The sequence below is a fragment of the Ixodes scapularis genome, unplaced genomic scaffold (genome assembly GCF_016920785.2).
Source record: "Ixodes scapularis isolate PalLabHiFi unplaced genomic scaffold, ASM1692078v2 ptg001131l_1___fragment_3__unscaffolded, whole genome shotgun sequence".
NCBI lineage: Eukaryota > Metazoa > Arthropoda > Arachnida > Ixodida > Ixodidae > Ixodes > Ixodes scapularis.
Window position 1 is genome coordinate 246,977 of NW_024610104.1, and position 288,358 is coordinate 535,334.

General features: G+C 46.8%; 1 protein-coding gene, 1 non-coding gene and 1 pseudogene across 3 annotated transcripts; 1 reads left to right on the forward strand and 2 right to left on the reverse strand.

Annotated features, from left to right (window-relative positions):
* Positions 1-56,521: 56,521 nt before the first annotated feature.
* On the reverse strand, positions 56,522-58,655 carry LOC120845845 (annotated as a pseudogene).
* A 3,845-nt stretch (positions 58,656-62,500) lies between these two features.
* On the forward strand, positions 62,501-225,579 carry LOC115321957 (kinesin-like protein KIF21A). 2 transcript variants are annotated; one of them, XM_040217434.2, is made up of 25 exons: positions 62,501-62,875; positions 75,690-75,869; positions 76,508-76,550; positions 96,051-96,233; positions 107,177-107,227; positions 108,948-109,040; positions 113,089-113,217; positions 115,986-116,153; positions 140,841-140,956; positions 142,651-142,846; positions 159,413-159,669; positions 167,984-168,199; positions 174,077-174,180; positions 178,176-178,364; positions 178,422-178,627; positions 180,167-180,404; positions 181,717-181,778; positions 184,921-184,989; positions 193,280-193,351; positions 195,801-196,016; positions 200,468-200,615; positions 206,466-206,511; positions 209,257-209,314; positions 214,072-214,292; positions 225,009-225,579. In XM_040217434.2, exons 1-25 carry the CDS (start codon positions 62,679-62,681, stop codon positions 225,049-225,051), a joined length of 3,501 nt encoding a protein of 1,166 aa, XP_040073368.2. In that variant the 5' UTR covers positions 62,501-62,678; the 3' UTR covers positions 225,052-225,579. The 2 variants fall into 2 exon arrangements, with proteins under 2 accessions (XP_040073368.2, XP_040073369.2); XM_040217435.2 differs by having other exon boundaries at positions 62,683-62,742.
* On the reverse strand, positions 198,112-198,193 carry Trnas-gga. The gene has a single exon. It is a non-coding gene; the product is annotated as a tRNA-Ser (tRNA).
* Positions 225,580-288,358: the final 62,779 nt, after the last annotated feature.

Sequence of the window (288,358 nt, forward strand, 5' to 3'; positions counted from 1 at the left end):
TTGTCAAAAATAATTAATGAAAGTATTTTCAATCATCAAATCAAAGAAAGTTCATACTGTTATATGCCTGGCTAGCATGTAGTGCCACAAGGTCCCCTCGTGGCCTGATGTCTGGAAGTGCGGCTCTCTATATTAAACAGGGGGCCACACGGCTCCCTCACTTAGTGTTGTGTTGGAACCGAACTGCGTCTGTCATGCTTCCGCTTCTTGCCGCCGACGAACGTTGGCCGGCGCGAAGCGAGTTCAATTTACACTTGTAACACATATATCTGCAAATACCGAGGAAGGGGCCAATGGTGCTACAGAGGAAAGCCCTTATAAGGAAGTCCGCGGGACCGGAGGAATTTTTCGTAGTACAGGAAACTTCGTCGTAGTAGTTGAGTGCGAAAAATCAACTGTGCGAAACCGAATTTGTGCTATCGCACGTTGACGTACATGCGTCACGTCAGAAACTAGGTTTTGTACATTGACAATTGACTATCAAAAGGGGGAATAAAGGCCAAGTCTACTAGTGCATCCCAGCTCGCCCTGCAGAATCCAGGATGATGCGCTCTATTACCTTTTTGTCTAAATGAAAACTGCATAGGCAACGTTTGTGTACTCACCACTGCGCGACGCAATATAAGGATACCGGGCTAGCCATACCCCCAGTACTGCCACTGGCAAAGTTTGTCATCTACAGCTGAGACACCAGGCGCTCCTTACTGCAGACAAATTTCCAGCTGTGCAGACTTGCACACAACAAACTTGGTTGACTTTTCAAAATATGAATCGCAACAATCGCCAAACCATTGATGCGACCCCCGATTCTGGAGAGAAGAGGCGTTCGCAGGCTGCGTAAATTTGGACTGTTCTCAACCGGGTGGCAGCTAGCGCCACCCCGTGTCATTCTGAGAAAGCTTTCGAAGCACCTGCTCTCGTAGGAGTGGACACAACAGCAGTGGCAGCACTGCCGTTGCTGCAGAGGACCAGAGCAGCACGGCACAATTGGCCACGCTCCAGCGCACGGCGTTCCAGAGCACCGAGGAGGGGCGCACACAGAACCAACCTTTTGGCACTCGTGTCACAGAGGAGGAAACGTTTTTCTCTGAAGCTCTACCAATTGCACTTAGATTTCGGCATCGCGTGTAGTCCCAGATCAAATTTCAGCTTTAAGAAGGAACAGTTTGAGACTCCAATCGAGCAACATTGGGAATCCTGACGAAGGTCGGCGCGTCCGTTGAACAAATGTTAAAAGTTGCGACTGCGCACCAAAATACTTTGAATGCACACTCTCGTTCGTGCGGGTGCATTCCAAAGCACCAACTTTCGTGCCAAATAATGCGCATTGTGCGGCGGAGGCGGGACGGCATCCGTCACGCCTACTCGGTTCTGGGCCCGAACAATTTGGTAGTGTACGATCTTGTGTCTAGATGGCGCTACGTTGCTTCGTACAGGCTTTCTGCGCAGCAACGTAGTCACGTAGCACATTCTGGACCAGAGGTCTAAAACTCATTGTAGGAAGGGGGGGGGGGGGGGGGTGAGGCAGGTTGTCTAGCGCAAAAGGTTGAGGGCCAACGAGAAAAGGGGGGGGGGGGCACTATTTCGGTATTTTGGGACAAAAAAGGCCCGCAATGCTGGTTAATTTTGGAAACCAGCCGACTCTCCCAGCAATACCACAGGAATTTTCTAGAGAAGGGATATCCTGTTCGCTGCTTTTTGTAAGTGCGCTGTTTTGCCAGAGTTGCTTTGATTCGCATATCCTCTGGGCCACAGCTGATGTGATACGATTGAAAATGCCATTGTGCTAGCAGCTTTCGTTAGAACAAGATCAATCGCACTGTCGTTGCCCTATCGCACAATTCACTAAGCTCATCAGTCACGGAAACAAATACCTCCTCATACAATTTTGTAGCAGAATTATAAGAAAAGACTCATACTCTAATGATGTTTTCTGACGACCAGAGGCTCGAGCAGCTTTAAGTTTCTTCCGCTGAGTTCATGTAGCAGAGGTCCCTCTTTGTGCAAAGCTTGTGCTTGTAGCCTAGTATAGTGGTATTGTCGTTCCGGTTGATCTACACGAGGAAGGGCTGAGAAGCAAATATTTAGACGAAGCATTACTCAGTCCGAAAGAAAAGATTATATTGTAAGATATGAGAACACGTTGTACGAGCAGAAATGAATGGACGATACAGAACTATGTTTTTATGGGGCATGTAGCACTCGAGACATGGCAATGGGGGCTCGAAGCCGCACGATACCTGTGCGGCCGCGTGTTCGAGACCCCGATCTGGACACATGGTTGCATACCGACGAATTATTTGGACCGAGACCACGAGCGTGCGACGGAGGCGACAGTGCCAATCGTCTCCAGTGCCGCGGTATTTCTGTTCTGTATGCGCGCCACTTAAGAGCGACAATTTACGTAAAAGCGATTACTTTTCACCGAGAAAATTTATAATACCGGTCATTTTTGTTTTGTAGAGTCGCGAATTGCTTCATTAAATAGATATATTTGTTAAGCAGGAATTTGTAGTTGTCAGAGGAACACATTGAACACAAAGAGACTGGCCAGGACTTTATTTTACTTCATTAAACGGTATTTTCTTAGTAAAGGCGTTTGTTATAAAGGCCTTTGGGGGTGTCATTGTTAGCTCAAAAATTGCGCAAGACACTTAGCAGTAAGTTTTCTGCTCGCATTAATCGAATGCTATCATGAACATGGATCACATAATTAACAAGCTGCATTACAAAATATAAAGCGTTTAATTTCATTTTTCGCGAAAAAGCACCATAAAACATTCGTACCATACCAAGAAAACAACTGCTACCAACCAACTACGACATTTCCATTATGCCAATTTACTCGCGATTAGGAACTTGGCAATATCGAGTTGAACCGAGTTGGACTTTGGCAAACTTGTAGCGCCAAGTTCAAAAATAGTTGGGCTAATCAGGTAGCATGGAGCGCACTCACTCTCTCTTACCAGAATGTTTGTGGTCATAGGACAAAGTCATCAGAGTTCTTGTCCGGAGTTATAGGTAATTCATCATTTGCCTTACTGAAACGTGGCTAGAAAAGCTATTCTTCAGTTTTAGCCTCTGTGTTACCCCTGGCAGACGGCACCTAAAATGGCATTTATGCCAAATGACATTCAAGATGGGACCTGCCAGACAAAATCTCAAAATGGCATTTAGGCGATATGTTTGTTGCGATTCCGGTCCCAAACTTGCCGCGGGCTCACAGATAATGTTTGCGTCAATCATGGTGTAAGTAAACAATTTTAACACGACGAAATACTATTTTAGTGTTGTCTTCTGGGACAACAAAATAGAACAGGGGCCCTAATCTGGACACTTGGCGCGAAAGACGGCGAGAAATCTGACGGTTCTGATTGGCCGGCGCCAAAGTCAAGTGCGGCGTCGGCCAAGCGCAGCCGCCAGACTTCTCGCCGACTTTTTCGCCAAGTCTCCAGATTAGGGCCCCAGAAAACCAAGATAGAAAGTTGTGCACTCAAACCATAAATATGTTTGATTTCGGATGAAAACTAGATGTTTTGTGGCAACCATGAGGCGAGGCGCTTGCACGACGGGACGTCTTGCGGCCATACCTCGGCAAACCTCACTCATGAGGGCCCTCACTCACCCTCACTCACCCTCATCTTCATAGGTGAGGTGAGGGTGAGTGAGTTTCAGAACCAGGAAAATTCATGAGTCTAAGGGTGAGTGAGGGCCGTGAGGGCTGTGAGGGCGGTGAGAGCCGTGAGGGCGGTGAGGGCCGTGAGGGCGGTGAGGGCCGTGAGGGCGGTGAGGGCCGTGAGGGTGGTGAGGGCCGTGAGGGCCGTGAGGGCCATGAGGGCCGTGAGGGCGGTGAGGGCGGTGAGGGGTATGCGTGCGTAAGGGGAGTGAGGGCGGTGAGTGGCGTGAGGGCGGTGAGTGGCGTGAGGGCTATGAGTGAGTGAGTGGTGTGAGGGCGATGAGTGCGTGAGGGGTGTGAGGGCCATGAGTGCTTGAGGGCAGTGAGTGGCATGAGAGGCGCGAGGGCCGTGAGGGCCATGAGGGCGGTGAGTACATGAGGTGGTGTGAGGGCCATGAGTGCGTGGGAGCGGTGAGTGCGTGAGGCCCCCTTCAGATCGAGCATCTTTCTCAGCAATTTTGGTGATAATGGCGGGTTGTTTTCTAGCTTTCCCTAGATCGACACGAATTGCTGAGATCGGGTCCGCTCGAAATAAGCAAGCAACTCGGAACAATTCGAATGCGTTTGAAGCGGCTGCATCCAATGAGGGACGCGAAATTTTCACGTGATACCTCGTGCCGGCGATGATGACACCAAAAGACTTGGTTCTGGTTTCAAATCGATCGTTTTTTTTAAATAAACTGTTTCAGAAAGGTGCATTAGTATTCTTAACGAGATTTAAATGCATAAAAACAGGTTTATAATGCGTAATCGTGTCTAAATAGTGCAAGAAAAATAAAATTTTATGATGACGATGGCAAATTGCAGCAATTGGTTGCTGCGTGTGATCGCGTGCGGCCCTTGTTGCTGGTGTTGCGACGTAAAGTTTCTGGGCGAAATTGCGCCATCTGAAGCTGGCCTGAGTGGCGTGAGGGCCATCAGTGCGTGAGGGGCGTGAGGAGTGTGAGGGCCGCAAGGGCGGTGAGGCGCGTGAGGGCGGTGAGTGGCGTGAGGGCGGTGAGTGGCGTGAGGGCGGTGAGTGGCGTGAGGGCGGTGAGTGGCGTGAGGGCGATGAGTGTCGTGAGGGCGGTGAGTGTCGTGAGGGCGGTGAGTGGCGTGAGGGCGGTGAGTGGCGTGAGGGCGGTGAGTGGCGTGAGGGAGGTGAGTGGCCTGAGGGCGGTGAGTGGCGTGAGGGCGGTGAGTGGCGTGAGGGCGGTGAGTGGCGTGAGGGCGGTGAGTGGCGTGAGGGCGGTGAGTGGCGTGAGGGCGGTGAGTGGCGTGAAGGCGGTGACTGGCGTGAAGGCGGTGAGTGGCGTGAGGGCGGTGGGGGTGGTGAGTGGCGTGAGGGCCGTGAGGGCGGTGAGGGCCGCGAGGGCGGTGAGGACGGTGAGGGCCGTGAGGACGGTGAGGGCCGTGAGGGCCGTGAGGGCGGTGAGGGCCGTGAGGGCGGTGAGGGCCGTGAGGGCGGTGAGGGCCGTGAGGGCGGTGAGGGCCGTGAGGGCGGTGAGGGCGGTGAGGGCCGTGAGGGCGGTGAGTGGCGTGAAGGCGGTGAGGGCCGTGAGGGCGGTGAGTGGCGTGAAGGCGGTGAGTGGCGTGAAGGCGGTGAGTGGCGTGAGGGCGGTGAGGGGCGTGAGGGCCGTGAGGGCGGTGAGGGCCGTGAGGGCCGTGAGGGCCGTGAGGGGTGTGAAGGGCGTGAGGGGCGTGAAGGGCGTGAAGGGCGTGAAGGGCGTGAGGGGCGTGAGGGCCGTGAGTGCGTGAGGGCCGTGAGTGCGTGAGGGCCGTGAGTGCGTGAGGGCCGTGAGTGCGTGAGTGCGTGAGGGCCGTGAGTGCGTGAGTGCGTGAGGGCCGTGAGTGCGTGAGTGCGTGAGGGCCGTGAGTGCGTGAGGGCCGTGAGGTTCAGTGAGGGTGAGTGAAGGGCTGAAGGTAGGTGTGACTGTGAGGGTGAGGGTGAGTGAGGGGCTGAAGGTGAGTGTAGCTGTGAGGGTGAGGGAGGGGCTTAGGTGAGTGTGGCTGTGAGGGTGAGGGTGAGTGAGGGCGACCTGAAATGCCGACCTCTGGTTGCGGCAGCTCGGTGAGCTATCCTCGTTTCGGCCCCAAGCTCCAGGTAGCGCAGGTCGGGATTGGGTCGCGTGACGAGGACATCGACGCGCCCCGCCCTGAGCGCACACTCCATGTCCCGAGAGAGGAGTGCATCGTGGTGTGGGGCAAGTTTATTTAGAGTGCTTCTGTATTTCTGCCAATTCACTATCTTACAGGTTCTTTCGGGGGGCAAGTGCGCAGCTGCCGATTAGGATGGGCAGGTGATCACTTCCAAACGTGTCGGGTTGTGGGAGTGTGCACAGCTTGAAGGGGGGGCTGCAGATTGTAAGCAGATGATTCCGGATCGGGCAAGGGTGGGGTGCCGAGTTAGATGTTTTTAAGGTTAAGTGTGTTGAGGGCTTCGAGCAGCTGCCTTCCCCTCACTGATGCGATGGTGTTCCCCCAAATTTCGTTCAGTGCGTTAAAGTCTCCCGCTACAATCGAGCGACCCTCCGTGTGTGTTGCTACTGCGATAAGGTTGTCCGCGTTGCAGGGTTTGTTAGGCCAAATGTAAACTGACACTATGTTGATGTCCCCTTCTGGTTTTCTTACCTTTAGAACCGAATGCTCCTCAGTGTCTGCAGTGAAACCTGCGAGATTTAGAGGCGTGTGGGGGATAATGTCTCGCATCATCACTGTGAGCTGCGGAGGAGTTCACGTTGACGAAAACGGAACTACCGGCAAGCGTGCTGCTGCATATCTGCGAAGGCGCCAAGTGGACTGCATACGGGAGGACTTGAAAAGTAGGATGAGTCAGTCAAAACAAAGATATTTCTTCTATTTCCGTTGCCTTTTCACGTCTGCTATGCCCCCGAGTGCGGGAAATTTACACGGCCTCGGCTCACGTGATACTAATAGTAACGATTCTTTTTTTCTTGAGGGCGTTATATTCGTGGTTACGTTATATTCGTGGAAATACGGTACTTTGGCATCGGGAGCAGGCTTTTGTGCAAGTTTCTCGCTAGGTGCATACGTCCCTGCACGACATGCTATCAACTCGGGTTGAAGAGACGTTGCTGCATGGCGTGGACAAACACGGCCATCAGAAGGGGAGGTCTTACAAGTGCGGCATTCCAGCAAATCTTTATTTACCCGAGGGCTCTGAACCAAAGTCGCAATGTTACGGGAGAAGAAGCGGCTTTGCAGTGACCTTATTTCAGTAGAGACTGACTTTTTTATTATTTTTTTTTATTTAGGAAATACTGCAGATGGTTTTCCACCATCCTGGCAGGAGAGGGTTGCAACATGTTTACAAGAATGGAGTCAAAATTATTGGATGTTGAAGCATTCACGCAGTCTGACGGCAGTGAGTTCCAGTCATCAATGGTTCTACAAAAAAGGAGTACTTAAATCGATTATTTCTAGGAGCACATTGTCTAACATTTTTTGAGTGGTTTAGCCTTGCTCAGCGCTGAGGGGGTGGTTGAATATACAAGCCTTTACTTAAGCCAGTTTCGTAATTATAAAGTTTATAAAAAAAAACTTAATCTCGCAAATTTTCGCCTGGCTTCCCGAGAGGTTTAGCCCACATCTATTCAACATTTCAGAAACTGAGGAGAGGCGCCTAAAATAAAAAAAAAAACTAAATTGTGCGCCTAGTCGCTGAATTTTCTCTACTTTTTCTATGTCTTTCTTTATATAGGGGTCCCCCACGATTGACGCATATTCCGTAACTGGGCGAACTAGGGCTTTATAGGCTGAACGTTTGACAGTCCAATTGCATGCTCCCAATTTCCTTCTTAAAAACACAGCTTCTTTGTAGGCCTTGGTGCAAGTATTGTCTATGTGGGTGTTCCAGCTAGGTGTCGTATTAATAGTCAGACCTAAGTATTTTACGTCATTCAATGACTTTATTGCGGACATGATACTTATATTCAAGTGGATATGTGTTATTTTAAGAGCGCATGTTTTTGAGTAGTTTATAACCACACCAGTCAGCAATTTTACACAAATTTTTGTTAAGCGATAATTGGTCCGAGGTGTTAATAACACTTGTATAAATCACACAGTCATCTGCAAACATTTTCACAGTCACACCTGAGTCAAGGTCGTCAGCTAAGTCACTGACATATATCAAAGAGGGTCCCAAGACACACCCTTGGGGAACACCTGACAGGTTATCGAGGTTTTGCGATTGACAACCGGGAATTTTTACAAACTGCGTTCTGTTCGTCAGATACGCGGCAATCCAGTCACAAAGCGGGGAGAAACTTCTACACGCTGCAGCTTCCTTAGTAGTAGACCCTATGAAACGCTTTTGATAGATCCAAAAATATTGCATCAATTTGTTTCCTTTTGTCAGGCTTGTACAATATACTCACCAAAAGTATTTAAGTTAAGTTACTGAGTACCACAAAAGATATTAACCGAGTAGAGTATAAAATACTCAAATTTGTAAAGTAATTAAGTAAAGTACAAACCAGTGTTGCGGAATTGCCACTCCGGAGTTTGAATGATTCCGGAATCATTCCGCATTTTCACGACCCGGGAATGGAATGGGAATGGAATGGCGGCAACGTTGAAGGGAACGGAATGGGAATGGAATTCGATGCCTCTTGCCCGGAATGGAATGGGTATGGAATGGGCACGGTTCTTTTTTTTATTTTATTATTATTTTCCTTTTTTGTGTGTGTGTTTACGGTAAGCTAATCCGAGCCAGTCAGCGAGACAGTTGCTCAGAAATAAAATGAGCAGGAGACTTATACGAAAAAAAAAAACTGCAATATAAAAAAACAAGCGTCAAATAAAAGAGCAAAGGGGGAAAGGGGGGGTAACGTGGCGCCTTTCACGGACGCGCAGGCGTCGGGCTTCAATGGCGTTACACGAGAGCGAAACAAGAAACCAAGCACCAAGCAAAAGAAAAGAGAGCGGCAAAGAAAGAAACCACCATGCACAGCTCCACATTGTACTTCTTGTAATGTTTTTTTTTTCGTTTTTTTTTTGGGGGGGGGGGGGGGGACGGTTTGTAGAATGCACGCGCACGCACAGGCTGAGATATGGGAGCGGACGCGACTCATAACTCGGAGAGCTCAGATAACTCGTTGACTCGGGCGCCGCCAAAAGATGATCAGGTATTGTTTTCTTATAACTCGAGGAGCTTTGTTTAGCAGGCAGCCTGTTGCCTTCCACGTTCATTCGTGCGCGCTCCTTTGAAGTGCGAAATGTGGGTTTGCTTCGGCATTAAAACGAAGCGAGATTCACTTCCCTCTTCTCCTCTCTCGCTTTGCTCCGAGGCTTGTTTTTTATACTGCATTTGTAGTTTAAGTCCACCTTTTACTTGGTCTTTGTTCCGATGCTTGTTTTCTGTGTTATATGTTTTAGTGGGTTGGTGTTAAAAGCAAGCTAGCGGATGCCCGCTCATTTTCTTTGACTTTAGTCTCTGCATACTTCGTTTCACCCTGTGATGAACTGCTGCGGACGCTACGAGTCACCCTAGGCAATCCAGCACCGTAAGCGGGACTGGAGGGTCACGCGACACTCAGAAGGCACTGGATTGGTTTCGATGACTCTCGTGCTGTCTGTTGAGGTCCATCGTAAGGTGAAGTAGACTATCGTCACCGCTCTTGGTGTGACCAAACTGACTAGACCTGCAGAAAGACCGTCCCGCGCCAGACGAGGCGCGATCGTTGCTGTGAGGGCAACTGAGAAGGAGAGCTGGGCGCTAGCTGCCACTGAGGTTTTGGCTGCCGCGCGCCTCGGCTGCCCGGTCTACATTCGTGGTCCTTGGCCTGGACCATGTTTGAGGCGGTGAGAAGTCAGTTGGACGGTGCTTTTCAGGAAACACGGGGAATGTCAATTCGAACGGTGCGGTATTACCCCGTTAATTGTATCTTGATGTGAAGAGCTTTGTCAACGCTGACTGCCCGATCCGTCGCCACAACCGACACCGAGGTAGATGAATGAATCTGTTGGTACCGTGTGCTGCCTGAAACCGACACTCGATCAGCTCGAAGAGGAACATCAGAATTCGTACGAAAAGACAAGACAAATACAGATCGAGTCATGGCATCGTGGAAGACATTTTTCTACATTAGTCGCGAAGAAAATAAACAAGATGCACGCTGAAAGTTGTGCAACGAAACTATACAGGGTGCAGTCGGCGTATATCATCGAACTTTATTCGCCATCTGAAAAGGAAACACGAGAGTGAGTATGCGAAGGGTGGAAAAGGGCAGGCGAACCAGCCAAAAATTGAATTGAAAATGATAAGAAATATCGAGATTCGTAAAGAAAGCGTGAACTTATACGTTTTAAAACAGGTTTCGTGACATCGTCTATATTGTTGGGCTAGTTGGTTGATCGGCATATTGAAAAAGAGTGCAAAATAAACGGTAAAAAGTCGAAGAAAAACACGCACGAGACAGGTGCCTGCCCTGTGTGTGTGTTTCTCAACCATTGTCGCGTCTATATTGAGCTTCTTTTTTTTTATAGTCTCTACAAAGTTGCATTATAAGAGCATTGCATGTACTTAACAGAACTTCAGAGTAGCACATTATTAAAAGATGAGTGTCTAAGAATCACTTGGGATCATTCTCTCCGGGATTGCACTTGGGACCATATTTTGTCCGGGGCCGTTCCGTCCAGGGCCATTTCGTCCGAGGCCATTTTGTTCTGCATCCTACCATGCCATATTGCTCGCGAAAACTACGAGAACAACAACGACCGCGTTTCTGTGTTGTTGTTTTTTTTTTCCTCATGCCATCCCATTCTCCTAACTTTTGTTGGGCGACCTCAAAGTAGCGAGCGGCGTTCACCGGCAGACGGAGCACTCATTTTTTACACTGCGTTGTTGCACATAAATTTGAACGCACATCATATCGAAGTTTAGTTTTGCTTCACTCAAAACGCGCTTATAGAATATGCCTATGGGATTATTTCGGGGTATCCTTCTAGACATAACTGCTCCTTAAAATCGAAAAACCACCATTTACAGGCTATTTTATTTTATAATATAACGATGACTGTAACACATCACTTGAACCTTCCACGCAGCAGAATTTTTGATGCCACTCACGGATGGGTCCCAACTCTATTTTTGCGGCTTGACGCGTGCCGCGAAACAATCAGAGGCGCCGTATTGGGAGACGGGTGGTGTCATGACTCATGACCACAAGCTAGGACAACTGCATTGTATACAAAAAAAAACAAAAAACGTTCCTCTGTTTTATTTATTTTTTATTCATATATGATATATGAGTGATAATCGGTACCTCATTGTCATGCCATGCCCCAAAGTGTTTTACGGTTGTGTCTTGCATTGCTGTGAAATGATGGTGCTCCTGCTGTCAACTGATGTCGAGCTAAACCCGGGCCAAGAAACAAGGACTGAAAAAATGATGTTCGAAATGCTAGAAACCCAAAAAAGAATAAGCTTTGACATTAAAGAAATCAAAGAAAACCAAAATAGCTTCCATAAAAGAATGAACGAACTCACAAAAAACATTAAACAACTTGAAACTTCTGTCAAGAACAGCGACGCCAAAGTCAGTGGCCTTGAAGATACCGTTAAAAAGTTGAATGCGACCATTCAAACCCAACAGGAGAAACTTGTCGACCTAGAGGATTATAGTCGAAGAAACAACTTGGTAATCTTTGGTATCGCTGAGAACCAAGACGAAAAAAACGAAGATTTAAAAGCAAAAGTTGTCACAGATGTTTTCCAAAACCGCCTTGGAGTTACAGTAAAGTCGATCGTACGAACGCACAGAATTGGACGGAAGCAACCCAACAAAATTCGGCTAGTAATTATGAACTTTGCAGACTTCAATGAAAAAATAGAAATCTTTCGTAACTGCAAAAAATTGAAGGGCTCAAGCATCTCTATTTCAGATGACTTTTCACGGACCACGATAACCAGACGAAAGTAGCTCTGGGAAAACGCGAGAGCAGAGAGGGATGATGGCACCCGAGTAAAGTTCGTTGGAGATAGGATGAAGATACACGAGGATTTCTACTCGTGGCATGACGAGGATGACTGCCGCGTTAAACTTAAAAGGAATAGGTCCGATAATATTGAAGGGTGACTCGCTGAACAAAAATCCGCGGAATTACGTGTCATAAATCTAAACGCGCGCAGTTTAGCTAATAAAGTTAGTGAACTCGAGCAGGTACTAATGCTTTATAACCCCCATGTTGTCGTAGTAACAGAAGCATGGTTACACCCAGAAATAAATCATGGAGAGTTACTGCCACTGGGGTATAAGATGGTAAGAAAAGATAGAAAGACGAGAGGAGGCGGCGTAGCATTCATTCTTAAAAATAATATCGATTATGTAGTAATGAAAGACATTCAGGACGTGTAATGTATATGGTGCAATGTGAGCTTTTACAATACACACTACGTCGTCTGTGCATTTTATAGGCCTCCGGATGCTCCTAATTCAGTCTTGGAAGCACTACACGATTACCTTAGCACTAACATTAGACTCGGAACCAGACTAATTATTGCTGAAGATTTTAACTTGCCTGGAATTAATTGGGATGAGCTTGATGCAGGACATATGAATGTAATTAATAGCGAACTTCTTCTCGATATTGCGTTTGACAATTGTCTTACGCAAGTTGTTACGGTTTTCACTCGTGAAGTTGGAAACAGCTGCTCGTTGTTAGATTTAATATCTGTAAGCAGTCATTTACTCGAGTATGCAGTGTCTATTTACGAGGGTATCTCTGACCATAAATTAGTATTTTCATGTTTCAAAACTGCTAAAATCTGCAAACAAACGAAGTGTTCTATCCAAGTGCCTAATTTTTCTAAAGCGAACAACGAAAGTGTGCTAGATTACCTCAATCTGTCATTTTCTCGGTTTTCAACTTTCGATCGTACGGGTGACGCGGATTTTTTATGGGCTGAATTTAAACGAATTGCTACCTATTGCTCAGAACATTTTCTACCCAAAGGGAAGAAATCAATAAGAAAATCGAATCCATGGGTAACCCGAGAGATCGTACAACTCAAGCGTAAAATAGAACGCAAACGTCGTAAAAGAAAGGAAAACGAAGAAGAGTTCCTAGAGCGTCTTTTAAAGCAAAAGTTGAGTTCAGCGAAGGGACGTTATTTTTCTGAAACCCTGCCGAATTTTATGAGAAATGCACCCGACAGATTCTGGCGTCACTTAAAACCTCGGAAAGAACGATTAGAATATATCATTGAAAACATTGAAATTGTGACCGATCCAAAAGATATCGCCGATAGGTTTAATAACTTTTTCCATAGTGTATTTGTTAATACAGATGGTGCTACAGAGGACTTGAGCTTAAATGCGACAAATAGCACTATGGGGGATATAATAATCACTGAAGAGGGAGTCTTTTCATTACTATTGAATTTAGACGTAAAGAAGTCAACCGGGCCAGACGAAATACCCAACGAGTTTTTAAAAAGACATGCAGAATGAATTTTAAAATACTTTAACATTATTTTTCAAACATCACTAAAACAACACCAAGTATCTCCCGATTGGCGCAGTGCGAGGGTCGTACTAATCCTTAAAAAAGGAAGTAAGCATAATATTGAAAACTACCGCCCCGTATCTTTAACGTGCATAGTATGCAAATTATTTGAGCACATTATTTCTAAAGCTTTATACAAGCATCTTGAATCCTCTAACATTTTTCATTCTAACCAACATGGGTTTCGCCGGAAACTATCGACGGTCACGCAACTCATAGAAACATTTGACGATTTTTCAGCTTCTTCTAATGAGAGAGGACAGATTGATGCGATATGCCTTGACCTTTCTAAGGCGTTTGATAGAGTACCACACACTGAACTACTTCATAAACCTTCTTTGCATGGTGTAAATTAGAACGTGGTATTCTGGATCAGGGCGTATTTATTTAGTCGGGTGCAGTATGTAGACGTTAACGGTGACCGTTCAGTTGTATCTGAAGTGCCCTCGGGCGTCCCCCAGGGGTCAGTAGTCGGGCCAGTATTATTTTTAATTAACATTAATGATATCGCGGCGGAAATAAATCAAGGGGTTACTGTTTGACTATTTGCGGATGATTGTCTGGTATATTCAAGGAGCAAGACGACCAGCGCAGATTAAGTGCATCTGTTGGGTCCATCCAGGACTGGTGCTCGAAATGGAACATGAAAATTAATACACAAAAAACAGTTTTCGAACGAATAACTAACAAAACTAAGAACGTTCTTTCTTATACTTACGAGCTTGATGGGAATCCTTTGGTTGAAGTTGATAGTCTTAAATACTTGGGTGTGACACTTTCTAAAGACTTGAGTTGGAGTAAACACATAAAAGAAATATGTCACAAAGCAATGAAAAAGATTTGCTTTTTAAGACGGAATCTGGCCAGTGCTCCGCCTAGAGTGAAGTTAATGGCCTACACAACGTATATTAGGCCTACCTTGGAGTACGCTGCATCGGTATGGGACCCCTATTGAAAAAATCAAATTGGTGAACTCGAAAACGTTCAGAGGAAGGCGGCGCGATTTATTCTATCCAAATACAAGCCACTTGATTCTGTCACAGATGTGCTGAACAGCCTCAATCTCCCCTTACTTTCTGTCCGTCGAAAAATTGCTCCACTAAAGTTTTTCTTTATGTTTTCTCATCACCTGTATAACATTAACCCGGATTCTAGATTAACACATCCCGCATCGAGAGAACTCAGATACGTTACCACTAATCAGTTTGAAGTGCCCAAATGTAATATTGACGCCTATAGGTTTTCTTTTTTCCCTAGAACTGTAAAAAACTGGAATGATCTCCCACAAAATATATTGTCATCGGACTGTTTAGATGATTTTGAGAGCGCCCTTTTGAATATGACTGGTTTGGAATGATAAATAGTAGTTAAATATTTTTTAGAAACTTCGTTAAGAGATTTCGAGTGCTGAGAGTTCATTTTGTTGAGTGCTATATAATATATTGAATGTCTGTGCTATTTCAGCCCCTTTATTTTAAGTGAATGTCGCTGAATGTGTACTGTATTGTAGTCCTGATGTTGTCTGTTTCAGTGCTCTTCTATACCCCACACCTGTTAAAGCCTCATACTTGGGGTGAACAGTATTCATAAATAAATAAATAAATACGCGCAGTTATACGTGTATTGTTCAAACACGAAAGCAAGTTAAAAAATAGCTCTTGTTACTAAAAAAACCACGACGCCGCTTAATCACCGTATCACTCATTCAACGCAACACGCACTTTTGTGTGTGTGTGTTGCTCATTCATCGAAGTTTTGCGCCTTTGAAAATTTGTATACATTTTTTTTGGGGGGGTGGGGGGAAATAAAGTACAGAATCGATTTCCGCAGGTACAAGTTTCTTCTAATAAACTTTAATTCAATGACTCTTTTGGTTTATACAAATGAGTACCAAAGAGTAGCTTTATACTAACATTTCTTACTAAATAAAACACGGCGAGCAGTTACGGTTGCAAACGAACGCCAGTGCTCAAACCGCTGAAGCAGGTGGCCCGGGAGTCAAAGGCATCGAAGGCTGTTTCATCTGTGGTCCGAGGCGAAGATTATCTCGGTTTGGTAAATAACACAACGCGACTTGGTAAATAACTACGACATTCCACCTCTCTAAGCTTTCAAGGACTTGACAGCTCGCACGGGCAGCTTTGTTTCCACAGAATGGCGCACCCAATTTCTCGCGTGCAAAGCCTTTCGAGCCTGGTCATTGTGTCCCTCTATCCGGTAGAAGGCTTTAGTGACCTTCTTTTTCCAAAGATCGCTCTATCGCTTTCCTGGCTGCAACAAGCACCCTTTTCGCTCTTTCCAGGCCGGAAACTAGCTCTGCATTTCTTTTTTTATTTTGCGAGGAGTGCTTTTGGTTGAGAAAGCACGCTTCTAAGGGATTTTCCCCGAAATCGGTTCTTTTTTAGCGAAAAGAGCCCTTTTTTGCTCATTCGGCTCCTTTTTTTCTGAGAGTGTAAGCTGGGGCCCAACGGGGATCACCACCCAAGCGAACCATCTTCATCAGTCTGCTCCTGCAAGTTCTGGCGAAAACTGGCACGGTGCGGTCGCAAACCCGCAGCCCAGCAGCATTGACCCCCGCTGCAACGGAACACGCCCTCCCCACAACAGCCAGTCGCAAGCCTGGTGGAGGCCCTCCCATAGTGGTTCCTTATCCGATCACTGGAGGCGGTCCGACGGGCACCTCGGTGCGGGTGACCTAAGCAGGCAACTGTCGTCGGACTGCTGCTACCACTGCGAGCAGCCCGGCCATCACCGAAACAAGTGTCCAAGACTTCTGGACACTACAAACAAGAGGTGGCACGAGACGGCGGCAAAGGGCCGGAACCAGAACCAGGGAAACTACTACGGCCGGCGACGCTGAAACCAGACAGCCACTCGCCGACGGCCGTTGCAGTCCCTGGGAGCAGTGAGGCCGTGGCACTAATTCCATCGGTATGTCGAATCCAGCCCGAGCCTAATATCATTGAACCGCGCATGACGATTTCACTGCTCGATTTTCCCATTGCCGCACTTTTAGATTTCGGAACCGCTATTTCGCTCATAGGGGATTTCGTTTTCGAACTCTGCAAAGCAAAAAAGATAAGCCTCCGGGAGTGCGAAACCCGTTTGCAGCTAGCTTCTGGTACAGCGATAACAGCTGGAGGAGCCGTGAGGCTGCAGATTCGGTTTAATGGAAAGAAGCGGCGTCAGCGATTTCTTTATCTGCCAGGACTCGTGGTACCTGTGATCTTGGGCCGAGATTTCATTACAGGCGAAAGCATGACGCTCGACTTTTCTGGTGGTGGATACCGGCTGGGACAACAACCGGAGCTGACTCCGTTTACCAAACGGGAGGACTGCATTCCTGACCCGACCACTGTAGCCCACTTCACCACGGTGCCAGACGTCTTGCCTGTCGGCGTTCCGGACCGTGATACCCCGTAAGCTACAGTCTGGGGGAAGGCTTCGCCCCTACGTGAAGTTCGCAGAGGACCTGCGAAAGCGCTTCTCCGATAACCTTCGAGAGGCCCTAGAAAATCTCGACGTCGCCCGAGTACAGCTGGCAGAGCAGTACAACCAGGGGCGACGTGACTCGCAGTTCGAGGTGGGAGATTTTGTACTTCAGCGTACTCACCCATTGAGTGATGCCGCTCGAGGCTTTGCAGCCTCCCTCGCCAACAGGTGGGAAGGTCCGCTTCGCGTGCATGAAAAGTGCTCGCCACTCACTTACAAACTAGTTACCTCTTTGAGTCTAGTGAGGAAACCGGACCTGCTCATGTCACCGACCTTAAACGATGTTTTCAAGCAGAAGACGAAGTTTCCTCGCAGGACTGGAACGGCACTGACGGCAGTCGCGTTCCGGAAACCCCCTTGTCTCCACCAGGGCGGCGGTATAACCTGCGACGTCGGTGACACCAAAGAGAGAGGGACCTTTTTTTTTGTCTCCTTGGCTTCGCCTCTCTCGCATTTCGGGGGTAGTTGTCTACTTCCACGTATCTGCCCCCTTTTCAAGAGAGGGGAGAGAAGATTGTGTGCCCACCTCAGATCCGTTATTTCAAACTTTCTGGAAGGGGTGCGAAGATAACGTCAGGCTCAACCCTCAATTGAGCTCCATGTCGTCTGCTTCCTTATTTTTCTGTGGAGCTGGCTCATGAACAACACCGTCACCACAGCCGCCATCGGAATGACATGGCGGCCGTTCTCATGGTGGACCGGGCCACCAAGGACGTCGGCGCGCCAGGGACGGCTCATAAGGAACCATGAACCGCCGCCACCCTCTACAGGATGGAGCGGCAGCTGGCTCGGATCAAGGACCACGTGCAGAGCAGCCATCTGCTGGAGACGGTCCACAGCAACAAGGTGGAGGCCTGGTACAGAACAAGCTCAAGTGACAAGCTGGAGCTGACCGAGCCGCCGCGCTCGTCAGCAGCCGCCGCGCTCGTCCAGCAGGCACCGGCCGGACTTACAACGTCAGTCTGTCCAACAGCGCCATCCACCCCCTGACGCCCACAACGTCTCCCGTCATCGACATGCCGGACGAAGCTTGAGGGGGGGAGGGGGGGGGGGGAAGTGTGGGCATCCTCTCGGCTCCCCAGCCCAGTTGCCCGACTGCGAGGCAAGGGTGCCGAACTTTTCCGAATTTGATTTGGTAGATCGGGGAGGGTCCGCATTCCTGTCAAACATTCTTGCTTTCTAGAGGCTATGCAACCCCATTAATTTAAACATATCGTAAGGAAAACTATCATTTAATTTTAAGGGCAAAAAACGGATTGTTTAAGCATTGATATTCAAGTCTTTTTTCAGTGTCCTTTGTAGGACATCCCACAAAAGGCAAGCATCAGTGCAGAAAGTAAAACAGTGCTCTATAGTTTCCGGTTGGTTACAAAGGCGGCAATTGATTGACCACGGCACAAAAATTCCACGTTCATAAAGCCAGGGTTTTACAGGTAACGTAGAAGTATGGAGCTTAAAGAATTAAAAATTAAAACAGCGCAAGGACACGGGCAAATGAAATACCAACTAGCCCAAACTTCTACTTTAGCTTAAAGAAGAATGACTTTGCTGTAGGCGAGACATGTAGTTTTTGGGACACGTGTGAGGACACCTTTTTCAGGGCCTTCACTATATATGCTTCGGTACAAAGGTTCAGGGAACGTTATGTCAATCAGATCAGCATATAAGACTTTGCGTGAAACCGTAAATAAATGCTCCAAAGAAAAACGAGCTGTTAGAAACTTAATCGCACTCACTACTTCTTTGAGCTACCCCACAGGAAGTGTTGTGCTTGCGGGTATCGTCGTAACCACCAAATAAGGTAATGCACTCACGATTTCCGTCTGTAAGTAAGTGCGAAGGAAATGATGAGATGCAGTTCTGAAGAATACAAATCGAGATATTACTTGCTGTAGAAAGATATGTATGAGTCCGAGACCGCCGACATCGATGGGGCGAAAGAGGTTATCACGTCTTGTAGGTTCCCAATTGGAACTCCATATCAAAGTAGCAAACACTCTGTGGAATTTTTGAATATGGCTTCTGGTACAGCAAATCACTTGAAGTACATACCAAAGTTTGGCGGCGAGAAACATATTACAGGCCTTAGCTCGTCCGAAAACTGACCACTGGTTGGATTTCATCTTGTCAGCTTGACATTTGATTTTTGACACCTGTTCAGTCCAGTAAGGACCATTGTTACGGATACTGTTAAGAGGAACTCCTGAGTACTGAGGGGCAATGCAGCTCCACGATATTTCAGCATACCTTGAAGGTGTTGTGGCCCATTGCCCGCGCCAGAAACCTATGCTTTTCTCCTTATTAACAAGTGCGCCGGTTGCGTCACAGACGTTTTGTGTTATTGTAAGGACATTGTCGACGCTGCGTTTATCGGCACAAAAGAAAGCTATATCGTCTGCATATGCCAATACTTTAACTTCAGAAGAGTAGAGACGGAAACCTTCTACGATAGGGCTGTTAAGTACACTTAAACAGAGGGGTTCTAAATAAAGCGAAAATAAAAGCGGTGATAGCGGACATCCTTGTTTGACGGTCGATTCTAGACTAATTCGATTTGAAAGTGAACCGTTAACTATAAGACTGGTGGCACAGTTACGGTAACATAACTTAACACCCTTTAAAAGTGTTGGTCCTGGGTTTACATGACGTAAAATAGCAAAGAGAAAAGCATGGGACACGCGATCAAATGCCTTAGCCAAGTCTACTTAAACCATGGCGACCTTATCGGCATGAAGAACGCAGCTTTCCATCACTGAACGCGCAAACGTGGATGTTAGTTTGTATACGTCTCCCCCTAATCCCACAGGTTTGGTGGTCTCCAATAACAGATGACGTGACACACTGTAATCGTTTTGTTAAAATTTTAGCAAACATTTTGTAATCTACGTTGCATAAACTAATTTGTCGATAGCCTTCAATGCGCTGTAATTTGTCTGGGTCTTGACTTTTAGGGATCAACACGGTATGGCTCTAATAAAATGGCGGCGGTAAAGTTCCCATCTCATATGCCCCCAAAAACACCTCAAGTAGGAAAGGACATAGCAAGTCCTTATATGTCTTGTAAAACTCTGCAGGGAGCCCATCAGGTCCTGGTGTTTTAGAATTTAGCAACTCGTCTACCGCGCATCCAATGTTTCTGGTCCACTAAGGAGATCTCGCTGAAGCTGCTTTACCTCGGGCATTAAAGAAACTAAGTTTTTTTGCCAACTGGATGTCTAAATGTTGCGTTTTTTCATAGAGACTTTTGTAACGCAACTCAAATGCCTTCATGATGACTTCTTCTTTGTCTGAGAGTGTCCCATTACATTGTTAAACTCTAATTTTCTTTGAAAGACCGTTACGCCTCTCATCATCGAGTGCACGACGCGAGGGTATCTCTGAGGGCAAGAAACGCCTACACCGGGACCGTACTAGCGCACCGAGTAAACGAATGTGCTCGTATAGTTGTAGCTGACATTTTACGCGAAGAATGTCTTCTTGGAACATACCAGGTGTTTCGCACTCCAACTCGTGAAGCATATATAAATTTTTCAAAAGTGTAGCTTCTTCCTTTTTTGCATGAAAGGATGCAATGCACGCGCATTCGATTGCTTCATTCTTAACTTCGTGTTTGAAAGAGTTCCACTGAGCAAATATGCCAAATTTCTGATTCGTTGACACGTGATTAAAACATTCGCGGACACGTTTCTGAAGGTCTTGGTTGTCTAGCAGTCTTGTATTTAGTTTCCATAAAGCCCTGTTTGGTTGTGCCTTTCGCGGTGTGTCTGTTCCAAAACGGACCTTTACAAGGCAGTGGTCCGAAAAAAAAAAACGGGTTTTACGTCATAAGCAGTCACGTGTGAAATAAGCGAGCTTGAGACGTAAACACAATCGAGTCTCGCATTACTTGAAGCATGTTGGTGAGTGAATCGGAGAGTAGTATTTTGGGAAGCTCCGACGTCAAAAAGGTGATAGTCGAGTGCAAGAGTGCTTAATATGTCGAAACTTCTATCGGGCGTTGCAGAAGGCACCGACCTGTCTTTTATGCTACACACACAGTTGAAATCTCCAAATAAAACAATATGTTTGTCGGTGCTGAGAAATAGAATCAGGCTTTCAAAAAAGGAACGACGCTGTCTAACGTCATTACAGGCCTATATGCAAATTAATCGCCAGTAGGTTCTGTATAAAAGAAAATCGCAACATATGAACCTTCCTTTATCGTCGACAGTGTGAGAAAGTGATGAATACCCTAAGTTATTGTTCAAAAACAAAAACCACCCTCTCGACAAGCCATCAGCATGGCTGTCACATGCCTCGTAATGTGAGAGGAAGGGGTCCAGTGCACGAGCAGTATCCTCGTCACACGATATCTTTGTCTCTTGAACAGCAATGAAGTCAAGATGTTCCTTTACAATTGAGATTGCCGTGCACGTGAACACAGTCCTCTCACGTTAATGGTAGCGAAGCTGAGGAGAGATGTCAGGAAGGTTTTTAGTTATGGTGGGAGCACATCGTCATCGTTCCTCAAGTCAAGAGCTTCAGATTGCAACGTCTTGTTGCAGAGGAACTCTCGCACCGCAGATGGCTTGCGTTTCACCTCACTTCCCTCGTCGTTCTTGCTCTCGGCAATAATACCTGAGGGGGAGGGCTGCGCATTACTTGTCGTCGTAGGAGCGGGTCGTTTCACCGATGTGCCAGGTGACGTGGTGGCGCGTTCGCGTCGGGCAATCGCTTGCTGGCACGGTAATTCAGGTTGTGCGTTAAGAGATGGATACTCCCTATCCGACCAATCTCTCTTCGTTTCGGTGCCACACTCGGCTGGTGTTGACAGTCCTGGCAGGGTGCTGGCAGACTCGGAATCAGAACGAAGTTCTTCTGGTCACTGTGTAGACGTTTCCGACTTGGTCCTTTGTGTCTTGATAAGGGAAGAGGCGATGTCCTTCGTGGCATCAACGACTTCGCTGATGTCCATAAGATGATCGTGGACAACATCGTCTGTTAGGCTTCTCGACTGCCTTAGCTTGTCTGCGTAGGTGGTGACGCACTCACTCGCGTCGTGTCCCTTGCGTCGGCACTCGCCGCATCTCGGGACTCTGCAATCACAACGGATGTGACCAATTCTGTTACACCGAAGACACAGCGGTGGCCGACCAGGGACGAGCACCAGGCTTCGACAGCCGAAGACCCTGAGCTGATGCAGAATATTCGTTGCATTCATTCCTTCTCTAAGTGTCAGGGTCACCTCTTTGTTGAGCGTTTCTATTTGCTCCATTCCAGAGCACTTCCATTTTTCTCGTACAATGGAACGGACCATGACAAAAGGCGCCAGTGCCTCTTCGATTCTCTGGTTTTCCATGTGTACAGGTAACCAGAGAAGTTTCAGTTTTACATCTCTGGTGTCGGGATCGATTTTGAGGCATCTGCGTCCCTTCACGGTAAGCTCCATTTTGTTTACAAGCTTAGTTTTACTTAATTCGTTTGCGCACGTTACCATCCAGACATGGCTCATCTGAAATTTGCCTATTCCGATGATATCTTGGGCGTCGACAACATCTCGTAAGGCGTCGCGGAAGTCTGGGGCTCGGTAGGGTCGTGCGGCGAGATTGCCATGAAGAAAGACAGAGTTCAGGCTCAAGTTACCTGTGGTTAGACGAGGTAGCACGGTCCGGTATTCATTGGTCAACATTTCAGTAGTACTGGCCGAAGCCTCAGCAGTTTCCCGGCCGGTGGCCGGTATATTTTCATTGGAGAACATCGAAAACACGACTGTTCTCAGCGGCGTCTTCTTCTTTCCCCGCTATGCCATCGCTTAAAAAAAAGAAAAAAAAAAAACTCGTTGTGAGCATTCCTTTTATACGAGTTTAGCGGAGTGCGTATAGCCATGTCGACCGAAATGTACTCCGAAGTGCGTATAGCTTTAGCTCATCCACAAAATCACGTTCGAACGCTCGCCGAAATGTGTGCGTCGCAATGAAATCACGGTGACCTTTCGTAAATTTCAAAAATGAAACGATATATTCAATTACTTAAAAGAGTACAAAACCCTCAAATGGTCCAATTTGTGGCTGGAAGATCAGAAAACGTTTCAATTGGGGTGAAAACTTTTAAACTCACCGTCGTTACAGTCTAGAGGTTTTTGCGCGACACATGGGACAATCGCAAGCGACACGGACAAGCGCAAACTACTCCACTCGCTTGTGATTGTCCCTTGTGTCGCGCAAAAACCTCTAGACTGCATCACGAACCAACTAGGCCAACAACAAGTTTTAATTCACCGTCGTTAGTTGGGATCCGAACGAACTGGTGCTTGTTGTCCCCGACGCTGCTTGGGCACGACTTTGCGTAACCGCACGAATGAGGTGGTTCAAAGAGACGAAAAGCTTTCCACTTGCCCTAAAGTGCGAAGCTCGTGCGATGCGATGATCGAGGCGCCGACGCTTGACGCACCGTAAGCGAGCGAAAGCGCGAAAATACCGAGCCAACCGAGCAGACCCACGGACGCCTCCACAACGGTCCACCAGTTTCAGAACGCGCACAACGCAAGCGCGCATGTGCACAGGCAGCGATTTCGTTTTAGAAGCGCAAGAAACAGATGAAAAGCAACATTTCGAGAGTGACATGAACTTTTAAAAAATATATGTTATAATTTAGGAGTATTTAATTTGTATTTAGTGAAATAATATGCAGTCGTAACTACAGTTGAATGAAGTTTGATTCAATATTGTTTTGTTTAGTTTTGAGTAATGAGCGCCTCCGACCACGGGAGCGCTGCTGTACACCTCTAGGGTGGCGCTATCCGTGTTCCGGCCGCGCAACTCGCTTTATGTCCGGAGGTGCACCTGTAGCAGCGGCAACGGGAACAGATCAGTCGTGTGTGTGTGTTCTCTCCGCACAGAGCACGCGCCTGCGTGCACCCTTGAATGTGGACTGCTGTTCGCCTTCTGCTCATTCTGCGCCGGTGTTTGCTTGGTTGCGTTCTGGTCGTCATGGGTGACGACAGCAACATCATGGGCGACGACACAAGCGTCCGTGTGGCCGTTCGGTAAGTATAAGAAATCTTGCCAAACATTTGCTTTAGTGGTTGATTCACGCAACCGCTCCGCTTCACTCTTCACCGGCTCACGTAGAGAGGCTTCCAGACGCTCCTCAGAGGAAGAGAAACTCGCTCCTTAAAAAGGAGTAAATTACCTGCACGGGCTTCGATATGACGTTTCGAACTTCGGCGTAGGTAGGCTAGCTGGTCGGCAGCCCACGCCAGTCACCGCTTTCAAGGCCTAGCCTAGCTCCTGCGTTCTAAACCCGGCTACAAATTGCTTTCGCCCCTTCGGTTAGAGGGGAAGGATGTTGCCGGAAGAGTTTTTCCTCTGAAACACTGGCTCTGTGGCAGTGCCGGGGTCTCGTTGGCTACAATCAGTTTCTGCATCACCAACCACCGCTGCACCAACACTTGGTCGGGAACGCAGAAACGTTACGAGCTTCGGCTTGCGAGCACTCCACTACATTCGCTGCCCCCGGGCTTATGTCAGTGACCCGGTTGCTAGAGAACGAAGACCTGTCATTATTTTCATGCTCGCAGAAAGTATGTATCAGGTTAAAAAAGAAGCAAAGCCCGTGCGAATTGATACGAGGTTTCTCCGACCTTGCCGGTTTGTTCAGTTGTATGCCGACAACAAAGCACCTCTTATCTCTTACACGTTAGTACTCTCTAGCCACCCTAGTACTACGATTCTTGCTGCTCGCGTCGTCTACGCTTACAAAAAAAAAAAAAAAAAAAAAAAACGTTTGCGGACAATGGGTTTTATTTAAGGCCAGTTCTTGTTTCGATTTTTTTTTTTTCCGCCGGCGGTTTTCAGTTGCTCAGACTGCGTGGCTGGGGTGATATAATGTTTGTGCTCTGTTTGTGTGCTTGAAGGGGCATCTTTTCTTTTTTCATTCATGTATTTTTTCGTCTGCGCGACCGTGCCTGCGCGCGCATCGCTTTTGTAGGTGGCTCGCCGAGGCGTGACGTTGCGGATATGGTAGAACAGACCGGTTCCGGTGGGCATGATTTTGCGGTCGTCTGCTTTTGCTTGTCTCGAACAGTCTGTTTTCTCCTCGTTTAGAGCAGACGAAAAAACGTGGTGCGCCACGTTTTTGCATTTTTTTTTTAATTTAATTGCCGACTGACCTTTCATCCTTAAATGTTTCTTCCCCCTTTAATTGCGAATAAAACAATGGAACGTTCCTTGTGTGGAGACTTTTTATTTTATGCATTTTTCTGGTCGGCTGCATTAATTTCAAAATCTGGCCACATTTTCTTGTGTTGCATTGCGAGTCAGCGCCTTCCTCCTTCGAGCGCTTTACATTTTAAGTTTTTCTAGCTGCCTGCATACTTGGGTGATTATTGTTTAAAAATTACTATACTCTGTTTTACCTTATAATGTACCGCAGGAAAGGCTAGAAGCGCGAGCTCCTTGCTCAGGGCACATCTCGGCGGCACAAGCTCTCAAGGCTGGGAGCTCGAGCTTCTAGCCTTGTCTGCGGTACAACATAAAATGAAACGGAGTATAGTGCGGTCTTGGCACGAGCGCTTCGCTTTGACCAGTGCTTGTGGAGCGGCCTTCGTATCGTTATCATATACTCCGTTTCACACTTAGCGTGCAACGCTGTCAGAGCTACTGGCGCGAGCGCGTGGCTTCATCTATGGTTTTGTTTGCGCGAAAACGCTTGCAAATGACCAACGAGATCAAGCCCCATGCTCGTGCCAGTAGCTTTGACAGCGTTGCACACTAACTATGAAACAGAGTATAGATTTCTCTGATCAACAACAAACAACAGAATTCAGTTTGTTCACCACACAGTCGAAGCATGCCGCTAGAGGCGTGACTCTTTGATCTCCTCCCCAATACTTCGCCACTGACAAGCCATCTGCACCTTTCCCCTATGCTATCTCGTTATTTTGTTGTTTTGTATATATTTTAATTTGGCATGGATGTATGCGGACCAAGCGGTACGGGCATTCGGGCCTTTCCGCTGTGCCCTCGACTCTCCCGAGACGAAATAATTGAAATAAAGTTAATACTAAATGTTTTTTTTTTGTCGTTGAAAATCTAGTTTATTTGGGCTCATAAAACTTTCTAAGACCATTCCCAATTCTGCAATCTTCGCCTACTACACATGCGCAGTACCCATCTTGTACAAAATAGTGAACGGCATTTTGCGCGATAGGCGCCGGTTCCCACTAGGCGTGGACGAACAGTGAGTGGTTCAAGGCGAATATTCTCGACATTGCGAAGAGTTTGCCCAGTTTGTCCTGCTTGTTCCCCTCTCCACGGATTATTCTTGTCCAGGTCGCTCGCACCTTTTGTTACGCCTGAATTCCCACACTTAAGAGTGTTGTTAATGATTTCTGAAGAATTAAAAATCGCACAAAACGAAAAAAAAAAAAAAAAAAAAGAGGACACATTGAACAAGAGGCAAGGGCGCAAACGAGCTGGTGGTGGTTAAACATCTGGCTAAAAACCCCTAGACTGGGAAACGAAGGGACGGATTTTGTGTTTGTCCGTCCTTTCCCTTCCAGTCTCAGGGTTTTTAGTGAAAAGAGGACACATATCGTCCTTTTTGTCCCAGTATTTTTCTTTTTATTACGCTTTTTGATACTTTTGAAGTTTGGCGATATGTCACTGAGAGCGGTCATTGGCAGAGCTAGGCTTGACGTGACAAGCCAGTCAAGCGCATCCCATCAATCGGAGGTGTGTTTCGGCGAGTCCCAAAGTCCTGGCGATCAATAGCCTGTGTGTGTATATCGGCGCTCCCAAGGTTTCTGGGTCCTCGCAGCGCCCTATTAAGCAGCTGGCCTTGACCCAAGACCTGCCATTGGCTGTGCGTGCTGACAGGTGTGGCACGTGGGCAAGGAAAGAGCGAAGGTCTGCTATTGCGCAAACCCCAATTGAATCGATTTCAAGTGAGCTCATCCAGTTGCCACTTGGACGGTAGCAAATTGTTTCGAGAGTTGACTAGTTTACGTCCGTCTTTCCCGTTTCACCTTTGGGGTTTCCTTCGTCAGTAAACTACTGAGGAAGAGTACTCGTCAAAGAACTTGAGGTCATTAGCTGTATCTTTCTTTTCAACCTTCTTGATAATATTCTTGCGAATGAACGGGCGAGGAAGCAGAATAACTGGCGAAACTGAAACGTTTAATAAGGGCGAACTTGTGCCAACCAGAAATAAAAAGGAAACAAACGATAACAGCAGAGCGTCGCGGGCGTCGAAGGTGGCGAGAGAGAGCAGAGTCGGACGCTGGGGCTAGACTGACTCGACAAAGTCGCCGGCGGCCTCTTAGCTAGAGTGAGTCACTATCTCAAGATTCGGCGGAGAAGGTTCGAGCGTAGCGCGCTCGGGGCGAGAATGAACATGCACTTTCTAGAAAAACAAGAGCAGGGATAAACGATAGAAGTTATGTCCGCAGCAAGAATAAACGAGAACCTTCTACAGGTCCGTGACCTTGCGCGCGGCATTATCCTCCCCCCTTTAAAAGCGCATCTTCCCGATGCAGCACAAAGCGAAAAACAAATCCACAACTAAAGGACAGCAGAATCGCGAGCCATAGCTCACAGTTCACAGCTCACTGTTCACAGTTCACACGTCGACGACGGTAGAAAGTGCTATCGTTCGTAATACGGCTTCAGCCGGACGACGTGCACCACCTCGGGTCGTGGCTCACGTCTTGTTGATGGTCGTGTTCCGTCGCGAAGAACTTTGTAGTTCAGATCTCCGAGGCGTCGGATGATCTTGTAAGGCCCAAATTAGCGCTTCAGCAGTTTCTCGCTGAGACCACGGCGGCAAATAGGGGTCCACACCCATACCCTGTCTCCGGGCTGGAAGTGGACGGCGCGGCGACGAAGATTGTACCGGCGAGCGTCGACACGCTGTTGATCGTGGATTCGAAGGCGGGCTAGTTGGCGTGCTTCTTCTGCTCTCTGACTGACCACATGGGCATCGTCGCATCCGTCATCTACAGGCTCATGGGGCAGCATCGCGTCCAGCATGGTCGTCAGTTTTCTTCCATGCACCAGCTCGAATGGAGTAAACCCGGTTGTTTCTTGAGCTGCGGTGTTGTAGGCGAACGTGATGTATGGTAATACTTCGTCCCACCTCCTGTTCTTTACGTCGACGTACATAGAGATCATGTCGGCAATCGTCTTGTTCAGCCGCTCCGTTAGCCCGTTGGTCTGTGGATGGTACGCCGTGGTCCGACGATGGCTGGTGTGACTGAGCCGAAGGATCTCTTGCGTGAGCTGGGCCAGGAACGATGACCCTGGGTCGGTTATCAGGACTTCGGGGGCGCCATGTCGAAGCAGAATAGACTCGACGAAAAACTTTGCAACTTCCACCGCTGTTCCTGACAGAGGGGCTTTCTCTCCGCGTACGGGGTAAGGTAATCCGTGGCAACGATTATCCAGCGGTTCCCCGACGTCGATGGGGGGAAGGGCCCAAGCAAATCCATTCCAATTTGTTGGAAAGGCGTAGTAGGGGTCGATATCGGATGCAGGAATCCCGCAGGTCTCGTCTTAGGTTTCTTACGCCGTTGGCACTCATGACATGACCTCGTGTACAGATGAACAGTGTCCGGGAGTTTTGGCCAGTAGAACTTGTCACGAATCCGGGCAAGGGTCCTGCTGTAGCCAAGATGTCCGGCCGTTGGGTCGTCGTGGCACGCTTGAAAAATTTCTTCTTGGAGGCTGATAGGAACAACCAGCAGCCAGGGAGATTGGCTGGTTCCGAAATTCTTTCTGAAGAGCACGCCTCGCTACAGGACAAAGCTCGGTAGGTCCCGAGAAAAGACCCGTGGGACAGAGCCTCCTCGACCTTCGAGGTGGTCGATCACAGAGCGAAGTTCCGTGTCGTCGCGTTGCAGTGCCCTCATGTCGGTAGCGTTAACTGCGCCCAGAAGACGGGCGTCGTCATCGTCGTCGGCGCCGGAGGTTGGAGGCTCGACTGGAGCCCGTAGACAAACAGTCAGCGTCAGTATGCTTGCGGCCGGATTTATGCACAGTGGTTACGTCGAATTCTTGCAGCCGGAGACTCTAGCGAGCGAGGCGTCCTGACGGGTTCTTGAGGTTGGCGAGCCAACAGAGAGCGTGGTGGTCCGTGACAACGCGGAACGGGATCCCGTACAGGTACGGTCGGAACTTGGTTAACGCCCAGATGACAGCGAGACATTCCTCTTCGGTCGCTAAGTAATTTTTTTCTGCCTTCGATAGCGCCCGGCTTGCGTACGCGATCATCCTCTGTTCCGTCTTGTCTTTGGACGAGTACCGCGCCGAGTCCGGCGTTGCTGGCGTCCACGTGAACTTCCGTGTCCGCTACTGGATCGAAGTGTCCGAGGATAGGGGGCGACTGGAGTCTTTCCTTCAGTTCGTCAAACGCTTGTTCTTGCTCCTCCCCCCACTAAAAGTTCACGTCGTCCTTTGTCAGTTGCGTGAGTGGTGCAGAAAGCTTGGCGAAATCGCGAACGAAACGCCTGTAGTAAGCGCACAGTCCAAGAAACCTTCTTACTGCTTTCTTGTCTGATGGCTTCGGAAATGCGGCGACAGCAGATGTCTTGGCCGGGTCAGGGCTTACACCCTCAGCACTCACGACATGGCCCAAAAATTTAAGCTCGCCATAAGCGAACTGACATTTTGACAGCTTTAGCGTCAGTCCAGCATTCTGGATAGCTTGTAGCACGGCTCGCAGACGTCTCGGGTGCTCGTTGAAGTCGCTTGCGAATACCACGACGTCATCGAGGTAGACGAGACAGCTTTGCCATTTCAAGCCTGCGAGGGCGGTATCCATTACGCGCTGGAAGGTCGCCGGTGCTGTGCACAGTCCAAACGGCATCACTTTAAATTCATACAGTCCATCCGGCGTGACGAAGGCAGTCCTCTCACGATCCCATTCGTCGACCTCGATCTGCCAGTACCCACTCTTCTGGTCCATCGACGAAAAGTATTGGGCGTGGCGCAGCTGGTCCAGAGTGTCGTCGATGCGGGGCAGCGGGTAGACATCCTTTTTCGTTACGGCGTTCAGTCGACGATAGTCCACGCAGAACCGAAGAGTCCCATCCTTCTTTTTCACCAGGACCACCGGTGAAGCCCACGGACTATTCGAAAGCTGGATGATGTCGTCGTCAAGCATTTCTTCAACTTGCTTCTGGATTACTTTTCTCTCTTTTACCGAAACAAGGTACGGCGGTCGATGAACGGGAAGTGCGTCGTCATGAGTAACAATTCGATGTTTCGCAACCGTCGTTTGGCGTACCTTTGACGACGTGGAGAAGCACTCGCTGAACTCGGCGAGAAGATCACTGAGTTGCCGCCGTTGTGGGGTAGGCAGGGTTGGATTGATGTCCAACTGCGAAGGCGGCGTTGTCTCGTGTGGCCACGAGGAGAGGTGTTCTGACACTCCGGCAATAGCGGCTAAGTCGGGGAGTTCCTCGGCCCGACCCACGGCGGTGCCTTTCGTAAGGTGCTGAGCCTCCTTGCGGAAGTTCGTTACGAGTGCAATAGTGCGTCCGCATTGGAGCTCCGCGATGCCTCTTGCGACGCCGATCCCTCTTGCTAATAGCTGTTCGACGCTACCCTCCAGCAAAGCTTCTCCGCAGATGCCTTTTCGGTTGCGTCAGGCACAAGTACTATCGAGCGTGGTGGCAAGTTTACGTGGTCGGAGAGTACACGCACTGTAGCTGACGTGGCTGTCGTAATTTTGTCATCCTCGGGCACTACGACAGGTTTCCGCAGCCTCAACTCGTTGGCTTCCATTTCGATAATGGCGCCGTATTCGCACAAGAAGTTCATTCCGAGTATAACGTCTCTCGCACAGTCTTGTAGAACGACGAACTTTAGTGGACACGTCTCGCCATGAATCTCGACGCGAGCAGTGCATCTTCCCACTGGCGTGATAAGATGTCCCCCGGCAGTCCGTATCTGTGGGCCATCCCACGGCGTCGTCACTTTCCGAAGGCGTTGGGAGAGCCTCCCACTCAGGACGGAGTAGTCTGCTCCGGTGTCGACGAGAGCCGACGCGTCGTGGCCGTCTATAACGATGTTTAGGTTATTCTTTACCGTTGCAGAAGCGTCGTTTCGGTCTCTGGTAGTGTTTGAGTGGGGGCCCTCCGAAGTTCGTGGAGGATCTTGGCGTCGGTCGTCTTCGGCAACTCCACCTCTAGGGGTTGCCGCGCCTAGTTTCCCCGGCGAGGAGCGAGGGGTGACAGGCTTTCACGTAGGGGTCGGTGCATCGGCGAAGGTGGACGTCGTGGCGACGGCGACCGGGACTCTCGGCGGTGCCCAGGCTCGGGGGACTGTGGTCGTCGCAGGTACTCGTTGATCTCCCGAGGGCCTTCACCATAACGGGGGCGCGGGTCGTTCGGGTGGAACCAGCGCAGCGCGAGTCGTCGGTATGGGCATCGGCGGTAGGTGCGGTCTGCTTCCCCGCAGTGGAAGCACAGTGGGCGTCGGTCGGGCGTTCGCCACACGTTGGTCTTCCGGGGTGCGTGAGGCGCCTATCAGGCGTACTGAACCTGGTCGTCGTGGCGTCGGTCGTGCGGCGGCGGAGGAGACAAACGTCGGGGCGGCGCGACATAGGCGCGAGGAGGAGGCGGTGGCCGTCGGGCCACTGCGGCGTAAGTTAGCGTCGATTCTTCGGGGACTGCTACGCTTCTGGGAGCCTCTGGCTGACTGGCTCTCTGCACCTTTTCCCGCACGACCTCGGCGATAAAGAGCGAAGCGGGTCGGTTAGCGGCGGGTGGCAGCTTCCGGAGCTCCTCCCGGACGACGTCGCGGATGATTTCTCGAAGGCCGTCGACACTGGTGGTGTTCAGGCAAGATGCGGCGGTTGGAGGAGCAGGCACGCCGGCGAGTCGATGGTAATGGTTTGCTCGACCCGACAGCGCTCGCTCGATGTTAGTGGCTTCAGCCACAAAACCGTCAACGGTTGTCGGGGGATTGCGGACAAGGCCCCCATAAATTTCAGCCTTCACGCCACGCATAAGGACGCGAAGCTTCTTCTCTTCGGCTGCCTCCGGATCGGCTCGGGCACATAGGGGCATGACATCCTCTACGAAGCTGGTCACGCTTTCGTTGGTGCCCTGCACCCTTGTTTGGAGAAGGTCCTCCGCTCGCTGCCGACGGTGGTGGTTGAGGAACGTTCGCTTCAACTCCGCGGCGCAGGACTCCCACGTAGTGAAGGACGCTTCGTGGTTTTCAAACCAATGCCTCGCAGATCCTTCAAGCGCGAAGTAGAGATTGTGGAGGCATTGTTCAGTCGTCCATCCGTTGTGGCGGGCTACACGTTCGTAGTGTTGCAGCGAGTCTTCAACGTCCTCGTGGACGTCTCCGTGGAAAGGCGTTGGAGTCCTGGTTGCGATCGGCAGGTACACAACGGAAGAAGCGGCCGGGGTCTGCGCCTGATTGGCCATCGTCGTCTTCGGCTTTGTCATGGGTGGCAGAAGTCCGTGTTGCGGGGGTAGACCTCGGATGGGGCGACTTGACCGGGTTTCGATCTGGTCTTCCTCGGGTACTCCGGAGCCTGGGTTCGGACTCGTACTGCGGGAACTTGGAGGGGTGCGCTGCATGGACATGCGGTACCCAGCACCTCCACCAAAAATGTCACAAATGAACGCGCGAGGAAACAGAATAACTGTCGAAACTGAAACGTTTAATAAGGGCGAACAAGTGCCAACCAAAAATAAAAACGAAACAAAAGATAACAGCAGAGCGTCGCGGGCGTCGAAGTCGGCGAGAGAGAGCAGAGTTGAACGCTGGGGCAAGACTGACTCGACAAAGTCGTCGGCGGCCTCTTATCTAGAGTGAGTCACTATCTCAAGATTCGGAGGAGAAGGTTCGAGCGTAGCGCGCTTGGGGCGAGAATGAACATGCACTTTCTAGAAAAACAAGAGCAGGGATAAACGATAGAAGTTATGTCCGCAGCAAGATTAAACGAGAAACTTCTACAGGTCCGTGACTTTGCGTGCGGCAATATTCGTGAAAATGCCACTATGACCATCGGCTGCGCCATGTGTGCTACGCATGAATGCGCAAGAAAAAGAAGGAATTTTAACAAATAAAGAGATTAGTAAAAAAAAGTAGACGAGGTGGTGAATGACATCCTAAGACGTAGAAAAAAAAACAGGCAAAGCAGTTAAGTGTAATGCAGCTTGAAAATTATTTGACAACCATCGCCTTGTATACATGTTGGTAAAAAAAAAATTCAAGCTGCGTTATAGACCTCGTTGTTTTGTACTTTGTTTTATTGTTCCTTCGTTTCAGGGTTACCATGGACAGTTTTCACACTGCTGTTTGCATATCTCGGCTTGCCGTTTCGGTTGTTTTGCTGCGCCTGTTCCTTGCGTACGGATGAACCGTTCTATTGTTCTATGCAGTAGCGTTCCCTCCCGTTCCTGCGCAGGTTTTCCAGGCACTTGGCGAAGTGATCGGCAGCCGCCGTTCGCCCGTCAAGATGAGTTCGCGTCGATCCGTCAGTGAGGCTTTTCACAGCGCGTCGCCAGCTCTGGTGGTTGCGCAGTGTCGTCTGCTCTCGTCGTCTCGTCCGCTTCCGTTACATGCTGAGAAATAGCGCCAAAGCCTTTACTTGTCGTGGCGCGGTTTTCTTAATTTCTTCGCTGGAGAAAATGCGCATCCTTCAGACGACACCGTAAAAAGAGAAAAAATAATGCGCACGGGCATCGTTTCTTTTTTGCCTTCTTTGGAGAAATATTGTAATGAGTTCTTGAAGGCAGTGCTTCTAAGCTGTGGCGTCACAAAAGGGAAGGGAGGGGGGGCGAACCGCCCCGGGTGCAGCACTCAGGGGGGTGTCGCGGCGGGCCACGAGAGTGGGGGGGGGGGGGGGGGGGGGCGGGGGTCGGTCGGGGTCGCGGCGGGCTACTGCCCCGGGTGCCGCTGACCCTCGTGACGCCACTGCTTGGAAGGGCCATTTTTCGCCGCTGCCCGCTTTTCTGAGTGGCCGGAACAAAGAACAGCGTTTTGTAATACGTCGTCCACCCCCGTTGTTTCATGTTTCACTCGCTGGGTTTCTCTTTTTTGTTTGTTCACGTGTCGGTGAGCAGCCGCTGTTCTGTCTTTTACCCGTTCGTCGTCCCTGTTCATCTAAGGCAGTTTTTTTTATTATGTTTAAAGGGATACTACAACGAAAATTCGGCGCTCATTTTTTGGTCTATATGTGTTCGAAGGAGCAGCATCACATCAAAAATACCAATATCTTGTTAAAAAAAGTTACGAAAAGGAATTTTAAAACGAATTAAACGATTACCAGAAAGCACCTGATGGACTGATGGATGTCGCTAACGCCTCACTTGTAATGCCCGTCTAGGAACCTTGACAGCTAGTGACGGAGGTTGTCTCGCCTCCGGCCACGACGAAAGAAGAGGGGCAGGAGGAACTCCCCTCTTCCCGAGAATGCCTTTTGTGTGTCGCAGAAGTCACTATTGTCCCCCTACAATATTATAGAAGATTAACCCGTAACTCTAAATTCGTACAAAAGCAGCCGCTTCGGTGGCTGGACCGACTAAGCCACCCTCTCGACGTCAGCCTCGCCGTAGCTTTGTTCGTCCTGAGACGACCTACGTCACGATTGCTTTGGATGTAACGTGGTCTCCGCTAGGCCTTCTCCGAGCGCTTGCCAGAGTGGGTTATAACGAAAAATACAGCCGCCAGGCTCAAAATTTAAACGTGCGATTGTCATTTACGCATATTGTGGACCATATTCAACCCATTTTTGAACACGACGGGAATATATCATATTTCGTTGAAGTATCCCTTTGACAGTTAGCAACCTCTGGCTCTTCCACCTGCGCGTTATCGTGCACTGCAAGCTTGTGGTTGGGGTGGCGCCAACTTTTCTTCAGCTTCGACTGGTTTCGTCGTCGGGCAGCTCGACTTGGAGGCACACGTTTCGAATTTTGGGAAACCAGTAATTTATTTGTATTTTATATAAGAATTACCAACGTTTACGCAATATAAAAACAAACATTCTGCCAAGAGTTCAGTTTCAATTTTCTCGCACCAAATTCCTACTTTAGACCGTTAGGGAAAAAGTCGAACCTGGACGGGAACCTCGGCTACATGCCGAGGTTCCCGTCCAGGTTCGACTTTTTAAATTACATTACCCCGGCTACATGCCGAAAGTAATGTAATTTTGATCGAATGATATTATGGGGTCGACAAATCAGCTTTTGATTAAGTCCCATATCATTTAATGAAAATATATTAACTTTTCCGTGTGGCAGGGGTACTAAACTTACTATTTACAGTGAACTAATTTACTTCTCCCTATGGGCTCAAGCTGCCTTACAACAAAATATCTTATTTTGTATACAATAAAACCTTAATATAGTTAAGATTCTAGTATAAAAGCGGTAAAGGCAATAAAATAACATTAGTATAAATAAACACATAAGCACAAACAACGCACTTCGTATAATCACGCAAACTTGTTAATCACCTTCCAGTGAAAACTAGAATATTTTCACGCATATTTACAAATGTCTACGCAACCCCACACAAATAACGACGAACAAGATGCCATTCTATCACAAAAAAAATTGACTGCAGCACTTTGCTGGCGTCCCACATGACCAAGAAAGCCCGTAAATAAGTTGTTTCTCACCTGTCGATCGTATCCAAACGCCCCACAATATCCGTGACTTAAACATTTAAATACAAACTTTAGGTCTTTCTCAGTCGAAAGAGAGGTCTATTGATAATCGACCAGTGTCATCATTGGCTATTTGCCATACACGTCACTCAAACCGTAGCAGGACTTGTTTCGCGAATCCACGTAAATGCCGTGGTATGAAGCGAACACAGAAAAACTACCTTAGATTGCGGTGACGACCAAGAAACGACGGAAAGGATCAAAAGAAGCACACACACATGCACACGAGAGCAGCGGGCCGAACAAGTTCTTGTCTGTTATTGGACTTGAAGACCATCAAGCAGTCCCACGGAGGAACATCTCTCGGAAACAAACTCGTCGTCCTCGCCCGCTTGTGCCTTCTGTTGCCTCCCTTCTACCCTTCCTCCCGTGGCTCGGTCCGCCGCTCGACGGCTCAACCTTCAGAAAAGCCCTTGGCGGTCACTGACTGTTCGTAATGGTCGCGGGTGCGGCTTGCTTGCTGGTGCCGGGCGGTCGCGGAATTTGCTGTGGCTGGTTTTGCTTGCGAAAACTTGGTGCGTGAGGTGGCACTTCAAGACCCCGAGGTCTGCGCCTTTGCATCAGGATGGATATACTCACGTTCGAGGACTGACCAAAGTAAGACCACTCACCCCGAAGTAGGACACGACGTTCCGTGGCAAGCCATTCCGGCTGACAAGAGACAAGACATTTGTCATCATGTTCTGCGATAATTGAGATGCTTTATTGTCCACCAAAAAATGCCTGTCCTCGATCATTCGGATGTGAAGTGATAATTGACATATATAACATAAGTGATAATGGACATATATAACATCCTCAAAATCGGCGTAAAATGTTGTGGCACTCACCAGAATTCCTCGGACGACCCAAAAAAAGAAAGATTCGGGTATTCTAGTTGGGAAAACCTTTGGTGTTGATTGTCACGACTGTTTGCGGAAAGTCTCCAACGGCAAATGAAAATAAGCGGAAGCCTTCAACAAGAAGTAAAGTAATCGTCTCCATTTTCATCGTGTTTGTCAAAGCAAAACACGAAAACCGCGTCGACAGACTCAGTTTGTCTGTGTATTTTGAAGTGTTTTGTTGACAAGTCTAGTCCCACTAGGATACAAGTTCCCTTGCTCCGTGTTCTGCATCGTGTCCGCCAGGTGGGACGGCGGACTCCGACAAACAAGCTGTCTGTCGGTGTCGTCTGTTGCTCGTTGTCGTGTGTCTCTGTCGTTTCTTGCTGTCTGTCGCTCTAGTGGGAGGTGGCTCTTACCAATTCGTGTTTGTAAAACAAGCAATGTCTTCGGCCAGGAGAAGGGGCAACGACTTGGCGACGTCTTTGTGCGAATCATCTTGGTGGTTGGACGTGTCGTACGGAATAAATCCCAATTGTTTTGATTGGCAAAAAACATATTTCTCAGCTAGACAGAGTTGCCAGTACCGCGAACGACAGTTCTAAATTCAATGTGCTACGCCCTTAATCCGCCGCCACCACTTAGTCCGCTTCGTCCAGCCGTCTAGCCTGTCCTGCAGGGGCACCTGCATTAGTAGGTGTTTGGATAGGGGCATCACCACCGACCTGCGCGTTCACCCTTGCACATTTATTACAGGCATACTGAAATATGTCGTGCTATTTGTTGTATAGGGTGGTCCAAGTGACCAGGCTCGATCTAAAATGGACCGTAAACATCGATGCCTGCACGTAGCAATCTAAGCTCTTCGTCAAAGGTGTATTTCACAGGTCGGCTTTTTCTTGTAAAATTACAATGCGTAGTTCTCTTTCTGTAAATAATAAGGTCAAGAAACTTGCCAGGGTCTACGGCGGGTAGAGACACAGACAAGAGGGGTTCAGCAGCGGGGTGTGTTTGGTGTTCGTATTTATAGATGACACTACCTCCTTATCGCGAGGGCTCACGACCACCGTGGTTTATTAAAATGAACATAATATTTTTGAAATGCACCTTCGGTAAAAAAAATAAACGCGGACAATAAGAACAGGACTTAAAGGTAAAAAACGCGTCTGCATAACTGCGGCGCTTTTGCTGCCAACGGATTTCGTCTGCGTGTCGTCTGCTTTCTTTCGCTGGTCGGCTGCACCTTCGGACGCTGCTCCCGACGCCATCTATCAATACGAACGCCAAACACACCCTGCTGCTGAACCCCTGTCGCTTGCGTCGCTGCCCGCCGTAGATTTTGTAAAGTTTCTTGGCCTTATTTTTTACAGAAAGAGAACTACGCTTTGTAATTTTACAAGAAAACACCGACCTGTGGTACATACCTTTGACGAAAAGCTTAGATTGCTACGTGCAGGCGTCGATTTCTATGGTCCATTTTAGATTGAGTCTGGTGACTTGAACCACCCTATATACTACCCTGTAAATATTGCATTTTAATTAACATTACCTTTAGTTTCGGCTTCTGACGTAGCCGGTTGCGTTGTATAAAAATGTGGTTTCTGCAAGAGAAAGTGCAGTGCTGAAGTATATGTATAACTTTGCACATTTACACTCTATGCAATTGACAAATGTTGTTGAGCAAATAAGTTAGATCATCCATCAGTTTTTTAATTGTTAATAATTAACTTTTTCGAATAATATTCCTATAAAACAAATAGTAAATACTAAACATTTAATAATTCCTAGATAACGAATAACTGATCATGATTAATTTTGCCTTAATTCCTATATATACTGTAAAATACCGAGCATCCGCCCATTCTCTCATGTTTTTGATACAAGGTTTTGGATGGAGCCGCTATAACACGCTGTACGCCTGGTAGCCACGTTTTCAAAAGAAGTTTGATTGCCACCGGTCACGCGAGGTGGATGCATTTTAGTTGGCCACGTTGATAGGTGGTGGCACTATCCCACATCTTCCTTTCTTTTGGAAGACTCTACCGACCATACCGTCGTGGAGCTTCCATGCCGCTTCTGCTGTGCACATGCATTGCCTCACATCTTTTTGGACCTTCTTTTTACTTGCCATTTTCCGCTGGAACTGCTTCCGAGGGATTCGGCATGGGCGGGGAAGATGGACGTGCAATTAGGTGCTCTGTTTCTTCTGGTGGGACCTTTTTTTGTTTGATAATGTACGACCTTGGCTTGTAAGTTGGATAGGGTGCTGTTGCCCTCCCTTCCAGATCGACAACCCAGGCTTCAGTGCCATCAAGAATATCAGCAAGGTCCTGCACCCCATGTTAGCGATCATATGCCTTGCATTGTTTCTTACCAAAGTTCCTCTTCAAACCTCCGCGGTTTTCCCGTATCAAGAATTACTGGCACTAGCATTTTCTTCGTCGCAGGGACAGTAGAACGAAGACTTGTGCCCATGAGCAGTTGTGCTGGGCCGTACCCATTGCTTAGTGGAGTGGTTCTGTACAAGAGGAATGTCTTTTGGGGGTTCCCTGCCTTGCCCAGTGACCTTTTGGTGGTTTTCACAGCCGCCAGCTCACAGCTATGTGGTTAATGGGGACTGCATGCGACGTGTTGATACCCAGAGTCGCGAGCAAATGCCCTACCGGGGGCACCTGCGTTAGTAGGTGTTTGGCGAGTTGCGTCACCACGGGCCCTGACCCCGGCAGGACTCGGCCACCTACGCCTGGCTGTGAGTGGCTTTCCCATTTCTGAGGAAAAGGGCATCCTGGTGGTTGAGCCCTGCCTGGGGTAGGTTCGTACCCTTGGGGGCTCCCCAGTTGGGACAATAGACCACTTTGGCCCCCGCTTTCCGTAGACAAGAGTCATGGTAAGGCCCGGCTAGGATGATTCAGTTGAGTCACCTATTATTCTACTGCCTCCCCTTTCCCTTTTCCATCTCCTTTGGCGGCAAGCGTCAACTTTGTGTGGCGACAGAATTCCTTCTCTTGAACTGCACTAGGGTGCCTGGGCAGCACTGAGAGCCCAAGGTATACAGCACAGCCTCCTCTGTTCTGGTATGTTGGCTGTCCCCATGTAGCGGTCTGCTTTGGGCCATAGGTGCTGAAGTTTTTTGCCTTTTTATGGCGGCCTCTTTTGAACCTCCCCGCAGGGGGCACCTGTGAAAGCAGGTGTTTGGAGAGCGGCGTCTCTACGGACCCCGAGCCTTGCGGGTTCGCCCGCCCACGTATGGTTGTGCGTGGCTTTCCCGTGTCCGGGGAAAAGGGCATCCTGGTGGTTGAGCCGAGCCCGGGGTAGGTTTGGACCCTTCGGGGCCCCCCGGGTGAGACAATACACCATTTCGGCCCCTGCTTCTCGCAGACGGGAGTCCTGGTAAGGCCCGGCCAGGATGATTCAGCCTAGTCGCCTTTTCTTCTACTATACCCCCCAATTTTTCACTCCCACCTTTACTTCTCTCATTTTTCTCTCCATTCCAGTTTCACCTTCCTAGTGGCAAGGGCCAACCTTGAGCGGAGAAGGACGCTAGTCTAGACCCATTCTTGGGTATAACATCTGGGTAGGTGCTACTGGAGTAACGTGCACAGCAAAGCCATTTTTGTTATGTGCCGTTACCCTGTCCCATGTTGGGCTCCAGGGTGGGCGGAACACCGCAGATCTCGAAGGCCTCCCATTTTTTTATGGGTTCCAAAGCTAAACTTCCTTCTGATCGATCTCTCAAAAGAGTTCGCACCGAAGCCACCGTTCCACTAAAGACTACTGATAATACTCAAGCCTTCCCAAAGTTCCTAGTCATGCACTGTGAATACGGCCTACCACTTGGAAAGCTCTCCCCTTTCCTTGTGGCAAAAACCCTGGAATCATCTGTTGGAAAAGCTTGCTAAGCAAAGAAGCTCAACTCTGGAGACCTCCTTGTCGAGCTTGAAACAGAACAACAAAGTAAAGCGCTCCTTGGACTTACTAGTATTGCTAATCACAAAGTCACAGTAACGCCACACCGATCTCTTAACACCATTCGGGGTGTGATCTCCGAAGATGATCTGTTGGAAAGTACTGAGGATGAGATCCTTGAAGGACTCAGCAATCAGGGTGTGATTACAGTGAGGCGTATTACCTTTCGGCGAGATGACCAAGAGAAGCCTTCGAAGCACCTTGTGCTTACATTCAACTTCACGACCCTCCCCCAGGCGGTCAAGGCTGGCTATCTCAACTGCAAGGTTCGACCGTTTATCCCCAATCCGAGACGTTGCTTTAGCTGCCAGCGTTTCGGACATGGGGCAGCCACTTGCAGGGGGCGTACAACCTGCGGGAAATGTTCAAGCAATAGTCACCCTACTGACAACTGTGCAAGTAATTTCTCCAAATGCGTGAGCTTTTCAGGTACTCACCCTGCATACTCCCGCTCATGCCCGAAGTTTAAAGAAGAAAAAGAGATACTAACACTGAAAACCAAAGAAAATCTTGCTTACTTTGAAGCCCGAAAACGCCTCTCATTCTTACAGAGGCACTTACGCCGCTGCGGTCAGCAAGGGGGCTGCACCGACAACGGCTTCTGTGGGTACACAGGTCTGCCTTTTAGACCTTTCTGCCACGCGCAAACCCTAAGCCCCCAAAATCTCACTTGGATTCCCTCAAGAACAGAGGGATTCAACTCAGACCGTTTCCTCAAAGGCGACGGTCCCGCGCCGTCTGTCCGCACGCCCACGTGAGAAAACTGTGACGACAGAGTCACAGTGCCTTGAAGGACGCCCCTCATGTTCCTCGCATCGCGAGTTTGAGGCAATGGATGTCTCCAGCAGTCCGCCGGAGCCTCCACCTGCCCCGAAGTGCGGTAAAATCTCATCAAAAGTGGAGGATCCAAAGAAAGACTAAAGCGACAGGTCCAGAAGCTGGCACATAGCAAGTGCCTAGTCGTGGATGCTGTTTCAACTCTCCCAAAAATGTTCATTAATACTTCATACACCTCACAGCATCACTGTCCTTTGTCGCTAACCTGCATTACCTCACTCACTTTTAGGGATTAGTTCGGACAGAGGAATAACCGCGACTCCCTCGCCAGTGGCATTGGCCCAAAGTCTCAACCCCCTTGGAGGTCAGAAAGGGCAGCTCCAGAAGGATCAGCCAGAGGACCACTGGCGACTCCCTCGCCTGGGGCACTACCTCTATTTGTTTTTCCCCGAAGGTTTGGTCGGAACTGCCCTCCTGTTGACATCCACACTCATTCATGTCCTTTTGTTTTTTATTAAATTTGTTTTTAGATGTTTTCTTAGAACTCTAGTTTGTGAGTGGTGCATTACAACCTTAGCTGCTTATGCGCTAGGGCTACCAACTCGAGGTCCTGAATTTCAAACTCGTTACCGACAATGAGTTCTATCCAGTGGAACTGCCGAGGTCTCTTGCATAATTATGACGATGTTTGCTCCCTGTTGGAGGAATATCGTACACTGGCAGTGTGTCTCCAGGAAACTCACCTGAAGGGGAGTCAGTCAAGTGTCTTTAGGCACTTTCATTTTTTTCGCAAGAAGAGAGATCACTCGTCTTACTCTTCTGGCGGCGTGGCCATAGTAGTGCGAAAATCAGCGGCATGTGTGGAGGTTCCGTTGCAGACCACCTTGAAGGCAGTGGCTGTTTGCATTCTGTCAGACCGCCTGATAGCCCTTTGTTCACTTTATATTCCTCCAAACTTACATCTAAAGTGTGAAGACCTTGAGTCACTCATTGCTCAACTCCCCCATCCATTCATTATTCTTGGCGATTTTAATGCACACAATTCGTTGTACTAGACGCGATACTCGTGGAGCAATTATTGAACGGTTTATTTTGCCTACAAATTTGTGTCTGTTTAACGAAAAGAAACCTACATATTTTAGTGCACCCACAAACTCATTTACATCAATTGACCTCTCTATAAGTGAGCCTATTTTATTTTCCCTGTTTACATGGCAGGTTACAGATAATCCTTTAGGCAGTGACCACATGCCGATTATTTTAAGACGAAATAACCTAGGTGCGACTTTTCCCAGCCGGACTCCCCGCTGGAAATTTGAGGAGGCAAATTGGTCAGAATTCAGTGAATTCTCATCCTCGCATGCACATCTCTTGACAAGCTTTCAATTGATGAAGGGAATGAATACTTAACGAATTGTATCCTTCAGGCGGCCATAATGGCAATCCCCATGACCTCGGGACGCCTCCCACACCATCCCAAGCCTTGGTGGAATGAAGAATGCTCAGAATCGCGAAAAAAACTAAAACAAGGCATGGAGCATATTTCGACGGTATCCGACATCAAGCAATCGTCTTCAATTCAAGCAAATGAATGCCCGTGCACGGTACATTCGCCAGCAATCGAAAAGAACAAGTTTTCAAGGATATGCGACATCAATAAATAGCCACCCATCACCGAAGGAGGTCTGGGACCGAATTAACAAAATCAATGGATCCTATTGTGCTTTCACCATCCCCCTGTTATCCTGCAACGGAACCTGTCCAGAAAGTCTAGAGGAACAAGCCAATATTCTCGGGAAACATTTCGAATCTGTTTCAAGTTCCAGGCACTATTCACCATCATTTCTTCGGCTAAAACAGCAGAAAGAAGCCAGGACCATAAAGACACCTGTTGGTGCACGGGAACCGTATAATAGATCCTTCACTCTTATTGAACTAAAGATGGTCCTTCATAGCGTCAAGCCCTTAGCAACTGGTACTGACGGTATCCACTACCTCGTGTTGAATCATCTCCACCCGTCTACACTTATTCTGGTCTTATACCTTTTCAACAGAATATGGGAGGAGAGGCTTTTTCCATCAGCTTGGAGAACGGCTACAATAATCTCTCTGCTTAAACCAGAAAAGAACTCGGATGCTGCTAATAGTTATAGGCCAATAGCATTGACGAGCTGCTTGTGTTAAAACCCTCGAAAAAATGATTAATAGGCGACTGATGCAGCACTTGGAAAAACATTGCATCCTGGATAAATACCAGTGTGGTTTCCGCTCGTCCCGCTTGACGCAGGATCAATATATTCGATTGGAGACAACTGGTCGAGAGGCGTTCGTCAATAGACAGTACTGCCTGTGTGTTTTTCGACCTTGAGAAAGCATACGATACTGCCTGGCGGAATGTAATTTTAAGGGAAATGATTGACATTGGTATCCAGGGCCGCATGTTCAATGCCATTGAGAGCTATTTAGGTAGACGCATTTTCCGAGCAAGGCTGGGGTCCGTTCACTCACGATGGTTCGTACAGGAAAATGGCGTTCCACAGGGCGGTGTCCTAAGTGTTACTCTGTTTGCTATAAAAATCAATTCTATCGCGCGTGTCATACCACTTTCAGTCCACTACTTACTGTATGTAGAAGACCTCCAGATCGCTGTTTCCTCATGTAACCTCGCAATCTGCGAACGGCGTGTTCAACTGACTGGTAATGATGTGACAAGGTGGGCTGACAATAACGGATTTAAGTTCTCCACGGAGAAGACTGCTTGTGTTTGTTTTTCACGAAAACGTGGTGTGATGCCGACGCCTTCGTTGACCATATACAATGCACCAGTTCAGGTAAAAACAGAGTATAGGTTTCTAGGGCTTATATTCGACTCCAAGCTTTCTTTCAGCCAGCATATAAAAATGCTAAAACAAAAATGCCAGAAATTCCTTAATATTCTGAGAGTTCTTTCCCACATGACTTGGGGCTCCGATCGACTGTGCCTCCTAAGAATCTATAAATCGATTGTGCGGTCACGCCTAGATTATGAATGTTTGGTGTATGGATCAACGAGTGCATCAACACTGAAAATGTTGGATCCAATCCATCACGCAGGGATCCGACTCGCTACCGGTGCGTTTCGTACATCTCCTGTGCTGAGCCTCTATGCTGAAGCTAATGAAATGTCTCTAGAGAAAAGGCGAGATGTCCTAGGTCTAATGTATTCCCTTAGGATACAGTCTGTAGTACAACATCCGTGTCGGTAACTAGTAGAGGGAACACGTTTTGAACGAACCTTCCAAAGCAAGCCCGCTGTTAAGCCTCCCTTTTCATTGCGGAACAAGACCGCGGCCGTTTTGGCTAGCCTTGAGACAAACCCACCTGTTGCTCAGCTTCTGGGAACAGTGGCACCATGGGAACATAGTCTGCTCATCACAGACTTGTCACTTACTGAGTACACTAAGAAAAATACCCAAGCAGAAGTCTTAAAAGAGGAATTCTTTGAGCTACAAAATACATATAAAGACTACACCAGCTTTTATACCGACAGAACAAAAACCGATTTTTGTTTCGGCTGTTCCGTGATTGGACCACCACTTAAATGTGTGCGGAGAATTAATTCCAATGCAACTATCTTGACTGCTGAATTATACGGTTTACTATTCGCCACAGACTATATTATCAAAAATAGGCATCCATACTCTGTAGTTTACACTGATTCGCTAAGTGCTCTGAGAGCACTCAGATCCCTTGAGATAGCAAAAAACCCTTTAATAACTCAGCTACAACATAAAGAGGTTGCTGCGGCTAGGGACAACAAATTGCAGGTAGTCTTTTCCTGGGTGCCTAGTCACGTGGGTATTCCCGGCAATGAAGCTGCTGATCGTGCCGCTTCCACATGTGCTTCAAGGAAGGTTGATATTCACGACATACCCTACCAAGATTACAAAATGACCATAAAGAAAAGTATCAAGTGCAAATAGCAAGAGGAATGGTCCCGCGAAACCAACAAACTCCATGTTGTGAAGCCGATGCTACAGGAGTGGGCGAGTGCCCGTCAAAGGGACCGTTTTTTCGAGGTAATTCTTTGTCGGTTAAGAATTGGCCACGCACATCTAACGCATGGGTATCTGCTTCGCCGAGAGGATCCACCTACATGCAAACACTGTTCAGAACCATTAACTGTAGTGCATATCCTTCTTGAGTGCCCCGGATATCACAGATACCGCCAATTCTACTTCGCCCAGTTTTATTCAGCACAGATGCCTTTACACCTGGCTCTTTTAGTTGGAAATGAACCTTTTATACCTCATGCAAATGTTACTAAATTCCTAGAAAGCACTGGACTTTTACATCAACTTTAAACTTGCTTTGCAATTTTAAATCTTTCACCACAATATTTATATACAAATTCATGCACATCCTTTTATTCTATCACTGGCCACTGGAGCCCTCTTTCCTCTCTAGAAACCGTTCATAAAATAGTCACAGACTTTGGCGCTCTATAGCCTTAGATGCTTTTGCGCCATTAAAACTCAATCACTCACTCACTCACCCCTTCTGAACCAAAACCCGGTTTGTGGCGACTGGGCGAGCGCCTGTGCCCCCCACCCCTCCTCATAGCTAAGGAAACGTCACTTCTTTTAGTCGTTGACTTTTTTCTCAGTGTTTCAGCAGCGAAGCTAGTGTGGTGCTTGATAGATGAGTAGGTGGTGGTTGATTTTCGTTTTGTTTTTTGTTTACTGGAACTTTTTGATAATATAGGATTGTCATGGCGCTGAGGCAAAAGGTGACAGAAAGTCACCCGACCAGGCCCCTAGACTTCACTTGCAGCATATGCAGCAGGCAGACGAGTGGTACAGTGTTACAGTTAATCATAAAGAAAGATACACCGGTAGTAACTAAATCACCATACATAGGCTCTTGCAATGAAAAAATAAACAAGCCACTATGTAAAGCAAAAATATATGAATACTACAATTACATCTGTACACATAATTTAGAAGACAACAATATTATACAGAATGTAGAAAATATGTTTTTGGTTGTTTTCTAAAAGTCGAGAGGTTTGAATTATCGCTTATATCGATCAAACCAGGATGGAGGTTGAGAAGATTGGGAATCTGCCTAGTAATTGCATACCATCATTTGTTCTATTGTCATTTTTATAAAGTTTATATTTCTAAAATTGTGGTGTGTATCAGTATTCATATATGTATAAAGCAATAATTCACGGTCAGTTTTAACTTGGGAGAATATAACCTGAGACAATCGTTGATTATATAGTGCCTCAATATTCAGCATACGATGTTCTTCAAAGTATTGAAATGTATGATTATGGCTTGATAGGTTTTGAATAAACCATATACTTTTTTTCTGCATTAAGTAAAAAACTAGCTAGTAAACAATAGTGCAGTCGCGAATGAACAGTAGTGAAGTAGAGCGGACGCTTTAGCCATGTTGGTAGTAAGTAAGGCACGAAATCTATTCAGTACACCAATAGACTGTGCAATGTTTTGCTTCACGAAATTTACATGACATGTCCAGCCAAGGTTTTCATAAAAATGTATGCCTAAGAATTTGTATTCGTTAACCCTTTCTAGTGACTGAAATACTATTTCGGTAATAAGGTCTACTGGTCAATTAATTGAAGAAAAAATAATATATTTTGTATTGTTAACATTTAAAAGCGGTTGATTCCCATGAAGCCACCTAGATAAGTTTTTTAGCCATGAGTTTGTGACAGGAATAAGAGATGATAGGTCCCTTCATGAAAAAAGCAAAAACACTCATGTCTTCGGCGTAAAGTACTATGTCTGGAGTATGGGGGATAGCAACGAGGTCATTGGTATAAAGGACTAGGTATAGGTCCTAATATAGATCCTTGCGGAACACAATTTTTTTTATATATTCAGTGTCTGATGCTATACTATCAGCTACCACAAATTGAATACGATTTGACAGATAACTGCGCTACAGTTTAAGCGAAAGGCCTCTAATTCCGTAGTGTGGCAGTTTATCAAATAGAATATTATTTTTGATAGTCAAAAGCTTTGTTAAAATCTACGAAGATGCCTATAGTCTAGGAGTGATTTTCTATATTGCTGTTCAGTTTTTCTCGGATGTTACTAAGTAAAGCTGACTCAGTCGATTTACCTCTCTGAAATCCACTTTGGTTTGCCGAGATTAGTTGGCATTTATGAAGATGATTAATTATTCTACAATGTATAACTTTCTCTACTCTTTTTGAAAAAAGTGAGAGTACTGATATTCGCCTGTAATTGCTGATACTATCAAGAGCACCACTTTTGTGAAAAAACAAATTCTAGCAATTTTCATTTTTTCGGGAAAGATTCCAGTAGATAAGACCAAGTTGGTTATGTGGCAGACTACGTCGGATATTAAATCTGAAACCGCTTTGATTGGTACCGCATTTATTTCATCATAACCGCTGGAACAAATATTTTTCAGATCACTTATTAGGCTGACAATTTCTGTGGGGGTAAAATGGTGAAGAAACATAGTATGCGTGAGATTGTGCTTTATGTACTTCTCAAATTTTTCAGTGGTCGTTTGATCGGAGGTTGCAAAGGTTAAGAAATGTCGATTAAACTTGTTAGCAAGAGCCTTTCCGCTCATAGATTCATCGCCTATTTCTATTTTGGTTGGTACACTGTTCTGTGTCCTCTGCAATAAGCCTTTGATAGTACGCCAAGTTTTCCGAGGATCATAGCAAATGTCTGCGCACGTATCAGTATAGTAGCGAATGCGAGACTTCTTAATATCAGCACCTAATTTGTTTCTAACTTTTTTGAACTGTTGCAAAATAGACAAGTCTCAGCTTAATATAAATGCATGATATAGTTTGTTTCGTGCCTTAATTTTTTGCATTAGGTCCGATGTTATTCCCGGCTTCCTTGCTTTTTTACTTTTTTTAGTATTACGACAGGGAATGCACAATCATAGAAGCTGATAATTTTGTTCAGGAACAAATCGTACGCATCATTGTGATTTACCATCTGTAATATTTCACTCGAGTCCACTGAAGCTACAAGTTGACGACAGTGCTCAATTTTTTTCTCAGTAATGATTTGCGTGGAAGGGTTTCTATTCATTTGTCTGGCAGTATGTGACAAAAGTTTTGGAATGAAAAAGTGATAAATGATCATTTATATCACTTGTGAGTACACCTGCCTCAGTATTGTTTTTATAACAGCTCGTTAAACATGTGTCGATTAGCGTTTCACTAGAATCTGTAATGCGAGTTGGTATATCAATTATATTTGAGAAACCGTTTGAGTATATAATATTGTTACAGGCGCACTGGAGTCAACTTCAGTTCCGGCTGACGGAATGCCAGTTAACGTTCACAAAAGCACAATTCTATTCCTCGTCCTCTTCTTCGTCTGCCTCTAACAATAGCAATAAATTCATTAACTACATTAGATTTTTGCAAAATGTTAACATTGAAGTCGCCCATAACTACGACGGGCATTTTGAATGTCTAAAAGAATTCTAGCGTAGGTTCAACAAAACGAAAGAGCTCATCTAATGACCCAGAGGGAGACCGGGAGATAACGCCAAACACAAACGCGTCTGATTTCACAAAAAGCGATTCAAAGTTTTGATTAATAATGGTGTACTCAGGGATGACCTCGTAAAGAAAATTGTTCTTTATATAAAGGGGAACACCACCGCCTTTTTTATTTGTTTCATGTACGGCTACGCATCGGAAACCTTCGAATTGTACCACATCATCGATTCTAGTAAACCACGTCTCACTAAAAGCCATTGCATCAAATTCATGGTTTAAAGAGGATAAGAAAATACTGACGCCATCTTTGTTTTTTAGGCTACACATATTTAAGTGATAAAAGAAAAAGGAGGCAGGCTGCTTATGCCTCACAGATCTGAAGCTACAAAAAGAACCAGCATTATGATAGTGACAGTGATTCACCAGGTCCACTATTCAGAGCAACAAACAGGTTGTCTAACTTATACTGACAGTCAACATATTTTATGTAGGTCAGCTTCACACTCGATAGCGATTGCCCGCTCGCCCGGGGCTTTGCGCACGAACAACTGGCCGTTCTTTTGCCAAGGAAACTGGTATTGTTTTTCTTCAGCCTTCACCCTCGTCATCCAGAGTAGCTTCTTGTTGTGTGGTGTCAGATTGTCCACAACGCTGGATTCAGCGTTCTTCAGATGTTACTTTTTGGCCATCCACTGGTCACGATTAATGCTTGACATGAAGCGAACGAGCACGGCGGGTGCCTTGCCTGGTTTTGGAAACAATCTGTGAAGTCTTTCTACTTTGTTTTGGTATAGTTCTGGCAGTTCCAGTTCGCCCGCTAGCTCGTTTAGTTTACGGAAAAGGTTTTCATTGTAACTTTGTGGCACACCGTGTATTCCCAGGTTTTGTCGCCTGCTGTATTGCTCGAGATTGTTAACTTGCTGTATTAGCATCTGAACCTTTTGGCTAGCATTGTCAGCCTCGATTTTTTCCATTTTTTTCTTTAATGTTGCACTTTGCGCGGATCGACGTTTCATCTCATTTAGTACCTCGTCGTACTGATCGGACATATGCTGAACCGATTGTTCAAGCTTATCGACAGTCTGCTTCGTCTACTTTACACCTGATTGCCGTAAGTTCTGCTAGTTTCTTGCTGATTTCTCTCAGCACCTTCTCAAATGCAGTTCCTTGTTCGGGTTTCTGCCTTACGGTTGCGATACGGCTGGGCGCTTCGGCCCCATGAGCATTAGAGATTTTGCATGTTTGACATATCCATTTACACTTTTCCGCGTCCTCCTTGGCCTTGTAGGCTGTCTTGGTAACACCAGAATATGTGCCTAAGTGATAACCGTATTCACATACAGAACATGTTAGATACGCTCTGTTATCAGGCAGTGGCTTATTACAGACTAAACACAGATGGGATCCATTCATTTCAGACTAGAATAGGAGAAGCACAGCACCTCGACACCAACAGAAGTAGCGGTACGCAGGTACACAGGGTAAATTCTACCAACCTGCGAATTTGAAGATAACTGTTATGCTAGGCTGCCTTTGACACCGCCACTGAGCAAGTGGCCAGTGTTGCCGTTGGGCGGTTGGGGACACTAGCCAAAACACGTGTCAAAAGTAGCCAAAAGTTTTATTTGTCTTGGCACCAAAAATGTCGCTACCGTTTTTTCTAGAAAAGGATCGTCACACAAAGTGATAAAATAAGGCTATGTTCAGCCGTGGTCAACGTGAATAGATGCTCCCGCATCCAGTGTAATCGAGGGTAAGTTCTTTAAGAAGCTTAATGGGCACGTCAAATGTGGAGGTCGTTTTCTCTTGCAGCCGCAGCCCGAACTCAGAATCGCCGTAAGAACGTCGAGCTTCATCTGTTTCTCAATTTAGTTTTTGTTAGGGAAACTTGAGAAAACAAGCGCTCAGAATCCGCATTCGATACTGGAAGCAACAGGAGTCTCAGCACACCTTCTGCGAGATGTGGAGAAGGACACACTCCAGAAACACCCCTGTAAGCTGCCGCTCAGTATCGTGATAGCTGGGAAGGATCAAGTCTTTTTCTGGGCATGTTCGAAAACACAAGCAAACAACTAACTTTGCCAAGAAAGACTGATTCTAATGCAGCTGTCGCTTCCATTTATATCATGTTTGCGGACTTGTGATTGTCTGCTCTTTCAGTGTCGTGATGACCAAAAGGTCGGCGTCTTTTTCATAATTTTCTTTTAAAGGTATTTGTAACGTCCGAAATTTTGTCATCTTTCTGCCCGAGTATATACAATATTTTTACTAAAAATTCACGAGAATATAAATAAACAAAATGAAAGCCGCTTACAACTCCCTGTAATGCCGAATTAGAGCGCAGCTCTTGAGGAGGAGGAGGGAAGGGCACTGGGGGGGAGGGCTTAAACTGACCAGGGGGGGTCAAGTGAACTTGGGGGTCACGTGACCCCCAATGCCGATGATGTCATCACTGACGTCACTGATGACGTCATCAGTGACGTCACTGATGACGTCACCGTCACTGATGACGTCATCAGTGACGTCACTGATGACGTCACCGTCACTGGTGACGTCATCAGTGACGATGACGTTGCGGGTACCGATGACGTCATCACTGACGTCACTGATGACTTCACCAGTGATGATGACGATGCGAATGTCGGTGACGTCATCAGCGACGTCATCAGCGGTGTATGACGATGCGGATGCCGGCGACGACATCAGTGACGTCACTGATGACGTCATCAGTGATGATGATGACAATGCGGATGTCGGTAACGTCATCAGTGATGATGACGATGACGATGCGGATGCCGGTGACGTCATCAGTGATGATGACGATGTGGATGCCGGTGACGTCATCAGTGATGATGACGATGTGGATGCCGGTGACGTCATCAGTGATGATAACGATGACGATGTGGATGCCGGTGACGTCATCAGTGATGACGACGATGACGATGTGGATGCCGGTGACGTCATCAGTGATGATGACGATGACGATGCGGATGCCGGTGACGTCATCAGTGATGATGACGATGACGATGTGGATGCCGGTGACGTCATCAGTGATGATGACGATGCGGATGCCGGTGACGTCATCAGTGATGATGACGATGACGATGTGGATGCCGGTGACGTCATCAGTGATGATGATGATGACGATGTGGATGCCGGTGACGTCATCAGTGACGATGACGTCATCGGGGAGTCACGCGACATCGGCGGGGGTCACGTGACCTCGAAGGGGGTCACGTGACCTCGAGGAGGGGGTCACGTGACCTCAGGGGAGTCACGTGACTTCGGGGAGTCACGTGACTTCGGGGGTCACGTGACCTCGGGGGGTCACGTGACCCCCCACGAGGTGACGTGACCCCGGTGGGGGGCTCGCGCGGTGCATTATGGGACATTTCCTATGATGCACCGCGCGGTTACGCCGACGGCGACGGCGACGCCGCTCAAGCCGGAAACGGGCCCCTAACAGCTGCGCTCTAAAAGTAGCCAAAAAGGCCAACGAGCTAACTTAATACTTTTGTAGCCAGACTGTGCTCAAAAGTAGCCAATGTGGCGCAAAGTAGCCACCGACGGCACCAGTGCAACTGGCTTGTAATTTGAGGAACTTTGGCTTTTAACGGCGATGGGTGACGTATACCAGGCAGAGGTCGGCATTTTAGGTCGCCCTCCCTCACCCTCACGGCCACACTCACCTAAGCCCCTCACTCACCCTCACCCTCACAGCTACACTCACCTTCAGCCCCTCACTCACCCTCACCCTCACAGTCATACTCACCTTCAGCCCTTCACTCACCCTCACTGAACCTCACGCACTCACCGCCCTCACGGCCCTCACGGCCCTCACGGCCCTCACGGCCCTCACGGCCCTCACGGCCCTCACTGCCCTCACGGCCCTCACTGCCCTCACTGCCCTCACCGCCCTCACGGCCCTCACGCCCCTCACTCACTCATGGCCCTCACGCCACTCACCGCCCTCACACCACTCACCGCCCTCACACCACTCACCGCCCTCACGGCCCTCACCGCCCTCGCGGCCCTCGCGGCCCTCACGACCCTCACCGCCCTCACGGCCCTCACGCACTCATAGTCCTCACGCCACTCATAGCCCTCACGCCACTCACCGCCCTCACCGCCACTCACCGCCACTCACCGCCCTCACGCCACTCACCGCCCTCACGCCACTCACCGCCCTTGCGGCCCTCACACCCCTCACGACCCTCACGCCACTCAGGCCAGCTTCAGATGAGGCAAATTCGCCCAGAAACCTTACGTCGCAACACCAGCAACACGGGTCACCCGCGATCACACGCAGCAACCAATTGCTGCAATTTGCCATCGATATCATAAAATCTTATTTTTCTTGCCCTATTTAGACACAATTACGCGTTATAAAGGTGTTTTTATGCATTTAAATCTCGTTAAGAATACTAATGCACCTTTCTGAAACAGTTTATTAAAAAAAAAAACGATCGATTTCGAACCAGAATCGTCTTTCGGTGTCATCATCAACGGCACCAGGTATCACGTGAAAGTTTTGCGTCCCTGATTGGATGCCGCTGCTTCAAACGCATTCGAATTGCTCCGAGTTGCTTGCTTATTCCAAGCCGCACCCGATCTCAGCAATTCGTGTCGATCTAGGGAAAACTAGAGAACAACCCGCCATTAACACCAAAATTGCTGAGAAAGATGCTCGATCTGAAGGGGGCCTCACACTTTCACGCACTCATGGCCCTCACACACCTCATGCGCTCACCGCCCTCACGCCTCTCATGCCACTCACTGCCCTCACGCACTCATGGCCCTCACAACCCTCACGCACTCACCGCCATCACACCACGCACTCACGGCCCTCACGCCACTCACGGCCCTCACGCCACTCACGGCCCTCACGCCACTCACTGCCCTCACGCCCCTCACGCCCCTCACCGCCCTCACGCCCCTCACGCCCCTCACGGCCCTCACCGCCCTCACGGCCCTCACGGCCCTCACCGCCCTCACGGCCCTCACGGCCCTCACCGCCCTCACGGCCCTCACCGCCCTCACAGCTCTCACGGCCCTCATGGCCCTCACGGCCCTCACCCCCCTCACGGCCCTCACGGCCCTCACAGCCCCCACGGCCCTCACTCACCCTCACACTCACGAATTTTCCTGGTTCAGAAACTCACTCACCTTCACCTCACCTGTGAAGATGAGGGTGAGTGAGGGTGAGTGAGGGGCCTTATGAGTGAGGTTTGCCGAGGTATGATACCAGGTGCTGGCTTGTCAACCAATCAGCTGAACCGGCGTTAGTACGATGATGACGATGTGCTCATGGCGTTGATACCTGGCAGGACAGCGCTTCAGCACTCGGTGGTTTGTTGATGTCCTTTCGGTGTTGAAACCAGGGCAGAGCTGGGAATTTGAAGATAATTGTTATGCTAGGCTGCTTTCGCCGCCACTGAGCAAGTCTTATGTTATCGTTTTGGCTATGTTGTTTTCCTTTAATCTTTTTCACCAATTAAACTAGTTGCGAGTACAGCTCTGTCCTGTCGTCTGTGTTCCTTCACTCCATCCTCATTGTTTGAGCTGTGTTCATCGTGGATAACTACTTTAAAAGTTTAAATTTACAGTAATTTTTCCGCATCGTCTACACTCGTTGGATAGATTGATAAATCGATATGCCATGTTTAAGAATTCACCTAATGATAAAGAATACCTTTTTTCTTGCGTATGGTGATTTAAGTAAAAATATGTAATTTATTTAATGAAAAATATTTTTTTATTATTTTGCTACGTTGGACTTTGGTGAGTTCATGACATGACGGTGTGTGGCTTCTGAATTCTGTCTGTTAAGAGGGCATAGTACCTCCAAGTGCCATAGAGAATGCATGTAGACTTTACGTTTTCAAAAAATTCCTACATGAGAACCGCTCTTTGTATTTGCTTGAAACTTTTACGATAAAAAGGTTAATACTTAATTGTTTCATTGGCGCAGATTATATCGCTCAGTATTTGGTACAAATATATATTGTTAAATCGTGAAATCGACTCAAAACAGCAGTTTTGACACTTTTAAGTTTATTCACGCTTTACATAATCTACTAATTTTTAGAAAACGGTTGTGTTCGCGCAGGTGCCTCTAAAATTTAATACGGAATCGAATGGTATCAAAATAATTAGTTAAGGGTAATCCGTTTCGGAACTACAGCGATATTTCCGAAAACGAGTTTCTTTCTTTCGGAAAAGAAAACAAAAAAAAAAAGACACTTGGTGTGTTTTGCATTTTGTTCTCCTCCCGCTAGATGGCAGTCTGTCCGTAGATTGTAGGGAGCCTACATACTCGCCGACTCCGTCTTTTAGGGTGGTGACAACTCCAACCATTGTTGCCAAACGCCCGCTCAGACGGCCGCCAAACCTGACGAGCCGCCCTCTTGGTCCCCAGCTTTTGCGCGGAAAACGGTGCAGGGGTAGCAATTTGCACAGATTTCGTTGGTACAGTGACTTTTTACGTCATTTAGCAGAAGAAAAACTGTTTAGCGGTGATGGATGGTGGTACTTAGCTTAAAAGGCGAGTTTTTTGGACTCATTCATACGATAAATAAATTAATGTTTTCACCCAAAAATGCCGTAAGCAACTAAAATTGCTCATAAAAAAGGCAGCAACTCTCCTAAAATAACCTTTATGTCCACATTTTCCCATTACGGTTTACAGTTGCAAGTTGGAGTAAGAAAGGAAAACGCATTTTTCTTAGTTTTTTTTTATTAGACTTGAATATTTAATAAAACGATTTGACTAATATGACATATTTGGAGGAAAGTTGCCAATGTATTCTTCAACTCCCTGAATTTTGCGACCTGTTCCGGTGAAGAGCTAATTGGCTAGGACAAAAACGTTAAAGGGGCTTTCAGTCACAATCATTCCCAGTGTTGTAGCAACGGTGGGGGGGTCAAGGGAGACGGTTATTGGGGGAGGGGGGGGTGCCACCAGTGCAAGCGCGTAGGCAGGGGGGGTGTTCAGGTGCCAGAACACCCCCCCCCCCCCCAATTTTATTTCGTTATATATATATATATATATATATATATATATTGTTTGTGGGATTTGACCAGCTCCTTGAAACACCCTCCGAAAATATTTTGTGGCTACGCCACTGCACCTCTGGCAGCACCCAGCACCCCCAGCCCCGCCCCGCTTTACCGGTAGGTTGCGATCTCAGGGAGTCAATAGGGAAGGGGGGGGGGAAGTGGAGGGCAAGGACAAAAGACATAAGGGCCCCCGGTCGCCGGATGGCGTAGATACACCACTGATAATTCCTCTAGCGTGAGATTCCCGACCTTCGATAACTCTTCGCATCTCGTGAAGTTTGAGCGTGGACATGTGCAGCCAGAACAGGACAGAAGGCAATGAGCACGTGCTGGATGCTGGTCATCAGAAAAGATGACTAGGGGCCGGTTCTTGTCCTGTCATTGACCTTACCATTATCATTTTGCTCAGCAGTAGGAAAAAGATTCCCTTTGTGCCGGTGAACGAGTCAGTATGAGAGGGAACTAAGATAGCTAGAAAAGCGGGTAAACATTCGCAAATCTGGCTTCATGAAATCTAGAACTAGCCAAAGAATGTGTCACGTTAAAAAGGAAATGTCCACAGCACGACATTCTTAGCGTAAAGAGGCAATAGCCGGTTTTCACTGTTCAACTTTAAAAAAAAATTATATCACCAAAGCTACTTATGTAGTGGAAAGGGCTCATTTGGGCATCAACTTATGCGACAAAAATTTGCATCTCTTAATTCACTATTCGAGCAAAATGAGAAAAAGCGCTGGTGGCGTGTTCGTGCTAAAAGTGTAGTACAGTGTAAATGAATGCAGCCTGCTACATTGATGAAACTTACTGAACATTTAATACTTAGGAAGACGTGCAGGGCACAAATCACGTGACACACATGTTCTGAAGTAGGACAGCAGACAATAAATAATAAGAGCATAAAATAAGAGTATAGGCAAAAGACCAAATATTTACAAGAAAGCAAATTCATCACTCACTGGTGACAACATGGACCAATAAATCACAATATCACTGAATTGAGAAGTACTCTTCGTAATAAAACACACCATTCAGCGGTTAATTAAAGTTTGCCGCAGCACATGTCCCGCTCGACGCTCCGTTTACTTCCTGTGCGTCGGAGGTGAATCCTGATTCTTGTTCTGACATACTTTTCAAGAAGAATCTTCTCCACACAAGCTTTGTGTATGTCACAGCACCCTAACTCCAATGTTACAGATTTGCGCAGGAACTCCAGAATAGTGGCAAATGGAGCCTTGAGCGTCAAGATGGCGTCTAGTTGGGTAAAAGCCTTGATGTTCTCTTCGCACTCTATCAGGACACTCATCACAGCTTGTCTGGGGTAGACAAGGTTCCCAGCGCCCTTGACATAGTCTTTCAGGTGAATCAAACTGCTGTGCGGATCATTACCATCCGACACTAGGACACCTTCGCAGTCCTCACAGTTGCCAATAGACTTATTGACAAACCTAAGAATAAAACGTCCCAGGTAGGCCAGAATGTCGCACTCGACTGCAGTTGGTTCACACACGAACAGGTTCTCCAGCTCTTCAGACTCTTGGTTGACATCTTGCACCTGCTTCTTGAGGGCTGGATCAAAGAGGTCAGCCAGGTGCATGCTGTCATCAACATTGTAGCTGGAAGATGTCGGGGTGAAGAGAAACTGACTGACACAGATCAACTTCAAAGCACACTTAATGTCATATGCACTTGGCACGGGCTTTGAGTCGCAGCACAGAGAAAATATTCTCAAGGCAGTCCTGGCTCAACCTGCCCGTGAGAAGGTACTTGTAGTTGTGCCTGTTCAGAAGTTCGTCAGACAGGCGCAGAACGACAGTGGTACAAACAAGAAGCCCGGCCTGCGACGGTTTCCAATGAGCTGTTGCTCCCATGTCCATCCGACAGAAGGTGGTGATTGCCAGGTCCAAAGTCCCGAGTGCTTCCGTGTGCTTTGCAGCATCAAAATGACTCAGAGCGACCATTGGGTGACGTGACGACATCAAGGTGTACCACCTAGTCACTAGATCAAAGAACCAGGCTGTTGCCTCAGCTTCAGGCGGCAAGACTTTTTGCTGAATTAGGTAGCGGATTGCGGGAGGAGCCTCACGGAACAATTGCACAGCAATGCTCACTTTCATTTTTGTGAAATGTCCATTGCTGACGTGAATGCCAGAAAGCCTGTTGGCGATCTTGAGTTCATTGTTTGCATCGTATGCAAGAACAGCTTCAACATGGTGGATGTCCACGGTCCCTCCTGGGAGGTTGTGCTCTCTCGGAGTCTCTTCTCCTAAAGTAAAGGTCTCTGAACGAAGCAGGTTGGGCACGAATATTTTTTAAAACATGCGCTGGATCAACCATGAAATAGAGCTGTCTCCCGTCGAGGTGTGGGTGTGGGACAGAACACACGGTCTCAGAGTGCCTGTGATTTGAAAAGTTGAGCAGACGCCACACAGCACGGTTTGCTGATCCCATGTCACTTGTAACTATGATCACCTTGAGAGAGATGTTGAAACATAGTTCAATGAGATGAAAGACAAGCTCCTTTAAAGCACTTTCGTCAGTTGATCGTCCAGTGAAGTGGTATGCAATCACTTGCTTCCACCGTGTTTATTCCCCCAACCATAAACACAAGGGCATGGTTCGCGACATTCACACGGGATTCTGGGAGTGTGGTGCTTCCAAAAATACGATCCAGTGAACTGTCGTGGTCAAATCCCTGACTAATCTCCATCTCATTCATAAAGAGAACACAGTCTTTCTCTATGTCTTCCATAGTCTGCACTTTCCGCTTTAGCACTTCGAAAACTTCGTCAAGAGCCCCAGGCAGAAACTTAATGTGTTGGAGTCTCCGAATCAACGTTCTGTTCGAGGGTAGCGGATATGACAGGGACCTCAGCAGTTCATACCCTGATGTACCGCATGCGTGCTTGATTTGAAGGGCAACTTGAATAGTCTTCTCTGACCACTTATGTCCCTTCATTGATTTCACAGTCAAAGCCTTTGTTTAGTCTGTGTTCAGAAATCTTGAACTTTTCAAAGCACTTATTTCTTTCTGAGCTGATGTCAGTTTTTTTGTGAGACTTCGCAGTCTTGATTTGGCTTCATCATGGAGCCTTTGCAAGTTTCGGTACTTCCGGGCCAGATCGGAGTTTTTCTTTCGAAGCTGGGAGTTTTGGCGATGCATCAGTAACATACTTTGGGTGGTACTACTTCCAAACGTGAAAACAGCGGACGAGCTTGTTAGTCCTTCTGAAGACCCGACTTCAGGCTGCAGTTTTTCCTTCAGCTCCTGAACAATTGGACCTGGAGAACCACCGGGTTGTTCCAATGCAGTAGAACAAACAAGCTCAGACCTGGGCTCTGGGGTAATGAAAAGAGGAGATCGAGCATGGTGGTCCAGGTCACATTCTCCATTGTCGAGAGGTGGTTGTTGCCGTGGGACGGTTGTCACTGTGCAAGTATGCTTTGACCGAGGAGCATTGTCTGTGGTACTTGCACTGTCGTTTGGGGCTAAGGGCAGTGAGACGGCTGTCGCTGTACAATCCTGCATGAATAAAGCATTTTCTGTGTTGCTTGCAGAGATATCAAAAGCTAAAGGCTGACAGACGGCTGTCACTGCACAAGCATACTCGGACTGAGCAGCATTGTCCATGTCGCTTGCACTGTTGTTGAGAACTGGTTGCCGTAAAAAGGCTGCCGATGAGCAGCAAGTATCGGACCCACTGTTCGTAGTGGTTGCGCTCTCGTCGGGGGCTGATGGCATTGAAACAATCGTCACTGCACAGGCACGCTTGGCTGGGGCGTTGTCTGTGCTGCTTGCAGAGATGTCGAGAGCTAGTGGCATAGAAATGGCTGTTACTGCACAAGCATACGTTAACTGAGCAGCGTTGTTTATGTTGCTTGTAGTGTCGGCGAGAGCAAGTTGCAGTGGAATGTCTGCCGCTGCACAAATACGCTTTGATCGAGGAGCATTGTCCTTGGTGGTTACACTTTCGTCAAAGGTTAACAGCAATGGAACGGCTGTTGCTGCACACGCACGCTTGGACTGAGCAGTGTCTGTGGCAGCGACGTCGAGAGCTTCTGGCAGTGGGGTAGCCATCACTGTACAAGCATCATAGGTGAAGCAGCACGGTTTGCGTCGCTTGTGCTGCCATGTAGAGTTGGTGGTGATGGAATGGATGTTGATCCCTGAGCACGCTTTTTGGGGGCCTTTCTGTGTTTTGGGATGGCTGTAAAAAGTCAATAAATATATATACATTAGTTTTTAATGCATATGCATTTTTAAGAGACTGAAAAAAACACAATATTAAAAATATAAAGGTTTTCTTTATCAGTCCTTAGGTACTAGATAGAAGGCTATGAAATAAATAATAGCGTTGCTAGGCGGCATTCAAACGCTTTAGAGGTTGCGGACCCAAACTGTTTGCGCATCACGTCTAGTTGTTCAAACTGTTTAACAATTAACGACCTTGGTACTGTGAGAACTAGTCTGTCTATATTTCGTTTTACGAAGTCTACAAAAGACGAGAATATTAGACTAGTTCAGAGAGAATGTTACATTAAGCACGCATTGTGTAACAAGAAAATGCTGGGAAAGAATAGTTTTAAAATATTACACAAAAATAAACCCTTGGAAGTTCAGAAGTCCACTCAAATATACCTATGAACAGGCTTACACAATATTAAAACTTACCACGATAAGGAAAAAGTGTTGGAACAGCATCTGGCCTCAGTTTTTTCAACCCGTCCTGCCGGTTTTGTTCAAAACTGCTGTCCTCAAAATGAGCCGAAAAAGAAAAGTTAATTTTAAATTAGTTAGCAAATACTCCAAAGAGAGCAATGTGCCTGCTCGTTTAGTTGACTAACACTATAAACAGAATTAGGAGTGAACTCCATCACCAACTAAATTTTTTTAACACACTCACAGTTGTTATGTGAGGTCTGCTGTGGCTTCGCTAGTCAAGCGTTAGCCAAACGAAAAAACAGAAGAGGCATTAGTGGATCAATAAATCCAATACACACCTGCATACGGGACTTAATCAAATTACTGAAAACTACCTAATTTTAGCGATGTTTTAATTTTTCGATTTGGAAATCAATCCCAAAAATTTAATCCTGTGAACGAACCGCTACGTGGTGTAGAGGCTTGCGAAAAATGTGTTCAAGAAATATTTTTGGAAGCTGAACAAGTCGAGAAAAATCGAGTAAGCAAAAACTAGGTCCTCATCAAAATGTTTTCAAAACCCTTGTTTTTTAATATAAATTCTGAGCCAAACCGTTGTTTGCAGCAGCTTGGTAAACGAAGCTTGTATTTTTATTTCCCGAACAAACTTGATAGTACTCATCGGTGTGGGTCCGGATATTTCTTTGAACGCCATTTCATAAAACACCGTTTTATCGAAGCAGTTTTATCAAGCGCAGTTTTATCGAACGCCATTTCATCGAACGCCACCTGCTTGAGCAGTAGGAATTCTACATCTAGGAAATATTTTTTTTTCTTTTAGCGCCGGGAGGATAGCAGTGATTTAATATTTATTATAATTTATAAACTTATACATATATAAAAAGAAGAAATCTTTTTTGCCACCTTCTATTTTTTTTTAATAAATGATGACCTCCGTTAATGAGGCCAATAAAAAACGGGAGCACTAACGAACATTTTTAAAGCTGTTATCATCAGGTGCAGTGACGGATTCTGCTTCAAGACGAAGCCGTCCTTGAAGCAGCTTGTCTCCGTGTCACATGATATGGGGGAAATAAAGACGTGTCAAAGATCGGACAAGTCCACAATTCTGTCGGTTACAATAAATTAACGAAGAGGGGAGACTCGTCGTTTTTAAGAACATATATGTTCTTAAAAAGAGAGCAATTCTTCTTGGATAAAATGAAAACACAGGTAAATCGACAAATACGAACTAAAAAAGGTGCTGCAGAGAATAGCTGTTTCCCTCTTAAGAAAGTGCGTTTCACGCAGTGAAAGGCACTTTCACTGCGGTGAAAGGCAATAAATAGACATATGAAGTGGGAAAAGTGTGTGGCCGAGAAACTCCGCCTACCTCGCCAGAAAAGCATAAGTCGCGTATCCACTCAAGTTTTGATATGATAGCTACCTTCTATGATTCAGTAGTAAACGTTTAGGTGGACAAAAAATTGAGCGGGTAGTAATTCTATTCCCGGTGAATTTTGACCGGCGCCAAAACTATTTCAGAGACGAGAGTAAATTACGTAAAAAGTATTGTATTACTCCAAAATTCAGTAAAGGGAAATTCGATGAAACAGCGTCAAGTTATTCGATAAAACCGCGTGCGATGAATCGGCGTTCGATGAAATGTCCCGGTACTCTCATCGGTGCATTCAAAACGCGTGTGCAACGCGCGCGTCCTGAGATCGACGCGCGGCGAGCAAACCCTGATACGGAGAAGGCAGGCTCCGTCTCCACCTGTGATATTGCAATGCCGCTAAGGCTCGAATTCGGAACTCGCGACGCTGTTTATGTGCTCCCGACGCGCAACCGGAGACGCTCGCTTTTTGCAGAGTGACGCTAAACATCCCACTTACACTTGCGATCAAGGTGCAACAAAACTTGTACTCACGGCGCAAACACGAGCAGCTGCAGTGGGTTCCCAGCGGTCTCGTTTGACTTGAGCGAGTCAACGTTTCTTTCGAGTAGGACTACTCGGGAAACGGAACATACGTGTGCCCCGTCTGCAGTAGTTCGTGCACTGCGGAACAGAACAGTCAGGCATTTCTGCTTCTCACGCCTCTCTTGCTACCACACTTCTTCGCTGCGAACGACTCCGCAAAACACAACAGCACCAGCCGGAGAATGAACACGGTGCGACGCCGTTGCGACTATCGAAGATAGGCCTAGCCAGCCTGGCTGGACGAGCGCCGAGCGGGCAGCGGGCGGTCTGGGGACCAAGATGGCGTGGCGCCTTCTGGTGGCCATGGCAACCGATGCTGGCAACACTGGTGGGCGGCGGGTGGCGGCGAGTGGTGTGTCAAAGGATGACACCACCCTACAGACGGAGTCGGCGAGTATGTAGGCTCCCTAGTAGATTGTGGAGTTCGGTGCACACAATTTTTTTTTGTATTCATACGCGATTTTTTTTTATTCGAGCGACAGCGAACGCGGTTCAGTTCAACGCTGCGGCGCTTGGCGTTTGGTGCGTTCGAATTTTTGCCATTCGGAAGTGTTGCGTTCGCCTCTGGCGTCATGGGTCGAAAGCAGGCTTCCTACGGCGAGCGAAAGCTAAAGAAGTCCCTGGTTGAGAACACTCGTAAGCGACAGTGTGTGGAAGCTTCGCACGTTGAGGTTCCTGGTGAGATCGTGCCATTGTGTTCCAGGCCGGATGGTTTTGTTAGCGAGAGGAGTGAAGGTGGTCCTCAAGCCGCGACCGTGCGAGGCTCGCCGTAAGGTGTTCTTCTGCGGCTGTATTCCGCGCCCGTATCCTGTTTCATTGTGCACGCTGAGGCGTCAGTGTGCGTGTCTCGCTTTCCTGGTTCTCGGTGGATAGGTCTCCGTGTTTTCGCACGTGGCAAATTCACCTTGGAGCTATGGGTCGAAGACAACCGTCCTATGGCCAGCGGGCCGCGAGGTGTTCCACAACCTCGTGGTCCGTCAATGCGTTGTAATTGTTTGTACTTTTTTTTTTCTGACGCAAAGTTTTATTTTATCGTTATCTTTCACTCAGACGTCCTTCCACCTTGGGGTCGTGGAAGTCGGGGATGAAACGCGCACAGAGTAGATCGTTCTTTGCCTTCTTTACATTTTTCACGGACGTTCTGTGAGCTCCGTACGGTTCGTGGTCACCGCAATCTGACGCGGGGAAAAACGGGTCGCCTGCTCTGTACTCAGGGTATTCCTAGGGGAGGGGGATAACTCGCTGTTCTTCTGGAAATCTACGTATTGCCCAAAAAGGTGACATGGGTAATGATTAGGGTACGCTTTTCCGGTGTTTATTTTTGAGCGAAAATCGCTGCATGTTTTTCGGTGCTTATTTTTTTAAACACCAGTTTATTATGATTGGATGCCTCGTGATGACGCTAAAAAGCGTTGATAACCAAGGAAGAGAAGTGCGATTGTACAAGAACATTTCAAATTTCTAATTCTATTCACACATCTCATGCGCTCTTTGCGTGGGAGCATATATCCCGACGAAAAATGCCTAAGTCATTGAGCTGTGAACGCATACGCAGTGTACAATCTTTCGGCCTAGAGAGCTATTGTGCACGCTCCAACGCGCTTCAAAGCCCAGTAGACGAAGTTGGTGGCGCCCAGAAGGTGAGTTCTTGAACGGTCTGTAGTAGGCGAAAGAAACAAATAACAATCAACGCATCTCAGTTCCCCAAGCGAAGAGGCGCGTTTCTAAAGTAAATGGTTCCGGACGACTCTAATGTTGTTGACGTTGTCTTCCAAGAACCACACCGACCTCTGAATAGGCACTGGAAGGATGGAGAATCGACGAGATAAAATGTTTCACAAACTTCTACAGAAGAGGCGTTTCGAAGAAACTAGCCGTCGCTAGGGCGGGAACAGTCACCGACTGGAGTGTTTTGGTTTTACGCAGGCAGAATATTTCCAACCACCGGCGTTTTTCGGTTGTAACCAATTTAGTATTTTCCTCACCGGCAGATGTTTATCAACTCAGAATATTAAAGTTTGTCCTGAAAATTATGGCTTTTTTTTCTTGGGGAATAGAGGTGATTTGTTGAGTTCAATACATCGCATAATCAAATAGCAAACATCATAATGCTGAACGCCAGATAATGAAGTTGCTAAAAGGCCAAAGCGCCGGAAGGCAACCCTGAACTGCAACAATATTTATTTACTTAGACTTCGAAACGTATTTCTGTAAGGGAAACTGGACTAGGGCAAGAAAGAAGGGAGAATAAAAGGGCCGGGAAGGTAAAGGTAGTACGGAAGAATAGAGTTAGGAGAATAGGGAGTTTCCGCAACCCGCTAAGCGCCAGTTTAGCTCTGCGTCATCCGCCCCGAGACCCTGAACTATGCAGAAAAGACTGAAGGCGTGCATCCTCAGTTGCTGCGCCTTCTTTGGGGATACCGATACGGAGAAGAAAAACGGCCTGCTAAATCTCGCTATCTCCAATGCTGACTGGTAACGTCACGCAGAGGAAACGGCGGCCAAACGTTCCGGGCGTAAAAAATCAACCCCCTTTCGAGATACGCTCACGAAGGTGGTGCGTATGTTATGTTTGCAGCGACGCATAGCAAACGCCTCAACGATCGCGATTCCTTTCAATCCCTGACCTACGCAAATGATAATCTACAACAGTAAGTGCCCACTTCTCACAGATGTCTCATACTTGGTGAGTCACTCAAACCTTATGGCTTCTGAAGTTGCAACCTGCTACGACAAATATAATGTCATAAAATATTCCAAGGCTTTCAAACTTTGTGTTATAGGCTGTTGAAGGGTCACAGTTCGACTATTCGAGCTTTAGGAACGTGAAGCTCCGAGCGCAAAACCGAAATGAAGAAGCCCTAACTTCCTCTTTGTTTTTAATATATGAAGAAGAAGTAAAGTGACCTTGTCACGGTCATCTAGGTCGCTTGGTGCTTTCTGATGTATTCACACTGAGGAGGTTTTACAGTAACATGCTCCGCATTGCAAATATCTGCTAACCCCTGCAAGTTTTGGGAGAGGTCCATGATATCAGTGGCCTGCTCGCAGGACCTTCTGCTGAGGCACCTATTTTTTCTTTTGAACAAAAAGCTGGCACTAGCAAAGTTGTGAAAGTGAGTTTGTTTGTTCACTAGAACTGCTACAACCGAACTATGTTTGGCTCTGTCCTTTGGGTACTGCCCATTTTTTCTGAACCGCCTTCTCATCGTGGGTATTCCTCCTTTCTAGTGCTCAGTTTTCTTACCAGGGAACTATCTCGTATAAATAGACCATTGAAGGGTTGTAACACGGATATTAAATTAGTTAAATGGTTCTTGATATCAAAAATTCTTGTCAATTTATATACATGCCCAGAACAACAATTGCAGGTCAAAATCTTTCTTCCGCACTAAAACTGCCGGTCGAGAATTGTGTGTTCAGTGTTCCTTTCACTTGTTCCCATGGTGACATTGTCCGGCATGAAATAAGTTAGAGGTTGTAGGCAATCAGAGGCCCATGTTCATAATGGAAAATACATATTTAGATTTATAGAACATACTTTTATTTTAGTTAACAGGCAGGCGAGCTGGTTAAGGATAGACGTGGTAACCCGGGAACGTGGGGAAAAAAAGAGACAGACAGACACGAAGCTTCGGAGCTCTGTGTCTTTCCGTTCCTTTTTGTCCCCCCCTGCACTCCTCTGAACTCGGTCTGAACTGGTTCAAAACTTTCGGGCCGAATCACGCATGCCTGCTGTTTTAAGCAGACTGCGTAATCGTAAGAAGTTGCTCTTGGGGTCTACATGGTATCACAAGATATTAACAAAGCATAAATTGTAGTGGAAATTGCTTGCTTATTATTGCAGGAAGTAAAATATTAAATTTTTTAGCAAACTAAATATACATGAACTATTGTTGTATTCTTTTCCCCTGCTGTTGCCTTCAACGAGTACCTATGGAGGCATCCTCGAGAGGCCTCTCCAGGGAAGAGGACAGCTCGGGTGAATCTACTGCAGTATGCAAATTTGTTAATATCCTACTGCAGGATATTAACTAGAAGTTTGACTTCTAAGCTTGCTTAGAGGTTAAGCTTCTTGTTGGTGTTCTGCAGAAGCCAATTTGCGTTCACTAAATACACATATAACCTGAAATGACCTGGCTCATGCTCATTCTTTGCATGACAAATGCATGCGAATTGTTAAACCTGCAAAGATCCATCCATCCCTTTGCAAACGTCGGACACCATGTTGATTCCTATTACTGCGTCAGAACGGATAAACCTTTAAAGATAAGGTTTCTCTATCTGAACAGATGAGCATGCATAAATATTGGTTCCTATATCTAAATGGGTCAACCTGTAAGGTACGGGTTCCTGCATCTAAACGGGTCGACCCGTGCAGCCACGGTTTCACTTACCTAAACGGGTCAACCCGTACAGGTACGGGCCCCGGATCTGAACGGGTTCCTCTATATGAATGGGTCAACCTGTACAGGTTCGGGTTCCCAGTAGCATACGGGAGACCCGTATCCCATAACACCGTATGAGATATACGGGTCAACCAGTATGAATTTTTATACGGTTTTTTTCAGAAGGGTCGGCTTCACGAGCGTGTGAGATATGCCAGGTTCAGCTGCCATATCTCGCAAACTTAACGAGTGTTATGGCATGAGCATGTCTGTGTGGCATGTGTATGGAAAGTGCCAATAAATTGTACAGTCGCTGCTAGAGTTAACAGCTCCGTGTGAGCGTACATTTTTGTCTGAGGGGTGCTTGACTAACGGCTTGCAATAGAACTAGAGCTGACGTCATGGCGAGTCCACGTGGAGTGTACGGGAGAAGCCGCTCAATTGAAGGAAAGCGCTGCTATCATGGCAGATGTTAACAGCTCTAGTTTTATCGAAAGCTGCCAGTCAAGCTCCCTTCAGAAAGAAATGTGCACTTGCATGGAGCTATTAAATCCTGTTGCGACTGTACCTTCACAGAAAGTAATTTTCTACACGCAATTTATTCACATTCACAAAAAGTACGATATAAAACAATAGATAGTCAGGGGTCATATTGCACAAAACAGCAGAACCAGGTTTGAGAATAAAAAATGAAGCATCCTTTCATATTAGCCCACAATAAACTGCACAAAAATATTTTCATACCATGGTTCTGCTTTAAATGTCTAAATTCCGAAAGAATAACAAAGCTATAAAAACAGGCATCAATGAACAGAAAACAAATGCAGGGCTTCTAATAGCTCATTAAAATTATATTTAGCATGATAAACATATTGCACCAAAAGGATTCATATATAATGAATGAAAAACGAAGCTATAAAAAACATGCACCAACGAACACAAAAAAATGCAGGACTTTCAATAGCTCATTAAAATTATTTCCAGGATGATAAACATATTGCACCAAAAGAATCCATAAATAATGAATGAAAAAAGTGAAGCAATAAAACTTTGGTTGGGGCTAGTTGGTTCATATTGATTAAAAGGTTAAAAGGCGCGAACAAACAGGACGAAAAAAGAGACACGTACGACACGGACAGGCGCCTGTCCGTGTCGTGCGTGTCTCTTTTTCGCCCTGTTTGTTCGCGCCTTTTAACCTTTTAATCGAAAAAAGTGAAAGCCGTTTACAACTCCCTGTAACGCCAAATTTGAGCGCAGCTCTTGAGGAGGAGGGAAGGGTACTGGGGGGGGGGGGGGGTCACGTGACCTGGGCGTAGGCCCGTTTGTCATGTGCACATTCGTCATAGGCCAACTGGTAATAGGCCCGTTCGTCACAGCGGAACATTCGTCATAGGGGAATTTGTCCCTAGGAACGTTTGTCACTGTGCAAACCGGATATTTGAATTTGCCCAGCATATATTCACCTGGCTGTGCATGCAATAACGATTAGTACGGTATATTTAAATTTACTAAAGGGCGGGAACATTCAACCAAGTCATCGTTGTACTTAGAAAACAATAAATTTATGGAGCGAAATACAAAAAAAAAAAAAAAATTAAAGAGCGGTATGTCAAGCTGTTACCCTTAGGGTTTCTAGACGATTGCGACCATTGTAGCGGCTCACAATAATTTGAGGACGCCGGTTGCTGTCGTCGTGCTTCTTGGAGACCCTCGAAGATGTCGTGCCGCCCTCTGCTTGAGCCAGCTTCATCTCTGTTAAGGATAAAAATAAAAAAGAACACACGCACTCGTGGAGAAAGCTTTTTGAGTGGGCGCCGTACTGAAATCTTGAGCCACAAATGCAAAAATGCGCTACAGAAAACGCCCAAGTTCTCAGAGGATTAGGTAAGTTCTTACGTGCAGTCCCCGGAGCCACGCTTCGATGCTGTTGTTCGTCCTTGTTGGCCTTTCTGCTAGTGTTGATTCTCTGACTGGCCAAACCCGAGGAGTGGAGGTGGCCGACGACAAGCCGTTTCGACGGGGTCTCCCGACATACACGTCCTCGAAGTAGTCCGCCACGAGTGAGGCATCGGTGGGGAAAACCTCGAGAATGTCGGCGATTGGCAAGAAGGCCAATGCTGGATGCATTCCCATTTGAAAATCAACAATAAATAAAGTAACCAATTGGCTTACCTGAAGACAACAATAAGACATATAAATAGAATGCCGCATACCAAAACAGCAAACTCGTCATCTGCATTGTAGCGACTCTGGTGACCACTGGAGCACACCTTCCTATACACCGATTGGGATAAGTTGAAAAAGCATCCCTATATTGTTGATGGCCGCTATCTTGAAGTCCGTGTAAGCCACGTCAAGGCAGTTGGCCCCCCATGTGGCTCAGAACGACGTCTTAAAAACTGTAAAACGAGCGAACATATTTTCAAGTGTTTGAACACATATCCAATAATAGAACCACCGAGCGTTTCGTTTTGTTGCGCAGCAAGCTGTAAACCATTAGCTTTACCACGCCGTTGACTCTGGCATGCTCCGTGTACAGTTAGTAGAACTGTGCCGGGCTCACTTTAAAGGTCCCGTCCGCGGACCACGTAGTCGCCTGGGCCAGACAGCTCAAGTTGCGCTCGGTAGCAAAGATCGGGATTCTTTTGCCGTCGCCCTCTTCGCTATCGTGGAGGAGAAAGGAGTCTCCTTTGGCAGTGATCTGCATGCAGGTAAAACAGTCATTATTATCATAATATGTCGCGCACTGTGATTTTGCGCTGCAATACACTTTACTTTGAACTCTGTGGGCATTCGATCGTATATCGGCTCTGCAAGATGATACGCTCTACTCGAAATTCGACCGTTGCCTTTGCTTGCGGATGGTGCGCCGAAGTGTTGGCGGTGCGGGAATCTGCAAAGCAGTGTCGTCACTGACACTGGCAACCGCAGCTAGAAGTATTTGGTGTGGTGCTAGACGGCCTTCCACTGGAATAAAGGACATCAGTGAGCTTGTTTTGGAAATATAAGAGCAGGAACAGATCTTGGTACATACCAGCTTTTTCCTTCATCTGATCACGGAGCCAAGCACATTAATCTTGGTGTTGTCAAATGCATGCGTATGGTCTCCTGAATAAGAGATTACACGAGTCTTGGCGTGATCGGTGACTAATTTAGTTTTACAAACTTCTCTTCGGCGGCAGGCTCAATACAACGCAGTTTCGTAAACCTTAATGCAAATGTAGGAATGTCCTTCGTGAAGAAGCATATCGCCACCTTTCTTAGTAGAAACTACCTCCATTTAGAAATCGAGAGTGATATTTTTACAATCGGATGGCAACCGGCATAATAAGCCCTGAAACAGGGCACACACACACACACAAAAAGAAAGAATTGCGTTCGGTGGGCTTTTTTCTATTGTGAACTTTATGTTCTCGAAGTTCTTTCGTAAGAAAGGTGACCCCGATAAGGACAACATGCTGGCCAAAATCTGCATGCTGCCTTAACTTGGGGTCATTGGGACGTAATTTGTTTCCCGTAGTCAACCTCACTGGCCTTGCACGGATTTAATTAAGTGCCCCCCCCCTTCGTAACTTTCTTAAGAAAAGAAGATATAAAAAAAAAAGTTTAACAATCTTGATGTCATTGTGTGACAAACTGCCAGCGTGACGAATCATCCTATGAGCAATGTTCCGCTGTGACGAACGGGCCTGTTACCAGTTGCCCTATGACGAATCGACATGTGACGAATGGGCCGTATCCCCCTAGCCTCTCATGTCTTTTTATCGATACTTTTTACTGCCCGAAGCTTGCAGTAGCTAAAGCTGAGGTGCTGTTTATGAAACTAAACGAAACATTGTTTTTTTAGTTTTAAGATTCAATAAAGTCAAATGTAAGTACGTCACTTCAAATTTTATTTCAAAATTTTCGGGGCTTCATGTGTTCGTGCGACAGCCATTCACCGTTTCAAATTATGAGGAATTGCTCTCAAAAAGCCCCCCACAGCCATGGTCCGTCGGTTCTCATAAAAAAGGCGGACCTTCACATTCCTTTCCGCTATATGGCCATCTTCTGGCGAGGAGGCTCTTGGGAACTCAGCACCGCCTCCAGCTTGTCTTCCGTCAGTTGATGTTCTGTGGCGATGCAAGTCAAAAACTTCCAGGACCTGGGATGGGCACCTCCGACCAGCTTCAGGAAGCGGGAATGCCACCCTGGCGTTCGATAAGACGGCGTTCGATAAGACGGCGTTCGATAAGACGGCGTTCGATAAGACGGCGTTCGATAACACGGCGTTCGATAACACGGCGTTCGATAACACGGCGTTCGATAACACGGCGTTCGATAAGACGGCGTTCGATAAGACGGCGTTCGATAAGACGGCGTTCGATAAGACGGCGTTGGACAAGACGGCGTTGGACAAGACGGCGTTGGACAAGACGGCGTTGGACAAGACGGCGTTGGACAAGACGGCGTTGGACAAGACGGCGTTGGACAAGACGGCGTTGGACAAGACGGCGTTGGACAAGACGGCGTTGGACAAGACGGCGTTGGACAAGACGGCGTTGGACAAGACGGCGTTGGACAAGACGGCGTTGGACAAGACGGCGTTGGACAAGACGGCGTTGGACAAGACGGCGTTGGACAAGACGGCGTTGGACAAGACGGCGTTGGACAAGACGGCGTTGGACAAGACGGCGTTGGACAAGACGGCGTTGGACAAGACGGCGTTGGACAAGACGGCGTTCGACAAGACGGCGTTCGACAAGACGGCGTTCGACAAGACGGCGTTCGACAAGACGGCGTTCGACAAGACGGCGTTCGACAAGACGGCGTTCGACGAAATGGCGTTCGACGAAATGGCGTTCGACGAAACGGCGTTCGATGAAATGTCCGGTCCCAGATTTCTTTCCCCTTTTAGTAGTTAGCTGTTCTTGCCTTGACTCGGGTCCCAGTGGGTGCGTTGTCGTTGAATGCCCACTATTTTATTTATAATTAAAATAAGAACACCGACTTGACATAACAGAAAAAAAAACATTTGATTAGACGTTTCGCCTCCCATGTGGGAGGCATCACCAGTAGTTACACAGCAAATGCATGATTCAACCACAAGTCAACGCTATTTATTACGAATGTCCGTGTTGGCTTCTTGGAGAGGGCCGCGGTTTTTGTTGCACACGGATGTGTCCCTGCGAACAAACCACGATTCTAGGAGCTTTCTAGGCTCCTAGAATCTGTCCTTCCTCGCCAAGGTCATCGCGGCAGGAAAGTCGAAAGAATGCCCCATTGTCCACGCATGGTCCGCCAGTTCTGTCTTCAGTCGGGTCGCTTGGGATGCGTACGTGACGTCACGCTTGTGTTCTTTGAGTCTGGTATCTCTCCTCCGTCCGGTCTCACCAATGTAGGACGCTGGGCAGTCACTGCAGGGGATCTTGTAGATAACGCCTCTTTTGGGCGTTCGCCGGGGTTCGGTCCTTCAGTTTGGAAACAGAAAATAAAATATAATATTTATTTATTTTTAGTTTATGGTAGTTTTTGCGCTAATGGGGTATCAAGTTAGACAAAAAAAAATTGCACCTCGACAAAAAAAAAAAAAAAAAAAGTTGTTGCGATCAGGAGCGTTTTCATAGCCCGGAGCACCTCGCCTTCGTTCCCGTGACATGTCGCTGGCTTTCGCGTAGCACCCCTCAATTCGAAAGGCTACTGTGTTCTTCAGGGAAGACGATTTTAGGAGCCTGCAGTGTTACCACAGGTGCAGGATTGAGAGCGTAACCGACGCAATTGAAGAGAAAGAGAATCTCTCATCTTATCGGGAATCTTTTATTGGTTTCCACGTCGTGATTGTCCTTTAAAATCAACTGTCATTTATTCCTCGCTCGTGGCTTCCAAGTACTGCACGCAACTAGTGAGATAGGGTATAGTCATGCCAGATTAACATGATGGATATCTCTAACGCACAACAGTCTTGCGAAATCAAGGCTTCGCTGAAATAAATAACTCACGTACAGTTCGACGCGAAATACCTTTGACGTATTGACTCGCGAGAGATGCCCCCAACGCGGCTGAGTATGGCGCTGTTCCAGACCTAACATCTAAATTTTGTTGCCTTACCTGTTACTATTTCGCGCGCATTTTGAGCCATATCAAAATGAAAGCGCATGATGAAATGAAAGCGACACTCGTTTTCCGCTCGATGGAAATTTCACGCCAGCTCCAACTCGCTGTCTTTGCTGGTACCTTGAGGGTTTCCCAGCGACGCGAAGAGTTAAAAAAAAAAAAGAACGTACGATGGCATCCTTTGCACACTCATTACTTCTATAACACCGAGCCACCCCGTATCCTTTTGTCTTTCTTTCATGGTACTAATTTCTTTCTGGGCATTACGGCTGTTACGACGCTAAGTCTGTCTGCCCTTTGAATTTGAACTTAGGCTCAGATCAGGGACGAACCAGTTTAAATCGGGAAAATATTTAACACTGTAGCAAAGTAAATCTATCATATCGATCGTAAATACTATTTGACACATTCCATCTGAACACATATTGTGCACAGCGAATGCAATAGCGAGTCAGCGTGCAAAACGCCGCCACACTACGCTACCATAACATCTACGCGATTTTTGTATAGCACCGAGCACAGAAAAGAGAAAACAGTTATTCATTCAGATAAACGAAGCAAATTTATTTAAAGCCCGGACACTCCGTACGTCTAATCTAGCGAAGGTTATCAATAGACTCGACCATGCCATTTGTCGAAACAAATAAAAGATGTTGGCAGAAATGAGTAGACTGAATAAGTGAATCTAACGCACGTATTTTACCAACCGACGGTCGCGTCATTTCCAATTGTCATTGCGCACCTTGGACACACTTTGGGGAGCAATACATATTTACATCGCCGCCCGAGGTCTTCATTGCACGTGTAGTGCTAACCAAAATAGAATGCTAACCAGATTCTTAATCGCTCGCCGCAAAGGACGATTTCGAAGAGGCGGTACTGTAGGTCACTTGAGATAAAAAAAAAAAAATGTATAGAAACGAACGTCGTAAAAAAAGGGACCGACATTGTTATTCCTACCTTCGAACAGAAACGAGCGCCACCCACTGCACCACACCGCGCGTATTGTCACTGACATCCGATGGAGTGCACACTGAGCTGACTGACCACAGACATACTAAGCGCGCGCGAGGGAGGAAGAAATTTCCTCCGCCGGGAGAACACGGCAAATTACGGGGATCTATATTACGCAGCGGATAACGCGGGTCTTTTCACACTTCGAGACTGGCGCCATCTAGAAGTTGCACGTTCAACCACGTTACGAGCCGCGCGCCATCTGGTAGCTAAAACAGACGAATGAATAGAGGCACCGCGCCCTCTTAAGTTCAAAAAGTTACGTTGAGCAACTTTATGAACTTGGATGAGTTCAGATGCGATGTTGAGTTATCTGATGAATCTGGGGACGGTAGTGATGTGATTGGAGCGAGTTTTTTATGCAGCTGAACTAAAGACGTGGAGGGTGATGAGTTTTTGGTTAGGTTAGGCTATGGGTTTGGACACATGTGGTGTACTTTGTGATGTGAACGCAAATTAATTAGGTAGATCAGGAATCTCCAACACGCGGCTCGCGTCTTTCTAAGTGGCCGAAAGCATGCTATGTATAACATATTTGGATGGTTTTGCACTATTGTGTTTTTTTTTGCTTTGTGTTTTGTTTCAATTTCTGCTTCTCAGCTTTTTCTCATTATAAAACCACTTGCAGGACAATAGACTTTGCTAAATTACCGAAGCTCAAGGGGAGTGTAGTTACATATGCTGCGCATACTTCCTTCTGCAGCAGTAACTTCTAAAGTAAAAATCCAATACAAAGGGCACTTCAAATGCGCATTCGTCAAGGTCTTAATACCGTTGTTTACTTTGAATATTTGAGCAAAAGTTATAAAGGTATATTCTGCTTCTAGGCTGCAAGTGCTTGGCTACACAAACTCTGTCTCGGCAGGATCAGCTCTCACAGATAAAGCTGCTCAGGGTTCTCACATTCAGAAAATATCACCATTAAAATAGGAGTATTTTTCAGACTGCTGCTGCAGATCTTGTCAGGAAAGCAAGAACTGTCGTATGAAGATATATATTTTTTTTTGGAGACAAGAAGCTAAATTGACTTTTGTGTGAATGGAGCAACGGGAACGACGGTTTTCTTTCTTATTCTACTAAAAGCACGATGGTGGGGCGGTGCTAGTTTAATTTTTGTGGTCACATCATGCGAGGGCCTAAATAGTCCTATAAACAAATAAAAGCTAAAGATTGGAAAAATCGCAGGTTTACAAAAAGCAGAGAGCAGAAAACCTCCCCCCTGGCTTATGTTGGCCCTTGACCTTTCTCGGGTGGGCCATCTGGCCCCCACTCTCAAATGAGGGAGACCGCTGCGGTAGATTCTACTTCTGGTTCAAGACCGTTGGAGGGGTGCATAAATAACGATACACAAATACATGGCCAACATCGCAGACAATCGACAGTGGCCCCAAATGCATAGCGATAATACATGTGCGAAAAGAAAAAAAAAAAAAAAAAAAAAAAAAAAAACTGACGAAATCGTTGCTGTCGCTATGCTGATTTTCGACGAAATGCGTTAGCATTTAGTGCAGGGGTTCTGAGTCGGCGAAGGATAGGAATTCCATCCTTCCATAGTTACGTTTGCTTAACGGTCTCCGTACTGTAGTCTTGGAAGAGCCAATCTTTCCACCAGGATGTCTACGGTTTGGCGCAAACGGCGTCGTTGCTGCGCCCAGGTTTTACGTTGTCGCATACATTGTGCACACTGGGAAAACGAAACCTTGTGTCTATGCCCCGGCGCATTGACAGCGGCGCATCTTTGGAAGCATGCGAACAAACTAGAGTGTTACTTCAACTGGTAGGTTATTCCAGTTTTTGAAAGTAGGAGGGAAAAATGAATATTACGTGGCATAGTACTCATGTTGGCTTTGTATGTTGGATTGGGCAGAAAATTCTACTCGCTTCTCCCGGTTAGTGTTGATTATGCCACAAATTGTCTGGTAGAATTTTCAGTAAGAGCATTTCTGGTACTAAGGTTTGGTAGGTGGGATCTCAAGCAAGTCGCTAACTGAGGCCATTATATTGCCCGAAGACAATCCCTTTGTACTATCTTCAGCCTATTGACGGTGTTAGATTTAAAATTTGATGCGAAATTGGGTTTTGACGCAGGGTGCGGCCCTTGATCCCGCGCGAGGGGATCGACATGTGCCACGCCTGCACGAGCGTGGCCTCCGGGGAGCCCCAGATCTGGGTGGGCAAGGACAAGGCGTTCACTTTCGACCACGTCTTCGACTGCCCCACCCACCAGGAGCGGGTCTACGACACCTGCGTCAAGGCGCTGGTCGAAGGGTGAGACTTCCCTCCGGCTCCTCTTGGCTGCTCATTGGACGTACCGCAGCTTGTGTGTCAACCAATGGAACGTTCTTGACCCGCTTGCTGGTTTAATGTCTCGCCAAAATGTAAGTAGCCGCGAGAGGTGTCGCAGCCTCCGATGCTCTTGTCCTTTGTACTCCTTTGTTCACCCGTCCTTTATACTCCTTCATCCAACGACTGATAGGTGGCTTCTCGCAATTAGCCAGCGCCGACCCTCGCGCCTTTTTTGAGGAAGTGGAGGGGTGCCTCAGTGGGAGTGAGGGTTGCGAGTTGGGCAGTCACTCACCTACTTCACTCTCACCCTTGAGGCCTGAGGTGAGGGTGAGTGAGTTCGTAGGCCTCGAAAACTCGCGAGTTTCAGGTTGAGAGGGACGTGAGCTCAGTGAGGTCGGGGAGTCCGGGTAGTCAGGGAGCGCTGGGGGAATGTAGGAGAGCAGATTTTTGGGGCGTGTAGCTTGCGCAGAACTCGACTGCCTCCCGAAGTTTTGCTCGGGCACCTGCTGCCACCGTTCATCTTCTAGATTTGTTTCGCACGTGTGTTCTTGGGAACGTGGTGTAGCTTTTTGGGCTTTCTCGATGCACAGGTGAGACGAGTGTGTGATGATCCGTTGCAGATGCTTCGACGGCTACAATGTCACGGTCCTTGCCTACGGCCAGGTGCGTATGCCTTTTGCTTCGTCTAGCAGAAACGAACGAGAGTTGTCTCAACTAGATTTGATCCGAAAGTATTGCCATTATGTACATTTTTGAGGCTGTCCTCATTGAGTTGATGCTCGATGAGGAATACGAGTTCCTGTTCGCAATGCAAGAAAACTCTTTCGACTCTATTTCTGATGGAAAGTGCTGTCAACGCTACATACCGACTGCGTCAGCCAAGTAGTGGCAAAAGCGTGACATTTGCAATGTTTGTTGCCTTTCTGTTGGAATGGTCATAATAATCTAGGGTTGAGAATTCCGCTTTATTTTGTGCGTTTGCCTGACTTACGATACAGTGCTTTAGTTTCCAGCATAAGATTGGGCTACAGGCACAGCGGTGGTGGATCGCCATCAATGACAGTATACAGTTGCTTCATAGGCTACTTTCTTTGCTCACTTTTTCTATTCTCCGGGAGCTCAGAGTAGTCTATAGGCCGGAGAACTCGGCAATTGAGTTCAGTCCTGGGGGTTGCCCGGTTCGGTGAATTTTCGTACTTCTGACCAAATGTGGGGGTTTGACGTCTTAAATAGATTGGCCGGACTGTCGCACAAAAGTTTCTAGTTTTGTAAAAAAATAGGTTGTACAGTAGCGTGTTTCTGTAAAACAACTTCCCACATTTATACAAAATAGTAAACAAAAAAATGTTTTTGAATGTAACAAAATATGTTAATTCGGGAAAAATTTTGATATGCAGGGATTTGCCTCAAAATTGGCTAGACACATTGATCTGAACTAGCGTAAAATACCGCGGAAGCAACGACTTGGTTGAAGTGCCCACTCGAGTCGCCCAACGTTCCCAGAGTACGGAATTTTATTCCCTCCGCTTAGTGGAAGTCAATCCCCGGAAAATGCAGTTCTGAATGGCTGGTTTAACCCGTGCGGGAAGTTATCAGCATCGACGAGTTAAGACCGAATGAAAGGTGCGTCAATTTTTTTTGGAATTTTTTTATATCGAGTAGCCGCTTATCTGGTTTGCAAAAGAAGATTGCCGCCTCGTTTGCTCGCTCGGGTTGCTCTGGTAATGCGTTTCAAACTCGATACCTCTGACACTAAGCCTAACATTTGACTTGGGTGTGTTTCGAGGCGAGAGAGAGACAGCGAGGAGCAAGTCACGCACTGCTCGCGACGAAGGAAAGATCTTTACTAAAAACAAACCAGCATCACCACAGGCCAGCAACTTTGATTGAAGAGCTTGCATGAGAAGGAATGTTACGCTGTACCGCATAGGGCAGCGCTATGTTGGGGATTGCGACTGCTGCGGCGCAATAGGGTTCTGAAGCGATTTCTGGGAACATTCAGGGACCCTGGCGTCTACTATTAACATTTCCAAAACTTGTCAATTCTGCAAATTATGGGTTAACTGCCCGATTCGACCGGGCCCCCGTCTAGATTAACACAACTTTCGGTGAAATGTGGGGTGGGCGCTTTCCGGGTATTTTATGATCGTTTCATTCAAATTTTTAATTTGATCCGAGCAGTGGCAACACTGAAAATGGGACTTGAGATGTCGTAATATACACCAACGCATGTTTACAAACAAACCGGAGCGCCTCTAGCGGACGCCACCCGCGCCGGGCATGCGCAATGGAGTGTGGGCAAGAAGCTCACCGTCGCCCATAAACAAACCATTGAAATGCGATGTTGTCGGCGTCGGTGTGAGTCTCCTTGCCCTTTTTTGCGTTCGAATTGTCGATCCTACGTCTTCGTGGCAATGTCTGACTACTTGAGTGGCCTCACCAAAATTACCGAGGCTCGTTACACCGCAAAACTTCGCGTGAATAATGTGACAGGCGGCGATTCATTCCACGTGGACGCCGCAGAATGTGCGCTAAGCCTCATTCGCATAATGAGATTACTCTTACAATTTTCAGTTGCGACGTCGCTCGCGCTGCAAAAGCGTGAGCCGTAGTTGAGATGGTAGACGTCGATACTGAATATCGCAAGCAGGATCGGACCAAGTGAATCAGGCATAACATGTCGGTGATGGCCACTATTAACAATGATCAACATTTCCTTGTATCTACAGTTTACATCGAGCCGCCTTACCAACCATCGAACTTAAGTCTTTTGGGGCCTGCACTTACTTCTTATTGCAAGTACCGGGCCCACGTTTGATCTACGGGCCGGTGTCGTCTAAAAGAGCAGACGACAAGGAGAAGCGTTTAAAAGAGCAGACAACAATTCAATCGATCAGGCGGCTGTTAGAAGTTGAAGATGCACTGAACGTAGTCCCCCGGTGGTCCGTACAACTTGACGGTTTTCCGGCGTTCATGTTGGAACAAACGTAGAAGTTTGGGCTAGTTGGTATTTCATGATTAAAAATTAAAACAGCGTAAGGACACGGGCAAGAACAAGAAGGTAGACGAACAAGGCGCTGTTCGTCTACCTTCTTGTTGTTGTCCGTGTCCTTGCGCAGTTTTAATTTTTTTATGTTGGAACAAAACAAAAAAATCTGACGACAACAAGTATCCGTGAATTCAACCGAAAGTGCTTCCTGCCCAAGCAATCGCGGTCCGACGGCGTCTGGTTTTTCATTTTCACGGCACATATCCACGTTCTCGGACGAGCCGAGCGCATGAAAACTAACCTTCAAACTCTTCTCGACTTATTTGGTTTGGCCCCAGTCGCGGCGTTTTGACGAGAAGGCAGGCTTTTGTCCGGTTCCTTTCAAAACAACGCAGGAATACACGTCTCGGACAGCCCCAGACCGGAAGTGCGCCCGACGCGCCACCACCGCGCCGTGACGTAACAGAGATTATATACTTTGCAGGTTACCCGTATAGTCATTTCCTTGATCTCTGTTCCGAATATTTTTAGAGCGCAGCTCTTAGGGGCCAGTTTCCAGCCTGAGCGGCGTCGGCGTCGCCGTTGGCGTCGCCGTTGGCGTCGCCGTAGGCGTAACCGCGCCCCTCCCTCTCCTCCTCCTTTCCTCCTCCTCCTTCCCCTCCTCCTTCTCCCCCTCCTTCTCCTCCTCGTCCCCTCATTGTGTAGTATGGTCCGGGCGGGTCACGTGACCTCGGGGGGAGGGGGTCACATGACCCGTTTCCAGCCTGTGCGGCGTCGGCGTTGGCGTCGGCGTCGCCCCTCCCCCTCCGCTCCTCCATCTCCCCCTCCTCCCCCGCCAAGGTCACGTGACCCCGGGGGAATGACTCCCCTTCCCCCGCCGGTCACGTGACGGCCCGCCCAAGGTCATGTTATCCCGTCCCCTCGAGGTCACGTGACCCCCCGGACCTCTGCCCTCCTCCTCCTCCCCTCATTGTCTAGTATGATCCGGGGGGGTCACGTGACCTCGGGGGAGGGGTAAAGGAGAGGGAGGGGGAGCAGGAGGGGAGGAGGACTAGCAGGCATGATCACGAGGGAGGAGGAGGAATACACCCTCCACTCCTCCTCCTCAAGAGCTGCGCTCCGACTCGGCGTTACAGGAAGTTGCAAACTGCTTTCGCTTTTTTTGGCATCTTGTTAGTAGACCAACTCAGATTACCGATAGTATGGCTGCTGCGTTGGATTTAGTTCTTTCCACTGACATAACCCTCTTACCAGGAATTAGCGGTGGTTGCACTCTTCAACTTGCACACGCCCAAGTGTATGTCTAGAATAGAACTAATGCTACGCTATTTCGTGATATATATGTCGACACAATGAATAACAGTTGGCAACCTTCTGGATGAGTTCCTGCTTACTTTTTCAGAGCGTCCGGATGAAACTAATTAGAACTTGATTAAAACTAAACTCTAATTACTTTATTCATTCCATCTTTTTTTTTCTAAACCCCAGTCTCCTTGGTTTAAGGGGGGAACACTGGTGTTGGAGCTTTTTTTCTTATTTTACGACCAAACCGAATGAAATTGTACAAGCTTGTTCAGTTTTTAGTACTGATTTCATATATCTGGTAACTTTCTCAGTCAGAAGAATTGTTCTCAAGCTAATTAAAACTTGCCTGCCTTTGTTTGGAGGAACGATAGGAAAAAAACTGCTCAACAAAATATCCTTTTTAACAGATGGTTAGATACTACGAAGTGTAGAGAATACAATGTTGGAAGTACTTTTAGAAGATAACTGCAAAGAAAAAAAAAGCTTCTTTTAAACAGCTTAATTGGGACAAGCATGTCAAGAAACAATTTTTCCGTGAGAAAAAAAGTTTTTTAGAGCAACATTTTTTGCGTGAGACTAATTTTAGTTTGCGGCTCTTCCGTCCGTTTTAAATCGCGCGCCACGAAGTTGGGATTCTGTGACGTTTATACCAATCGGCTGCTATACTTCTCATTGGCTAAGAGTTTGATTGACAGCTTAAAAAATAAAAAAGCACTATGTTCACTACGTAAAAAATGGTCTCAGTTCATGCATCTGTGGGCAGGTACGAAATCTTGCACAAATTTATTCACACCGCACGATGAGCGCAACACGTCGCTGTGCAAACGCAGTCCAACAACACGAAGCATAAAAACTGCAGATTTAGGAGAACAGTTCGGAGTCCATTGTTCAATTAAAAGGACGTAATTTTGTTGAAAACGCCCGCAGCTTTTTATTCACGGTATGCGTCGGGAATCTTCCACATTTTGCAGCGGAACGAGGGAAGATTTACTTTTAGAAACGCTTGCTGCGTCCTCCCGGACCAGTTTTACTGGATCAGCTGACGACGACGGGACTGAACTCGTTGAACTTGAACCCCACAACAACCAATTTGCGCTCCGTGTTAGTGTAGGTGTCTACTTCCAAGCACCGCAGCACATACACCACGAACGTTTCAGCTCTTTGTCGCTTCGCAGTGTTGCACCAAACCGAACGAGATCACCGAAGTCAACGCAGCGCTGTCGTGAACCTTGGCTTCTGGTTGCGCACTCATGGACCCTGTGACTCCCTTCGCTTTCAGAGCACACACAACGATTACGAATCGGGAACATCACAGGGGCTTTCTCCGGTCACGTCTTCGCTATGTGCTCGCAAACCGCGTAGCGTCTGGTGTCCCGTGAAACCACAACAATACCGGCGCCATGTTTAACGTGCATTGTTGCCAGATCTTACCGCAAGTCGAGACGCTGCGTCGTTCAACTCCGCAACGCATGGAGAGTGAGGGGCAGGGCGTACTTCTCCGTGGGGGTCGAAAGAGCGGGAATTTCAAATCTGGAGAGGTTCTGACTCTGACTAAATTACGTCCTGTGGCGTAAATATTGCTAGAAAAAAATATTTTTTCCGCGGAAATTTTGTTTTGTGACATGTTTGTCCCAATTAGACTGTTTAAAAAAAAACACTTTCTTTTCTTTGCAGTTACCCTTTAAGATAAAGACAATATTAGTGATTTTACCACACATTAACGGGAAACTGAAGCGGTTTTGTATTTGAGAAAAAACACTTCGCTGGCCTTCATCCTACCTCCAGGATCAGGAATATCGAGATTATTTTTCAATTTGGTGGACGGAGGCTTCGGAAATTAATTTTTAAAGTACCGCCGAAGCCCTTCCTTCCCGGGGCGTGACGTCACACTAGGAGTTTTCGGAATCTCTGCTCGGGCCCATCTTCAGCGCCTGTCAAAGCTATGCACGCAAACTCTCGCTAATTTCAAAAAGGTCAGAAAGAGACGTCACGACTGCCTTCCGTGCGGAAAAATATACCTGTCAACCATAGTTTTGTTTAACCCGAGACTGGGGTACGAGAAGAAAAGAGGCCACAAGGAGGTGACGTCTCAAACACAGCTAAGGATTTTATTCCATCGTATGCACTTTTATACACACCACGTCCACACACCACCAACCAAGTCGACCAATGACAACATAACACCCGGAATACACTAAGCCAAACATAGGCCCAAAACATTACAAAAGAAAAATCTTTCAGCCAGACAAAAGGACAAGATAAGCCTCCGACTACACAAAGTCAACAAAGAACCGTTAAAAGGTTTTTTCAAACCCGCAAACACACGGAACCAAAGGGAAAGAGGGCATACAAGACCTAATTACACAAAGCCAAGCAACCAACCATTAAACTAGCCGGTACTTAATCACCTTAAATTAAAAAAAAACAAAAAAAAAAACGGCAATCGGTCATTTTAACCCGCACTACACATTGAAGGAAAGCGGAAGAGGGTAACCATGAACCAAAATACACAAAGGGGAGAATGCAAAAGTTCCAACCTCAACTACACACGAAAGAAGTAACAAGGAATACCAGAACAAACAATATGTCCTGCACCTGTACTGCATCTTTGTAGGCAGCGCACAAAATGCTTAATAGCTTAAAAAAAAAAAACAAAAAAAAAACGGGGGTTTACATTTTGAGGAATTTTCTTGAGCTTTCTCCTAGATGCATTGATGACTGGATAATACAATTTCCCATCGACTTAATTCGGACTGTTTCCTTCACTACCCTTTTTATCTCATTTTCCTCTCGATGTATTACCTCCGTTTCCGACCAAAACACCTTACAATTGTTGTACTCAGACACGTGCTTGGCGATCTCCGAGTTCGGTGCCCCGTTTTTTACATTTCTTTTATGCTCGGTCAGTCTGTCATTCACGCACCGCGAAGTTTGCCCCACATATCTAAAACCACATGCTAAGGGTATCTCATAGACTACACCTCCTTTGCAAGCCACTGACCTGTCCTGATGTTGCCTTCTGCATTCCTTTGGGGGTGCAAAGAACGGAGTCATCCTGTTTAATTTGTAATCAGATGAAAACACTACGTCAACTCCAAATCTACGAGCACTCGCTTTAAGGTTATGCGAAACACTTAGGTAGTACGGGACTACGGCAACCTTTTTACTTTCTCTCGTTGTTCCATTTCTCTCGCCGAAACTTGGGGAGAGCTGCCTCGTGATGAAAACTTTATCATAACCCGCATCCTCTAACCTCACCCACTGCCTTTTGAGGGCTTGGCCTACATAATAAAGACATGACTTCTTTAGAGCGTTTCCAATTATTGATTTGACCACCCCAGCCTTCACAGTCTTTGAATGGCAGCTTCTTCTACTTAAAACTGGCTTTGCCGATTCTTTTCCGTACTCCCAGCACACTCCTTCTTGCACGTGAATACGTAAATCTAAAAACTGCAAAACTCCTCTGTCTGGCCCTTCAACAGTAAAGGTAAGTTCCGGTGCTGAGGCTCTCACCAAACTCTCTATTGCTCCCGTATCCTTCCCATGAAAGCTCATGACCACAATGTCATCAACATACCTTCTCACTAAAACTTCACCCGACCCCCAAACTGCCAGCCTTTCCGAGATCGCGTTATCCAAAGAGTTTAAATAAATTTCTGCCAAAATAGGTGCCACCGCAGACCCAATACACACACCCTTCTTTTGAATCCACGTGCGTTCCTTGAACTCCACTTAAAGCCACGGTAGTGGAGTTCAAGCGCATACGATGGAATAAAATCCTTAGCTGTGTTTGAGACGTCGCCTCCTTGTGGCCTCTTTTCTTCTCGTCCCCTTTTCCGAAATACCCCAGTCTCGGGTTAAACAAAACTATGGTTAACTTCCAGCAGCTCGCCTGCACCCTTACAATTTTTTCAATACCTGTCAAGCTTGCCATTGCACGGGCTGCCCACACGAGCGACACGCGCTTGGCAGCCCAAAGATCCTAGTATGACGTCACCACTGGTCGGAGGTTTTTCGCGTTTTCTCGCTTTTAGTTGCATCTTCAGGGAAAGGGAATGTGATACAGTATAGACCACTTACAACGTAACCACTTATAGTGCAGGACCGGGTAGAACGCTGCTTTTTTAAACTACCGGTTCGCCTTTCATAGAACTCCATGTAATTACATACCGCTTCAAATGCAGGCGCGCGAAGGGAAATACCGGTTATAGTGCGGTTTCTGCAACAGCCCGGCGACCGCACCGACTGACCGGCGCAGCGAGCACGCTTCCCTGTGCGGCACTAGATAACGGCGTGAGCCGCAAGCGGCACTCGCGGGGCAAGGAAGTTGCTCGAAGAAGCGGGGAGAAGGGAAGAGAGTGGCTTCAGTTGCCATAGCGACGGAGGGACGCACGCATGTGTCGTTCACGTGCGTGCATCCCTCCACTGCGTTGGCAACGACAGACCAATCGCAGGTCGAGGAGAAGTGTTCGCGCGCGTTGCATGCCGGTCGCGGGCCAGCTGCTTCTATCCGCAAACATGGCGTCGGTTGTGATCGTCGACATAGACGGCGTGATGGAAGCTCGTCGTTCCGCGTAAAAGCGCTATCATTGACTGTGAATTTTCGTTATTTGTCGCTACGATAACCCAGCACGTACCATATAAAGGATGCGAATTTTCATGCGTTTTCATTGCCGGAGAAAAGTGATTATGGTTAGCAATCCTGAACGCTCGCAACGTACGTCCACAACCCGTGACGCCGATAAAAGGCTGCGCCACTAAAAAGTGGCTCATTTCTTTCAAGATGTGTGACACACTTGAGAGAGAAGTGTACTAGTCCGGTGAAATAAAGACTTTCCTCAAACTAAGCTTTAGTTTTCATCTAACATAAAATAAATTCTTTTACAAAGCTAAGTTGTCTGATGGCATGTATTTTGGCCTGAAAAATTGATGTTTTGGTTATAGCGCGGTACCGCTTATAGTGCGGGTTTTCGCGACTCCCGCTACATACATTATATGCGGTCTACAGTGTATTCAGATTCACGGAATAAAAATATGCCAGAATTCACCTCTAACTTGTTCTTTTTTTTTTTTTCAAGAAGTGTTTTAGCTTTCCTTTAAAGTCCATTGCTAAATGCATGGCTAGCAAGTAATAAAACAAAAGATCCAATAGAAAGTTTTCTAGAGTTGAATTAAAAAATCTGCTCTCAACGTTGTATGCTTCCCACATTTAGCTACACATTTCAATAAAGGTTATATTTGTATCTGCTCTAGATGCTGGGATATCCCTCCTGCGAATTTTCAACAAGTCCAAAAATTCTGTTTTGTGAAAACAATGTTTTAGAGTCAACTTCAACGCGCAGTCAGCCCGCATAGACATTGTCAATTGATTTATAGCTCAAATATTCATCTACAAAATTAGAAGTCTGGTGGGTTTATAAGAACGATAGCCATCGGCATTTTCAAAAGACTGCAGTTTTTGGCTCTGAAGACCCATGTCCCCCCTTAAAGGGCAACTCCGCTTCATTTTTGGTTTTGAAAAAAACAATGCAGCCCTCTTCAGTATCGCCTAGGAAGACCACACGTGAAAAGTTACGACGCAGTTCTGCCTAAATGTTTCTTAAACGGTCCGGCAAACTTCGCAACTCGCCAAGTCGCCGAAATCGGCTGACCGGAGCGGGCGAATTCAGGCGCAACCAACAGCGCAGTCAAGGCTACGGCATGGGCGGAGCCAACATTGAGCTAAACGTCATTATCATGGCCCCCTTTTGCTTGTTTTCACTTCTCCGGGCGAGCGTAGCGCATGACGTCAGCAACGTTGCCTCTCGTGGTTCAGCGGTGTCCACGTGATTGATGTAACACGCTTGCGCAGTGCGTTTCTTGGGAGCCGTCCGGCCGCCGGCCGTGATCCCGTCGTTACCAACGTCTTCCGGGTCACAACCGCCGTCGTCGTCTCACCGATTGTGATTATTGTCTCTCGGAGTTTCGTCCACACTACGGACACCACGTGCGCAGACTTACGCCGCAGTTGTGCAGACGTCGTCGGATGCTGTAGACACCAAAACGTGGCGAAGAGTGCGGTGCAGACGACACTCGCGCCTGCCACACGCCCGCCCCAATCCCGCCCGTCGTTGGGCCCAGGATCACGTGACATCTCGTACCACGTGATGGCCATGTACTTGGCGACCCGAGGCCAATGTTGCCGGGCGGAGCCGAAATTTCGGTTTCAATTTCCGCTCATGTTTTAAAATGTATTTAAAAATATATATCTCATTTTTCGCGAAGCAAACTACGTAGTGTGTTTTACTTGGACCTTTTAATTTGAAAGCAATCATTATCCTGAAATCTTCGGAATTGAGCGGGGTTGCTCTTTAATGTCACACTGAAGCATCTTTCTAAAAAGAACCGCTCTTTCCACTCTGCCAAGCCATGTGCCCTCACTCCTCGTTGGGATGCTTGCAAAGAAGTTGTGGATCCTTATCAGACAGCTGTGAAAGAGGCCAAAACAACCTTACCTTCTATGCTATCTGATAGCACTAAACAATTTTGGAATGTTTGCAATGGCCCCAATAATACTGTTCTTAAACTGACGGGATAACGGTGTAGATACTCTCACGAAGACAATTGATGGGGCAACGAAGACTGAAGCAAAATAAACGTTTAATGGGCAGACTTGTGCCCAAGACCAAATGGAAAAAGGCTAGCGTCGCAGGCGTGGATGGCAGCGGAACGGCAGGATCGATTGCTGGGGCGAGTCTGATTGCAGCTCGCAAGCGGACCCCTTATGCACATGCGAGTGCTTCTGGAACAATCGGCATAGAAAGTTTGGTGCGTAAAACATTCTCACCTCAAATAAGCAACCGGGCCTCGATGTCTTAAGATAACGGTGCAAGTATAGGGTGAGCTGTTATTTTGAGACATGGATAACCAACACGCCCAAGCTCCTGTTTTGTCCAGGGTACCAGAACGCGACATTGACAGAAATAACAAAAAGGTACTTCTGCTGCCAGGAATCAAACCGGGGCCATTTGCGTGAAGCAGAATAACCGTTGAGCGACGGAGGCGCTTGCTCAGAGACACGCGTGGCAGTATTCTGAACGATCACTGTGCATCCTTGCTAAGATAATTTTGTGAAAGTGTTTTCTAGTGTTGTTGTATCTGCCCCACTTTTTTGATTACGACTTCCTCCAATAGATTGGTTTTGATTATGACCGGATTGTTGACGGGACATTTTTAGATCAGTGATCTAAAACCGGGAATTGCCAGGAAAATTGGAATTTTCCTGGCAATTGGCACCTGCCCATCCTAATCGGCAGCTGCGCACTTGCCCCCCAAAAGAACCTGTAAGATATTGAATTGGCAGAAATACAGAGGCACTCTAAATAAACTTGCCGCACACCACGATGCACTCCTCTCTCGGGACATGGAGTGTGCGCTCAGGGCGGGGCGCGTCGATGTCCTCGTCACGCGACCCAATCCCGACCTGCGCTACCTGGAGCTTGGGGCCGAAACGAGGATTGCTCACCGAGCTGCCGCAACCAGAGGTCGGCATTTCAGGTCGCCCTCACTCACCCTCACCCTCACAGCCACACTCACCTAAGCCCCTCCCTCACCCTCACAGCTACACTCACCTTCAGCCCCTCACTCACCCTCACCCTCACAGTCACACCTACCTTCAGCCCTTCACTCACCCTCACTGAACCTCACGGCCCTCACGCACTCACGGCCCTCACGCACTCACGCACTCACGGCCCTCACGCACTCACGGCCCTCACGCACTCACGGCCCTCACGCACTCACGCACTCACGGCCCTCACGCACTCACGGCCCTCACGCACTCACGGCCCTCACGCACTCACGGCCCTCACGCACTCACGCCCCTCACGCCCCTCACGCCCCTCACGCCCCTCACGCCCCTCACGCCCCTCACGCCCCTCACGGCCCTCACGGCCCTCACGGCCCTCACCGCCCTCACGGCCCTCACGGCCCTCACCGCCCTCACGGCCCTCACGGCCATCACGCCCCTCACGGCCCTCACGCCACTCACCGCCTTCACGCCACTCACCGCCTTCACGCCACTCACCGCCCTCACGGCCCTCACCGCCTTCACGCCACTCACCGCCCTCACCGCCCTCACCGCCCTCACCGCCCTCACCGCCCTCACCGCCCTCACCGCCCTCACGGCCCTCACCGCCCTCACGGCCCTCACCGCCCTCACGGCCCTCACCGCCCTCACGGCCCTCACCGCCCTCACGGCCCTCACCGCCCTCACGGCCCTCACCGTCCTCACGGCCCTCACCGTCCTCGCGGCCCTCGCGGCCCTCACCGCCCTCACGGCCCTCACGCCACTCACCGCCCCCACCGCCCTCACGCCACTCACCGCCTTCACGCCACTCACCGCCTTCACGCCGCTCACCGCCTTCACGCCACTCACCGCCCTCACGCCACTCACCGCCCTCACGCCACTCACCGCCCTCACGCCACTCACCGCCCTCACGCCACTCACCGCCCTCACGCCACTCACCGCCCTCACGCCACTCACCGCCCTCACGCCACTCACCGCCCTCACGCCACTCACCGCCCTCACGCCACTCACCGCCCTCACGCCACTCACCGCCCTCAGGCCACTCACCGCCCTCAGGCCACTCACCGCCCTCAGGCCACTCACCGCCCTCAGGCCACTCACCGCCCTCAGGCCACTCACCGCCCTCAGGCCACTCACCGCCCTCAGGCCACTCACCGCCCTCAGGCCACTCACCGCCCTCACGACACTCACCGCCCTCACGACACTCACCGCCCTCACGACACTCACCGCCCTCACGACACTCACTGCCCTCACGACACTCACCGCCCTCACGACACTCACCGCCCTCACGACACTCACCGCCCTCACGACACTCACCGCCCTCACGACACTCATCGCCCTCACGACACTCATCGCCCTCACGCCACTCACCGCCCTCACGCCACTCACCGCCCTCACGCCACTCACCGCCCTCACGCGCCTCACCGCCCTCACGCGCCTCACACTCCTCACGCCCCTCACGCACTGATGGCCCTCACGCCACTCAGGCCAGCTTCATATGGCGCAATTTCGCCCAGAAACTTTACGTCGCAACACCAGCAACACGGGCCGCACGCGATCACACGCAGCAACCAATTGCTGCAATTTGCCATCGTCATCATAAAATTTTATTTTAGAGCGCAGCTCTTAGGGGCCCGTTTCCGGCTTGAGCGGCGTCGGCGTCGCCGTCGCCGTTGGCGTCGCCGTCGCCGTCGGCGTCGGCGTAACCGCGCGGTGCATCATGGGAAATGTCCCATAATGCACCGCGCGAGCCCCCCACCGGGGTCACGTGACTTCGTGGGGGGCACGTGACCCCCCGAGGTCACGTGACCCCCGAAGTCACGTGACTCTCCTGAGGTCACGTGACTCCCCTGAGGTCACGTGACCCCCCGAGGTCACGTGACCCCCCGAGGTCACGTGACCCCCGCCGATGTCGCGGGACCCCCCGATGACGTCATCGACACTGATGACGTCACCGGCATCCACATAGTCATCGTCATCATCACTGATGACGTCATCATCAGTGATGATGACGATGACGATGCGGATGCCGGTGACGTCATCAGTGATGATGACGATGACGATGTGGATGCCGGTAACGTCATCAGTGACGATGACGATGTGGATGCCGGTGACGTCATCAGTGATAATGACGATGACGATGTGGATGCTGGTGACGTCATCAGTGATGATGACGTCATCAGTGATGATGACGATGACGATGTGGATGCCGGTGACGTCATCAGTGATGACGATGACGATGTGGATGCCGGTGACGTCATCAGTGATGATGACGATGACGATGTGGATGCCGGTGACGTTACCAACATCCGCATCGTCATCGTCATCACTGATGACGTCATCAGTGACGTCACTGATGTCGTCACCGCCATCCGCATCGTCATCGTCATCATCACTGATGACGTCGTCAGCGACGTCACTGATGACGTCACCGACGTTCGCATCGTAATCGTCATCATCACTGGTGAAGTCATCAGTGACGTCACTAATGACGTCATCGGTAGCCGCATCGTCATCGTCATTGATGACATCATCAGTGACGTCAGTGATGACATCATCGGCATTGGGGTCACGTGACCCCCAAGGTCACGTGACCCCCCAAGGTCAAGTGATCCCCCCCCTGGTTAGTCTAACCCCCCCCCAGTGCCCTTCCCTCCTCCTCCTCAAGAGCTGCGCTCTAATTCGGCGTTACAGGGAGTTGTAAGCGGCTTTCACTTTTTCTTGCACTATTTAGACACGATTACGCATTATAAACCTGCTTTTATGCATTTAAATCTCGTTAAGAATATTAATGCACCTTTCTGAAACAGTTTATTTTAAAAAAAACGATCGATTTGAAACCAGAACCAAGTCTTTTGGTGTCATCATCGCCGGCACGAGGTATCACGTGAAAATTTCGCGTCCCTCATTGGATGCAGCCGCTTCAAACGCATTCGAATTGTTCCGAGTTGCTTGCTTATTTCGAGCGGAGCCGATCTCAGCAATTCGTGTCGATCTAGGGAAAGCTAGAAAACAACCCGCCATTATCACCAAAATTGCTGAGAAAGATGCTCGATCTGAAGGGGGCCTCACGCACTCACCGCTCCCACGCACTCATGGCCCTCACACCACGTCATGCACTCACCGCCCTCATGGCCCTCACGGCCCTCGCGCCTCTCATGCCACTCACTGCCCTCACGCACTCATGGCCCTCACACCCCTCACGCACTCATCGCCCTCACACCACTCACTCACTCATGGCCCTCACGCCACTCACCGCCCTCACGCCACTCACCGCCCTCACGCCCCTTACGCACTCATACCCCTCACCGCCCTCACCGCCCTCACGGCCCTCATGGCCCTCACGGCCCTCATGGCCCTTACGGCCCTCATGGCCCTCACGGCCCTCACGGCCCTCACCACCCTCACGGCCCTCACCGCCCTCACGGCCCTCACCGCCCTCACGGCCCTCACCGCCCTCACGGCTCTCACCGCCCTCACAGCCCTCACGGCCCTCACTCACTATTACACTCATGAATTTTCCTGGTTCTGAAACTCACTCACCCTCACCTCACCTGTGAAGATGAGGGTGAGTGAGGGTGAGTGAGGGCCCTCATGAGTGAGGTTTGCCGAGGTATGGCCGCAAGACGTCCCGTCGTGCAAGCGCCTCGCCTCATTGTTGCCACAAAACATCTAGTTTTCATCAGAAATCAAACATATTTAAGGTTTGAGTGCACAACTTTCTATCTTGGTTTTCTGGGGCCCTAATCTGGAGACTTGGCGAAAAAGTCGGCGAGAAGTCTGGCGGCTGCGCTTGGCCGACGCCGCACTTGACTTTGGCGCCGGCCAATCAGAACCGTCAGATTTCTCGCCGTCTTTCGCGCCAAGTGTCCAGATTAGGGCCCCTGTTCTATTTTGTTGTCCCAGAAGACAACACTAAAATAGTATTTCGTCGTGTTAAAATTGTTTACTTACACCATGATTGACGCAAACATTATCTGTGAGCCCGCGGCAAGTTTGGGACCGGAATCGCAACAAACATATCGCCTAAATGCCATTTTGAGATTTTGTCTGGCAGGTCCCATCTTGAATGTCATTTGGCATAAATGCCATTTTAGGTGCCGTCTGCCAGGGGTAACACAGAGGCAAAAACTGAAGAATAGCTTTTCTAGCCACGTTTCAGTAAGGCAAATGATGAATTACCTGTAACTCCGGACAAGAACTCGGATGACTTTGTCCTATGACCACAAACATTCTGGTAAGAGAGAGTGAGTGCGCTCCATGCTACCTGATTAGCCCAACTATTTTTGAACTTGGCGCTACAAGTTTTGCCAAAGTCCAACTCGGTTTAACTCGATATTCGCAAGTTCCTAATCGCGAGTAAATTGGCATAATGGAAATGTCGTAGTTGGTTGGTAGCAGTTGTTTTCTTGGTATGGTACGAATGTTTTGTGGTGCTTTTTCGCGAAAAATGAAATTAAACGCTTTATATTTTGTAATGCAGCTTGTTAATTATGTGATCTATGTTCATGATAGTATTCGATTAATGCGAGCAGAAAACTTACTGCTAAGTGTCTTGCGCAATTTTTGAGCTAACAATGACACCCCCAAAGGCCTTTATAACAAACGCCTTTACTAAGAAAATACCGTTTAATGAAGTAAAATAAAGTCCTGGCCAGTCTCTTTGTGTTCAATGTGTTCCTCTGACAACTACAAATTCCTGCTTAACAAATATATCTATTTAATGAAGCAATTCGCGACTCTACAAAACAAAAATGACCGGTATTATAAATTTTCTGGGTGAAAAGTAATCGCTTTTACGTAAATTGTCGCTCTTAAGTGGCGCGCATAGAGAACAGAAATACCGCGGCACTGGAGACGATTGGCACTGTCGCCTCCGTCGCACGCTCGTGGTCTCGGTCCAAATAATTCGTCGGTATGCAACCATGTGTCCAGATCGGGGTCTCGAACACGCGGCCGCACAGGTATCGTGCGGCTTCGAGCCCCCATTGCCATGTCTCGAGTGCTACATGCCCCATAAAAACATAGTTCTGTATCGTCCATTCATTTCTGCTCGTACAACGTGTTCTCATATCTTACAATATAATCTTTTCTTTCGGACTGAGTAATGCTTCGTCTAAATATTAGCTTCTCAGCCCTTCCTCGTGTAGATCAACCGGAACGACGATACCACTATACTAGGCTACAAGCACAAGCTTTGCACAAAGAGGAACCTCTGCTACATGAACTCAGCGGAAGAAAGTTAAAGCTGCTCGAGCCTCTGGTCGTCAGAAAACATCATTAGAGTATGAGTCTTTTCTTATAATTCTGCTACAAAATTGTATGAGGAGGTATTTGTTTCCGTGACTGATGAGCTTAGTGAATTGTGCGATAGGGCAACGACAGTGCGATTGATCTTGTTCTAACGAAAGCTGCTAGCACAATGGCATTTTCAATCGTATCACATCAGCTGTGGCCCAGAGGATATGCGAATCAAAGCAACTCTGGCAAAACAGCGCACTTACAAAAAGCAGCGAACAGGAGATCCCTTCTCTAGAAAATTCCTGTGGTATTGCTGGGAGAGGCGGCTGGTTTCCAAAATTAACCAGCATTGCGGGCCTTTTTTGTCCCAAAATACCGAAATAGTGCCCCCCCCCCCTTTTCTCGTTGGCCCTCAACCTTTTGGGCTAGACTACCTGCCTCCCCCCCCCCCCCCCCTTCCTACAATGAGTTTTAGACCTCTGGTCCAGAATGTGCTACGTGACTACGTTGCTGCGCAGAAAGCCTGTACGCAGCAACGTAGCGCCATCTAGACACAAGATCGTACACTACCAAATTGTTCCGACCCAGAACCGAGTAGGCGTGACGGATGCCGTCCCGCCTCCGCCGCACAATGCGCATTATTTGGCACGGAGGTTGGTGCTTTGGAATGCACCCGCACGAACGAGAGTGTGTATTCAAAGTATTTTGGTGCGCAGTCGCAACTTTTAACATTTGTTCAACGGACGCGCCGACCTTCGTGAGGATTCCCAATGTTGCTCGATTGGAGTCTCAAACTGTTCCTTCTTAAAGCTGTAATTTGATCTGGGACTACACGCGATGCCGAAATCTAAGTGCAATTGGTAGAGCTTCAGAGAAAAATGTTTCCTCCTCTGTGACACGAGTGCAAAAAAAGTGAAAGCCGTTTACAAATCCCTGTAACGCCGAATTGGAGCGCAGCTCTTGAGGAGGAGGAGTGAAGGGTACTGAGGGGAGGGTAGACCCCTCCTCCTCCCCTCATTCTTTAATATGCTCCGGGGGGGCGGTCACGTGACCTCGGGGGGGGGGGGGTGTCACGTGACTTCGGGGAGGGGGGTCACGTGACCTCGGGGGGTCACGTGACCTCAGAGGGGTCACGTGACCTCAGAGGGGTCACGTGACCTCAGAGGGGTCACGTGACCTCAGAGGGGTCACGTGACCTGGGGGTCACGTGGATGTCACCTTGGGGTCACGTGACCTTGATATGACCTTGGGAGGGGTCACGTGACCTTGGGGAGGAGACCACGTGACCTCGGGGGTCACGTGACCTCGGAGGGGTCACGTGACTTGGGGGTCACGTGACCTTCAAAGGGTCCGTGGGGTCTTGGGGTCACGTGACCTTGAGATGACCTTGGGAGGGGTCACGTGACCTTGAGATGACCTTGGGAGGGGTCACGTGACCTGGAGGGGTCACGTGACCTTGGGGGTCACGTGACCTTGGGATGACCTTGGTTACGCCGACGGCGACGCCGACGGCGACGGCGACGGCGACGCCGCTCAAGCCGGGAACGGGCCCCTAAGAGCTGCGCTCTAAAAGGTTGGTTCTTTGTGCGCCCCTCCTCGGTGCTCTGGAACGCCGTGCGCTGGAGCGTGGCCAATTGTGCTGTGCTGCTCTGGTCCTCTGCAGCAACGGCAGTGCTACCACTGCTGTTGTGTCCACTCCTACGAGAGCAGCTGCTTTGAAAGCTTTCTCAGAATCACACGGGGTGGCGCTAGCTGCCACCCGGTTGAGAACAGTCCAAATTTACGCAGCCTGCGAATGCCTCTTCTCTGCAGAATCGGGGGTCGCTGTCAATGGTTTGGCGATTGTTGCGATTCATATTTTGATAACTCAAGCAACTTTGTTGTGTGCAAGTCTGCACAGCTGGAAATTAGTCTGCAGTAAGGAGCGCCTGGTGTCTAAGCTGTAGATGACAAACTTTGCCAGTGGCAGTACTGGGGGTATGGCTAGCCCGGTATCCTTATATTGCGTCGCGCAGTGGTGAGTACACAAACGTTGCCTATGCAGTTTTCATTTAGACAAAAAGGTAATAGAGCGCATCATCCTGGATTCTGCAGGGCGAGCTGGGATGCACTAGTAGACTTGGCCTTTATTCCCCATTTTGATGGTCAATTGTCAATTTACAAAACCTAGTTTCTGACGTCATGCATGTACGTCAACGTGCGATAGCACAAATTCGGTTTCGCACAGTTGATTTTTCGCACTCAACTACTACGACGAAGTTTCCTGTACTACGAAAAATTCCTCCGGTCCCACGGACTTCCTTATAAAGGCTTTCCATTGTAGCACCATTGGCCCCTTCCTCGGTATTTCCAGATGTATGTGTTACAAGTGTAAATTGAACTCGCTTCGCACCGGCCAATGTTCGTCGGCGGCAAGAAGCGGAAGCATGACAGACGCAGTTCGGTTTCAACACAACACTAAGTGAGGGAGCCGTGTGGCCCCCTGTTTAATATAGAGAGCTGCACTTCCAGACATCAGGCCACGAGGGGACCTTGTGGCACTACATGCTAGCCAGGTATATAACAATATGAACTTTCTTTGATTTGATGATTGAAAATACTTTCATTATTTTTTTGACAACTCGAAGTGATTGTGAAATCGTTCCCGAATGTTTTTTCTTGTTTTGCAGCTTAAATAGGAATCTTTTTCTGCAGAGCTTGGAACAGTTTCGGGTACCACGACATAAGATGATGCGAATGAGCAGTAACTCCCCCATTGAAGTGCACATTCTGTGTGAACATGAAATTGATTTATGGTGGCCCTTCTCGCCGTCAAATGAGATGGTCAAGAAGGTGCCTCGGTGAATGAATCTATGCCCAAAGCGATTGTGACAAAGTATTTTTCCCCACCACCATTCTGAAATGTACGGAGGAGTCCAAGGGGCCTGGGTAAGAAATGCCCCTGTCCCGAAAAAGAATTGGCGCCATGATTTTGTTGCGAGTGGTGTGAGCGATGAGGGGCTTTTATTTTGCTGTGGATCTCCCATTTGAAAAGGCGTCCCAAAGGGGGTGTTTGTCCCTGCAGACTGGGTCCGGGAAGACGTACACGATGGGCACTGGGTACGGCCTGAACCTGGACGAGCACGAGCGGGGCATCATTCCCCGGGCGGTAGATCAGCTCTTTGCCGGCATTGCTCGGCGCCAGGCGGAGGCCCGGGAGAAGGGGGCCCCTGTCCCGGACTTCAAGGTTCACGTCCAGTTCATGGAGGTAAGAACTTTATGCAGCAAAAGCCTTTATGCTCGGCCTCAACTACTTTGCGCTACGCTGTCAAAGCTGCATCTTGCGTTTCTTTCGCTCGAGAACACTCGGAAATGACACGCAAGATGACGCCACGTGCTCTCACCAGTGCAAGGCGGCAGCACTTTGGAATACGTGCTAGCCTTATACAGTGCGATTCACTTATAACGGTACCACATACAATGGTGCACTGCTTATAACAACCAGTTTCTAGAGTTTCTAGTCTAGAAACGGTCAGATTCTAGTCCAGTTGCAACGATAATCGGTTATAACATTTGAAGTTTCAGGTTTTCTCGCTTTCGTTTTAAGTGGATTGCACTGTAGACCCTTTACGGCAACTTTGCATAGGTGCCGCCATCTTGAAATCGCTCGACCCTGCCGCCGTGGCCGACCTTCAGTTTTTCATCGGTAGAATGCGTTTTCTGCTGTACCCCACCACAAATGGAGATTTTAATGCAGAATGTGTTTTATGAGCAGTTTTTTATGCCTTTAAGGAACTAGTGTCGTAGCGAGCGTCACAAACGAGTGACGTGCTGGGAGGGGCACGGACGTTAACTGTATAAGCTTCACATATAAATTCAGAGCGTACTCGAACCTGTGTCAGTGGGCTGGCAGTCGGATACTATAGCCACTGAGCTACTAGCACAGCTGGTCTGCCAGGGGAAATGGTAGGCTCATGCAAATATTCAATGTTTTCAAATGTTCCATCGAATAACATACGACCCAAAATTCGATTCAAATTCCGGTATTCGGAAATTTCAAAATATTTGACGCGAGCGAACAGCGAACTTCGAGGTACTTGTTTTGGGGCGGTTTCGGTTTTATTTAGCAAGTACCAGCGCCATGGACACGTCCAGGTGAGCTTTATTTTTCTTTCGAAATCCACTAGATTGTCAACACTAGCCAGTAGCCAAATGAACTGGCTGCGTCGTTGGGACCACTCTGCTGTTTCGGATCACCATGGCAAACGTGTCGACTGCTGGCAACCCGATAGGGAGTTATTTCACAAACATTTCTCCGGGCACTGAAGCTGGATCTTTAACGTGCAAAGTGGTACTGAAGACCCTGACAACGCTTGCAATGCAGCTGAAGAGACATCTGGACTGAAACCAGACCTACCTCAATGAGTAAAAGAACAACTAAGCTCAAGCAGGCAAGCAAACCCAAGCTTCAGTAGCAACAGATGACAAAAAAGATGGTTTGTAGTTATAGTCTGAATTCCTCGGCACGATGAACAATGCCTGCCGTTTTTCCAGAGCGTTATGACTCGAAGAAAGAGGAGCTGAAAATATTAGACGTTTACAATTCTCGTTAATCCCGGATTAGAGCGCAACTCTTGAGGAGGGGAGTGTACAGAGGTTGGGTATGTGCCTCCTCCCCCCTCCACTCCTCCTCGCCTGCTGCCTTCCCATTTAGTGGGACATTTTTGCTAAATTTCCCGCTAAATTTAGCTAAATTTTCTGCTCTAAACTTAGCGGGAAATTTAGCAAAGATTTTGCCGCTAAATTGAGCGGGGAATTTAGCGAAAATTTTCCCTCTAAATTTAGCTCAAAAAATTTCTCATAATGCGAGGTGCACGGTTACGCCGATGGTGCCGCCGCTCAACCCAGAAATAGGCACCTAAGAGCTGCGCTCTAAAAAAAAATATGGGGTTCGTCAGCTGAGTAGAGTGCCTCTGGATTGCAACGGATGGTTGGAGATTGCGTATGAGTGACAGTCACGTGTGCGTTCACGCAACGGACACAATGCAGCACGTGCATCATTGGCCTGCGCCCAGATGACAGACTCTCGCACTCCCGAAAACCTGGTGCTCTTCATCTCCGGTGTCGTTGAGGAGTGGGAGCTTCAATCCCAACGTGTGCCGATGTACGTCGTTACCGAGAATGGAAGAAACGTAGGCGGTTGGACGGTCGTCCTGGATTGGCGTGCAGTGTTTCGCGCACAGTCTTCAGCTGCGTTTCAGCGATGCCAAAAGAGAAGTGGCTGCATTTTCTCAGCTCCGCGCGAAAGCCAGAGCGATTGTCAGCCAATACAAAACGAGCGCCAAAGTTCGAGGACACCTTCTTGAGGTGCAGAGGAGCATGGACTCGTATACTCTGGAAGTTGCGCAAGATGGTTTGACGGAACAGTGAGCACGCCACGGTGGCCAGACTTGCGAAGCTGCGTGTGCCCATTACTGTGACACTTTGGACAAGCTCAGCAGGAGGGAGTGCAAGCTGGAGCTGGGAAGGTCCTACATGCGCCTGACCAGGCTATGACCCAGCTCTCTGGGGGCCCAACACCCTCGCGAGTAATGCCCCTCTCGCCGTGCACTCAACCTATAGCAGTGTCTGATCAGGCAGCACGGATTGTCTTTGAAGAGGGACCACCTGGCTGTGTTGGTGGACCCGAGTTCTCAAGATGCACTTGGAAACTTAGAAGGGCGGCAAAGGAGGGATGATGCGTGGAAGACAGGAGACTCTGCAGTTGTACAGTGGCAAATGACTTGAAGGCTTCTTTGGTGTGGTAGGAGTGCTGCCGCTCCCTGGTACCTGCTACACAGGCTCTTTTGAACTGCACTGGCTATTGTAAGCTGCAGAAGGGAGCGCCTCCTGCACTTTAGATCCTTGAGAAAATGAAGAGTTACAGATATTCAAAGTATTTGCTTCGAAATTATTGGACACCAATTACTATTCCCTTAGATTTCGCTTCCAGATAAAAAAAAACAGTATTCGCGCAATAAATGGTTTCATTGTAGTGCAAACGTAAGTAAATAATATAACTAAAATAGATAACGAAATGCATAAAACGAATGAAAAACAAGAGCATGGACGGCACACGGACAGTGTGGGACGCATTCTCAGCTTTCTGACCAGCATGCCCGTAGAATCTTTATATGTTCTGATTACTTTTTGACTCCAGTTAATCTTTACGAATAGAATCTGACTGCAAATGGGTCGACGGAAGAAAATGGCCCGAGTAACACGTTAGGAACCTGGGGGGTTAGCCCCATGTCGCAGAAACCTTGTCCAAATTTTGAGCTAAAAACATCCTTTTCGTCTAAGGCTCGTCAAACTATTAGGCACCAAAGAAAATTGGCCAAACGCCATACAGTGATGGGATCGCTGCGCCAATTGTGCCAAACTGCGCCAAGGGGCTAACCGTGCTACATCCTCCTACATTTCGCCAAATTATGGGTAACCTGCAACAAGCCTGCGCCAAAGGACAAATTTTGGTCGCCTTTCGAAACCGCAACTAAATCGAGTGCCCTAATTGAGCATGCGTGAGCTAGGTGGCGCAAGCGGCCGCCCGACACGAAGTACTCTGCATCAATGGTCCATCCGGTCTTGGATGGTTTTTGCCGCCGTCTCTCGTTTCGGGCTCTCCTCCTCGCGTGGATCTCGTCTTGAGTCTTTTTAAAATTTTTTGACGACAGACGCGGGCGTGTGTGGACGCTCCGACGGTAGCGTGCTGTATATCAGGCCAGCCATGCCGTCATGCAGTGAAACGAAACCACGTTTTTGAGCAGCGGGAGTTACTTTGTGAGCTGAAGCACTCGCTCCTAAAACGACGACGCCGGGTGTTGCCGTCCCCCCGTCGCTGCAGATATGGCGCTTTCTAAACTGAAATGTGAGGGCTGTCGCATGTCCATCAACATTCCTGTTCTTGTTTAAATCATACGCTACAACAAGAGTCCCTCTTTAACTCAGTTTGCTGCGTCGAAGTATTGATTACCTAGATTTCTACGGCCAGCCGGCAACAGGCAGGCGGCGCCGGCAGAGTGGGAGCCCACGGTCATACCCCGTTTCGTTGTAACTTGGCAAAGGGTGAATGATAAGCTCCAGATTGCGTGCCGACGGCTTCAAAATGCACGACGACGACGTATACGAGCGCAACGCACGCATATTAGTGAACGACGCAGCGAAAAGCCTGATACTCCTTTGGAGTTGAGGCGCGCTCCGGTGATACGCAGTCACGTTCCCATTGGCCTGCTAAGGCCGTAGCTTCTGCTGCACTGGCATGTTACGCGATATTCCTAGGGTACCCAGTATTTCCTGCTTCAGACACTAGGCTAAGCGGCGCCACTAGAGTAAAGGCTCAAGTTTGAACAATGAAGCAGCTACTCCCAGGGATATCTAATATTTTTTTTTTTATTTCAGTCTCTAGATGGCGCCAAACCAACCAGCATTGCAGGTTGCCTATCGGTAGGCTTTCTTTCGAGAGACCTCGATACGTGAAAAATCTTCCGCGAAAGAAAATTGGTGAAAAGAAGTGATCTAAAACAAAGGTAATTTATGCACGCTGAACCCGCACAGCACGCTGGTTTGTCTCGAGTTTAGTCGTTGCACACATTTTGACACTGGCTCGCAATGTCTTGCGCGATGCGCTCAGGTTCTGTTTTATGTGCATACATTGCCTTTTGCTTTGTTTGCTGGCCTGGCAGGCACGTGCCGCTGGACTGTTTTTTGTCGTATGCTCGGCAGTTACATTTTGCATAAATTTTGGGAACCATTTGGCGACAGAGCGGAGATGCATGATTTCGGTTTCGATCGAACAGCCATCTCCGCTCGCGCGACGAAGCACGTGCAACTGCAGGCCTGCCGAAGTTGCCCTCATGTGCATGCGAACATGATTGCACCAGCTGGGACGCTTGCAGTTCATTGTTTTACGTTTGCTTACTTTTGATGAAAATCTGGCATGTCGGGAAACAGTAAAACGGTGGCAACGGTCTATCGGAATTGCTCGGCAACACCTACAGCACTGTACACTTGTGGGGAGTCTCAATGTCTCTTTGCAGATATTGAAAGTGGACATTCATTACTAGACGAAGTCAAAGCGACGCTTTGCAGCAGCATTGCAGAACGCTTTGAAAAACAAAAAGAAAAGCACCCGCTAGTCGTAATGCACCTTTGTCTTGTGTACGATTTCGCATTGCACTGCAGTAGTTAGGTGTTTCATCAGTTGAAGGCCGCTTCCATTTATTACATCATATAACTAGTCAACCTAATGCTGCGATGCTTACTAATAAGCAGGTCATTTTTAAATGAATTTTAATATGTGCAGTTTGGTCGTCATTTCTCTATACGGGTACAATTTAACTGAAACATTGCAAAATATGTCCTGTCATTTGCATTTCAGTTACAAGTTGAAAGACCCCCAGGTGGTCTAGCTTGACCATAATTTTTTTGTTGCAGCGAGCAGAGTGTCCTTCGTTTGTCCAGCACTTGAAACAAATAATTTTATTTTTGTGGCTGCTCGCGCCCCGCTTGTCGGCTTTGGCGAAACACCAACGTCCTCTTTTTCACAATTTTCTCTTCTATCAGCTGTCATCCCCTCCCCCCCCCCCCCCCCCAACTAACAGTGACTGTTTGGCCCTTGGCTGTAACTCCCACGTTAGTATTTCCTCTTTCGCAAGTCTTCTCTCTCTCTCTTTATAAGACTATCTGCTCCAAAAGCCTTTTTAGCTGCTCAATAACACTCTTGGATGCTCCAAAGGCCCCTTTTGCTGCTCCAAAACACTGTTTTGGCTGCTCCGAAGGCCACTTTTGCTGCTTCAAAACACTGTTTTGACTGCTCCAAACGGTGCTCCAAAATTGCTTAGGCCAATCACATCACTATCGTTAATTCAAACTCTCGGTTTGCGTTCTGCCCATCGAAAAGCATGGTGAGAGAGCCCAAGTATGCACCTGATTTCACCACTCCATCTCCTTCTTCACGATAAAATCCGTCTGCTATAGTGTTGCGACGAAGCGTCTTTTTTTATAGAAGAACGCAGTGTCTGAAGCCAGCGGCGTGCGTTGTCTTCCGAACGTTGTTTGCTGGCTCGGATGTGACGACGCTGTAGTGACGGCACCTGGCTATAGATGGCGCCATATGTGTTGTACTGCGGTACTACCAGAAACGGAGTTTCTTCCGGTTGTTGATTTACGATTAAAGGCACTTTGTTGTGAGCTGTCACATGGGGTGGTTGTGTTCTTTCTGCCTGGCGACCATGGGGTCGCACTCTGACCCCTACGGTCACAACAGACCCTAGTCAAAGTGGGATGCGCCGTCGTGGAGGTGGACGTCGAGATTGGAAAGCGGTTGCCCGGCGAATCGTCGGCAATTCTGACGAGGCTCGATGCACTCTCGAGCCCGAGATTCTATTATTTCCCCGAGCGACTTTTGTAGCCTAGCTGGGAGCCCAGGCTCACATGGCACCATTGGTAACACGCGCCGAAGATGGTGCGGCCGTTGCTGGCCTCGGATGCCAAGTTTGTGCGAGTCTCTTTGACGCCTGTAGCAGACGAATTTTGTAGCGCGGAAAAGGGCAGTGTGGCGAGATGAGGTGCATACTTGGGCTCTTTCGCCGTGCTCTTCAATGGGTCGAATGTGATCAAAGAGTTTGAAATGAGGACTCGACGCGGATGGCCTTTTTTTTCCGGTTTCTAATAGTATTTTTACGAGCCTTATGCGAAAAGCATGCTTTTTTTGGACATCCGATGGCCGAAGTTTTCCCTTCGGAACATGGTGCTAAAGTACCCAACTGCCGGTCGTTATTGTAAGCGATCGATGGGAAGTTCCGAATGTGTGCATGGGCTTTCCATAGTGCTTCGGCCATGTAGCAATGCCCGAGCTATCAGTTTCCTCGTTGATAAAGGGGAATTAACTTTCGGCGCAACGTTGGTGCCAATTTGTTTGGCCGAAAAGTAGCAGGATGTAGTGGGGTAAGCAAGTTGGTGCAAATAGCACAACCATCTTGTTGCTATAAACCTTTTCATGTCAGTAGTTACCAGACCGGCGGATAGAGAGTGCTGACGCCCTCGTCGCCATGGGGTGGCTTCAGTTGGATTGGCTTCGGTGTCAGCGTGGTTGTGGCTGTGTTTATGTGTTGCGCCAGTTTCGCGTAATTTCGTGATAGAAATGTGCCGGTTATAGCACACAACTAATAAAACTCGTATACTGAGCCAATTTGAGAACTACGAAGTGATTTTGGATCATAATCGCTGACTTTTTTACGAACACTTTACGAAGCATCTGGTCATGTTTGTCGTTAATTTTGATCAGGTTTGGCGGGGAAACGACTATGATGCACTAGGAGGATTCCAATCGTCTCCGGTCGTACCCACTGACCCTAGTTTTCAGAAAAATGAACTAATAAAAATACTAATGAGGAGATGTATAATTATGAATGCAGGTCCACAACGTGATTAAAAACCTCCTGAATCGCAAAAAACACATGAAATCGCCAGTTCCGTGCTCACTGTCTGATTTTCGAGGACATCAACTTTTTGTGAACTTTAAAGACTTGAAATGGTATCCTATGATAACGCAGATATTCTAAAAAATAAGTGATATTGTCTTAGGTTGATTTCTTTAAAGAAATTGAGTGCTCGATAAATATTTTGATAGTCTGTCCTAGGTCGATTGAGAAATTCCTTTAGATATTGACCCTGCTAAAGTACTTATTAACAGCATTTCACAACGTTGGCGTTAGAAAATGAGCTATTTGTTTTACTGAGATTTAATTAGGACGTGCTCGGCATATGAGATAAGTGAAAGTCCCATCAATTGAAGTCTGAAATGTTTTCTTTGTATAAACTTTGCCAAATAAAATTAAAGGGTTCGAGAGAAGTGATCTCCCGTACGTTTGGCTGAAGTGGAATGCTAGGCACGACTTTATGAACCTGTATAGACAGATTTCAATGGAAACTGATGCGATCTAGAATCAACAACGCTAAAATCGGCTGATTTCTATATAGACTACTTATTTTCGGCACAACATTTTGTGAGCCCTAGGCAGTATCAAGCTGCCTGTGACAGATTTGTTTTCTTTCATGGGGGTCTTTGTGTTAAAATAAGTAAAAAAAAAATTAAATTTGGTGTTAAAAAAATCTCAACAGCCTTTAATGACTAGAGATACAATAGTAAGGGTGCAGGCGAGCTGGTGGATGTTAACCATGTTGAATATACCTGAGACTGGGGTAGAAAAACATAAAAGTCGAAGAAACAGAACGGGACAGGACGACGTCTCAAACTCAGCTACCAGGTTTATTCAGTCCTCCTCCTTATATAGTCCACAAACAGCCCACCACCAACACAAAGGGGCAACTCTAACCAGTTCAACCGCCAAACCCTCCAGACAGTCACTACCAACACAAAGGGAAACCTCTAAACAGTTCAAACGCAGAGGGAAATGCTGTACTGTTCAACTTTGCACCGTTTTAGGTTAAGTGCGTGTCATCCTTTCGTCGAGGAGGAAAGGAAAACAATTTAAGTAAAAAAAGTTTCTTTTTTTTTATGTGTTTGTGGATCCTTGTTACTTTGGAAGAGGTAATGGTCCTTTTGTTATATTTTGGGGGAGATTGCTGAGTTATCTTTGTGAATCGGCATGAAGGCCGTCCATAGCGCTAGTTTGGAATTACAGGGTTTGGCGTTTGTACTGTTTAGAGGTTGTCCCTTTGTGTTGGTAGTGACTGTCTGTCTGGAGGGTTTGGCGGTTGAACTGGTTAGAGTTGCCCCTTTGTGTTGGTGGTGGGCTGTTTGTGGACTATATAAGGAGGAGGACTGAATAAACCTGGTAGCTGAGTTTGAGACGTCGTCCTGTCCCGTTCTGTTTCTTCGACTTTTATGTTTTTCTACCCCAGTCTCAGGTATATTCAACATGGCTTTAATGACTGCTGATATGGGACTAAACATGGTGTAGTTCCTTTAAGTTCATACCCGAGCAAACCCGAGCAAACCCGAGCAAACGTTTATATTGCAAAAACCATCCAAGAACGACTGGGAGGTTTAGGTGTAATGTCGTGAATAAACAAATCGCCCGATGTGGAGGTTACCATTATCCCGAGCATCAGATAAAATGTGAGTTGAACGTTTGTTACTTATATCTCTTATATATCGTATCTAATCAAGAACAACTCTTTTCAATTTGTTCTGAAGGCAAGGCAGGAGACTTTCAGGAAACGCACATAGCTTTATACGCAGAGTATTATGGTCACATTCCTTGAGATCCTAAGTGCGCAGTTGTACATTGCACTCTACTTCTTTCGAATATGCCGCCACTATCACTGAACAAACTTCATTTGTCATAAATAATTGGGCTCAATATGCGCAGGGCTGACGCTGATTCCTGTACCCTCTTCCCTTCTCGCACGTATCCGGTACTCCGGCGGTTAAAATAGTACTAATATGTTACAAAATTAACTGCAGATGTTGTCGTGCACATTATTATTGTGGCATGCAATTAAGTTATAAATGTAAGCATCGGGCGGCGATTTACAATAAGGCGAGAAACGCGGTGAAAAGCGACAAAAAACGCAAATGCAACGCTTTCGGCAAGGCGCGGAGGGGAGACTGGAGTGACGAGTTGAGGCCACCTAATGGCGGCCGCGTCACTTGATTCCAAGATGGCAGCGCCCAGGCGACGGAGGGTGAAAAGGTCTCTAATATGTGTGGACTATATGAGAAGGGTCAGCAAGCTTTGGTGCTAAGGCAGGCGACCCGAGTGTTTTGCGCCCTGCGACATTGTGTATATATCCTCGTTGCACGTGCAGCTGCAACTTTTGCTTTTATCTGCACCTTCTCTGCCGCACAGCTGCCATTTCGTTTCCGAGGGATTCTGCAGTTGCAGATTTGCCTAGTGCCATACAAATTTGCCAAAGTTGACAATCTAAGGTGCATTTTTAAGATGAGCGTATCATAGTCTTGTACGGCGGAGACAAAATAAAGAGGGGGCCTGGACTTCGTAGAGATGGACGGTCAGCCAGACCGGTGGGCGGCAAAACCACTGCCCAACACTGTGGGCAAAGCCCTGGTTGCAGGATATCAAAATGAAGCAAAATAAACTCTATTTAATGATATATGGTTTAATTTCGCGTATGTGCCCCACTCGTCTCAAAACCTCATATTAAAAAAAAAATTAAGCTATTTGCGCTTTTTTTTAGGCATGCATGCCGACCACAGTGTGCCGTGCGCTCTGCATCTCCACTATATTTACTTTGCCATGTATACACCTCTGCTCGTGCTTTTTGTCGTGTTGTGAAGTGCAGATAAGAAAGAGTATGGTATAAAAGTTTTGGAAATACATACTTTTTATGGTTTTCGTATCATCCACGATCGTCTTCTGCCCGTGTGATCGTAGCTGCTGGGAAAGCGGGCACACGGGTTTCCAAACGTGCTGCTTCGCATTGCGTACATTTTTTACACATCTTTGACCTTGTCATTCCGTGCTTTGCTCTTGGGGCGCTCTGTAGGAAAGTAGTCTGAACGAATCCCTTTCTTCTGCATGGTGCTATGGCCTCAGTGGAGGAATAGGGGAAGGATTGTGTTCACACCTGGCGGTGGATGCAAGTGAAGCGCACAAACTCCCATAGGGAGAGGAGCATGTATTTAGTGTGCGCATTGTTCTTTGGGGCAACCCAGTCCCGAAGGTTGCGGATACGTGCGAATCAAGGGGCTCAGTCCTTTAGGCTCAGTCCGAGAGGAGGGGCCTGGACGTAGTACACCATGCACCCAAAATAATATTGGAACGAGTCCAACCGGTTAGTCCCGTAGCTTGTCTTAGTTGACCCCAACTGGGAAGGATTGGACTCCCAATGAGGACTGGCTGATCCAGCCCAAAGGGTCCCCAATGGTTCCCAGTTGGGGCCAGATGGCATTCCAACTGGTTCTTCAGCTGGGCTGCATTTATTTCTCCCCAGTGATGTGTTGATGGGAATGAGTCTGAACTAGACTCGCTTAGGCACTTACAATATTGTGTGTCCCTTCCGATGGTCACTTTGGCCACTCGACAGTGTGTGGTAGCATTTCATGATGATTACGAAGGACCACGAAAGGAACATTCATTCTCCCCTCTGCATAGAAAGCCTAGTGTTTTGCAATCAAAATGACTCTCAGCATATTGAAAGAATTTGCTCCTTCCCCTTAAATGGTTTGTTGGCGTTCTCCTCTAGCTTTACAATGAAGAAATCTTTGACCTCCTGAACTCCGGAAAGGACGATCAGGTAAGTGTTGCTTCTGGTTTCCTTGGGGTTTGAATTGATTGCCGTCGGACCATTTGATTGAATGCCTCGTGTCTAAGGTTGTCAACCGTTCCCTCTTTTGGATCCACCCCGGAGAGGGTTAAAAACATCCGTTGGTGGATCCCTAGGGAATGCATTGGGAAACGCGAGTGCTGACCCCTTCACTTTTCTCTTTTGGCTTTCACTTTTGCTTCCTCTATTTTTCGCTCCCTCTTTCTGGCTCTCTTACGGGGTCAGTGTTGGCATTCTCCAAAGTGAAACGTGTGTGGCTGCGCTAACTCGGTCCCCAAGGTGGTGAATCTTCCTTCCTACTTGGCCCAGCGCTAGTACTTGGTTCGCACTCCATTTTGTGGCACAAACGAAGGCAGACACCTGCAAGTTGAGACACTCTTCACTACTCTCCTCTCTATGCACTTCCCTTTCCACCGTTTTGCCCACAGATGGACGCCGTCAGCTCTTTCCTGTCATGTGGGTACATTATTAAAGGGGCCCTGCAACCATATTTAAGCGTCTACCTTTTTTGCGGTTTCCACGTCTCTTGGGGTTCGGGGAAGCCAGGGGGCACGGAGAGAGTAACTAAATATCAGTGCGTCATATTTTAAGCGGCGGACGACGCGGAAACCTCCTTCATCTACAGGGGTGACCCGCAGTACCGAAAGCGCGCAATATGCGACGTCTTTGGTCCTGGGCTCACTACTGTCCAGAGCTGCTAAAAGCTTCGTTTTAGTCGAAATACAAAATATAAGTGGCGCGAACTGTTTCAATTATTTATAAAAGTAGTTTTTGTTCAGTATTTTAGATCAGCAAAGAAACAGATGCAGTTTATAAAGTACGAAAACAAGAAATGACCCGTCGACATACTCGCCACCAAGCGGTGGAAAAGGCGGCGCATACCAGAAAAGAGTAGTGGGATCAGGCGCCGACACGGAAAGGTCCCGGATGTACGCGGCGGCGCTGCGGTCGTAGGGACTGGATGATCCCACCGGCTACGAGCGTTAAGAATGCCTTCGGCGAGCAGCTCTGTCTGGCGGTTTGGCCATTTCGCGGTATGGCAGCGCGAAGTGGCTCCCATTCTGAACTGATCTTCACCCCGTGTTTGCTGTCGTTTGTGGCCAATGAAGTGTCATGTCGAATTAGTGTTTAATCGCGCAGCAAATACAATGAGAGCCGCTTTGGCTGCCTGCTGCATACAGCCTATCCGGAACATGCTTTAGTGGTGCCCTCTCGCGCCGTCGACACGGAGTGCAGCAGCCGTGAGCGCTTGCATGAGCTCACAACCCCTCTTCTAGTTCACGGCCACTCAAGCAACCAAGGACGTCATGAAGGAGGTTATTATTTCCTTTTTTTGTAATCTTAATTTGCCTATAACTTTTAAAATAAAGCGAAATTCGAGAAAAGAAAAGTTTAATTAAGTTACTACTTTCAATGCGCTCAGGTTTGGTGCAAATTAAAAATTGGTAAAAAAGTCATTGCAGGGCCCCTTTGAGGTGCTCGTACTGCACTCATCCGCATAATTGGTGCAGCTTAAATGTTGCAAAACTGTCTATCGGGTAGTTTCTTTAGGAACCAGATGGTGGTGCAGCATAAGTACGCATGATTTGAAAACTCCACGGTGTGTTCAAAATTGAGCAGTGCTGGATTTCATTCTATTCCAATCTTGACCCAGGCTGATCCATGTGTGTCCCATTTTGGATATATCCAGGGAAGCAAGTCTCGCATCAAAATCCACGAGGACGTGAAGGGCGAGATCTATTCCATAGGAGTGGCCACTAAGACCGTTCAAAATGCCGAACAGGTGAGACTTTAATTTTACGGCTCTTCCCTCCCCGGTGAGGTCCGACGTCGATGTAGCCAACCGCTAGAAGGCCGCCTGCCACGCTTGTTCGATCCTGGGTCCGCTGCGTGTGAAGTGAGCATGTTACCGCAGGGCTACGCCCAGTCGTGGGCACGTTACTGTTAGAATGGAAGTGTTAGTTACAATTACTTTGGCCAAAAAAGGAGCCCTGTTACAGTTAGTTACTTTGCTAAAGTAATGCCGTTACTTGGACGTTACTTTACAAAAAAAGAATGAGTAAACATTCGAAAGGAACCTTCCTTAATGTTTCTTTATATTAGCATACACTCTATATAAGACATTGTGTTGTTCACGGTAGTGAATCATAAAGATTTTCTTAATAATCAATATCAACATGCTTGGTTCTTCCTATATCAATATTTACCATGAATAGCTCCTTGAACAAGATCATAATTTAAGGCAGTATCTGACTAAATCCACTATATGATAAGGAATTTATAGTCTCTTCATTGTCAAAATTGAAGGCGACTAGTGTTTAAAAATTTTAACATAGCAGATACTTGATCCGTGAAAAACTTTAGAAATAAGCGCGGCCACCATAAGGTATACACCAAAAAAAAAAAAATGCCACGCGTGCAGATCTTGGTTGGTGGCCTTATTTTAATTATTGTATTTCTCAACCAGAGAGATTTCTCTCGAATGTTTAGTTTCAAGTCCAGACCTTGTGGACTGGATCCAATCATGGTGTGCCTTTACAATCGGCCAATTCTAATTTTTGATTTCTTTGGTGAGGCAAAATCAGATGCAATTTATAAAAATTGTGCAAATGTGAAGTCAATATTATTCTGATACCTTGCAATCATCTTTGTAGATGTTTTCTTATGCCACTCCCATCCACTCGCCAGTCAAATCGTTTTCTAATGCCTGCGCAGTAGAAAACAATCTTTCATCTTTCATGAAGCTTCCCTTGAAAACTTGGGAGCAATGTTGCGGCAAGATTTCTCCATCAGAATAAGCACTGATCGAGGTGACAACAACCACTACATGTAGAAATCCAAACAGCTGTTGCAATCTTTTCTCCGCCACTTTGTTATCAGATCAAACACGTTTATGCTCCTTCATCTCCCCATCCGAAATAGAAGAGACGACGTGAATATCTTTAAATGAACTGATGCCAAGTGCCCCTAGTCCCGGCTAAGGGCGTTCTTTCAGTTTCAAGAAAACGCACAAACAAGCAGAGCGACGCAGACGTTTCGAGCAAGTGCCCTTTCTCAAGTTACTGCACCCGAGAACGGACCACAAGTGGGTGACGGGAGTGAAGGCCGCTAATTGGGTCGTAAAAACAAGGAATGGAGAGAAAATGGGCCTAAAGTAGAGAGAGTGCCTCTGGGAGTTGGACGATTCAAATTAGAGGGGAAGGAAACGTGTGCTCGGCGGCAGGAAGACGAGGTTCGGGTGTGCCGTAAGCTTCCGGGGGGCGTTTGGGGCGACAATCCCCATAAACTGTTTCGCCACCGCACGAAGAAAAAATAAACGCTTTAGAGAGGCTTTGTTACATCTGCGTGCGCCGTGGGCGATATACCCTACATGGCTGATACGTTGCCATCCTCCAGTTGGCAGGACCAGCCTGGCCAAGCAGGGTCACCCAAAATTTAGGTTTCTTTTTTTAGGGGCAAAGCTCCTTAGGGTCTAGCCTTGCCCGTCCGCCGTCCATGCTCACATCGATTGCCATCCCATCTGTCTTAAGAAAAGAAAAAAAATGTTTGCGCAGTCGACAGGATTCGAAACTGTGCTGGGAGACCCCAATGGGATTTCTGGTCCATCGCCTTAACTACTCGGCCACGACTGCGGGACGAGTAGGGGGCTCTGAGATGTGGTAGTAACTCAAGAGCTGGGCATGTCATGGATGAAACGTTGCATGTAGCCACTCAACGTCTATACAGGAGAGGGCGCTGCTGTCAAATGCGTATATAATTGCGTTAAACTTTGCATGCATTGGCTCAACGTTTATAGACGAGAGGGCGCTGCGGTCAAATGCTCAAATGCATATATAACCACGTTTCATACCGCACATTCTCTTTCTGACATGGACCGTTGACGTAAGCAGTGGCGATGCGTTCCCACGGCTTCTAGCGGATCCAAGCTGATCCGCTAGAAGAACCACAGGCTCTGCATTTCACCGACCATAGCAGTAATAATGAAGTCTAGAAGCCACCCGGAACTCAGCACTACCTATGAGCAATAAAAACAAATCAGCACCATCAGCAATATCTATGAACGAAATCAGGATCATTAGCATCACCAGAGCTTTGCCCCAATCAACATCATTCAAAACGTGGAGATGCGGTCATCCTTTTTTTTTTTTTGTCGTATGCTTGACAGTTGCATTTTTTATACAATTTTGGGGATCAGTTGGCGACGGAGCGCAGTGGCATGGTTTCGGTTTCGATCGAACAGCCATCTCCGTTTGTGCGACGAAGCACGTGCAACTGCAAGCCTGCCGAAGTTGCCCTCATGTGCATGCGAACATGATTGCACCAGCTGGGGAACTCTTGCAGTTCATTGTCTTACGTTTGCTTACTTTTGATGAAAATCTGGCGTGTCGGGAAACAGTAAAACGGCGGCAAGGGGTTTATCAGAATTGCTCGGCAACGCCTACAGCACTGTACACTTGTGGGGCGTCTCAATGTCTCTTTGCAGACATTGAAAGTGGACATTCATTACTAGCCGAAGGCAAAGCGAGGCGTGCAGCAGCCTTGCAGAAAGTTTCGAAAAGCAAAAAAGAAAAGCACCCGCTTGCCGTAAAGCACCTTTGTCTTGTGTACAATTTCGCATTGCACTGCAGTAGTTAGGTGTTTCATCAGTTTGATGCCGCTTCCATTTATTATATTATATAACTACACCCATTTTCACCTCAAGAAAAAAATCGGGTTTTGCGCAATGTTCTTGCGCGGCGCGAAGTAGTTCTTGCGAGATATGGTTGTTGGAGGAAAAAGCGATGCTTTTGGCGTTTGGAACGTGTAGGTCTCGATAAGATAACGTATACCTAGTCTACGATTCACCTACATATATCTTAATTCTCTACATAAACAAGGAAATAAGTAATACTCCGCGAGAACCCGGACTTTTTTTACTACGGTTCTTGAGGTGAAAACGAATATAGTCAACCTGATGCTGCGAGGTTTACTAGGAAGCAGGTCATTTTCAAATAATCTTGAATATGTGCAGTTTGGTCCTCATTTATCTATAGCGGGTACAATTTAACTGAAGCGTTGCAAAAGGTGTCCTGTCTTTGGCATTTGAGTTACAAGTTGAAAGACCCCCAGGTGATCTAGCTTGACCATAATTTGTTTATTGCAGTAAGCAAAGTGCCCTTCGTTTGTCCAGCACTTAAAACAAATATTTTTATTTTTCTAAGAATATCTGCTCCAACAGCTGCTTTTGCTGCTCTGAAACACTGTCTTGGCTGCTCCAAAGGTCACTTTTGCTGCTCCAAAAGACTGTTTGGGCTGCTCCGAAAGGTGCTCCAAAACAACTTGGGCCATTGGCATCGTTGTTAGCAAGAATGGAGGTACTCTGGGTGGCGTGCTTGGATGGGCTTGGGCTGCACGAGCGTTTGCTAGCCAGGGCGCTTGAAATGAATGCTTGCACACTTAGTAGGTTATCGCTCGATTCGGTTTAGGGAATATGTTGCCGGTAGGAGAAGCGAATGAATGGGCCCACCAAGGTAACTGCTGGTGCGCTGCGTTTGCACCACAATAGTTTCATAATGGTGCCCTTCTCCGGTCCTTGGCTCTGGCTTTTAGGTTGGGAGGGGGACCCATTTCTTGTTCTTGGTGGGACGGGGCCTTCATTCGCTGGTAAAGTCCCATGCCCTATTTTTTCAACGTGAGCTCCGATAGATTTTTTGTCCGAAAATCGAAACCTGAAAGGACCGAATTGGTGGGAAAAAATAAAGCCGGAGAAACCACTTGGAAGAAAAGTGGGAACACCAGGCTTTGAAAGTGGTGCCCAAGTCAGAAAACATGGGGCTCGTTTTGCTCTGCAGGTGATCAAGTGCCTCGAATCGGGGGCCCTCTCTCGCACCACGGCCAGCACGGCGATGAACGTCCAGTCGTCCCGGTCCCATGCCATCTTCACCCTGCACATCAAGCAGCAGCGCGTCGTCACCCTACCAGTGAGTGACCCTCCGCCAGGCATTGGAAGCTCTTGTTGCGAGTTGTTGCAACTGTATGCGAGGGATACTACACTTCCTTGGAATTTTTGTTTTTGCTTCGAAGAAGGTTAACACTTTCGGGGATTGCCTTGCTTTGCGACCACTCCGTCTAAAGCGCATAAATGCGGAGGGTGGTGCCCACAATTCCTAACGAGCCTACCGGTGTTGAGTATAGTACCGCCATATTTTCCCCGAACCCGAACAAAAGTGACGAGGGAAGGGTAATCTCTTGGCAACAAATAATCGTAAATCTCGGAAGTAGCGAAACAGAAAAAAACAAAAAAAACTTCTGCTGCTTGGCTTAAAGCCAGCTAACACGGCATGCGTCTTGCATTTGTGTTGACTTGCCTGTGTTGACATATTTGGATCTGGTGAGTGTATCTTCATGCAAAGTATGAACTTAAGTTAAAAAATGATTTTTTTTCCGCTTCTGTCTTTTTATTGTGAGTGATGGAAACGCTGCTCCATTTGTGCCAAATTGCGCCACGAATGAGTCTGCTACGTCTTGCGCTAAAGTGCCACTTTTGCTAAGAACTGCGGCACACTTGCGCTGAGGTGGGCCTAACCAAATCAAAAAGTAAACACGTAATGGTTGATTCGGAGAAGTAGGACACAAAAAGTTGAGAGCACAGTCTATAAGTGCGAGTCTAGGGGCTCGTACAGATAGACGAGAAATGCCACAATGTAGCGGCGCTGTTTCAGTGGTCCTAGTCTCGTAGACTCTCTTGTACACCATACAGCAGAACAACCTGAATCTGGGATCCTGAAGTTTCTCGATTTATGCATACATGTAGAACAGGGTCTGTGCTGGGAGTACGGGAAAAAAGCCGCTAAATCGGTAATAGCGGGGGTTGTTAAACCCTCGAAAACAAATTTGTTGCGCAAATTGTTCTCTAGGGGCAATGCAATGAGGGGACAATGGATGAGGCTAGAAGCTGCAGGGTATGAAGAGGAACTCATAAACTTGAAGTTGAAAGATGGACTTCAGCACAAGGAACAAACTAGGAAAAAAAACAGTCATCCCATATTCCCACGGGATCGCTGATTGCAGAAACGTTTGGAGGAGACGTAGTGTTTTACTGAGGTTTCAAAAGGAGTAGGTGGATGGCATTTCAGTCAAACCAAAGAGGCTGCCAGAAGGCTCATCAAGACCTTCAGTTCCTAGCGTAGAGAGTGCGGTGTACGAGATATCGCTAACACGTGGTTTCAAGTACGTGGCACAAACCTCGAGATGCGTTAACGACGGGTTATTAGAACATAAAAGAAATGTAAGCACAAATGCGTCAAACTCAGAAATGGCAAAGCACATTTGGGAATGCAACGGTTTTATTGCTTACTGGTCAGAGACTCAAGTCCTGCATGAAGAGCGAAATGACCTAAAGAGAGTCGTTAAAGAAACAATAAGGATAAAGTCTATAGAAAGCTGCATAAGCTGAGCCTCGATGCAACTTGGAAGCCACAGCAAAAAGTTCCTGGGATTGTAAACAACACCCTAGTTTTTTTGTGTTTTTTTATAAAGAAGGAAAGATGTTTGAAGCGGCCGGGTACAAAGTGCAGTAGTCGGCGTGTTCCCGAGGTCAGCCAGATGTAGGCCCTGGAACCCTCTCCCGTCCTCGATGATGAGGGCATTGTATTGTGGGTGGGACCGTTGGTTTTCTTGCGAGTGTGTATGCTCTCTGTGTTTTGAAAGTGCTTTCAACAAAGGAGATAGAAGGTGGTTGAGAGTGGCTGTGCGGGTAATTATAGGATCCTTCAGAAGTAAACCAGTTAGCTGAGTCTGTTCCTCAGACGAAAACTTTCTTCCTTTTCTGCACCAGTGTTTAACGACATGATTAGCTACCACCAGCTCGCGTGAGCAGTTGGCCTTTTTAATTGTAGACCCTCTTTTTTTTTAAGCAGACCATGGAGTGAACATTGGAGAACTTCCAATGTTTACTTCGTGGTCTCTCCCGTAAGAGTGGTCCAGATTTGGTCGTGGAGACGGTTTGAAGCTGTTCTCTCGTGCCGGTCCGGTAGTCGTTGAGGATTTTCTTTTTTCGGTGCCTATGAACTTCCACAGTCGCAAGATGACCAAACCGTGTTGAGTCGACAAACCTGTGTCTGAGGAACGTACCGACGTACGACACCTTTGATTCCATCTATCTGTTGTCCAAGCTTCCAGAGAACGAGCGAGAAAGACTCGTGGAAAGGGTGGCAAGTTTGCATTTTGTACAATATTAATGAACTGAATGTAAGTGTTCAAACCCAGCTAAAAATTTCCATTAAATCCTATTGGAATTCCAACAGGTTTTAACTGGAACCAATTGGTTGTAGTGGGTTCCAACTGAAAGCACACTGGCCAATGGGTCTCACCAATTGAAATTATTTTTCCAGTTGGAACCTGAATGGGTTCCAAATGGTTCTCATTGGTTCCTGTAGGCTCCCATGGGCAGTGACCAATTGGTTGGCCAAAAACCCTTTTGGAAGCATTAAGATAATTCCAGTTGGAACTTGATGGGAATTTTCACCTGGGAACGAGCTGGTGTACATTGACCGTGACAGAAAAAAAAGCCCAGAGTGCAGATAAAAAAGGAGACAAGCACTGAGATTTTAATCTTTTTAAACATGTTAAGGTGAGAAAAAGAAAAGGGGAGAGATGAAGCGGCCTTTTTGCCCAAATTGCATGATGGAAAGAAAAGAGGGCTTGAGACACCTGCAGGGTAGGGCCAATGTTTTTCTTTGTTGTCCAGCTGCTGGAAGGTGCGGAGGAGGAGGAGGACAGTGGAGAGGCCTTGAGCGAGTTTGAGACCCTGATGGCCAAGTTCCACTTTGTGGACCTGGCCGGATCGGAGCGGCTCAAGCGGACTGGAGCCACGGGGGTCCGGGCCAAGGAAGGCATCTCCATTAACTGCGGCCTCGTGAGTCCTCTCTCTGGATCTTTTTCTCTCTTTCCTGGTGCTCAGAGCTACCATTGTACTCGACAGTTACGGGGATCAAAGGAAAGCAACATAGAGGCTGAAGACAGAATATTTTTTTTGCCAGGCATCTCCTTGGAGCAGATAAGCAGGATGTGCTTCATGACCCAGATGAGGGATTGTGTCCCTCCCTGCAATGTCTTTCCATCTTGGCCCTTCCGCCTTCGGTATTCCACCGGAATAGACCCTCTTCAAATGTATCCTTGTGGCAGTCCCAAAAGCCCCAATATTGCCGCTCTAATGGCGGTGATAGGAGGTCTTGCTCGGTTAAATCAAGCACCCTCGATTTCATGTATCGAAGGTGACGTAATAGAAAAAAACATATTTTCCCCTTTCTGCTTTCTACTTTCGAAGACGCTCGCTTTTTTTGGTGTGGAGAAGCCGTGTACTGCTGCCATTAGGGCGTCGGTACAGTGCCTTAAAGGTCACGTGAGAAGGAAAAAACTATTTTTTAAACAGGCTACGTGGAAAAAGATTATGAAAAATGAATTTACAACGAAGAAAAAAAATTTAGAGCTATATTTACGGCGCAGACCGAATTTGTAGTTGGCGCCCGCAGGAGTTGCCGCTGGTCACGGGGTAGGTCTGTGCGCCGTCGCCGCAAAGTCACGTTGCCGCCGCACGCTGAGCGTTGTGCGACGCCGCTTCAACACATTTCGTCACCTTGCCGTCACCGGCGCTGCACAAGTCCATCTCCTTCTGGGCGCAGCCGCAGTCATCTGACCAGTGCACAGGTCTATCACGTCTGTTCACACTTTTTCGGGAGTTTCTTTTTGGGCTCTAAAAGTTACTTATTAATTCTACTCTTTACAGGAGAGCTGTTAAGGGCTAGGTTCCTCAGGATCGTGTCGGGCATATCGCCACAAACCTGCCTAGACAGCTACCGCCATGTATAAGCGTTGGTGACAAGCACACAACCAGTATGGTTTCCGCCGTCGCTCGTAAATGGCGGCAATCTAGGAAACAGCGCAAAAAACAGACGACGAAAAAGAAGCACACGTAATGAGTGCAGCGCTCGTCACGTTTGTTTCTTTGTCTGTTTTGCACGCTGTTTCCTACGCTCTTATCAGTTTCGGTTTGGACTCACAATGGGTCGGCCGCGCGCCCTTTCGGGGGAAGGAGACAGGCTGTGGAAGGAGTGGCGACGTACGCAGCAGTGCGAATGTGTCTGCAACCGCCGCAAAGCCGTTGTTGCCTCGACTTTCACTGCGTCCAGCACTTCAGATTCTCTTGCCAAAGAGCACATCGCTCGCCTGGAAAGCCGCTGCCGAGAACAGAACCAGCGATGCAAAGGGCGCCGACGGTCCAATGCCACGGACGACGATCGTGCCACGGACGCCAAGCGCAAGCTCGAGGCCCGGCGACGACTGCACTCCACGCCGGCTGAACAGTTCCCGGGCTAATGGCGAGGTTCCGGAGGGAGTTTGTGGATTGCCTGTTTGGCGTCACGTGCGAAGACGTTGAAAAGATGTTGGTCCTTTTACGTCACCTTCGATACGCGAAATCGAGGGTGCTTGATTTAACCGAGCAAGACCTCCTATCATAGCCATTAGAGCGGCAATATTGGGGCTTTTGGGACTGCCACAAGGTGACTTTTGAAGAGGGTCTATTCCGGCGGAATTTCGAAGGCGGAAGGGCCAGGTAACCCAAGATGGAAAGAAATTGCAGGGCGCCGTGTGCGACCGACTCGGGTTCACTGGAAACGTATCTACGATCGGCGGCGTGTCAGACGAGAAGTGGGAATCGGGCGCGTTGCGGCAGTGTATCGAGTACAGCTCCGCTGGTCTTCCTTATTTTTTGTTATACTTCAAGCAAAGATGAAGAAGTTACTTTTAGAGGCTTCTGAAAGGGTGCAAGCACGACGTGACAAGTAGGGACCAGTCACGTGACAAGTAGAGACCACTTTTCCGCGCCACCCGCGAATGCCAACAACAAATTCGTATCGTGCCTTAAATATAGCTATAAAAATGTTACTTTTTTGCTGTAAATTCGTTTTATGACTTCCTTTTCCCAACCAGGTTGTTAAAAAAATTTTTTCTTTCCTTGTGTCCTTTAAAGGGCGTAGTGTAGTTGCTGCGTAGCCATCACCATGCATCGAGAACGGCTGCTCCTCGGAAGACGGTGTAGGTGACACTTCGATCTGCAGCTCCGTTAGGGTGCCTTCATTGGCCGGCAGATGCAGGCACCCTACATCGCACGTCCAGGCCGATCTGTTTCGTCTGGTCCAGCGTCTGTCAGAGTAGTTGGCTATTACATTGAAACAAATTTTTGCGTCAGTGAACATGGCTCACCCTGATGATCACGGGTGACCGAAATAACGTCACCCGCTTTGGAAGTGATGCACACAAAGCGCCCACGCGACTCGCAACACAGTCGACAGCTGCGAATCGGCCAGAGCTGGCCGGAGCCGAGCGGCCGAACCGGAGCCATAGCCAAAACGACAATGCTGCAAGTGCCAGCGCCACCCGCGGCCGTCTTCCAACGCTGTGCCGCTTCTCCGGTTGTGTTTCTTACACTATCCCTTTAATCCACTGTAGCGTTGGGTTTGGCTTTGCACAGTGTGGGCAGACTGAATTTCGGAAAGTGTCTATTCTGAAGGTGACCTCCATGCATTTTTTGCCGTCGTTTCACTCGATGTTCAAGACATGCGTTATTCGCAACTCCAACGCCCTATTGGTGGCGGGGCGGTAGTTTAGATTATCCAGGATTTCATGTGCGGCTGCCTGCTGACGCTGGTCGGTGTGCTAAAAATGATGTCCACAAATGCGATGCGGTTAGGGCAGGATCATACTATAGGGGACGGAGGTGTTGATGCGTGGTGGGAAAAGGAGCATGCCGATATTTAAAAGAAACCTCGACTTGCGAAGCTTTGTGGTGGGTGAGCGCATTTTAGGCACCGGCACCGTCACTGTTTGTGGCAAAATATTTTTGAGGGTGATATTGTGTTTGTGCCTTGCCTGGCCTCTAGTGCTCTAAAAAGTGAGCCGCGCACGGTGGCCATCAAGTTGCGGAAGAATCACAGTATTGATGTATTTGTGTCACTGGCTGGCAACTCGCTGCTCACTGTCTCGGTTTTAGGGTGTTGCAACACGTGCTCAAACTGCTCTATGGTTATGGATAGGAAGCTTGGTACCGCAGGCTAATGTGCACTGTAGCATAGCAACTGGAAGATCGCGCTGCGCCTTTAAAGCACTATTTTTAGCGCGCGCCAGGAGCGTTGCCGTGCTGACGGTAGCCAACGGTAGCGTGCGATAATGCTATGTTAAAACTGCCTATTAACATGATCGGCGTGTTTAAGTGTTTTATTTAGTGCTCTATCAAAAATAAATATTTTAATATACCCCACATTTTTTGTACCATGTTACTTGCAATGTTGCAGCCCCTCTTTCCAAAACGGCCCATTCTAAGCTCTCGTCACGAACGGCTGGCTGCCACAGACGCTCTTAAAATGCTTGGAGCATTGCTTTGTAATTACTTGCAAGCCAGTACCATATTTTCCGTGCTATAGTCTGCACCTGGTGTATAGTCCGCAAGGGCAGATTAGGGGTCAAAAATGAAAGGTTTTGCTTAGATAGTCCGCACATGGCACTTAGTCCGCATGCGGCACATAGTCCGCATTTGGTGCCTAATCTGAACGTAAAGATGATCGTACATAGCACACCTTGACCAATTCCTGCTGTGTTGGCTGACAAACAAGCGTGTATCATACATAAATCACTAATTTACTCTGTTACTTATAAGATACTTCGCGTCTTGTCACATTAAACAATCTTAAAACATTTCAAAACTTTGTATGGTCCGCACTTGTACATAGTCCGCAGTGGGTAAAATTTCAACTTTTAAACGTATGTAGTCTGTGGACTATAGTCTGGAAAATATATTATGCGTATTCTGTCCTTTGAAACTGCTTGGAATAAGTAGTCTTGTTCCTTGGAAGGGCCTTAAAGTGCAAAACCATTCCCGATGTGTATTGCTCGACATACCCTGGAGTATAGGAGGTTTTCCCTAGGTTTTATGTACTCTGTCAGGGTTCGCTCGGTCGCGGAGCACCCCGTTCGAGATAATATTGAGACGATCAAGTTCCAACGCATATTCGAAAACAAACCTTCCACAGTCCCCCCTTTTTCTATGAGGAATAATACTGCAGCACAATCCGTTGGGATGGATGCAAAGCCTCAGTTGGTCCAATACCCTCCGGATATAGCTCCATGGAACAACTGCCAGATACATTGCGACCTTACACTGACCAAGTATAACAAAAAGAATGTTCCACAGGAAGTCATAAGGCAGAACTTCTTTGAGCTTCAGACCAAATATCACAAGTATGCCAGTTTTTATACAGACGGGACAAAAAAAGACTCCGTAGTAGGCTGTGCTATGGTGGGACCATCGGTAAATCAGGTGAAGAGAATAAATTCAAAAGCCTCTATACTAACAGCAGAGCTTTATGGTTTGTTGTTAGCTGTTGATTACATAATCAAAAAACGCCTTTCTCACGCTGTAATCTACACCGACTCTTTAAGCTCTCTGAAGGCTGTCGCATCAATGAACCGTGTAAAAAACCCACTGGTTTCCGAGTTAAAGTACAAGATAATCCTGGCTGCAACGAAAAATTTTGACATAGTCTTATGCTGGGTTCCTAGCCATGTTGGCATTCCTGGAAATGAAGCAGCTGATAGTGCAGCCAGTTCTGCTAATAATAGAGAAATTGACACACACCAAATACCCTACAAAGATTACCACAATTCTCTGAAACGTTGCATCAAAGCAAAGTGGCAGCTGCAGTGGAACGGCGGAACCGGCAACAAACTACATGCAATCAAACCTCTTCTAGGCGAGTGGGAGAGCGCCCGACATCGGGAGCGCTTTTATGAAGTCATACTGTGTAGGCTACGAATCGGTCATACTCGTCTCACACATGGACACCTCTTGAGCGGGGAGGATGCCCCTGAATGTGTGCACTGCAACCAACTTCTAAGTATTATGCACATACTCATCGAATGCCCTATGTATGACCAATGCCGGTATAAACACTACTCACTGCTTTATAAAGAACACATTCCACTACACCTTGCCCTACTACTAGGTGACGAACCGCTCATTCCACATAGTTGTGTTTTTAATTTCCTCACAGATATCGGCCTTCTACACCGACTGTGATTTTACTTTCTATCCTAAACTCATTGTCATATTGTTTACACTTATACACATTCATGTTCATGGTTTTATCATATATTTCGCTACTATAGCTCTTTCCTCTTCTTTAACCCGAATTGCAATAGTCTAAGCTTGGCGCAATATAGCCTTAGTTGCTGATGCGCCAAAAAAACCCCAATCAGTCAATCAATCTATTGCTCGACATACCATTGCGCGACCAGATTTCTCCTACTTGGGGCAAAGAATAGACTTTTGTTATGCGCTAGAGCTCTACATTACTAGTGGGAGGGTTTGTCATTACGTTGAACACAGATTGAACTGGCGGCCATGCACAAGACCGACCAGAAATTCCCAGCGTATGCGATATACAAAAAGTCCCTAATGAAACTAAGCATCCCGGCCCCTTTGTGCAGTGCTGTTTCGAGCAGAACGCAAGAATTGCTATTTAAACGCGGTCACTTTTTTTCGTTAAAACGGCTTGGTGCATGAAGGCGGACACTCCCTGCCGTCCCCGCTCCTGTGGTTCCTCCGTTTGTCCGCGAGCGGGTGAGCAGCGGTCTGGAGTTGGGAAGAGTTCTCAGGTCGTGGGACCCCAAGAACCTTTCTTAGGGTCCCCTTAATCAAGTGAAGGAACAATTTTAAAGCTATTGAGTGGGTAAAGTTAATGATTCTGTATCTGAATGCTTGGTTTGCACCCAATTACCATATTTGCAGGATTATAATGCGAGGACAAGTTTTTATGCCCTCATATTAAAAGAAAAAAATTATTACTATTATAACGCAAGCCGAGGGCCGTGTAAATTTCCCGCACTCCGGGGCATAGCAGAAGTGCAAAGACAATGGATATAGAAGAAATATCAGTTAATGTTTTGACTGCACTCATCCCGACTGCCTCATGACCTTCCGTTTACAATCCACTTGGCGACTACGTAAATAAGCAGCAGCAGGGCACCACGGCTTGTCTGGTAGTTCCTTTTTCTTTGACATGAGCTCCTCAGCAGCCCACAATAGCAAGGCACAAAGCAGAAGCACCGACACCAGGCCACTCTGGAGCAGAAACTGAAAAACGCAGAAAAAATACTGCTGAACCCGATAACAATTCTTGTTCTGGTCCCTCCACATAAACAAACACCTAGTGTTGCACGATTGCGTAAACATGGTGGGTGGTCTTGGCTTGGCTTCTGTTGACCTGTATTGAATTGGCCAGTGCCCACATTGCTTCGTTTCTGCGGCGTGCACGTGCTGTGCAAACACAAAAGCAAGCAATAAAAATACTTTTTATGTTTCCTACTCGCCCCTTAACGTGGACCAACAGCTAATAAATCTCCTCCCACAGCCCCACTTCTTTTCCCACCCCATCTCCTGCCGGAGGGATGGCTTTCTCCATTCTCACTTTGCGCCTCTTGGCTGAACTCCGAATAGAACACAAGGTGCGTTTTGGAACACGTAATTCCAAGGAAAAACTCACCTTATGTTTGTGGAAATTCAATAGTTGTTGCCCCCTTTCGTCCTCCCCAATGGATGGAGTTCCCTTTGGCTGTCCCTAAGGGGTCCCTGCAACCTGGGTGGGTGAGAAGCACGGAGTCGCCCAGGGTGTCCCCGCTGCTGGCAGCTACACTCATTTGACTCACTCTCACCAACGTGTGCAAAGAATTGTAGCCCACTAAAGGTTGCACTTGAAATGGAATACGGCAGTGGGCACAGTGTGGACCTGGAGGGAAACAAAAGCCAGCAACTGCGGGCATTTGGGGATTTCTGCAACCCTGTATTCCACTTTAACATCAAGGAGGGAGGGCACACAAAGAGCGTTCCCAGCTGCATTGAGACCAATTGGATAGCCAATTGGAACCAATTTGTGGAAACCAGTTGTGTTCTGGAACTCGCAATTGGAATTACACACTGGTATTTTTCTTACTGGAACCGAAACCTATTGTTGTTTAAAAATCCATTTGGAAAAAAAAATGCATTTTTTTTCCATGGAGTCCATACCCAAATATGTTTGGGGGAGACGTGGTAACCCTGGAGCGAGGGGAGGAAAAAGGATGGGCAGACGCAACTCATTACTTGCTGGGGGCTCCACTCTGATTCCACTTGGTAGTTCAGAAGGTTGTGCTTGTTCACGGTCAAGCACGACCTCTGCGAGGAATTCAGATTGGATATAAATAATGATTGAGATTCATTCATTAACACGAATCACTCGAGGTTTCTAGGTCTTTTTAAATAGTTAACTCGCCTAGAAGTGTCAGATGTTCCTCTCATCCTTTACAGATATGAGGAACAGCAAAATTTTAAAGGTCTTTATTTTTTTATTGCGTTTAGAGAGGGAATTAAACTAGCAAATACTGTAAAATACGCGAATTAAGACTTGATACCTAACCACTACACAAAGCAGAATCCTAGCTGCTGTCGTAGTGGTCCTGACCTTCCACTTAAAATGGGCAAAAATACTGTAAAATAAATAAATGTTGCTAGTTGGAAGTCTTCGTTGTCCGTCCCCCCTTTCTGTGTATCTTCCTCATGTCTAAAAAAAGGGCAAGGGCCCACTCAAAATTTGGAGATACAGTAAACTTTCGTTAATTCGACCTCGACGGGACCTTGAAATATGGTCGAATCATCCGAATGATCAAATTAAAAAAAGGACAGAAAAACGGTTAAAATCAAACTTTCTTTTATTGTCCAAAGTACTCACGAATGGTCTGCTGCCGTCTGCGCTTAAAACGCGCGTCCAAAAGCATGCTTTGGTGAGCAGCGTAACTAAACGCTAAACGTCATTTCCCCAAAAAATCGCGCGCTACAAAAAAAAAAAATAATAATAAAACGAAAAAAGTAAGTTTTACGAGCAGACTTTGCCGCCAAACCAAAGTCAACTCAACAACAACAACAACAAAAAAAGAGAATTTGCGTTTTTTGACGTGCAAAATGGACTGACACGATGCTACAGAGAAGCGCACTTTGAGAGCGCGCGCTGAAATAGCTTTGAGCTGACTTTGGCGCCGAACGGCCAGACCGTCGGCGACCAAAAAAGAAAAAGAAGAAAAAAGGAAAAGAGAACTCCCGCTTTCTGGTGCGCAAGATGGAGCGCACACGATGCTACAGAAAAACGCTTTGAGAGCAAGAGTGCGCGCTGGGTCATGTGCACCCGACCATCTGCCATGTTCTCCGCGCTACTCCACGCCAGGTTGGTTGCACTGACTCGTGTCATTCGCTAAGGTCCATCTCAACGGCGTAGAAGAGCAGACGCATACTTGCGCACGTTCTTGCAGCAAAGGGTCAGTGTTTCGCCGTACGTTGGTGGTTTTTCTGCGGTGGTGCCGAGCAATGGTGAGCCCGCGTGCATTCGCTCGGGACGAATTATACAATACAATACAATAAACTTTATTTCTTCAGAAATACTGGAGGGGTCCCGAGCCATAAAGCTGCTAAAAGCAGCTTGACTGGGTTTCCCTTATACATGGCAGCAGCTCGGACAACAAGCATAGAAAACACTTTACCAGGGTCGCTAAACTCGTCAAGCACAACTTTGTGTCCGAAAGTTGCGGAACGCGCTAATTGGACTCTCGCGCCGCTGACGTCGCGCCGAGCGAGGTGTCAATCATTCGAAGCAAAGTTCATCGAGGCGCGCGTGCGGCGCGTGAGGGGCGCGAGGAGCCCGCTGATTGAGCGGCTTCGCCGATGACGTAGCGCCCATTTGTCCCTACATCCCTACGCCAAGCTAAAATTAATGCTTTGCAAATTGTCCCTAGGCGACCGGCTGACGCTCAAAATCCCTCCAAAGTTCGTGTTAACAAGAAACCTCGTTCGTCGAAGTTGTCGCTGACGTCAAAGTGACGTTTCCAAACTTTGCGAGAGCCGCGGTTTCAGCTCGAGATCTTCGCTTCGGATCGAGGCGAAGTTAAACTTTGTCAAGATGGCGGTGCCGTACGCTGCGGCCGAGCTTATCTTCCGCCACCGTCGGCGTCGCTACTGAGACCACTGGGGACGCCTTTCAACTCCCCGACGACGACTTTCGGCGACAGTACCGGCTATCCAAAGCCGTTGTGCCTTGACTCTGTGACGAGCTTCGTTCGCCGCCTCGGACTGTGGAACAACAAGTTTTCTGCGCGCTCCGGTTCTTCGGAACCGGTAGCTTTCAGGGCATGGTGGCGACTGACGAGCACCTGTCAGTCTCCCACATGACTGTGAACCGGGCTGTCAGAGTTTTTGCGGCTGCCATCGCTTTTTTTTATTTTATTTTTTTCTGTAATATCCGAAGAGGTACTAATAAGCTGGTATACAATTCAGAATGTTGGAAAACAAACAAGAACCGGGGTAATTCTTGGGTAAGGTCGAGTCTCCCAGCAGCCGGCAGAATTATTTCCCCCAAATTCTACTGGCAGTCGTCACTCATTGGCGGTCAAATCAATTCATCGAACGACGTGTCATCGACAGATCGTTTCATCGGCACGCGATGTAATCACATGAAAGAGATTGTCTTCCGTTAGAGGTATATACGCATTAAGCATTTTCCCACCTTTAAACATGTAAGTGGGGTGTCCCATAACTAACACCCTAATAAGTGTAGCGATGGACCTTATAAAAAAAATGTAAACTTCACACCTTTAAAAATGTGTGATTTTTTAAACACGTTTCTTAAAACGTATGATAATGCCTACACCTTTTTATAAAGATGTAAAACTACAATACCCCTTCTCGTCAGGCACGCAGCCAAGGGGAGGGGGGGGGGGGCATAAGGCCTGGCCTTCCCGCCCCCCCCCCCCCCCGAAATTTTCCATTTTGCTGGGGCCTCCTCTCCTCCCTCCCCCAATAGAGCACTTCGTCATCGGCGCCCCCCCCCCCCCCCCCCCTTTAACCGAAAATCTGGCTACGTGACTGCTTCTCCTCAAGGTGTAATTACCACAGTACATTTCTTTTTTGGGGTGTACACAGTGGCCCGGGACCCATTAATATGACTGAACAAATAAATTACACAAACGAATCGCCGAAACAGCACGTTGCTTCTTGGCGAGTGTCGAGGCAATATCGTTCGAAAACCGGCTTCAATATTGGCCGGATGTACGGTTTTGCGCCTCGTCCCTACATCCGGCAGGTATCCCAGGTAGCACGCCAGAGGAATGCCCAACTTGGGCAGAGGTCTGGCAAACATAAGGGCCCAACTTTGGCGCAGTTAGGTTTTTGCACCATGGCACTCATCAGTGCCAAAGTACGGTGCCTAACTATAGCCTTAGTTGGGCGATCCTAGGGCATGCCAAAGTTTGGCTCTTCTCTGGTACGCCAGAGGAGTGCCAAAGTTGGTGCCATACTTGAGCCATAACTGCCATAGTAAATCCTAATCTGGGAATGCGAGGCATGCCAAGGTTTGGCGTTTCTCTGGTCCGCCAGAGGAGCGCCAAAGTTGGTGCCATACTTCAGCCATAACTGCCAGAGCAACGCCTAATTTCGGTATTTGGGACGTGCCAAGGTTTGGCGTTTCTCTGGTCCGCCAGAGGAGCGCCAAAGTTGGTGCCATACTTCAGCCATAGCTGCCAGAGTAACGCCTAATTTCGGTATTTGGGACGTGCCAAAGTTTGGCTTTTCTCGGGTCCGCCAGAGGAGCACCAAAGTTGGTGCCAAACTTCAGCCATAGCTGCCAGAGTAACGCCTAATTTCGGTATTTGGGACGTGCCAAAGTTTGGCTTTTCTCGGGTCCGCCAGAGGAGCGCCAAAGTTGGTGCCATACTTCAGCTATAGCTGCCAGAGCAACACCTAATTTCGGTATTTGGGACGTGCCAAGGTTTGGCGTTTCTCTGGTCCGCCAGAGGAGCGCCAAAGTAAGTGCCAGACTTGAGCCATAACTGCCGCAGTAAATCTTAATTCGTCGATTCGGGGCATGCCGAAGTTTGACTTTTCTCTGGCTACCCACTGAAGTGCCAAATAAGTGCCAAAAGTGGCAAACAAAGCCGAGAGGCCAGCCCAAGTTTCGAATATCTCTGGTGTGTCACAGAAGTGCTCTTTCACGCGTCCCAGAAGAGAAATAAATTAAACAAGCGTTGGAAACACGATGGTAAGATGTCATCACCTCCGTTCCCAAGCAGCACGGCAATACTTTGCAGTATCGTGCCAGTGCCGGCTGAAAGTCGGTTCCAATATCGCTCAACTGTCCAGTTTTGTACCACCGTTTGATACCCGGCGGGTATTGCCGTACAGCTGTTTCGCCCCGACCTAGCGTTCGCGCAATATTGTGCGAAAACTGTACGATGCGTCTGCTTCGTATTGGCCGAACGTCGTGCAAGTATATGTACGTTGCATGTCATTTGTTGCATATCCAATCACTTATACGGAGAAACAAATTTTTTTCGATCGCTCCCAGAAGTTTATTAAACAACTATCATAACACACAGTGTATTCTCAACATATTTACAAAGGTCACACTTCTCTGTAAAACGAAAAGCAAATTATAAAATACAATTAACACTGTCCTCATGCCAAGCAAGACTCATCACATAAAAACCGCGGAGATTGAGAGGAAAGCAGGACGACTATCAGAATCATGCTTGCAGTGCACTTACTAACAAAAGAGCGATATCCTCCCTATTGAAAATATTTCTAAAGGGCCCGTCAGCCTTGAAGGATTATGGGACCTCACAGGCCTTCAAAACCCTTCAAAAATACCCTACAGAAAACCCCTTCAGGGATGCCCCATAGAAAAACCCTTTAGCCCCACAGCCCTTCAACCCGTCAGACCCTTTAGCCCATCACCCCTTTAGACGCGCAAATGACTGTGAACCGTAGACAAAATGCAGTCCAAAACATTATTCAAAATTTATTGCAGACATTTAGTTTTACATGCATATTATAACTCAAAAAGGTGATAAAAAGTAACGTTTGTTGAAACCCGGCGCAAGGAGCGGTAGACGAAAGAGATCACATCAAACAGGGACAACTGACTTCTTTCTCACAAAGAAAAATATATTTCGAAGTACTCACAATGCCGCTGGGTATATTCCTGATGTGCGGTAGTTCAGCTAATAAAACCGAGCAGGTGCACTTCACGTACACATACACAGTCTTAGTAAGCGCGTTTAGCGAAAACCACGAAGTCGCAAGCGCTAGCACCCGCCGCCGTTGAGAAATTCCGAGCACAGTCACGGTTTCGTCCATGATGACAATACGCCGGCGTCTTCGGCGTATTTTTCGCTCGCTGGATGCTTCTGAAGTCGGACGGACGAAGAGGCGCAAAAACCAAGTCCGGACAGCGACCGTCATCCACCGTCTCAGGGCCCACAGCGCCATAATCCCGGTGCGCAGGCACAACATGCGGTGGGACGCTGACCCCGACTGCCAGGCTTTGCAGCGAATAAGCCGACACCGGCCACCATCTCCTTGAATGCGCTGAACACGACGGCGCTCGAACGGTGCTGAAGGCGGCCAGCGCCGAACTATGGTGCACCTGCGGAACCAAGGAAGAATCAAAAGAGACCAAGGGGCGAGCCCTGAAAGGCATGCATGCTCACCTTGCTGGAGGAAATTGGTCCGCTCCAAAAATCCGCTGTGTGGGCTAACCGGAACTGTCCACGAGCAGAGAGAAAATGGCTATACTGGCGGCTGGCCTCCCACGCTTGCACACACCACCCTCTCCCGCCGACCGCTGGGCTGGCAGCCCTGCACCCTCTCCCCATCGGCGGGCGGAGAGAGGGGCAGATTGACTTGCTTTTGGGGACCGTCTCCCGTGGAAGAACCGGTTCCCGGAACGAGTCGCTCCCGCGTGGGTCCCTCTTTCTGGAAAGCGCGCAGCTTGTTTTTTTTTTATTTTTTTTTTTATGGTTTTACGGATTTCGCTTCCAGCGGACAGGATTGCGTTCGCCTCAAAACGCCGCTCGGTCAACACCACTCGGCCAGCGGCTCGTTGATTCTCTACGTGGGGCGGTCGCCCTCAGTGGCCTCCTTGGCTACCGAACCCCCGGGCAGTGACAGACGGCCCACTCGTATTTGATAGAAGAGCAGTACTACAAATCTGACCGTACATACATACGATCGGCATTCTCCAAATACTTTTTTTCCCCGTAGCGTACAATAAGGCTATATTCTAATTCTGCGAAATGTGTTTTCTCGACCTAAGCCGTGGCCCGCCGACATCTCAAGAAGCCTGAAGGTTTTCCCGACCCCATTAGAAAAGTTCTTGACAGGCTTCCAGACATTTCAAGGCATTGTAAAGGGGACTTCAGACATTTCAGGAGAGCCTCTGACGGGGCCAACGAACCCACCAGGAAATATCGGTGCACCTTTCAAACATCACAAGAATTCCTGAAGTCCCTTTCACACCCTTTAAAAAAATCCTGAAGTCCCATCAGAGCGATTTTCAATAGGGCTGTAATCCTTGATAGATGCATAATCCAACTCAGGCACCCCACAAACACATTCGAGGATTCGAGGACTGACGTCTCGTCGTCGGCGAAGAGCAGTTTTTGTCGAAGCGTGTCCAACAAACACATCACAAGTATTCCACGAACTCCGGTGCAAAAAATGGCTGTTACCGAAAAATTCGCATGGACGTATTCCGACCGTTTACGACGAAAAAACACAGTCGCGTCTGCAGCGCACGAAAGCAACAGAACACTGAAGAGCAGTTCGAAAACCGGACCTACGTGGCCCGCTTGTTTCTATAACTAGGCAAACGGCGAAAACGACAGCCCCAGAGATCCCATCAGCGTGAGAGAGAAAGTCACGTGAAAAATTTTCGTCCAAACGTTTTTGTCCTACGCGTCCTACGTAGAGAGGTCACGCTGGGTCACGCGTTTCGCTTCACCCTTTTGATTTGCTTAAAGCGGCTGTCGCGCTCGCTGACAGCCACACGAAGACACAAAAGCAGGTGGGGAGGCTTTGCAAAAGGCGAGGTCGAAGGGGAATAAAAGGAAAGCCAGCCACTTTCTGTGGCTCCTCGCGCCCCGCTTGTCGGCTTTGGCGAAACAACCTCCCTCTCTCTTTTCACAATTTTTTTCTTCTATCACCTTTTATCCCCTTCCCCTCCCCCAATCCAACGATGACCGTTCGGCCCATGGCTGTAACTCCAACGATGGTTTTTCCTCTTTTGCAAGACTTCTCTCTCTCTCTCTCTGCCTGTGACCTTGTCGCCTTGCCTAGTCTGTCAGCGTTCAGCTTCCATTGAGGGCCTCAGAAAGATAATCTCCTTTCTTGAAAGCGAAATGGACGGGGTGGTTATGTTTTTCGGGCTTGTCGCCATCCGATAAGCCTCATTATTTCTGTCAGACATGTACAAATTACTCAAAAAAGGTATTTAAGTTAAGTTAGTGAGTATCGGCGCCAAAAGTAATTGGAGTAGAGTAGAAATTACGCATTCGTAATAGTAATTGAGTAAACTACTAACTACGGTAAAAAGTAGCGAGTTACTTTGAAGTTACTTTCGAAGTTACTTTTTTATATATTTGTGGTAGCAAAATGAACAGCAGTTTTGATCAATGAAAAACCCTGCGAGCCTAAAATAAATGCAGTCTATTTATGGCTTGCGTTTTCGCCAAAATAGTTTACTCGCTCGCAGAAGCAATTGACTTTCAAAGTTCTTGATAGGAGAGTTTTCCCCTTTTCCTTCTAAAGACGTCCCCAGCCCAGCTAAATAGACGTTCTGCCGACGGGCTGGATGGAACGGCAGCGTTGAATTTGTGAAACAGGCCGTGCGGGGTCGGGTAAGCGAGTGTCGGCATCTTAGGAGTCCATGACGAAACATGTGAGGTTTGCCTCGGGTAGAGGGTCTTTAATAACAAACTTTCCTCCTTTTTTTTTTTTCTTCGTCAAGTTGAGATTGTTATGACTGGCCCCTCTTCATTCCGACGTCGTTCTGAGAGTAAGCTGGGCGAGTGCACCAGACCGTCAAGGGTTCAAGTCTCGCGCCACGATGATGAGATCATCCGGACGACTGCGCGTCACGTCGTAGTGCTAGTGCGACGCTACTGAAAAAGAAATTGGGTCCAACAAAAGGATCTCCCAAGGGTAACTCGCAATCCTCGCCGGCGACTACAACATTCTGACTCGCCTGAATCATTTTTAACAAAGAGGAGGTCTCCCAGGTATAGATGGTCGGAAGGACGCGAAGGATTACGTGAACAAGCATCGTCGCTCGTATACAGTTGCAGCTGTAAGCGGGAACGTGCTCCCATGAACGGATTATCCGTACCAGGGTTTGTGCGCGGGAGAGTCCGGCTTTGCAAAGGCGTATGCGCTGACGACAAGGCGCCCAGCTGCGAGGTCATTCCAGTGGCGCCTCCCGTGGAACCTACCGCTTGAGTCAGAACTCACTAAAGACAGACAGCACGAAAACAACAATTCTCAGAGTGTCCCCGTCTTTCACGGTTGCAGCTGGAAACGCAGCGCTTGCGTGCATTACCGGATTAGGTCAATACCCGACCAAGGCTTGTTCAGCAAGCATCTCTTCCTGCGTTCGTGCGTGCCGGTGTTATGTTTTGGCTGCTCGTCGCCACCTTGGCCCAAGGACACCTTCCCTAACAAGGGGGCCCCTTGTTCGAGAATGCCACTTCATCTGCCGGCGTCTTATTCATTTCTGCGCTCAAACTTTCGTGATGGGCAAAATTAGCATTATATAATTTCGAAAGTAGTTAGTAATTTGAGTAGAAGTTACGTGAAAAAAGTAGTTAAATTAAACTACTAATTACCCAAATCAAGTTGTAATTGAAAGTTACCAAGCTACTCGAAAAAGTAGTTAAACTAATGTAGTTTGAGTAGAGTAGTTGAACTACGTCCAAGTCTGAATTTTCTGTCCCCACTCGCTCGCAGTGGCCTCCCATGGCTGTCGTACCGGTGAATTTAGGAGCGCAAAAATACTCCAGAAGCCGGGCGAAGACATGATAAATGTAATAACAAAAACGGCTTGACATCACAAAAATAACAATTTAATTAAACGTTTCGCCTCCCATGCGGGAGGCATCTTCAGTAGAGCGCAGAGCGAGTGAGAGTCGCAGAAAAAAGTTCGGCTATTTAGGCATAAAGTTTGTGTACACGTCCGGCAGGGGGCCACGGTTCTTGTTTACCAGCGATGAATCACTTCCGCGTTTGTCGTTCTGGATGAACCAAGATTCCAGCAGCTTCCTCAGTCCCCACTTTTTATCCCTCGCCTTGTCAAAGTCAAATTGGTGTCCTGACGTCCAGGCATGGTCGACGAGTTCGGACTTGAAGCGGGCGGCGTTCGTGGAATTGGCGACATCCTGTGCGTGTTCTTTTAGTCTTGTTGTTCTTTTTCGTTCCGTCTCTCCAATGTAGGAAGCGTCACATTCCTTGCACTGCACCTGGTAGATCACGACCCTTTCTGCCTCTGGCGGGGTCGGGTCTTTTGGCTTGGAGATAATATTGGCAATTGTTCTGTAGGGTTTGTATACAGTTCGTACCCCCAACGGCCTAAGGGCGCGTCCCAATGCCTCCGAAACCCCCTTAACGTACGGGATGCACACGACGTCACGTGTTCGTTCGGCTCGATCCGAGCGCCGACGGGGCATTTGTTTCTTAACGCGATTGATAAACCGGTCGGGGTAGTTACGTTTCTTCAAAGCCTCCCGCACATGGCTAAGTTCTTGATCGCTAAGTGTTGAGTTAGATGGGACTGTTTCTGAACGATGAAGGCAACGATCTTACAACTGAGCTTTTGTGTTGAGTAGGGTGATGAGAGTGGTAGTCAAGAAAGTTTTGTCTGTCACATGGTTTACCATATACGGATGTCTCCATCTTAGAGAAAGATTCACTAGTTCTATGGACACGTACATAAAAAAACGGCAAGGTACTATCGGTTTCATGTTCGCAGGTGAACTGAATTGAGGGGTGGACACTATTCAAATTGCGGTGAAAATCGGTTACGTTCTCTCTGTTAACTATTACAAAAGTGTCATCGACATAGCGACGGTAGAACTTCACGGGGAAATCAATGCCAGACATTACCTTTTCCTCAACATATATATTCCATGACGAGATTCGAGACGGTTACGGAAACTGGACTCCCCATAGGGCATCCGCTGACCTGATGAAATATGTCCCCATTAAAACTAAAATTACACTGGTTGAGACAAAAACGCAAAAGGAGTATAACGTCATCAACTAGGAGGGTTGTGCGAGTGGACAACGACTGGTCTGCCAACAACCGGTCACGGGCGACATCAACCGCCAGGGTGTTGGGGACATTCGTAAATAATGAAATCACATCAAAGGATACCATAGCCTCGTGCGGTAGCAGGGTCTGAGCGCGTATAAGTTCAAAAAAGTCACGGGAATTCCGGACGCTAAACTCATTGTTTCCCGTAAGAGGGCTCAGAATCATAACCAGATATTTGGAAAGGCTGTAAGTGGATGAACCAATAACATATACAATAGGGCGTAGGGGGCAACCCGGTTTGTGAATTTCGGGGAGTCCATACATCTGGGGTGTCGCGGCGTCAAGGGAGAAGAGACGACGGTATAGGTCGTCACTGATGCGTCCTTTCTTTTTCAGCTCTCGAAGGTGGTCAGCTAACTCTCTTTCGGACTTAGCAGCGGGATCTCTTGATAGCCTCACGAAATAGCGACTGTCATTTATAACTTCATACATCTTCTTCATGTGGTCATCCCTATCGAGCACAACGGTTCCTTTTCCTTTGTCGGCCTTTCAAATCATGATGGAGCTGTGTGACTTCAACTCATTAATAGCAATGCGTTCTTGTAGATCTAAATTTGACCCGGCCGGTTTCACATTGTTCGAAACACTGACAACGCGGCTTCTCGCGAGATTTACCCCTGTGACATCGTGCACATGTCTGAGTTTCTCTTCAATTTCAATTATGAAGTCAGGTTTTGGAACGTACCGTGGAGCAAGGGCATAGTCCAGTCCTTTGGATAGCAGAAATTGCAAGCCAGGGTTGGTAATAGTAACATAAAATACGTACGGCAGAACTCCCTGCCATAAATAAAATGATTTGGCTAACGCCAATTTAACGCGAAATAGGTGCAAAGAGTTTTGCGATAGGAAGCGTAAACCGGAAGAAAGGAAAAAAAAAAGAAAGAAAAACTGAAGGAAAGGAGAAATAAAAAAAAAATCTGGTGACGTGGCCAAAAAAAAAAGTCTGTTCATGTGATTTTTCTTGTTACGTGACCAAACAAAAAAAAAATAAACGAAATAAAAAAAAAACACGAGAAAAAAAACCAGCCCGGTTTCGAAGCTAGGCCCGCTTGATCGTGAAACTAGCTCGCTGTCCGTTGCGCCAACATAACTTTTTTTTTTTCTTTATTGCAAGTTGCGCCAACATAACTCCGCCTGTAATGCTCACGCATTCTTCCCATCATAGGAGAAAGCTTAGTTGCCTTCGTAGTTTTTCATGCATGTGTTATTTTTATTTGTGGCAAGAGTTCACGTCCAGAATGCTTTTAGAGTTTTCGAGCAAAACGAGTTTTCTTCATGCGAGTCACCTTCTAGAACCAGTAGACCGCACTGGGTCGTCCGGCTAATCAAGCAGCTTTTGTCAAATTCTCTAAAGTGCCCGTCCTCGGATCTGAGGTCGCCGTTTGACAAGCTTAACTTTCTTCCACCTTTTAGCCGGAACCCCCACCGCAGCTTTGTTCCGTCCCCACTCCCTCTCGAGAAGATGGCTCGCCCCGAGGCTAATCCCATTCTCTAGACGCTCTTTCCACCCAACGATGGCCCTTTCCCTCCCCGTCCCCTAGCTTCGGGAGAGAAGGTTCTTCTCTGTAGAACGTCCCGTTTGTACAGCGGCCTTTAAAGTTCAGATTGTCCTGTCTGTATCGTCCCTTTTGTGTCTCCACTTTTTAATGTTGAAAAAGTATCAACACGGTAAAATAGTACAATTTCCGGGATTTTATTTTCATTCCCCAAGTGTGATGCGGGAGCCGCGCCACGGAGCCCCGGTCGTTTCCGCTCTTTGTTATCGCTAGGATTTGACAGAGCTCAATCACAATGCAAGACACGCACAGAGCCACGCTCGCTTTTGCAATGCGCCGCCTAATAATGATATCTCTTGTGGAAACGTGCGTACATCCGTCTTGCGCAGTGTTAGCTCAATGGCAGCACTTTCTGTAAAGGCGGATTCACACCGGGAATGTAAGCAGTCGAGCGATCCAACTAAATCGCATCGCAAAAAAAATAAATAAAAGTAATTAGTTGGTCAATTTGGCGTGCGCGATGAGCGAGTCCAACGCCTTTGTTGGCGATTCGCTTCTCAAAAACTCTCACTCCGAACGCCGTTGGTTGGCTCGGCCTCTCCGCGACTAGAGTGCATCGTAAAAAGTCGGGTCAGCATGCGACTGCTCAAAACCCGTCACGTTTTGCCCGCGATGGTCGCTTTTGCGATGAAAGTTATGGCGCGACTAGATCGCATCGCCGGTGTGAACGCGCCATAATGTCGAACCAGTCTCATGGCGCGCCCCGATATTGGCTTGTGTACCTACGCGCGAGTGCAACCTCTGGCACAACTTATTTGCGTTTGCAAAGCCTGCTCGAGCCGCGTCAAAACATTCAGCCAACCTTTGGACTGCAGAAATGAAGAGACACCAAAAATAGGATAAAGTTGCCAGCCGAATAAAACTTGATTTCTATTTAATTAAGATGAAGACCACCCGCGTACATCAAATATTTCATCAGCCGAACTCCAAGGCAGTAAGCCTAGTTCTGGCACTTGTTTGGCAACTTTGGCCCGCAGCTGCCAGATCACAGCCAAACTATCGGGAAGCGAAGCCTAACTTGGGCTCTCGTTTGGCGACTTGGGCCCAAAGATGCCAGATCTCAACCGAACTACAAGGTAGTAAGCCTAACTCTGGTACATTTGTGGCGATATTGGCCCGAATGTGCCAGGTGACAGCCCAACTGTCAAAAAGTGAAGCCTAACTTTGGCATAAGTTTGGCGATTTTGGCCCGAAAATGCCAAAGCTCTGCCGAACTACAAGGTAGTAAGCCTAACCTCTGGCACATCTCTGGCGATTTTGGCCCGAATGTGCCAGGTGACAGCCGAACTGTCAAAAAGTGAAGCCTAACTTTGGCATTAGTTCGGCGATTTTGGCCCAAAAATGCCAAAGCTCTGCCGAACTACAAGGTAGTAAGCCTAACTCTGGCACATCTGTGGCGATTTTGGCCCGAATGTGCCAGGTGATAGCCGAACTATCGAAAAGTGAAGCCTAACTTTGGCATTAGTTTGGCGATTTTGGCCCAAAAATGCCAAAGATCTGCCGAACTACCGGGCAGTAAGCCTAAATCTGGCATTTTTTAGGCGATTTGGGCCCGAAGATGCCAGACGACAGCCGAACTACCCGGCGGCGAAGCCTAAGTTTGGCACTTGTTTGGCGAATTAGGGGCCAAGATACCCAGACTGTTGCCAAGGGAGGCCAGGTTTGGCACTACTTTGGCTTCTTCGGGCTTCTTAATGCCCTAAACTGCCAGACGCAAGCCATGTTTTGGCCCAGAACTCGGTGCTGCCTGGGATGGGAGTACCAATGCAAATAAACGATTTATGTCTAATAGCACTGGCACCACTGATTTCTTAGGAGGCTAGATCGTGGATAGAGGCCTGTATTCTGGGGTCGAGCGGCACCACCGGCAGTCATCGCTTGACACAGCTCAATTTTATTACGTTAGTAAATTGTTCTCTACCATGAAACTTCTATCATGTTTCCGCAAATAACAGTTAATATTGTGGGCAAGAATATTAAACGCGTTAGAATACCAATCTTGTTTAACTAAATGTTGTGTGGTTGAGGGTCCAGGACTACTTTGTTGGGCGTTAACTGTTATGTGTTTAATGAGACAAGGGCTACCGAGAGTTATTGTGGAGTCATCCGTGATTTCGGAGTCATCAAAGCTCAGCAAACGATAAGTTAGAATGCCTTTACTGGGGATTTTGCATCGTTTTGACCGCTTGTACATAGTGCTTCATGGTGGGAGCTTTTTCTTTGAACTCCTGTGCAGGGCTCCCGTGACAAACTGAAACTCGGAGCGTGCCGTTCAGTCGCTCGACGTGCCATTTATTTAGCAACCGAAGCAAGCGACGTCGGTAAAGTCAATCGTGCTCCGGCCAATTTTTTTTTTAATCGATGTTCAAACGCTTGACGAATGTCTATTTGATCTCCAAGAACCCGACATAATCATCGCAGCACGTCATAAAATGCTCGCCCTCGAGCACCGCGTACAAGCTTCCAATTTTCACGTGTTTCTCCCTTAGACTTGCGTGTATTGCCTCATGATGTAAAAGGCCAAAGCAACAAGGACGAAAACATAGGGAGTAGTAGACAGGACGCGGCATATTGCCTGTCGTCAAGCAATGGCCGCCGGTGAGGCCAGTGACGGGCTCCCAATTCGCGATACAGATTTGCACTGTGAGAGTTCTAATGCATTACACCCGCCGAGTGCTGCACGGAGAACAGGCTCCGAACGAACTTGCCGAATGCACCCAGTGCAGACTGATGCTGTCGCCATAGATATTGTAGAAAAGTACCGACCTCAAACCGAAACTAGCGCCTTTTTGTTCGACGTGATGGGTGGGAATGCGAGAGTGCAGTCGCTGCCATCGTTTAAACGTTGGTTGCTGCAACGTGGGACTTACATTTGCGATGACTTCCACTTAAGCAACTCGGCAGTCAGAGATATCTACAGACGGCGTAAGTTTCCGAAACCAGTTGACTACAAAAACAGCATACGCTTGAGGAAATTGATGGCACTGTACGCGCAAGAGCTTGCTTCGTTTTAAGCATAATATTATGAGTGAATAACTGAAAGGATACGACTTAAATCTAGTTCTTTGGAAGAGCTAGCAATACGTTTCGTAAGTCTTTTTATTTCCCTGGCATTGAGAACGAGAGCTTTCTCAAAACAAAATATGACGGGGCGAGATAGCTGCCGTTCAAATATGACTTTGCTTGAGTCTCGGGCAACGTCTCCATGTTTAGCCTTCCCGGACGCTGAGTGAATCCGTCGCAGGTTTTTGCTGTGGGAGCTTTGTCGAAAAATGTTGCACTTTTCACCCATACACAAATGATGCTAGATCTCGCGGCCCCTGTGGTTGTCCTGGGCCTTTCATTACACACTGGTAGGTTTCAGCGTCTGTACGGCTACAAAACGACTCAAATTTCGCAAATAAAAGACGGGCCGTCGATTCCTTTCTTCGTGAAATATCAGACGCTTACAATTCAAGCTCGCGTTTGAGTTTGTGGCCCGCGGGACGCGATTTCGAGCAGAAAACGAACTTTTTCTTTCAGTTCCGCTGTGCGAATGCCTCATCGTAGCAGACGAACTCTCGTCGTCTGCTCTCGCTCCTCGCCTGGGCGAGGCATGACGGGATTGTCGGCGCTAGAGAGCCCAAAGACGACGTACAGCGAGCGGCGTGAACGCCCGCCTCCCCGCGCTGTCTCGTGCTCTCGTTCACCGCCTAGGGATCGCGGGGGATTTTTCGTCAAAAGTTGCGAAGTTGAGCGCGCGCAGGAAGGAGGAAACTTTGCGGCGTTCTTTTGGTCACTCCCCCCGCTACGTCAAAAAGCGAAGAATGTTTTGCTCCACGAGTTTAGCTACCCAGGATGATAAGAAAAATAAAACAAGGTCACGTAACATTGAAGTAGCAGAAGAACAAAATTAGTCATGAATAGTTGAAACAGTAGGTACGTAAGTCTTCTTTATCCGATGCGGTGTCTTCCCGAGTTCAAACTATCCAACTTTTCCTCTTATAGAAATGTATGGGCGCTCGCCGGGACTTTTGAGCACGATCGAATTAAACGAAAAGTCGAATCAACTGAGGTCGAACTAAAAAAAAGTTTGCTGTAATGTGAAAAAATAGGGGATGGGCCCTTGTCCGGTCATATACTTTACATATCAGTGTACTGCGCGTATTTCCTCAGATCTTGTAAATTTGGGTGGGGGCGCTAAACGTGGAATGGATGGATGCACGGTATTCTACGGGAGGACCCATTGTTCCCATCGAAATTTTTTGAAAAACACAAGTTTTGAATAAGATACGTGTTCTTGCCGAAACTTGGGCGGAAAATGAGGGTTCGGCGATGCGTGGTTTACTTTGGCAGTTTTAAAAAAAAAGACATCTGAAATGTACAGGGGAGAACACCCTGTACATTTCGAATAGTTGCCCTCTATTGTTCAAAAACGGTGTCTTTTTTTAAAGCGATTTATTCGAACACCGAATGCCAAAGCAACATGCGCGCATTTCGGCTCCTCTAATGATGCGCAGCCACTCTGGTAAATGTGCCCAGTTTCAGCTTAGGATAAATGTTGCTACCAGCAATCATTGGAGCTCTGGAAACGCCTAACCATGCACTTTCCCAAATGTGACGCTCGCCCTGCATTGGCTCTGATGGCTCGTAGCATTATCTGCGGTGGGAGGGGAGTATGGCATCACCCCTGCACAAAGTAGGCTTTTGGAGCGTGAATGTTCCACAGTTACTTTATGCAATGTTGGCTCTGTTGCCGTTTCCTCAACTCCCTAGATTTGTCTGGTTTGGCCCGAAAAAGGCTCTAGCGTTCTGCAGCCAATAAGATACGATAGGAATTGTTGCTACTACAGTTGAACCCCGCAATAACAAAACAACCGGGAAAGTAAATTTTTTTTGTTCTCGCTAGAATTTTGCTGTTGCGAAAATGGACGAGAAAGCGCACCTATTACGTTCCATGATGCTGTCCTCTGATTTCAGAATCGTAGAAAATGAGCTGCACTGGGTGCTGAAGTCCTCCGCAATATCGGACTTTTTTCCGCCTTTCGCAACTTCGGCTATGATTGCAGACTTCTCCTGAAGCGTCAAAACTCGCGCTTTTTAACGGGAGGCGGCATCTTTCCGACAGGCCACATAAAAGGTAGTAAACAAGGAGTGAGCGATCTCTGAGTGCACGCGGCAGACGGCTAAATGGCAGCGGGCGGCCGGCGGTGTCGTTGTGTGAAACGTCGGATACCTACGTAGTTGCCAGCAGATGGGCTGGCAAAACAGTTTTCAACAACCAAAAAAAAAATCTCGTCGCCTTTGTTATAATTGTTCGACTGAATGCAAACAGCAATGGCCGCGCCGATGCTTGTTGAAAATGTATGTGCCTGACTTGTCGGATGAGTGTGCTGCTCCCTTCTTATACTTCTGGGTTTCCAACTGGCTCATGTCCCGAAAAACTGTTGCAGATCACTACCTGAAACTTTTGTTGATGTGGGACTGCTTTTTTAAAAGCTCTTCGCTGTTGATAGGGTGCAAATGTATTGAACTCTATGGACGTTTGCCGAGAATTTCGTTCTTGAGGAGTTCAGCTGTAGTAACTACATTGACAACCCGCGAGAAAACTAGCTCCATTTGTGTAGTTGGGACGCAGCTCTACGGCTCGGAGAGACCCGGTTAAACGTTGATTGAGGAAGACCCTGTGAAGCTTTTTGCCCCTAGTGTGGCCATTGGGTTGGCCCACGAGCACGTTTTGGGTATTCCTGCCACTTGGCACGTGCACGACTGCAAACAAGTTGGGCATTTCAGCTGGATCTGGGGAACGTCATCTCCGCACTGGGCGACGCCTCCGGCAAGATCTCCCACGTCCCGTACCGGGACTCGAAGCTGACCAGGCTACTCCAAGACTCGCTGGGCGGGAACAGGTCAGCTCTCTCGCAAATATTTGACATTGCATCAAATACAGAATTCAATACTTTTGTATTTCGATACTCGCATGTAATGTCGATTAAATGTCAGTAAGTTAATAAATCGCAGCTGGAATTTGTTTCCCCAGAAATGTACATCTTGTCACCGTGGAAGCACAAAGACAACGTCTGCTTCAAAAAGACCTGCATCAAAGTTTTTCCTTGTTAGGTCAATGGCCGAGGTGACCATCTTTGACTATGTGGATCGTTTTCACGACAGCCCTTCATTGCAAAGGGGAAAAGGCAGCACTGCCTCGTTCACGCTAGCAGTGTTGCACGCTAAACACGAAAGCTGTTTTATTGCATGGAAAACAACTACAAATGAAACAATGCCCACCTTGTTCATTTCGATATATGTTGGCAGACTTTTAGGCAAACTGCTGTTTAGAAACGGAGATGCCCTGCCACTTCAGCCTTTCTCCGAGCACGCCAGTGCAAAGCTGCCTGCTTAAGGGGACATGCACCGGGGGAAAGCAGGGATTTTATTAGTTACGGTAACGGAATGAAATGTTCAGTTTATATTTCTTTTTCTTTTACAAACTGTTTTGATATACCTTACTTTTTATGTTCTGGAAGGAATGCACATTATGATATTAGGTTCTCGAGTTTTGTGGTTTCATAAACATTGGATATACTAGCCTTTCTAGAATTTTACATAAATGATATTGATGTAGCCGGTCAATATTGTACATTTACGTTTATTTATATTTACTCTAATTACAAAATGTAATCAGTATCGGACATGAACCCTTAATTATTATCGAAGATTGCAGTCGTCATTTAATTTTTGAGCGGTGTGCCGATACACGTTGGCTCAAGAAAAGTCGATGGCTGCCTCAACATTTTGCCTTGTACAACGTCTGCTACAAAAAGTGGGATGCCGCTTCCATCACCTTTTCAGTTAAAACTCGGCCTAATAAACCAGAGAGGGGGGGGCGGGCCGCAAATTCCTCGGTAAAATGGGGATCTCTTTGGAATCAGAAATGCGGCATGCAGAGAGCTTCGCTGACACCTGAATCCCGAAGGGCTCACGTAGGAGTTCAGTTGGTGAAGGAGCTCCAGGGAAAACGAAGGTTTTTTTCTGACATGGCAATGTCATGGGCAAAGCATGAGACCTAGCAGAGAGGCAAAAAAAGACCTGAAAGGGTATTTCCCAAGAGGGTAGGGACAAGTGTCTCTTTCCGATGCCGAGCATGCATGCTCCACAAGAGCTGGACCGTCGATGTTGCCTAGGCCCCACAGAAGGGTGAACAAATGAAGTGCCTCGAAGTGCCATCTGGTAGAATGGACTAGGAAAAGCTAGTTTGTTTTTTCCTCCTGCAGTCTTATTGCTCACATGCCAGCAACAAAGACGCAGTTTAAACAAACACATTTTTTTTTCGGGATTGCTTAATTAAATCGGGCCGGCGGTCACATTTATGCGGGTATTTTGAGTTCATAAAAGCGTCGAGCCCCAATGGGAATCTGTGGGGGAATTAGAATATGTTAGTTAAATCAGAAATTTTGTAAATTAGTTTTTTTTTAATAGTTGAAAAAGAGATACTCCGAACAGCAAAGAAGGGCTCTGAATTGATTTCAATGGCAAAGACCATTTGTGTGTTTGATAGTGTACCTTGGAACGCTTGTGTGGAAGCCATTTGTAAACCCTGCAGCCGCACCCTGATGATAGCGTGCGTGTCGCCGTGTGACCGGGACTTCATGGAGACCCTGAACACGCTGCGGTACGCCAACCGTGCGAAGGACATCAAGAACAAGATCACGGTGAACCAGGACAAGTCGAGCCAGACTATTTCCCTGCTCAGGCGGGAAGTGCAAGACCTGCAGCTGGAGCTCATGGAGTACAAGCAGGTAACTTCAAAGATCAACCTAGATTCTCTCTATCGAAGAATGGTTAAATATTTGATTGGTATGCCATTTTTTCGTGGGTACCGTATTCACTCGCATAGTGAATACACTTTTTTTTCCCGAACAATTGACACATATCTGGGAGGGGGGGGGGGGGGCGTTCATTGCACGGGGTAAAATATTTGCATTTACACACTTTGTGCAAATGTCATATCAGGTGCCCATATGACACGGCAATGTACTGTGGCACGTCTCCAGTGATGGTGGCGCACCCACGGCTGGTCGTGGGCGCACCACAGTAACCATGATTTATAAATTGCAAACCCTTTTAGGGCGTTTTCGGGGTTCCTTTTGCCAAAGGAAAAGCGCCCTACGAAGCTCACTCAGCACGAAAAGCAAGGCGACCGTTCTTAGGCGATATATATTGCTAGTATCCGGCGGGCACACTAAGGTGTAATCCGCGATTACGCATATAAGAACTTGTACGAAGTCCGCCCGCCAAAGCCCGCCCGCACGGATCAAGTTTCATTCATGGACTGGCTACCAGACACTCTCAGCCTACAGCGCAGCGTGTACCTTACTGTGCCATTTTGTTACGGATTAAATAAATGCATTTAAATCAACAACTAAATACTATCAGTTTACTATCAGTTTGTGGTTGGAAGGTGGAAAGGAAAAAAAAAAGCTGCCACATGGCTTGACTAGTCCCGAGCCACCTGAATAGCAGTTGACACGCAGGCACCAAAGTATTTACGCATGATTAGGAAAAAAGTGAAAACATGAGAGAACACGAGAGAAAAATTGATTAATGTCATTATAGAATGCAAATTCAGTTTGAACAGACTTGCATTAGGAGACAGAGCAACTTTAACCCCCAAAAAGTAACACTTTTCTTCTATTCATTTTGGTTTGAGATGAGTACCTCCACACTTGGCTTCTATTAGGTTTGGTTTGTAAATGAGAATGATTGATTCCCTTAAGCTGCTCACTGACAGCTTGTTAAGTTCTCTATTTTTCCTACTGAACTGATTCAGTGTAGTCGGAAGGGTGTATGATGTAGTGTATTGTCCGTAAGTAGTCCTAAACAATGGTACTTCCCATGGTTTACAGTTCGCGTTGGATATGCATATACCTTTTTTGTTGGGTTTGCTAAGTCTTAGAGATAATCCTGAGATTGATTTTTTTCTACCATATATTTCTAACATAATCAACATTCGTACAAATCAAAAATTTTCATTACTCCAAGTGGATTGAAAACAATGTTCACTGGATAATCCAGCGTAACATGAGAAATGCTTCTTAATATGTTGTCTTTTTGTAATATAAATACCCAGAGTATCTGATATTAGGCCTAACCACTTTCACGATTTCACTGTCTGAAAGCGGACCACACACGACTGCTTATTTGTTGACATGAATGCATCCGATAGGTGAAGAATTACCGGGGTTCGGCAATTCCTCGACCCAAGCTTCGTCGAGTGTGCGCCACACTCGTAAGGACCGCAACTACGCACTCGCGGCCTTTACGAGAGCGGCTTGGCTTGGCTTGACTCAGCCTGACCGCTTGACGGCAAAAAAAAAACTGGCTTGGTGGCTCGCTAAATTAAACGCAATTCGAGACTCGCGGATCCCAAAGTTGGGGGTGCATTGATTACGGGAGGGGAAAAGAAAAGTTAAAATATTGATGACTTTTGTGGGGGGTTCATTATACGAGTAAATACGGTACATATTGTAATGATAATTCTCCTCAGTTACTTAGTCAATCCATCCTGTTCTCACTTCCGGTCGTCTTCCTCCTCCTTTCTTTATCCTCATAGCACCCTTAAAGGGGCACTCAAGTGGTTTTTGGGGAAGCTACTTTTTGATGCGATGGCGTTAAGGAAGTGTCGGTGAATGAGTATTTTCAGTTTTACAAGGCAGAACCGCTTAATAATCACGCGGGAATAAAATACGTTCCTGCGCCGAGCAAAGAAATTATCGTATGTTTGAAAATTTTGGTGGTCTTTGTAAAGTTTCGCTAAAGAAACAATTTTCAGTTCATTTAGATATGTTGCGCATGATAATTTCACAAGACGTAAAATATTTCTAGCTTAGAATATGTGATACTGCAATTATCGTTTCACAAACAAGCGTCTACGTTTTCTCCTTGCCTTCTTCCGTGGGGGGTGAATTTCCCGTTTCTTCAAGATGCGCGGAAGCGAACGTGTCGTGAACTCTTTCCCTCCGGGTTTTCGGGAAGTGCCTTTGTGTCTCCAGGCCCGTTCACACACGTGCGTCCGTAGCGACCGCAACGACTGGAACAACCGAAACGACCGTTGCAAAGGTCTGCAAACGTCAGTTGTCATAGCGACGGAGGGACGCACGTATGTGTCGTTCACGACGCAAGGAGTTGGAGCGAGCCCACTTTCCCCGCTGCGTTGAAAACAACCGCAACGACAGACCGATCACAGGTCGAGGAGAACTGGTTGCGCGCGTTGTATGCCGGTCGTGCCGGTCGCGGGCCGGCTCCTTCTATCTGCAAACATGGCGCCGGTGGTGATCGTCGACGTGGACGGCGTGGTGAAAGTTTATCGTTCCGCGTAAAAGCGCTATCCTTGACTGTGATTTTTTGTCGTGTGTTGCTATGCTAACCCAGCACGTACTAGAAGGGAAGATCCACCTACTCGTGCGCCTATGTCGTGGCGGCAATCTCAAGTTGGCAGAAACGCCCGTGTCGTCGTGTTTGTTTACTTCGACTACAGTGATGATTTCTAAGCATTTGTGTCCTCGAACATCGTTTGGATTTCTTATTTGGAGAATTTCATGCATGTGCTAAATTTGAAGGTATTACTGGTGCGTACCGCACAAAGGATGAGAATTTTCACACGTTTTAATCACCGGAGAAAAGTGATTAGTGTTAGCAATCCTGAACGCTCGCGACGTCTATCTGATCACGAAATCGTATTTCTGCGTTGCTATATCGCTGCAAAGATTACATCATCTTTTATAATCGTAGGAAAGGCGTGTGGCGATATTTGTACTATTGTCAAAGTCGTGTATTAGAGTCGTGATCGTCCAAGACGACGTACTGCATCTTTTTCTTTTCTTTTTTTCATCCACTGTACCCTGCAAGTCTATCATGAAAAAAATAATAATAATAAAGCTTTAGGCTATCGAACACTGTGTCTATATTCTGCTACGGCATTGAGTGGCAGTGCGTCCCCTTTTTAGAGGCGCCGCTGACACAGCTGACGGCGGCGTAGAAGCGGTCGCCGTGCTGACGACCTGTTGCGCCTGTTACAGTGGTTGCAGGTGTGTGTGCATGCGGCACAGAGCCGTCGTTCCGGTCGCTGCGGTTGCAACGGACGCAGTCGTAGTTGACGCGCTCGTTGCACATGTCCGAACCAGCCTTCCCCTGTCCTTCCGAGGCGAAAGTCAGCGTGGCGACATCGTTTGACATCATGTACCAGAGGTTACGCTGCAATGCCAAACGTTGGTTTGGTTACGACTTGCCCCAACCGCAAATCGAAGAACGCCCGAAAAGGTCTGCGTTTCGTCGTCCTCGGAACCCGAACACAACTCCGAAGCGCTGCTATCGTCCACATCGCTCGTTGGAGTGGCGTCATAGGAAATCATCCCCAGGTCGGCTGTCCGCCGAAGAATTTCAACCTCTAACGGCGTCAGGTCCTCGAGCGTAGAGAACTCCGCCATGATCGAAGCTCGAATGTCAAAGAGGTTCGGCCGGTGCGGCTACCTCGGAATCACTGCGCGACGGAACGTCGTTCAACGCCATTAGCCCGAGATCGTTTTGATATGCGAGCAGTGACCAATGAAAGTGGTTTCGCTTTCGGATGGATCCGAAGTTTGGCGGCCATCAATTACATTTTTATTAAAGAAATAATCACCGTATGACTATATTTTCTGGTTATTAGAGATACTTAGGGCGTCTAGATTCAGTTGCCATCATCAAAAACACAAACTTAAAAACCACTTGAGTGCCCCTTTATAAGGAAGAAACAAAGTTTCTCTTTCAATAAAAAAGTTAATGTGATCGTAGTTCCGTCCGCAAAAGTTGTCCACATTCTTTACGGAACTCTTGGCGCGCTCGTGCGAGTTTTAGATGCGTTACGTGCTCAAGAAAGCAGCGAGTGTGCCAGGTCTTTTGTCAGTAATGTCCTCGAGGTAGCAGGCGACAGGCCCCCTCCGTTTCTAGATTCGATAAGGCAATCGGGGAAGGAGCAGCTCTCCTGACAGACTGCCAGGTCCGTCTTGCCAGAACTCCAATTTGAAACTCGGGCATATTAGGGTCACCAGCTTCTGACATATTGCCAGTTTCTTCCCGACTTGGCCGAATGGCATCCCGTCCCTGTCTACGAATTTCCTGGAGTGAAGCGCGCCGAGTGTCCGTGCAACTTTGTGTCCCGTTTAGCTCAAGGCTTGTCTCAAAGGCAGCGTTGCGTCACGACCGTGTAAGACTCTGAACGGTACTTCTTTTATAGTTTCTTGCTGCGATGTGTTCAGTGCAAACATTGCCTGCTGGATAAACTTGCCGCCCAATTAGTATGCATGGAGTTTACATAGGCGGCCAAGATATCGGTAAGTGTACGGTTGTATTTCTCAACTCAACCGTTCGTTTGAGGATGATACAGATGTCTGAGAATGTCGTATGCCGTGCCTCGCCGGACAGTTTCTGAAAAGGTGAGACATGGACGGTGCACCACGGTCTGGGATCATTGAGCGTGGTGTCTTGGAACAATGTTGACCTCAATAAACTCCTCTGGGGAATCTGCGGTAGCAATATTCTATACACTGTATTCAAATATCGCTGGAATATTAGATAATCTTATGCCCAGGCATGCTCAAATAGTGGACTTTAAGTTTCTGGCATATAGTGGTTTTGACCGAATATTTTCTAAATGATTATGGAATAGTTGCTCCAAGCTGGGCAGCGCCGATAGTCGGGCGAGTTGGTGCTGAACCTGAGAATACACGGTAGTCCTCCGAGAGAAGGACAAAAGGAGAAGCATGCTTAAAGGAAATCCCAGTTGAACACGGGAAGGTCGTTCTCAAGCTTGGTCCACTTGCAAGTCCGTTTTCATCCAACTCTGTTTATGAACTTTGGCCTCAGTCCGATGCCTTCGTTGGGATGACAAACCTATACGCCTCGCAAGTGGGCTCATTTTCGTCTTCTGCGCATGAGAAAGGAAGTAGCGGTAACGTCAGAACGCCGAGCCCTGATTGGCTGGTCGCGACCCCCTATCTGAGCGTCGTCTGCTCCTTTGCAACGTCGTCTGCTCGCAACATCGTCTGCGTCTGTCTTACCTTTCCTGCGACTTTCGGAAGTCGAGCGAGCTCGACTTCGCCTTTCAGAGCGGGCAGACGAAATAACTCGAGCGGTACGTTGTTTTTGTCTAACAATTAGCAGACACGCATCAAGGGGGGGAGTCAAAGGACTCACTGGCGAGGTGTTTCGAGGCGCCGAGGTTTGTTTTCTAAGAACCGAGAGGTGAAGGTGGTTCGTGTCCGCAAGTTCCCTCCCAAATACTTTTTCCCTCCTTTCGTGTGCGGCGAGACTCCTCACTCTTTAACGGTTTCGGCAGGATGGCGCAGTTAACGTCGTCTGCTTTACGTCTGCTAGTCAAAGCGATGGCTGCTTTACCTTTCCTGCGTCTGTCAGAGATTCACCGCTTTTTCGCCGGCGAGATTCACCGTTGCCTCGGGAAACAAGGCGATAACAAGAGGAAGAAAGTGACCTCTTAATCTAAGATTGAGGTCAGCAATCAAAGTATAATACGGGAAGGGTTCACAAGGGTCGCGCGGGCATATTCCATTCAGCACGCCAGCCGGTCGTGGCAGACGGTCGCCGAGTCGCGGAGTGCTTGCTAGGCCTAACTGCCGAAGCTCGCTTGGTCGCGTTCGGTGGAATCGTGGCCGTTGGGGCTTTTCTTGGGTGTTTGTGGATCCAGCGTTCTTGTTCATTGTGGTCTGTTTCAAGTACTTTTTACTTTTTTCTTGCTGCTTGAAGTCGGGACGCGTGAGAAGCGCACATAGAAAAATAAACGTCCGTGGGTCGTCGCTACCGCGACGCTGTCGGCCATGCTGATTTGGTCGTAAGAAGTGTGTAAGACAGCTTCGGAGCTGCCGTAGGATTTCGTCGTAACCTGCGCAGAACTTACGAAAATTTCGTTTCGTGAATACGAATTTGCTCTTAAGTTTTGTCTTGCGCACATTTTGGCGTAAGCTCGTTTCGTGAATCTGGCATCTGCACTTCCGAAAGCCGCAGGAAAGATAAGACAGACGCAGACGACGTTGCAAAGGAGGAGACGACGCTCGGATAGGGGGTCACGATCAGCCAATCAGGGCTCGGCGTTTTGACGTCACCGCTACCCCCTGGCAAGAAGCAGACGAACTTGCCCTCCGCATAGAGAAGCCCGGCTATGCATAATTATCCTTTCTTCAATCTGAAAAGATGAATTCAGGACATCTCTGCCTAGCATATACTTTTGCGTAATAGCCACAGTTAATTTTATCCCTTTACTGTTCCTACTGTTAAATTCGCATGGTTCGTTCATCGACCAGGCAGACACCGACTTTGGTTCCTTCGAGGTAGTAAACTTCTGCTCCATCGAAGGAACACACACTCAATGCGACACAATACGCTAGCAAACACATGCACTACGGTACTAAACATACACTACAGAACGCAACTGATGCAACACTAGGCCTACGCTGACGTGGCTAGGCTGAGCGGCTTCAAAAACGCAGCCCTGAATTCCTTGCCTTCGTTGTTTATGACCCGGGTAGGAGAGGACTTCGTCCAGTGCAGTTAGCTTTTTTGGAGCGATGTTGCCAGGATACAGCCTATAAGTCCCCAGTTTTAGCGAGAGGTCGCCGAGTGATGACTTCTTTTGGTATTTTTATTTTTTTGTGTTCAACTGAATAAGACGCGTGAATTTTTTTTCCTTTTTTTATTTGTAACAATATTTTATGTAACGGCAGCCCTCCCATTCCCAAAGCACTCGCCAACATCTTGAGTGGCTCAAGGCGAGAGGGCGTGAACATAATAGGCAAGAAGATCCTGGTCAAGAAACAAAACATTGCAAGACAGCATTGGCATCATACCCCTGTTTTATGGGTGAGGAGATTGAACTAGAGGGGGCGCTCTGACCCATTTGTTGTCCCCCCACCTTGGTGTTTACCGAACCGAAGGTCTGTTCACATGCCCACACGCCTTGTGGGCATGTGCATGTCATCCTCAACTAACAATAACTGATCTATCCCGAAAGCAGTCGTCGGAGAATGCGGGCTTGACCCACTTGGGCTTTTGTGCTAAGCTCGGCACCGTGCATGCTGCATTGTTCATGCAGGGCAGCGGGGTAACAAGGGGTCCCCCTCACTGGAGAACACCAACTCCAGCCGAACACCGAGTCATTTTATTTTTTGTCCCTAGCCGTGTAGTTCTAAAGTTTGGGGGACCATGGTCTGATCTCCTCCCCAATGCACTTTCATCCTCAGGGGGGTTATCGGACAAAGCTGCTAACTTTAAAACGCTGAGTTCCTTCTTTCTTTTTTTTTGCGACATGCACGAAGGATTTTTTAAACACCAGCTAGATAAACCGTGACAAAGGGCGTGGTTCTAAAGTGGTTTGAGGTTTGAGAATGGCTCTGCATCAACCAATGCAACCTTTCATTACCAATAGGATGAATAAAAATGAGTGACAGCCAGAGCTATCCAACTGACCTATTTTATCTTTCTTTTTACTTTTTGAATACAAGGTTTATGTTTATGAGCCTTCTTAGCGACTACTTGTCAACGTAGCTTTAGTAATAACAATTTACCTAACTCCAAAAAAAAAAAAGTTGCCATGACTCTAAAGAGATAGAATTGTTGTTAGAACTACCGAAAACGCGCTAAATTTAGCGACTTCTCTAAATCGGAAGCTTGTGGTTGTCCGCCCTTCTCGTTTTCTTTCTGAAGTTTAGTTATGCTTCCTGGCTAAGTTAACTGGTTTCCTCCCCATTTGCCCCCTTTTATTACATAGGGGAATCCCTCTCAGCTTGTTGGGAGGCGCCCAAGTTTCATCTCTGGGCTGGGAGGCGAAACAAATAAATGCAAGAATGCAGAATTACACCAAGTAGAACTACAACTGAGGGCTCTCACTCAAGATGGATATGAAGAGCATTTAGGAATGCTGTCGAATCGTTGATGGTCACTACAGATGATGGAAGCTCGTTCCTTTTGGAAAGGGCAAGGGGAAGGAGTGGTTGATTGAGAGCATTGGTCTTAGCAAAAATTGTTTTGGTAGCGCTGGAGTTATTTAGGCGGTCCGTTCCCCCAATTGGCCCCGATGGAACGTGACCATCAATCGCATCTGGGGAGGCTAATTAACCGCCCAGGAGTTAGGGGGTCTCGTATCGCAAATTTTATGCTTCTTCTGAAATGCACTACACCCTCCCGTTCGGAAAGGTTGCTTCTCTTCTAAGCATGCAACTGCAATATTAATTCTTTAGGAAGCGTTGACTGCAGAGCCCCGTTGAGTGCGCTTCTTACCGGGCCTCAGTGTACTGCGGAAAAGCAGCACCCGCAGAAGCGATCTTTCTATACTCAGTTTCACCCTATGTTGCACCGAAGTGGACGCTACAAGCCATCTAAGCCAATCCAGCGATGCGAAGATATCACGTGACTTGGTAGGGGCGCGGTGCGGCGCCGTATGATCTCTATGGCGCGCCGTTTTGCCGCCGCGCAACTTCCTAAAATCACGTGACTCTCACACCGGCATCGGATTGGCTTCGTTGGCACGTCGCGTTCTCTGCGGTCCACAATAAAGTCAAACGGAGTATAGGTGTTGCTTTTTCGGGGTAGACCAGTGCTTGGATAGAAGCACACTCTATGCGACTAACCTTCTGCGATTGGCACTTAAAAAAAAAAAAAAAAAAAGAAAACGATTGTCGCAGTTTACCATGAAGCGAATATTTAATAGCGTACTATTTGAAGCGACTATTACAAAAGTTCAATATTTGCACAACCCTATACGTCGGTTCTATCGCAAAATGTGTTTTATGCGACATTTTCTATGAGAAAATTGTCACGAATGAGCATTGTAGCTAGCGTCATGAACGAGTGACACTCTGGGGTGTTACAGGCGATTACCGTGATCCCCCTGCCGCATTAAATTCATAAAAAAACTTTCAGCCTGTCCACTCTGGTGAAGAAGGAAAACCAGTGAAGCTGTACTATGCTGGGAATGAAGTAATGGCCGGCCGCAAGTCGGCAAGCCGGAGCGGAAAGGCTTGAAAGGTTGCTGCCATCTATGAGCGCCGGCGGCAACCAGAGTGTTGTGTTGACATTTGTTTGGTACCGGACACAATCCTGGGGAAAGTAGCCCTTAACGGCTCCGCTGTGAAAAGGGGGGGGGGGGGGGGGGGGCTTTGTCTCGGTGTGGAAGCACAAAAAGTTTTTTTTGTACGTACGTTGTGCAACTGTACAAGCGATATATTAAACTTGAAACTCGAATTAGTTTCATAATTTTATGCAAACAAATGCTCATAAAAGAATGTTTTATACTACCACAAAGTCTGTTGCTTGCATTCGCGCGATACCAACGTTTGTTCCGTGAAAGCATGCTTCTAACACTGCAATGTTCCCTTCATTAGTAAAAAAAGAATTGAACAAAGGAAAGCCTACCAGGCTTAACGATAGAGCGAGCCAGCGGGCGAAAGAAGTGACTAAGAGTGGCGCTGGGGTTGCGGGATAGCCTGAAATTACGTTATCAATTACATGGCGTCGTGCCGAGTCGGGTGCCTTGTCAATCGCAAGGAGCAGGCTCTTGTGCAACTTCATTGTTAGGTGCGCACATGCGTGCATCCGTGCACGGCGTGCCGTCGACGCGGGTTGAGGCAGCGTTGCTTCGTGACGTGGGCGGCACCACGAACACTGAGCTCGGGATGCTTTACAAATGTCTGTGTACCTTCCAAGAAATCTTTACGTGCCCGTTGGCTTTTTTTCAAAGATTGCTGAGGCTTTTTTTCGAAAGATTGCTCACTCTTGCCAACTGCAGCCACGGCGTTCCAGGAGAAGAAGCGGGTTTGGGGTGACACTATTTCAGCGGAGACGAACCTTACAGTCCTCGGTGACAATCCAGGATATGGAGCGTTTGCTGACATCTCGGTCCCCGAATGGGTTACTGCTTGCGTTATCTTTCCGACTCCCTTTTTTGTCCCAACTCCTTCGTTTAAGTTTGTCACGTGCGTCCTTGAACTGTCGGGCCTTAGGCTGCATCGCTCGAGTGGTACGAATGATCGCGGAGTTTGCGTTGGGTTATTTGTAGGGGCGGGGAATCCGTGGGTGTTTTTTTGTTTTATTTGAAAATCAGTAAGTGGGGTGAGACGTGTTGGCGGATGGGCGATGACTCAAGATATTACGGTATGTATAAAGTGGGAGCCCCTGGGCCGGTTTTCTCGAAGCGAATGTAAACCCATTTTGGTAAACCACGGTGCCTAGGAACGGAAAAGTACCTAGGTACTGTAATAAACGGCTGGATATAGAACAACAATAATTGCTTTTGATTGGGCAATAAGATGCGCCATCTATCGGTGGAACAAGTCAGCCATTTTGTTTATCCTCTTTTTCCACTGGTTGTCATCGATCTAGTATGGTATTTTAAGTCAAAATATAAGAACAAAGTTCCGCCGAAATGTTTACATTTAGGTCAAAATATAGTAATGTTGTACTTGACCAATTTATTTGCTTCCGATGGTACGAAGAAATTTTAGCTACTATGCTAGAGTTTGTCGACGAATATTCGAAAATGTAAGAAACATTTCCTTCAATATGTTTAGCCATAAACAACGCATAAGTTTCCCGTGTTTCTTCCAGTCTGGCAGGCGCCGGTGCTGTAGTCTCGTTTTCGTTCCTTGCGACGCACGTTTCTGCGATTCCTGTTGATCTCAACTGTTTGCCCTCTCTTCCGTTTGCCCAACCGATTCACCGGTGACGAGAAGCTAAACTTCTCGTCACCGTTGAATTGCTGGCCACCGGGGATATGTAGAAACCTCAATGCTGTCGGCATACTGTCGGCGCCCTGTGAACAAAAAAAAAACAGTACCTGTTTTTTGTCTCAGCTGTTCACCCGGAACGAAGACTTTATTGAGGATAACCCCCTTTCTCCGCAAAGTAATCGCTGCTCACGAGTTGGCGTGCATAGTGTAACAAATTAAACGTCTTAGTATAAATATGTACCAACACTCGTTCGCAAAACATTTTTTTTACTCACCATAAAAACACTTTCGAGGCTTATGTACCGTCATAGGTCTTGGGTCCCGGGCTGCTGAAGAGTGATGCGTTCGCGGAATGCTGAAGTGGGTTAGTTTAGTAGTCCCTCTGAACTATCGCTTTTCTTGACGTGCTAATAGGTTGATGGCGACTCATTAATATAACAGCCAGATCGAAACGAATGTTCAGCAGAACCAAGCAGAACTATTAGCCCTCATTAAGCGACGCCGCGGCCATTTTGCTTCTAGGTACTGCTCCTCTCTCGGCGCCCCTGCTCTCCCAGTAACGTGATCTGGAATTCCCCCTTCTAGGGACAATAGTTAACTTTAAACCACGGTTCGCGTTCGAGAAAACGGGCCCTGGTGGGGCTGAAACCTGTATCTGCAGTGGCAGTCGGACACTATAGCCACTCAGCTAGGGGCACAGCTGATCTTCAGGGGTCACTGGTTTTATTTTGGCTCAGAGGTGCTGGCAAAGGCTTAGGATGCTTTGTTTTTAGAGCGCAGCTCTTAGGGGCCCGTTCCCGGCTTGAGCGGCGTCGGCCTAACCAAGGTCACCTCAAGGACACGCGACACCCCAAGGTCATCCCAAGGTCACGTGGCCCCCAAGGTCACGTGGCCCCCAAGGTCACGTGACCCTTAAGGTCACGTGACCCCCCGAGGTCACGTGACCCCCCCGAGGTCATGTGACCACCCCCAGGGTCACGTGACCCCCTCGGCGAGGTCACGTGACCTCCCCGATGATGTCATCGTAACTGGTGACGTCACCGGCATCCACATCGTCATCGTCATCATCACTGATGACGTCATCAGTTACGTCACTGATGACGTCACCGGCATCCGCATCGTCATCGTCATCATCGCGGATTACGTCATCAGTGACGCCACTGATGACGTCATCGACATCCGCATCGTCATCGTCATCATCGCTGACGACGTCATCGGAGTCCGCATCCTCATCGTCACTGATGACGTCATCAGTGGCGCTGGGGTTGCGGGTTAGCCTGAAATTACGTTATCAATTACATGGCGTCGTGCCGAGTCGGGTGCCTTGTCAATCGCAAGGAGCAGGCTCTTGTGCAACTTCCTTGTTAGGTGCGCACATGCGTGCATCCGTGCACGGCGTGCCGTCGACGCGGGTTGAGGCAGCGTTGCTTCGTGACGTGGGCGGCACCACGAACACTGAGCTCGGGATGCTTTACAAATGTCTGTGTACCTTCCAAGAAATCTTTACTTGCCCGTTGGCTTTTTTTCAAAGATTGCTGAGGCTTTTTTTAGAAAGATTGCTCACTCTTGCCAACTGCAGCCACGGCGTTCCAGAAGAAGACGCGTCACTGATGACGTCACCGTTATCCGCATCGTCATCGTCATCATCACTGATGACGTCATCAGTGACGTTACTGATGACGTCACTGGCATCCGCATCGTCATCGTCATCATCACGGATGACGTCATCAGTGACGTCACTGATGACATCATCGGCATCGTCACGTGACCCCCCAAGGTCACGTGACCCCCCCAGGTCACTTCACCCCCGTACCCTTCCCTCCTCCTCCTCAAGAGCTGCGCTCTAATTCGGTGTTACAGGGGGTTGTAAACGGGTTTCAGTTTTTTTTTTTAATTCACAGTGTGACACAATTTTAGAGCGCAGCTCTTAGGGGCCCGTTTCCGGCTTGAGCGGCGTCGGCGTCGCCGTCGGCGTCGCCGTCGCCGTTGGCGTCGCCGTCGGCGTAACCGCGCGGTGCATCATGGGAAATGTCCCATAATGCACCGCGCGAGCCCCCCACCGGGGTCACGTGACCTCGTGGGGGGGCACGTGACCCCCCCGAGGTCACGTGACCTCGGTGCATCATGGGAAATGTCCCATAATGCACCGCGCGAGCCCCCACCGGGGTCACGTGACCTCGAGGGGGGCACGTGACCCCCCGAGGTCATGTGACCCCCCGAAGTCACGTGACTCCCCGAAGTCACGTGACTCCCCTGAGGTCACGTGACCCCCGCCGATGTCGCGTGACCCCCAATGACGTCATCGTCACTGATGACGTCACCGGCATCCACATCGTCATCGTCATCATCACTGATGACGTCACCGGCATCCACATCGTCATCGTCATCATCACTGATGACGTCCCCGGCATCCACATCGTCATCGTCATCATCACTGATGACGTCACTGGCATCCGCATCGTCATCGTCATCATCACTGATGACGTTACCGACATCCGCATCGTCATCGTCATCATCACTGATGACGTTATCAGTGACGTCACTGATGTCGTCACCGGCATCCACATCGTCATCGTCATCGTCACTGATGACGTCACCGGCATCCGCATTGTCATCGTCATCATCACTGATGACGTCACCGGCATCTGCATCATCATCGTCATCATCACTGATGACGTTACCGACACCCGCATCGTCATCGTCATCATCACTGATGACGTCATCAGGACGTCGCTGATGACGTCACCGACATTCGCATCGTCATCGTCATCATCACTGGAGAAGTCATCAGTGACGTCACTAATGACGTCATCGGTACCCGCATCGTGATCGTCAATGATGACGTCATCAGTGACCTCAGTGATGACATCATCGGCATTGGGGGTCACGTGACCCCCAAGGTCACGTGACCCCCCCTTGGTTAGTTTAGCCCCCCCCGTGCCCTTCCCTCCTCCTCCTCAAGAGCTGCGCTCTAATTCGGCGTTACAGGGAGTTGTAAGCAGCTTTCACTTTTTTTTAGAGCGCACCGCTTAGGGGCCTGTTCCCGGCTTGAGCGGCGTCGGCGTCGCCGTCGGCGTCGGCATCGGCGTAACCAAGGTCATCCCAAGGTCACGTGGCCCCCCAAGGTTATCCCAACGTCACGTGACCCCCAAGGTCACGTGACACTCAAAGTCACGTGACCCCCTGAAGTCACGTGACCCCCCGAGGTCACGTGACCCGCCCCCCGAAGTCACGTGGCACCCCCAGGTCACGTGACCACCCCCAGGGTCACGTGACCCCCGCCGAGGTCACGTGACCTCCCCAATGACGTCATCGTCACTGATGGCGTCATCGGATCCGCATCGTCATCCTCATCATCACTGATGACGTCATCAGTGATGATGACGATGACGATGCGGATGCCGGTGACGTCATCAGTGACGTCACTGATGACGTCATTAGTGATGATGACGATGCGGATGCCGGTGACGTCATCAGTGACGTCAATGATGACGTCATCAGTAATGATGACGATGTGGATGCCGGTGACGTCATCAGTGACGATGCCATCATCGGGGAGGTCACGTGACCTTGGCGGGGGTCACGTGACCCTGGGGGTAGTCACGTGACATGGGGGTGTCACGTGACTTCGGGGGCATCCGCATTGTCATCGTCATCATCACAGATGACGTCATCAGTGCCGTCACTGATAACGTCACCGACATCCGCATCGTCATCGTCATCATCGCTGATGACGTCATCGGAGTCCGCATCGTCATCGTCACTGATGACGTCATCAGTGACGTCACTGATGACATCATCGGCATCGTCACGCGACCCCCCAAGGTCACGTGACCCCCCCAGGTCACTTCACCCCCCCCCCAGTACCCTTCCCTCCTCCTCAAGAGCTGCGCTCTAATTCGGTGTTACAGGGAGTTGTAAACGGTTTCACTTTTTTTTATCACAGATGACGTCATCAGTGACGTCACCGACATCCGCATCGTCATCGTCATCATCGCTGATGACGTCATCGGAGTCCGCATCGTCATCGTCACTGATGACGTCATCAGTGACGTCACTGATGACATCATCGGCATCGTCACGTGACCCCCCAACGTCACGTGACCCCCCCCAGGTCACTTCACCCCCCATTACCCTTCCCTCCTCCTCCTCAAGAGCTGCGGTCTAATTCGGTGTTACAGGGAGTTGTAAACGGCTTTCACTTTTTTATGTGCCACTCTCCATTTTTTGTAAAGCACCGTAACTATGTAGCCATAGGTGGTGTTGCCCCTTCGAGGAGGCACTGCTGTTGCCAAACTCTTCTGCACTTTTCATTACTGACTCAAAAAGCGTAAAATTCTGCGGTTTCCCCGAAGCAGCTCAGTGTGGATGGGTGAGACTTTTACAGCGTGTGATGGACGTTGCCTAATTCAGCCATGGTTCTGTATTCTTTTGCCTCGGTCCAGTAATACTGAAAGGTAAGGGGGCTTATATACACGCACTGCAGAAAATTCTCTCACGTCTTTCTAGGCTTCCCTTAATGAGCAGTTTTTATTTGCCATGCTCCAGCCGTGTTGCTACGTGTACAAGGAAGGATTGTGGCTAGCTCAATTTTCAGCGGCACCCAAACAAGTGTGTTGAGATGTATCTATCTGCCTGGGCTTTGATGTTTGTGTCTCCGTGACTTGGCCTGGTTTGGACCTAGTGGTTTAAATCTTTGTTTGTACAATTGATGTCCTTTTGCCGCAAATCTTTCCATTTCCCCCGACGTGTTATGGGCATTTCTCGTGGGTCAAAACGTCAAAGTTGCGCGTCAAATGGTATATGTAATCTAGCTGATTGTGAGAACTCTGAATTCGCAATACCAATGCGCGTAAAACAAAAAAAAAAAAAAAAAAAAAACTCTTTGCGGGAATTGTGCAAAGAGGTGCGATTTATATATCAACTTTTCCGCGAAATTGGCTCAATATACATAAGTGCAATCTATATTAAGGTGAAACTTGTAGTCCGGAATATGCTGTAAATAAAAATGAAGAAATATAACAAATTCAATTAATTGAACAAAATAAAAATAAAAAAAAAGTTGGAAGAAAAAATTAATAAAATAATGATAAATGCAGTACAAAGGACACACGGAGTGTGGTCATTCCGTGCTCCCTAGTCTTTGTTAGCAGGATGAAGCCTGTATTAGCGAGGAGTTTGTTTTTTCCCAAAGTCCTGCGTTGACCTACGCTAGACTTTTTCTCAACTGAGCGTGGAGCAAAGATTAGGAAATTTTGTCCTTGGTCTAGGAGGATAAAAAGCGCTGAATTGAGCCGAACGATGAGGCAACGTTGGTTCACGTGGGTCAAGCCTTGGGTAAAGAGACTTCCTAAGGGTGTTCCCCATAGGAGGTCTATCTTCACCAGCAGGAGGGTTACGAACCACATTTTTGATGCCGTGAAGTAATCTAGCTCTGTGGTCCAGCCGAGAGCTGGACCGCAGAGCACGCAGCCAAAGCCGTCGGTGCATACGGCTTTTTAACACGAATGGAGTGCCCATAAAATATTGGGACCATTGAGCACGGTCGCATTGCAGGCTTTTTGTAGCAAATTTTACCTTTGTGGCTGGCAGGGCAAGCGGCTGGTGGGAGAGGACGGTGTGGAGCAGGTCAACGACATGTTCTACGAGAACACGATGCTGCAGACGGAGAACGGCAACTTCCGCACGCGGATCAAGGCGCTCCAGGAGACCGTGGAGCGGCTGACGGTGAAGAACACGGAGCTGCTGGCGGAGCATGAGGCCGCGGCCTGGATCGGACGGGACGGTTCGGACGCCGGGGACGTGAAGGTCCTCATCCAGGGCTACCTCAAGGAGGTGGAGGAGCTCCGGTGAGCCCCGCTTTCTCGGGTCTTTTCCCGCTCCATTTGACCGGACTGCAGAGGAAGGCATGCACATATACTCGACTGTCGTCCTGCTCAGCTTGAGGGGGAAAAGAAGGGTGGAAAAAACATGTTTTCCAGGCTTCCGCAGAAGTCGCGGTGGCAGGAGTGTAATAAGGGAAGTGACCTCGAGGAGGGATGAAAAGGAACCTTCCTTCAAGGCCACCCAAGTTCGTTGCAACGCAGTATCGCACACCTTAAAGGAGCTGTGCAACTATTTCGGTGCTTTATTAAATAATTACGGAGGTGGTCTGTCAACTTTTCTTAAAGTAAAGAACAAAAAAAGCGCTTTTGCCTGCATGTCCTAGTTTGTATATTAAAAATGAACAAAGATTGAGGTTTTCGGCACCTCTCGACTCGTTCACCATCTTCCGAGTCACGTGCGCTATGATGTCAAAGGGGGTAAGCGGGGTTCCAATAAACCTTTCACTCTAGAGCCGTTAGTGAGCAGCGAGAACTCATCCGCTTGCGACCGCGTGGCCACGTGTGGCGGGCGCCGCGCGAACAATATGGTGAAAGGGGGAAAGTCTCATCCGGGTCCGGCCATACCCGTCCGGCTCTGCCTCCGTCCTCCTCCGGCTTCTGGTGGCTGTTCGCAGTAGCAGAGAGAGCTGACGGTTTTGTGGACCTAGGATAGATGGCGCCACTAAAACTCCGTATGACAAAAGTTTTGTCGATGATAGCAGGTTTTTGACGTGTTTCTATTTATGTTGGAACGACAAGATTTAAAGACAAATTACGTTTTATCGAGCAGGTATTTGCACAACTTCTTATTGTTTTACAAGTCCCCCATTGACGTCACGCCGCGTAGTTCTCATGGCCGCCACTCGCGTCTGCAGGTCGGGGAATATTCTCATTTTTGCCTGGCGATTAACCGGCGAAAAATCATCATTTCGAAGGAAGGTGTGTTTTCTGTCCTTTGTGAGAAGGTGAACAATGTCAAAAGTAGATGCCAATTCTTTCAATGTTAAAATCATTGCACAGTCCCTTTAATTCGCTTAGTCATGCACTTAATTCGCTTAGTCATGCACTTAATTCGCTTAGTCATGCACTTAATTAGATTTAATTCCTCTTAATTTCCTTTAATTCCTCTTAATTATCTTTGTTGCCCTTCTTAATTAGCTTTGATTACTCTTCTGTTTAATTCCTCCTAATTCGTTTTAATTCCTCTTAATTCACTTAATAGTGCCTCTTGATTCCCATTGATCGCTCATACTTGTCTTCAATTCCTCTTAATTCGCTTTAATTCCTCTTAATTCACTTTGTCATCCTATTCGCCTTAATGATCGCTTGAACGTTTTGGTACCTTTTGTGTTGCTGACGTGTTTTTGCTCAAGGACCTCGAAGGTCTACGGAACGATGAGACATCTAAGGCCTCGAAAAAGAAAATCCTGCTTTAGGCGCATTCGCACACGACGTCCTGAACGGGCTCGCCTACTTAAGTCTGCCACCGACAGATGTCAGGAGCGTAGAAGGGGATCATCGGAAGCTTTTCACTGTACCGGCGCACGCCTCTCTAATGTTAATAAGAATAAATGTCTTTATTTTGCCAACCATTTGCAGTTTTTCTTTCTGTTTTTCTTTAGAACATACTGCAGGCCCAAGACTGGCCCAAGCAGGAGTGGAAAAAACAACGAGTAAAATACAAATAAGAACTTTTAAAATTAAAAATAAAACACATCGATATACATATTCGAGGCATATATTAATAAATGCAAGAGAGTGATGTGCAAAATACTAAGATGCAGGATATTTATACAGAAAAAGTAAGCGAATCTAAGAAAAATAACTAGCAGTGGCATCGCAAAAATCGGCAGCCTCAAAAACGCTAGAAAGAAAAGAGTTCCATGTCGAGATGGTGCGGGGAAAGAAGGAAGATTTCAAACGATGAGTGCGTGCAAAGATTGGTGCTAATGAATATTCGTTATGGTGCCTCGTAGGTCGTGTCATTAGCGGAATGAGGTGATTATGTGTGCCAAGCCGTACCTTGTTTCGTACCGTATGAAATAAAAATTTTAGTCTGGAGAGCTTCCTACGCAGCTCAAGCGTAGCTATGCCATTCCTTTTCATAAGGTGAAATGGAGAGTCTAATCTTAAATCTTCCATAGATGAACCTACCTTTGAACCATTTCCAGCTTTGAAATGTTCTTTTTTGTGAAGGGATCCCAGACAAGGCTGGCATATTTCGATCGTGTTACGAGCTAAAAGTCTAACACTAGATTGTGTTTTCATTAGTTGGCGCCTAAGGAAATTAAGTTTATGGAATGCGGATGAGCAGGTGTTATCAATGTGTGTATTAGTCTTAGAAATCGTCAGTCCAAGATACTCTGAAACTTTGCGCACGGGGGAGCTGCAGACATAGTAAATAAACTCAAGTGGAAATTTTTTGTTGGTACAGTCGAGATCGGATATAACGAAGTCGGTTATAACAAAATAGTGGCTACAGCGAAGGGATCACGATTTCCCATTTCCTTTTGCACCTCGTTAACCGAAGTCTGTTATATATAACGAAATAGCGGATATAGCGGAGTGATTTCTGATTCCCGCAGACTTCGTTATAACCGGTCTCAACAGTAACCCGTAATAAAAGTTTCTGAATTTTATTTTATTTGGCACACCAATCTGCAGTTTTTTAAAGTGAAGAGTTTAATGCATTCTGGTCGGATGAGCTTATTATATATTTGAAGAGTACACAATCGTCCGCAAAAAGTCTAATGCTTACACTTTCATCGATGACTGAAACAATATCATGATTAGAAATAACAAGGGCCCCAGAACGCTGGCCCGGTGTACACCCGAGGATACACGGAACCCATTTGAAAATTCCCCACCAATATCAACAAAGTGTTTATGCCCTGTAGGTATGATTTAATCCATTTAACAACAGGAATCGAAAGACAACATTTTCTAATTTAAATACTAATTTTTCATGAGGGACCCTGTCAAATGCTTTACTGAAATCCAGGAATATTATGTGTACCTGACCAGATTTATCGAGACCCGTGACCAAGTCGTGGACCGTGGTTAAAAGCTGAGTGGAAAACCACTTTCTGAAACTATGTTAAGAGGTAAATTGTTGTGTTCCTCCAAAAAAGATGAGTTTGCAACATTACATGTGAGGAAGATGGAACGATAGTTTGTTAGCAAAAATGGGATCTCCAGTACAGGGACAACACGTGCTAAGAGCCAGTCATTCGGAAGCGCACTGCTGAGAACCAAGTTTGAAAAATTATTGTCAAAAAACGTGACCCGTCCAAGAACATATTTGCAATCTTATTGTTTTTAGAGTTAACAGCATTGACAAAACACCTTGATTGGAAATAAAATCGGCATTCATGGGTGACGAAGAACCGCGATATTCATACTCGTCTTTTTCTCCGAAAACGGACTGAAAATAAAAGTTGAAATGCAGACCAATTTCTCTTTTATCTGAATCAATACTGCCATTTATCTTTTTTTTTTCAACAAGATTATTTTTGTTGGCCAGGTGTCTCTAAACCTTCAGAAAAACCAACAAATCATTTACAAAGTACCATTCTCTAGCCTGTGCAACTCTGCTGCTTAACTCAGTCTGTAACTCGCATACGCTTTTGGGATTACATTTTCTTATTTTTTTAATTCTTTTTAGTCTGTTTCAGATGAATGATGTGTCTATCAATCCACGGATTGGTTCGCTTTGGAGACTTGTGTTTATTAGGAATGAAGTTGTCTAAGGAAAGGGTGCACATAAGTCTTTGCCAAAGAACCGATACATCGGAATCATTTATTTGCAAGTCGTCAAACGCCGAATCTAAATATTCAAGAACACTGTCATCATCAGCACGACTGAAATCTTTGACAGTCGTCACTGTGAGTCTTTTATTGGCTGGAAGCGCAACCAAAGAGCAGCAAAAGTATAGCAACTTGTGATCTGACACACCATCTTTAACACTTACATATCAGTCAGAAAAGGCACAGGTTACAAAAATTAGGTCTAAAAGCAAACTACTTAAGCCCTGGACATCTGTAAAATCGGTTACAATCTGCGATAAATCACATGCAAACATTTTGTCACAAATTATTGTAGCATTTTCAGTGGATGCATTTGAGGAACTTGTCCAATTAATATCTGGGAGATTAAAGTCGCTAGAGAGGATAACATTGTTGTTTTGAAATCGTAGTAAATGATCCCACAACCTTAGTAAAAAGTCAGCGGATGAACTTGGGGGCCCATACACAGCACACAAAATGACAATGGAACCGCACACATTCAATCTAAGAAACAATCTTTCGGGATCGTCTATCTCATCTAGTAAAACAGCGTCAATTGATGATTTGGGCACGATTGCAACGCCTCCCCCCCGCGATGAACAATCTCTTCTATATATTTTGTGCGATGACGGGATTACTTCATTATCATTAATTTCACCGGTAAGCCAGGTTTCAGTGATGATTGTGACGTGAGGATCGTTGTTCAATAAACTGAGCTCGAGCTTATCTGTTTTGTTATTAATGCTACGAGCATTGAAATTTACAAACCGAAGTTGTTTGTTTACAGCTTGTGGAACTGGCCGTCAATCCCTAGAATGAGCTCGTGACGCAGAGGAAAGCAGTACGCGTTCATTTGCAACCTCGTCCCAGCTATACGAGTCATCATTAATGGGGAGCTAGTCGCGAACCGGAAGGGCCCTCTTACCGTTAGCCTTATCGTGTTTGGCACTTTCCCGCAACTTTTTTGCTTTTATGTTGCATGCTCTGTGAATAGTCATTCTGAATGAACACGCTAGACCCTTTTAGCCTTTTCGCATTTTTGAGGGCTGACTGCTTCTAGGTGAAATCCTGAAATACATAATAACTGGCCTTTTGGTGCCATTTCTTCCTAGCCTGTGTATTCTGGCAATTGAAGTACAGGGCACACCCAATTTGTCAGCAAATATGTCAGATATTACTTCACTCCCCAGTTGTTTTTCGTTTTCATTTGGACTTTCCGTGAGGCCAAAAATGACTCGATTCGAGCGCGGAGAACGGTCCTCAAGGTCAAAAATTTTGATGCCTTGTAGGAGCCCAGTACTCTGAAGAGAGTTAACAATGGTTTCTAACTGGTCTATCTGACTACACTTCTCTCCTAGCTCTTTTAGGATTCCATTCATCTCAATGAATTTTGGGTGCATGTCATTTCCTGTTTTGTCAATCGCAGTTAGCTAGTTGCGAAACTCGGTTCTATCTCTGTGCCATCAATGCTTCCAAGCCATCAAGTTGGCTTGGAAGCACTTCCAGGCTAAGGGGGCTGGGATAAGAGTCCACGTCAGCACACAGCAGTAACCAACAAACAAGAAAGCAATCGTAGACACTGTGGGCAGGGCACAATCATCAGCTGCAACACAGCTGAACTTGCCGCCTGAATAGCAGTTGAGACGCAGACACCAAATTATTTACGCATGATTAGGAGAGAAATGAAAACATGAGAGAACACGAGAGAAAAATTGATTAGTGTCATTATATAATGCAAATTCAGTTTGAACAGACTTGCATTAGCAGACAGAACAACTTTAACCCCCATGAATTAACACTTTTCATCTATTTATTTTGGTTTAAGATGAGTGATCCATTCCCGTAAGCTGCTCACCGAAACTTTAAGTTCTGTATTTTCCCTACTGAACTGATTCAGTGTACAGTATAGACCACTTACAACGTAACCGCTTATAGTGCAGGACCAGGTACAACGCGGCTTTTTTCAACCACCGGTTCGCCTCCCATAGAACTCGATGTAATTACATACCGCTTAAAATGCAGGCGCGCGAAGGGAAATACCGGTTATAGTGCGGTTTCTGAAACAGCCCACCGACCGGCGCAGCGAGCACGGTTCCCTGTGCGACACTAGATAACCAAGATAACGGCGCTAGCCGCAAGCAGCACTCGCAGGGCAAGGAGGTTGCTCGAAGAAGCGGGGAGAAGCGAAGAGAGAAGCGAAGAGAGAAGCTTCAGTTGCCATAGTGACGGAGTTTGCCATAGCGACGGAGGTACGCACGCATGTGTCGTTCACGTGCGTGCGTCCCTCCGCTGTGCTGTAAACAAACGCAACGACAGACCAATCGCAGGTCGAGATGAAGTGTTCGCGCGCGTTGCATGCCAGTCGCAGGGCAGCTGCTTCTATCCGCAAACATGGCGTCGGTTGTGATCGTCGACGTAGACGGTGTGGTGGAAGCTCATCGTTCCGTGTAAAAGCGCTATCTTTGACTGTGAATTTTCGTTGTGTATCGCTATGATAACCCAGCACGTACTAGAAGGGAAGATCCACCTACTCGTGCGGCGATGACTTGGCGGCAATGTCAAGTTGGCAGAAACGCCCTTGTTGTCGTGTTTGTTTACTTCGACTACAGTGGTGATTTCTAAGCTTTTGTGTTTTCGAACATCGCCCGGATTTTTTATTTGGAGCATTTCATGCCTGTGCACAAGCTGATGGTATTACTGGCGCGTACCGTAGAAGGGATTCGAATTTTCACGCGTTTTTATCGCCGGAGAAGAGTGATTAGGGTTAGCGATCCTGAACGCTCGCAAGGTTCGTCCGCAGCCCGCGACGCCGTTTAAAGGCTGCGCCAGGCATAATAATGACGTGCAGCCAAATGGAAAAAAAGGGCTAGCGTAGCGTCACCTAGCGGTAGGACTTGGGAGCGTTCAAGTAGCACTGCCAAACCAAGCCAATCCATTTGCAGCCAACACAAAAGTCAAAATGGCCGCTCCTTGATGGTGTTTTCCGCTGATAGCTCGAGATGATTTTGTCCAAACAATCGAACTTTATGACTTCAAGCTGTCCAAAACATTGGTCGTGAATATACACTATTTTAATGGGGTAAGTCACGGTTCCGCCTTTAGGTCCGAAATATCGAATAAGTCTGAAATATCGGAGTCCGAAAAAATGGTCGGCGACTGTACCGAGAAATGTTAAGCTTGTTTTATACCAGACTTGATTTGTTTCTCACCCGAATTATTGTTATTTAGTTTGGGGCACAACCACCCGCACGAATCTAAAAACAAATACTCCTATTGCAAAAAACAAAAATGTGTTCCTCATGGAGGATGCTTCTAACGACTCTAGCACCCAGGATCTGTTCAGAAAGAACAGTGTAGTTCCTGTTTACAACATGTACAAGTATAGACTCACTATCAGTTTTAGAAAATCAAAGAAATGGGGATAGCTTAGTAAACCTTGTGGAGCTAAAAGAACGTGCAAATCGGTCGTCAGAACGTTGGACTGTGCCACTGTGTCACAACAGCTATTCAATGCAATCACTCAAATAGAAACTTCCTACTATATTGAACATACTAATGAAAAAATGACATTGATAGTATTTCTATTGCAATTCAGGAATTACAAACGGGCCTAGTGTGGCGCGAATACGAATGAATCGATTTATGAGACCTGTTTGATTTTTGTATTTTACTTTGTTGTGTCGGCTTTCTCAATTTGTTTTTTGCTGTTACTTCGTTTTGGCTAGTGTGTATGCCACTTCAAAGCAGCAAAGGGCTCCGTCAGGCAGTTCTTGCAGCTTTTTTCCCTCGTTGCCTTCATTTATGTGTCGAAATGGGAAATGATGTTCCTTCATAATAATAAAAAATAATGAATGCAGTACTGTCTACTCCCTTAGTTTGTCTGCGGTGTACTGGCGTGAACGGCCACGTTTTGCTACTAGCAAGGTTGCGGCCGCCGCCGATATACGTGCTTCAGGCTTTGCACTGTTCCTCGGCGCGGAAGAAGGAGCCGCTGCGCAGACGGAGCGGCAATTTCCCGCCCCAATTCCACCATGCGCAAGCGCCACCCTCTTCCTTTTATTAGAGTGCGGGCCGCAGCGTAAGGAGAGGGCTTGTTTGTGCGGTGGCGTTCCTTGGAACTAGGACGCGTCACAGCCATTTTGTGTGCCGTTTGAGGGAGGGAATCGGGGAGCCGTTTTTGGCGGTTACAGACAATGCCGGGTGCACTCCATGGGACAGGTAATGCTTAAAAAAAATAAGAGTAAGCTTTGTTTTACGCTGGTCAAATACGTCCCCAATGATACTTTTGTCGTTGAGGGAGCCATCTGCTGGCCTTTTACCAACACCAAAGACTACACCGACGAAGAAACGTGCGGATGAATGGGAAAAAAATGGCAGAAGGTGTCGCGCCTGCAGTTGGCTCATGGACGTGGTAGTTGGTCAAGTGACGGAAGTGACAATCTATACGAGGCCAATAAAAGGCCAAAGACTCGTTGAGGGCATTGTAGTTTGACTGTGTGTCGGGGCTGTGCAGGACCAAGCTGCTGGACTCGGAGGAGGTGTGTGGCCAGCTGAGGAAGCAGCTGCAGCGGTCGCAGGCCCGCCTGTTGCCGAGCCCCACGACGGTGGCCGTGAGCGGGGTCTACGACGTGGGCGCAGAGGAGGCGAGCGTGGACGACATGCTCGCCCAAGCCAAGAGGGACGTGGAGTGCCTCACGCGCAAGACCAAGCACCTATCCAGGGCACAGAGGTACCCTTTCCTCTCTAAGGGCAGGGCTTTTCCAGTAGCTTGGTAGGGCCCCTCGTTAGTGCCTGGTTGAGCGGGACTGATGCTGAGGAAACAGCTTCAACTCGCGGGACAAGACTGTGAACAATTCTTTAGTCGTGAAACATTCTTTGGCTAGGAGTGAATCAGCACCGATTGTTTGACGGGTGGGGGAGGATGGGACCAGAGGGGCAGGCGAGGAGGAGCTCAACCACCTGGGAATTATGGAAGGCCCTGGAAGATGGCTTCATTCTAGGAACGACTATGCATAAACTGCCTGATAAAGAGCGCCGTGAACATGTGCAATGCTGGAAACTTGCACATAACAATTGCCATATTCATTTTCCTTGTCCCTCAGTCTTCTTGTGTTGGCGAGATTTAATAACTGGATACATTTTACGTACAGATTGATTACAACGAGGAATATATAGCGGAAGAAGAAGCGAGACACAAAAATTAAAAAAATTGGCAGGGTCTCTTAGGTGATACCTCAGATGACTTGGAGGCTAAAGTCAAGCGCCGATGTGAACGTGATAGCGAAGCTCCGAAGGCCTCTTTGCTGACCCACTTTTGGCGCCGTTTCATTGGTACCTTTCGTCTCGCCGACAAGGACTCTAAAGGTCAACTGAACTATGTCCTCTCCGTCTTGCGATGTTTGTCGTCTTGTCTGGTTTGCCGCATGCGCTTGACGTTTTGTCCACGATATTCACGGGTGGCGTTTGCCGCTGACATTCTCAGTGCCGTTCCTGCCGTTGCCCTTTGTAGGCGCGTTGCTCTTGGGGAGTGTGTACTACCGTAACATGTGGAGCCCCCACTTAAGTAAGTGCCCCCCACATCTTCCGGGAATTTCCCATTTCTGTAAACGACGGCGCAAGTGCCCCGCCCGTCTCCAAGGCATTATTCTTTTAGTCTTGTTTCAGGCTTTTTGACTGTCGCAGTGTACAAAGCCAATATTGAATCCAACCCAAAAAGTTGCTACGCGAATGCACCACCAGCCATCGTCGCCATTTCCTTAGCTGGGAGCGGTTGTCTTCGTTCGCCAAGCATCCGTATACGGTTCAAAAGAAACTCAAAGTTGTGAATTGGCATCGGAAGAACACCTCGCCATTTCAAGTTGGACCGTAAGAGGGCACGCGAGAGGGACACCAAGTACAGAGTTTCGCTGCAACACAATTTCGGGAAGTTGAAGTACGACGCCAATTGAGCAACGGTGCCTCCGTCTTCAGTGAAGTTGACGATACCCTGTACGAGTTCTTGGAGAGTGAAAGCAACTCTGGACATGTGGCGAGGAGGGAGATCTTGACGAACGGCTGTCTGACGTCGGCGCCCCTGTCCCCGAGAACCCCGACGAGCTGCAAACCGAGGGCCTCCTCTTTAGATCCCATTCTGGGGAATCGTGCTTTGATGGCGGCGGAGCTGAATGCCAGGATTTCCGTTTTCCGGGTTGAACATTGACTGAAGTGTTGGTAAATCAGTGTTTTCAACAGTGCTTTTCTTTTCACTTGTACTGGCCGCTATTTTGTGGCCGCCATATTGAATTTTTGGCCCAATCTGAATAAGGGCCCCCTGTATATCTAGTCGAATTACCTCCAAATTTTGGGGGGCCGCTTGCTTAAGATTTTACAGTATACGCTGCTTCCCCATTACGACCAGAGAAGAGGAATTGACTTGCTGCTGAATTACCCGAGCATCATCGAGAATGCAGGGAAGAGTGTTCCACACGCCGCATCTGACGGCGTCTGCAGCAGTAACATTTCTAAAGCAAAAGCCTAAAACAAATGGCATCTTGCACTCACGTTTGTCAATGGTTTATTCTGGTTATTTACTTTGAATTTCTTATACGGGGAAAGCGTTTGCGTCGGTGCATGATGTGGTGCGAGCGTAGTTTTAGTCACTGCACACGAAAAATCTACGAAACCCTAGCCGTAAACAGCTTCGCTGTAAAAAAAAGTTTCGAGGACACCTAAGCACTTCTTAGAGTTTGGAATGCGAAAGCATGAGTGTCATTCTTCCGCTCCCTTAGTTCGTCTGCAACATACTGGCGTGGACGCCTATAGTTTACTACTGCCGAGGGAGTGGCCGCCGCCGACATTCGCGACTTCAGCGAATCATTGGGGGCGCGCTGGTCAGGCAAAATGGTAAATGAAAGCAGGTCATTTTCGTCGTTCAGCGCGTGGACCACCATAAATTTCTTGCACTGCAGCGTAAAATGTGTGTTGCACCTGAAAGCAAAGCGATTTTTCGACGGTAGAACGCTTGTTGTAGTCAGTGCGTAGGAATGACTAGGCGGAAGCATAAAAATAAATGCTGGAAACAATGTTTGTTTCTATGCTACCTACAAGAGCCAAGCAGCGATAGCAGACGACAGAGTCGAAACGACCTCGTATCCTGAGCATCTCGACGTACGCGACATCGGTTTCGCTGGAGTTGCCAATAGGTGCCTCAGGCGCTGCCATGTTTTTAGGTGCCGAAAGCAGCAGAAGCGGCCCCCCTTTGGCAGCGCCTGACACGAAAGCGGGGCCAGACTCTCCAATAAGCTCCCGTGCGGGCCACAGCGCCAGGAAGGTCTTTCGAGGGTGGCATTTACAGGATTTTACAGTATACGCTGCTTCCCCATTACGACCAGAGAAGAGGAATTGACTTGCTGCTGAATTACTCGAGCATCATCGAGAATGCAGGGAAGAGTGTTCCACACGCCGCATCTGACGGCGTCTGCAGCAGTAACATTTCTAAAGCAAAAGCCTAAAACAAATGGCATCTTGCACTCACGTTTGTCAATGGTTTATTCTGGTTATTTACTTTGAATTTCTTATACGGGGAAAGCGTTTGCGTCGGTGCATGATGTGGTGCGAGCGTAGTTTTAGTCACTGCACACGAAAAATCTACGAAACCCTAGCCGTAAACAGCTTCGCTGTAAAAAAAAGTTTCGAGGACACCTAAGCACTTCTTAGAGTTTGGAATGCGAAAGCATGAGTGTCATTCTTCCGCTCCCTTAGTTCGTCTGCAACATACTGGCGTGGACGCCTATAGTTTACTACTGCCGAGGGTGTGGCCGCCGCCGACATTCGCGACTTCAGCGAATCATTGGGGGCGCGCTGGTCAGGCAAAATGGTAAATGAAAGCAGGTCATTTTCGTCGTTCAGCGCGTGGACCACCATAAATTTCTTGCACTGCAGCGTAAAATGTGTGTTGCACCTGAAAGCAAAGCGATTTTTCGACGGTAGAACGCTTGTTGTAGTCAGTGCGTAGGAATGACTAGGCGGAAGCATAAAAATAAATGCTGGAAACAATGTTTGTTTCTATGCTACCTACAAGAGCCAAGCAGCGATAGCAGACGACAGAGTCGAAACGACCTCGTATCCTGAGCATCTCGACGTACGCGACATCGGTTTCGCTGGAGTTGCCAATAGGTGCCTCAGGCGCTGCCATGTTTTTAGGTGCCGAAAGCAGCAGAAGCGGCCCCCCTTTGGCAGCGCCTGACACGAAAGCGGGGGCAGACTCTCCAATAAGCTCCCGTGCGGGCCACAGCGCCAGGAAGGTCTTTCGAGGGTGGCATTCCGTCAAACTATGACACGGACAATGGCTATCTAGGAGCCATTTTGCAGGAAATTTCTTCTACGTTTCTTGCCTCTCAACCATAGGCCAGTATCTTTCCAGAGATTGTCTCCCCCCCAAAAAAAACTTCACGATCTGATTTACCAAATTCCTCATGCTGAATGCAACGCCTCGTATGTTGTGGAAACAAAGAACTTTCCCGAACGTCTGCCCACACATAAGTATGACGCGAAGAAAGACATTCAGGGCAGTTTGCTGGCGTAACGTGCTCAGGATGCCTTCGTTGACCGTGTAAAATGCACCGGTTCAGATAAAAACGGAGTACAAGTTTTTTAAGCTCTCTTTCAGGCAACATATCAAAACGTTAAGACTAAAACGCCATAGATCCCTCAATATTTTGAGAGTTATCTCCCACACGACTCGGGGTTCCTGTCGTTTGTGCCTGTTAAGAATCTATGGGTCCATTGCGTGGTCTCGTCTAGATTATGCATGTTTGGTGTATGGATGAGCGAGTGCATCAACAGTGAAAATGTTGGATCAATCCATTGCGCAGGGATCCTACTTGTCACCGGTGCATTTCATACATCCCCTGGGTTGAGTCTCTATTCTGAAGCTGAAGAAATGTTCCTAGAGAAAAGGCGAGCTGTCTTGGGTCTAACGTATTCCCTCAGGATACGGTCAGTATCGCAACATCAGTGTCGGGAACTAGCTGAGGGAACAGATTTTGAACTAACCTTCCAAAGTAAGCCCTTTTCACTGCTGTCTCGGCTAGCCTTCGGACAAACCCGCCTGTTGCTCAGTTTGTGGGAACTGTGGCACCATGGGAGCATAGTCTGCTCATCACAGACTTGTCACTCACTGGGTACACTAAGGAAAATACCCCACGAGAAGTCTTAAAACAGGAATTCTTTCAGCTACCAAATGCACATAAAGACTACACCAGCTTTTATACTGACGGCACAGAAACCGACTCCTCTGTCGGCTGTTCCGGGATGGGATCATCACTTAAATGTGTGCGGAGGATTAATTCCAGTGCAATTACCTCGACTGCCGAGTTTTATGGTTCACTACTGGCCACGGAAGATATTATCAAAAATAGGCATACATACTCTGTAGTTTACGCTGATTCACTAAGTGCTCTGAGAGCAATCAGATCCCTTGAGATAGCAAAAAACCCTCTAATCACTCAGCTACATCATAAAGTGGTTGCTGCAGCTGTGGAAAACAAATTGCGTCTTTTGCTGGCTATCACGTGGGTATACCTGTCAGTGAAGCTGCTGATTATGCCGCATGCGCTACAAGGAATGTTGATATCCAAGACTACAAAGCGACCGCAAGGAAAAGCGTCTGGTGTAAATGGCAAGAGGAATGTTGTCGGGAAGCAGATGCTAGAGGTGTTGGCTCGTCACAGGGACCGTTTTTTCCAGGTCCCCCTTCGACGTGTTTTACTCGGCAACTCTACACCCTGCTCTTCTGCTTGGAGATGAACCTTTTCTACATGTTTTTAAATTCCTAGAAAGTGCTGGACTTTTGCGCTCACGTTAAACTAACTTCGCAACTTTCAAATTTTTCATCTACATTATTCATACACAGATCCATGTCCATCATTTTGTTCTATCACTAGCCACTAGAGTGCTCTTTCTTCTCTAAAAACTGTTTCTTGAAATAGTTGCAGATTTTGCCGCTCTTTAACCTTGGATGCATTTGCGCCAATAAGACTCCATCGATCGATGAATTGCTCGAAAGCGATTGTAGTGTTGCATCGACTTGCACTCATTCCCGCTACTTCCGACATCCATCTGTACCAAAGCAGCAAAGGTGTCTAGTGCTCCCGGGCTTTCGAAGAAGCAATTTGAGTGGACGGGATCGTGGGCACAAAGCCCCATGAAGCGAAAGGGCTTTGCTCTTCGGCAGCATACTTCCATTTGCCGGAAACCGCCCATAACGACAGTCACAGTGTTAAATTTGAGAAACACAAGTGCTGCAAGAATGAGCAAACATTCCCGCCAGGCACGAAGGAGAAAAAATATGACTGCATTAGGCACTCATAGTTGCCAGAGATCTTGGTTTTCCCTTTAGTAACCGGTAATATAGGATAAAAACCAAATCTCCATTTTGAAAAAAAGAAAAAAAAGCGGCGCATATAAATGGAATTGTACGCTTGTGCATTGTGTGGGTTTTTATGTACTAAAGATGTTGTTGCGACAATTGCCAGAGTATTCTGTAAGACGTATGCAGAGGTGTGGATGTTATTCTAAAACTTGAATGTTTTGAGGCAGGCAAAATGTTGTTTGGTTGTCCCCACAGAGAGGAAGAGGAAAGGGAGAAGAAGTCTGATGCGGACGAGGGCACGGCCGAGGCCAGCGGCAACGACGAGAGCTCCGAGTCCGAAGTGGAGGCCGACGAGGACGGTGAGGAGCCTTTGGATGCGGGGGGCCAATGGCTGGACAAATGCAGATGCTCTTGGCCGTGCGAGGGGAGCGCGCTAGGAGCTCTGCCGCCAAACAAAATGCGGGCAAACTATGGGGTGCCTCAAATAGCGGCCAGGCTCTTTAGATCGCCGCGTGATTCAGTATCTCAATCTATCGCGCTACAATTTTGTGCAGCGTTGCCCACAGATGGTAAATTTTTTTTTGGAAAATTTGCAAACAGAACTTGCCTGAGGAAAAAGTAAAGAAAGAAAAAGGCTAAACTCCTATGCAAATGCAGCGATGCCACCGGTCTTCAAACAATACGGCGTCGTTTTGCACGGGAGGCGAGAGATGGTGCGAGCGGTCGTGACGCCAACTGCTGCTAACGAATGAGCATACACTCTAAGAAAAAATGGAGGAAAAAAGTAGCAACGCCGCGCCTTCCTCCCTTCTACCGACGCGCCCCCAAGCGGACACGAGAAAAGGGGAGGAACGAAATGTTTTTCTCCTTCTCCAGGCAGACGGGAGAAAGCTTTCGCCCTCCCGACTCATCGTCTTTCGGTTTCGTTTTTCGAGCAGGTCGCGCACGTTGTTTAATAAATAGCTGTTGAGTTGATTGAGCTTCAGCAGCAGCGAAGGCCGCCTGTAATTCCGTCTTCCAGTTTAAACGTCCAGAACATTTCGGTTGCATTGACATTTTTATCACTAATTTTATCAAACGAGCAAACGAAGCCGCTAGAAACAGCGAAGTTCCGGAGCAGTGCCAGCAGCGCCACGTACACTGGGGGATGGCCGTCTCCGGATTACGTGACTCGCGCGGCACGGAACTATAGCCACTGCAGGCTGCAGCACTACAGACTACAGTAGCGAAAGCACGCGGAACTGTGTCGACGTTTTCGACGTTATGGAAACCGCAGGAACTGCGTCCAAGACAGGCAGGTTTTGCTGCCGGCTGCCTGGGTGCCTTCCCCCCTGAGTTCAGTTCTGTTTTCCGATGCCGAGTGCAACCGGCGTTCAACGTGGTTTTGTGTTTGTGCGTGTCAGCAACATAGCTGCAACATCGTGATGACAGTTTTGGGTTGTGAACAGAAGACTGGAATTATCGCCGATGTGACCATGTGTTCGCGTATCAGTGGTGTAACAAGAAGATGAGATCGTAAACTGTTGGGCATTGATGCCGCTGGTCGGGTTGTGATCGGAGGGGGCGGGGTGTCGCAAGTTGACATTCCGCTTTACATTAAAAAGTTTAATACCACTTGAGGGATTACGTGCAATCGATCAACGTGCGGATAGTCATGTTGGAACGCTGGTCTGAACAGTAGAAGCTCCTATCGTACAGTGGCCAATGTGACTGTCGGAATGGTCTCGTCCCCGACAGCGATTGCGTTCTGGGGCAAGGACTGAACAGTACGAAATCGTGACGTGAAGTACGTATATTTACAGTATGGAATTTCGGCATTAAAAACAATAGTAGGTAAAATCGAACAAAAAAAGCTACCCTTTATTTCGCTGTTTCATTATACTACGGTTGCTGGAGAAACTACCCTCCGTGGCGCGCTGGGATGAGCGCTAGAAGTTTTCGGGCTCGCCACGGCGTAGTTCCGTACACTTAAACCTGCCGCAAGTCGCGGCTTTGACTGCATTCAAGTTGATCGAAAAGCAATTTCTCAGTCCGTGAAGCATCACTTCCAGCTGACTGAATATCCGCTCTACAGAGATTAATTCAAACGGCAATTGCAGCTTTGCGCGAACAGCACAAATAGAAAAACAAATAGAAATACAAGCTACGACGTGCCGTGTGGGGAAACAAACTCATGGCTTCGAACCGCATTGGAGCGGCTTGATTTATTGGCTTTCAAATAATTACGGCATGATTGAGCGTTTAATTTTTAATAAGAGATTCAACCCCTGAGCCATTCAAAATACTTTCAGAGGTATGACATTGCAGGGAAAAAATCAACATGCTGGGAATATTTGTTATTGCTTAGGGAGTCACCGAAAAGTTCCGCACGTTCAAAACGACCAGTATAAAAGACGGAAACGCAGAGCACGGGTGTAGTGTTCGGGTTAGTGTGGTGTTCCGTTGTATTGATATTTGTGTGTGCAGTGCATGTGCTTAATGTATGTTCACCTGATGCTTGTAATAAGTGTATGGGTGTCATGTGTGTATCGTGTGTATAGTAGAGGGTCCTCAAGCGCAGTAGTGGCCTAAGAGAAACAAATAATTTTTTGTAGAACATGAATTGGGCGGTACTTAGCGCCACCTAGCCTAGCTACTTGCAATTACTCTGCTTGACCCCGCCATCTGGTGGCTAGCGATTTCACCTTCTTTCACGCTACGCCGCTACGCTGGCTACGCGATAAACAGCGGCTTCGAGTTCGTTCTTCCAAGAGCGGCTTTTGGTTTCGCGGAGTGAGTTTGCCCTTCTCCGTGATGTGCGGTTGACGAAGGAATTGTGACTCGAGGAACACCAAAGGTAAGACGCAAAGTGCGCGAAGTAACTGGGTATCGGTTGTCTCCGTTTAACATCGCAGTGCTGTCGACGAGAAGACTGAGTAACTGCTTTGGAAACGCAGGTTTCTGTACCTGTGGGGGGAATCTGGCTTCGGAAATAAACACAGTTTGCGGAAAGCTCGTGTTACGCTTTCATTTGCTGCTGCTCTCGTCCCGTACAAGAGACGTAGCGTCCTCGTTAAGCCTTATTGGGCTCGATTTGCTCGATTCGGGGCCGCCATATTGAGATGCAAGCGACGGAGGAACTTTGCTCCCCTGCTTCAGGGACGAAGGTTTCTCCCTTTCTAAAGGAACATAGGTTACAAGACCGTTCCTCCCGTAAGGGAGGACTATACGTACCCTTTTTTCTAAGAGTGTACGGCGCCGTGAGCCGGCGTCATTAGCAGACAATATTTTCGACTCAAAAGCGGTGAAAGCTTTTTTAATATCAGTTGCCAATGCATTATTCTATCACCCTTACTATTAAAACGCATCGAATGGACACATGGTTGATTAAAGAAATAATTTGTCAAAATATTTTGACTGTTTCATTTTTTTTTTTTTTTTTTTTTTTGGGGGGGGGGGGGGGGTCTTATGTCGTCTGCTTTGCAGTTCCTTGTTACCACGCCTGCTTTTGGTTCTGCGACTGTCGCCGCTGCGGAACGCGTGCCGCTTTTGAGTCCAAAACATTGTCTGCTGATGACGCCAGCTGTTGTCGCCGTATGCTCGTTCGTTGGCGGCTGTTGGTGTCGTGACAGCTTGTGCCATCTCTTGTCTCCCGTGAGTTTCCATAGGAGCTAAGCCTTTTTCTTTCTTTACTATTTACTCAGGTAAGTTCGCTCTTTGCAAATTTTACAAAAAAATAATTCACCATCCGTGAGCAACGCTGCACAAAGTCGTAACGCGATAGGCTAAGAAACCGAATTTTGTGGTTCATTTAAAGAGCCTGGCCACTATTTGGGAGTCACGGCGTTTTTTCTTACGGAATTGTATATCTCTCGCAACTGCCTGCTTCTGCGAGGATTGTGACCCTCTCCCATACAGTCGGGAGAGGAGGAGGACGAGCAGAAGCAGAAGTTGAATTCGCTGTTGGAGTCTTTCGTTGGAGTAACGCTGTAACCTGCTCCGTAACGAATATTTATTTATAAAGGTGTTTCGTGGGAGTGCGCGCCCTTATCCTATTTGGAACGGACACGGACCTTGCACTCCGAGGTTGCTTTTTTGAGCGGCCCTGCTGGGCCTCGATTTATTCGGAACTGTAACTCGGTAGTTTTCACGTTCGTCGAATACCAAGCTGATTTTTTAGGTCTCGGTGTTTGCAGAGAAGTTAAAGATTTGCCATTCCAAGACACTCAAGGCACGTACCAAAACGCGGCCAAAAGGCAAAAATATTGCGTGTCAGCAAAAACTAAGATATAGTTTACATCGCTCGCTCATACAGGTGTAAAAAAAAAGGTGAGTTGGGAGGGAGCCAACCATTGGAAGGGGGTGTGCCTTGCAGAGAGGTACAGCCAGGACCTGGTGAACCTGACGATGGAGATCTCGTGCAAGCAGAAGTTGATAAAGCAGCTGGAGCAGAGCCAACGGCGGCTGCACACCACGCGCATCCACTACGAGGAGAAGCTGGTGCAGCTCCAGGCCCGCATACGGGAGACAGAGCTCGAGAGGGACCGCATCCTCTCCAGCGTGGGTGGGTTTTGCAAAGAGGAGGAGCTTTGGGCCAGTTGTCTAGCGGAGACGGTTGCAGGCAGCGCTGGGCCCTCGAAGGACTGGGAGGAGAAGGTGCGCAAGATCCGGGGGGACTTTGAGCGCCGGCTGGGCCAGCTGCAGGGGGAGCTGAAGAAGATGCAGGCGGCCAGGCGGGAGCACGCCCAGCTCATTAAGAACCAGGCCGAGTACGAGCGCCAGGTGGGCAAGCTCAAGCAGGAGGTGGCCGACATGAAGAAGACCAAGGTGCGTCCATCCGGGCATTAGTTCCGTTTCTCTATTACCTCACAGTTACCGTATTATGCGAGGGAAGGTTTTCATGCCCTCGAAAAGAAAAAAAAAAGTCGAGGCTGATTATAGTTATTGCACTCGGGGGCACGGCTAGAAGAGAAAAGGGAAGAAATATCAGTTCACGTTTTGACTGCACTCATCCGAACTGCTCAGGTTCTTCTCACTGTGGCAATCCACTTGGCGGCAGATGTGCACTACTCTTTTTGGGGCGCGAGCTCCTCCGCTGCCCATAAGCAAAGCGACGCGCAAAGTACACTCAAACACCTGACCACTTTGAAGCAGAAACTAAAAAATGCCCGATGCAGGATCATTGTTGTTCTGGTCCCTCTGCATAAAAAAAACTGAGTTGCAAGCTTTCGTGAACACGGTGCATGGTTTTGGCTTGGCTTGCATTGACTTGACTTGGCCAGGCTTGGCATGGCTTGAATTGGTTAACGCCCACGTGGTGCACTAGCTGCCTTTCTGCGCCGTGCTTTTCGGCGTATGTTGTAGAAGCATACGTTTTTGACCCAACGCTTGGTGAAGGCGTCTGTTACGATGGGGAAGAAATGGAAAGCACCGGGAGTGCGACGTCAGTAACGCATCGCTCCTCATCTGCTCTTTAGGCAGTCCCCTTCACGCTGACGACGCTGACGAAATCATTGTTGCTCCATCGGCTCGTTGGTTGCCGTCGAGAAGCGCTTGTCGAGCGCTGCGAGTGCTTCCTCGTCCCCGTTGCCCTTCTCTCCCTCTCGTCTTTACCTGGCTTGGCTGTGCTGTGGTTGCCGAGGCCATGCTGTAGTAGATCCGTTTTTCCCTCGAGTCCATCGAGCAAAATGGCACTTTTGCATTTCGGACTAAGGTCATTGCCGTTGACGGCTTCCAAAAACTTGAGGAATGTGAGCTTCCACTACCGCCACTGCAAGCAGGCTGGTCTCGGCGTAGCGAGGAAGGCGGGTGGTGATAGACTGTAGGTAAACATGGGAGCCATCGACCGGTCCCAGTTATTATGATGAAAGGCGTAGTACTTTCTTAATCCTCGTTGCCATAACTCCGGTGTCCCTAAGACGCGACAGGAGGAAACGACTGCCTTATTCGAACAGTGAACAAAGTGTACTTTTCTTTTCAAGAACCAGAAAAGAAATCGCGTGTACAATGCGGTTGCCAGATGAGACGAAGGATAAGAACAGCGTTGTCAGCATAACAAGCGCACGGCGGAATGATTCTTGTTTCCAGGCAAACTGGCGCAAAGCCACTGCCCGTTAGAAGGGGTACAGCCGTTAAGATTCATCGATCCATCCACTCTGGACTGGAACAAGCCGGAAATGTTTGTTCTGGAACACTGACTGTCACCGTTTTTTCGGGATAATTTGGTGGAATTTGGGGTAAATCCGGTGAGGCTATGGCTTTCTAGGCCAGCGTGAGGTAGTGTGGGCGTGAAAAGGTATTGCAAGAGCCCAATCTGTGGACCCCCGTTGTGGAGAAAGTAGCCTCGAATAGGTTTGTTTGGGGCAGGTGTCGCTCATGACGAAGATGAAGGAGGGGAGCCGTTGTCACCAGGAGGCGGAGAAGCGGAGGCAGCGTGAGGTGGCCCAGATGCGCAAGGAGAACCGGCAGCAGGAGAACCGCATCCGCTCCCTGGAGGCCCAGAACCGCACCAAGGAGATGGTGCTCAAGCGGCGCCACGAGGAGGTGGCCGCCCTCCGCCGCCAGGCCCACCCCATGTCCAGTCGCGTGGCGGGACGCCTCGGAGGTGAGCACCTGGCCATTGGGGGCCCCTCCCAAGGCTCTGAGGCGCCCGGATCCAAGTGAAGCGGCCGAAGTGCCTCTCAAATTTCCCCACTAATGTTAGCTGGGAAATTTTTTTCCCTAAATTTAGTGAGGAAATTTTTCTACTAAATTTAATGGAAAAATGTTTTCTGCTAAACTTAACAAAAACATTTTCACGCAAAAAAAAAATTTGCCACTAAATTGAGTGGGTAATATTTCTGCTCAATTTAACGGAAAAATTTCCCTGCTAAATCTACTGGGGAAATTTTCGTTAAATTTAGAGGGAAATTTTGCGACAATTTCCCGCTAAATGGTAAAGGGGAAGGAGGGGGCTACGGAGGGGTAGGGTCCTCCTCAAGCGCTACACTCCCATTCGGCATTACAGGAAATTGTAAATGTTTTTAATTTTTTATACAATTTTCTCGGTGCATTTTATACGATGCGACTCGTATGTGGGTTTCTTTAGCAAAATTTCACTGTGCGACATCATTTTTCATGCGTTGCGCGCCATCTTTTGTAGAGCACCGTAACTCTGTAGGCATAGGTGGCGTTGCCCCTTCCAAGAGGACGGGGCTGTCGCCGCACTCCTCTACACTCTTCATAACTGACTCCGAAAGCGAGGAATTTGACGGTTCTCCAAAGCAGTACAATGTGGATAGCAGAGGCAGTGAGAATCAAGTTGTACAGCATGCAATGGCACCGCTTAATTCAGCCATGGTTCCAGATTCTTTTGCTTGAGTCCAGTAACGCTGAAAGCTAAGAAGGATGGTATACGTGCATTGCATGGAATTTTCTCGCGTCTTTCTTAGTTTCTGTTTGATGAGCAGTGTTTTTCGGTCGTTCTATTTTGCTACGTTGTAAAAGGAATGATTTCGGCTAGCCGATCTTTCAGCAACGTTTCATTCTCTCCATCGTTTCCCTTTTGCACGCATGTGCTCCGACTTGGGGGAAATTGGGAAGGAAGTACGTAAAAAAAGGAGTGTCTTCCCCTCTTTCATTTTACTCGGGTGTCCTCCAATCACCGTGCCGTTTGGGTAGATTGAGAGATTGCCGAGTCCGCATCGGGGTATTGTAGGGGTGGCCGATCGCTCCGTGTTTATTCGGAAATGGATATTCGCCCAGAAAGGGGCAATGACTCTGGATATTACGGTGCTCGCCCGGCTGCATTTAGATGCGCCTTGCGGGATTTCCTTGTGACGTGGCCAATTGATTGGGGCAAAAGAAGTTGACGGCTCTCATAAAATGACTGTCCCTCGTGTCTCTGCAACTAAGTAAGCCCTGCTTTCTGGTTGTAGGGAAGTCTCTGTTGGTCTCTCCCAGGGTGGCCAAGCAGAAATGGCAGACGCTCGAAAAAAATGTAAGCATTCGCTTTTCAATCATTTTCTACCTATGAGGTTTCAAGCTGCACCGCCAGTACGTCCTGCAAAAAGAGACGGTCTGAGGACGCTCTCGTGTTTCTCCCTTCATTGGTTAAAGCTGTCTAACTGAGGCAGCCTGGCTTTGTGCAAATATTTAAATTTTTGAATATTTGATAATCGCTCGAGGTGAGCTACGATATTCCCATTTTTCCAATTGGGGACTGCAGCAGGTGTGCTTTGTTGAGCGGGATTCTAATTGAGCACCGATGCACCGCGGAAAAGCCACACCCGTGAAGCTCGCTTCCTTAGGTGCTGCTTCTCTGCACTGCACCGGTGCTCGGTAACAAGTATGGGGCTAACCCCGAAGTGGTCGAGGCTTCAAAAAGTACAAATATCTTAGTTGCAAGCTTGGAACAAAAGCACACTTGAAAGAAACAAAAACTAGCGCAAATGTTGTGGTAAAATTAAAAAAAAATGATGCTGTCGTTATTATGCAAGAGTGTATATGTGAGGCAGAGATGCCCCTTCATCCATCATTCGGGATTGTCTGGGAAGTTCTAGATAGAAGAAAGGATATTTGCATAAATCCCCAGTTAGATGGGCTTAATTTTCTGTCCGTCATTCTCTTGCCATCCTAATGTGGGCATTGAACTTGTGGAGACATGTTGTAAAAAGTGTAACCTTGGGAACAACCTTGGTGGGTTCAGCTGGCAGGGTAGTGAAAGGCTCGGAGAAACTATTCGATACTCAACTAGAAAATATTTTGTCAAAGCCACTATTGGCTAGAAGTCAAAATTTAATATTTGCACACACCTAATGCAAATGCATGAAGCTGCTTGGAACATATGTGCAGATAGTCGGATGTCTGCAGCAAACAGTGTCTCATAGGATCTTTGGCCTAGAGAAATTGCGACGAGCTATTTCTGGTTATATTTTCTCTAGGATTGCGCGAATATTTCAGTTTTCGAATAATCTGGAATAATACGCTACTCGATGTTTGCTTGGAGCTGAACTGCATTATATTCCTATTTTCCCAAAGATCAGCCCCGTTGAGCAGGCTTCTTACTGAGTGCCGCTGCACTGCGGAGAAGCAACACCCGCGGAGCTTGCTTTGGCGGGTGTTGCTTCTCCACAGTTTCTTGGTAAGATGCGCGTTCCATTAGGTATAGCTGGCCATCTCTACGTTCCAATGTGTCGTTTCCTTGCCATCCCAATGTAGGCATTTAAGATAGACGTAAGAAATATCTAAATGGAAGCTTGCGAATGATCTTGACAGCTGGATTTTTGTTTAGCCCTTTGCCAGCCTATGTGCGAGATCCACTTGCAATCCCAGGAAAAGAGGTGCTTTTCGACCCAAATCAATGAGCTGTGCATTGCAGAAAGTCTCTGAGAAAAGCAGTTAGGATGAAACTTAAAATTTATGATGTTACCTCGATCGAATGGGGAAAAAGGAGATTTCATTGTGAGCCAACGTCCACCTAAACCTAATATTGTCGAGACAAGAAATTAGATTGGGACTGTCTGTGGCATCTATGGCAGTGAAAAGACCGGTTCTAACAAAGACAACGGGAATCGGGCATCACTTGGCTATATCCGCTATTTTCTTTTTTTTGTAACCGACTTTGGTTAGAACAAAGTGGGAATGGAAAATGGTGATTGCTCTGCTGTAGCCGCTATTGGGTTATAACCGGTCTCGATAGTATCCTCTTTCTTGTTTCGAAGCAATACAAATCCCGTCCACAATAGACGGGATTGATATCTTGGGTCCATACGAGGCTTAGGTGCAAGTCAGCTTGTAGCGAAAATCTCAGTTGTATTTTGATCTAGGTAACGTAATGTTCTCAGACTTTGCATTCTATCCCAACAGCTAGCGTCACAATCTAACGGAGTTTAAGCTTTCTGCAATGCGTACCTGTGCCAAAAAACGCTGCTTTGGTTTCTCGGGAACTTTCTGTGGCACATTGGAAAGTTTCCAGCTAAACGACAAACTTGGTACACCCGGGAGGTGTTGCTGTCCATATTTGGGTCAGTATGTTTGTTCGGCTGGGGCTATTACTACTTTGGAGTATGCTAAAGGCTAGAAGACAGAAGAAAGGCTCTTTGCATTCATTCTCGGAAGAAAGCGCAAGTTCTGTAAAGTACTTCCGCTTGAGAGAGTAACGGAAGAAAGCCTTTTTGCCCTCAGCATTGCCCTTTTATGCTTTCTCAAACTGAATAGTACATGCCCCCGTTAGACAAAAAAAACATGTACTGACTTGACCTTAGTGCTATCCTTTTCAAAAATTGACTGGAATCTCCATCATGCGCTTTGGTTGCGCGAGGCAAGGCATCTACTGGTCCTCTCATGGACTGTAGGCATCCCCGGAAGAAATTGGGATATGCTGTACGAGGATCGTTTTCCCTCGTGTCTCCCCGAGAGAGATTGTTGCGTGCATTGTCATTATTTTTTTTTCTCGCGATCTAGACCCAACTTGTGTCAGGTGTGTTACATCGCAGCCTAAGTAACGCCGGGTAAGAGATACAATCCAAAGAAAACTTTATGAAAGGAACATAATGGCTTTTTTACAGATGGCTGCTCCAGGGAACACCCCAAGTTTGTTGATGATGATTATATGGGCCCGCAGATATATACAGCAAGGTGCTTCTTCCTAAGCCAGGAGAAACTGCAACATGCTGTCTCATTATTTTTCTCCCGACACGCAACTTGTGTCTAGGGAAGATGCTTGTACCACGAAGTTCCTGAGACTGTAAATTTCTTAGGAGGTCGTGCCCAGGTGCGCGTCTAGGCACGCATACCTAGGGGGAGGCACTCACTTGATCAAATGACGTTTTAGCCAACACCCACGTTTCACCGAATGACACTTCAGCAAATAGTTGGACGCCGCGAAGCAGTGTTTTTGGGTGGGCCAAGCGGGTTCACACTTTTGTGATAAGGCGCTGCTGACTGTCGCCGCCTAGCGGCGTATGCGCAGCGCAGGGGGGGGGGGGGGGGGAGGGGGGGAGGTTAACGCGCGCCCCCATTATTCGCTAAAACGTCGATTTGCTCAAAAGTTGCTAAAGCGTCATTCGCTCATGTGCTCTGGACCCAAGAGGACTTCAGGAGCGTGGGAACCTTATTTATTGCACTCTTGAATTTCGCAGATTGACAAGCTTGTCCTGAGCAAGCAGAACATCTACACCCTGGAACGGGACATGGAGCGTTGGCTCATGGTAAGCCAATTGCCCCACTCGTGATAAAAGAACCTCCTAATCTTCCAGATCGAACTGAACTTATTAGGTCGTCTAGGGCATTGGATATATGCACGAGTGGATGACCGATCAAATTAAGCTTTTAACGTAGTATGTGTTTAAGGGCTGGAATCCTTGAGATCATTACCAAACGTTCAACAAATTCTTCAGAGTGTGATTCGTGAAAATTTTGTAAAGGAAATTCAAGATGCATTTCAGTGGGAATCCAGCCCCTGAACCCGGTGATTGTGAGTTTGACATTGCACCACCTTATGGCCAGACGCAAAGCTTGCTGGCTTTGTCTACTATGCTAAAGTCTATACTGACTGTTGGGACGCTCGACGCCGACATTTGGCGTTGCAGGTCAAACAGTTTCTGGGAAGAAACAAGAAGTCCAAGATGTGCCCACCATCACGTAAAAGGGGACAAACTATATAGACACGCCATAACCCTCAAGCGTGGATGTGTCGGGGACCCCTTCGGAGTGTGCCAAAGTCACGGGTGTATACAACAACTAATTGCAGTGTGAAGAGGGCATCCTTTACTCTTATTGGTAAGGAGACCAGACCACAAAGCCCGTTTGTTTCCCCAACACAAGGCCCGTGGACAGGCCCACACGCCTTGCGGGCAGGTTTCCATTATCTTCTTCGGTAGAGCACGGGGTTGTGCGAATAGGGGATTTTGATTTCGAATGAAATCCGAAGCGAATAGTGATTTTGGCCGAATATTTTCGAATCGAATATCAAATACTTGTTGTTAAGAAATCTTGGCCGCAAAGTGGCATGCAAGATAATTATTGCAGATGTGCAATTATTAAGTGGGTTGATTTGTGAGAATGAGACCCTAATTAATTTATGTATGACTTATTTATTGGAATACAGGGCGCCAAGGTTTACAAAGATGGTGCAGGCATTGCTGAAGCTCATTGATCGGTTTCTTTTGCCGGTTTTTAAACAAAGTCGATGAAACGAGTACGATGGATATATTTGACAGTTCCCACCGTAATATTTAAACCGTTCTGCCGAACGTCTGAGTATATTTTTGATTTTGGAAATTGTTTCTTACATATTTTTAGACAGTAAACAAACTTGCAACTCAAGGTTGCCAACACTTCGAAAAGCACGAATGTTACGACTGCTCTCAAATCGAATATCGAATAGCGTAATATTCGAAACTACCATTCGAAAATTCGAATATTTGCACAACACTAAAAATACTATCAATAAACGAAGAAGTCCCTCTTGAAAGTAGTCATCAGGCAGGGTATGGGAACTTGACCCGCTTGGGCTTTTGTGCTGGGCATATGCAGCGTGCATGCTGCATTGTTCCTGCAGGACAGAGGGCTGGCCCCCCTTTGGGCGACCGGAAAGCTCCAGCCGGACACCGACGCCGCATTCGGTTACATCGGCCGATCCGTGTAGTTCTAAAGTTTGGGGCACCACAGCCTGATCTCGTCCCGACAGAAGCGAGAAGCATCAAGAGGATGAATAGACGGATAGATCGGGACGGCTGTACCTTTATTAACGGGGTGGTAGTTTGCACCACCGTAGTCAATAATACTTTTTTATTTCAAAAAAAAAAAAGGGGGGGGGGGGGAGAGCTTTGCAGACTGGCTGTAGCGAAAGAAAGAGTCCTTCGAGCTTGAGCATGCTAACCAAGACTCGTAAGTGCAGAAGGTGTTATAGGCATTCCATGGAAGAATAGAAAAGCGTCTTAATGGCACTGTCCACCGAAGATTCGCTTTCATTTCTGACAAATTCTGTGAGGTGGCGCTACACATCCCCTCAAAAAAGTAAAAGTTCAGGCATCTCGTATCGAACCAACGTTCGACACATCGATCAGCACGCCTCTCGTAAGGAGGCTTTCACTGAAGACTACCTTCGCAGTGTGGTTTGTATGCGCCAGGGATAAAGGACTCTGGCCACGGGCAATGAAATGTACAAACTGTCGGGGGAGAATAACACCCCGCTTCGACTCCTTAGAGCCCCAAAAAAGTCTGATTGAGCCAGTTGACAACTATCGTACAAATCGCGCTTTGAACGCCTCGTTTAGTTTTGTTTACCTTTAACTTTCACCATTTTGCTTTGTTGTTTTTGTTTTGACATTAATGCGAGAGCATTAACTTTCCCATGGAGCGAGCCGACGTCATCAGCTTTGAAGACGCGCCAAAAGGCACCTATTATCCCCGGTCCCAATGGAGCCGAATGAAGCCGCAATCTGTAGGCTCCCAGCTTTGAAGCCGCGCAAAGAGCCTCAGAACACGGCAGCCAAATTCACCTTTCTAAATGGAGGGAATGTGACGGGTAGGTTCGCATTGGCTGGTGCACGTCATAGTTTCAAGGAACGAGGCTCCCGTTGGCCAGGCGTCAGATTCAGGGCGCTGCGGGCCCACGCCGGGAAATGGCTGGCTGCGGGGCCACCCAGAGCACGCTCGGACAGACTTTGGAGCGGCTCGTACGGCTGATGTCGGCGCGGCCACTTCACGAGAGCGCCCGCTCGGCCTTTGGCCCTCGGCAGTAGCAGAACGTGGCCGTCCATGCGAGTGCGCCGCACTAAGGGAGCGGAAGAACGACATTTATGCTTTCGCATTCACAACTCCCAAGAAGTTGTGAATGCGAAAGCATTCACAACTTCTTTGTTCATTCACAGCTTTTAATGAAACCCAACAACCCTTTTACGTATTACAAAAAGAAGCAGCCCTTTGAATACATTTATAATATCGCGGACACCCCGGTTACTGTGGAGCGAGAATGTAAATATCTTGGTTTAATTATATCGGACACACTTTCTTGGTCTCCTCATATAAAACATATCTGTACTTCGGCATCCAGGAAGTTGGGTTTCATTAAAAGAAAGTTGAACGACGCTCCGATTCAGGTTAAGCTACATGCGTATTATTCATTAGTCAGATCCAAGTTGGAGTATGCAAATATCGTTTGGGATCCATTCACTCAGAAAGATATCCGGAAGTTGGAGATGGTGCAACGTCGAGCGGTTCGGTTTATTTACGGAAAGTATAGAAGGCTGGATTCACCATCTCAACTTATGCAGGCTAACGGAATACAGACTCTTCAGGCCAGAAGAAAACTAGCGCGGTTGAAATTCTTGTTTCATCTTCAGCAAGGACAGACTCGCATAGACCCATTGCAATATATTTCCCCTTTAGCGTCAAGAGCTACGCGGCACAGACATCAGTTTTCACTAACACCCATTTTTGCGCGTACTAATATGTTTAAATTTAGCTTTTTCCCTCGCACTATTAGCGACTGGAACGGTTTACCTCTCGAACTATTTATCGACACCAACTTTGTAGAAGGTCTCGAGCGTCTTGATAACTAACATGTTTTGCTTTGTACATTGCTGCACCTTCATCTTTTTCGCATGGACATTAGGATTGTATAAACCTTCATACTACATCTGGATAGGTCATTTTGTATTAGTGCATGATGGAATTACATACTGCTTGATGCTTGCTTTCCCCCCCTCCCCCTTTTTTTAAAATAATATATCCTGTATATTTGCTAGTTAGTTGTAAACCTTTTAATGTCGTGTTATTTGCTTTCGTTTTATGTGTGAATGTATATGTTGTATCCCACACCTACTTGGGCCTTCGATGGCTTGTAGTATCCTCTAAATAAAATAATAAAAAAAAGTGGTGAGGTATTTAAAATATTAAAACGGGGCAAAAAGACGACGGACCGGATGAAGGAGGTGTACCTCGAGCTTTTTTTTCTCGCTTTCTCGACTTGTTTCTGTGGATGAGGAAAGGGACTTTTGACAGCCTGTGGCAGGCCCTTCCCACCTCTGGAAATGATGTTTGGCATAGGGCGTCCGTCAACAATATTTTCAAATGCTGGAGAAAGATTGCCATGGCGTTCTGAGGATTGGATCTTGGGACCACCACCTGCATTACCGGGACCATTGAGAACCTGTTGGCATTCGATAAACACTGTGTGTGCGAGTCTTGAGAAGCGCCCACTAGATGGCCGCAGTTGCTGCGGCGTCGCCATAGGAAGTCCTTAATGCGATAGCATTCTTTAGTTTCTCCCCTCCCGTTTCCCATATTCCTGGACTTTCTGGCCTCCTAATGCACACTAGGTATGTGCAGTAGACCATTTCAGGCCACATTCTCGCACACATTTGCACCATTTTTGAAGGACCTGGTGACCTTGACGTCGCCCTAAAGGTCGTCTTTGAGGTCGTCCTTCGACTGCCCTAGAGGTCCTCCTAGACGATGTCCTAGAGGTCTTCCTTGCGGTTGTCCTTGATATCGCCCTAGAGGTTGTCCCAGATGTCGTCTTCTAGGACGTCGTCCTAGGGGTCGTCCTTAGGGTTGTCCGAGACGAATGCTATTTCAATTCATAGGCAGTCAACAGTAGTGGTTTCTGCAGCCAGTTTTTATGATTCTTAATTGCAAATTTCATCGGAGTGAATCGTTGAAATTAAAAGCTCTGGCTAAGTGGCGTGAAAAGCCGCCTGCGCCATTTTGCGGAAACTGCGCCCCAGCCAATACCTAACGCTATTGTGCTCTAAATCGCACAACGCGTGCCAAAAGAAATTATATTTTGTCTTGGTTTCGGTTATTATCGACTCAATTGGCAACGATGAGCGCATTTAGCTTGGTCGGTCTTGCAATTTCTTTTTTCCGTTTATTTACCCTGTGTATCCCAAGTCGGAAGCGCGCGAAAAAACTCGGGGGTCGGATTCCGAGCGCTGCATCACCTGCGACTGGATTCTTATTCTTCAACCATAAGCGGTTAAGCAAGTCAGCCGAGGTCAGGTTGAGTCGTTAAGCGTCAGATCGCCTGAGGCTCTGCGGCCCGGGTTCCGGAAGTCGGCCAGTTGAAAACAGATTAGCAAAATATTCCTTTTAGTACTTTATCGTTAGAAGTTGGAACCTCATTCCTGCAAGATAAATCGTGATTTGATTGAACTGAAACGCGGTCCGATCCGAATCCTTGCCGGCCAGCAGCTCTCACACGAGTGGTAGATCTACTCGGCGTACATTAACCTTGCTCCTGCTTATGGCTTAGAATACGATAACTTCGTTTATCGTAGTCTGCTGCTTCAATATTGAGTTGTACAAGAGGATAAACTCGAAATTGGTTGCCGTGTTGCTCCGCGCAACTGCACGTCCGTTGCTTACGCACGTCACATGGTTCGCACATATAATTACTATGTCGAGCACGTGTGGGTTGTGCTACAAGCAGTACTGGTTTGCAGTTAAAGCAGCTCAAAGCCACTCAGAAAATATCAAGGACACTATCTTCAGAAACATATGGTGCTTGCTTTTCGGTTCTCATTAAGGCCAAGTTTTCGCATCTGTTACACTGTTATCCCATCTACCTAGGTTCCTAACCACTATGTTCATCTGTGCCGCTAAGCAAAATTGAGATTGCTCCCGTGTTCCTCTAAGACACAAGCTGAAGTGCAATGGAAACTGATTTGAAATGCTCTTATCCTACTCCATAATGTAGTTTTAGCTGCTCCCAACATGCTCCAAAACAGCTGTTTCAGCTGCTCCCGTGGCTGCTCCCAAGTACATCTCATGAGTTCCACCCCTGTTTTACGCGTCCCGCGGTTTTAGTTCTTTAATTTTTTTTTATTGCAGCCGGGCGCATTTGAGCAGCAATGTCCATGGTTTTTTACGACCACACCTTAAAATGGTTTTACGGTGCAATCCACTTACAACGCTACTACATATAAAGATATACTGCTTATAACAATCAGTTTATAGAGCTTCTAGACTAAAAACGATCAGTTTCTAGTCCAGATACAAGGATAATTGGTTATACCGACTGCATTTTTGGGTTTTCTCATTATCGTTATAACTGGATTGCACTGTATCGCATTTATTGCTTTTTGAATGCTCCAGTTGGTAAGCTCCTGTTTGTCAAAATCTTGGCTACAGTGGAGTCTCATTAATTTGAACCCGAGCGGGACCAGGTCTTTGTTTGACTAAAGCAAAGTTTGAATTACCGGGAGTTTCCTTCCTAGAAACACATAGGACGGGACCTGCGTGTTAGTAATCTGAATTATCCGAGAATTGAAATAATCGAGTTTGAATTAATGAGATTCCACTGTATTAGCGGACACGTGTAAAAATTTCAGGTGGAGTTTAAGTTAGGATACAGTCACCGACCAACTTTTAGAAACTCTGCAGGGTCTGGAAAACGTCCGAATGATGGGTCAGTCCGAAACATCGTCAGATAAAAAAAAACTTGCCATGTTCCGTCTACGCGGGTTTAAGAGGGGACACTACCGAGAAAAAAGTTTCTGCAAAAAAAGTTGATTTTGAAAAATTACATAAATACATCCAACAACATCTAGAGAGTATTCCCAGAAAGTTTCATTAGTTTACACTACATAGTTCATGTTTTTATAAATTATTTTCTGTCCACCAAAGCTAAAGAAAAGGTAGGGTTTGGAGCACTTTAAACGCATTTTTCTCCGCTCCACGTTTTTGTATAAATTCCATCCTATCGTTTGATAATGGCAATACAGGGAAGGCTCGTTCTCCACTTTTCCTGTCTGAAATTTAATAAGGAGTGCGACTATGGAATGCTTTTGTCACTTTACAGATGTCTTTTATAAAAAAATGTTGACATTTTATTGAAGACACAGAAGACCGAAAAGTTGACCAATTTTGCAGGAGAGAAAATTTATAGAAATAACTGACTTCTTACAAAAACCTTTTCATAGTCGCACTCCCTAGGCATTCTGCTACATATCTAGCGAATACAAATCTTGAATATTGTGATAGTTTTCCGACGATAGGTTTACTAAACAATGTGGACGTGTTGCTGATAGCAGCTGTTCTAATTTCCTTCTCATTTACCCGACAGACCTAAAATTTTGTTGTGCACCCTCTAGCGTGACTACCAGCCTTCCCTGTAAATTTAATTAATTTTAAGCCAAGGCTTCAAAAGTTGACCCTCCTAGGGGGTGTGCCCCCTTAAAGGGGCGCCGACACATCACAATAATATTTTTTTTTGTTATCCGAAAGGTTTGAAAACGATGCCGGGACATTACCCTCAAAATTCGAAACTTGAGAAGTTAGTATTTGCGGCATAAAAAAATAATTTCCAAATTCCACATTCAAAGTTCCCGCGCGATCCACGCCGGTGCGTTGACGTCAAATATTGCGGAGCCCTGCGACTCCACTTTCTTTTACGACTCCTTGCTGCTGCCATGGCGGGCCAAAGCAAGGAGGAAAGGAGCGAGCGCCGGCGGACCGGTTCTGAGCAGTGTCGCCCGTTTTCCGTGGGAGGACATAAATCCAGGAGGTGGCACCACAACGGTCTCCAATTTTTGGTATTTCAAAAAGAAGGGTCGTAGTTCGTTCGCAATTGCGTTAAAAAAACATGTTTTACGATTGCCGTTAATAAATGTTATAAAAATGTCGCCTACAAAGCTTCTAAATTTCCTGATTCTTGACGTCACAAATCAAAAGAAGCGAGAAGGCGAAAAGCGGGAGAGGAGGGCGCCAAAATGTAAAAGGGGCGCGCGCGCGTAAGAACATTTTTTTCCGCGATGCGTTTTTTTTTTCTGCGTGTCTATGACTACAAAGTGCATCGCTTTAAGCAATAAAAAAAATACGACCCTTGGGGTGTCAGTGCCCCATTAAAGAAGCCGTCACTCGTGCCAGGTTACGCCTCCGCTCGCGTTGGGCCACACTCTATTAGCTCGAGAATGGCTGCTTTCTTTTCTAGCGGTATGGCCGAGTACCTTCTGCGCTTCTTCTTTACAGCGGCGGAAGAACAGATGGGGTCGTGACGTGTCCGAGGCAGCAGAGTCCGAAAACACGATTCACCCAGACGAGATGAGACTGCAGAATGGCCAATGAACAAAACAAAATGGTAACACTGATGATGATAATGACGTAACATAGTGTCACCTAGCGGTAGGACTTGGCAGTACTCAAGTGCCGATCCACGCGCAGCCAATGTGGAATCTAAAATGACGGCTCCTCGGCACTGTTTCCCACCAATTGTTCGCGACCACTTGGTCAGAAAAATTAAACTTTTGGATTTGAAGCCATTCGAAACTTCAATCGTGAAAATGCATTATTTCTACGGGGTAGGTCACGGTTCCTTCTTTAGACCCGAAATGTCGAACATGTACGAATTATCGGCGTCCGAAAAATGGGGTGGTGGCTGTACTTCTGTTTATCAAATTATTGATATGTATAAGTATTTTAGGATTCCCTTTAAATTAAATGTACATTACAGTGAATGCTTCCAATACGAATGTTTTTTTTATTTTTCTACAGGAGAGGGAGAAGCTGACGCGACACCTTGACAAGCTGATTCGCAAAAGAGACAACGCTCGGCTTGCCGGGAAGGTGAATATCTTTCCCAGACGTTGAGCCATATGGCATATTTACGCAACTGCAGGTCGACTCGATTGTGAGTTGAACCCTGCGATGAAAGACAACCAACAAAAATCGTGCTTTAGGGGCATACTTTGTGGCAGACATTTACGAATCGCTAGACTGTGGATGGCGTGCTAACTGAATACTAGTGCCCTCTGGTTTGGCTTGCATGCCGATAAAAGGCAAGGTACAGAATGTAAAAGGGGATTTACCTTGTATCTGGCGTGTTGTCTGCTCATGTCCCTCGGCTGCCTCTGCTCCTGCGGCCCTAGTCTCGGGCGCCCAAGTCACGAACGCTACCTGGTGTCGGAAACGGGTATCCAGCGGTGCCCAATGGGCGCTGGGCATTGCTTCGAATACCATTGGAAAGAATGCGCCAGAATTCACCTCTATCTCGGTTTTTTCCTGAAGTGTTTCAGTTTCCCTGAAAGAACACCGACAGGTTTGCTCCTTGGGGTACTCTGCCCATTTTCTGTGACTTGGTAATAGACGAGCATTCTATCACAAATCCTCCAGCAGGAGTTTCTCTCTCTGGACCAGAAATATGCAGACTTGTTGGAGTTTTATACGGATTGCTCCAAATGGTCGTCTTTTGTAGGATGTACTATTTATTCTACTTCATACAGGAAAGCCATTCAAGCTACTGCAGAGCTGTACAGTATTTTACTAGCTGTCAAACATATACTTGACAAGAGCATAGTGAAAGCTGTTATCTCCGTCGATTCACAAAATGCCTTACTGGCTGTGTTCTCCCTGATGCCTGCAAAGAATCTCCTTTCACAACATCTACACGTCGGAATCAGCAGGGCCCTCCTACGCGGTTGGGATTTAAAGTTTTGCTGGGTGCTGAGTCACGTTGGGATCGTGGGCAATGAAGAGGCAAATGAAGTGGCTCTGTGAGCTCCAGCCTCATCAACAATATCCAATGGCGTACACCACTTTTGAGGAATCTATTTTTCACACATGGCAGCTGGAATGAGATACAGAGAGCAACAACAAACTCCCCATTATGAGGCCCGTTCTGAGCATTTGGGAGGGCTCTTATAACAGGGAACGTCGCACGGAGGTGCTTCTGTGCCGTTTAAGAATAGGTCACTCCTGATTGACATATCTGCTTCGTGGTGAAGATGTTACAATATATGTGACCATTGTGGAGAGCTTTTCAACAGGTTACACATTTTACGGCATTGCTCGTCTCATCATTCACTACGTCAAGCCTGTTTCTTGGAACTTTATTGAGATCATCTTTCGTTTGGCGTCTCGTTTTTGCTTGGTGATAAACCTTTATTTCCTCTCAGGCTAAGCTCGGAGGGGAATCTTCCCCTCTGAGTTTTGGCAGAACTTATTTTATGTTTCGAGTTGGATTCGAGAACCCAAGTGTTATAGTTAAATGGAACACTGTGCAAGTTTTTGGAGCACTCCAACATTATGCGTAGCAACTGGCTACTGCCAAAGTGGGATTCATATAACTTGAGTAATGCTTGAAAACACCCGTTTTTAAGTTATCGTTAGTGGACGACGGGGAAAGACGCTTCCTCGTAGAGCTGGTTGTCGGGGCTCTTCCCACAACCAATGGGACTTCTCTTTGTGCCATGAGGGAAGAGAAGGGTTTTTCCATCTCCACTGAGTTGACTACAAATGCAAACACCGAAATTCCTGCAAAGTGTCACCCATAAAGCTATTGCTTTAGAAAGTGGGCAAGTTTGTCAGAGGCCCTGGCTCTTGAAGCTGTCAAGCTAGACAGCAACCTGCAGCAGAACAGGCCGACATCTACTGCTGTGACACTGCTAGGATCGCGACAACGAGACACTTGCGTTGGCGATTTTCCTTCTCGAAGGCAACCAATAAGTTCACAGTGGTGGAGTAGAACCCATTGTTTATTAGCGATACGTGGAAATGGTTCAATGTAGTGAACAAACCGGGAGGTAGCATGACGCAGCGACTGACGCTTGGTTGGCTCGTCTTCAGTGCTGCTCGGCTGCCATCCGATGCTGTTGACGGCCGTACCTCCACGGGGCCATGCGAAATGGGGAGTCGGTGGCTGGAATTCACTCGGCCCCAAGAACTACCGACTTGGCAGTGGGCGAGCTCTCTCGTACATTTGGAAGCGTGCTTAACAAACGAAAAAACAAATGACCCAAACTTGTATGACGGCATGGGGCGGGAATGAAGTCTCATTGTAGGCTCCAGCAAGGTGGCCCAGTAGCAACCATCGTGGGCAGAGCAGGGTGAACAGAGTGGGATGGAACAGGAGTTGTCTATTGGTGACAGGAAGCCTTTTGCCATTGAGGGACGCAATGCAGGCTGCTTTTGAGCAGATGTGAGCAACGGCCTCTATTCCTTCAGAATGCCCTTTTCTGTCTGCACTAGTTTCTGGGGAGACCTAGCTGGGATCTCGTTTCGGACACGGATGTTTCAGGACGAGCGCTATGTGCACGACCTGGAGGAGCAGGTGGAAGGGCTGCAGGCGAATGTGCAGTATGTGAACATGGAGATCACAGACTGCCAGGCCAACATCCTGCAGCTGGAGGAGCCCAAGGAGGAGCTGCTGGACGTGGCCTCGCTTCTGGACGGGACCGAGTCCCCTCAGGCACGCTACCTCTTTGACAAGCTGCTGCACATGGCCATCAACCAGGTGGGGACCCTCTTCACCTCTTTTCTGGGCTGAGGCACTGCCCAACATTTCCAGCACCAAACTGCACCGACTGGCTGCTGCGCAGCGGAACTGGTAGCCCTGCAATAGGCACATTGTGGTCTGGACAGCCGTGCGGTTAACCCAGTTAAAAATAACCATTGCGTCCAATTAGTTATTGACAGTTAAAACCAATGGGGAATCCTATCTGCTATTTCGGACTCCTAGCTCGAAAAAGTCATTTGGTTCCAATTAGTTATTGACAATCAGAACCAATGGGGAATCCTATTTGCAATTTCGGACTCCTAGCTAGAAAAAGTCAATTGGTTCCAATTTGTTATTGACAATCAGAACCAATGGGGAATCCACTCTGCGATTTCGAACTCCTAGCTAGAGAAAGTCAATTGGTTCCAATTAGTTATTGACAATCAGAACCAATGGGGAATCCTATCTGTGATTTCGGACTCCTAGCTAGAAAAAGTCGATTGGTTCCAATTAGTTATTGACAATCAGAACCAATGGGGAATCCTATTTGTGATTTCGGCCTTAGTTAGAAAACGTCGATTGGTTCCAATTGGTTATTGGCAATCAGAACTGATGGGGAATCCTATTTGTGATTTCGGCCTCTTAGTTAGAAAACGTCAATTGGTTCCAATTAGTTATTGACAATCAGAACCGATGGGGAATCCTATCTGCGATTTCGGACTCCTAGTTAGAAAAAGTCAATTGGTTCCAATTAGTTATTGACAGTCAGAACCAATGGGGAATCCTATCTGCGATTTCAGACTCCTAGTTAGAAAGAGTCAAATTGGTTCCAATTAGTTATTGACAATCAGACCCAATGGGGAACCCTATCTGCGATTTGGGACTCCTAGTTAGAAAAAGTCAATTCGTTCTAATTAGACAGTCAGAACCAATGGGGAATCCTATCTACGATTTCGGACTCCTAGCTAGAAAAAGTTAATTGGTTCCAATTAGTTATTGACAATCAGAACCAATGGGGAATTCTATCTGTGATTTCGGACTCCTAGTTAGAAAAAACCAATTGGTTCCAATTGGTTATTGACAATCAGAACCAATGGGGAATCCTATCTGTGATTTCGGACTCCTAGCTAGAAAAAGTCAATTGGTTCCTGAACATCACCAATTGGAACCAGTTCGGCATTGTCAATTGGGTGGAACCAATTGGAAAAATCTATTTGTGTTTTCGGACTCCCAATTGAAAAAAAAAACATTTAGTTCCAACTGTTTAAATCTAATTGACAGATACCCATTGGTACAACTACTAGTGTTTGGATATCCCAAACTAGAAAAAGTTGCAACTAGATCGTAAGGTAGATAATCACAACAGTTTTTATTTAACTTATTAGAAATGATTTCTTGCTTCCAGGCATCGTCGTTTTCTTCCAGGCTTGTAGTTGCAGCTTCCCTAAAATGAAGGATAAATAAGCTTTGAATGACTTTATCGGACTATAAATGTTGAAATGAAGCTTAGAAACCTATTAAAAAAACTTTCTCGCTGCAAAGAAATTAGTTGCGGTGGTATAAACCTGCAGGAATTGCACTGAAAACTGCAGATATTGGTTTGCGGCAAAAACCTGCAGGCCTTGCATTCAAAGGCAAACATCCCTGGGTGACTGAAACAGTCTGGTCAAAATTAGGAGATGAAGCTTTTGTCGAGGGACTGGCTAAATTTGCATGCGGGATGGTTTGACTACTCAGTTTCCTGTGAGCCTGTGAGACATACTATTCTTTGCTATAAGGGGAAAAACAGTTAATCGAAAGGCATCTCTGTAAAGCTGGCCAGTGCACCTGAAAAATGCTTGTGCATGGAGGAAAAAATAAGTGTCTTTCGTATCTAAAAAAAAATCGTACATTGCAGGCTGTGTTCCAAATCTAACTCTAATGGACCAGAGGCAACGCTGGATGCTGATAGGTTTTAGAGGCAAAGTTCCTTAGGGTCTAGTCTTGTCCGTCCGGCGTCTGTGCTCACATCGATCTTGCTGGTGCTCGTGCTCGTGAGCTCACGTGCTCTCGTGCTCGTGTAGGGCAAAAAAAATGAAAAAAAATAAAAAAAATGATAAAAACAAAATGGTTGTGCAGTCGAAAGGATTCGAACCTGTGCGGGGAAACCCCAATAGATTTCCAGTCCATTGCCTTAACCACTCGGCCACGACTGCGAGACGAGTAGGGGGCTCTGAGATGTGGTAGGAACTTAAAAGCTGGGGATGTCATGGATGAAACGTTGCATGTAGACGCTAATGACTATACAGGAGGGGGCGCTGTGGTCTAATGCGTGTATAATCGCATTAAATCCTGCATGCATATGCTCAACGTTTATAGACAAGAGGGCGCTGCAGTCAAATGCTCAAATGCGTATATAACCACGCGCCATATCACACATTATCTTTTTGACATGGATGAAAACGAACGAAAGGCTCGGCATGCTGCGGCTCAGTCTACGCAGACAAGCACCACCAGAGTTTCGTCCCAATCAACATCATTCACGACGAGGAGATGCGGTCATCTTTCTTGTTTTTTTTTTAACTTACCCTGAGTGAGATAGAGTAAATTTTGAAACATGGCTGCATATAGCCCGTCGAATGAGATGCAACATTTTCGGGACCTACGGTTATTTTATTAAAGTCGTCAACATTCGGAGGTAATGACCCGTTACCCGACCTTACCAACCGACCCCCCCCCTCCCTTCCCTTTTCTTCCCACTAAAATTCCCCCAAAATTGCTTAATTTTGAATCCCAAAACTTCAAGTTTTGAAACTGTGCCCCGTCAGTGTTTTCAGCAATCCATAGTTTAGTTTTCAGATGCTTAAAACACACTAACTTTTCTCGCGAATACCCAACAAAAACTTTCGAACTGATAGCTGCCCAGAAAATTTTCTTCTCTAAAGCTATGCATTCAGGCTCGTATCGTTCACTGAAGATCAAGCAATGAGTGTCTCAGCAGATCTAACAATCCGAAATCCCCGAACTGCAATGCAGCCAGCTTGAAAAGAAACAAAGAAAATTCCTTACCTTGCTTCCATGAAGGTTTGTTGCCGCCCCCTAACGATCTGACAGGTCAAATGAAGTAATTATCACTGCACCATTGAGCACTCTACAGCAAAACACAAAAAAACTTTCTTCAATCATTGCCATAACCATGCTACGAATGCTGTGCATGCCATCTGTGCCATGTGCTTTATGTTTCCAATATCTAGCCACCATTCTTCCACCGTCCTCGCGGCGCCATTGCAGCCCAGTACAGACCGACGCTGCTGGCGATTCCTACCAATTCTAGCAACAGGTTTTTTTTTTCTTTTTATTACAGCCTGACCTACAAAAAGTTTTTCCGCAAGGTAGAAAAATTATTTTTGCCACCCTTCCCATTTATTCCTGTCCCGTTGCTATCTTGACGGTGGCGGACTCCTTTTGTTGCTGCGTCTTGGGGCTGGATAAGCCGGGATAAGCTACCGGCTTATCCAGTTCCAATATGTAGGAACAAGAGGAGCCCCTGCACCGCCAAGATAGCAATGGGAGAGGAATGAATGGGAAGGGCGGCAAGAAGAATTTTCTTACCTGGCGGAAAAACTTTTTGTAGGTCGGCCTTTAAGTAGCGTCACCAATTTTTTTTTTCCTTTTAATTTGCGATGTTGAAAAAATTGATTGCAACGCAATACTGAAAAAAAATAAGTTTCATTTGAAAATAAAAGAAAACGTAACGCATTCTTTGGAAACGTATTTCTTGGTGAGGATAAAGAGATAATGGCAAGTTCTGTCTAGAACGGTAGTTAATTCGTAAAGTATGCAGCCATCAAGCGTACAAACTACATTTCAAACCAATTACAATGACCAATTGGCTGAACCAGAAGCGGTTGGAAATATTAAACCCAACTGGTTTTTTATTGATCCCAATTGGGGATCAATAAAAATCAATTGGAAACATTGAAAACAAAGTTGGAAACATTGAATCCAATTAGAGTGACCAATTAGGTAACCCAGTGCCAATTGAATTTTGTTGGTCCTAATTGGGGTAACCAGTTGGAAACATTGAATCCAATTAGTGACGAATTAGGTGGCGCAGTGCCAGTTGAATTTTGTTGGTCCTAATTGGGGTAACCAATTGGAAGCATTGAAACTAATTAGAATGACCAGTTGGATGACCCAGAACCAACTGAATTCAATTGACTCCAATTCGTTCTTATGAAATATCCTGATGGGACTCAATGGTTATTTTAACTCGGTTGTGGCTTGGACAGTTGCTGTTTGCACAGTTGCGGTTTCGGCAGTTTTTCTGGGAATGGGACAATTGTAGTTACCAGCGTGTGCGCTTGAAGCCGTGATGTTCCAAGTTTGCCCAGCGTATGTAGAGGAACAGACACATTTGACCTTGAAGCTTGCAAAAAAGACCATTTGTTGAATCGTGATTTGAAAGTGACTCTCTGCCCCTTGTGCAGAGTGTTCAGGCAAACCAGCACCAGGCGGTGGTGCAGGAACTGGAGGCCAGGCTGCGGCAGGTGGAGGCCAACAATGCAATGAACCACGACCTGCTGGAGCACAGCCTGTATGCCATGCAGATGGACGTGCTTGCCACCGAGGAAGCAGGTGGGCACCACATTGCCTACCTGGGCAAACTGTTTTGTAGCGAGGTGCTGAGTTGAGCACGGTCATGAACAGCACACAAGAGGATAAGCGCCTCTTCTACAGTGTCTCTTGTGCGCTGTTTATAACCACCTTTTTATTCTAAGCGATACATGACTTAAACTGACATCACATTGGCTGCTATTCTGGTGGCTTTGATTGCCTTCGGCAGCAACGTTTTACAGCATCGAATTTGCTTTTTTTTGGCAAGAACTAGTAGGAGTGACCACCTTAATGGTGCAACAATGTTGTGTGTAAGCCTCGTATAGGATTGAGTGCAAAGAAAGGAATGTCAAACCTGAGAACACCACGTTTCATGCTTCTTAAAAATAAGAAAAATGTGGCGTTTGTTCTGGTCTTGCAAGGGCTTGCATCTAGGGCTACTATAAAGGGCACCTTCTTTCTTAACTGCGGCATATAATGCTGACATTACACATCCTGCCATAATAAAGGAATGTCAGTAGGGTAAGCCTGCTTTTCTTCGTAAATGATCTTTACTGTATAGAGGCTCAACATGTACTTTTTCTTTAAATATAGCGCGAAAATTTTTATGACATTTGCATGTTTGCTGCAGAGGTCTTTCTAGTACTGGAATGGGCATTTGTGGGGCTTATGTTTCTTAAATTAAGACGATTTGGAAGCCTAATGATTCAAATAAATTTCAGGCAATGTTGACGAAACCCGAAGTTGCGCTTGCGCACAAGTTAATTTAACAGATGCAGCAATAGTCACGCTGGGGCCATTGATGGTGACAGTCAAGACTGCGGGAAAAGCCAGCTTCTGGGTGCGTAGAGCTCAAGTGAGGCTTGTCAGGCAATTGGTCCTAGTGGTCGGCACCTGTTCTTTTTCCATTGCGAGTTGTTAAAAAGATACACCCGTCAGCCTGCATGTAAGGGAGGACAACAATCTTGCAAGCGGTTACCATGGAAAGCGACAACAGAAGCAAGGACGAGTGTTTTATCGTAGAAACCCGTGTAAGGGCCGCACATTTTTTTTACAGTGGAGCTGTTGAGGGCTAGTTTCCCCAGGAAATGTGGCGCGAGCTGACGAGATGAAGCAGGTTTTGGCCGCAAAGAAGTCTGCCACACAACGGAAGTTTGACCTTCTCAGTCACTGTCGAGGATGACGAGACAGATTCCGGCACGCAGTTCGTGATCGTAGATCTTGAATGTGTTGAAGACGTTCTTTGCGACCACCAAATGTGGGCAGTGCGGAATGGCCACGCCCATTCACAGGCTGGTGCTTTGAAAACGTCCCCTAAAAAAGCCCTTTTTAGGGCTAACCAATTGTTGCATATGGAGCTGCTTTCCCTACCCGTGTCTCTTCCTTAGTATGAAATTCAAACCAGAGCCATTCCACCCATCTAAAGCTTCAATATTGTTAGTTATGCATACCCAAATTTCAAAGTCGATTTTCTCAGCTTTGGTTTTTTCAGCCTCCTCTTCGGCCAGGAAGGCTTTTTGATTCACTTGGGCTCTACCGAGGTTGTACCATTTTCTGTGGAATGAACTAGACTGCAAGCTAGAGCTATTTTTATTATGATATTTTGTGGGATATAAAACTGGTATTTCATTATAAGACATTGTTATAGCCGCTGTTACATGTCTTCTCTTCACTTTAATTTTTTTACATGATTATATGGTGCTAAAGAAATAAAAATTGATTTAACTTGTATGGCATTTCTTTAGGAAGCAATTGATACCTTTTTTTCATTAAAATTTTAATAAGGTTTTTTAGAACCCTTCCTGAAATTAGCTAATTAATATTTTATTTTGTTGATAACTTTTCAGAACAAGATATCTGAAATCTGATTGCAGTTATGAAATCACCACAATAAACTATGTGCCTGTACAAAAAATCGTTAAGATAGACCAATAATCAAAAATTATCGCATCTCCACGTGGTGAATGATGTTGATTGGGGCGAAGCTCTGGTGGTGCTTGTCTGCGTAGACTGTGAGCTGCAGCATGCCCAGCCTTTCGTTCGTTTTCATCCATTTCAGAAAGAGAATGTGTGGTATGGAACGTGGTTATATACGCATTTGAGCATTTGACCGCAGTGCCCTATAAACGTTGAGCCAATGCATGCAAAGTTTAGCGAGATTATATACGCATTGGAACGCAGCGCCTTCTCCTGTATAGACGTTGAGCGTCTACATGCAACGTTTCATCCATGACATGACCAGCTCTTGAGTTCCTACCGCATCTTAGAGCCCCCTACTCGTCCCGCAGTCGTGGCCGAGTGGTTGAGGCATACCTCGGCAAACCTCACTCATGAGGGCCCTCACTCACCCTCATCTTCACAGGTGAGGTGAGGGTGAGTGAGTTTCTGGACCAGGAAAATTCATGAGTGTGAGGGTGAGTGAGGGTGAGTGAGGGTGAGTGAGGGTGAGTGAGGGTGAGTGAGGGCCGTGAGGGCCGTGAGGGCGGTGAGGGCGGTGAGGGGTGTGAGGGGTGTGAGGGGTGTGAGGGCCGCAAGGGCGGTGAGTGGCGTGAGGGCGGTGAGTGGCGTGAGTGGCGTGAGTGGCGTGAGGGCGGTGAGTGGCGTGAGTGGCGTGAGTGGCGTGAGTGGCGTGAGTGGCGTGAGTGGCGTGAGTGGCGTGAGTGGCGTGAGTGGCGTGAGTGGCGTGAGTGGCGTGAGGGCCGTGAGGGCGGTGAGGGCCGTGAGGGCGGTGAGGGCCGTGAGGGCCGTGAGGGCGGTTAATGGTATGAGTGGCGTGAGGGCGGTAAAGGGTATGAGTGGTGGCGTGAGGGCCTTGAGTGCGTGAGTGGTGTGAGGGCGGTGAAGGGTGTGAGGGCCGTGAGGGCAGTGAGTGGCATGAGTGGCATGAGTGGCATGAGAGGCGTGAGAGGCGTGAGGGCCGTGAGGGCGGTGAGTGCATGAGGTGGGGTGTGAGGGCCATGAGTGCGTGAGGGCGGTGAGTACGTGAGGCCCCCTTCAGATCGAGCATCTTTCTCAGCAATTTTGGTGTTAATGGCGGGTTGTTCTCTAGCTTTCCCAAGATCGACACGAATTGCTGAGATCGGGTCCGGCTCGAAATAAGCAAGCAACTCGGAGCAATTCGAATACGTTTAAAGCGGCTGCATCCAATTCGGGACGCAAAATTTTCAAGTGATACCTCGTGCCGGTGATGATGACACCAAAAGACTTGGTTCTGGTTTGAAATCGATCGTTTTTTGGAAATAAACTGTTTCGTGTGTCACCGAGGCTTGTTCGAGTTCACTCGGATGCCGTTCGGATTAACAGGTGCACCGATGACATTCCAGCGGTTGATCGACGGGGTGCTCGGAGATGCCAAGTGGCAGCACGCGCTCGCGTATCTGGACGACATCATTGTGTACTCGGAAAATTTCGAGGACCACCTTCGTCACCTCGAAGACGTGTTGCGCAAACTACGGATCGTCGGCCTCACACTAAACCTGACTGAAGCCCAAATTGGAGCTTCTGAGATTAGCTTGTTGGGATTTTGGATCGAGAGAAGAAAAGTTTCCCCTGACGCGGACAAGTTGCGGGCGATCTGGGAGTTCCCAGTCCCTACCGATGTCGGGGGGGTGCGCCGTTTTCTCGGCATGATAGGATACTACCGAGCCTACATCCCGAACTGCGCAGCCATGCAGGCACCCCTCACGCAATTGCTGAGGAAAGCGGCTCCCTGGAGCTGGGAGGCGCCGCAGGAGGAGGCGCCGCAGGAGGAGGCGTTCCTCCAGCTGACCAAGGCCTTGGCGCGTACAGCATCCCTCAAACTGCCAGTGCCTGAGCAAACGCCGCAAGCAACGCCGTGGATTCACGGGACATCTCCGTGCTTTGCGGCATAGACACTACTGGCGATGCCGTCGGCGTTTCCGGACTCAGCACTACGGTCATCTGCGCGGCGTTCCCCTCCGCCAACCCCGAGAGCCGTCGCTCTTTTTCCACTTGTGTCGTCGCAACATCCGCCAAAAACATTAAATCTGTTAGCGCGAAATTACCCGTGGTCATCCAGAACACTTGTTTGGACGTGCCCTTTCCATCTTCACAGTGCCGCGGTATAGACCCGCCAACCAGGGGGACTGCCCCGCGTGACCTTTCACGCAGTGCCGTCGACGGACGTTGCGACTGTAATTACGGCTCGCCTGCCCCAACGGTGATGCGCTCTTTCTCATCTCATCTCTTTTTGTGTGCTCTTTCCATAGAGGGCTCCACAAAGAGGCAATAAATTATAAATATGTTGTGTTTTTGCTGGAGGGAGCAAGTCTCACTTTGACCAATGAAAACGGGTAGAAATAACAAAAGTAATACTGGCAAACTGATAAACCAGAAAATCATGCGGAAAGTAACCATCCTGATGTATTGCTGATAGCCGAGGCCAGCGATAAATCCATATCCGAATTCATATCACCTTGGCTACTGTAGTGGCTGTAGGAACAAATTTGCAAAAGAGTTCAGCTTTTCCACTTTCGTAAAGAAGGATGACCAGCATAGCTGTACTCGTTACACTGCCGCAACGCGCACGCGTTCGATTCCTACTTCTACTTGTCTAACACGCCGCCGATCGTGGATACGTCTCCGGCGAACCAGAGTCGGTCGCACGTGACGCCAAGCGGGTAATCCACAAACTTCCACCGGAACCTCGCCGCCGCACGCGGGAACTGTTCAGCCGGCGTGGAATGCAGTCATCGCCAGGCCTCGCGCTCGCGCTTGGCCTCCATGGCATGATCGTCGTCCGTGAACGACTTCTAAGACAACCTCAGAAATGACGTCTAGGACGACCTCAACTACAACTTCTAGGGCGACCTCGAGGACAGCGTCTAAGACGACTTCTAGGACGTCTAAAACGATCTCATGGACGACGTCTAGAACGACCTCAACGACGCCTTCTAGGATGACCTCGAGGATGCCGCCTAGGGTGACCTCGGGGACGACCTCGGGGACGACGTCTAGGAGAACCTCAAGGACGACATCTAGGACAACTTCAAGGACGACATCTAGAACAACCTCAAAGACGAGATCTAGAACAACCTCAAGGACGACATCCAGGACAACCTCAAGGACGACGTCGAGGACAACCTTAAGGACGACGTCGAGGACAACGTCTAGGACGACCTTGAGGTCGACGTCTAGGACGACCTCACAAAAAACGTCTAGAACGACCGCAACGACGACTTCTAGGTTGACCTCAAGGACGCCACCAATAGCGACCTCAGGGACGACGCCTAGGACGACCTCAGGGACGACGTCTAGGACGACCTCGAGGGCGACGTCTAGGGCGGCGTCTAGGGCGCCCTTGAAGGCAACGTCTAAGATGTCGGGGCGACTTCTAGGATGACCTCGAGGATGACCTTAAGGACGACCTCAAGGATGACGCCCAGAGAAATTCAGCCTTTCCACCCTAGTGAAAACCAGAGTGGAAAGGCTGGAAAGGTTGGCGCCATTCTTGCCAAGCTCGAAACCATACTGCGCAGTCCAAAAACAAAACGGCAAACTCGACCGCGTGTTGACACTAATCAGTGAATTCCGCGTTATTCGTAGTTTTCGAAGTGCTCAAAGAACTTGAATACTTCAAACAGTGAAAGTGCGAGGTGAATCGTATGGAAAAGCAAGCATTATTCGCGAAGTATTTGAAGTTTTGAATATTCGCACACCCCTAATTTCAATTGTGGGCAGCCGTTATCTTTGTCTTTCAGGTTCAGCATTGCTATATTTTGAACAAAAGCTATCTTGAGAATCTTAACAACTTGTGAAAAGGAGGTGGTTGGTGTCAGTTCTTAGACATTGTTGGGAGGATTATCCTTTTGCATTGTGATTCTGATTCCTAATGCTTTTGTTGTTTTGCAGCGAGCACTCCCAGTTCGCGGTCCGTGCCTCCCACCCTGACCTTCACGTAAGTGTTGAGGTTAAGGTATTCTGTACGAAGTAGGGGTAGAGGGCGCAAATTGTCCATTTGTTTTATCACATACATATTTAGAAGGAAAGACCATTTTGTAGAGATAGGACCATACTTATTTTTCGGGTACCCCAAAACAACCGGACAGCCTTCTCTTGCGTGCACCAATGCAAACACAAAGCAGAAGAAGCTATTGAGCACTAAATCTACTCGCACAAACCTACCGTAAAATCCCGAGTGATGCCCCACCACTGAAAGATAGCCCACCTCTGTTTTTGGCTTGATTTGCTATATTCTTTTAAACACTTGAAGCTAGCCCACCCCTGGTAATAGTAGTGTTGTGTATACCGTAAAGCCCCGCATATAATAAGAGTTTTGTTTCTTCAAATTTTGCCATGTAAAATTTGCGGCTCCTATTTTACGCGGGTCCCAACAATTTTCAGCTTCGATGAGGCGCGATCTAACGCTGTTTGACGTAGTTTCGGTTTCGAAGCAGTAGGGCGCTCAAAACAGCTGTCATCGTTATTAAAGTCGCAATGTCCGAGGCGCCACCATCCATCCACAGTCGGGCTCGGCAACGGCGTCGGCGCGAAAACAATCGGCAGCCTTCAAAAGAAAAGTCATTTTGGCTGCGAAAGACATCGGCAACAGTGCTGCCGGATAAGAATTCGCCGCAAAATGAGGGCAAGATCCGCGGATGGGGACGACAAAAGCAAGCTCTGTTTGCATGCAACGGAACTAGAAGAAACTTTAGGAGCCCGAAGAATGGTGTTTTCGCCGACGTCGAGGCAAGCCTCGGCGACTTTGTAAAAGAGCAACGTGAACGGCACCTCGCTGTAAACATGGAGCTGCTGCATAAGAACTTTGGCAAGCCGGGATTGGGTTCTTCGCTTTATGCACCACACCGGGATTTCACTGCATCATCGCTCTCTTGTCGCTCCTTCTTTCAAGAAGTGCGGGATTTCAAATGCGCTCGACGGCACTGAAGACTGCCTTTGGGAGGAGGCGTCGGACAGGGAGTCTGATGGACGTGATGGCAGTGATTAAGGTTCAATTATGACGCAGATAAAGGTTTTTTTTAAGACTTCCTTGGTCATATTTCACGCGAAAGATTTTCATTGTCCTTGTATTTGTTTCGCATTATACGCGGATAAAAGTTTTCTTTGCGGTCCTCAAATTATGTCTCGTATTATACGCGGGTTTTTACGGTACTTTTCTACTGGTCCGTCGTTTGTTTGCGCTGCATTCTCATTGCAATCAATAATGGCTTCGGCAGAAATGTGGTTTGTTAGCTTTGGCGGGATATAAGCGAACGTTGCTGACTGGGAAGTACAGTCTTCTTTGCTTCCTTGCCCCTCACCACCCTAACAAGCTTGGAAGGGACACAACCTAAAAAAAGTAAATTTTGAAAACTTTCCCTGATTGTATGCCGAAAGTTAGCCCACTCCATATTTTCACTCGATTTGCTCTCGATGTTAGGTGGGCTCTCTTTCGGGATTTTACGGTAGTACTAAACGGAACTACTACTAAACTGAATTGTAGCATATCGATGTGGTGCAAGCTCATCTAAAAAAACCTAGATAATGAAATGTCTTGCATCTTTAAAATCTGAAGTTCAGCATTGCTAGTAATGGAGTGCAATCGATTAGTTTCTTTGTTAGAGTATTGGTATATACCCAAAGATGGTTGGGAGGCATTCACTGACTGCCTTAGCTGTGCATGATTGTATTGAGCATGTGCTGACCGCGAGCTTTCGTGGCAATATTCTTTTGTCAAAGGCTCGATAAGAATCTGAGCACATCAAATTGGATCATGTTTTGCCTTCTCTAAGCCTGCCTGCAAGCCTGACATGCGGTGAAGCCTCACGGGTGTGCTCCAGTGCAAAGTGGTGAAGCTTAAAGAAAGCATTGCAATTGTCATGGATAATTACCAGTGTTGTAGGCATTACCGTAAAGTAGTAACGAAATAAGTTACTTGTTACTCGCAAATAAAAGGAATGCGTTACCGTTACAGATAAAAAGTAACACCCGTTACTTGTGCGTTTCTTTTTTAACATCATTAATTAACAGGTTTAACTTTTTGACGTTATAGGCACGCATAAGCGCCATATTTTAATCTCCATCCAGAAATTGAACGCAATTGCCTTATATTTTTATACAGTTCCACCAAAATACTCACTAAAAAAAGGCAAAGAAAAGCGTAAAACCCTCGAAATTGTATATTGCTTGGCAATATACAATTTTGGGCACCTGGAAACACGAATCAAACTAAAGTAGTTTTTTTTAAGTGTTGGGAAGAATATGTAACGAGTAACGTAGCTATGCTACACATTACTCGAAATAAGTAACATAAGTATGTTACCCGTTACAGTTTTGAAAAGGTGACGAATATGTTAAATTAGTGGAAAAAGTAACACGTTACCGATAACGCCGTTACTTGTAGCGCATTACCGCCAACACTGGTGCCACCAAGGGGTCGTGCAGTCAACAAGCGGCTTTTAGGGGGGGGGGGGGGGGGGGGGTAGCTAGGTATGCCACCAAGTAAATAGTTTTATTCACCATTGTATGTCAATTTCTTTGGTTGGAATTATGGTTCAACTCTTTATTTAAATGTTAGAAATGATTTTCAGCCGCGATTATGTAAAGTATGCTAAATTTCCATGAAATGAAATATCTTTTTGTTTGAAAATATTCAGTTTGAAGTAAAAAAAGGTAATTGCTGATACCTGCTTTGCACCTGCAGGGCCGCATCAGAGGTGGGCAGCCTCGACACCAGCAACGTCACCTTCCGGAGAAGCAAGGTCGGCCATTTCTTGTTTCTCGCCTCGGAATCAGCGGCATTGCTGGCGTGCACTTTTGCGGGATCCAGGTGTTCACCATGATGCAGAACTGTGCACAGAGAGACAAAAGAGAAAGGAACACCGACAGCTCTGGTCTCTTGGTTGCTTTTGGGTGCAAAAGAGGCTGCCTTTTTGCAATCATTTGGCTCTGACTGATGTGCATTCCCCCTGGTGTCGGTCTCCTCTGTCACGAATGAATATTGCTTCCTCTTCCTTTCTTCACCTAATGCACCAGAGTTCTGTGTTTCCTCCGCCTTTGTCTCTTTTTGCGCAATTTTTCATCATGTTCAACGTTTACCAACTCGCCCAGCTATTGCTTTACTGCAGTGTTCAGCAAAACTTGGAACCTTGTTCCAAGTTTTGCTGAAACTTGGAACAGTCGCCGACCGATTATTCGGACTTCGCAGGGACCGAAAAAATATACGAATAATAGAACAGTCTGAAAAATCAGCAGATTGAAAAACTTGCCTTTATGACTTAAGAGTGGACTCAAAAAAGCCGTAAGTACTGTATAATGTATACCAATTCACCGCCTGCTGCCTGAAATTCATAAAAAAGGTGGTGTTGGCCATGTCTCGGTGGGTGAGCACAAAAAGTTGAAAAAAGCCGGAAAAACTGCCCATTTTTCCCTGCGTATCTAGCGCAGCTGCAAAAGGGATAGGTTAGCGTATTTACTCACACAATGAACGCAGTCACGTATTAAACGCACCTCCAGCTCGGACGTAAAAATTTTGAGCCCCTCCCCCCACACGCGCGAAATGAATCCGCTTCTCTATCCTGGTGCAGCGAGGTTGCAAATGCATGGGCAGCATGGGCGAACGAAACGCCTTGTGAAAGGCGTTAAAGAATAAAAAAATAAAGAGCTCCAACGGAAGCAAGAAAAAAAACGGGAGTTTTTTTTTGCGTAGGTTAGTCTGGACTTCGGGGTCGTGCGCTGCGCTCAAGGAGGTAAAAAAGAGAAGCGAAGAAGCTCTCGCCTAAGCAACACCTAAGTACACGAAACAGCTTGTGAAAGACGACAAAAAAAAAAAAACCCACAGAGCTAAAAAAAAAGCAGCCTTTTTTTTTTTGTTTGTGCAGCCCAGTTTGGTTACGGGGATGCGCACCGCGCACAAAGAGATAAGAAGTTACTTCGATTTTTCAGGATAAAAGGTCCTTCATTATGCGAGTAAATGCGGACGCAAAGATTATACTTCGCATAATGAACGCCCCCCCCCCCCCCCCTCAAGTTTGCATCGATTTTTCGGGAAAAAAGTGTGTTCATTCTGCGAGCAAATACGGTACTCGATTTTGTTTTATTGTTTTATAGAAAAAGTGCTCACGAAAGAATGTTTTACTATCGCAAAGTCCGCTGCTTGCATATGCGCTAGGAACACCGCCAATCTGCATACACGGCAAACGTTTGTTTCGTAAAAGTTTAAAAAAGAAAAAAAAAGAGGAAAGTGTATAAGAAAATAGAAAAACCAGCCAGGCGCAACGAGCGAGCGAGCGGCCAAGGAAGCGATGAAGAGCGTTGCTGGGAAAGCGAAGAGCCGGCCATCGCTTGGGCAAATACTTTGGCTTGGGGCCAACTCGGGCGCCTTGTGAATCGCAAGTCCTTGCGCAACTTTCTTGTTTGGTGCGTACATGGGTGGATCCGTGCACGGCGTCCTATCAATGGGGGTACAAACGTCTGCGTAGGGCGTTCCAGCAAAGCTTTATTTCCCCTTTGGCTTTGTCTAAAACATTGCACACCCGCGGTCGCGACGTGCAAGGAGAAGGAGCGGGTTCGCGGCGACTTCGGCGGAGACAGACTTCGACCTTACGCTTCACGGTTACATTTCCAGGATACGGGGCGTTCGTTACCGTGCGATCCCTGACTTACTGCTTGTGTTGTCTTTTTGACTTTTTATTTTTGTCTGGTCGATTTATTTTGTAAACAAAACAAACTTTTATTCTGTTCATATCTTTTTTCTTTTGCACTGACGCACTATCAGTTCAGGGTCGCTCACGGAGGAAATGCGTAAACAAAGAGAAGTGTCTTTGCCTCCTTCCTTTTATTTTGTCACGGGTGTCCTCCAACTGTATGGTCCGCGGCCGTGTCATTCGGGTAGGATGAGTGTTCGCAGATCGCGGAGTCCGTGTTGGGGGTATTTGAAGGGGGCGGGCGATGACTCGGCATATTACGGTAGTGCCTTGTTCTTTGTTACGCCTCCGTTTGTGTTTGTCTGCTTTCTGTTAGCTTGAGAATCACTGCCTTCTTTTCTAGCGTTATGGTCGAGCACTTTCTGCATTTGTTAACGACACATCCCGGTCGCGGAAGAACAGATGGCGCCATGACGTCCAAGCCAGCGTTGTCCGCACAAAATGAGAGGCGCAAATCCATGAGCGCAAAATGGCAACTGGCGACATGAAAGTGGGGCGGAGGCGCAAAGGGATGGAAGCATACAAAGCAAAATGATAATAAGGATAATGATGACAACGTGCAGCTAAATGGGAAAAAGGGCTAGCATACCGTATTTACTCGCAAAATGAACACGCTTTTTTCCCCGAAAAATTTACACATATTTAGGGGGGGGGGGGGGGCGTTCATTACACGGGGTAAAATCTTTGCATTTACACACTTCGTGCAAATATCGTATTGGGTGCCAATATGACACGGCAAGGTTCCACAGCACGTCTCCAGTGATGGAGGTGCACCCACGGCTGGTTGGGGGGCGCGCCATAATAACCATGCTTTATAAATTGCAAACCATTTTGGAGTGCTTTCAGGGTTTCTTTTGCCAATGGAAAAGCGCCCTACGAATCTCACTCAGCACGAAAAGCAACACGACCGTTCTTAGGCAAATGATATTGCTAGTATCCAGCGGGCACACTCAGGTATATCCGCAGCTAGGCGTTGAACTCGTATATAAACTTGTAGAAAGTCCAATTGCCAACCGCTGAAGCTCGCTCGAACGGATCAAGTTTCGTTCACAGAGACAAGAACTTGTACGAAGTCCAACCGCCGACCACCGAAGCTTGCTCGCACGGATCAAGTTTTGTTTACGGAGAGACTACCAGACACTCTCGGCCTACAGCGCAGCGTGCACCTCGCTGTGCTGTTCTGCTATGGATTAAATAAACGCATTTACCCTGAGTATGTGAAATTAGACCCAACCACTTTCACAATTTCGCTGTCCAAAAGCGAATCACAGACGACGGCTTGTTTGTTGACATCAATGCAACCGATAGGGGAAGAATGTCCGGGACTCGGCAATTCCTCGCCCCAAGCTTTGTCCAGTGTGCGCGCCGCTCGGTTTCATGGTATCACTTCCGCGACTATGCACTCGAAGCCATTACGAGAGCGGCTGGGCTTGGCTTGACCGGACCGTTTGGTGGAAAAAGAAAATTAGCTCGGTGGCACGCTAAATTGGACGCAATTCGAGACTCGCGGAGCCGAAGATTGGACGTGCATTCATTGCACGAGAGAAAAAAAGTCTAAATATGAGTACCCGTTGGGGGGGGGGGGGGGGGGGGGGGTGCGTTCATTATGCGAGTGTATACGGTATTTTTTTTCGTTTCACCATGAACACTGAAAAACAACAAAGTTGTACGAACCACCTGCGGACTACGTTCAGTGCGTCATCAAGTTCTAACGGCTGCCTGATCCTTGGAACTGTAGTCTCCTCTTTCAGATGTTTCTGCTTGTCGTCTGCTCGCTCAAACGACAGTGGCCTGTAGACCAATCCTTGACCCGGTAATTGCGATAAAAATTCAATGCGAGCCTCAAAAGGCTGAAGGTTGGTTGGGGTCAGCAGGCTCGGTGTAAACAGTAGATACAAGGAGAGGTTGATCATTGTTACCTGTGGCCATCGCTGACCTGTTAGGCCTGATAGTAGACTTGGTCCGGTTCTGCTCTCGATTTTCAGTATCTGCGTCGACCATCTGAGTTACAGTTTACGCTTTTGCAGCTTGAGCGACGCCATGACTGAAAATAGCAAGCAGAATCTCACCATACGAATTCGGGCTTGAGCGTCCATTCTTGGGGCGTTCATGTAGAATTAATGGTCGCATGTGGCATTATTCACGCCAACTTTTGCGGTGTAAAGAGCCTCGTTGATTTGGCTCAGGCCGCTAAATGAGTCGGACATTTGCAGGAAGACATCCAATGAACAATTCCAAGGCGAAAAAGAGTCCGACCAGATTGCATTCCAGTGGTTTGTTTATGGGCGGCGGCATTTGTCCTCACCTGTGGACAAGATGCACGAGCCCGAAAAATGTAGCTCCAGCCAAATGTCGGAAAAGACGTTTTATTAACCAGCTCTGTTGCTTCAAGGGCGACTGAAAGCACGCGGAGCAGCTCATAGTCTTCGAAGTAAAGTATAAATCAAAACAAATTCCAATTTAAATAAAAAAAAAATACTTTTATGTTAGGAGCTGCTGCTTCTCCGTGCGCTTTCAGTCACCCTTGAAGAAAAAACCTAGCTGGTTTCAAAACATGGGGCTCCCCTTGGAGATTCGGACTTTTTACACAACTATGTTTACTTTCAAGATGGGATTTTTTCGACTTGTTGTTGTTGCAATGGCAACACTTTTGGTGGCTCCCACGGAGCCATTTCTTGGGCACGACGCATGCGACCGATGCAGCAACGAGCAAAGCGGGTCTTGTGCAATTCATGCTCGGCTTAAGAGAGCACGAGCTGGGAGATTGGTGGTGTTCCTCGCTCATTGGAGAACACAATGCCAACTCAATGCAGGCGCGCCGCAAGACGGCCACCCCTCAAGAGCTGCTGCATCCGTCCACCATGAATTCTTCGCTGCCGTCGCTGCCTCAGACGGAGGAAGCGTCGACAGATGCCCCTCATGCCCTGCCGGCGATGGAGGACGTGATGGCCATGTCGCATCCCGACGGGGCCTGCTTTGACCTCGGACCCGACGGGAACCTGACCAGGGTTTCCAGTGCACCGGGATCCCTCGAGTGAGTGGCCAAAGCACAATTTCAACTTGGCGCCTCATCAGGTGCAAAGCTTTATGCAATGGCGCACATTGAGCTTTGAACCTTGGGGATCCTTGTTTGCATTGAACGTCGCAAACTTTGGAGAACTTCGCACATGAAAGTTTAGGGGGCGTGAGCTTTGAGATTGTGGATTTCTAAGTGTCGGGCACTCCAAGGCGTGGGGAACTCCGAGTGCGGGCGAAGTTTTGCTCAGGTTTCGTGGCTGGCTGTCCTGTTACACTTTGGAGCGATACAAGCCAAAGCGCCAGTGTTTGGCAGACGAGGGTTTCATTTAATTTTATTTATTAATCCTTAAGGGTCCTCTTTCGAGGGCCTTTAAGGGCCCTCGAAACATAACGAGGGGGCAGCGCAAGAAATTATACAAAAATGAAAAACAACAACATAAAAAATACGTAACAACGCACACTTGTGCAATGTAGCTAGAAAAACCTAATTTGGTGTAGAAAAATACGTGATGAAGCTTTTGAAAACCACAGGTTCATTAATTGTAATGAGCGATTCTGGAACATTGTTCCAGTCCACAATTGTGAGTGGGAGAAACGATTTGTTAAAGGTATTACTGGAACCCGATATACGTCGAAAATTATAGGAGTTATTAAGGCGACGAGACGACCGTGCGTGAGTGCGCAAGAATGAACTTCGAACAGTGGGGGATGGTAGCGGTAAAGTTTATGGAGTAAGCAAAGACGTGCAACCTTGCGGCGTACCTCCAGAGTTCATAAATTTAGGCTCGTTTTCATAGCAGAGGCACTGTTTTTATAGCCATAGTCTGATAACTGTAGCGGGTTGCTCGGTTCTGAATTGCTTCAAGTTGGGTGATCAAGTAATTTTGGTGCGGATTCCACATTGTGCTAGCATATCCCAGTTTAGGTCGAATGAAGGTTTTGTATGCAAGTTTCCTCATTTTTGGAGGAGCAGCATTCAGCGCCGGATCTAACCAAGGGTCTTTGCTGCGTCCGAAGACATGGTGTTAATGCGATTAATCTATGTCAGTGTCATGTCGGAAGTTAGTACGACACCAAGATATTTCTACCTATCGACTTCCTCGTCGCCCAGCACACACTGAGAGGAGGAAGGGACTCTTTTGCGAGAAAAGTGGATTAATTTGCATTTAGGTTTTTTTAGTGGCATCAGCCAGTGGTTACACCACTGAGAGACATTATCTAGATCCTTTTGGAGGAGTTTGCGGTCATTAGGTGAAGTGATCTCGCGATATAGAACACAGTCGTCTGCAAAAATACGTATGTGAAAAGAAATAGAGTTTGGAAGGTCATTAATAAATATTAGAAAAAAAGGGGCCTGTGCCTTGGGGCACGCCAGACTAGACATTATTAAATCAGATTCCTACCCATTTAAGAGTGTGTACTTTGTTCGTGAGTCAAGAAAATTACGCATCTCCATTAGGACTAGGTGAAGGCGGGAAAATTTAGAGATTAAACGAATATGTGGGACACAATCCTTGAAAAAGTCTAAAACTTTTGCGTTGTTTCGTTGCGAGATTGAAGGCTGCAATGAAGGTGGTGCGTATATTCAAAGAGTTGCGTCTCGCAAGAGTAACCTTTGCGAAAGCCACGTTGGTGGTGGTAGAATTGCAATTTAAATGCGACATTATGTTCAAGAAGTTTAGATGGAACGGAAGTTAGTGAAATGGGAGTTAGAAGGCAAGGAGCAATGATAATTTCTGTGGACCGGAACAATCCTACCTACCTTCGGATAGTGACTGATTAAATATCATTTGCAAAATATCCCTAGTTACAATCTTAGTATTTTTCAGAATCTTCGATGATATGTTATCTGACCCTGAGGAGGATGAAAGCTAATCGATAAGTGTGGCAATACTGGCCGATGAAACGTTGATTGGGGCTCGTAGTGAACAGTGGGTAGTTCAGGCTCACATTTAAAGGACGTCCGTCGAGATGGATGCGAAAATGCTATTCATTACCTAGGAGCACATTCTTTCCTCAGCTGGGTTGCGACCCTCATCGATTAGTTTAATGATATCATTGTTGTTTATTGACGGGATTATATTCCAAAACCTTTTGGGGTCGTTGAAAGGATAGTTGGAAGGTCCTGATTAAAATATTATATTTTTCAAGCTTTTATTAGATGGATATAATCCTTAAGGCAAGCATAATACTTCTCCCAGATACTTGAACAGCTAGTCATTCTTGCTTTACGAAAGAGGCGTTTTTTCTTATTGTCAAGTTACTTGAGCCTTTCGTTATACCAGGGCTGGCAACCATCACTTCGGATCCGCAAAGTAGTTACAAACGCCTGAATAATGTCATTCAATTTATTTTCATATAAAATCAAGTTGTCATTCACACTACTTAGACTAAAGTGGATGCGATAGAACTGCAAGAAAGGGGTCAGATTTCTGTTCATTGCTCTACTATAGTCCCGTATCACCTTTTTGACAGGCCTCTTGATCAAAATTGAAAGGGACAGCAAGATGTGCAAACGTTTCTGGTCACTGAATCCATTGCTGTAGGTAACGAATTGAACCAGATCAGGAGAAGACGCGAGTACAAGGTCATGGATGTTATCCCCACGGGTTGGGCTCGTAACAACCCGAGTTGGGTTAAAAAGCAAACATAGTTCCGGAAAATCGCGAGAATAACGGGATGCATCGGCTGTTAGACTTGACCGGCTTATATTGGGAAAGTTGAAATCTTTGAATAACAAGAGGTTCGCTTTTGCAAAACGTTATCTCCAATAGGACTTTATGAAATTCACTTGGGAATGCAGAGTCACTATTCGGGGGCCTGTGGCAGACAACAAGTACAGTTTTAATTATAGCCAAACAAAGACAGACGCAAGTAATTTCCAAACTGCATTGTAACTGAATGCAGAACAAAGTGATATGCTTTTGACTCCGATAAGAACACCACCACTGCGTTGAAGTGGCCTGTCCTTTTGGCAGATACAGAGATGGAGGTGATCGGGAAATAGTTTGTCATTGCGAACATTTGGCCTCAACCATGTCTCAGTCAGCACAACAATATCAGAATTACTATCTTCTAAAACACTGCACAGTTCCTCTCTTTTATGCATGAGGCTGCAAATATTAGTGGTAGAAACGGGATATGGACAAACGTTTTGTTACCGTACGTGCTAATGAACTGAGAGCATTACGAGATGGGTTTATTACAGATCGTGGTTATGCAGAAAATTATTTTACACAGTCTGATGCAGCGTCATATACAAAGTTTAGCATACGGAGCTTATCGAAACAGTTGCAGATCTTGCAAGTCTTGTCCATCTCGACGAGTTTATACTTTCTGCGTGGGCAACTGCTGCGTTTATTTGACTCTAGGTTTTCCTAGCACTTTTCTTTCAAACTTGATGACCTACCCATAATTGTCACCAAAGAAGGTTGACCTATGATGGTGAGCAAACGTCAGGGCTCCATCGAACGATCTCCTGCATCATCTGCTTGCATTCTGCAAGGCAGGGAACATCTGCACGAGTGTAGCGGCGTAGACGTGCCGAAGTGTACTGAATGTTTGGAACATGTGGCCAGTGCAGTTGACAAGCTGCATAGGAATCCTTGCACTTGTTTAAAATTGAGGTGAACTTCAATCAGTATTCTAATAGTTTTCATTATTCTTGGCAAGTTCTTTACCTAGGCTGTTCAAAAGGTAGACGCAGTATACCATGAAAATTGACGAGGAGAATGGGATGGTTTGGTTCGCTCAACATTGTATTTTAGTTAAAACACCAAAGTAATTTTATTATGAAAGTCATGCTTCCCTGCACCTTGCTGCACCCAAAGGGAAAAATTGTGCCAAACTGCGGCAATGCCTGCAAAACTGCGGCAATATCTGCGGACAAATCAATTTTTGGAAGTCTTCATCTGGCAACAGTGGGAATCCAGTGGTATTTGGCCATGAAAATCCAATCCAGGTCTTACACGAATTTTACCGACATTCCCAAGGCAGCGCAGCTTCAACAGTTTTAGTTGCATTTCGAAGCACACTATACTGAAAATTTACTAGTACAAGTAGTTTTTTTTTTCTTTTTTTTTCGCGTGCATATTTTTTGAAGCATAACACTGCTTTATAGGAATGTGCTCGCACATGGTTCTCATGTTGTTAGCATGCTCGGTCTGTACCGCTTGGTTACGTATTGTTGCCTTTCCTCACGTCAAATGATGTGACTCCATGATGGTACTACAGTCGAAACCCGCTTCAACGGGCGCCGCATCAACAAAATTTCCGGTTCTACGAATATTTTTTGGTTCTCCGTCAAAGATCTTAAGAGTCAGTGCACAAAAATTCTCACTACAGCGTACAGAGTTTCTTGTGCCGTTCCACTTGAACGAAATTTCACGGAGCAATTCAAAGTTTGAAAGTTTGATATTCCGTACAAAAAACAAACTTGCGAGCACTTTGGTGCATTTTGGCACATAAAATACATCTACTAAAGTTGAAATGGTGTGTTGAACCACCAGAAACGGCCACTAATAACCGGAATCCCCGGAACCCGAGCGCAACGGGCTCGCCGCGCGTGCCCGTTGCGCGTGCAGGCCGCGGATACCCGGTGGCAATGGTGATGAGGCTGGCCTTCTCTGCCTTTCACCGCTGTTGTACGAATGTTGGTTGCATCCTAGCTCTTGGCTCGATAATCCTCTGCTGCACACTATCGAAAGCCGAAGCTCAGTTACAGTGTACTAGAATACTTGGGTAGTGTTGGGACCCAAGGGGCTCGCCTGAAGCGCGTGGCATTGATCGCGACAGGTGTCGCGTCCGGCGCCTTATATGGAAGGTGCGCGCATGTGCGGCTGCACGCGCGAAAATATGAATCTTCGGTGCCGCTTTGGTGGAGTGCACATAGGATTTCTGATACAGCTACGACCTGCCAGCGGTCATACCGCGGCATCAATTACGCTGCGGCACGATCGTTAGCAACATGATGCTTCAATGTATTGTACGGTACAAGCTACATTACCCTTCCTTTACATAAAAACAATTGCGACTTTAAAGAAGCGGTTTCGGTTTGTCGGATGGTGAGCATTTTAAATGAAATGCCCATTTCCTTGGTCGCAAATGCCGAACATTAGATATTTGAAAGGGATATCTAAAACTCGAAAGCAGTTTTTTTTTTTTTCCCTATCTTATTTTGTAACGGAACGAAACGACACATACTAAAGTTCGAGATTGTTTTAGTACGTTTTTACTACCCCAGGTTAACTTCTCTGTCTCCTTTTCTGCCCGTCTTCTTTTTCTTGACCTTAATCAGCTCGCTTCACTTGTCACTCATTATTGTGTCCATGTTGTAGGAAATCGCGTACCGCCGCCGATTCGCCGTTTCCCACGTGGTCCGTCAACAACCCGAGTCCAGCCTGGTTCTTTCACGGGAGCGGGATTCCGCTCCCAGTTTATTGGTACAATAACACACAACGCTACAAAACACTCAATATAAACTACAAATACAAACTACATCACACAAATAGTTACAAGCGCACGTTAAGCCCAACGCTAAACACAAAGAAGTCCTAGGCCTCGCGTCCCGCGATATCCTAGATCCGGTCGCCACCCACTTGCCTGCCTGCGTCTCGGTCTCGTCCGGAGTTCTTAGAGGCCTCTCGCCCCCTGCCCCACCGAGTCTATCGATGGGCGAGGAGGTTTCTCCTCGCCTGCCACGGGGGCGCCTGCAGCGCCCTCCAGTGGCTAGGAGAGAAAGCGGCGCGTCGGGAGCCGAATTCGAGATCCCGATCAACCCCGCGGCAACACGACCATGTGATCGTGTCGCGGCCAAGATTGGCCGAATGGTTTGATGGGCGCCCTCGTGAATTCACGGTGCGCCATAATGTATGCGACGAACCACCCAAGCGACGGTCGCAAAGGGGTGAGAATCTTCTATTTCTTCGTGGCTGCCACGACCATCCGAGGATCACCCGACGTTCACTTGTAAGAAATGGCTTATAAGCCGTGACAATTTTAATCACGCGTTTTAACATTAAACTTAAGTCCAAAAACTGAGACACCGTGGGCTGAACAAGTAATGCTTTATAAGATTCAAAGAAAACAAGCAACTATTTCACTTCATTTTGAGCAGAAAACATGAGCACACGTAGATCAGGCAAGGAAAAAGTTGTTATAGTTTACTGCACGGCATTGAAATAATGGTTAAAATGCACAGCGCATACATGGTTACAATATGCAGCGCATTATCCTCTTGAGGGTAAACCATCTGAAACCTACACGCTCACAACAATACATTTAACCGACAGCTGCTTTCTGACAACCAGGTAAGTCTCGCCTGAGCTGGGTATTCGAAGGGAAACACCCATGGTTCCACAGGGGGCGTATCTGGTTCACGCAGACACTCAGGGTGTCTTTGTTTTATTTTTTACAGAACTTTACATATTTTACAAAAAAAGGATGTGGCAGATATGTGGATACCGCCTTTCGTTATATCTGTAGGGCTCGGTGGACAATGAATGGGTGAATAACCGTTGCAATGTTTAATAATGAACCAAGATCTGTTAGTTAACTTGCTTATAACCGGCTTAATTGGCTATGGTGCAATTGCAGTTTTAAAAGGAGTCATAATTAAAGGCAAACACAATTTCGACAATTCGCGAAAAGGCCAACGAGGTTCGCAAAATTAATCGTAAAAGTTTGCCTTTCTTCGCTTGATTCAGAAACCGCGTTATGAAAATAATACGAAGAATAGTAACTTAGTCGTCTTGATGTGTGGCGCCGGCGAGTCCACCGAAGAAACGCTGTCGAGTTAGTGACGAGGGAACAGAAACAACTGCGTCATTCTTCTACGCATCAAAATCGGCACAACCTCATTCGCGCTTCTAGCGCGAAGTTTTTTTAATTAATTGAAGAAAGGCAAAATATTAGCGATTAATATCTCAGGACAGAACAAGCGGGTTGGTAGAGATAATTAAGCTTGAGGAAGGAACGAAAATGGACGGACAAACACAGCAAAAACGAACGCCTTGTTACTTTCGCTCAAAGCTCGTTGTTTGTTCGCGAACTTTTTAAATTAGGCTATCCACAGACCCAGAATCTTTGCCTGGCCAGTCGTTTCATTTATCACTGAATTCGTATTAAAGTTAATTCGTATGGTATATTACTGTGAATTAATTTTTAACCTCGGCGTTTTTTTGTTTTTTTTATTATGACTCCCGCGCCAGTCCTACTTTGGGTTTTGCAAACTCAACATCTAAACCTGAGTGTCATTTTTGTGTTTTCCAATCTCGTGGTTTTAGTAAAAAAAAAGAAAACACCCAGCCACCTAAATAGGACACCTGACCGCTCCCCCCCCCCCCCCCCACCCAAAAAACAAAAAAAAAAACAAATTATTTCTTCATTTTTTTAGGTAGTTAATTTTTCAAGCTAGAATTTTGGAAACCCAAGTCTACACGTCATCACGTTTTCCTGGAAGTTCACAAGGAGCCAAACACATGAACGACAAAAGGGCAGGCCCTTCATATTACCGCCCGCAGAGCCGAAAAAGCAACGCTCGGTCACGGGATTCTAGATGATTCGCGTTCATTCTTCTACCAGACGTACTTTCGCCCTGCTTTCTTGTTCTCGAAAGCGCCGGTTCATCCTCGCTCCGAGCGCGTGACGCTCAAACCTTATTTGTCGAACTTTCGAGATGGTGGCGCACTGTAGAACTATAAGCAGCTGCCAGCGACCTTGTCGATTCAGTTTCGCTCTCACTCTCTGTCACGTTACCGATTCGCCGCCTGCTCTTCTGCTGCCTCGACGCTCTTTCTTTACTTTTTTTGTTTGGCACAAGTTGGCCGATTAAGGCCACGGTCCCACTGAATGTGGCAGTGTGGGTACTTTTTGGCAGGTCATTACTCATCTCCTTTTAAATGCTGTTTTGTGGAATTGGTGTCATTCGAAAGGCAATGCAATCCTCTTTCATTTGATATTATGTATGTGTTGGTTTTTACTGTTCATGCGCATTTGTAGCGTTGCGAATATGATGGCGCGGACCCTCACTTGCTCCGCTAGTTCATGTTTTATGAACGATCCATTAAAGATAACACGGTTCCAATATAGCAGTTTTGTTAAGATAATGTCGGAGCAGAATGTAACGATACACTTTTTTGGTATTTGCACTACTTTGTTTTTTTGATCCCTCCAAATATTGCCCTAAAATTGACATTTTTTCAGCACAAATATGTTTTAATGACACGCGCTAGGGCAATGAAATTAGCTACAAATGTAGTGCTTATAATTGGTAATATGCAAAAAAAAAATTAATGTTGTGTAAAATTTGTTTGTTTAGATATTTTATATCAAACGTACCACTTTTTTGTGCTTCGGGTCATGGTACTTCAAATGCCGCTAAGGAAATAATTAAACTATAATAAAATCTTTTATAACATCTAGAGCTACAATGGTTGCCCAAGAGGTGGACGTTGGCTTTTTTTATTTTCAAAGTCAAAACGTTCCAGGAGCCCTTCAAACTTACCTGTTTTTGACGCATATCTTTTTTAAACATCAAACAGATTTATTGGCATCTAATAATATTTATTGTTTGGAATAGATATACATTGCTATGTATTCAATCTTCACAACGATCTTGCTTTGGTTTCTTAATAAGTGTAGAGTTTAGCTAATTTTAAAAACAATTAAAAACTGTTTGGGTGTTTTGTTGCGCTACCTGGCGGATGGCAGACAAACTGCTGCTTTCTAATGTTCAAAAAACTTCCGAGGGCGGCGTTGGCGTCTGTATCATCATCAATCTCCGTGTCTTTATACCTTCACATTTAAAAAATATATTGGAAGATTTACTATCGATGAATGAAAGGTTTAAGTACTGGGTCAGGCTAATAAATCTGAGACAAATAATTACACAAGCGTAGCGTGATATAATGTGTTCATTATTCGATGTGATTGAAATCAATAAACAATGAAGACGAAGAGGAAAAGAATACTCCCCAGTGCCCTTTATGCCTAGTCACTAAATGAGCTTTAAAGTATCGGCGCTCCGTTCTCCAAAATTGTTTAGGGCGCCGCCATTTTGGGTCTTGCTCAGAGCAAACGCAACTGCCGATCATCATGATCCAAAAGTACGACTTCTTCAGCATTAGATGCGGTGCTAGGAAGCTGATGCAATATTGCAATGCTCTGTCGCGGGTTGTTTAAACATTTGTGAGGGACGGAAAAGCGTTTCCTGGGATTTTAGTTAGAGCTTCATATAACTGGCAACCATAATATTAAGCCACATTATGGCCAAGTGTAGTTACTCTGAACCGTAGCTAATTTACTGGCATAAGCGGGAACAATGAGGAAGAGGCAGGTGTCAAAAGGAAGTGGCTTGTGGAATGCACGGGGCTTACGTCATGGCCCCTCCAGGTATTACAAGCCTCTTGAACAAGAGCATGAATAGTGTCATTAAATAAGCTACGCTTCAGAGTAGCGACACTTGGCCTTATTGTGGCTTAAAATCATGGTTGCCAGTTATTTGAAGCTTTATCTGAATCACAAGAAACGCTTTTCCGTCCTCCACTTTAAACAGTTTGCGACAAAGCAAAGCAACATTACATGAGCTTCCTAACACCGAATCTAATGCTGAGGATGTCACACTTTGGAACCATGACGATCGGCAGTTGCGCCTCCTCTGCACAAGCACCAAAATGGCGGCGTTCAAACACTGTCGGGGAAGAGAGTGCCGATACTCTAAGCGAAGCTCATTTATTGACTCTAGTTGCCGTGAAACTCATTTTTCTAACTGAAACAAAGTAGATATGAATAATACACCATTAATATAGCTTATTTAGTTAGAACCAAATACATATAATGAGAGGAGGAAGCGGGCGGGTAGGAGAAACGCGGGTTTTATGTGCGACCGTGCGACGACAAAGACCTGAGCGATACAAATCACTCAGGTCTTTGGTGAGTGATTTGTATCTTTGTATTGTCTGCTAACTTCTTCGTTTCATTCGCCGTTGTTCGCGACTGTTCATTTCTTTTTATTTTCGTCTGGGATGGGGACCCAATCTTTTCTGCAAAGTTCGGAAAGTGTTTGCACGGTAAATTTTCCAGTTACTTTTGGTTTTTGTAATGGTGCAGAGGGTGGTGCGCTTGCTCTGGTAATTTTAACATGTTGTTCGCGCACATTTTATAAACACCTATTCAGGTAAGAAATTGTGAGAACTCAGTTTGTAACAGATAAGCTGTAACTTCTTACGACGTAATTCGAGTAGCTAAACGCCTTTTTTTCCCGCTTCCCAGATGCGCTTCAAACGCGTGTGGTCTCCCTGAATGGCGTTTGAGACCTCTAAATAGACTGCTCTATCTTTGTTCCTGCGCGCTTTGTTATTTCATTGTCGTAGCAGTTACGATCAATGGATTCCGCTTTGCAAGCGGACTGACCGTAATGAATTCTTTCTGCTGTTGGGGTGACAAAGCTCGAGGACGTCGTGCAGGTATTACTTTTTCGTTGCGACGTCTGCTTCCGTAGACTCCGAGACCGCTAGAGGCACCACTGTCATGTTCGCCGCCGCTCCCATAGGTTTTCGGAGGAGTTTCCAGTATTGGCGAAGCTACATGTAGGTCGTATTTGGTGGCTCGGAATCTCGGTAAGACAGAGAAGGTCGGCAATGGCGTCTTAATCTGGCGCGCGGTTAAAGCATCTATACCGTGCCCGGTGCATAATCTGCGAGTTCCAAAAGTTGTTTTATTTTATTTTTTTCAGTTCGCTTATGGTGCCGGGCTCAAATTCATCGTCCTGGCGGTAACCTTTGCGTCGATGAACACTTTGGGCACCATCGTCTTCGCTGGAAACCAAGGGCACACGAGCTCGGCAGCTGGTCATTTTTATCTTTTAACGGGCATGTCTAATTTAACGAACAGCTAGTGTGTTCTCAGAGCGTTGTTTTTTTTTTCTAGCAAGATTTGGTAAGATGCAATCAACCCTAGCACTCCACGGGCTTTATATAACAGCGTGGAATTTTTTATTTATATATTGGTTAAAGAATCCTAAGGTGTTCTTATCGGAGGTGGATATTTAAATAAAATGCTTATTTGCATGCTGCAGTTTATGCTGCAGGGGTGATGGTCGTGGTGGCTGTCGCATGCAAAAACAAAGGTTTCACTAAGCAGTGTGACGATCGTGCTTGCGCCAGGTTAGTAAGGCTCACGCAGGTTAATTGAGACATATATATTTGAGAACCACCACCTATTAACAGTTTATACATGTGACTATCGACTTTCCAAGATCGCGCATCCTCTAAATTTATACAATAAACAACTCTTACAAAAAGCTTTATAAGTGTTTGGATTAAAGTGCCCTTGCATTTTTTGCGCACTCTCTCTCAGTGCCCAAATCAGTCCCTGTGGTTTCTCCCACAAACTTCAAGGTCGAACTAAGGAAACCGTGGTCCAATCCTGAACCTTTAGCAACTCGACTTGAAAATAGTTGCCAGTTGCCATACCTTGAACTTGAAGCACACAGATATTGTACATTAATGAGTGCCATAAAAATTAGGAACATTTTAGTATCTCCTGGCTCTGTTACACAGGAGCATTATTGCCGTCAAGTCACTGGAGTCAGCAAGGCATCGCTTGAAGTGTCTACATCAGGGTTCTCCGAACCCCGGCCCGAGAAGTCTTGCGCTCGACCAGCTGCTGATGGCGGTATTTTCAATAAAACCCAGCCCGCGGCCCGCTTCCAGCAGACCCAGGCTGCTGGAAACGTTCCCTGGGGAAACACCCAGGAAACGGTGTCACGACACGATCTAAATACGCTAGCTAAGTTATAAGAAAGAACGAGAGAAACATCGGAATGCGGGTCGTCTCTGCATATTATTCATTCAAAATTGTCATCACCAGCATTATTATTTTGATTCCCCTGATGTACAGTCGCCGGCCATATGAGCTCCCCCGGCCGAACGCCGACCGGATCAGCGAAAATCCCGCACGCGGCGCGCCGAGCGTTGCCGCGTTTTGGGAGCCGGGCTATTGGAACCAAACCATTCCTTTATCAAAGGGGTGGACGCATAGCTTTTATTGGGATTCCAGCCTTTAGAAGTGTGAATCACAAAAACATGGCCCATTAGAATTGCCGTTTTCGGGTGTTGGCCCCAAGTGTTCGAAGATGATGTTATAACTGCTGATAAACTGGAGCTTGCCTTAGGCGTAGATAAAGCAGCAGTGTTAAATCGATGCTTACAAATGTAAACACCTTATGTTTGATATGATATTAGGCATTGCAACAATGATCCCTCGTCAAGCGAGAAGTGACCGACCAGGAGGCCATTTGCAAAGTCATCGTGTAGAGTATTACCCTTGGCGAAGCAACACGCTACTGAGCGCAGAACAATGGAGTCTCCTCGATAAACCGCGTTCATGAAAAGCGTCTGAATTTTTATTCTGCTTCGACACAAATATTTTCTTTCTGTTATCTATAGCATATCTATAGCATATCCTTATAGAAAAACTAAATTATTTCAAAATCGCTTGTCATTGTCTAGTCTAGGTTTAAGAAAGATTGTAAGAAAGGGGGGGCTTGTGCGTAGGACTACTCTTCGGGTAGGAAATATCTAAAATGACAAACCGGTTTTGCAAATAAAAAAGTAGCATATAACACGTCAGAGATATTATGTATTGAAGAATTTTGATAAGCCGTCTGCGTTAACCTACAACCAGAAGAGGGATCGTAATCGGCCGTGCTTCAGACTCGCGTTCCAAAACGCGGAATCCCGATAAAAGCTATGCGTCCACCCTTTGATAACGGAATGGTTTGATCCCAATAGCCCGGCTCCCAGAACGCGGCAACGCTCGACGCGCCCCATGCGGGATTTTTGCTGCTCCGGTCGGCGTTCGGCCGGGGGAGCTCATATGGCCGGGGACTGTATGTCTGCGTAACTATGCAAAATATTCCATTGTGTTCTCATCTAAATTGCGCTTTGTGTCCTCTGTTAAAACTATTGTGTATTTTAAGCATTAGTTTTATGATTTTAATTTGTGGTATTTTCCCTTCAAACATGCCAAAGTTCCAAGGAGCTTTGATTTATGCCTGGAGTTATTTTGGTCACAGTGGTGTGCTTATGTCATAATTAGCTAAATATTAAATCCTCATTTGAAGTATGTGTCTTTATCGTCTTTAGGCTTTTAACACTTACTCTAACATTCAGGTCTATGTTTAAATTATTACCTAGATTTATTCAATTACTTCTTATTCGTTTATAATTACTATTTTTTTCTAATCTAGAGAGAGCAACAAGTCGCGTATCCGGCCCCTGAGACAAACTTTTGGATAGCATCAGTTTATATCTACACAAGCAATGATTTAATCAGCATTTATCTTGGCAGTAAATTGTTTTAGTACTTCAGCCTTTAAAAGTTCCTCCCACATTCCTTCCCGTTTTAAATTTTAGCCAACCTGTCTTCTATTAACGCCTAGACGTGATGTTGAGTGAACATCTATAAACTTCAAAAAAAGCTAACACATTTCTTAAAAAAAAAAAAAAAAAAAAACGAGCTGGAGGAGAATTCAGACGTATTCTTAACACGTAAACTTGAACATTACGTTTGTTTTCTCAAAAACTGCAACTAAACGAAAAAAAGAAACAAAAAAACTTTGATTAGTTGTAACGTTATACTGTGATCCTTGGGCCGCCAAGCGTGTGCCGCTCAAGTGGGCAGCGCGTGCAATAGGCCTATTCTAAATTACCCAAGCATCAAGGAGAATGCAGAGATTGGTGTTTTAAGCGCCACACGCGCGCGCCTTCCCCGTGTAAAAGATGTGAAGTAAATACCCAAAATAAAGCGTGGACGATTGCGCCTGCAAGATGCAATTTGTGGCACATTAATACTCTAGACCCATGTTTTGTAAAAAAAAAAACTATCTCCAAGCTCCGCTCTAAAAACATGCATTTCGTGCAAGTCTCGTCAAATTAGGAGGCGCTGGAGAAAGGCAGCATTCTGCGTTAAGTCCTTATTTCGAACTCTTTTTGTTCGCCTTCCGCCCATTGAAAAGCATGCGGGAAGGGCCTTAGAACGCACCTGGTATCGCTGCGACGCAGCGTTCTTCCGGAACATAAAGTTCGCCTGCTTTCCTCGCCGTCACCTTGGCAACGAACGCCGAATGAATGGAAGCACGCACTGTACCGCCGCGTGAAGTCACCAACAGCTGACGCCATTTTACGAACGCCGTCTGCTAGCCAAAGCCGAACGCGGTGTGTTAGATCAACCGCCTTCGCCGGTGCGCCGCAGGCAAAGACGACGAAGCTGAGACACGCCGACGGCGATTGAGCAAGCAACAGCACCGCGAGACGACTGCAACGGGGGCATTTATTGGGATCGAAGGTGCGAAATAAGCAAGAACAATTTTTTATTTGAATCATAACTCGCGATATCCAAAGTGGAGACCACATACCTTGGCTGGGTTTTTCCTGTGAACTTTTTACAGAGACACGGGGTGCGGCATTCGGAAAACAGCTCCGTTTGTAAAATATGGGGCCCTGAAAAGGGCCGTTTAGACCGCTGCTAGAACCTATAACTGACATAACGAGCACTTGACAAGCGGTTGGCGCATAATTCGTCTTTATGCACGCAGACAAGCGACGGGCGCAGCGCAGCGGATCGCTCGAAGTCACCGGGGCCGTCAGAATCCTCGTCCTCCGCACTAGAGGGAACGTCACTGTCTGCGTCGGGGCTGCCGATTTTGGCGGCCACCGCGACGAACGACTGGAATCTAGTGTTACCGCGCGCCTTCTCTCTCCTCCAAAACATGAACTTTTCAAGGTGACCAGCGAAATCGTGACTCTCGCACCGTCCAGATGGAAGAGAGTTTTTGACGTGGGCCGAGGTGCCCTCCACCGTATTGGTGTGCGCACCAGTGTTCGCGTCGACAAAGTACAGCTTGTGGTTGACGGTGAGATGCGTGAAGCGAGCTTCATCTGCAAGCTTGCGATAGCCAGCCCAACAGTCAGTAATTATTCTTGTTCCAGGGTGGACCAACTCGGGTATTAGCCCTTGCAGGGCTTTAGCGTCACGGGTCTCCACGGGAAAAAAAAAAGCAGCACCCGCTGCAACGCTCCACACCACCGAAAACCCATTGGCCAGGCCTTAAATACCCGCGATGGTACTTTCGCCAACCGAACATACTCTCGTCTAGTTCTACAGTCACGCCGTCGCCACCAATCATGTCTGAATGCTTAAAGACGGCATTAACCACAACCTCCCGACAAAAGCTCCTCCAATCAGTTATTGTCTTACTTGCAACATCAGTCTCCCACTAAATGACGGCGAACGGTAGGCTCTGACACCGGAGAATGATTTTCATGAGTTGGAGAAGCGTCAGGTGCGATCCTTCGAAAAAGAAACCACTTCGTACCGAGATTTCGCCCCGGCACTTAACTTTGACCGGCGTCCTCTTGGATACCTCACGAGTCATCCACACTCCGCACCCTCACGTGTAGCCATCCGCAGATCGAGCGCCGACTTGCAGCTTGTCATCGCAGCTTCGCACTCTGCATACGCACGAAAACCCAGGAACCAGGAGCAGGCCCAAGCGCTGAAGCAAATTAATTGCTTGAAGAGGGTCTTCTATGGCGTCATGAAGACGGCACAGGTTAAAGCCCATGGCACTGCGATGCTCGCCTCTGGAGGAATAAAGCGCCGAGGGTCAAACGAGTATAGCTGCGCTCCTTTGCATCTAGTATTTTTATTTGATCCGCCATTTTATACCTCGTGACACCATTCTAACAAACTCGTTGGTTGATCGGTCGGACCACACCACTGCGTGACAAAACAAAAGCAAAACGTATGACCACAGACGGCATCGTCACAGAGAAGTGAGCAGTCGAACCCAACAACAAAATGAAGTTAGAAAGTAAATTAAAGAAAAAGGGAGCCGCTGGATTTTCGGACGGCGTCTTCTTTGATAAGAAGAGGAGCAGCCGTGCTGCTCTCGCTGCTCAAAATGTTCCTTGTTTTTTGTGTGCTTTTTTACCCTAGAGGGTGTTACGACCCTTATTTGAAGCTGATTTGCTAATTTAATAACGAACAACGCGTTGGAACGGAGGAGGTAGAGAGTCATGGCGTCAGAATTCGACATGGTAGAAAAGAAAAGAAAAGAACGAATGCACAACGCATACCCTATTGCAAGACCGTTATACTCCGCACTCCGGCAGGCTTCATGATGCCGCCGACGACCGTTGGGCTATTTATTTTGTTTCTTTAGATTTTTTTATCGTGACGACTACTCCACCGTGCCTCAGAGATTCCAGCGGAAGTCCGGCAGTTTTTAATAATTATTACTATTGTCGTTTGAAGGGCACCCTCACTATGCTGCTTTGTTCCTGTTGCCTTAAAAATATACGGCGGGAATAGTTAGCACCACGTATAAAAAATAAAACGTTTAGTTCGTGGTCGATTTGGTTCGTGGATAAAATTAGTCTAATAAAATTAGTCCGCTAATTATTTGGTACAATTATTTAGCTTCATTATTAGCATATTTTGTGTGCATGCGTGAAATACAGCTCCCAACGAGAAGACACGAGAAGAACGCTGCAACTTCTGACCATAGACCACATTTGAGAAAATGCGCCGCAAGACAGGGGCGGAGTAAGGGAGACAACACATAGACCAATTAACGTCACCAAATATCCTGGGCCGGAAAACACTCGGTGGTATTAGTGTATAATTTTGAAAGCGCTACAAAAACACGTCGGGGACACTGAAATTCTAGACCAACTTAGAGTACGTGCACGTGTGATGTGTATGTATGTCATTCTTTCCTCTAAACTTCCCTACTCCAGCTTACCCTTCCCTGAAGGGATACTACAACAAAATTTCGGCGGTTGTTTTTTGGTCTATATGTGTCTAAAAGAGCAGTATCACATGGAACATACCAATATCTTGAAAAAGTCTTGAAAAGGAGTTTTAAAACGAATTAAACGATTAGCAAAGAGCAGCTGGTGGATGTCGCTAACGCCTCGTTTGTAATGCTCGTCTAGGAACCTTGACAGCTAGTGACGGAGGTTGTCTCGTCTCCGGCCACGACGAGAGAAGGGGAGAAGGAGGAACTCCTCTCTTCTCGAGAATCCCTTTTTTGTGTCGCAGAAGTCGCTATTGTCCCCCTAGAAGATTATATAAGATTAACCCGTCACTCAAAATTCGTACAAAAGCAGCCGCTTCGGTGGCTGGAACGACTAGGCGATCCTCTCGACGTCAGCCTCGCCGTAGCTTTGCTTGTCTTGAGAGGACCTACGTCACGATTGCGTTGGATGTGACGTGCTCTAAGCTGGGCCTTCTCCGAGCGCTTGCCAGTGTGGGCAGTTTATAACGAAAAATACAGCCACCAGGATCAAAATAGAAACGTGCGATTGTCATTTACGGATATTGTGGATCATATTCAACCTATTTTTGAACACGGCGGGAATATTTCAAATTTCGTTGAAGTATCCCCGAAGTACCCACACCGAGAATTCGGGCTGCCTTCTCCAGGTGGGTATCGGTGGCCGAGTGGGCTAAAGCGCACACCCAGCTCAAAGCGCGTGAAGAGAAAGCTCGCGCTGCAGAACCCAGAGATCCTGGGTTTCGAGCCCCACCCCTGCCCGTTTCGATCCGGATGAGCATCGTACCGGCGTGCGGTCGTGTATCACTACTACGTGAGCACGTTAAAGACCCCAGGTTAGCAGTCTTACTGCAGCGGTACAATTGCTCATCTGCAGTGTAAACCAGTGTCGCCTAATCCTGGAAAACCGACCTTACGCTGTATAAATCCCTAAACGTCCAATTTGATGTTTGCCTTCTCTAGATTTTTAATAAATATTTCTATCCATCTCGGTAGGTTATATATAGTTTGTGAGGGATCGTTATAGAATGGAGGGTGTGAGCACTTTCGTGTTATAGCTCATTTTCGCGGGTTCATATCACATGAGCGAATGACGTTTTAGTGAACCGCCACGTTTTAGCGAATCAACCTTTTAGCAAGTACTGTTTTTTTATACGTAGGGTAGGAACGTTTATTTCACTTTTTTGCATTAAGAAATGCTGCGGTGAAAGGGTTTAGGGTACAGGAGCGGGGGACAGGGGGCTTCCATTCTTCTCTGTTGGCCCGGTTGGTGCGACGGCGTCAGAGGATAGATGTACAGTAGGTTCAGGCCTGGTGTTTTGTCTGGGCTCAGTGGTGGAGAGCTGAATGCCTTGAAGCCGCGTGCCGACAGGGGGAGCTGCAGGGTCCTGGATGTACGCGAGCAGCGATCGCCAGAGTTCGATAGCGGTCACTTTGGGGAACGAGGGGTCCGGGCAGGCCCAGGCATGCAGCGAGGTAGGCCTGAAACTCTGCTGGATGGTAGCCAAGGTGCGGGTTCGGGGCTCCGAGTATAGCGGGCAGTCCCAGAGCAGGTGCTCCAGATCAGCGTTTTTATGGCACAATGCGCATGCACCAGGAAGGTTGGTGGTAGCAGCACAACTGCCCTTTTCGCGGTGGCTGCTGCTGTGCTGACGGAACCGCTGTAGCAGGTAAGGGGGGAGGATTGTCCCGGTCTGAATTTGGCGGAGCGTGACAAGCTGCCGGCGAGAGAAGAGTTTAGAAGGAGGGAAGGGTGTAAGGAGGGGATTGGCGGTAGCCAAGAGGTAGGCTCTGCAGTAGTGCCGTGCCTTGAATATCTCCTCGCTGGGTCGGGTGGTAGTGCACGGGACTCTACTTGTTTGTGAGGAAGGCAAACTGCATCTTTGGATCTTGCTCTGGCCTGCACGGATAGTAAGAGCGCGCGTGCGAGGCGGTGAGCTTTTTCGTTGCCGGGTATTCCGGAGTGTCCGGGTACCCAGTGTATCGTGAGGTCGTGCCCGAGAGCACGTAAGTGTTGCACAAAGAGTCTGAGCTGCTCAACAGCCACGGTGGTGTGCCGAACATCCGCACAAGCCCGATGTGCAGCTTGAGAATCCGTAAAGACGTGGAAATGGGTCTTGGTGTTGCTGTTGTTGGAGGAATCGTTTGCCAGTCGAACATAATCAATGATAGCGTGCATTTCTGCTTGCGTGCTGTGGACGGGCTCTGTTGTGGCGTGATAGAGTTGCCCCTGAGTTGACGTAGTGGTTTCAACCCAAGCCGTGGCAAAATCCGTTCCATCTTGAGGACAAGCGGCGTCCGTGTAGGCGATGCGGATATCTTCTTCCACGCAGGCGGTTTGGGTCCACTTGACATGTGTCTTGACGAATGTTCGTCTTCGTTCTACTTGCTCGAGGGGCATATGCTGTGACAGCGGTGTGGAATCAGTGAGCATGATGTGCTCCCAGGGCGGCGACAGTTATGGGAGGTCTGGAAGGTTGGTAATGTCATGTCCAAGCATGGCTAGCGTGTGTCTGCCCGCGTGCGTGGATCGAAGGCGGACCTCTTGTGTGTGAAGGTGTGTCCCAAAAACCTCTGTGAGGTCATTAATGCCACTGCAGCTTTTCAGAGCTGCTAGTGGTGTGTAACGAGGGAGCCCAGTGGTTATTCGCCTTGCCTCATGGTTGAAACGTTCTAGGGCTTGAAGCTGCGTCCGGAAAACGGGGTGGTATGGCAAACCATACATCACTTTCGCGCGAATAAAGGAGGTGACAAACTGGCGAAGTTCGCGTTCTCTTACCCCCCTGGTACGGTTTGAGATCCTGCGCAGGACGTGTAGAACTTGTTTAGTGGTTGCGACAGTACGGCTATACCAGGAGTTTGCTGCGTGTTTTTCGTCGATGAACATTCCGAGCAATCGAATGGAGACTTTGCGAGCAATGGGCTGCTCACCGATTGATAAGCTGATGTTGTCTTTGTCGGCTTCTTTGGTATGTCTGCCCCCATGAACCACGACGAACTCAGTTTTGTCTGGTGCCGTAGCCAAACCCACTTCGATTGAGTATGCATGTATGATGTCGAGTGCCGCTTGGAGGGCTTCCTCTTGTTTGCCTAAGCATCCCATGTGGGTCCACACTGAGACATCGTCTGCGTATATTGCCACCCGCAGAGCCGAGAAGGCAACGCTCGGTCCCGTTCGTCGACTTCGATCTGCCAGTAGCCACTCTTAAGGTCCATCGACGAAAAGTATCGGGAGAGGCGCAGCCGGTCCAGCGTGTCGTCGATGCGGGGGAGCGGATACACGTCTTTCTTCGTGACCGCGTTGAGCCGCCGGTAGTCAACGCAGAATCGAAGCGTTCCGTCTTTCTTCTTTACCAGCACGACAGGAGAGGCCCACGGGCTGCTTGAAGGCTGAATGATGTCGTCGTTGAGCATCTCCTGTACTTCTTCGTGAATGGCCTCTCGTTCCTTTGGGGAGACCCGGTACGGCGGCCGATGCACAGGGAGCGCGTCCTCGTTGGTAATGATGCGGCGTTTCGCAACTGTTGTCTGGCGCACCCTCGACGTCGTCGCAAAGCAGTCGCCTAACTCGGCGAGGAGGTCTCCGAGCTGTCGTCGTTCCGTGGTGCTGAGCTTGGGGTTAACGTCGAGCTGTGGCGGCACTGTACTGGACGGCTGACATGGCGAGGGCTCGTCGGAGATCGCGGCGATTTCGGCGTCGGCCTGGAGTTCCTCGACGTATCCTATAGTGGCACCTTTCGTGAGATGCTGCGTCTCCGGTCGAAAGTTCGTCACGAGGACCACACAACGTCCATCCTGCAGCTCTGCTACGCCCCTTGCGACGCCTATTCCTCTTCCGAGAAGCAGTTGGACGTTGCCTTCCAGAAGGACTTTCCCGCTGGCAACTGCGTCGGTAACGACGGGCACAAGAACACTCGACCGTGGCGGCAGGTTCACGTGGTCCGCAATGACTCGGACGGCGGCTGGCGACGTTTTGGATCCCTCTAGAGGTAGCACCCCTACTGAAAAAAAACATTTGAAATTCAAACGGGTGGCAAACTGGTCGCCCGTTTGAATCAAACTTGTCGATCCGTTTGGATCAAACGTGATTATGGGATACGGGTAATAATAATAATAATAATAATAAATTGTTTATTTTCCATCACATACAATGACGGATGGAGACCGAGGAAAAAAGCTGCATCAAGCAGCTTGACTAGCCCTCGGCCCCCACACAATTTGGCACACAGCGGCGATGTGGTAAATTAATTAGTTACAAAAAACATACACACATAAACACACACAAAAGTAACATTTGAATGGTTGAAGAATCTAAAAACAATACATATGGCACGACTGTGCTCAAAGTGACTACGAAAAGCAAAAATAGATTCACGTGATCCAAAGGAACAACTTGTAAACTAACTATAAACACAACATAATCAAAACAATTAATTACAAATCTTTATAATTTACACATCGGAATTCGAAAAAAACAATCGAAGACCTTTATTTGAAGTCGTCGATAGCTGCACATTTGCTACGGAAAGATAGTTAAGTAGGCTAGGAAGGGTATAAGATATCATTTGTTGGCCATACGTTGTCCTATAAGTTGGAACTCTCCAATTTTCTACGCTGCGAGTTAGGTACGTCGTCACTTTAGGTGTTAGAGAAGCTAATTGAATAAGATTTGCAACATTTGTCTGCTCATGAGACTTATAAGTTCTACATAGACGGTACTTATAAAAACTACTTACTTGCATCAGATTCAAATTTTCAAAAAGTGGTTTGCTAGGGTGATCATATGGAACGTTACAGATGTTTCGAATAATTTTTTTCTGGAGCATAAAAATTTTGTGTATGTTTGTTTGCGTAGTATTTCCCCATACTAAGTGACAGTAATTTATGTGAGCAAGAAATAACGAATGGTAAAGCATTAATTTAACGTTCGTCGGAAAAATAGAGCGATGACGGTAGAGTAAGCCAACAACCCGTGCCAGTTTTGATAAAATGTAATGAACATGTTCATCCCATGACATACTTTCTGAGAAGATAACACCCAGTGTTTTAAAGCTACTTAAAATATCGACCTTAGTTGAATTTAAAATAATGTCACATGTAATATTAATGCTCTTATTTCTGGAGTGAAATAGAATGGCCTTGGTTTTGCTAACATTAATTTTTAGAGCATTATCTTCGCTCCAGCTGACTAGATCTTTTAAAGTTTTATTAGCACTGATTACAAGGTCGTGAAAGCAATATCCTGTAAAAAAAAGGCTGGTATCATCAGCGTAAATGACATATTTAATGTTTTTATTTATGTTAACAATATCATTAACGTACAAGTTGAACAGAAAGGGACCTAGAATGCTGCCCTGTGGAACGCCAGATGCGATTGGTTTAATGTCAGAGGAGTACCCGTTAATATATACGTATTGTTGACGATGCGCAAGATAAGACTCAATGAGCGCTGCGACTTTTCCGCGGAATCCGTATTTCATTAGTTTTTTTATTAACAAATCATGATTTAAATGATCAAAAGCTTTTGTAAAGTCCACAAAAACACCAAGAGCAACTTTTTTATCCTCAAATGTTTGAAAAATGTAATCTTTTTGTTCTAGCAACGCGAGCTCTGTAGACAGCTGTTTACGGAATCCAAACTGCGATGGTGTGATCAAACTATATTTATCAGAAAAATGCACCATTCGATTTAGCAAAAGTTTTTCGAAACCCTTTGAAAATACAGATAAAATTGAAATGGGCCTATAATTTCCCAAGTCATTCCTGTCATCTTTTTTATAAAGAACAGTGACCTTTGCGATCTGCATTTTTTTAGGAAACTTACCACACAGAAAACATAAATTGAAAATGTGCATCAAACAAGGAGAGATTATATCAACTACATATTTAATCGGACTTATTTGAAAATCGTCGGCATCACAGCTGCTACTATTTTTTAGCGACAAAAAGGTCTGCGTCACCTCCGTATCTACGACAGGGTGAAGAAAAAGAGAGCTACTGTTATCGTGTTCAATATACACACAAGCATTTTCGTCGGGATTATCTCGTGCCAAGCTCACAAAAAAATCGTTAAAAGCATCTGCCAGCCGTCTTTTTGTTAGTTCTACGTTACCTAAGCAGATTCTTTCAATTGGTTTTGATTCAGGTGACAAGTTTAGAACGTTATTAAGTTTTTTCCAAGTGATATCTGCTCGGTGTGATGTTGATAAAAAGTAATTTTGAAAGTATCTTGATCTAGCATTTCTGAGTTCCTTTGTAAGCCTGTTGCGAAAGGATTTGAACGCTCTAAGGCTTTCTGAATCTTTTGTTTTTACAAATTTTTTGAACAAGTAATTTTTTTTATTAATCTTGTTTATAAGTTCTGAAGTGACCCAAGGCTTACGATTTTTCTTAGAGAATCGAACAGATTTATAAGGAAAACAGAGTTTATACAACTGCTGAAAATGTTCTAAAAACAAATTATAAGCGCCATCTACATCCTCTTTTTGAGTGACTTCACTCCAGTCAAAGGCTGCAAGTTTGTGTCTAAACTCGGAAAGGCTGCTTGTGGTAATATTCTGAAAAGAAACACTTTCTTGAATTTTCTTATTCTTGATTACTTTTGTCACGCACATGAACACACCCAGATGGTCACTAATATCAGTACATATCACTCCTGATTTTGTACGTGCCGAGTCATAGTTTGTTATAAGTAAATCAAGCAAAGTTGATGATTCTGATGTTATTCTCGTCGGTGACGTGATGAGATTTGTGCAACCATTGCTGCTAATTACCAAGTTCATTTGTCTGCTGATTGGGGTATCCGCGAGTATGTTAATATTAAAATCACCCCCCGCAATAATGCTATACCTATTGTCATTAGCAAAACTAAAGTAGGAATCAAGGAAAGCAAAAAAGGCCGCAAGATTTCCACCTGGTGGTCTGTAAAAGACTGACACAATGTTACTGTCCACAAGCAAGGATAACACTTCATAATCATCATTGGTGCACGAGTATTCCCCTAACATTTCGCTGCGAAAACTTTTATTAATCAATAAGGACACCCCTCCTCCGCGACCGGATGTCCTATTAAAAAAATACCCATGATGCGTAGGTAATTCAAAAGCGCAACTTTGATCAGCATACCACGTCTCCGATAACATAATAATATCGAACTCAAAACAAAATTAATCGAAAAGCAAACCAAGTTCAACAGTTTTATTCCGAGCGGATCGGGTGTTTAAATGAAAACATTTAAGTGACTCATCGTTTTCTGTTACAATAAAGGTTTTAAGTTCGGAGGCCGAAAAATAATTTTGTTCCGGCATTAACGTTAATGAAACACACAAACATCATCAAAGAATTAGTTCAAGCGCTCGAGATCTGCTTCAGATTTGATAAGAATGACTCCATCACCATCTTTTCGCCTCAAAAAAATTTTGCCATTTCTATGCCAGCAATAGCGATAGTTACTTTGCCTTGCCCATTCCCTTGCTGACCACAGCAGAGCACGGTTTTGTTTTGTCATGTTCTCAAGGATATACCCATCCTCATCCGTGCGATTAAGTGTTTTTCTTTTGTCAAACCACTGTTCTCGGGTGGCCTGCTTCGCAAAACGAACGATAATACCAGGGATTTTTTCTGGCCGAGCTGGCAACCTATGTACAGCCACGACATCACTTTCGGATAGCTCGGGTACGCCCAGTTTATCTGCCATCTGGTTTATCTTGCTCAGCAAGTTTTCGCGTTCAGATACCGCAATGCCGTGGATTTCCAAATTCATCTTCCTGGTTTGCCATTCAAGGGCATTCATGTCCTGTTGCATTTGAATTAAGTTCACGTCCTTCTCGCGTTTTTCGATGTTAGCTACACGTTTTTTCAAATCCTTTATTTCGCCATCCTGTTGCCGCATGTGTAGAAGAACCTCGTCGTATTTAGCGGACATCAAATTCACGGATTGTTCGATAGCCGAAACCGTATCCTGCAATGTCACAAGGGAGTCTAGTTTTCTGTTTATAGTAGCAAGTACACCTGCTATGTTGCAATCATCTTGTTTTTGTTTTCCGCTTTGACTGCCCCTCGATTTCGCCGTCTGGCACGTCTGGCAACGCCAGGAGTTACGCCAGAATTCCCGTTTTGACTTAAACGTTTCGTCCGTAACACCGGAACAGGCTCCTAGGTGGTAGAAGTAGCCACATTCTACACATTTCAACGAGTTACTTTCAACTTGCAGTTCATCATCACAACACGGACAAGTATCAGGCATGGCACCAGCACAGGAAAAAAGACCGGGCAACTAACAGCAACAGGGTAGCGTAACAGAAAGCTGTGGCAGCAGCAGCAAAACGTGAATAATATGAAAATTTCACAGAGTAGTAAAATAAAATTCCAACCTGAAATGGTTTAAGCAGATCAGAGATATGCACAGTCGCCGCTGCTGCTGCCAAATGATGGTGTTCCGGCCGCGTCGTATCTTGAAGGCTTTGACCCTGGCGGCGTCTTGTAACCGTCTGTCGAAAACAGCAGGTGATTGGAAATCGAAGTGAAGATAGCCGGGGCTTGAAGCACGAGTACCAGGGTGATGATACAGCGACTGAAATGGTTTAAGCAGATCAGAGATATGCACAGTCGCCGCTGCTGCTGCCAAAATCCGTTTGGAAACGGTACCCTTTTGATACAGGTGCCCGTTTGATACGGGTGCCGTATGGTACGAGTACCCGTTCGACATGGGACGTGACCACACGTTTGAACGTGTCATTCGAATTGGCAAATTATGCGCTAGACCTAAATGGGTATCGTCTGTGAGGTTGGTTATCTTAAACATATTTAAGACTTCCCGAAACTCATAAACGTTATTTATAACATGGAGAAAACACGTAGAACAAATGCACTCGCGTAGGTGCTTGTAAGTGGACAGGAAAACCGACACAAAAGATTGTTTTCGATTCTCCTCGAAGTTTATTACCTCTTCTGTAGACAAGTACAAACGTGCCAGCGATCTGTGAATACTATACAGGTAGACTTTCGGGGAAATTATTCTCCTGGCTGCCGCGCGAATAGGCGCTGCATAATTCTATAGATAATCTACAAGAGTGCGCGTAGAAGAACGGTCAATCGTTGCCAACACGTAGGTTGCAGTGCACTTACCATAACAATAGCGGACTTGAAAGATGTAATCCGTGATATTTGTCGACACGGTCAAAGCAGGACGACCACACAAACACAAACGAGAGGGAACGGCTCCTTGGAAGTTTCAACACGATGGGGCGCACAAGCTGTCACTTGCCGAACCCAACCAAACCGCGAGAATTTGCGACTTCTTTGAAGAATCGCTCGTTGCCGACATACACGTGGGTCTTTTGGAACACTCATAGCTTTGGTGCACATCCAATACGTTGTCGAGAGACATCCCAATAAGACCGCAGGGTTAGGCGAGAGATTGAAGCAGGTAGGACGAGCGAACTTCGAGCAGCAACTGACAACAAGCAGACAAAGAAAAAGCCGCTGCAAGGCGCGCCCTTCCGGATCTCGATGCTTATCAGGGTGTAGCTCCCGCGCTGCTGTGGGTCACGTGACAGGGGTGACAAGAGAGGAGGGAGGGGGCGAGGTCAAGGCGCTGGGACCACCGGGACGGCCCCTATCCCTCTCCCCAGGCATTCCAGGGAGATGCTTTTTTGTAGTCCCGAAAAACAAACGCGCGCGCGCGCGCGCGCTCGAACTTTGGAAATGGCGGCGGGGCGAAGAAAGTACTCAGCGCAAGCTCGTAGTTTGAGTGCTGCAACGGCGGGCGTGCTCTCGCAATGCTCGATGTTCTTGCAGCCGCGTGTACGCGTGCTACCTTCGCTGCGTCTTGAATTAAAGTGAAACGGAGTCTAGACGTAGATTCTTTCACGCGGTCGCGTCTTCTGCGAGAGAGATTCGAGCTGAATAAGTAAATTGAGGAAGTAAAGATGGACAAAGTATTAAAGGTCTGTCAAAAATATCGGCTCACCAACGTCATGCGTTTACGCAAAACAAAAAAAAAGGTGTTAGTTTTAGTTGCAGTACAATCGAAAATCAGCGCAATTGAAATATAAATATAATTACTTGCCTTACGCGGACGATCTGAAATCGATGAACCGGCGCTCCCAGCCTTCCGGAAAACATTGGCTGCCACGGCTGAAACGTTAGGCGTGTCCACGCCGCCGATCTGTACGTTCAATATCAAACGGGCTCCGGAGAGCCGTTTGGTTAAACCGGTGCAGTTTGCAACATGGTCGCCGGTTTGAGCAAACGTGCGACAACTTTGCCCAAACGAGTCGCCCATTTGCCCAGACGAGCGACCCGTTTACCAAATATGTGACCGTTATGGCTCATTCGGGGGACCCCTTTGAGCCATACGGGCGACCCCTTTGACTAACTGGTGACCAGTATGGTTAAACGGTTACCGGTATGGACCCGTTTATTTTCATATGGGCGCCAAATGGTTTTTTTCAGTAGGGACGGGCTTTCGCAGCGTCAACCTGTTTGCTCCAAGGTCGATCACTGCACCGTACTCACAGAGGAAGTCCATGCCAAGGATGACGTCTCTCGAACAGTCTTTGAGGACGACGAACTTCACGGGGCAGGTCTCTCCGTGGATGTCCATGCGCGCAGTACACCTTCCCACTGGTGTGATGAGATGTCCACCGGCTGTTCGTATTTTCGGACCTTCCCACGGTATCATCACCTTCCGAAGGCGGCGAGAGAGCTTCCCACTTAAAACCGAATAGTCTGCTCCGGTGTCGATGAGCGCCTTCGCGTCGTGGCCGTCGATGGTAACGTCGAGGTTATTCGACACCGTCGAAGAACCGTCGTTCCTATCTGTCTCGTGGCTAGTGTGGGAGCCCTCCGACGTTTGTGGAGGATATTGGCGTCGTTCGTCATCGGCAATACCACCTCCCGGTATTGCCGCACTCAGTTTTCCCGGCGGGACACGGGAGACAGGCTCTCTCGGCGGGACCTACGATGAGGCGATGCAGGGCGTTGCGGTGATGGCGATCGGTAACCGCGGCGGGGAGACGGTCCTGGGGATGGCGAACGGCGGAGGTATTCGTCGATGTCCCTAGGTCGCTCTCCGTAACGTGGTCGCGGGTCGTCGGGGTGGAAGCCTCGTAACCCCAGCTGCCGGTACGGGCAACGGCGGTAGACATGATCGGCTTCCCCGCAATGGTAACAAAGTGGGCGTCGGTCGGCCGTTCGCCACACGTCAGTTTTCCTGGGTGCTGGTTTTTCCGGGCGCACGTACTGCCGTTCTTCGCGACGTTGGGAGTACTGTGGCGCTGGAGGTTGACGTCGTGGTGGCACCGTAGCTTGGCGGGGAGCTTGCGGCGGTCGTCTGGCCATGGCGGCGTAGGTCAGCCGCGGTTCCTCAGGGGCTTGCTCGTTGACGGGAGTTTCAGGCTGCAAGGCCCGCTGTACCTCGTCGCGCACGATCTCGGTGACTGACAGCGACGCCGGACGCTCAGCAGCGGGGAGCAGCTTCCGGAGCTCCTCTCGGACGACGTCTCGGATAACGTCACGGCCGATGTCGTGACGCCGATGTCGTCATTAAGCAGTGTGGAGGCAACGACGCCGGGATGTCGTTGGTAGTAGGAGGCGCGTGCTTGGAGGGCGCGCTCCATCTTCGTAGCCTCCGTGACAAACGCTTCGACGGTGATCGGCGGGTAGCGGACGAGGCCCCCAAAGATGTCGTCCCTCACCCCGCGCATAAGGACACGCAGCTTCTTGTCTTCGGTGGATTGTGGGTCGGCAAGCGCTCAGTCGCAGGACGTCTTGAACGAAGCTGGTGACGCTTTCGTTGGGGCCTTGCGTCCTCGTCCGAAGGAGGTCTTCGGCTCTCTCCCTTCGGTGCGGACTGGCGAACGTCCCTCGGAGCTCTCCTTTCAGCTGGTCCCATGACGTAATCGAGGTTTCACGATTCTCGAACCAGTGTCGTGCCGTTCCCTCGAGGGAAAAATAGACGTTTTGCAGACGCTGTTCCGGAGTCCATTGGTTGTGCAGCGCCACCCGTTCGTATTGCTGCAACCAATCTTCGACGTCTTCGTAGATCTCGCCGTGGAAGGACGTCGGTGTACGAGGGGCGACGGGGAGGTAGACGACGGGGGCGGCGGTCAGAGTCTGTGACGACTAGGGGTCCATTGTCGGCTTCGTCGACTGGTTGGTCTTCTTCGGCAGTCGACCGAATTCCGGGGGCAACCCTTGAATACGGCGGCTGGCTCGATGCTCCGAGTCTTCAACGGAAGGTCGTGGGGAAATGGGGCTTGCTGATCGAGTTCTTCTAGGGGTACGCTGCACGGGTTTTGTACCCCGCACCTCCACCAGAAATGTCACGAATGAAGGTGACGTCTATATCGCTTGTTGCCGATATAGACGTAGGACTTTTCGAACACTGATAGCTTTGGTGCACATCCAATACGTTGTCGAGAGACATCCTAATCAGACCGCAGGGTTAGGCGACAGATCGAAGCAGGTGGACGCGCGAATTTCGAGCTGGAACTGACAACAAGCAGACAAATAAAAAAGCGGCTGCTAGGCGCACCCTTCCGGATCTCGATGCTTATCAGCGTGTAGCTCGCACGCGGCTACGGGTTACGTGACGGGTGACAAGAGAGGAGGGAGGGGGCGAGGACCACAGGGACGGCCCCTCTCCCTCTCCCCAGGCATTCCAGTAAGATGTGTTTTTGTAACCTCCAAAAAAAAAAAAAAAAACGCGCGAGCGCATTTTAGCGCGCTCGAACCTTGGAAATGGCGGCGGGGCGGCCAGAAGCTCGGCTTGCGCCCGAGTACAGTGTACTAGAATTAGCGGCGAGATGTTTTGGTGGCGCCCTCCTATGGTTCCCCCTTGTGACGTCATTACCTTGCGAACAACAATTTCGATGGTGTTTGTAAATAGCATGGTGGAAGCCTGGAATCATTGCTCTCTCAAAGCAACACTGCCAACACCGTCGAAATTAAAGTTCTTTCATTCCTCTTATTTTCGTCGATGGTATACCCTTTCCGACATCATAGTCAGCTTTTGGGCCAATCGTGGAAGGCCGACCACAGCGACGCTTTCGGTCGCGCACGTCGCCAATACTTGGGTAGTGTTGGGACCGAAGGGGCTGGCCTGAAGCGCGTGGTATTGATCGCGACAGGTGTCGCGTCCGGCGCCTTATCCGGAAGGTGTGCGCATGTGCGGCTGCACGCGCGAAAATATGAATCTTTGGTGCCGCTTTGGTGGAGTGCACATAGGATTTCTGATACAGCTACGACCTGCCAGCGGTCGTACCGCGGCATCAATTACGCTGCGGCACGATCGTTAGCAACATGATGCTTCAATGTATTGAACGGTACAAGCTACATTACCCTTCCTTCACATAAAAACAATTGCGACTTTAAAGAAGCGGTTTCGGTTTGTCGGGTGGTGAGCATTTTAAATGAAATGCCCATTTCCTTGGTCGCAAATGCCGAACATTAGATATTTGAAAGGGATATCTAAAACTCGAAAGCAGTTTTTTTTTTTTTTTTCCCTATCTTATTTTGTAACGGAAGGAAACGGCACATACTAAAGTTCGAGATTGTTTTAGTACGTTTTTACTACCCCAGGTTAACTTCTCTGTCTCCTTTTCTGCCCGTCTTCTTTTTCTTGACCTTAATCAGCTCGCTTCACTTGTCACTCATTATTGTGTCCATGTATGCGACGAACCACCCAAGCGACGGTCGCAAAGGGGTGAGAATCTTCTATTTCTTCGTGGCTGCCACGACCATCCGAGGATCACCCGACGTTCACTTGTAAGAAATGGCTTATAAGCCGTGACAATTTTAATCACGCGTTTTAACATTAAACTTAAGTCCAAAAACTGAGACACCGTGGGCTGAACAAGTAATGCTTTATAAGATTAAAAAAAAACAAGCAACTATTTCACTTCATTTGAGCAGAAAACATAAGCACACGTAGATCAGGCAAGGAAAAAGTTGTTATAGTTTACTGCACGGCATTGAAATAATGGTTAAAATGTGCAGCGCTTACATGGTTACAATATGGAGCGCATTATCCTCTTGAAGGTAAACCACCTGAAACTTACACGCTCATAATAATACATTTAACCGACAGCTGCTTCCTGACAACCAGGTAAGTCTCGCCTGAGTTCGGTCTTCGAAGGGAAAGACGCATGGTTCCACAGTGGGCGTATCTGGTTCACGCAGACATACACGGTGTTTTTGTTTTACTCTTTACAGACCTTTACATATTTTACAAAAAAAAAAAAGGATGTGGCAGATATGTGGATACCGTCTTTCGTTATATCTCTAGGGCTCGGTGGACAATAAATGGGTGAATAACCATTTGCTATGTTTAATAATTAACCAAAATCTGTTAGTTAACTTGCTTAGTAACGGCTTAAATGGCCAGGGTGCAATTGCAGTTCAAAAGGAGTCATTATTAAAGGCAAACACAATTTCGACAATTCTTGAAAAGGCAACGAGGTTCGCAAAATTTATCGTAAAAGTTTGCCTTTCTTCGCTTGATTCAGAAACCGCGTTATGAAAATAATATGTAGAATAGCGACTTATACCGCTGTTACACGTCTTCTCGGAAGCGCCTGAGAACCGCCTTGAGGCCCTTTCCACCATCTTCTTTCTCTTCTGGCACCAGGGCATCATCCAAATACGCCTGCACGCCTGGAATACCTTTCAGCATAGTCTCCATAGTACGCTGAAAAAATAGCGGGCGCGGAAGACACTCCAAACGGCAGACGGTTGTAACAAAACAATCCTCGATGGGCATTGATGACTGTCAGTTTCTTAGCCTCTTCGTCAAGGGGAATCTGATTGTAAGCGTCGCGAAGATCCAACGTGCTGTACACGTCTCCCTCGTTGAAAGCGGCGAAGAGGTCATCGATGACAGGTAGGGGATATTGCTCTGTAACGCATGCCGCATTCACGGTTAGCTTGTAATCGCCGCAAATTCTGACTGATCCGTCCTTCTTCGTAACCGGCACGATCAACCCCGATCGTGCCGGTTACGAAGAAGGACGGATCAGTCAGAATTCCAGTGGCCCACTGAGTGTGTTACTGGAAACGTTCTTTACTAGCCTGTCGAGCTTGTCAGAAACCTTGTCCCTCATAGCATACAAAAGAGGTCTAGCCCTGAAGAACTTTGGAGCCGACCCCTCCTTGACATACACGTGTGCGGGTGGAATCTCGAACAGTCCTAGCGTTGGCTCAAATACATCTTCGTACTCGGTCAAGATTTTATCCAGATCCTCCCCTTTACATTGGCTTTTCGAGTTGTACACACTGAGAACAGGAGTTCCCAAGCTGTTTAGTGCTTAGATCAGGTCTCGGCCACACAAACATGGTCCTGGCCGGTGAAGGACAGTCACCGACGCTGTGACGGTCTTGTCGGCATACGAAACAGGAAGCGTGAGCTTACCGGCAATAGGCAGTGGCCCAAGTAGCAAGACAACTTCAGGGTTGACTTGGCCAGTCTTGGCTAGTCTTCGCCAACTCTCCCTGTGCTGGCTGTAAACGTCCCAGGATATCACGCACACAGGTGATCCCGTGTCGATCTCCATGATAATGTCGACTCCGCCCCAAGAGAACTTGCGCTGAACTGGACCGACGATCTTGTTCTCCCTGATCGGATTTTGTTTCAGTGACAGCAGATGTGAGGAGAATGCTGTGTCGCCGTCCTCAGCGGAGTTTTCGGTTAGTGCGAACGTCCTCTCTTGTCACTTGCCCTTAAAGCGACACGTGCGAGCTGTCTCTTCTTTCCACACTTCGCATTCTTGAAAGTGCAGGCCATCTTGGAGTGTTCCTTGCTGTTCGCACGCTAGCGATGGTCCACGTTCTTCCAGGCTGTACTGGCGTGACGGTAGTTGCTTACCCACCAGTTTGTGCAGTTCCGGCTCTGACTTCACGTCTGAAGGCTTCATGAGCTTAACGTCTCGCCGCCTCCGCCACAAGCACGATGTTCTCAGTTTCCTGCAATGTCAACTTGGGCCTGGAAAGATTCTGAACGTCGATATTTCCAATTCCGCACATTATCTTGTCTCGTAGCACGCGGTCTAACATGTCGCCAAAGTTGCATTTATCGGCGAGCTGCCCAAGTTCCACGATGAATTCCTGAACCAACTTTCCTCTTTCTGAACCGTGTGGGCACCCTGGCGGCTCCTAAGCCAAGTTGCCCGACTGCGAGGCTCAAGCCGAACTTTTCCCACGTGGCGGCGACGTCACGCCAGCCACGCGCACATCGGATGCGCCGCTTTGATAAGGCAGATCAGAGGCGGCGCACGGAGAGTCGCTGCCTGGACTCCGGCACCGCCGGTAGCAATGTTAATCGTCTTGTCCATGTCCAATTAAATGTAGTTTCTTGTTGTTGAAACCGTTGGCTCCGTGTTATTCCTCCGGGTCGGGTATGCAGCAAGGCAAACCGACCACAACCTTTGTGAAAAATTTGAAGCTTTCAGCTATCTCGTTGAGGTCTCGGCACGTAAAAATTTTTGAAAATTTCAATCGCTTGAGAGCAGGTTAATTCTTTAACCTTCCTTGGCACGCAACGCCCACTCTAGTCGTCGATTGTTCTTGGTACAGACCGGGCATCGGCAGCTAGTTGGGGTAGGCCACCAGATCCACGATTGCTTGCGCGTTGTTCTTGAGGCTGTCTGTGGGTCGTCGTCGTTAGTGTGACACCAAACACACACGCGGCAACAAGATGATGCCTGAGAAGCAGCAGTAGCCGGCTGCCGAGCAGAATGGGAGCTGCGTCATGTCGACTTGACTTGGAGTGAATCGTGTACGGAGCATGATTTTCATGAAAGGAACAGTTTGGAGAAGTTCTGGTTTTGGGCACAGATGAGGAGAGACTGCACTGGCGGATGCACCTTTGCGGCACACGGAGCTTGCCTTTGCCCTTTGCCGTAAAACCACAACAAATGAGGTAAGGAATAAAGAATGACCGTAGCGCGAACACTTCTAACAAATGTGATTCACGCAGGAATAATGAGCCTAACCCTTCAATGGCTATTCTGTGGCACCCGTTCGGAGTTTTAGAGCGCAGCTCTTAGGCGCCCGTTTCCGGCTGAAGCGGCGTCGCCGTCGGCGTAACCAAGGTCACCCCAAGGTCACGCGACCCCTCCCAAGGTTACTGCAGGATCACTTGACCCCCCGAGGTCACGTGACTCCCCAAATCCCTAGAAAAAATAACGGTTTGAAATCAGTTCGGAAAGTGAAATCCGGACTAAGATCAAACCGGAGTCACACCGGAGAGGCGGTTTGCGGTTCGCACAAACCGCGAATTTTCAAATCCGGTTCAAAGTCAGATTGGAGGAATTCCGGAGAGGCGAATTCCGCTTCGCTCATACCGTGATTTCCTAATCCGGTTCAAAGTCAAAGTGGAGAAATTCTGGACAGGCAAATTCCGGTTCGCTCTAACCGTGAATTTCCTAATCCGGTTCAAAATCAAATTGGAGGAAATCCGGACAGACAGATTCCAGTTCGCACAAACCGTGATTTTTGGAGTCCGGTTCAAAGTACAATTGAAGGAATTCCAGACACACAATATGCGGTTCGAACAAACCATTCCTTGTCAAATTCGGTTAAAAGGCAAATTGGACAAAGTCTAGACTGAAAATATCCGCTTTGCACAAACCATACTTTGCCATATCTTGTTCGAAGGAAAATCATATCAGCCACCTGATGCCGAAGACTTTCAAGCGTATGGTTGAAATATCAAGTTGCAAACAATCCATCCCGATACCGTACGTACGGGCTGCTGCGTCGATCAAAGCTCAGACCGCAGAAGACAGCCAGCTGATATGCGCCGCCAAAAAGGCGACATCACGGCGATTTTTGTGCAAGTCATCGCCATCTGATTCCATCTAGCATTTTTACGCACTCTGCAATACTTGTTCATTATTATGCTTAAACTACGTTTTATTTTTTAATTATTTTTTAAATAATTGCTTGATAACTGTGAAATAACCTTTTTTATATAATTTTCTCCACATAAAAACAAACAAAAACAAGAACTAATTCGATGCCACAGCTAGATGTACACACAATCGGAAAGTGTCATTTCAGTATCTTTGACAGCTTTCCTGTGGTCTCCTTGTTTATGCCTGCATGCTGAACATTCTATTATGGTGCACATGCAGGCAATTTCAGGGGCTTTTATCAATATAGGTACGCAAAGCAGGGATTTAAACGTAACCGAAACCGAAAACCATTTAGGAACGAAAATTTTCAGTAACCGTAACGGGAACGAAATTGTTATTTAAAATTAAAAAAAAAACAAAAAAACAAAACGTAACCGTAAGCGTAACCGTGAAGTATTTACCGGTAACTGGTTTTAACCAATATTAGCCGAACAATAAAAAAAAAAATACATTTTTCTCAGGTATGACTTGGAGGACGGATCTTGAAATATTGTGGCAATTTGACAGAGTTACTTTCGGCGAGTGGTGCATCTGGTTATACAATTTCCGTTCAATCAACTTTAGGATTAAGTATACTTGGTTAGAATCAGTGGTCGTGCTTATAATAAAAAAAAAAAAAGAATTTCTAAATCTATCACACTCCTACATCGCTACATGTGTCAGTACGTGTCGCCTTCAGTGTAATAACTAATAAGTTAGAATTCTGAGATGTCCATCCAATTCGGTTCTATCAAAACCACCAATGTTCCTGACATGCAGTAGCCAGTATGAAGAAACGAGGTAAATTGTCTGTCATGCAGAGCTGGCGGAGAAGAAAACCTGGTATTCATTTAGTCTGAAACATCGCTAGTGACAATTTTGAGACAACACAGAAAGAAAAAACAATGTGACGGGTTTGACATTGGCGTTAAGTGCATGTTTCATATTAACCGTGATGCAGAATTTATCTGAACAGAAAACAATCACAAAAATTAAAATTATTTTGTGAAGTGAAAGCTAATATATACTTTGATGGCCAGTATTTACATGGAAGTTCAGTGACTGGCCGGCATCGGCGCTTTGCTGTTCAAGCTGGCGAGCCCCGTCATGGAAGGTCCGTTTATTGACCGGCATCGTTTTATTTTTTTCGCCTTTTTCACTGGGAAGTCAAGTCATTGAGATTCTGACAAACTGTGGCAATTCATGGATAGCGAGTGGAAATGTTTGCGTTGATCAATCCTTCCTAAATGACTGCCGACGCTAGGGTATTTTATCCCAGCATGGCAAGGCTGACGTGTTTTATCGCGAAAACGCAAGAAAAAACAATACGGTGAAGAAAATTAGCTGCAGAGGGTTTGAGAATATGACCGCCTACGCCACGAAAAATAAATTTTACAACGCCGAACATTACTTTTTTCAGGAAGCTGGATTAATTTGATGTACTATACTTAAGGTCCGGTGGTATACGCAGGTGTTTGGCCCTGATAAAAAATAAAAGCGGTATAACGGAGCCTAAAAATGAAGAAAAAAAAAAGTGGCATGATTGAGCATGCGCTTTGAGTTACAAAAACAATAATAAACATTACTTTCCAGAGACTAAAAAAGTAAGAGATGTGTTTATTGCTTATGACGCTACGAAATTGAGTGCGAAAATATGCTATTTCAGGCAGGAATCAACTGCTTTCTGTGGTAGTTACGATTATCTAACAGAAATATTTCGAATGTTCCCAGAGCCAAACGATACCTGTCGCTTTGATAACTTATGGTATACGACATACCGTTCCAGAGGAACGCGAATATAAAAAAATTCCTTTTTTAACGCAAAAAAGCGAGAAACACCACTGCGTTGTGGATGCTCACACTGCCGGGTTTGTGACGCTACGAAAATTGACGCTACGAAAATAATTGACGCTACGAAAATAATTGTTACAACGTTGAACGATGCCATTTCTGAAAGCTAGTTTAATTAACCGTGCTGCACTTGAATCTCAGGAATAAAAACATGTCTAGGCCTAATAAGAAAGTAAAACTGCGGAGCGCAGCCTGTATAAATAAAACCTGGCGGCACGCGGGGGATAGCACTGATCTACCAGAACAAATTAAATACTACTTTCCGGAAGTCAGAATATTAAGAGATGTGCTTAATACGTAGCGCGCTATGAGCTCAGCTAAATTACTGCCTTAAAATGACGGTATTTTTGATTCGACAGTGGGTAAAGATGGCCGTTTTCAGACAATCTTCGGCTGCATTACTGTGGCAGTTTTACCACTTACACATTTTCCCATTTTGCTCGCAATATGCTCATTATTATTACATTTCTTTCTTCTTTGAAAGGACTTGTACTGTTTGCCTACGGTTATGAATTATCCCGGCAAAACAATAGGGTGCTCTGCAACGATTCAAACTTAGGCTCGCACTTTTTGTTTTCACCTTCTCCGTGATTATTACCCTAAAGAACGGTGCCGACGACTGCAAAAACATAGAAAATATTTAAACATAATAAAATCTAATACAGAAAGGTGAGAAAAAATATTTTTAAATATTAAAAACTAATACAAAAAGGCGAGAAAAAAATATTAGAAATAATAAAAACTAACACAAGTAGGCGAGAAAAAAAAATATTTAAAGTAATAAAAACTAATACCAAAAGGTAAAAAAATATTTAAAAAAATAAAAACTAATACAAAAAAAAAACATAAGAAAAGAGCGTGTCCCGGGATTCGACCCAACGTCCGCACGGTCTGCAAGATAGCGCGTTAGCAAACTAGGCTAAAGACGCACTTTTTTCTCTTTATAACAGTTTTATTCACCAATGGCATGTTCAGGCTACATATACATCTGCTTAGCACATATCATTAAGGACTTTTGAAGTTTTCAAATAGTTTTTCACATTTCTTTACCCACGGAGGCAGGTCATCTTGATCTGTGTAGGTACAGCGTATTTGGGTTACAAATTCCACGAATAATGCTTCAACTGGCCGTGGATTAAGGTCTGCGTTTCTAACTGCCATCCTCGAGCACCAAATACTGTATAGACCAACTAGCATTATGAGGTCGTACGTCACACGTTCGTGAGAAGTAATTGGAAGAAAACGAATCGATTGTGACGTTATTTCTAAGTCCTTTTTCAATGTCCTCTGTAACACGTTCCAAAACAAAAGGGCGTCCCAACAAGAAATAAATACATGCTCTATAGTCTCAGGTGTTTTACACAGTAGGCAGTTGGTGGTCCATGGAACAAATATACCTTTCTCGTGGAGCCATGCTTTCACTGGGAGGGTCGAGGTGTGAAGTTTAAAGAAGAAACTTTTTGCACGCGGCGGGATCGCCATTTTTTTAACACGGCAAAGAACATCCTTGCCAGGGCTTTGTCTGTGCACTGCGCGGTACAAGGGCTCTGGGAAAAGAGTGTCATACAGGGCAATGGACAGGCCCTTCCTACTTACAGATGACAAAAAGTCCCTAGAAAAGCGAACTGACAAAAAATTGTACGTATCGACAACCTCCTTGAGAAACATTCCTATTTTGGATGGTTGCTCCCCGCAGCTTGAGACCAAAAAAGTAGGTAAGTGCCACGCCAATTTTGTTTGAATGACAGTGCGCATAAATGGTTGTTCGATATCTCGTAGAAAAAGGAATCGTGACACAAGTTTTCGTACAAAAAGGTGTGCAAGGCCCAGTCCCCCCAAAGGGATGCGACGGAAAAGGTTATCCCTTCTCATCGGTTCCCAGCTTGATTTCCAGACAAACATAGCACAGATTCTATGGACTTTTTGTATACTACTTCGAGTACATTGCAACACTTGAAGCACATACATGAGCTTGGCGACAAGGAAGATGTTACAAGCCGTTGCCCTCGCAAAAATTGACAAGTCTTGGTTCGGCCAGCGTGCTACCTTCCGTTTCAGTTCGGCTGGTGCTTCGGACCAGTAAACACTAGGATTGTGCATATGCTGGAGTGGTACACCAAGGTATTTTGTAGGCGTCAAGCTCCACTTGATTCCTTCAAACATGGCTTTGTAGCCCATGAGCCGTGCCAAAAACCATAGCATTTTTCTAGATTTACAGCCGCACCACTAACGTCGCAAAAGTGTTTAACCAATGCGATAGCGTTGGTCACACTTCTTTTATCGCTGCAGAAAACTGAAACATCGTCGGCGTATGCCAATATCTTGACTTCGAGCGCGTTGAACAGAAAACCTTGTACATTCGCGTTGTTCGCAACACTCAAACAGAGAGGTTCCAAATAAAGAGCGAACAACAATGGTGAGAGGGGGCAACCCTGTCGCACTGAGGACAGTACGGGAATGCTCTCAGTTACGTTACGGTTTACTCTCAGTCGTGTGGAACAGTTCTGATATGCCATTCGCACTCCGTCATATAAAACGTGTCCAATATTAACATGTCGCAAAATGGCCCAGAGGAATTTATCGTGCACACGGTCAAATGCCTTCTCGAGGTCAATCTGTAGCATGGCAATCTGATCTTTTCTATCGGTGCAACAGTCTAAAATGCTTCTCGCTACGTGAATATTTGTTTGTATTGTTCTACCCTTTATTCCACATGTTTGATGATCGCCTACCAATTGGCATATTACATGCTGCAGCCTACTATTGAGAATTTTCGCAAATATTTTATAATCTACATTGCAGAGACTTATTGGCCTGTAGCCCTCTACACGACGCAACTTGGCGTTATCCTCAGATTTTGGAATTAAAACCGTGTGAGTCCTCATGAAAGACAGCGGCAATATTTTTTTCTTGTAAGATTCTTCGATGACAACGAGTAAAATGGGACAGAGCCGACTTTTGAACTTTTTGTAAAAAGTTGAACAAAGTCCGTCAGGGCCTGGTGTTTTACCCCCGGGCAGGTCGCTTATTGCTTTTTCTACTTCTTCAACACTGATTGGTTCCTCCAGCCATTCCCGCGTGTTGTCGTCTAGTCTCGGCATAAGAGACAGGAGGTCTTTCATTTCACAATCGTGCCGTCCTGAAGTGAGTGAAAATATCCTTCGGTAATGTTCTACAAACGCTTCCTCGATGTTCGTGCTATCCGCAGGGAGGTTGCCATTCCTTTTGATTTCGGCTATTTCTTTGGACATTGCATATCTTTTTTCAGCTATCAAAGCTTGCTTGGTAGGTTGTTCGCCGCAAAAAAAACCTTTGCGTTCTTGCGCGGACCACAGCACTTTCATAACGCGCTTTCTGAAAGTGTTCGAGTTGTGCTTTGATATTTTCTATGTCTTTTATTCCTTGACCAGGGTTAGTACATTCTGTTTCACTGAGGGTCTGTAAATTCTGCTGCAGTTTTCGTTCTTTTGCTCTGGCGTAAAACTTGAGCGTGCTCGATCTTTCGATTGCTGACATTTTAACCTCCTCTTTGAAACGCTCCCACTGTTCTAAGGGGCACATCCCACTTTGCTCAACCATTTTATCACGAAGATCGTCCACTGCAGCTTCAAAAGTCTTGTCTTTAAGTAGGCCTGCGTTCAGCTTCCACAATCGCCAGTTAAACTTTGACCTAGGGGTTTGGTTTTCTCCAATTGTAACATTTACGAGACAGTGGTCACTAAAAACACAGGTTTTACGTGATAAGATCCAATGTTATTTACAATGTCACTAGAAAAATAAATGCGGTCAAGTCGTGCGTGAGAGGATTTCTGAAAATGTGTGAACGGAATTTTCTTTGTACTTTTTGAAATGTAAAAAACATCTTCCAAATTATTCTCAGCGATTATTTCACTCAGCACATTTGCACTAGAATCACTTACGCGCTTGAAGGGAGTTCTGTCTCTTGATTCACAAATGCAATTAAAGTCGCCTAGAAGTACAGTGATCCGATCAGATTCGATGTAATGTGAAATCCCTCGGAAGAATGCCTCCCGTTCACTAACCTTACAAGGGGCATAGATGCAAATTACTCTCCACTGCTCTTTCGTCAAATTAAAGTCACACAAAATAAAACGCCCATGGTCATCGGTAATGACACTCACATCTGAAAGGGGGACAGACTTTTTCAGGAATAAAAAACAACCACCTGCAGTGCCAACTGCATGCGTTACGCATACCTCGTACGAGGTAAGGAAAGGCTGTAACGCCCTCGTCACCTGCTCTTCCTCCGCCATTTTTGTTTCTTCTAAGGCCAAAAAGTCTAATTGCTCCTCGTGGAGCAAACGTAGCAGCTGGTACTGTTTTCGACTAGAGTTTAATCCTCTAATGTTGAGGGTTCCAAATGTTAAACCTTTAGTGGAAGGGCCCGGTTTTTTAGTCGGAAGCATTGCTGGGATTGGAAGAGGAAGCGTGCATAGGAAAGTGACATACAAACAACTTCACATGGCAGTTACATCATGCATAACTTTGCAACTGGCACTAGTAAAGAGAAAGTGGAACTAAGAAAGACGTGACCTAAAGCGTTCGGAGTTTGAATGTAACCAGAAAGTGACCACCTTCTACGAAGTTCGCTCTCGTCCATTTCCTGGGGGAGGGCGGGGCTTGCACCGTTTCTTCCTCCCGTGTACTGGAGTCCAGTCCGGCCCCTCTACGAGGTCCAAAGGCCTCTTCGAGGGGTCAGCGCCGTCATCCATTTCCAGGTCGTCTTCGGACGTGTCCGAATGGCTATCGGTCATGCAAGCCGGCTTCGTTAACTGGCCCCTCGAAGGGTCCGCGGCAGCACCGTCGACGTCCGGACTGATGTTCCCAGCCGCAGGGTTGTCAGCTCCCAGGCAACTTGGAAAGATGGTGTCGCTCTCCCGTGCTAGGTCTCCCTCTCGACCGGCCAGTGGATCAGATGAGATGTAGTCGTTCTTCCGGGATAGGTGTCTTTCACGTCCAGCTTGAAAATTAGGCGCCAAAGTGTCTTCCTCTCGTGCAGGGTCTCTCTCTCGACCAGTTGGACAACTTGACAAGGTGGTGTCATTCTTCCGTTCTAGGTGGTCTTGTCGTCCGTCTGCAACCTTTGGGTCACCAGCAGTGACTGGATGTCGGACGTCGTCTACGCCTTTCTCAGCTTCTTCTTCATCGATGAAGAACTCCGAGTTGTCTTCCCCGGGAGCAGGCAGCATCACGGTGGCATATGTTCGAATGCAGTCCTCTTGCTCGTGGCCATAACGATTGCACTTGTCGCAGTGGGGAACTCGGCACTCTCTGCGGATGTGGCCTGTCCTCTTGCATCGGAGGCAGAGTGGTGCTCTCCCTGGAACGACGACCAGGACCTTGCTTCCGAACATAACCAGCTGGTGCGGGAGGTGATCTTTTGTTGTGCCCTCCTTGAGGTTCATTTTAACGAAACCCGTTGTCGTCTGAACATTCTGGAATCCTTCCACCCTCCACGTGTCTCGGGACACTTCGTTCACCTTCCCGTAAGGCTCTAGGGCCCTCCTTACTGCGTCGTCGCTTATGTGAATCGGTGTCCAGTGCAGTCGTAGTCGGACCTCGCATTCGTCAGGGTCGATGAGCAAACAGCGTTTTTCTTTCACGACCAGTTCTTTTGCCGCAAGAAGCTTCCTCTTCGCAGTCAGAGAGTTAAACGTAAAGAGCCAAACATGGTTCATTTGGTACTGGCCAGCTCCAATCAAATCTTGTAGAACGCCATAGCGTTCCATTTGTGTTCGAAAATCGTCAATCTTGCATGGGCGTCTGGAGGTGTCACAATGCGCAAATACAGAGTTCAAAACTTCGGTACCTGTGGGCAGTGACGGCAGAACCACTCGGTAGGAATCCTGAGACATTTCAGCAGATGAACCACGGCCGGTGAAAGCCGTTGCAGACGCTCCTCGGGAGCTCATCAAACTTGCGACCGCTCCGAACGGTGGCACGCGCTCGACCCCAGGCTAAAGACGCACGGTTATCCCAGTGTGTTTTCTGGAAGGATACATGTCTGTTGAATTCGTTTCGAACCCTTGTACACTTAGTTTCGTATTTAATATTTTTCTACGTGTTCAGGACATATTTATAATATTATGGCAATAATGCCGTCTGCAATCATTTATTATTAATGTGTATTTTATGAGTTTTATAATGCGGTTTGCTTATCCTTTTATTTGAAACGTTTTGAAGATACGAAAACAATCTCATCGAATCAACAGCCTATGTTTCGCACAGTTTGCCGGCCGTACCGGCCGTGTGCGTCTGAATGCCTACGTTCACGACCGGCTAACGGTTAAATTTCCCGATTAGTCGTGATGCGTGGAGTTTGCCTTAGTTTCAAACGTGTCCGAAAAAGACGGAAGCGACTGTGTTGACGTGGAACTTCGTCAAATCAGCTCAACAGCCAAGATCATGGCACGGGACCTGAAATAAGTTTGTTTCTTTGTTCGTTAGGGCTAGCTTATTTCCTGCGTTCGGAAAGCTTGTTATTTTCTGTAGATCGCTTGCTTTTACCAGTATTATTAATTGTGCGCGAATGGTGTTATGCGAGGCTGTTTTTCTTCTTTTTTCCCGGATGCAGGGACTGTACTCGCTCAAGGTTCATCAGTAGCGGCGGAACTCTTTGGGAGACGGGGGGTGCGGGGGTGGGGGTCAAAGCGGATGGGGGAGGATTGCCTCCCCAAAGGCCTCCCTCTGCGGTATTGTTTACTGGTAAACTAGAATGTCTGGAAGCGCGCGGTGCGGTGCCCCTCCATCGCCGACGCCATTGCATGCGGAGAGCTGGACCCGACAAAAATCAGCGATTGATTGATCCAGCAAGCCCGTAGCTTCCACCGCCCAGTCGTCTCCAAACGATTTCATTTTCGCGATTCGTAATCAGAAAAGAATTGCCAAAAATTGGTGCCGCAATGAATTCACCCCATGCTTAATAATGCATAGCATACCACTTCCGACAGCAAAAATTTGTGCCCGCGAAATAATTTTTGACGCCGGGACTTTTTCCTCGCGAAATGTCGAGCTCTAAATATCATTTGCTGTACACGTGTTTTGTATGATCCAACGCACGTGCAACGAATTTCACAGCTCCAGAAACACTCAGGCTGCTTTAAATGGTGAAGCATTTATTCTTTTCCTACTGCTGTTTTTAGAGGCTATCAAGCAGACTTGTAGGTAATCCGTTACAAGTAACGCAATTACTTGTAATCCCTTACATTTTTCAGTAATTTAGTAACGGAATAATTACATATTTTCTCGAGTAATTTTAAAGTAATTCCGTTACATTTGTTACGTAACGGATTCCTTGCAATCCGTTACATTTTTTTCCAGGACCAACCCCTTTCCCCCCCCCCCCCCTTCTAAAGAAAGGATTGTTTTTATTTTGGTAATGTCGAGCGCAGTGTCACGCGAGTTGACCAGCGCAAAGGGAGGCTTGGTACTCTTTAGGTCCGCAATGCCTTCTTTGTTTTACAACACCAAGCCCCTGAATCTATTTTTTTTAGTCCCTAACAACAATGTCAAAAAATCCAAACAAAACATTTCTACAAAAAAAAAAAAAAAAAGGAGGGGGGGGGGGGGCAAGTTATATCCGCTTCTTTTAGTCCCTTTGTTATTTCTTTGCGATCGAAGACTGGGAGAGGAGGACACAAGTGATTCTGTGCCTCTTCGAGAAGCTCGAGGTGGTAAGTACACAGAAAACAGTTAACAATGTCCTTCTCGGCTATAGTGACTACGACCATTTTCATAATGTCACAACAGGAGACAACGCTCAGTCTGCCCAAAAATCCACTAAAAGAGATGTGATAACATGTGAAGGTGTTATTGCCACAAGCATCCTCGTTCGTTGCTGCACATTTATCATATTCTTTTAGAAAACAGGATGTATATTTTTCTGCATCTTTCACATTATTTTACCTTGTTTTAAAAGCTACTTAACTTCTAAGGTTGGCCCTCTTTATTTGTGAATTCCAGCCAGGTTATCTGCATCTCAGTCACCCTTTTATGAGTCAGCTTTTTGCGAGCACTTGGAAAATGGTAATAGTCTTCCTTTCTTCTTTTTTTCTGTTTTGCCCCAGCAGGACGCATCTCATATCAAGCAGATATTTTTACAAATCAAACATAATGGTGGCTGACGTAGACTTGATATTCTGTGCTTGAGGGGTGAGTGAAACTTGTGAGTGGGGCCATAGCGCGGCTTACTTAGCACTCTGCCCTTCGCTGGCCGTGGCATCAACGGACGTCTATCTGGAGAACACCGGAGTAAACTGCAGTCGGTTCGTGCTCCATGCGGTTTTGAACGGCACCAAGAAAGGTACACACGGCAAACGTGCGATTACATTACCTTGCTTTAAACGACGCTCAAAGTTGTTATGAATGTCCTCTTTTTTTAGTACTTATATTTATATACTAGAAACTTTGTTTTTATTCACTAACGTCTCAACCGAGGCTCGACCTCTTCAAAACCAAAGGAAGAAGAATATCGAGCCAAACCTTATTTATTATTTAATTATCACCTTACTGTCACAACTATGTTTTGCTATTGTCTGGCAATAAATGGAGGTATAGTAAGATGGACATAAATCAGTTCTTATTCTAGTTTTGGCTAGATGTATGATGACTTCCACACCTTCGCGATTTAGACAATGGAGAATTTTAGTAGATCGGTCCGATGACTCCGATAACGATATCCGATACCCCGCTGCCGCCTTTGCGCATGTATCATATTGTTATTGGGGGCATCGGAGGAATCGGAACGATTTACTAAAACTTTCTTATATCAAGCAACGGCTGCAACGACGAAGCTTTGTTTTATCTTCCAGGTAAATAGTACTTCCATTGCTTCGCTGAAGAAGCTCAATGCAGACCATCCATACAGCATTCATGAGGAACAATATTGCAGTCCCATCCAGTGCTTCAGTTCAGTGGGTGTTCAGCGTAGCAGTCGACATATTGAGTAAGAAATAGCCCAAAATGTCTGGCGAGACTTTCTTGAGCCAGCTGTTGCTTAAAATACTCAGGGTCATTAAATGGAACAGCTTGCAACAATAAGAGCTTGAATAACCCCCTTCCCTTTGTTTCTTCCCTGAGGACAATAATATTGAAAGTAACGCCACGAAAGTAACGGATTACTTTTTGGAGTAACGGTCAGTTACTTTTATGGCGAAGTAATTGTAATTGTAATAAATTACAATTTAGCCTTGAGTAATTGTAAATGTAATTCCTTACTATTTTTCAGTAACGTGTACAAGTCTGCTATCAAGTATTAATTACAAGCTTCTAGGGAAATTTACAAGCATGTCCTGAATTAAGGTAGTGTCTCGCCAGTTTTTGGTATCTATATTTTTCTTCAGTGTAAGTATATAGTGTTAGACATACCTCACCAAATCCCTGTTTTTTCGTTTGGTATTGCCTTTAGCGAATGGTGCAAGTTGTAATTGTTTTTAGTTGTTGCATGATTGTAGTAAGGTGGTGAGCTGGTACTAATGAAACATCTTGAAAAATAGTTCGAAAAAAATCAAGGAGACAGGGAAAGTAACACATAGACCTCATGCAAGCGCAAACTGAACTTGCATAAACCAGAGAAGGGAGAAATATAAATGCGGAAGGGCTCGAGCACAGGCCCAAGTGAAACGCGCTGATTTACCTGTTAGCAAGAGCCGATTAAAAAAACAAAAAAAAAACACATAATTTTCATGTCAGTGAATATAACAGATAGATGGCTAGTACATAAAGAGAGCTCAATCTCTCTCTAAAATCTGCGATGGATTGTCACATACCTATGCACTGTTTACACTACTCGTGTATGTCATCCTTAGGAAAAACGTCAATAATTAGCAGATACTATAAAAATATAGAAGATAATTATTTTAGGCCCTTCTTATTCGCAGTATGGGGCCACCAATGGTGTCCGCACATCCGTCGGTTACCTGAGCTGCCGAGGAAATTGTTTTTACAGTATTATGCATATGGGTGAATTAGCACGGCCCCCTTAGACCTGTTCAAACTTTTCTTAAAGCTCCTAACGCATTCTTCTTTTTTTTCTTTTCTAATGTATGTGTGTTGGGAGTCTGCACTCGTATGTAGTGTATGTCTTCCTAGCCTTTATTCCTTGTTTTTTGGGTACTATATTTCAAGATGTTCAATCAGAATGAACTCACCGCTTTTCTACATGGAAAGGCTGTTGCTAGTTCTAGAGTGTCTGTAAAACAATCTACCTGACATCTTTGCCTCACATCCCGGTTCCTGAAGCTCGCATTCTCCGAGTACAACCTTTCTGATCTCTCATCCTCTTTGTACAATCAATCGAGTTGCGAATGTACACCAGTCTGCGTCCTACGTGTTCCTGTCTTTTTGTCCTCGTCTTTTTGTGCACTTTTTTCAAGTTGGTCCATGATATTTTTTATCATATATTCTAATCTGTGTTTTCATCTTTGTACTTACTGCAGCCTTTCCCAATTAGATGTTGGCATTCACTTTCGCCATCCTGATGTGAGTGAGCTGAGACGACACAGAATGATTCTCCCCTGCTGAAGTCCTGGCTTCATGGAAGACTGCCAAGGCTGTTCATGGTAAGGTGCTCTATATATTTAGCAATATAATAGCAACTTATTGCTGCTAGGATTGTTTTTGACAAAGACTGCATTTATGGGCTGGCCTTTAGCAATTCTGTTGTCACTCACGTGGAATGAAAGCCTTTAGGGAAACTGCGCATTTCATTCGTAAGCGGAATGCTGAGTTTATACAACAGAAGTGCATTGCGTTGCCTTGCGTAGGGGGTCGGTGGCCGACTGGACAAGCGCACACCATTTGGAGCACGTGGAACGAAAGCTTGCGCTGCAGAACCCTAGGATCCTGGGTTCAGCCCGAACCCCTGCCCATTTCGATCTAGAAAGCATCGTACTGGCATGCGTATCACTACTGCGTGGTGTAGGTTGTAGATTCCAGGCTAGCAGTCATACTGCACTGGCTAAATTGCTCACCTACAGCGAGCAACTCATCGCAAATTTGAAATGGCTCACCAACTACACGCTGTAAAAATATCCACAGAACCCCAACAGAAGTGCGTCACTAATTGCATCCAGTATTGCTGTGTGTTGTATCTGTATTTTGTATTTGTTTATTTAGTGTTCCCAATAATGGCTGAAGCCTTCCCATTGGTGCGTTTGTTAGTAGCAACACACAAACACAAACAAACGGCGAGAGTGGTGAACACCACCACTTTTACCGCTCGCCGCCGCACCCATTGGTTTTCGGAGAAGTTTGCAGTGTTAGTTCTTGTGGTATTTGGTCTAGTGGTGCAAAACTATCGATAGTACTATCGATAGTATCGATAGTCGCCAGAAATCTGACTATCGATAGTGAAAAAACTATCGATAGTACTATCGATAGTCGACTATCGAAAAACTATCGATAGTACTATCGATAGTCGACTATCGAAAAACTATCGATAGTTGACTATCGGAAAACTATCGAAAAACTATCGATAGTCGGCTAGTGGAAACTATCGAAAAACTATCGATAGTCGACTACCGAAAAACTATCGATAGTACTATTGATTGGCGACTATCGAAAAACTATCGATAGTCGACAATCGGAAAACTATCGTTAATCAAATATCAGAAAACTATCGATAGTCGACTATCGTAAACCTATTGATGGTACTGTCGACGATTTACTATCAATAGTTTTGCGACACTAGTAGTTTGCGTCGCTCCCTCTTCTCTTTTTATCGCTTTATTTATTATTATTTATTTTTTTCAAATGGGACACCCATTAGGCCAGGCACTTACCATCCCAACTTTCGTTCAGCTTTCAGTGACGACGAAGACGGGAGTTTGGGCGAGGAGAGGAGAAGGGGGAGGCGAGCGGTAGGACGAGAGTAAGGCGGGCCGGGGAGGACGAAGCAGACGGAACGCTGGAGAAGAGATGGGGAAACCTCCTTCTCTATTTAGCGTTCCGTCTGCTTCCTCCTCCCCGGCCTGTCTTGCCTTCGCCCTACCTTTTTGAGTTGTAACGGACTATAGTGGTGCAAAACTATCGATCGCACTATCGATAGTCGCCAGAAATCTGACTATCGATAATAAAAACTATCGATAGTCGACTATCGGAAAACTATCGTTAATCGACTATCGGAAAACTATCGATAGTCGACTATCGTAAACCTATCAATAGTACTGTCGACAGTTGACTATGGATAGTTTCGCGACACTAGTAGTTTGCGTCGCTCCCTCTTCTCTATTTATCGCTTTAGTTTTTTTCAAACGGGACACCAACTAGCCCAGGCACTTACCATCCCAACTTTGGTTCAGCTTTCAGTAATGACGAAAATGCATGTTTGGGCGAAAAGAGGAGAAGGGGAGGCGAGCGGTAGGGCGAGGGTAAGACGGGCCGGGGAGTAGGAAGCAGACGGAACGCTGGAGAAGAGATGGGGAAACCTCCTTCTCTCTTTAGCGTTCCGTCTGCTACCTCCTCCCCGGCCCGTCTTACCTTCGCCCTACCTTCTTGAGTAGTAACGAACTATAGTGGTGCAAGACTATCGATAGCACTATCGATAGTATCGTTAGCTGCCAGTATAGTAAAAACTATCGATAGTTGACTATCGAAAAACTATCGATAGTACTATCGATAGTCGACTATCGAAAAACTATCGATAGTACTATCGATAGTCGACTATCGAAAAACTATCGATAGTAATATCGATAGTCGACTATCGAAAAACTATCAATAGTACTAGCGATAGTCGACTATCGAAAAACTATCGATAGTACTATCGATAGTCGACTATCGATAGTTCTGAGGCACTATCGATAGTTTTGGAAAAACTATCGATTGTATCGATAGTCAATTTATCGATAGTTTTGCATCACTAATTTGGTCATATATCGCACATGGACACAACCAGGGAACTGTACCTACAACTCAACACTCGCAAGACTTGCGTGAATACACCCTGTAGGTGCTCGCACTTTCAGAGTCATTTTAATGTTGCAGAAATGATAGAATGGATGCTTGGGCGAGTTGATGAACCATATTCTATGGTGACATCGCAGAAAAACATTCGCACACCAGATACTCAGGAAGACAAGTACACGCGCTGAACTTACAACTCTCGTGTATTCGACTACGTTCTTCTCTTCAACGTCTAGATTAACTTTTCAGAATTTGATAAGGAGAATAGCACAAAATACAAGGAAAGAAGCAAAGAACAGAAAAAAAAGAAACGGAGGAAAAACAAAAATAGGAAGCCCTTACAAGTCATCCCTCTCCCTCACTACTATCCTTAAGATAGAAATTGGAGCTCTTTGGTCAACAACACAATAGAAGGACTACTTACACACTTGTTCTTCATATGCTCTATTCTTTGCGCTTCCATTATTTCTCTTGTCAATTGGTCTCAAATCATATCTATTATGGAACAATTTTCAAAAGGTGCTACACAACCACACTCCGGACAGTGGATTCCCAAATGTCCAGCGGCGACTCGGTGGGTGTTATAAAAATGCTTTTTTAAACGATCATTTAAACACCTGCCAGTCTGGTCTACATAAGTAGTGTGTTAAGACGTATGTAGGCCAGACTGACAGGTGTTTGAATGATTGTTTAAGGGAACATTTTTATAATAACCACCGAGTCATCGCTAAGCATTTGGGAGTCAAAGAGATTGTGGTTGCATAGCACATTTTTAAATAGTTCCATAATAGATATGATTTGAGACCAATTGACAAGAGGAATAATGAAAGCGCAAAGAATAGAGCATCTGAAGGACAAGTGTGTAAGTAGTCCTTCTATAACGTTGTCGACCAAAGAGCTTCAATTTCTATCTAAACAATAGCGGTAGAGAGAATGATGATGTGTAAGGGTTTTCTTTCTTCTTTCGTCTTGTCTTTCGCTTTTTTCCTTGTATTTTGTGCTATTTATTCTGCTTATCACGTTCTGGAAAGTCAATCCAGACGTTGAGGAGAAGAATGAAGTAGTCGAATACACAAGAGCTATAAGTTTAGCGCGTGTGCTTGTCTTTCTGAGTATCTGTTGTGTGATTGTTCCCCTGCACTGTCACCGTAGAATATACAAAAATGAATAATGCCATTGGCATATTTGTCATGCGAAAGCCTGTCACACTTGTTCCGAACTTTGATCTCCACGAGATCACAATACCATCGTTTCTGTTGTAGTGACACTGCAGACTCTATACTTGTTTTGCTTCAGTCTTTGTAAGGGGGACGCTGTAGTCTGATTCTACACATCTATGGTGTACTAGGCAGCACCATATTTGCAAAGCTAGTCTTCGGTTTTTGTAGTTCCATCGAAATATATTTCAGCTTTTAAGTTATTTGTTATTTGGCATGTAAATTTACAAGCATATCTAGATTGAAGGCAGCAAATATTTTGCCAGCCCTCATGGTACACGTTTCAAGTATATTTTATAACATAATTGACCCAACCTCTGGTTTTTATTTGTCAGGGCCTCTAGCGAATTGTGCACGCTAGGATTGCTTTTGTTTGTTTGTTTCACATAATCTACCGCACATTTTTCACCTCTCTACTCAGTGCAGCCCTCGCCGAACAGAAGCTAGCATCGACCAGGCCGAGGTTCAGTCCATGGCAGTGTGCAAAAGTTGTTGATGGGTAAGCTGCCTTATATATACAGCTGTGTAAGAGCAGCTTGTCTTAAGTGACAATTCGAAATGCATTTTTATGTTCTAGAAAGTGAAATTTGCATGGGCATACTTGCAATGTGAAACCTTACCAAGCCTGTTCTGAACTTTCATCCTCTTGATATTTCAATACAGCCGTTTGTGCTGCACACACACTGGCTACTTCGGCCAGACAGAGACTTGATCCATATGAAGGTAAAGAGGCGAGTATCAACGGCTCAGTTCCGTGTGTGGTGACGTTCTCTCCTTATCAGACGATTTACCACACTTGGTTCGCAAGGCGTTTGAAAAAGAGAGCAAGTCAGCTGCTGGATGATGCTCCCAGTACTGAGCAGTCGACGACTGCTTGTTTACCTTTGTATAGATCACGACAGTACTTCAAGCTCGGCAAGTGTGACACTTATCTGATTCAGCCTAGCAGTGGTGTGCTGAGCGGTATGTGTAGACCTAGTTGACTTGTGTATGGACAGTGGCTGTGCGGTATAAAACAAACCCAATTGGAAACTTTAATGCAATCTTTTGTACTCCCATTGATGTTATGATTATGATTACACAACGTTTTATGGTGCAAAAAAAATGCGATGTAATCGTTTTTTGAGACTGCGTGTGCGACCTCCAAGCTTGTGTGTGTACGTTCTGTGCGGCGAAATGCCTTGTGTAAGCAAAATTAGAGAATCCTTGAGCTATATGCTGCAAGGAGTGAAAACAGCAGTCCGCCCACATTCTCCCCTCTTCTGTATACTGTGCAAATGCAGACGGACGCCCACTTTGGATGCTTTGCACTTAAAGGCCCCACATAAAGCACACTGCTTAATACGCATCAATTATTGTGATGTTTTGGCGGATTTGGCTTTTAAATGTCATGCACATAGGAAGCACAATGGTGATTTAAAGTATGCCGAAATCGTAATGGTGCACTAAGGTTTTACAGGGTATGTTCTGCAAAATGCGGGCCAAGTTGTTTGTGTCAAAACTTTACATCGCCCAAAAAAGGTCTTGTGTTGTCCTAGGCCAGGGGCCTATTTAGAAAAATTATTACAGAACAATGTAGCTAATAATGTGTATATCTGCTGATTATTGTTTTTTTTTCTTCCAATTACAGCATACACGGAGGGTATCTCCAAGGAGAAGGGGTGGGATTATGTAGAGAAGCTAGTGCTTCTCTCTATGGGTACAAAGCTGTCTGAAATAAAGTCGGAATGGAAAAAGGACCACCAAGTTTCGCCTGGTCCTGAGCAGCCACAATAATGAACACAGAATTCAGAAGAATAGTAATATGAAGGACCTAGGCAGGCAGCCACACGTTTTGAGTTCGCAATGACATTTGATTATGATCACAAATATTCCTGCTTTGCTCAAAGTTGTATAGTTTACACACCATATTGGCTATGGTTAGCGCAGCAGGAATATTTTTTTATCAGACTTAAACGTCATTGTTTATTGAACAAATGTGGCTTTCTGTGTAAGTCCTTTGTGTTGTTACTCTTTTTTATTTATGTGTTCGTTATTTCATTTTTTTCTTATGATTTAGTCCGGGTTTCTGTTACTTATGTGTTCATAATTTTTTTTATTTTTTTTATTAAGTTTTAGTTAAAAATATGATGCCCTCGTCATTTTCCAGTCCGGGAAGCGGTGGTGACCTCGTCGCGTTCAAAGAGCAGTAATGAACTTTTCATCTTGTATTGCTTCCGGCAAACAATGGTGTCTGTGCGTGTGTGTGTGCGACGTGTTGGTCACAAAGGATGATTTCGGGACTGAACGGAAAAACAAGGCCAGCGAGGAGCGACTGGGGGACTTTGAACATCGCACGGTGCAAGGAAGGACTTCAACGACGAGGCTAGCAAGCAAGCCCATGTCAAAACTGCTGTGCTCGACCGGAGAGTGTAATCAGAACTTTACCCTGTGAGTAAGGATCAACGACTTTGGAACTTTCGTATAGTTTACAGCTTAATTGTCGCCTTCCTTTTGTTTTATTTTAATAGGAGTCTGTGCGCTATTACATTTTTAGTTTATTTTAATGGTTGTTCGTGTGATATTACTATTATTTTTTCTTGAACGGCGGAAGTGCTTGTTTGGAATTTTGGCGCTTTTATGTATAAAACTTTTTTAGGAAACCATATTATCTGTCCACTCCCTCGACAACCAATCCGGCCAAAGGGCTGTGACTTTCAGACGTCGAATGATATGTTACAATGTTTGCTAACTAGCGATCGCCTGCATTTTATTTTTGAAGCATACATATTTGTCGGAATTACAAATTTCGAACCAGGCCAATAAAGATTGGTCAGTGGCCTATTCTGCCGATGTATCTACGTAAAAACACGCGTTTGACAGTGTGGGATAGCAGTAAAATGTATATTTTGTGGATATTCATAGAATGCATTATATGATCCTATGTCTGCACCTGAAAGTATGGTACCTGCCCCATGGCAATAATTTTAATGTGATGCTAGAAGGAGCATCACATGAAAATTGCTTTATATGAGGGGGGTACCCTATTTGCCAGGCCCAAACACGGGATTATATAAAGCAGTCTATATATGGTATATAAGGAATTGGGCAGATATGGCTATATCTATCCATACACGGCATGATTATGCATATGTGGTCATATCTGCCCAATTCCTTATATATCCACATCTGTATTTTCATAATAAGTCTAGATATGACATTTTTGTAAGGGATGGCTTGTAGCATCAGCTGCAGTACATCGGAAGGTGAAACAGTAGGTGTGTCACTCTATTAAACTATTTCTATTATATTCAGGTGTTGCCTGATACGGTTTAATATACGGTTAGACCCACTCCGGTGAAGCTCTACGGATTGGCCAGATACGGTTCAGCTTCCGCTTCGACCAATTAAGGTTGGGTTTCCGGACTCGGTATTTCCGGTTCATTTACGGTTTCTAGAAATCCGGTTTGCTTAGGGGCCCGTATGACGGATTAAAATTCCGGATTCATTCCGGTTTATTTTTAAACCGTTTTTTTTTGGTAGGGATGGGACCCCCACGTGACCCCCCAAGGTCACGTTACCACTGAGGACACGTGACCACTGAGGTCACGTGGCTCCCATCCCCAAGGTCACGGACCCCTGGGGTCACGTGACCCCTCCCAAGGTCACGTGACCCATCCAGGTCACGTGGCCCCCCTCCCCGAAGTCACGTGGCCCCCTTCCCCGAGGTCACGTGATCCCGCTCCCCGAGGTCACGTGAACCCCCCTCCCCTTCCCCCGAAGTCACGTGACACCCCCCCCCCCCCGAGTTCGTGTGACCCCCCGGAGCATATTAAAGAATGAGGGGTGGAGAAGGAGGAGGGGTCTACCCTCCCCTCAGTACCCTTCCCTCCTCCATTGGCTACCGAGTTCCCTCAGAGAAGTGTGGGCAATATTTTGTGAGCCTGTCTGAATTTTTTTTTGCACAAAGCTCATTACTACATTTTGTGTTGTTGAGCATCAAAGTTTTCTTTCATGATGATTGGATCAGCGGAGCCTCGTGTGCGTGTTTTCTATAGATGCATGTGGCAAAAAGGGTCGTATTTTTGCCTCGTAAGAAAGAGGAAAATAGTAACTAAAACTGAAATTTTTTCTCATGTTTTTTGTTTGTAAGAGTTTGTATTTTGAACGGTTTGAGCAAAGGAAAACTGCCCCTTGAAAAACTATCCTGGCTACGCCACTGGTGTTTCCTTCTTGGGAGGCTCCATCCCTCGGCGACACAGTTCTTTTCCCAGAAATATTCAGGACTCGGGTTTTCTCCTATCAGTATATAAATCGGATCAAAGCTTATTGTGTTTTAGAAATGAGTTATGGATTGGATGCCAATATTGTCAGACGAGCAATGCCTACCAAAACTTTGTCGGTATTTTTAAAGAATGTTTATAACCAGTGTTTTCCACATAGGACAATTACTTTCCTTACCAAAGAAAATTCCTAAGCCTGGGATCACACTTGTTTACATTAAAATGATAAAACACAAAGCTGATTTGTGCAGAAATTCGTTACTACGAAAGAAAATAGTCGTATTAAAAAATATTGCAGCGATGAATGTTTCAATTTCCATTTTGTTAATTTGGCGTCAAGCTCTCATTCCCATGTAGTGGTGGACGGCATTCGTATTCAATTAATCTTTTTTTTATCCTAGTGTGAAGCGTTTTTCAAGATCCTCGTTTTATGGCCATTACTCAATCTACGATCTCTTAAGGAGCCTGAAAAACCCGAAATCACATTTATGCGCGGATTATACATATTAAAACAATTATCGCATCTCCACGTGGTGAATGATGTTGATTGGGGCGAAGCTCTGGTGGTGCTTGTCTGCGTAGACTGTGAGCTGCAGCATGCCCAGCCTTTCGTTCGTTTTCATCCATGTCAGAAAGAGAATCTGTGTTATGGAACGAGGTTATATACGCATTTGAGTGTTTGACCGCAGCGCCCTCTCGTCTATAAACGTTGACTCAATGCATGCACAGTTTAACGCGATTACATCCGCATTTGACCGCAGCGCCCTTTCCTGTTTAGACGTCGAGGGGCTACATGCAATGTTTCATTCATGACATGCCCAGCTCTTGAGTTACTACCACATCTCAAAGCCCCCTACTCGTCCCGCAGTCGTGGCCGAGTGGTTAAGGCTGCGGTACCACGGCGGCCATCTTGAACAAGACATTAGTTAAACCACCAGGGTGGCGTTGGCTGTCCGTGTGGGCAAATGCTGCGGAACCTGCGCGCCAATTTCGAAACCCTTTTCCCGTCGCTTGCAACTTTGAGTTTCCTTCTCCGCTCTTACACCCCTCTTTTCACGTGTTCAGCCTCTGGCGCATCGCGCCCATGTTCATTGTTGAGAGGACAATGTACCGAATAATCCCCAACTGAAGGCCCCCCACCCCAATTTGTCCGACTGCCAAAAGATCTGAGCGAGATGGGGTTTTGAAGCGGTAGGGAAAAGTGGGACCGCCAATTCTGAACTATGCTTTTTCAATATTGTATAAGTTGTGTGCAGGGCTGGCAAAGGCAGGGGCGCGAGGACGGAACTGTATACAATGCTTGGGTTCTAGCAGCACTAGCGCGTAGAAATGGTAGGAAGCGCTTTCTGAAATCACACGCCTACATTCCCCAGTGTTGCAATTCCTCGAGTAAAAAAGAGTACACCTTCGACAGTGCGTCAACGTCTCTCGAGTTCGTGATCGCAACAGTGTACATCTGAGCGCACCCTGGATGCCGGCCGTATGAAAGAGACACCTGGCGCTTCCTGTCACCACTGCCTCTGCTTGCACGCGCTGCCCACTGGCGGTTCTTTCTTTTTCTTATTTTGTTTAGTCGGTCTTTTGAAAATACTGAAACTAATATTTTCTCAGACCCTGCTCGTCGTACCTCTGCATTACAGTTGTGTAAACACATTGTGATGTAATTTGAGATATGGGACGGAATGTCTACGTCCTTATTTCGTGTGTAATGCCGGCGTAATATTCCTTTGCCGCGAGAGGGTGAACAAAATATTGTAGGGTCGGTAGCAAAAACTGTTTCAATGCCCGAATTATGATCAAACACCAGTAAGAAGATAAAAGAAAAATCACACGGGGGCAATAAAAAGATTGCTACAACAGGATAGTGAACGGGGCAGAAACAATATTGTATACTAAAACATTGATAGTTGTCTCTCTTTTTAGCAATGCTCGCACACGTAAGCAATGTGATTGTCTTTGACGCAATGGCATTCTCCTCTTCCATACACAGACAACTAGACAAAATGGGTTGGTTGGCCTTTCCTCATTAGCTGCGAAACCTATTGACCGTGACGTATGTGTAATTCAAAGAAGCACCGACAGGCGGGCGCCCCTTTGAGAACAAATCATGCTATAGAATTGTCCGAGGGTATTTATTTCTAGGCCAACTTGTCGGCGCCGGTTGGTACAGGCACTGGAGGCGTGAGCAAAAAGCTGGCAGATGTCGGCTTGACGAGCCCCACACTCCCACTTTGTGGCAGAAAGAAACCAAGAACAATATTTTTCGACGGGCATTTGATTGAATAGGCCAGTCGGTAGTAGGATGACTCGTCGAAGGGTAATTCATTAAAAATTCCAACTCGTTGACAATTGTCTATGATACCATTTAGTTGCCACATTGCACTCGTCTTCTGTGTTAGAACACAGACACAAGTTGGACATTTTCATATAAGGAAGTTTCGGGCACCAGATATTTTATTGATTTCACTGAATCGTCGAATTTCTATATGAAATCATAATATAATTACTATAGTTGCCACTTCTAGAATTAGAATTGATTAAAGGTAATTATAAAATAAAAGTTGACTTTTGGAAAATTATGTCGATTACAGGCTTTGGCTATGTCAATGTAGCCGAGCAGTGAAAAAATGTCGTGAGGGTGTTTTGGTTAGGGTTCAGAAAAGATAAATCTTCAAATGCGCTCTGGTCACACAGGTCAACTGGTAACAGGATGTTTCGTCGCATAGAAATATTTGTCATGGGGTGACTCGTCCGTCGGACTGTTTGTCTCAGCGAGAGTGCAGGGAAGGATAATCCGTCCCTGATGTCTTGCAGAAGAGAAGAATAATAAAAAGAAGAGAAGCAACTCTATACCATCATTCAGTCGCGACTCACGGCAATACCTAACGTAGTGGAAATTCTGTTCTCCCTTGTGAACGGGACATTGTAGGTGAATGTGGCTTCCTGGTTTGATTCGCCAAAGTAGCAACAAAGTGGCATTTTACGATCGAGCGAGCAGTACCGTCGCAAACACTGCTCAAAATAATTTTATGTGGAGTTTCACGGCTTTCCACTGCGACATAAGCACGTGGATAGAAAAACAAGGATTGAAAACACTAAACGTTGATCATTTCTGGCACGCTGCCACCTGCTTTTTCTTCATCATTTGATGGCTCGTCTGCTGATTTCGGTTGCGCATGCGTTCTTCTGGCAGGCAATTTTATTGTGAACACGAAGCTTTTGCATACAGTCTACTAAAACTCTTTGTTTCGTGTGTCCAAGTTCAAACGGTGCGTTTTGTTTGTCGATCTCTGTCCGAAATGATATGAAGTTTCACGTTTTCGTCCTGTGAGTGAAGTGAGTTGGTTAGTGCTAGCATTGAAGGGTTACTTCAAACGCTAATTTGGAAATAATGTCTCTGTTGCTGCATCGCGGACAAAAAAATATATATGCTCTTGTCACTGTCGCAAAAGAATGCGACAGGATTTGTGCCCTTGTTATGATCGTGTACCCTTGTAGTTGATGTCATCCCAGCACTGTGTATTGTTTTTGTATGCTGTTCAGCCCTGCAAGCCACACGTAGGAAAAAAAAAATTTAGCGCCTTGTTCGTTCAATTTGTTGTTATGCTGCAGGAACACATCGCGCCCCGAGTTTTTGAAGGCACGGTAGATGGTGGTGAGGTGGCCGACCCCCATGTCCGCCGGCGTCTTGCTTGACCTCTTCGGAGGACAGGTTGTTTTTCACTGGTGACTGGTGTACATGTGGAGCAACTCCGCGCGCATTGCATGCTCCATCTCGGAGAACGCAAGTAAATGACTCGGCTCTATCTCGCCATCGCTCCAGAATGACCAGTGGGATTTGAAACTAGTGACGAAACTAATCCCTGGAGAAGGGGAACATTGCATTATCAATCTTTGCCACAAGTAAATGACTTTTCACACCTTCACCACTTCTCCTTTTGCTACGTTATGGCTTATTGCCCGCAATGAAGACGCGCTAGGTTTGCCTGCAGAGTTTCGGGTCCAGTTGTGGGGAGCCTTACGGGGATTCTCTAATCATAGGTATAGGGTTGACTCTCGTTTCTATGCGACTTTCCGAACAATAAAATTTGAAGTCTGAATACACCTCACGGGTTGTTTTTGTATAATTTTGTGTGAGAGATCTAAAATATTTCTATGTATCTTCATCACGATAAAACACAATTTTATTAAAATATTGCATTGCGGCACTTCCATTCGTGTAATAATTATATGGAATATCTCACCTGAAATTGGACATTTTGACCGGGTGCAGTTTTTCTTTCTGTTTACAGCTAGAAACGTTGCGAGAACTATGCATTTCACAGCAACATGGCATTATTCAACGGAGCGGCAATCGCTGCTGGGCCAGCAGACAGTGCTGGTTTCGGGGAATCAAGCTGCGAGTGTCGTTCAAGTACTCATGCGCTGATGAGCCTTGCGTGAGTCACCAACAACTCACACAAGAGCCATGAACCACGACTTCGCCTCCCTCCACATCCCACCCCCCTAAAAAAAAAGAATTGCACGGCGGCAGTTTTGGCGCCGACTGAAGGCCTGTCCAAACAGGACATTGCAAAAATCGTCGGGCGAACGACTCGGACGAATTGTTAGACGGTCCCCTTCCGGCCGTTTTCTTTTTCCGGCGAAAAGTTTCCCCCGTCAAATCTCTCTCGTGCACTCCGTGGCAGCCTTGATCTGCTCATCACGTGGGTTCGCAGAGCCACTCACGCACTCTGTTGGCTGTCGGTCAATCGCTCAAGGTTTCCGCCGTTTTTGAAGTCCCGAATACGTGTAAGGGATTGACACGAAGGTGTTAATCTCTTTCCCTGCATGAAGCGAAATGCATGCTTTGACGCAGGAATCTCCCAAATCCACCCGAAGCCGGACCTCTTTGGCCTTCCAGCCGAGGAGAGGGCGTTAGCGCGGTCATTGGGAGAAAACCAGTTTTAGGTGTCATGTGACGTCAAATCTGACAAGCACCGACGTCGGAGGAAAGTGGAGGACGCGAGGAGAAAAGTCGTGATGTTGGATTGCCCATTAAAATCGTCAGGCGACAGGACTCCTGCACAAATCGTCAAGATTAAAGCGTCTGCTTCAATTTCAACGATTTTTTTGGGAGTCATGTTGCCTGACGAATATTGTACTGTCCTGTTTGGACAGGCTTGACATCCTGCCCACCGCCGCTCGATTTGGCCATCCCTAGGGATCCTTCATGTGCGTTTTCCTAGGGTGATGCCTTATCACACAAGTGCGGAGCAGCGTTGTGGAAGTCGCAAAGGGTGGATTAGCCCCCTCGGATGGGGGGACCGGTGGACACAAAGGCCACTTTCCGGTGCACGAGGAAACAGTGGAAGGAACAAAATGGCGATGGAGAGGGTCTGAGAGAGGGGCAGTTGGCATCCCTCTAGCAAAGCCCCCATGAAGGCACTGTAACCAGCCCCAGGTCCGCTGGTCAGCCTCTGCTGGTCAGCCTCTGCCGGCTCAACGGAGCGGGGCCAGAGTGGCAGCAGCGTACTCCAAGGGACACCCGTCACTCGATTCCTCGAAACGCGCAATGGAAGCTTACCACGCTAACTGCCTGTAATCTGCGATCCTAAATTCCTGCGGTGCAGTGTTTTTGTGAATGCTCTTCAGATCCCCACGGCAGCAGCTGACACTTCCACGAATTTTCAATATAGGTTCTTCGATAAACGGTGGTGACCTTTTCTAGGAGTGAAAATGAATTACGAAAAAACACTGGCGGTAAAAATAGGATTCCTACGGGATAGCATCGGTTGCGGCGGACGTAAGGGCATGAGCGTAAATACATAGGGGCCTCATTGTCAGAAACGTTTTACTAAGGGTCTTGAAAATTGCAATCGCAACATGGATCATAAACCTCCAATTAAAAAGTGAAATGGCAAATTTTAGTTTACTAGGCCACTAATTGTCAACTTACGCTCACTCCCTTACGTCTGCCGCAGCCGATAATGTTATCCCATAGGAATCATTTCTTTCAGAAAAAAATTTAATAATAAAACACCCGGTATATCACAGCTTTGACAACGCTTCACGTGTGTGAGGTTCGATGACCGGCAGAGAACCACCGCTGGCCGTGCTCCCGAAGCGGGCAAGTGCAATTTATGGAGACCGATAATCTTATCAGAAAGATGCACACAATCCAGAAAAAGTATTCTTGGAACCATGAGGTTGCAGTTCTACTTACACATGCATTATCATAAAATTTCACGGGGTTCCTGCTAACACTAAAGAGTTGTCAAGAGTTAAGATTACGAAGGAGAATATCAGCAGGTATCAAAACAAAACAAGCGTCAGAGAAACGCATTTGGGCGGCCGGGGCGGCGAGAAGCACGGACTGCACGCACCCGGCGTGGAACCAGCGAATGAGAGGGCACTCCTAGCAATTTGTTCTTAGAGCCACGGTATGCCGGCCAAATATCCACTTTAATTTTTTTATGGCTTTCGACACGTAGGTGCACGCTCGAGAATTTTCAACAATATCATGCGAGCGCGGAACGGCCTGTAGATCAGCGCATCGTCAGGGCGCGAAGTAGCGATATTAATGACTGTACACGCGCGCACTGAAGAAACACGCCAAAGTCTGCGTCGGCTGCTATGCTGTTTCTCCAATCGCGACCCACCCCTGGCGCGACGCCCACCGCTTGCTCCACCCCTTAAACAGTTGACCTAAAGAGTAATCGGAGCGACACACACCACACGCAAACACGAACAGCAGCCAGTAGGAAGGACACAGACACGAGCTTAGTCAGCGAACGAAAAGACAGACACAGACTTCACGGTAGGCACACGGAGCAGGGATAGTTACAAGGATGGGAAGCATGCACAGACGAAGGCAAGCAGGGCACAATGAATGTGCGAAAACTCTCAGCAATCGAAGAACCATGCAGCAAACACGTACATGCACACGCACCAGAAGCATGTGCGTCACACTGCGTGTCGGCGCGGAACTGGTGATTTTGGCATTTTGATGATTTGAAACTTCGATTTTGATTATATAAACATTTGTATTCGGCAGACTATGAACCGGCGGAGCCTGGCATAAAAAATATTGTTTGACAATATGAAAAGTGATTGAAAATCTTCCTAAAAGCTATATTAGCAGAAAGTACTGTCTTATAAAGGACCACACGAGTTTGGACCAAGTTTTCTAGCGCATTAATTTGAAACAAACCAAGTGTACAACCCGTTTCCGAAGCTGGCAACCACAGCTTGAATCGGCGCCATCCTTGGCGCTTTCCTGAACTTCGCGTAGTCACATTTCTGCCGCCACCACATAGAGGGCGCAACCCCACATCCAATTTATATTTTCTGTATTTTTATGATTCGTTTAATAATTAGGCATGATTATCAAAAATTGTCTAATAATCAGGATCTGGGAAAGTAAACTCCATTTCATACTAAATATATCGGCCTAAATGCTTGCCAAAAGGGGTCAGAGAGAGATCGCCCATCCCGTTTTTCTGGCGCGCCGCACGCAATGAGACGCACGCAAGGAGGTAAGAAAGAGGAGCGGAGAAGCCCTCTAAGCAAACGAAACAGTTTGCGAAAGGCGGCAAAAAGAAAAAAAAAAGAAAAGAACAACAACACGGAACTGAGAAAAAAACAAAAAAAGAGGACCTTTTCTCCTTTTTTTTTGCACAGCGGAGTTGGTTACGGAGGGTGGTGCGTCGCGCGCAAGGAGATAAGAACGATAAGCGGAGAGCCCTTGTTTAAGAAACGCCTAAGCAAACAAAACAGCTTGCGAAAGTCCGCGAAAAAACAACCATGGAACTAAAAGAAAAAGAAAACAAAGGAGTTTTTTTTTTGTTTTTTTGCACAGCTTAGTTTGGTTAGGGGGTTGGGCGCGGCGTGCAAAGAGATAAGAAGTTACTTCCATTTTTCAGGATAAAAGGTCGGTTCATTATGTGAGTAAATACGGATAAAAAAATTTTACATCGCGTAATGAACATCCCCCCTAACTTTGCATCGATTTTTCGGAAAAAAACAGTGCGTTCATTCTGCGAGTAAATACGCTATATTGCATCGTGAAATACGATTCTGCTGCGTTCGCGATCTGCGGTATTTGTTCCCGTACATACGAGTTTGTAGCGGATTCCAGCCTTTTTGTCAATGATCTGCACGCGCGATATCGGCTCGCATGACAGGCAAGTTTGTACCAAGTTCCTGCGGGTTTATTGCACCATAAAACTTGCATCTGCTGCGTCCGCAATTCGCTGCATTCGTTCCCGTGAGTTGCGAGTTCTCGGCGGATTTCCGCGGGTCCTTCGTGCCGTTAAACGCGAATCTGCTGCGTCCGCAAGCTGCGGTATCCTTTGGCGTGACACAGGAGTTGGTAGGAAATTCCCGCTTGTTTATCGCATCGTGAAACGCGAATTTGCGGTGCCCGCAATCTGCGGTATCAGTTCCCGCGTCACGTGGTTTGTAGCCGGATTTTGATGAATATTTGCTGCGGTGTCCCCAAAGATAGCCCACCCCATGTTTTTCACCATTTATCTCTTTATTTTGGGTGGGTGTTCTTTCGGAACTTCACGGTAGTCATTTATGACTATATACAAATTCATGATTTGGCCCATATTCAAGCTTTTTTTTAAAAAACAATCCAAGTTTAAATTTAGAAAAAGGGCCTTGATCGACAAAGCAGAATGTTTTTCTTTGCTGGCCTACAATTTTATTCAACTCCGCCAATCCCTATGCTCTGTACGACCAAATGAAGTTTGCCAAAATAAACAGTTTTTGTGAATTTTCACGTGAGCATTCCGAAAAGTTTAGCTCATATTACAATGAAATTTAGCGTAGCTTTTTTGACTATAATGTCAAACACCTGTAAAAGGTTTCAAATAAAATGATAAAAAATAAAATAAAATAAATGTGGCCCCCTTTAAAGAAAACTCCAATTCGATTCTGTGCCATTGATACGGTAAAAAAACCATAAAATATTAGGCGTTGCATTTTCAGAAAACTTGTCTTGAGATCATCGTATTGATCATATTATCAATCAGTTATGCTTTATCGGGAATGTTGTTTATTTATTCTATGCAAAATAAGATTTAATCATTATTTGCTACATGGATGACTGCACATACGGAGCTTATATTTAATTTCCTCTGCACAAGCCTACGAACCATTAGCATGTGTGCCACAAATGAAACATTAGGGAGATGTACGAGGTGAGTTTATTCCTGAAAAATGTTTTCTGTCGAGGACTGCGTGGACGGCACATGACACCTGGAAACAAAATCAAGTTTGTTCATCTAGCAAAAAAGTTGTCTTTTGTGAGCCCCAGTGCTCTGCGGAAAAACAGCACCCGTGCAAGCGAGCTCCGCGGGTGTTGTTTCTCCCCAGTGCGCTGGCGCTGTGTAAGAAGCACGCTCGACAAGGCCGCGAGAACAAAAAGTATAAATTGCACGAAAATGTTCGAATTAAGTGGGACGACCAAAGATTTGAAATTTGTTTGAATTCACAATAAGTAGGAAATATCGAAGGTTTAACAGGCGAGCCTACTGTATTTTTTATTTTGTGTTGGTTTCGAGTAGTAGAGGTGTTATAGAAAAATCGAATGCGGTGGAAGTTTCTGAAACCCTCTAACATTATGCGTAGCAGCTGAAAACTGCCAAAGAGGGACTTCATTTACCGTGAGTAGGGTTGGGCAAATATTTGAAATTTCGAATAGCAGTTTGGAATAATATTTAAATGTAATATATTCGATATTCGCTTCGAGAAGAACTGCACTATTTGCGTTTTTCGAAGTGTTGATTCCGGCGGGTTAGCCCCGTCAAGTGCGCTTCTTGCCGAGCATCGGTGCACTGCGAAGAAGCAATACCCGCAGAAGCGAGCTCCGGGGGTGTTGCTTCTCTGCATTACATCAGTGCTCGGTAAGATGCGCACTCAACGGAATAACCCGCCGCTATAAACGTCTGGAAAACTATGAAAATTGCGATTGCGTGCTTGGAAGAAAAGCATACATTCAAAGCGGGATGCTGCACCCGTGCCAAATGTATTTGAAAATAAATGGAAACTTCGTGAATGTGTATATCCATATTACTAACCAGCGTGTTGGTAAGATGTAGTAGATAACAGAAAGTATAAAACAGAGAGAGGACGAAACACAGACTAGGACATTTTTTTTCATTTTGAAAGAATGTACTCGTCTGTGTTTCGTCCTGTGTTTTATACTTTCTGTTATCTAGTGTATATCACATTGTAGTAAAAGTTTTCAAATTAAACTGACTCTTATGCAACAGCATAATATGTTAGGCAGAGGTGCCCTTACAACCTGCGTTCATCATGCACGGTTCATTCTTTCTTTACTCGTGATTGAAGAGAATATTTGATATAGCAAGATTCATAAATTCCCTCAATTGAGTATAGTTGGCCATATCTATAGGATTCATTTTATGTGAAATCCATTGTTTACTTGCCATTTCAAGATATCAGACCTTCTGAGGTCACAGTTTATAAATATAGATAGATTTAACTTGGCTTACAAATGAACAAGTGGAACAACCTTCACAAGTTTAGCTGGGTTTTCGTCTAAGCATTATGCAATGCTAGGGAAAGGCGGAAAAAACTATTTGATATTCAAATCGAAAATATTCAGGCAAAACCACTATTCGCCTTGAATTTGCTTTAAACTCAAAATCCACTATTTGCAGATGACTAAGCGTGAGTAGTGTTTTAAAACGCTTGTTTTGAGGTTATCGTTAGCAGACGACGGGGAAGACGCCTCCTCGTCGTTGGGCCGTTGTCGTCGGTGATCTCCTCTCTTCCCTCTTTGTCCGGCGTGGCCAATGGGAACGCACAACTTTTCTCTCCTTGGCCATGAGGGGAAAGAAGGTTTTTTTTTGTCTCCACTACGGCGATAGACAACAACTACAGCCGACACCAAAATCCTTGCAAAGTGTCGTCTGTAAGGCACTTTAAAAATGCTATCGGTGCAGTGGCATGTCACCGTGATCTAGTGGTGGCTCCTCCAGTGTGGGCTCGAAATTCCTGTAGCACTTGTTGCCAGATTCCCAGCAGCGCTGGTTAGATTGGCGGTGCCCCCTTGTCGACACTAGCGCCACGCGTGGTTGTGTACCAAGCTCTCTCATAAAATCAGTGGGAAGGTCTGAGACTGGCAGGATATTGAAGGACTGGTGTTGCTTGCATTAATAGTGATACCGCGATAGCATAGAGCAGCGATTCTCCAATGAAGGTCTGCGTCGGACCACTTGGGATCTGAAGGCCCCTTTTGTGTCCCAATCAAACTGAGCAATGAAACTTTTTTTCTCGAGGCTGGTTGTCCTAGGAAACTAGGTGGATTAAACTATGTGAGATTGATTTTTCCCCTCTTGAGAGCTTCAAAGGGGCTTGAAAGTTGACTTTTGTCATTGTAATCACCTAGTAACCGTCATCACTTGTACTGATCTTGAAACCTAATCTGTGAAACCACTCCCTCTCTGCCTGCCTTTAGAGAGTCCGTGGATGCAACACCACCTTCGTCGCCACCTGCGGGCCAGAGGGCGAGGGAAAACGTGGTCTCAAGGTTGACCAGCACCGGCACAGCCCCACTAGCCGAGCCAGACAGGTAACATTATCAACAAATATCCTTGCCAAGCAGCGGAGAATCTGCCCTGCAATCACTCTCTAGCTTTCACCTAACACTTGTGTCTGCTTTTACTTTCTACGACCAGGCATGACATGCCGGCCCCTTGGGACATAGGAATTCGGCATGGTTGAGGTGCCAGTGCTGGCTTTTTTACTTTCTACGACCAGGCAGCACAATGGTGATGGCATCCCATGCCGGCCCCTCTGACATAGTCATTTGTTGTCGGGATGGATGCATGGTTGAGGCGCCAAGCACCCCAGTCCAAGTCATGCTTACCGCAACTTGAGCGACTTCTCAATCTTTGCTGTGTCGCAGGCCAGTGAGCCCAGGCAGTTCTGAGCCCACTTTAGGTGCTCGTGAAGCTTCAATCAAAGTTTAGGCTTGGCCAATGAAACTGAAATATATCTGCAATATTCCTCGAGTGTTCCTGTAGGGGCCGATATGCCGTACACAAGATGTCTGTGTCTTGCTCTCGTTATTTTTGCAGCGTTCAACTCCAGATGTTGCGAATTACGTTCTATTTATATCACAATGACCGATTTACCTTCTGTACAAAAGATAGTGCTAGTTACTGACATGTTTTTTTTTTTTCTTTATTTGATTTGCGGATAACTTTTCCGCATAGGGGGCAGAGATAAAGGCGTAATGCCTGACAGAGCCTCTGCCCCCTATAGTTCAGCATAATACATGAAAAAAATGCATGCAATACAGCAAAAATAAAACTAGAATAAAACAAACAGAAAGTATCAAGAAACTTGAACAGCGTATGGCGCAATGGCCATGAATAATCTGAACTAACAGCATCAAATAATATTGAACGGATAAATGAAAATAACAGAAATAACTACAGCATATGTCATAACACAAAATTCACTTGAAACTATCATGAAACTAGTACGACAGAACTAATATCGGGAAATTGAGCAAAAATAAACTATACTGAAAGTGCCACAAAAACTGAACAATATGTATATACACACGCATTTACATACTCATATATACATGCATACATATGCACTGTAAACAAAGAGACATAGACATTGAAATGCACTCACTTGTGGAAAATTTGGTCTAGAAAAATATAAAAAGGCAGAAAAAGCTTTTTAGCATTTACAGTGTCAGAAATAAGATCAAATAATTACAAAATAGTACAAAATAAGCTTTGAAGTGCGTATCGTTAGTATAAAAGGTCTCAAGTTGATGAAAAAGCAATACCACTACCCACCAGGAATCTTCTGCATTCATTTTTGAATTTATAAAAAGGTTTGTCAAAGTCTATGTTTATATCGTTTCTATTTAAAGTTTTTGATACCTGAAAAGTTATTGTTTGCCTGCCATAGTCCTGATAGCAGGCATCTTTCGCTTTGGGTCTCGAAAGGTGTACACACTCAAGCTGTCTGTTGGTGTAATGTATAATTTGTTCATATAAATCCATTGCAGGAGTTTGAAGTAGTATACCTGGTCTGCTTTCAGCATATTATATTTTATGAAGAGTGGTTGTGTACGTAGATTTCTTTTATCCCCTTTAAAATTTTCGCACATACGTAATATTTTTTTCTGCAAGATTACTAGCTTATTATAGTTCGAAGCTGTAGTTGTTCCCCAAATTAAGATTCCATAGCTGATTTTCGAGTAAAATAGGGAATAATATAATGTTTGTTTCAGCCAGATGGGTAGAAGGTTTTGTATTTTATATATGCTACTAGTAACGCGTGATAATTCTGCTTTCAGTTTGTTAATATGAGTATTCCATGAGAGGTCCTCTGTGAACCATACGCCTAGAAATTTTTGTTCCACCACTTGTTCCAGCAAGGTACCTTCAAACAATATGTTGATACAGCTACAGTCTCGCCTATTGGCCGGTTTAAAAATAACATACTTGGTTTTACTAGTATTTAGGCTTAAACGATTGATTTGTAACCATGTTGATAGTTTTAATAGGTAAGTATTAGCTGACAGTTCCAAGCACTTTTTTGTCACTCCCGTAAAAAACACATTAGTATCATCGGCATACATTATTAACTCGGGGGAGTCTGGAATTTTAGTTATATCATTGATATACAAGAGGAATAGCAGAGGGCCTAAAATAGAGCCCTGTGGTACACCACACTGTATCCTCATTTTTTTAGATGACTGATCATTTATAGATACATATTGGTAACGGTCAGTAAGATACGTTTTAATCAACCTTAACGCAACTCCTCGAACCCCATAGTTTTCTAGCTTTTTCAATAAAATACTGTGTTGTACAGTATCGAATGCTTTTCTTAAATCTAAAAATAAACCAAGCGTGAACAATTTGTTTTCAATATTTTCAACAATTTTATATTTTATGTCAAGTAACGCTAGTTCCGCAGACTTTTTTTTCTGAAATCCATATTGTTCCGGCGTTATTATTTGATGTTTTTGAAGGAAGGAGGTTAGCCTATCATTTATAACCCGCTCGAAAATTTTTGAGAATGCTGGGAGAACGGAGATTGGTCTGTAATTATTAATTAAATTCTCTCCGCCTCCCTTGTAAACGGGAGTAATTTTGGCTATTTTTAATTCATCAGGGAAGTCTCCAGACTGGAGCATATTATTAACTATATGTGATAAAACAGGACTAATTATGCTCGTTGTGTACTTAATCGGTAAAGCCTTGATTTCATCATCTCCAGCAGCGACATCATTTTCTAAACTTCTTATAATTTTATCAATTTCGAATGGTGTTGTTGGAGCAAGCATGATTGATCCTAGCTGATATCTTTCAAATGTACAGTCACCCGCAATGCTATCATTTCCCGCGTACGATCCAATACTAATAAAATGCTGATTCATTGCATCTGCGAGTTCTTTTCCAGCGACAGTTACATTATCTATTACGATTTCCTTCACAGTGCAACGCTGCTTTCTGGTGATTAGATTGTTTATCGTGTCCCAAACTTGTCTGTGGTCATCCTGTACACGCTGAAACTGAGCTTGAAAGTAATCACATTTCGCCTTCTTCAGGTCTCTGTTCAATTCGTTTCTGAATTTTTTGAACTCGGCCAATAAGCGAGGATCACGAGTTTTAATGAATGCATGGTCTTTACTGTTCTTTTCTTTTATTTTTTTATAAAGATATCTAGTTACCCAAGGCTTTCTTAACTTTTTTCTTTTTGTTTTTTTCTCCCGTAGAGGAAAGGCTGCGTCATAACATCGTTTGTATTTAATCAGGAAGTTTCTATAAGCCAGCGTGGGGTTGCACTCATCGTACACGTCGTCCCAACTTTGTTGCTCTGTTATGGAGCCAAAACGTCTCAGTGTTTCGTCGTTTATTGAACGGTGCCAGAATTTTTCTATGTCACGATGACTTAGGTGGTGACTTCATTATAGTAATTTCTAGTGTGACAGACTAGGCTAAAGACAATCTAAGATGTCAGTAGCCTTAGAATTAGGGCTGAATATTTGGCTGAGAGGCTTCTTCAGCTTCACCTCTAAAGAAGCTATTAATAAAACGCCTATTCATTCTGAAGCTTCCAGCTTCTTCTCGTCAAGCTTTTCCTTGTAGCAACTTTCATGCTTAGTTTTAAAAAGAATGTGGAACGTTAAGTTGCAATGCCTGTTTCGAGGCTTCAGTCCCTTCACAACTTTCTTTTCTGTCTGCGAGCCGCCTCCCTCGAGTTGTTTTCTTCTAGCATTGTTTTCACGAACTTTTTCTGGTGAGCCTCGCGAATGCCAAGGTTGGGTTCCAGCTCTAACAGCACACACAATTTCTCTCCCATTGGGAATAGATATCGCTTGTGAGACAGCAGCCTCTCTTTGGTCCCCGTTGTTTTTACTATGCCTTCTGTTTACCGACTTGCCGAGGAGTGTTGTTGCTGATGCTCTGGTTCCAACAGGGGTGTGATCAGCGTGTTCACGGGCAAACCCATCTTGAACAAATCTTCTCCGCCGGTGTGCACTCATGTTGCCGAGGGCCACAGCAAAGCAGTGCTGTCTCTGGCAGTCACGGACGACGTCCTCTTCAGCAGTTCCAAAGGTATTGTACACTGCCAATGCATGTGGTTGCCTACAGGTACCTTGCTTTGTATGCCCTGCGTACCCTCGCTCACTGTACAACAAGGGCTAGTTCGTTGAATCCTCCATCATGCCAACACACGCCTACACATACTTGCCCGACTTCCTAATGAAATCAACCTCATCACTCGGTAAGTCACCCACACACATAGCTAGCAATAAAAAAGGACTCGTCAATTTCTCTCTGAGGCTAGCTTCTGTGCCGCACTAAAATCTTGATGTCATCAAATAGCAAAGAACATGTATCACCCGCTAGGAGGCCGGACATTAATGCACCTCTGTCCAATGTTGCCAAAGGGCGAGGGGATCCACAGCTGGTATGCCTGGGTCACTCTTTCCCAGATGACAAACACCAAACCACCTTTCTTGTTTATTATTTCGTCTTAATTCGTGATTATACATTGAAAGCTCGTTAATTCAAACTTGAATAATTCGAATTTATGAATAATTCGAACTGGACGACTTGGTCTGGTCCATAGAAGTCTATGTGTAAAAAAGCCCGTTAATTGGAACGCGAGTAGGTTCCGCCACGGATAATTAGAACTAGGCGCCACCGCGCCGGCGGTTTCGCGCCTGGCACACGGCCAGAGAAACGCTGCCCACACACGAGGTTGCGTCGCAAGCGTCGCCTCCGAAACGGCGAGAGAAGGCAAAATGGGGACAACTCTAACCGGCGCGGAGGCGGCCAGAGGGCGGCGGTGGCTGCTTCCTTTCCGTTCTACGTGCACGTGACCTCCGAGACTCCCTGCCTGCGCCCATCTCGGAGGCTTTGAAAATCTTCGGTGCGCACGCACAATTGGCCCTCTCCTCCCCCCGTCTCTTCCAACGCCTACACACGTCTGTCTTGGCAGTCTCCGTCGGGTGTGCTGGTTTGTTTTCAGCTTTGGGGTCGTAACACACAAAGAATCGTTGTAGCGATTCTTTGTGGTATTGTTCAGCCTCGGCTAAACTTTGTTTCGGCAGACATGGGTGATGTGGCGCCGGACCCAGAGCTGCGACTTGAACATGGCCGGTGCCCGCGGCAAATACCATGCTCTGCAAGAGAAGAGGGACATCCTGCGGGAAGTGGATGCCGGATTGTAGTCGAAGCAAGGAATTGTGAAGGAGCGTGCAATACCGAAGAGCACGCTATCTACTTCCATAAAGAATAAGAGGGCTATTGAAGACGCCTAGGTGGCAGAAGTTGTCGACGAAAGGAAGAGGATGTGGCCTGCAAAGTATCCCGACCTCGAGAAAGCGCTTCTGCTTTGGATTAAGGACATGCGTGCACAGGATATTCCTACTGGCGAGGCAGCGGACTTCGCGCAGCTGCTGGGTTACGACGACTTTGCTGCTTCAGATGGGAGGCTGCACCGTTTCCGGGAGCGTTACGACCGTGTTTTCCGTGCTGTGTCGGGAGAAGGAAAGGCCGTAACTTCACTTTCGTTTGTTGGAACTTTCGTCAATTCGAACTGAGGCGGCTTCCCCTTGCGGTTCTAGTTAACGAGCTTTTACTGTAGATGACTGACATTATGAACGGTTGTTCTGGGCAACACAGGCGTCCATATTAAGGAGACATAACTCTAATAGCAAACAAAAATGACCGTTTCTGTGGCATGAAACCACAATAATTTCTGATACAAGTTACCTAGAAGCAAACCCAGTGTAAAATAAATTTGCAGTCCCGCTGGAGCGTTCCTACTTTTTCACCTCACCGATATATGTCTAGGAAGGTGTTCCTTTTAGCTCTAATCGCTCATTCTCATGGAGGTTTGTGGATTTCCAGCCGGAAGGTATATTTATGATAATGTAGTAAGACAATAAAGCAAATTTAGGTGACTCAGATCTTGTCCAGCAAAACTTGCGTTGTTTATTACCCTAGAGAGTGGTCAGTTCAGTTTTTAACCATCTGGCCTGTATCCTTGCAGTAACAGCAAAACTTTCGGTCTCAGAGTCCAAGTAGTTTGAATTGTAGCAGCTAAAGGTCCTGGTTTTACCGGTTGGACTGCAAGACACGGTCTCAAGAAGAGACTGCCTGAAGGCCACTAGCGGGTCAACAGCTTGTCTGGATATAGTGGATGCTCAGAGGCTCCGTCAAAATCATGTGAGGAGAAACCTGCTCATGCAGTGGACAACACTGTTCCTTGCTTACATGAGGAAACACATCTGAGATACAGAACCACCTTTCATTCCAGAGTACACGTCGCTGATGTGATTGCTGCGCCAATTGCGCCAAACTGCGCCAAGGGGCTAACTCTGCTACAGCCTGCTACATTTTACCAAAATATAGGTAATCTGCGGCAAGCCTGCGCCAAAAATATAATTTTTGTCGCCTTTCAGAACTGAAACTAAACTGAGCAGCGTAATTGAGCACGTTTGTGCTATATGGCGCAGGCGGCTGCTCGACAGAAAGTACCCTGCGTCAATGATTCATCCGGTCTTGCATGGTTTTCCCCGCTGGCTCGCGTTTCACACTCTCTCATGGGTCTCGTCTCGTGACTTTTTTAAAAATATTTTCAACGATAGACGCGGATGTGCACTGGCGCTTCGACGCTAGCGTGCCGGGTACCAGCTATGCCGTCATGCTGTGAAACGAAACCACGTTTTTGCGCGGTGGGAGTTACTTTGTGGCTTTGTGAGCTGAAGCTCTTGCTCCTGACAGCAACGGCCGTGGTAAAACTATATTTCGTCCCTGCCTTCCAGTCACCGTGGCCGCACGACGTCGGGTATTGCCGTCCCCACAACGCTGTAGATATGCCGCTTTCTAAAAGGAATCTAAGTATCGCCGCATGTTCATCAACATTCCTGTTGTTTAAATCATGGGTTACTACAAAAATCTCTTTTTAACTAAAAAACTGCGGTGTCAAAGTATTGATTACCTATGTTTCTCTCGGTGGGCTTTCATTGGAGAGGGACCCCGGTACGTGAAAAAATCTGCCGTAAAAGAAAGTTGGTGAAGAGATGTGAGCTAAAGCAAAGAAGGCATTTTCTGCACGCTGAACCTGCACAGTGCGCTTGTTTGTCTTCAATTCAGTTGTTGCACAAAGTGCTCAAAGAACTTTCCGACCCTGCCTCGCGATGTCTGACATCAATGCAGTCAGGTGCTTTTTTTTGTGTGTTTAGCTTGTACTTTGTTTGCCGGCCTGGCAAGCCCGCACCGCTGCACTGTTTTTTGCCGTATGCTCGACAGTTGCATTTTTCGTGCAATTTTGGTAATCGGTTGGTGATGGAGTGGAGTGGCATAGTTTCGGTTTCGATCGAACAGCCGTTGTCTCCGCTTGAGCGACAAGGCACGCGCATTTGCAAGCTTGCTGAAGTTGCCCTCACGTGCATGTGAGCATGATTGCCCAACAGAGGTACCAGCCGGGACACTTTCAATTCATTGTTTCACGTTTGATTATTTTTGATGAAAATCTGGCACGTCAGGAATCAGTAAAATGTTGGCAAGCAGGTTTTTGGAATCGCTCGG

Bases quoted from the DNA above. Each gene is read 5' to 3' on its own strand.
- LOC115321957 (XM_040217434.2), top strand. From the start codon at position 62,679: ATGGGTCGAAAGCAGGCTTCCTACGGCGAGCGAAAGCTAAAGAAGTCC. The intron at 196,017-200,467 runs GTGGGGACCCTC...CCCCTTGTGCAG, and splicing joins TGCACATGGCCATCAACCAG to AGTGTTCAGGCAAACCAGCA. The intron at 214,293-225,008 runs GTGAGTGGCCAA...TATTTTTTTCAG, and splicing joins AGTGCACCGGGATCCCTCGA to TTCGCTTATGGTGCCGGGCT.